Raw genomic sequence first — 227,614 nt, 5'->3', positions numbered from 1 at the left:
TTTGCAATTTAAATGCATTGGTAAATTAAACCATAATCTTTATTTCATTCCAAATGATTGGGAACCTGTGCTTCTGGCACTTAGGAGGAACATCTGTGTATAACATTTAATTTTCAGTTATATTAAGCAGAAAGTATCTTAGTCTGAGTTATGGATGCTACCTGCATGCTAACAGTCCCCTCAAATAAACTGGTGTAAGGGTACAGCGGGTCCTGTGGGATTTGTTGTTACTGTTCTGAATCATTTATCAGTCTTGCGCTGGTGCCCTGATTGTGTATCAGTGATGTGGCTTTCTGGATGATTTATTTATGTACTTGAAGAATTATAATTTTTTTTTTTTTTTTTTTTAAAAGGACATGTGGGGGGGGAAAGACTTCTACTCTCCTACTTAAATTGTTTAGAAAGCAGTACTGAATTTCAACATTATGAAGAACATACCAAACTGGCTCTATTCAGCATCAGGTTGCCATTAAGGAAGGATGGAGATGGCTGTTGCGTACCTCAAATTGATTTGATGTTGGACAAGCATAGCCAATAATTTAAATTGCACGATGTCAATTACTACACTTGTGTAGTATGTACACATAGTGATGTGTATGTCATCATCACTATGCTTATTAGATGCCGTGGTCAAAGCATTACAGTGAGAACTACTCAGCTTAAAAAAGAAAGTTTTGATAGAATTAGAACTAGCTTCAGCATGCAGTAAACCAACACCGAATCATCTCTCCTGTACTGGAGGATGGTTGGGACAGAGGAAGTCCAAAGAACAACACCATGACCAATTTACATGGGTGGTCCATAGACTGTGGTAATGGTGCATGTGTTTGTAGACAAGGAAGACAGATGATGGTGATTACTTGGGACTTTTAAATCTGGGGCCTGAAAGGAGGACTTTCAGCTGGTCCCTCACCCCAGAAAGGAGGAGTTCAAATGGCTGGAGAAATCAGTGAGGGCATTGATTCAGCTTGCAGAAATAGGCTTTAGGCAGCAGAAGAAAAAAAGGATGTGGGGAAAAAAAGTTACAATTACCTTTTTTAAACATTTAATAGTGCACTTATTGGATATATTCTGTACAGACATCTATAGCAAGTTAAACATTTTCCTTTCTCTCACTTAGATCATAATCGTGTAAAGCACATTTACAATAGAAAATATACTTGAGGTACAAAAACCCAAAAAGAATATCTGAGGTATAAATACAGGTATATTTTAAATAATCTTTACCATGCTTTATCTATGTTTGACAGTACACTGTGGGCAAGTATACATGTTTACAATAGAATGGTATGTACAACATACAATTTTACAAATTCAGAAGTGTTTGCTGTAGAAGAATATACAAGGTTTTCCTACTCATGAGGAACACTATTACTGGAAATACTACAATATTTGCCATAATTAATTAAAAAAAAACAAAAAAAAACTTCATCAGAAAGCTTAAAATAATACTGACAATGGTAACAAAGTCTCAGTCAAAATTCCATCTTGCCACTCATTCATACTCTTGCCACAAAATACATTTATCACTTAATACTGCACCTCACTTTTACAGTAAGACCTACTGAACAACACCTTTCTGGAGGACCTCAACACTTCCTACAGTTCATATACCTTGATCATTAGGGGTGTGTGTGTGTGTGGGGGGGGGAGGGTATCCCAAAGGAATTAAAAGCAAATAAAACCCAAGACAAAATCCCACCCTTCTCTCTGCCCACATCTGTACCCCTTTAAATTGCTCACATTCAAGTTCTGTTCATGTAAGCACGCAGACAAAGGGGAGAGAGAGAGAAAGGGAGAAAACTCTTACAGAAGTCTTCTACCCAACTCACTCCATCTGCTGTTGCAGAAGTCCTGTGACTCCACTGTTTAATTTTTCCTCTTGAGCTCTTAGAAGATGGTAAAACATTTAACAGCTCATCAAAATACATACATATAATTAATGAGGGTAAAATCTACAAATATTTTTTGGCAATATAACAATTGACACGACCACCTCTCTTGCTTGTTAAGTAGGTGTTTCATTTCTAAGCTGCTACGTTGTTTCAAAGTATATTTATTTACTTAAAGTTGCTATAGAATTGCCTTCACTCCCAAAGATCATTTGGCTAAGGAGTGAACAGTAGCCAGAGCAAGCCTACTGTAACATCTGCATGGGGGATTTAACAGCATTAGAGCTCAGCAAAATGCAGAACTGACAAATGGGAAGGATGGCTACTCCTGGTCCACAGGAGAGGCAACTGTATCCAGTATACTAAAATCCATCCTGGCTACCTATCAGTGTGCCAGACACGTTTCAAGTTCAACTTTGCTATCCTTTCAACCATCAATACACTCATTCACTCTTTAATCTCTGTGCAGACCTTTCTCTGCTTATCTCAGTGAGAACACATTGAAGAGTACCAACTATTCCAGTGGATACATAAGTAAGTCCCTCAACGCACTACAAATAAAATGACACGGGTATGTACATAAAGCTAAGCATTTCACATGGGAATGATGAGCCTTCACCATATTTCATAATATATTTTGCATTTAAAGAATTTTGCTTCTCAGAAGCAACTCAAACCACCTAATAGTACAATACTTTTTTTTTTTTTTTGCACAGTCCTCCTATGTATTCCAGTCAAGGCCTACACTATAGACCTTAAACAGACAGGAAGCAGCTTTAAAGTGTATGGTATGGCCACAGTCAATGCTCACAGTCAAGTTCTCATGCTGTCATTCCTTCATGACATGACTTGCAGATGGTCTGCAGCAGATGAGCCTCTGTTTTGGGTAACATCTACATTGCTGAGGTCTGGAGTGCACAGCTGTTCCTCTTCTTCAGTAGTCACCTGGATTTTATTTCCCTGCTCTCAAGACTCTGGTGAGTGAAAGAGTCTCGTATCTTAACTACTTCAGATGCACACAAGTGTCCAAAACACTTGGTGTACCAGTCTGGCATGTGACCCCTAATGGATAGGGAAAAAACAATTAAGAAAGTATCAGCAACATTGCATACCTTTTTCTTAGTCAGAATCAAATACAGATGTAGCTGGTTCAACACCTGACTGTGAAATCTCCATGCTATTGCTTACTTGCTGAGCTCAGCCTTGCTAATACATAGATTTGATCCAAAATTTATTCGCTGCAGCAAGCAAAAAGTTTTTTGAAGTTTTGTGAGAATTTGGTCTGGTTTGCTAACTTTACTTAACATAAACATGTCCTTGCATTCAAATAAATACACCGGGCAAATAAAGTGGTGGGATTATATACCAACAGCTGTGTTGGAACACAAATCAGGGGCTTGTAATGTAACAAACCCTCCCTGCTGTTTAGACGCGTGCAAAAGATAATCATCTGTGACCTCTCAGAACCCTACGTGCAGGCACTACAGACTAAGCTGCAGGTGCTGCACTGTCTACATTTTGGACTGTAAAATACATGTTAGCAGCACAAAAGGACAAAGTAGAAATCCGTACCTTAAATCAATTCTGCACATGTAGGTAAGTTTAGATTTTCCTGACCCGGAGGGCTCAATCAGATACCTAGACAGGAGCACATTGACTCTGACACCTGCCACTGGAGCACGGTCATGATCCACTGAAGTTGCTAAAAGCACACAGGCTCCTTTAGGGAAGTTTGTCCTCCACGTTCTATGAAAAGGAAGAAAAAAATATCTTGCCTTTGACAAACATCTAAAATACTTACTTCAAATTGTACATAAGCAGGCTTTTTTGTTTTTGCTTTTTTTTTTTGTTTTGTTTTGTTTTTTGTTTTTTTCTTTGCTATATAACGTGCTTTCTACAGAAATTCTGTAGACAAAGTTTGTGTCTGTGGAATATTAAGGCTACAGCATAAAAATCTCTTACCTTAAGATGACAAAGTCCCTGGCTGGGTGAGGAGCCATGCTGTTCTGGACATACTGGTATATATCTGTCTGACTGTCCAAAGGTTCAATTACTTTCGAGTCTATAAGATCTTCATCCCAAAGATGCTGCTCTTTAAGTAAACGATTTAAAACTTCCTCTGGTGTAGCAGCAATTTCAATGGTAGTTTTCCATAACCGGAGTGGGGGACCTTCACATGCCTGGGGAAAATGAGCATAGTCCTCAGTTTTACATTTCCTTTTTATTTTACACTATTGAATAAATAGAGCAAATTAAATATACACATACAAATGCACACATATCTTGTACTAAGACTGCTGTAATTTTAGTCTGAGGTTGTTTTCCTATGAGCAAAAGGCATTCCAAATGATTTTTAAGTTATAGTTATTTTCTCCCATACGAACTACTGTTAAATTGCGGTGCTACAAAAAAAATACCCTAATTTTCCCAGTTATTAAAAAATATCCTAGTTTAAATCTGATTGAAACACGTGTCTGTCTGCTAGCTCTGAGCTGTGCAAGATCAGAGCAGAGAAACTTTTCTCCCACTGCCTGCATAACAAAAGTCAGTCTGTCAAGGCTTTGCGCAAGTGAGTGAGGGTGTGTAAATGCAATGCAGTGAACATTCCTGGGCTATATAAACACAAGAACTCTATTCAACGCATGTTCACTGACTACTGCTGAAAGACAACTTAGCTTTAGATGGTGTGCAACTGTGTCAAAAGATTATTATTTTTTCCTCAAATCTATCCACAAAATAAAGGTGTGTACTGAACTGTCTGTTATATCTGTCCCCAGAGCTGGCTTGTACTAGAGATGATGCACTAAAAAGCAGAGTGGTGGAGCGAGTTAGTGTGCATACCTTCTTATAGGCCAGATCTGCTTGCTCTGAGGTGGAACAGCTGACCCAGCCCTTAAACTTCTCCTTCATTTCCTTCAGCAAGTCGTCCATGCAGTCCTGGAGGTAGCAGTGGTAGTCAGAGGGCTCCATGGTGCTGCTGCTGCCCCGGAGCTCTTCCAGGCTGAGGGGACGAAGGTCCTGCTCTGTGTATGAGTTCCGGCCCTGGCTCATTTCTTCAGGTATCTGAAGGATGAAAAGGACAAATAATCTTCCTGCAGCTCTCTCCCTAAATCCAAGAGTTAGTGCTGCAGCTTCACAGTCATCAAAGGATGGGTATGTATCATCTCCCATTGATGAGATGCTCGCTACTCCCTTCACCCTAAAGTTGGCAGTAGTCACACCCTGTGGTTGAGAGAGAGATGCCTGCAGAGGTTTTTGTGTAAGTATGTGTGTGGAATTATGTCTGCAAATTACCTGAGCTAGCATACCAGCTGTATTCTAAAAGATATATTTGTCAGGTCTATAAGTCAATATGAAGGAATAACCAAAGTTAAGTTTGTGTCTCTGCGACCTTGATTTGATGCAAATTAGTCTCTGAATTACAGGGTGCCTCTTTCCTCTCTTCCCTCCCCCGCCAGTGGAGCATCCCTTCTTTGCTACACAACTCAGACTCAATCCCACAGCAAAGTTTACCCTGCAGACCAGCTGAAGGAGGGGCAATTGTCAGCTACAAGAGGAGAGACAGGCATGCCTTCAGTTGTGGGCTTTGAAAAGGTTTGATGACAGTGAGGAAAACCAGGACGCAGACTTGTCTAGTTCTCCATGCTGGGCCCCAGAGGGAACATGCCTTAGTTGTTACAGACCTTCCAACCGGTGGTCTGAGTGTTACGGTTCAGGATGCTTTTGTGGCCTAGACTTGCTCTCTCTTGGGAATTTAAATATAAAGCAAACACTGGAACTCTTGGAAATAGCTTTGTGCTTTGTAATTAGAGCCAAAGCTCAGATCCTCATGGACACACAATAAAAAATGGAAGACGTGGTTCAAATGAAGCCTTAATGTAACAAAAATGCCCCGGACCCCACAACCACCTTGTGTCTATTATGCACCTATGTCAGCAAAACAGCTCCCCTGGTGATCCTTCAAATTTGTGCGTGCACTCAGACAAGGATGCAAAGTTTTATAAGAGGTTGTTTTTCACATACTAATCCTTATTAAAATGAAGAGACATTTGTAACTTTCCATTATACAGCAGACCTAAGCCATATTGGCTGGTATTGCACCCATTGGTTTTGCAGATGTGTTTTACCTGGAAGAGCTTCTTGCATTCAGCAATCATATGGGCTAGCCCTTGGGTTGCAGCCAAGTTTTCATTTAGGTCTTTTTGATCAGGTTTTCCCAGACTCGGTTTTCTTTGCATCACCCTTCACAGGAAATAGAACACACACACACAAATCCAGTTATTTAATGCAGAGCAAGAGAGATATTTGATAAGAAAATAGCCAGATTCCAGAATTTTCAGGGCTGCTTGGGACTAGATTTTGGCATGCTGTTATTGACTTCTCTTGCTATTCCCACTAAACTTTGCCTTTGGCATCAACCCCCTTACTACCCTTTTGTGAATTTCCTAGTATTTCAGTACATCTGTTAAAAAAGTAGGGTCACAAGACTGTTCAACATCTGATGACTTCTGAGGTGTTCAAGATAATCAAAAGGGTCAACGGGACTGGCAGCAATGAGCTGTGTTCTCCAGAGACGTACCTTGGCGAGGAATTCTCTCTTTTGAGAGTGTTTAAATGGAAGAGGGAAGGTGCTAAGCACACTGCCAGGTTTGTTGGTGTCATCTGGTTCTCCTTCACAGCAGCTGTGACATCACTCAGGAAATAGAGAAGAATCTGGAGGACCTCCCTGTTCTCATCAGGTAAAAGCATAATGGCAGCCTTGATAGCCTGGAGACGCTGATCCTTTGGCACATCTGCAGAATATTAGTATTTCTCTCATCAGCCCATTGATTTTCCACACACACAGCATGAATGCATCCCAAACCAAACTCCAGCTTCAAATATTTAACTCAAGTTTGAAGCGATTTCCTTCAGGATGCATACCATTCATAGGAAACATGAAGGAATTTTTTTTAACCCACTAGTTTAACTACCCTCAGTTATTTCCTGTCTCACAAAAAAATGCAAGCAAGAAGAAGTTGTGCCTAGGCCAGAGTTAATTTTAGATTTAATTTCAACAGCTACTTGCTCCCACAGATGCACTAAAATGACAGAATCCTGGACTCAGGCAGTGAACAAGCAAACACAGTTCAGCTGATTTAGAAATTCTTTGGCTTTTAAAGAAATTAAAAGCATTAATGCATTAAAAAAAAAAAAAAGTGAATTAATTGAATAAATTGGCTAGTAAACCTTTTTAACAATGATGTCATAAAATAGCCAGAAAGTACTTTACCAAACACACTGGGTTGCTTTATCGAGCAAATCATTCAAAGTCATGCAGTGGAAAAAGAAAGTCAATGCTGTGAAGCCCCATACCATTAAACAGCTCCTTGGTTACTAACAACAAACATTCATTGGAAAAATTTGACGCGTGTCTTTATATAAGGCCTTCTCCTCCAAACCTGAAGGGAACAAATAGTGAAATAACCCAGACCAGATCTGCTTCTTATAAAGGGATTTCCAACAAGCCATCCATTCCTGAAGACAACATGAGAATCTGAGTCCCGAAGCACTCGTATCGTCATTAGCACCACACTGCCCTGACTGCACGCCCCATAATACATGCGTTGCTAACCAGATATTTAACTGGCATATGCTTTGGGCTTCAGCAATTTCATAAGGCTGGCAATTGAGTTTAGAAAGCAATTTTAAGCAAAAATTGACTGTTCTCTATGCTGTCTCGTAAATCAGCTCAAAACACATTTAAGCCATGTATGGGCAATTCCAGAGCACAGCCTGGCATGCAACTCTAAAGCAAAGAGAAAAACTGTCCTCTGTAGGGAAGCAAAATTTACAGTTGCTTTAAGGCATTTTGATTTGCATAGCAAGAACACTTCCCGACCACCTCTGGAGACTGCTCAGACCTACTGTCTGTGAAAGGAAAGGAACAGATACTTCTGAGATTCTGTGTCCAGCTTTTTCTGGCACTAACCAGAAAGAGCTGCTGCTTAATATGCACGGAAGTGGAGAGTCTGATTCAACTTTTCCACAAACTTTCCTGGGAATTGAAAGAACACCAACACAAAAGTGTGCTCTGAAATAACAGTATGTATGTTTTTATTTTAAACTGTCACCTCCACCTCTGGAGGTCTGAGGGAAGTTCCTGGATGATATAAACCATTTGCACCATCATCACAGAGGAAGGCACAAAATACTGTAATGGCTCAAGGAAAGTGTTTTTGCAGTGAGCTGTGTCGTAGCTAGGCTACCATGGGAAGAATACATGAGGAGACAGCTGGGTTGGCCTTAGAAAAAGAAACAGGATCAGCAAAGTGCCTGCACTGCATCAGATTGGATCTCCATGAATATTTCAAGAAGCTTTGGGGTCCTGGTCAGCAAAATTAATTCATCTCCGGCCATTTTATAAAATGTTTTATAAAACACATTTAAAGCATTCCAAGTAACAACTTTGAAAGAGCATTTGAAGGGCAATGTGTTGTTTGGAAAGCACAAAACAGCCATCTGTACAGAACCTGATTTATTTCAGTCACAATACAGAATGTCTCCTTTGCTGGAGCTGGATCTGTCATCCCAGAAAGATGAATAATTTCTTTTCAGGTGTGCTGATAAATACTTGTTTTGATGCTATTTATTTTAAGAACATTCTGTTTATTGTACCTATCGGTAAAGTAGCTAGAAATTCATAACAGAAAAGCATTCAATTTAAAAGATTGCTTTCAAAAATGATGATGAAGAACAGAATATGAATTAAAAGAAAACAGAACTACTATGGCAATCTCGTTCTTAGAAAAATAACAAAAACAACTCAGTTAGTTGGTGAATTTTGATCCCCTTGAAAGCTCCAAATTATATTAATGTACTCTTTGCACATCTCCTCTACTTACTCACATCACATACAGCTTGAAAATATATTGTAATATCAAGGAAACAGCAAGCAATGGAGAAGGTATTTGTTCACCAAAGAAAGATGAAATTGAAAGAACTACTGCAATAAATCAGTTCCTTATGTGGTAGTCTGTAATACAACAGTTACTACACAAAGACAAGATCAGCATACACAGCATGTGTCAGGCCCAGAAATTTCTGGCCTTTCTACAGAAATGACAATTTGTCATCGAGCTTTAGAAATCTCAGTACTTACACTGGTATATCTGTAAGAAGGTCTCAGAGAGCTTGTTGGTCATGAGAGGCTCGGGCAGGTCACGGAAGAATTGCTTTAACATGTCTGCTACATCGTAAGCAGACTGGCCTTCATAGTTGACACTGTCTGTTGAACTCTCATTCATTTGACGCAAAGCCTGAATTCTTGATTTTACTCCAGATTTCCTAAATAGTCCAACCTAAACATATTTGTATATGGAAAAGTAAATACATTTACATCGTGTCTGGCAAATTTGAAATTTAAGTACATTTTTTAACCTCTTATGTATGAGTTGTCATTTCATGGAAAGCTTTTTCTTGAATTGCCCATTTTATTCTGAGCCTACTTTTTCAGTCTAGCCAAGGAACTACAAAAAACTAACAGAAAACTAGGAATGGGTGCTGAACATGTACAGGAGGGAGCAGAGCAAAACCCACCTGATCCAGGCAGTGGTTACGGAGGTACCGCATGGCTTGCTGAATGCTCTGTGGAAGAGGCTGCCCGGTGCGCTGGACATTGACTTGTAGCGGTACTCCAAATACATTTCGGTCTCTATAGTCTGGCACCTTTATCCTTTTCATAAATTTTGGTACTGCCCTATTAAGTAAAAGAAATTACAAAATTAAATGAAACCTCTGTCAACCATTTATCTCATAGATTTCCAGTAATGCAGAAAGTGAATGAAATAAGTGAAACATTTTAGTATGCTGAATAATATGAAAAGTATTGAGAATATAAGTGAGCTAATTCATTCAGGTACAGGAATAGGGGAAGAACAGAAAACATAGTTTCTCTAAGAGAAAGGATCAAAATTCAGGGCAATATGTTGTCTGTAAGTATTAATGTGGAACTACTCTATCAATATCAGTAGGACAAAAGCTACAGGGTAAAATGGCAGGGGCCGGACTGAACTGCAAAGGAGTCAAAATAAATCCTGTGGTCAGTGACCCCTTATAACACTGCTTCTTTAGGTTTCAAGAAAGATGGACATTTGTACAATGCGCTTTTGTATGTCAGCTACTTGTTCTGCAAAGTCCTCAAACAGGGTCCACCACCCACCAGAGTGCATAACAGCAGGAAACTGATGTAATACATCTGAGTTTGTTAGCTAAAAACTTCAGTTCTGTAAACAACCCCTTTGAGGGACCTCCCTCCTTGTCAGGGAGTAGTAACTGTTGTTACTCCTACCTCCTACTCCAGTTTCAATTACAGGCTTTTCCATTTGCTTTTGACTCCAAGGAAAAGGTTTGTAAGTACAAAAGAATGATTTATCCCTAAGTTCCCAAGTGTTGCTTTCATGAAGGCAAAAAAACCCCAAACTATTAAAATGTGAGAATATTTAATTCATTTTCCTAAACATGGAGAAAACTTAATATATGGTACAACACCTAATAGGACATGGTACCAGTGGTGAATAGGGAGACCTATTTAACATTTCAAAACACAGTACGGCTATACAAACACTGCATTATATTTACAGCTGACTAATCAGTTATATAGGAAAACAGAACCAATTTGTATTGCCATACAGTTAAGTTTAGGGCATTATTGATATATGTATGAATAATACTTGCTTTGTCAAAAAACATGCCAAAGGAATGTGAAAAAACACATTGCGATCTCCACTGAGAATCTGAAGCATGCAGGGATAACTGGTCAATACTTATTTCTGTCTTTCAGAACAAACAACTTCTGTATTTAGAAAGGCTGACATAATAACAGCCTTTGAACAGGAGGTACTTTGATGCTGAAGCTAAATACTCTCTATGACTCCTGGGGAAGGGAGGAGGCTGGCCTGTGGTAGGGAGAAGAAAAATTTTATTGCGTCTTTTGCAGCCTGAAGGTTACACAGGCTATATGGCAGATAGAATAATAAAAGAGCTTTCTATTTCATTCTTTCAACACACAAAACCCAAAAACCCACACTCAACTTGGTTACAAACACCTAGACACAGCAGACAGGGCTGGCTAAAAAAAACAAACCCCTTAATGATTCTCCCAAACTTTCTTTTTTTCTCCCTCAGCTTTTTTTTTTTTTTTTTTTTTTTTTTTTTCTTCCAAGTTAATGGGATTATTAGGACCCAATTTATTGTGCTTTGAAGAAAATAGATAGTTGTTGGATAATGAGATAACAAGGCTCCCACTAAGTGCCTCAATACACCATCAGCTCTTCTTTTTGTATGGAAAGCAGATATCTTCCTGCACAGAAAGCTGGCCTCTGCTTGACTGCTATTATTTTTGCATATGCTCCAATGAACATGGTTCTCAGTCCTAATGAGATTATTCCTAACTAACGGGTTAAGGACGTTAGTACTGTCTAAGGAAACTATAAATCACTGTCAGCATAGTCTGGATGAAGACAGGCAAATATGGAAAAAGTGGGACAGAGGGACTTGTTGTATGTTTCTAGAAGTTGCCTAGGACTAGCAAAACTGTTGTGCTTAGACAGATGGCCTGTCTACACATGGCACTGTGCCCTTACCAGCTGAAGCCGTGCTTGTTGGAAGGTGTGTACTTCTCCAGGAGAGCAGTTAACTTCAGCAGTGAGTACTTCTGCAGCAGGTTCATCTGCGCCACAGACTGGCAATTGATCTGCAGTGAGGCTGAACTGAAGCTGGGCCGGTGAGAGCTCTGGAAGCTGTGCCACCTCAGCCTGTGCCTGTGGAGATGATGGAGAGCAGAGTAAGGACTAGCCATCAGGATATCCTCTTCACCCACTGTGACGCGTGTGAATGAGAACATGTGTGCTGAGCTATCCTACATGAACTGTCCCTATCAGATATCCTCAAAGGGCTCAATGTTGACTTTTTTTCCCCCCCCTCGGAAGACCTTTCAGCATAAAGAGAGTCAGAATCAAACAACTCCGTAAAGAATAAAAGGCCCCAAATTTCAAGACAAATCAAATGGAAAACCAAAGCTCTTTTAAAAGTCTCATTAAATTTATACATGCAACTACAGGTGACTAAATGACAGCAGAAGCCATGCCCTAAATTATTTGCACCAGCTTTAAAGAAAAACTGGAAACAGAGCTAGACAAAGTTCAGCCCCTTGCTCTATTCACAGTACAGCCTTCCATCCCATGGTGAAGATCCCAACAGGAGCTGAGGGGGGCCCTGGAGCTTCCTCAAACCCCCACAGTGCTGCAGCAATAAAAGGAAAGTAAACATTATCCATCTTCCCCACAGATTTAATGCCCAGGCAAGTTATTAGGAAACAGCCTGCTACTGAAAAGTGCAATTTTTTAGTTAGATTAAAGCTTTTTACTATACGTTGACAAGAAACAGATCATAATTCCATTGGCTCTCCTAGACAATTTAAAAAGCAAATAATCCTACTTGAGATCCCTTACCTTCCCACAAGCCATTTCAGTTTGAAGAATTATCATTCCCCAAAACTGCCTTAACACTGACTTGCTGAGCAAGCTGTTTTTCAAGGATGACTCAAACTGAACATAAAAACATATAGCTATGAAGTGTGGGAATCACTTATCTAGAAGTGTTGAACAAATACCTTCAATGGCTCAAATTGTTTTTGGAAGCAAGGGGAACAGCACACGTATGCTTCAGTGGCCTCAAATGGTATTGCACGAAGGCCTTAAATGAGCACAGTGCAGCAACTACCGAAGCATCTGGTCTAAGAAGGACCTCACTGGGGCCACCCCAAGTCCCACAAGCTTACCTGCTGGACCGTGTCAGTGATGCACCCACTCCAGAGTCCCTTCTGTCCTGCATCCCCGAGGGCTCTTCTGTTTCATTAAGTGAATTCCCCGTGCTGTCAAGGTCACTTGGTGTTGTTCGATCATTGTCTACATCAAGGTGGATCTGCTTTGGGGAGGAAGGACATGGGGAGATGGAGTCGAGTGCTGAGTCAGAGTCCCCTTCATCTGAGAACTTCTCTGACCACTGGTTTACTATTCTCTGCATCCCTTTTACATGGTACAAGATGTCATCTAGTTCTGGGAATATGTCTTCATTTTCAAGATCGGCCAGGTCACTTGTACTGGAATACAGGATCGAGCCTGGCACATTGTCATAAATGCTCAGGCGGCTGCTCAATGAGCTAGCAGAGTTGCGCCTTTTCCCCATGCTCAGTTCTTTGGAGCTATCTCCACTGTTTTCCCTCTGAAGAGTGAGATGGCCGTGCCCATGGAAACTCCCTGTCCTCCAATTCACAGAAGCATTGCTTTCTGTTGGGGAGAAGTTGCCATTGGAGAGTGCTTTGGGAAAAGTGCCAGGCTTATGATCTTCTGGGATAAAAAAAACAGTGTCTTCTGCAAAGCTTCCCCTGTTCTTGAAATTCTGCTCCATCACATCGCTGAATGTTGACTGGTTGAAGGGGTCAAAGCCTTCCAGGTACATACCCACCCTTTTATTGTATGCACTGAGACTACGTGTGCGCGTGACGGGGCTGGGTGTGCTGACAGCACTGCTCGTCTCTGACTGACTGCTGCTGCTACTTGTCTGGGTGGAATTGGAGACACTCCTTTTTCGTACCATGGGAAGGCTGATGTGATTGCCATTGAGGGCAGAAATCTCCACACAGTTAAGTTGTTTCAGTTTATCTTCATCCATACCTTCCTGCAGGATGGGCCCACTAATAATAAGGCCAAGCTTTGAAGGAGCTTTGTTCTTTCCATGGTGAGAGCTCTTGATTTTCAGACTCTCCATCCTCTTGAGCAGACTCTTAGTTTTAGATTTTGTGTTCTTCTCATTTGCCTTTGTGTTGAAACTGAAACTATTCAACTCCCTGGGCAAAGGCAGGCTGCTGAACGAGTCATCGTTTGCTATGAAATTGCTGGATGAACAAATGCTCACAACTGAGTTTGTCCTTGTGCTAGAGGCCTCGCTCTGCAGGGTTGGCTGGTGGCTGCTAGTGCTGCTGGTGCTGAGAATAGAGGCCACCTCCTGCCGCTCGCTGAGATCAGTGAGCACACTCTCGCGGCTGGCTGCATTTGGGAGGAGAGGAGCCTCTGGGGAGGAGGAGGTGTTAACATCTGGCTTTGGAGGGAACACATCAAACTCTTCAAGCCTCGACCACCTCTTGCTGTCCCTCTGAAAAGTCCATTTACCGCTTATTGCACATGGTTCATCTTCATCTGAATCTTCACTCTGCAAGGAATAACAGCTCTGAAAGTGCTGCTTGCAAACTTACAAACAGCACATTGCATTTAAATACAATGCCCACTAAACTGATTTAAGCATGACCTTGTTCTCACGAAATTTAAAGCAAAAACAGTCTCTTGCTTCAGGGAGAAGAAGATTAGACCATAAAGTCCATTACAGGAAAAGATTACATGAGACAGACAATATATCTTAACAGTTTTTAAAATACAAAGGATTTATGCTTTATAAAAAGAAACAAACAAGGCAATCTGCTTTAACTTGCTCTTTTCTGAAAACCTTAGTATCCACAGGCTTTTAATTAATTGGTCACAGTGGATAGCCTTCAGATCAATGGAAATTCCTGGCATGCATAAAATTTTAAACTGGAGTCAGTCCGGGGTTGGGGTCCCCCTGGACTCTCTCCAGTTACAGTCTGCTGATAGCGGCTTTGTGTTTATACTCCTTTTTGCAATTAAGAGATGTTTCTCATCTGTTGTGAATTGTAGTAGCTTAACTCTTTACCTATTTGGGAAGTTTAAAGTCTCCGCACTGTGACTAATGAGACAGCAAAGGAAACTCTTGCTCTGCTACAGTTTGATGCCTCCAGGCTCTACCTGGTCCACTCTTCCTCCCACAGGCTAGCAGCTAACATTTTAAGAATGTCTTGCAAAGTTTCTTTCTACTTCAGTCTTGCTCCAGGCAGACTTTAACACTCACAGATAGCAAGCAGAAAAAGCTCACTTGCTGCATAGCACGTAAGTAAATTGTAAATAGCATCTCCAATGATTATGTTTGATGTACGAGTAATGCCTGAGGGCACACTTACACGCACATCACTTATGCCTCAATCTTTTCATCTAAATCCTGAAAGGGAGTGATTCTGGGACTGACATATTTGGTCTTCTAAGTATCTGGAAAATTTTAAGTTGCATGCAGTCAGAAGAATAAAACCAATGTGAGATATTTTAATGTGACACCATGAAACCACAAAATAACCTTTGGTGTAAAGAGTAGGCAAGACTAATTGCCACACAGCTCCATGACTGCTGAAGTTTCACATGATTTGTTTAGACTGTTTTAATTTAAAAACAAATATACAAGCATGGCCCAAACTGTAACTATTTGTGTGCCAGGTATGTAAACATTTATAGTCTGAAAAACAAGTAAATTACTCATATTTCTAGTATTTTACTTCTGAATACTTCAGCTCCTGATTCTTTTCTAGTGTTTTGGGTTTTCTTTTTTGTTGTTGTTATTGTGTTTTTTTGTTTGTTTCTTTCTTTCATTGCACATTTCATCAGCTCAGGAAAGTAAGTGAAACACCATATTTATAACAAAAAACATAAGGGAAACTGAGAAGTGTCATTCTCTTTGCTTCCCAATTACTACAACCAGTGTTTCTGTCCATGGCTCATGACAAAAACCTGAGAAGACTGAACTGCTTAAAGCTTTCAAGAGGAAAAATGTCTCCTAAAACTGTCAGTGGATAATAAGGATGGTTTGATGGTGAATGTGGTTTGACTGGAAAACAGGAGAAGTAAAGCAACCATAATTTGCAAGGAGGTGAGTGCAAACATAAAGAATCACATATTTCTGTTGGCACAATTTTTTCCTTAGTGTTAAAAAGTTTTAATGTAAGAAATAATGAAATGGAACAGAAATCTGCCAGAAAACAAGAGGTGAATGAAAATCAGAATCACCCAGACTCTGGAATATCTGAGGTCTGGACCTGAAGTCAGGTCTGGTCCAACCTCTAATAGCAATACTGATCATTCCATTGTTAACAACATTCAGAAAGAAGGAGGAGAATTCTTCTGCTGGTTATAAAGAACAAGCCAATGGTCTACCCCCTCTTTTAAGGAGTTCCTATATATGCTGCCTTAGAGTGTTATCTTCTGGAGCTTGAGTGCTGTTTCCAGCATACCACAAACAGATAGGGAAAGAGGGGATTAATTCCTGGTAAACAATCCCAGAGCATTTGTATGCATTCTTGTTAAGGGCAGGGCAGCATTGTATAGCCTTAGTTTAGTCATCTTTATCTGCAGTTGGAATATCCCAGAGGATGGTATCAACTACTGATTCTTCCTAGGACACACAGTTTTAAGACAGCTCTCAAGTGGTACCTTACCAGCAAAATCCAGCAACTCAGCTTTGTGTCAGCACTGCCTTGCTGAAGTTACAGGATGTGCTCTCTTCTTTTTCACCGTGCTCCAAAAGGATCATGAAGATCCAAGAAACCCTTTAAACTCCTTCTAAACTCCATGGAGACATGCAAACTTCTAAAATAGGTGTTCAATGCATTTTGTAAACATTTTGCTTTAATTCTGAGCTATGACTCTGTGCAGCCCAAGCTCAGACAAATTGATTCTGCCTACACTATGAGAAACACTATGAGAAAAGAATACAATTCCAGTGTGATGGCAAAGAACCAGAACTGTGAAGATTATATCAAGGACGATGTTCTAACATTCAGGCCAGCTCGTTGTGGCTGATGAGGATCCCATCCATCATGCCTACTCCACAGTCCTGCCTGATAATAAGCTACAACACAAACAGTCTTGCTGGCAGGCAGAAAAGCCCAGTGCCTTTCAAACTGAGAACAGCATCCCATGGAAGAGCTAGTTAGACAAATAACCTTTATCTGTGGCCAAGCCCTTCAGTTCTCACTAAGTGACAACACAAAATCAAATGTAAGCAGAGTTTTGACTATGTGTCACTGGCAGGTTCCACTCAGCCAAAATTTTACACTACAGCTAAACAATCTTCTAGTTTTTTGTTTTCTGGGTTTTGTTTTTTTTTGTTTGTTTGTTTGATTGCTTTTAAGTTTTATTAATACACAATGCCGTAACAGAAAATGTCAAAGCACTTACCCTTTTCCTGTGGGGACTGATTTCTAGCTTCATCACTGCACATTTGTTTAAAGTGTTTAAGCGCCTGCAAAACAAAGGAAACCATATTAAGAGAAAACTCCTGTGTTTTGGCACAAGCTATTACAGTTCAAAAGCTTTTGTGAAGGCTGTCCCTAAACTGCTTTGCATACAAATAGCCAACAGCAGGGTTTCAATTAGAGCCCTAATTATACTTAATCATTAACCCGTTATATTTGGCTGTATTCTAACTTCAGAGGAGGGAGGAACTGATGACTATTTGTCACTATTACCTGAGTCAAAGTCAATAGAAGTAAACAGAAACTTAGAGTACTTGAGAATTGTGCTGCGACGGATGAATTGTAATAATTACATTTATTTAAATATGAAAGGTTCAAACCCTGAAACAATCTCGACTGGCTGCAAATACAGGAAAAGTCTTCTTATTGACACTGCACATAGGTATCTCTGTGAAACAGTGTGTCACTTTAAAATTGCACTTTACAGTCTGAAAGCTCAAACAGGAAAACTTTATTTCCCACTTACTAGGGGCCCATTTTGATTGTGAGAAGTGTGTAATTATTTTCACTGTAGTCCTGGGACCATAGTTTTTCAAAACCCCTGTGCCTGATTTTTCTCTCCTAAACTGAAAGTTTATTTTATATGTAAGAATATTTTACTCTAGGACTAAAATTAAAACAACAAAAATAAACTGCTGCAGCAGCAAGAGTTAACCACCCTCCCTGTGATATGTGAGAGCAGTCTGCATTCGCATCTTAAAGTGCTGCATGAATGTACATAAGCATCCCTTTATTCTCTGATGAGCTAACAATCCAACATCCCCCAAACAAAATAAGCTCGCTTTCTTATCCAGTCCCCCAGAACACCAGTGTGGCTTGGCAGTCGTGAGAGGCATCACGTCCTCCTTGCCTGCCTCCCTCATAGTAACCCTCTGCTTGCAAGGCTGCACTGTGAAATAGGAGAGCTGCAAACTCATCTTTCATTCCTCAGTGGGTTGGATTTCACCCATGATAGCATGTGCTGAAGAGAGACAGAGGAGCAGAACCACCTCATTCATGCAAATTCAACAGGGCTAAGGCTGAGCTTTAAAAAGCCTGCTTCATTCTGAAGGAAGTGGTAGAATTTACACCTAATTCCTTCCAGCAAACTGTAAGGAAGAACTTTAACTGGAAGCTTTGCAAAACTTGGAAAAAAAACCCTAAAAATGCTGACTTGTCACGTTGCTTCAGATGAGTCTTTTCAGATTCCTGAAACTTGTAACTTGAATCTAGAAAATGTGTGCACAGGAAGGATTACTAGTTTCCTCTTTCCTCTCCCCTTTTATGAGCAGGATTGGTTGCAGATGGTATTTACACAGAGCTTGATCCTGAGGCCATCAAAGAAAATGGAAAAGCTCCTACTGGTGCTTTTGCTGCAGTCATGGGGTAAAAAAGGACAGTTTGATCTATAATTAGACACAGCCACAACACAGCAGAAAAGAAGAGAAACAGGAAGAATAGCCATGGGTCAGATGCTAGGCCAGTGGCAGGTTAGGAAAGTTGTCCAGATCTCTCAGTTTCCATCTTTGCTCTGACCTAACCCAGCAGGCACAGCTCTTCCCACTGTGGAGCGGGTATGTGACCTTACAGCAGCTGTATTTACGGCATCAATGCCTATCTCACCTACATGTGTGCAAAGATTTTGTTTCTCTTCTCTTTCTGTATCATTGTTCTCTTTCCAAACTCCAGGACCTCAACACTAGGTAGTACTGAGTTGGTTTCAAGTCCTATACTATGTAATAATTTACAAATTTCACGGCGTGACAACCTTTGCCTTGTGTGGGAAGAGACTACCACTGAATCCCCACATCAGGCTTTATCTAGCTCTGGCCTCTCTAATAGCTGATAAAGACCATCTCTGATTTCACAAAGATTACATCCACAGACTTCCCCCCTACTCAAATTAAAATCCTGAAATAGGTAAAAAAAGAGGACAGATCTCCAGTTCCAGAGTATTTAAAGAAAATAAACAAAACCAAAATAAGCCCCAGTACACACCTCACAAAAATGTCTATGAGGGCAAGATTAGGTAACCCCCAGTGAGCAGGGTTAAGCACAAAAGCAGTGAGGCAAACAAAGGCTCTGTTACACACCTGACATGATTTCATCACAAAACCAGTTTCCCTTTTAAAACCTAAACAATCTGTAGTGATTGCCTTGGGTCTGTGAGTTTTGCTATATACATCCCACAAACTGCTTTAGCTTTTGCTTGAATTCAACAGCACTCAGTTCTTTGAGCTACACTACACCAGAATCACAGTATGTGATGCAGAACCAGAATCACAGAACCATAGAATCAAAATCACAGAATTGGAAGGGATCTCAAAGATCATCCAGTTTCAGCACCTCTGCCACTGGTGACAAGCCACTGAGTCTGTGAGTCACTCAGCAGGCATGAGAGTTATCTATGTAACTTCTATTAACATTCATTGTGCATAATGAAATACTTCTTAAATACTTCTTAAGAGCACATTCATTTTCTGCAGATCTCACCAAACTGATGCTGGGTAATGAACCTCAGTTATCTCTTCTGAATCCGGACATTCTCTCTCAGTAAGTCCACTCCCAGGCACAAATCTTATCACTTCTCCACTGACAGGCAACAGGTCATGTCTCATTATTTACATCCATCTTATTTTGACCTAATCTATCTCAGTGGCATCTTCATATGGACTCCATGGTGACTGCGGACAGAGCAGGACAGTGGCTACAGCCAATTACACCATCTTGCTATCTCAACATCGATCACTACAAGGCCTCCTACCCCCAGTTACTGTCTCTCTGGATGACAAGATAATATTCTTTCCCATTGTTTAGGTAATTGCCTTTGGGTCAGCATTCTCTATGCAGGTCTTCATGTCCAGAGAGAGTTCACTGCAGGAGAGAGCTCCGTATCTACTCAGTCCCTTTTCCTCACCCAACAGAATGCAGAACCCTTACCCGGGCTTGCAGCCTCCTTCATCTCTGCTCTGTAAAGCCATTCTTCCTAACTAAGACCAACATGACAATGCCTGCCTTTCAGTCCCAGTCCTTGTACTGGCTGGACCCAAAACACACGGTACTGGAGCTTCCCTAGGACACAACATGCTCTTCCCAGTCATCCTATCAAAAATGGCCAAGCTAGCTTATCTTGAACTTCTTTTAAGAAAGGAATCCCAAATACGGAACACACTATCAAAAGTGTCAACTTGCATGACTAACTTATACATTAAAATGTGATCTCATAATAGAAAGCCTTCATAACCTATATACCAGTCAGTTCTACATCAGCTCTAATCACTGCTACTTCATTCTTCTCTCCTCAAATGGAGAAAATTCTAATCCCATACAGTCAAGGAAAGTGAAAGTAACACAGTGTAGGGGATACAAGCATTTTAAACTAGAATTTTCCAGCTCAATAAATGTATGATCTAGCTGTATGCTTCAGTTTAAAATATTTTCTTAATGGATTTAAATACTTTGTTCCTCATTGCAGGGCAAATTCCAGCTCAATTATACCTGCAGCTAACTGATGACACAGGAGCTTTACTGTCTCGCCTCATCGGACAGTCCATACCTTGTCCCCAGAGCTCATCTGCATGTTATAGTTTGTAATAGATGCCAGCTCTCCACCAATCAGACTGCACAAGCAGCAAGAGCTGCTCACTCTAATCCATTGCAATCAATTTCTTGGATGAGAAATCCGGCTGGTAAAAGATTTACGAAACCTCCTGCGCAGATAGTGTGGCAGTTTTCTGGTTACGTGTAAGGAGATTAAATAGGATTTCCATCATAGCTTGCTATGTAATTCGTGCTTAGCAACCACAGCCTTTAGGACAAGCATGTTTCAGTACTTAGTTTCATGAGCGCATTATGAGGGCAGTTATCCTCTGAAGATAAATTCCCAATCATTAATCTACATAGAGTCTTACAAAACCATGGCCAGCAGTGCAATCACTACATGAAGCATCCTAGCAAATTAAAGCAGAATCATGACTCCTGGATTTTTAACCCTACATTTCATGATAAATTCACTAAATGACATTTACTGACAATTTATCTTCTACTGTTACCAAGTACCATAAGCTATCTCTGTAATTCAAGCCTCAACTCACTTTTCACTTAGAAATTTTCAAGAAAATTATTAATGGGGTGGCTATTGAAACCTATTCCTTTCAGAAAGGAATTTTAAGGAACTTTACAAAATATTAGCAAGCTGTTATTAAAGTTATATTATTTTTTCATGCTTAAATTATTAAGGTTATTAAACAACAACTGACAGTACAGTTTATATGTAAACTATAATTTAAAATGCTACAAGCTTAAGAAATACACAGCATTTATTTATCTCTGTGCTGAAAATGCAAATAATTCCAGAATTGCTCTGATTTTCAGTAAAGAAACAGTGATAAACTATGGCTGTGAAACAGGTCTAAGTTTTTTACTGAGTAAGATCCTTTACTGTTTTCACACTGGCATGAGTAAAAATAAAGCTGGGTCTGAGGAAGAAACAGCATTCCAAATTATGTACCTTCCCCATGCTTTAGAAAATTAAACAGGGAGATCACCCAATCCAAACCAAACCAAAATAAAAAAAAAAAAACAAACACAAAAACAACCAACCAAACAAAAATCCCCCCAAAAAAACACCAAAACTCAAAGGTAGAAATGGTGTGATTATGGACTACTTTTGCCTTTTTCAGGGGGGTTGGAACTACATGATCCTTGAGGTCCCTTCCAACCCGTGTCATTCTGTGATTCTGTGTGATTCTGCCTAACACACATTACAAAGGGTCAAATTCAGTCGTCCAAAGTGGTTAACTGAATTACTTCAGTTTTATTTTAAATTGGGATTTGAAAGCTTTTGCAAAAATGTTAGCTTCAGTTTTAAAGCTATTTTGCAAAAGATCATAGAATCATAGAATCACCAAGGTTGGAAAAGACCTAAAAGATCATCCAGTCCAACCGTTCACCTAAAACCAATAGCTCCCAGATAACTGTGATATGTAAATCAGAGGCTTCAGAATGATGTGGCTCAGCCTTTAAAATCAGTCTCAAGCTGCAGAAACACCTGTAGGCTCTTATTCCCATTATACAGAAAACCATTTGAAGATGGAAGCAAACAGGCTATTTTACAATTAGCAGACTTGCGAAGGACTGTCTTGTTTCACAAGATATATGTTTACTCACATCATTCTGGCTCAAGAAATAAGATGTCATTCTTAAGACAGAGAACTTTTGCTGGTCTCTAAGTTTGGAAAAAGTGGTAAGTGCCTTTGTTGTTTAAGTTTGCAGCAAGTCTCAAAGAGATATAGAACATGCATTCTTACTTTTAAAAGTGAGAAACAACCTGCTGCCTTTTCCTTTACATCTAAATAAATAACCCCAGGTTAAAAAGTATTCTTGCAGGAAAACAGTAGATCCAAAATATGCTGGCTTGACTATATTTTGTTTTCCTGGCAAGGGAAGACCATGCTTCTGGGAAACAGCATTTATTCACATTGCTGTACTTTCTGTTCAATCACTTCACAAGTTCCAGAGCACAAAAATAAGCAGACTGATGCATCACATTTTAATATTGATGGAAGTCGTGCCTTCCCCTGCATCCTCAGTTTGAATTTAACATTAGTGAAATGTTTCCCTTCCCAGTGACTGGACAAATCTGTTTTCTTTGTTGGAAAATCCTGTAGATATTTCTAAGCATTTTCAAAATTCCAGTTTCTCTCTTTCCCTTCCAAGTATGGCAACGATGGCAAAAGAACACTATAAATGTAAAGCCTTTCTTAAAAGGGTTTTGCAATTCATTAGAGTTACTGACATTTAGAGCTGTGGCCATCGTGCATACAGAATTCAAAAGTATTCATTCTGAAGACAATTTGGAAAGCTTCCAGAACTGATGCAATAACTGCACTCACAGATGGCTGTTGCATGAACAATTCTGCTTGCTAACTTGAGAATAATAAGAGCAAGTAAAGAATAACAGTAGAAGATATACCTATGAAATAGGTGCAAAGACTCTTATCACAAATACTCTTGCCATTTTCCTCCCAGCATGGTTTTAAATAAGATTTCCAAACATTTCTTAGCTCAATATACTATTTCAATCAAAAACGCATACAGATAATAGATAATAAAAAAGTCTCACAATGATGGCTATGCCAATAATACACACTTGACTTGTGGTTATGCATTTCCCATAATATACCTCCTTTTATACAGGAAGAGTTTAGTTTCAAAATGCAGTGTGATTTCTTTCCACCTACCTGCAAAGGGCCTCAATGGCATCTCTGTCCAGGAAGTCATGCTCTCGCTTGACAAGAGCGATGTCAATTGGAAAGAGGAGATCTGTAGAAATAGAGACAGATGAGAAATCACTTCTTTCCAGTGGTATTTCAAGCTCACCAGCTGCCTCTAGATGAGCTAACCAAGACGCAATTGATTCTCAGATAAATAAAAATCAGCTCAAATGCCAGAGACGCTCACTGTCCATGTACTAGCTTTTATGTGCAGCTTTGGTAACTGAAAGCTGATACATACAGAGGAAAAAAAATGAGCAAAGCAAAGATGAAACAACAGAAAAGGAAATGAGCCAAACGTGAGCTCCCTATCCAATACCAAAAGCTGAAACTAGTTCAGGATAACTTCATTTAAAATAAATATACAAGTGATGCTCTAAAAGTAATGACTTCTATTTTATTATCTTGGCCCACAATGTCAGAAGTGGATGGTATGTAGAGGTGGTGTGACAGTAGAGGTTGACTGTCTCAGCAAATATCCCATTACATTTTGTTGCCATGTGACAGATGGCAGCAGAGGGTGTGACAAAATTGCACCTGACATGGAAGTGCGTATGATGCAAAGATGTGCCACTGAATTCCTCCATGGAGAAAAAAATTGCACTGACATTCATCAACAGTTGTTGAGCACTTATGGAGATCAACCAGTGGACGCAAGCAGAGTGAGGTGGTGGGTGGTGTGTTTCAGCAGTGGTAGCAGTGACATGAAGGACAAGCCATGTTCTGGATGGTCATGCATGTACAGAGCTGAATAGCACCTTCTGTGCACTGGATATGATGGCGGCAACACTGAAATATTGCAAAGTTTGTGCCAGGTGTGTTCACAGGGTCAAACAGGAGCCAGGTCCAGGTGGCTTAAATAGGAACCAGAAAGAACATGCATGCAAGCTTGTCAGGTCTTGTAGAACCAAAATGAGGCTGAAGGTGACAGTTTCCTGGACCGCATTATTGTGGGTGATGATATGTGGCATCACCACTCTAAGACAGAGTCAAAACGGCAGTCCATAGAGCAGTAACACATGAATTCCTGATGAAAAAAATGTTTAAGATGCAGCCTTCAGCAGGGAAAACAATATGCACTGTCTTTTGGGATAGGAAAGGGGTGATACTTCTGAATTTCCTGGAACCTGGAGGAACTATCAACTCTGACCACTACAACATGATGCTGACTAAGCTGAAGGCTCAAACTTCCAGAGTCAGGCTGGAGAAGAAAGAATACAATCTTTCTCTTGCAACAGGATAACACCAATCCTGATAGCAGTCTGAAGACTGCAGAGCACATTGCTAATCTTGGCTGGATTGTCCTACCATTTCCACCATATGGTCCAGATTTGGCACCTTCTGATACTCATTTGTTCAGGTCAATGAAGGATGGACTTTATGACTTTCTGGACTTCCCAGAAGTGATGCTGTCACAGAAGCTGTGAAACAGTGGGTCACTTCCACTGGTGCAGATGAGTGTTGTATGCTGGCTCTTGTTCATTACTGGCAATAATGCACAGTTAATGGTAATTACTATGTTGCAAAATAGTTTTTTGAGAATTTGTTCTGAAACAGTGTTACTGTGTTTTCTGTATGTGTTGCAGTTTCCATGGAAATAAGGAGGAGGCATTGCTTTAGGATCAACCTCCATTTAAGTGCTAGTATCTTATAGGAAAAAGATCAGTAAAAACCAAATCTCTGGAATGCAAAACAGAATCTCCTTGGCTGTACATCAAGCAGTTTCAGTGTTTGTTACAACATTAATGAGATAGAGACTGAAAAGAAAGAATGTCAAGCTGCGTAGAGCCCATGCTGCATCCTTTTCTTAAAAGATTATTTAGATAAACAACTGGGACAGTGAGGGGGAGGAAACAATGCTGTCAGAAAGCCATAAATTTACTACAGCTCTCAAGCAGCAACAAGATATATATTACTTACTGTCCTCCACAGATTCCTGACTGTCATTTAGGTCCTGATTTGACATTCCTTGTACAGCCATGCCTTTCACCAAAGCCACTGGGTGTTAAATACATGCAATAATACAAGGACAAACTCTAAGGTGCTGCTGCTGTTGCAAACAGGTTTGTGTGCCCACAAGAAAACGTGGCAGAACAAAAGATAGAGGGGTGGCTAGAAGTTGATGGTCTTCCTAAGTCCTTTTTTTTTGTTACACCTAACTTACACCCATCCTATTTTTGTTGGTGTTGCTGTTACCAAAGGGGCCTGCAAAGGACAATGGCATATTGTTTTCACAAGTCTTTTCAATGTGTATTGCTGGCCTTGCTTTCACATCTTGCTCTCACTCTCTGCAGTCCCTTTAACGTTGGGCAAGAAACGGATCCTAAATTAGAAACTGTATATAAGCTTGGAGTCTCTAAAGTGGACAACTGTAGCCATGGGTAGGTCATGCTTTCTGAATGCAGGTTATTTTTTTAAGAGATTTACAGCTCATTTCATCATGAAACCCACAAGTCCATATATTCAGTCTGGAGTCCTGTCCCCACTTTTAAAAAAGATTGGAATTAAAATCTCAGATCTGCATCCCAAAAAAATCCTGACATCTCCATCAGTACCAATAGCAACCAACCAAATAAATAAATAAATGGAAGAGCAGTAAGTAACAAAAGGAAATTTAACTTCTGAACAGGCAAAGGAAATTTTTGCCAAGTGCTACTTTTGAAAGTGCTATTATCATCTCATATTGCTAATACAGCTGCAAATGAAAGTTCAGCTAGATCATTTATCAAGGTCAGCTGAGCATTTGCTGTAATTTCCAACAGTTACTTGATATAAATAATGGACTTTCTAAGCTCATTCTTACAAGCTGGAATTTGCTTTATAAAAATGGAGATGGATAAGAAAGTGCAGAATAGTTCTGCAACAATGAAAGCAATTTGATGGGATAGAGTAGGGAATGGAAACAACTCTGAATAATACATGTTAAGAAGGATATTTAAGATGTCCCTCTTTAAAACAGATTTATGTAGGTCATTCTGCATCAGAGCAGGAAATGTAAAACGGTCAGGTAAAACTGCAAGTTTCTACCATGTCAGCATGTCAGAGAGACATGAAAGACACGAGTGCTCTACTTGCAGAAAACCTTTGCACAAATATATATATATATATATATATATATATATATATAATTAAAAAGAAAAAAAAAACCAACCAACCAACCAACCAACCAAAAAAAAACTAAAGCAGGAATTTGAAACAAATTTAAAACTCCAAGAGTGTTTCAGGGTCTCATTGGTTTTGGTATGTCTATGTGTGTGGAGTGTATCAGAAAGCAACCAGGTCTCTAAGATTTCTATGGACTGGCACATCAGTCAACACTGACCCTCCTGTAATGGTGGATATAACACCAATGTAATAATGTTCCAAAACAAAGCTACATGCTTGCTCTGTATCAAAGCCACGAAGTTACCCAACAAGCCCAGGTGCCTACCTTCATATAGCTGTGCATACTGTGGGAAGCCAGCAGCTCGCAGCCAGTCACAAGCTTCCTTGGCCTCAATTTCTGGAAGAGGACAGAAACAAAGCACCCTCCCATTAGTTACAGAATCACAGAGTCATTAAAGTTGGAAAAGACCACTAAGATAATCTAGCCCAACCATCATCACCACACCCACTAAACCATGTCATCTGCAGAGCAAAAACCTCCTCCCTAGCACTTTCATTGTCCCTGTCACAAAGTAAGTGTGAAGACACATTCACCATTCAGTAACTTTCAGCTGAAACTCAAGTCTGTTTATCTGAGCTTGCTTCTCTTTACACTACCGAACATATCCTAGCATTTACCTACAGTTTATAAAAAGGTCATAATTCTGGCAGTTAGAGAAACAGGCACTGATGAAAAACTACAGGAATTACATATTAATCTGCACAAGTTTTGTAAATACTAGAGACAGCGGCATTACAATCAAAACAAGGTTTTATTGAACAGATCTTGTGATCCTCTTGGTGTAATTATTCTGTCTTGATAGAAATTCCTCACAGAGCCTTGTGCTTTAACATGTACTGGCAGTCCAGGAACAACTGACTCACTGTATTGCAGCAGATATTTACTGCCCAGCAAGAACTAAGTTTCACTGGAGGTCTTCAAGGCATTTGTGAGTGCCTTGGTCTACTACAGGAAATTCAGTGACACTTTCCCTTTCACTGCCCAAAACAGCATGCTGCAAAATGAAATTATTCACACACATAACACCAAAAGAAACATTCTGAATATAGGTTATACCAGGCTATGAATAAATTGTACACAAATTTATTTGTTACCCAATTGACACATAAATATAGAAAATGTTATCTCATTAGCTCACAAACCAGGAAAACATACAGGGCATTTAGGGTATTTGCCAGATGTTGAGGAAAGTGATTGGGTTAATTCTGTTCTAAAAATTCAAGGAAGTGCTCCTGGGAATTTAGTTCCCTGCTTAGATCTAGCAGACAGCAAACAATCAGAAACTCTTTATGTTCGTCTGGCTTTGATTATATTCACTCTTCCTGATGAGCCAAGAAAGAAAAGCTTCATTATGTCCAACTGAGTAGACAATTTTGCCACCTACTTGGAGAGGTTATCATTGCTACCTGCTGCAGAAACTGCACAAAGTTCAGTACAATTACTCAGAATACATGCTACTGCATATAGGTAAGGAGTCAAACACAACAAAAGCAAAACAACTTGACTTCTTGGCATGTTATGAAATATTCACTGTGAGATACAGGTATACTAAATTAAAATCAGATGAAAGAGCAGACACATTTTAGAGTCTTCAAAAAGATGGCAGTGCCACCTGATTTTCCATACAGTTACAACAGGGTTAAAATATTTCTACTTTGCCAGACTGCTTTGCTAAGATACAAATCCAAATCAAGGGGTTAAAGTGAGCCAAAGCAAAACATTCTATATAAATAAACAGTTAAAAACCTACTCTCGCTGGAGTCAGGACAAGCAGGCATTTGTGTAACTTGTGTTTGCTTCACCTTTAGGTTATAGAACCACATGAGAACAAGCACGTACAGACATATTGACTTAGCTACTCATTAAGAAAAAGCATTCTTCAGCTCCAGTTGCAAGGAATTGTAAAGCTTTGCTTGAAGTTGTGTTTTAATTTTGGCATCTTTGGGAAGTACATGGGAAAGATAGCAAAGGTAAAAAAAATATATATCTAAAATTGATTTAAAACATGTACAGTAAGGACAGATAACAGAATATTGCTGTATCAGATGAAATGAAAACATTAAAGTTAAAAAAAAAAAAGGATTATTTTTTAAGACTACTTTTACTTCACAGGTCACATCTCGCAGAAGAGACTAGATTGAAAGAGAATTTCACTTGATTAAAAACGCATTAAATGATCTCCAACATCCAATATTTGTCTAAAAAATGCAGCTATATATAGCTATATACATACATTAAATGCAGCTACTGTATTGCTATTGAAAGAAGTGTCAGATTCCTTACTACTACAGCAGCTCTTTCATGTCTTTAAATATTTGTTCATAGGCCCTTTAACAAGCACCTCAGGAATATAGTTTGGAAAGAATATCAAAGCTAAAAAGTTAAGAATATGCATTTCCCAGAATTTATTATTATTATTTTTAATGGAACTTTGTAGAAAGTCTATCTGTTCTCCAAATACATATGCAAGTATGGTGGAAGTCATATTTTATGGTCACCCAAGTACCAGGTGCCTTTGGGATTTTCGAAGTGTATTTGCTTCCAAATGCCTTTGAGAATCCCCCAAGAAATCTATCTAGTCAAATAAATACACAGGTTCCCCCTGTCTGGCCACAAGAACTGCAGAGCAATAAAGCACCAGTGCATGTGTCCATCAGCTAGGCTAGGTAAACATAATTTCCCATGACAAGCATACTTCTTGAGCACATGTCACTGTCTGACAGTGACAGTGTCAGTGACTGTGATAGCTAGGACAAAGGGGAATGATTTTAAACTAAAAGATGGGAGAATATGTGATAGATGTTAGGAGGAAAGTCTTTACTCAGAGGCTGGTGAGGCACTGGCACAGGATGCCCAGAGAAGATGTGGATGTCCCATTCCTGGAGCTGTTCAAGACCAGGTTGGATGGGGCCCTGGGCAGCCCAGTCTAAGTAGACAGCAACCCTAAACATGGCTGGGGAGCTGGAATTAGATTGTCTTGAAGGTCTCTCCCAACCTAAACCATTCTATGATTCAGATGAAGACATGGCAGTTTTCATCTGAAGATGTAAGTTGACATAGCTTGCTATGGGCAAGAGCCTGGTCTCACTCCCTCCTCTACAGCCTGGCAGGGCCACTTCCTGTCTGCTGCTAGCCATGACAACAAAATCAAACACCCACGTAATTTAAAACCTTTACAATAACCTACAATTAGAGTATACTTTCCACACAAGAAATGTCCATGCAGCTTTTCAGACTTATGTCCTGTCCTGCCTCCTGACTCCAACAACAGGAGATTCTTGTCAAGAAAGAAACTGCAGTATTTCTAAATGTTCTGATACACAAGAAATTCTCTTAGAAAGTAAAACAAAACAACAAAAAGAGGAATACAATGAAGTCTTTATTCTCGGTGTTGTGTAAGCAAACAGCAGGCAAATGTGTTAAAGAGGAAACAGGAAATTTTTATTGGAAACAGCTTTATTTGCTAGTCCACTTCACAAAAGCTGGCCTCCATGTTCAAATCAAGGGTTGGAGTTCCTTTTGTATATAGTGGGGAACCATCAGTCCTTATTTACCCACTTCCTGGGGGATTAGGATGATGCAGTTCTTCCCCAAAGCATGAAAACGGGAACTTCAAACTTCTTTTGGTTAATTTTGGTTCCTGACACTGCAAATGTGCAGTTTCAAAGCTTTATAGCAAAAATAACTCAATCTAAACCAGGTTTTATACAGCAACTGTAGAAGAGAAAAATCTAAGACATGTGTCATCTTTCACCAGATGATACCTCTCTCATCACTGAAAATTTAAAAAAAAAAAAAAAAAAAAAAAAAAAAAAAAGCCTAGGTTAATGGAACCATATCATTTCAGGAGAAAAAAAGACAGAAAAAAAAAAAATCACAGCTGTATAGCTAGGACTGGGAAGATCAAGACCCAAGTTATAAGGGTGTTTTGTTTTCCTGTTCTTCCTTGCTTCAATGAAACAACATGCAGCTTAAGCAGAAGATTAAGGGTCTTGAAGAAAAGGTGCAAACCAGATGCATCTTTGTACAGTCATGAATGGGCTTCATTTTCACCTAAGTGCTAAACATCATATGAACAGTTCTTTCAAGCAGATGGTTTCCTCTTGGCTCAACTCAGACACCTTTATGGCTACATTAACACCTCCACAAATCAGTTCTACTCACCTCACCTTTTGGCTCGTTTAAGAGACTGGATTGTAAAAGTCTCTAGTTAGATCGGTCAAATCAACACTGCTAAAATAAAATCTAAGCTAAAATGGACTTCCACTGCTGAAGGTCCCTCTCCAGTGCCATACCTAAGAACCAGTTTGTCTGGGATTCTTCTTGGTCTTAAATTTTGATCTGGTCATTCTATCTGAAATTCACTTTGTCCATATACATATATATATATATAAATTGATGTTAGATTCTGAAACACTATCTTGAGTGAGATATCAATATGCCCAGGACCACCCACTATCATATTTAAGGCCAACTATAGCTCAGATGAAAGAAATTTTCTTCTTTGGGCAGAATTCCACTGCTCAAATACAAGCAATAATTTTTCCAAGTGCTTGATCTGCATCCCTGACATGCAAACTGCATTTCCAGCACCAGACTTGATCAAACTATTCCAGCCACTCAGTCAACATGAACTGAGTGACACATGAACTCGGATGCAAAATCTGAGTCAAACCTGGAACAAACACTGTGGCAACTATCTACAAACAAAAGTGGTTTAATTTGTCACATGCCTGCAGCTCTTTAAAATGGGGACAGTATGACTTCTGAAGACTTAGCCTGTTATGAATCCACGATCCCAGAGGACTTTCATTTTGAAGATGCACTGCTGTAGCTTGATAATAATTAAATGCTTTTTCACAAGTCTGTTTCTTCCCAGAGCTATATAGTTAAATATCCCTTAGGCAGTATTATTAAGTTACTGCTCCACACCTTTCTTTTAGGAGCACTTCATTAAAGAAAGTGAATATTTAATTAATGAAACACAACATTTTATAAGGATAATGCCCTTAAACACTGTAATTTAGTAAGTTAGTCAATAAATATTCATCATTTGAAAGCTAGAGAATTCTGAGAATCCCATTAAAAAGTTTTGGCCAAGTTTCTAACACATTTGGCATCATTTGGCATCTCCTTATTCTATATTACTTACATCACTATTCTAAAATATTATTCAGACACATTCAGTCCATGAAGGATTCATCTCTTGAAGAACCAGAAAGTCATTAAAAATACATAACAAGCATGGATTTTGTAGTGATGATGAACCTGCAGGTTTTGAATCGCAAGCTAACCAACTTCCTAAGAGGGCCCCTTTCTTCTTTTCACCATTAAAGCTCAAAAGGCCACTTTGCAATATTGGCCAACTATTCTGGTGTGCTTCCATAATCTCCATTTTACCTCCAATAATCAATTCAAGTGAATATGGATGCACACAATTAAAATAAAATATTTCTTACCAAGAAGTTTCTGGGAGGAAAAAAACAACTTCTTGAAAGAAACCATATATGGGCACCAAGTATTTGTACTGCTTTCTAGTCATGGAAGCCCTGGAGAGAAGTGGTTGTGAGGAATGTTACTCAAATATCCCTCAGCTGTGATGATCATTGAAGAAACACTCTCCTTGTTCTACTGCTGGATTTGGGTTAAACATGGGAATGGCTTTTTCAAGTTAGGGAGCCTTGCAGCAGAACAGTAACTATGCTGCTGATGTTATGCATAAACCACAGGACACTGGGAGAAGAAACAGAATATGTTTGGAATTTGTGTGGGAACAGATGAAGAAGGAGTAAGGAAACAGATGTTTAAGATCATATATTGATATTTTCTTTAAAAAATAAAAAAAAATCAGGAAGCTTGAAAAATTTTTTTCAGCTAAGCCTTCTGAAAGAGCAAATGATTTAACTTTCCTTAAGGAGTTTAAAGTTTGTTTATTCACTTAAACTAACTTAAATACACACACACACACACACACATATATGTATATGTATATGTATATGTATATGTATATGTATATGTATATCTGCGTGACTGGTTTCCAAAATATCTGCATAGGTTGGCTGCATTTAATTTTCTTTCCTACCAACTGCAGCAGGTTATATAACATAGTAGCTTTTGTTGCACATCAATCTTCTTGGCAAGCCCAGGAAACACAATGCCGCTTTTGTGAGTCAAAACCTAATTAACTTGAATCTCCTTTTCATAGTCTTCAGCATATTGAAATCAGGTTCACAGTCCTTTTAATTGTTTTCAACAATAACTAAATATCTAAAATGAGACTTCTTCCTCAAAGTCTCATCAGTTAACCCCAGCCCAAGGAGGTCTTCATTGCAACAAGAGGAATTGCAGGACCTCATGGCACTTACCATCAAGTACACTGTAAATCAGAACTGTACACAGTAAACCAGGATCACCGTTTATTTTAAATGATTTTTACATATAAAGAAAGATTAAAAAATAACCTTGTTTAAACAAAACAAAAACTTTCCTGCCAAAGAACATTTGTTTTTATACACTAAAGATGGACTGCTCCCATTCATTTTTAAAAGACACAGAAATGGAGAGGAATAAGATGTTAAGTAACTTAAAAAAAAAAAAAAAGAAGAAAAAGAAAAACTCTTAAGAAATAATTGGGCACGTGGGTTATTTATCTGGCCTGATTAACACAGGGTGGTCTTGGAGGAGGATTATTTGGGGCAGAGAAAGCATTTAGCCAAATCCTCCGAAGGAGGTCATGTTGACAGATTCCAGAGTGAGAAAAGAATCCTCCTCCAAAGATTGGGAAACAGAAGATGACTTTAAACTCCTTCAGAGATGACTTTGTGAGAATAGCCTTTAGAGGGATAGAAGGGTAGACATTAACCACTGTGACTCCTAAGCACAGCACCAGTAGCCTCCCAGAGACTGGGCCACCTGTCCATATTTAGGAAAAAATAGTGGGTATAAGGGCAGATATGTGATGCCCAATGGCTCACAGTAGGCTTTCTTCAGTTACTTTCAGATTGCTAAGACTCAATCTTAAAATCATCAGCATGCATAAGAAGGACCATCTGGGAAAAGGACCTCCTTTGCACCATAAGGATTCAGTGCTCACTTCAACAATGACCCTATACAAGCCCTGTGTGGATGGTACTAGATATCAAGGTCAGAAGCTCAAGTGGCAGTGACACAGACAAGCTAAAAGCTCGTAGGTTTTCAGCTGAACACTCATTTCCCTTAATCAACATGAAAGGTACAAAACTGGATTTTCCCAAAACAATTATAACTATTACAGTTACGATTATAATCCGACACTTACAAGAACCTAGAGCTGCCGGTTCACAGGATCACAGAAAGAACTTCCCCAAAACACAGGAATGCAGAGGATATACTTTTCTTAATTTCAAGTCTTCCATAAGGAGCATGAATAGGTTTGGGAAGGTCAAACCATGCCCATCTCTGGCTTAAGTGAATGTCCTTCATGCATCTCATCACGAAGATCTTTGCACAGACTGAGAAGTGCACGTGAACTGAGAGGTTTATATATAGATATATATAACATAAATCTATTTAAAACCAAACCTAAGGAATTCTGTACCATCTTGGACTTAAAAAAAAAAATAATAAAATTCACTGCCAACAATAATTGGTCATCACATTATGTCATTATTAAGAGACAGACTGGATAACATTGTTCCTGATTGTGCCCAGTCTAGCCCAGCACTTCTTAAGGGAAACAAATGCCAGTATTTGAAACAATTTCCCCCTTGTGAACTGCAGGGCTCAGCATGATCTCCCTAAGAAGAGGTGCTTCAGAAAAGTGTACAGTACTACCAGTAAATGACAGATAATGAAAGCCAGAGAGTTACAGCTAACTGGTTAACTCAAGAATGACTTCTCCCAGTTACGTCAAGGGGCATCTTATTTTGTTAACAAAACCATGGATTTCAAAAGTTTGCTGTGCAGGAAAGGGTATCAGCAAGCACAGCCAAGTGAGAGTCCCGTGAAAAGAACCAGAAAGTTCTAGCCATGCTCCTTTAATGGACTTGCTCGTGGTGGTTATTCTTTTCCTTTAAACCAGGGAGGAGGGAAACAAAAGAAAAAAGAAAAAGGAAAAGAAGGAAAAATTTAGAAATATGCCTGGAGCTACTGAAATTACCAGAATTACTGAAGATCAGCACTCGCTGCACAGCAAGAGATGATACAGTGTTCTGTAATTCATGAAATACTGAGAATTGCAAAGTATCCCAAACAGTAATGATACCCAGCAAAGGTGTATGAATTACATGGGGGTATCACCTCCTTACTTAGTGGATATCAAACCAGCAAGTTTTCCGTGAACTGCAGATCATTTGATTGCTGTATTTCTGAAATATGCACAGGAAGGAAAGGGAAACATCTGAAGTTATTTTTATTTCCCCAGGTCTTCTGGTTATAGTGTATGAATGTGAGGGTGGGTCTGGCATTGTCTGAAACATGTCAGGGTCCTTTTGCATAGCCTCATTTCCTTCTTCCTGTTGCTAGGAAGGATAGTTAAGCATGAAAAGTGCTTGTTTACAGTACAAGACCATCCTGTTAAGCACATGAGCTCTCCTCCTCCATCTCCTTTTCACCAGACAAGGGTGCAGTTGTGTTTATACTGAAACCAGTAGCAAAATTCCAGTCTAAGGGGATTTATAAAAGCAATTTGAATCCCTGAAGAAACCCAAATATAACACACTGAGGAATTCTGTCGAGAAAAGGAAAAACCACCAAAGCAACAAAAAATGTTATCATGCAAACTGCATCTCTAAATATTTGCAGAACTCAAATTCTCATGCCTGAAACAAATCATTGCCTAGAATGTAATGGATTAGAAAAACCAGAACAGTAAAACCAAATCACCTCTCATCCCCTAAGAACCCCAACATAAACAGATGAGATTAGTCCAGAAGGACAACCTCAGGTCTTCCTTCCCACTCTCACAAAGCACACAAGGTCCCTGGGGGGTTCTGTGCCCAGTATTTGTCCTTCCTTGGGCCCAGCAGCAAGGGCTGGGGAGATCCTGGCTTGAGAATTAACAAATCCTAGACTGCATCTGTGCAACAGATTCAGAAAAACAAAAAAGATGGCAAGATATCCTTGCTTTTAAATACTATTTAGAAACAGAATTTAACAGCAGCGCCATTCAGTTAAAAAAGAAAAAAGAAAAAAGTAGCTTCATTTCCCTTTCATAATAAGTTGATTAACAAACCAAGTTACTTTAAAGGAAGATAAAGAGATCAGAGGTCCCAGAGGTTACAAAGGTAGCGCCAAATGCTTTGATTCCTTGACCTTGTAGATGAAAGGAGTTCTCCCAAACAGCATCTACATCTTCCTTTGACTCTGCTCTGCTCCACAATCAAAGAGCCTCAGCCCTAATCAGGATTTCGCAGGCAAACTGGAGCAGTAACCCGAACCCGTATGTTACAGGGACACAGCCTTACTTCCTGGCCACCTGGATCCCTTTGGGCACAGCAGGATGCTGCCAAAGGCACATGGAGAGGAGGCAGTGTGGCACCAACACCATGTGCCCCAATGGGTGCTTCATCATCTGACACGGACCTGATCCACGCTCAAGGGCTGATGGGGACTGTGACAGAACATTGCCTCCCTTCAGATCACTAAGAAAACCATGTAACCTGACCAGAGTAGTGCCACTGGTCTGATCCTGAGAACTTTTTCAAACGTGTCACGTTTACCATCCCTGACTGATGAGTAAGATAGAAATACATTCCTTGGTCTTTTAATTCACATTCCCTATTCAGTATGACACATCAGACAGACACTTCTGACCCAGCCACAGTCATTGCTCTCATGCAGTTATTTCTTCAACACTTTTATTTTCCCAAGGAGAACAGAGGGGTGGGGGAATGGCAGGGAGGAGAGGGGAGAATGAACTGTAATACCATGCACACATCTATAGCTAAGTGCCCTTGACTGGAAAAAACACTCAATGGCCTAATGGCAACCCATTGCTCAACAGCTTCAGAGAGGCAGTGGAAATCAAGTCACTGTCCGCTGAGGTTGGGGTGAAGCTGTAGCAGCCCCCGGCTCGGGTTTTCTGCTGCCCGGCTGGTGGGAGGTGATGCTTCCCCGGGTATCGAAGCCCCGGCTGACTGTGGGACGGGCTGCGGGCGGCCACCGGGCTTCTGGCGGCCACGGGGCTCGTGTGACGCACGGCTTCAAAGGCAGCGCAGCGCTTTCCGGCTCGTAAGCACGTCCGGAGAGTAAAGTTTTTTTTTTTTTTTTAGGAAAAAAAAAAAGAAAAAAAAGAAAAAAAAAAAAAAAAGGAGGGGGAGGGGGGCTAAGGCAAAATAAAGAAAAAGCATCAAAGGGGAGAGAGAAGCATAGAAAGCGAGACTTCGATACCACTGCGCTGCCTTGAGAGGGGACGCCCCTCAGTCCCAAACCTCACCGCATCGCTCCAACCCAACCCAGCCCAGTCCAGTCCCGGCAGCACCCCATCACCCCTCAAGGCTTACGAGTGAGGATCATGGTGTCCCGCCCGCCGCGGAACCTCCACGGGCACCGACCTCCTTCGCTGCTGCCTCCGCGGCGGCTGGCAGCTGGCAACGCCGCCCGGCCCCGCACCGCCCCAGCCCCCGCCCCGCTCCGCCCCTCTCCGCCCCGTCCCGCTCCTCGGGGGCTGCCCCACCGCTGCTGTCGTGATCGATGCTCGCAGCAGAAAGCAAATGCAAATCTGCGCTGCGACTTCTGAGCTCCTGAGAAACTATCAGCGTGGAGAAGAGTGCCGTGAGATTTTTGGAAATAGCTGCGTCCCGTCAAGACAACTGCGTATTTTACACTGTCTGCTTTTGTTCCAAGTTTCAGTTATTCTTTCTGTGCTATGATCTGTCTGATATTGAGTATGTATGGTGTGCTGCCTAAGCAGGCAATTTTCCTGAGAACAACCATCTCCCCCTCCTATGTGCTGTGAGCGGCGGCCAGTTGGCCATAGCAGTGTTGTTTCTGGAAACCCCTACGCGGCTCCAGGTCATTAATTTACTTTAATAGCCCTGAAGAAGATGGAGCTGCACTGTATCTTCAAGCCTGACTTTACATACTTTACCCACTCAATCCATCACCTCTTCATATCTGAGCTTCAGCTCCTTTTGGCACCTCCAAGCTTACCTGAGTGCCTGCTGTAGGCAACAGTTAAGCGCAGACAAGGTTGGTGGGGTCTGTTCAATGGGAATTCTTGGCTAACAGGGAGGGCGGGCACACGCTGAGCCCCAGCTGTCTAACAGACAGGGTAATCCCACCTAATTGGCTTTGAGGCTGCACTCATTGTCTCTGCTCTTTGGCACTGGGTAGACTGGGAAGTGACAGAATAGTAATGCAAGGGATGGACAAGGCTTGTTGTGGATTGTGTGTGGAGTATGCACTTCAGAAAAGAGAGGAATTTGTGTGTTCCTCCTATAATCATCCTCAAAAGGAAAACAAAAAACAAAAAACAGACCACCACCAAACTGCCCAAAACATGGGAAAGCAATGCAGTTGCAGAGGTGCTTCCATTGCAGTGCTAGAAGCAGAAGCAGAAGCCCAGTTAATTAAGCAGAAGCAGAAGTAGAGTTAATACCCATGGTAAAAAGCAGAGCTGTTGCTGTAAACACTGCTTCCTGGCCCAAGTCTGCATCCTTGCATGGGAGGGTGCTGCACAGGACCCACAGGAAGCTTTTGAAGAAGGAAAGAATGGACATTTACTCTGCAGCAAAAGTAAAGGGCATTGTTCAAGGGAACTGAAAACTGGAAGCAGGAGAGTTTTGTGTGAGGATGAGCACACAGATTGTGAGTAAAGGCAAATATGGTGTAGGCACTGGGAGAAGGGAAGCTATCGGGAGTTCAGCCCAGGGTTATCAGCCTCAACTCCACTGCTTTGTGAAGTTGCAAATGAATGGTGATGATGCTGGAACACCATATGCTTTCCTGTTCTGCATGTGGAGCTAAGCAGCTCCCCCGGCTAAAGGGGAACTTCCATCCTAGTGCGGAGTCTATGGATGTTCTCAGCACTGCTGGAGCCAGGGATCCCTCTGATGGAGTGATATCTGTGGGATATGGCTCAATAGACTCTGGAGGATTATCACTGACCCGGATTAGATTCTTGCTGCTAATCTGAAAGAGAAATGCTTTGATTCTAGTTCGTTATCAACCCCTGAAGACATGCAGTCTCTCTGGCTTGCATTTTAACTTGGAATTCTATGGGGCTGCTTAAGCAGGCATGTTCTCAACTGCAAAGCAAGGCACCGGTCTGGCGTTCACTGTAAAGTGTACTCAGAGGAGCATTCCACCTGAGGCATGGGTGTCAGCGGGTGGCAGCCACCCCAATCACTCACTGGGCTGCAAGGAGCATTGTGAAATCAGCACAGCTTTGCTCTGTAATTTTTTTAGTTCTCAAACTCAGCAGCCAGCTTCCTGACGAAGATGGGAGCCTATAGGCAGCCAGCATAGGAGGGTTGTTTCTGTGCAGCATTATGATCCTTAGTACAATCAATGAGCTTGTGCTGGATGCTAAAGCAATTGTAAAGGTTTGCCTGACAGGCACAGTTATTCACTGTAAAAGGTGAATTCTCCTTCTGTAGTAACTGCATAAGGGAATGATTGGCAGGACAGCATCTCATAAGAAGGGTCTGATTGTCCTTTTTTTTCCCTTTCAAGGCCCAGATGCATCAATAATTGACTGTGCCCTCCTTTTGGTGCTCCCCAGAAGCTGGCACACAGTGGGCAGCCCTGGTACAAGTGTGGGATTGTCAGACAGGCTGTGGCCATTCCAAGCTGCTTTGAATGTCCTCTGAGCAGCAGCATGATGGATTACAGCACGGTTCTGGTTTCCAGGCCTCTGGCTCTGGATTGGGATTCACTGGGGTGCTTGTGTGCAGCATTTCTGCAGCCCCAAGGATGTCTGTTTCAGTTATTGTCAAGGAAATAATTAAGTTTGCATTTTGTAGCACTTGACGTTAGTGAAAAGTAATTATTTAAAGGAGTCGTTAATTGTTCAGACCTCTTGACAATGAGTGTTTACGCTATCACTTCTTAGAGATAAGCAGTGTTACTGTTCCTTGCTCTCCATAGAAGAAAACTATTGTTTCACACAGGAGTGAATCACAAAATCAAAGAAAGCATCTTCCCAAAGTACTTGTTAACAAAATACTCAGGAAAGTGCACATTACATACATAGGGCTTAAACATAGGTGCTGCTCTACTGCCTGCAACAGATGGGCCCACTGTTCTAGAAATCTTTCACTAGAAATAACCAGAATTAGAATTATTCCCTGCTCATAATGTATGGGGAGCTGTTACTTGCACTGATCCCAGAAAACAACTCTTTTTTTCTTCATTTTACCAGTAAATAATGAACAACCTTGTCTTACCATTTATGATACATGTAACTGACTATTCATAGATAGTGATAAGTGAACTTTGTATTTTTATCTCTTCTGAGTGCTCTAGAATAACACAAGTTCAACAGTTCAGGCTGAAAATGAAATTAGCAGGTTCACACATTACTGAAGAAAGGCTCTATTATATGGATGCACAAAAGGATAAGAAGTAAAAATTGCACCAATGATGTAATTCAACAAAAAGATATAATTTGGTAAAGTATAAATACAGAGAAACTGAAAAATGAGGAAGAGAGAAAATAAATACATTCATTTTATTTAAAATATGGAAGCTAAACTCAGCTTACATGGAATACTGCTGGTTTATGTGAATTAGTAGAGATGAGGGATATCTTTTCCATATTGTTTTTAAGAAACTTCTGATGGTGATTAATTTTTGAAGTCTAAAGGATTTTATAGTGTTGATAAGTCTGCCTTCAATTAAAGATAAGTTTAAAAGTAAAAGACTGTTAATTTAAATAAAGGTAGTATTCATAATTGATCGCTGCTTAACCTGAATTAATCAGGACTTAAACCTAAGGAATAAAATCCTGATTTCCAGCCACTTTTATATGCATGTGGTGGAAGTAGTCATACCAGCAAGTCCTCGTGGGCATGCAGGTCACAGGGAACCTTCCCTAACAAATGGCTGTAACACAACTTTCTTTCTGCCTATGTGGCATTCTCCCTATGTGGCATTTGCCTTGGTGACCCCATGGCAGCAGAGCTCCATACCACCAGGAGTTCTCCGTGACATTTTAATGGTAAGAATCATTTATTCTACTTAGTTCTGTGTTCATGCGTGACATCCAGCCTGGTGAAAAAAAAAGGTAAACTTTCACAGAGATAACAGCGCCTTCTATGAAAACCAGATGTACGATGCAAGTTGCCCACTAAAATAGATGAAAACAGAAAGACCATTGTTTTAAATATGTCAATTTAAAAAAAAATGTAGTAATCTTTTTCTTTTTCTTTTTCTTTTTTTTTCCCCCCACAGTAACTAAAAACATTATAAACAATGAAAAATTTCCTTTCAAGAATGCTTTTCTTTCTTCCATCTTGAGTGATCCAAGTCTTTTTAGCTAAATGAACTTAATATTAATTAAACTTATTTCCTCTGGAGGAAATAGGCATATGCATCCACCTGGACCAGTTGATCCATTATGTGAAAGACTGCCGCTGTTTTAGCCTTGGGGAATCTCCAGGACTCAGGAAATCATTTTAAACCCATGACTCAATAAAGCACGATAACTATGGCAACTGGAACACATACACTGAGATGCCTAATTGCTCCTCAGTGTTTGTCAGGGGAGGTACTGGGTTGATACTATAGCCTAGAGAGTGGCTATTGTTAATGTAATGTGAAGCTACTGAGACAGGGAAGAGGGAAAAAGCATGTTACAAAGACCAGTGAACAACCCTGGGCCTGGTGTAAGTCAAGACAGATCGTAATCCTTTTCAGTCCTGCTCAAAGCATCTGCAGTCTTGTCCCGTTTTAACTTATGGAGCAAAACTGGTCACTCCATTTGCTTTCTCATAATTAATTTTTCTTGTAGACAAATTGGGAAAATAATGTGTTTCTTTCGCAAAGCCCTTGAGTTGTAGTGTGGAAAGTGCTGTATGAGATTATTATGTTGATACTGTGCTTAATAAAAATTGTCTTGCAGTTTGCCAGTTTGATGATTTCTTTCATTGTGTGTGCTCAAGTTCTTGCTTATTGTAACTGAAAAACAGCTTACAGCAGCAATTACCTTGAGTTTTACTGGGAGTGAGGTAGATGCACACATGCAGACAGTTACTTAAGGGCACCTTAAGTAACTCACTGGAGTGTCAACACCCATAATGATATCTGAGGAAAGACGAGAGAAGTGGAGGGGGAAGCTAGCTGTCTTGCCAGTAAGAACAAACTGAGTTGGACAAGATTTATTAGGTGTATATTACCCAGATGAATGTGATCCTGACTTGAATAAGAGCCAGCAATAGCAAGGGGAGAGGGTCAGGCAGAAAGAAGTGGCTGGTTGGCCTTCATCAACAGACTGGAGACCTGGCAGGGATTAGGAGGAGGAGTAGAATTGTTGGGGTGTTCATTCTTCACTCCAAAATTTAGCATTATGAACTCTAAATGGATGGCCAGGTCAGCTGAAAAATGCTTCTTCCTCTCTCTCCATGCTACATTTCTCTTTCTATGCCAGTGTGTTACAGAGAGTATGGTATTTGTGAACATGATATGATGCACAGAAGTGACTCACAGGCTAATAGGAGCCTGCACGTTTTAAAAAAAAAACCACATTCTGTTACATGACCACAAGAAAAAGAAACATGGAAGGCATTTAGTTTGCTTTAAAATTTCAGCAATGTCAAAGTATGAAGGGCTACATTTTTTTAGCTTGCTTATTTATGAGGTTTTAGTTTTGCCTTCATATAATTTTATAAAGAGACATGGTAAATGAGTTTGTTCCTGAGAGAGCAATCTCTTTATATCTAACTCTACCCAGAACAAATTTTAAATATCTAATGTCCAAAAAAAGTCTTAAAAAATAAATAAATACTAAAGAGCCTAATTTTTACTAAAACAAAACAAAAAGGTTAGAGTCCTTTAGTATTCTGAAATGCCATGTTTCTTTTTTCATTGGACTTCAAATTGCAAAAACAGGTAGTGGTGACTGGAGGATGCTTCCATTCTTTGCCCAGTACATCTGACAATTTGAACTTTATTGTAGCAATCTTCAAGAGCCAAGAATCTGATTTGTAACCCTTTAAAATACAATTTATTCCATAATGCAGGCTCACTCATACTATGACAACCTACCCAGCTTCACATAGAACCTTCATTACATCAACAAATGCTCTCCAAATAATCCACTTCTCTCTCCATCACCAAATGTCCAGCTGCCCTGTGAATAGAAGTGACCCCTTGGGATCTGGCATGCAGCACACAGGGAATAGATACATCTCTGATGTTTTCCAAACCAAGTTGTAATTGGATTCCTTGAATCTTTTGTTTCTGACAGCTTGACTGAAGTTTTATTAACATATAAAATGCATAGTACAAAACATAGTGTGTCTTATGGTCAGCTTTTAATTGATATAGAACTTCATTATTTCTTCATGAATCCCACCTGAAGGTATGAACAGCTTTATTTATAGGACATGATGCCAGAAAGTGTATGGATCCTTTCTGGCCATGTGCTTCTAACATGACAGACTTCTCAGATTAACACAGCTGATTCAGCTAACCTGCTTTTTGTTTGATCACAGTTTCAGAGAGTTCATGTCAGCTGGGGCATATCTGCACTACGATCAATGAGGCAAGTGATTAACAGTGAGAGGACATTGCACCTTTCATGCTCAAACCAGGACCTTCTGTCCTTTGAAACAAGAACCTTTACATCACTCAGTAGAATTACAGTTCTTGTGAGCAGCACTAGAGTGTAGAAATATTGTTGAATTTCTTTGTGACAAATCAGTATTTTTTTCCAGATACAGAAGGTCTATTAAATCTCAAGATTACCAATACTTCTGGCATCTGATTTTTAGTCAGGAAGTATAAACAATGACTTGAAAGGTGTATGTGCAGAATTTTCTATCTGATTTACCAGTAGCTCATTAGAATCTGTCATGCATGTCATATTGACCTTACAAACTTAATTACCTAAGCTCTAAGAAACCATATGCTTCCCTCTCAGCTCCTTAATGTAAATCACTGATAGCACTAAGAAGAAACCCCACAAGATAATGCAAAACACTCTGAAAATTTAGGTCAGAATATGGAACTTCTCATCTGATAAATTGACTAGCATTATCTGCAAACAGTTTGGAAGTAAATGCCTTATTCCACTTGGGCCAGGGTGCAAATAACATCCGGATACTGTGAATCTCATTTTGAAAACTATGAGCCAGGTACTCCAAAAGTATATAGGTTATACCTTGAAAACAGTACGTTTTGAGCAATTTTTATTTACTAGTTTTGAATCAAAGACATGAATTTCATGTGATTGCTAATATGAAAAAAAAAAAAAAAAAAAAAAAGAATGAAACCCCAAAACTGCTGTTCTTAGACAGGTCTCTGAGAAGTTCAGTAGCTCTTATTACTATTTCCACCACATTTCAGGAAGTGAACTGACTTTATTATGGGATTTGAGCCACATAATTCAGCTGCAGCCTTGCTCTGGAGGCAGGAAGATATTTCCCACTAAGGCAGGCTTTTAGCTAACTAAGGTTCTAGGGTGCTCCCTCTGTTCCTTCTGATAGCACCTGTTTTTCCCGTAAGCCATTTAGAGAGTCATGAACATGTAGTAATAGGAGTTTCTAATCTTTATAGCATTTGTGTTGGGTATTTATTTCACAGTTTCTTCCATACATTTTTCCTTCTTTCTTGTTCCCTCTCCACATACCTGGGTGCTACCATTAACAATTGCAAGGGGTAGAAGTGCCCTCCTTAGTTTCTTTTTCTCATCTTCCTTTGCTCAGTGTATGTAAAGAGCAGGTTGAACACTAGATCAAGGGCTGTTGAACAGGGTTCTCCAAAGAAGAAGGAAAAGCACATGGACCAAAAGAAAAATGTAGGTAGTTCTTAGGAGTAACTGGAAATCAATGACTTAGAAGAGAAATATCAGAAAATACTGAGGGATGTGAGGTCACTGGTAGACTAAATGAACTGGGACTCAGTGATCCATGTCTGCAATTGTACAGCTAATGTGAACTCAAGAATTAACAATTTAATTGTTCCACGGAGCCAGTTGATACCCAGTGCTCAAAATCATTGGATAGGAGCAGACATTGAAACAGGAAAGAGAGTGGGCTCCTAGCAACCTGCTGAATCTCTGCTAGAACTGCTTTATGAAGCAATTAGTTATTTTAGTGGAAATTGTCAGAGAACAGAAAGCATAGTGTAAAGAAATTTGAGAACCATTTTGTAGCTACTCCATAATGTAATGCAGAGCAAAATGGAAAGCTCAGAAAATTAAGATGGTTTACTTGTCTTAAAATAGTATTTCTCATCTTGCACAACCCTGTTTCTAAATTAGAAAAGGTTTTGTTTACTTTAGGATAAAATGGAATTTAACCCTTGTTCCTACAAATTAATGTATGCAATTCTTTTAGGGTTGAAGGGTACACAGAAATTTGAGTACATAAATGCTTTCAGGAACATGGTTTTATTTTTTTGATGATGGATTTTCAGGCTCTTTCACAGATCATTTTTATGATCTCCACCACACTCCATTTGAAACTCTTATACCTATTCCGTTAAGAATAGCTTCACAAGAATGAAAAGCTGATGCTTTATCCTCTGGCCACTCTTACCTACTATTTCTGATGTGGCTAACAATGCCAGAAATCAAAGTACAGATTCTCAGAACAGCAAGGCTTTTCATAATGGTCCCTCTGCATGAAAAGTCCATGTGTCAGCTAAGAAAATGAATTTCTAATAATACTTGGCACTGAATGAGTTGCTTGTCTCAAAGGAGTACACCAAGCACAGTTTATTTGATCTTTGTGAGACTGAAATAGGTTTAGACTATTTGAATTATCTTTGTCTTAGCCATCTTCATATCAAGAAGCTTATACTGGATATGATAATCTCAAAATCAACACAGTGATTATTCTTTTTAATTAAAGAAATAAAAACACTAGTGAAATCAGGATTGGTTTTCTAAGTAGTTTCTCTTTGTTACACAGTGAACAAAATTTTCAGCACCTTTTATAAATTCTGGAGAATTTTGTTCTAGTAAAGGTAATTAAGAATTGCTTTCTCAAGGCAGATAAATGTTATGGAATGTTTTCTTTGCACAAAGTTAGCGTATGTTTGTGAAGACGTTCTCTAAAAGCATGATGTCCTTTCCTTTCTAAATTTAATTACCTGGTATCATTTTAGGAATGTGCTACCATGCAAACTCTATGTGATCTTTCAGCATGAACTGTTAATTTGCAATTTGCAGTATTAACAAATAAAGGGTCTCAGTTAGATTTCCTTGCAGTAGTAAGACACAGACTGTAAAGAAACAAATATCTACAATAAGATCAATTTAGAAATGAGTATCTGTATTTTACTTTAGATTTGAAATTGCAATCTTAAAAAATAAATGCGTGCATTGAAAAGCTAATTCATTTTTCTTGGTTCATATGGCAGCAGTTTTAAAAGTCAAGCACTCCTTCACAGGCTGAAGATGAATCAAAGTTCCCTGATTCCTGTAAAAATGTGTGCCTTTACCCTCACAGTTTTCTCTGGATCAGTTCCAGTGCATTGTGACTGTGGGAGCTAGAGAGGAAAACTCAAGGGAGTATTTTTAATCACTTTTACCTCTATTAACAATGTGATGCTATTTCCATTGTTCCTGTTATAAAAATAAGTAGCTGACATGTTCCCCAGAATTGATTACTGTGTTTCAGTCAACAGATCAGCAGGCAAGAAATTGCAGCCTATCAGGAAAGGGAGTGGAAAGGAGCAGACAGAGAAACCTCAAAGGAAAGGACAAGACACTGTGTCTTTTGTCCTTTGTTCCAAGATGGAAATAAACTGTCTCCACTTTTGATAAGCTCGTCTTTTGATCTTTGCTTGCAATAATTAAGGTTAGACACTAAGTTATTTTATGAACTCTTTAAGATTTAGGCTTCTCTAAGTTAACATGAATAAAGAATCATAGAGTCATAAATTATTTGTCCTCTGCAAACAATTAGCTTAAAAATTAGTTTTAAGGGATTATAAGTAATATGCAAATGAACTAAATATGATTGGACTTGGAGATGAGAAGAAATTTCTTTCTGTATAATTCATTTTGCTTCATTTTATAAATATGTGAATACATAAAAATAAATACATACGAAATATATTGGTCTATACATCCATGACCACGTTAGAAACAGACTGTGTCACTCTGCAACAGCTACCCTTTTCTTGAAAGGCCCACCCCCACATCACTACAACCTCCTTTCAGGTAGTTGTAGAGAGAAACAAGGTTTCCCCTGAGCTTCCTCTTCTGCAGACTGAACAATCCCAGTTCCCTCAGAAACTCCTCATAACACTTATGCTCCAGATCCTTCACAGCTTCCTTGCCATTCTATGAATATGCACCAGTGCCTCAGGAAGTTTCTTGTAGTGAGGGTCTCAAAACTGAGCAATGTTCATGAAGTGCATCCTCACTAGTGCTCAGTGCAGAGGGATGATCTCCTTCTGGCTCCTGCTGGCTGCACTACTTATGTTACAATCCATGACACCATTGGGATTCTTGGCCACATAGTCACACTGCTGGGTAGTGTATGGCGAGCAGACAGCTAGTGCCCCCAGGTCCTTTTTCTCTGTGCAGCTTGCCATTCACTCTGCCCAAGGCCTGTAGAGCTGCCTGGGGTTTTATGTCAGAAATGTACAACTGAGCACTTGGTCTTGTTAAAGCTCATACAGTTGGCTTCAGCCCATCAATCTATCCTATCCAGATCCCTCTTCTTCTTTACCCAGCAAGGAGTACCTGTCCAAGCCATGGGCTGCTAGCTTCCCCAGGAATATGCTGTGGGAGACAGTGCCAAAGTCTTTGCTGAAGTGTAGGTAAACCACATCAACAGCCTTTCCCTCATCTATCAGTAAGGCCACTAGATCATAGAAAGAGATCAGATTGGTCAAGCAGGACCTGCCTTTCATGAACCCGTGCTGGCTAGGCTTGATACCCTAGATATCCTGTGTATGCTATATGATCTCATTCAAGATGATCTGCTCCATTACCTTTCCTGGCACTGAGGTCAGGCTGACTGGACTGTAGTTCCCTGGATCCTCCTTCCAACTATTCCTTTAGATGGGAATCACTGAATCACAGATTCATAGAATTACTGAATGGCTTAGGTTGGAAAGGTCCTTAAAGACCACCTAGTTCCAGCTAAATCAACTGTTCCATCTAGTCCAAGCTGTGACCCAGCTTGAAAGTGCAGGAGCTGATAGCAGTCCTCCAGTTTTATCATACCTGGTATCCACTCCCTGATGTCCTGAATGCAGGTCCCAGCCAGACAGCAGACCTCTTGTGAGAGATTATCTGGGCAGCAAATTTATGCCTTGGTGCCCTTTTTGATATTTTCATGCCACTGTTTGCCAGCTGGCATAATTATCGGCATTTTCTTCTTTTTTTTTTTAAATTTTTTTATTTTTTTTTATTATTATTTTTTTTTTTCATGATGAAGCTGGCATTATAATAAGAATTACGAGATTAAGAGCTTCAACATACACCCTACTGCCATGGACAAAATATTACCCTTGATTTGTTGAGATGCATCTTTCTTTGTAGTGGCATACTTTTTTGCCTGTAGATTTGAAAAATGTAATTCCTAGTAACTTCCTGGGGAATGTAAAGGTACAATCATTTATTAGAAAATAAATTCTCCTTTAAGTGATCTAAATTTCAGAATCCTTGCATCTCCAATGGAATATACTCTGCTTTTATCAGCTGAATAAGTGATGCAGTCTAAACAAAGGGTAATAATGTTCAACTGGAATTCCAGGAAAGGAAGCTTAATGAGAACTTCCTGATTTAATCTTGCAAAAATAGAAAGGTTGATAGGATAAATGAATCACTCAGAAGAACAGATCTTGCTTCACTTAATTAAAACAGAACATAAAAATGTCACAGTAACCTTTTGTTATATTTAACAGCAAAACTCACAAAACTGTGTAGAGCATCATTTTCATGCATAAGATTGCAAAGAGTCCAAGAAACAACACAATTTTTTTGAAAACTTATATGAAGTTCCTTTTCATTTTCTGGCGCGGAAGTCACAGTGACAGCTATATGGACATTTCTCATGCAATTTCCTGTATCTTCTGCTTTTGGTGGACCAGGAAAAGAGTATTTTCAGAAGTAAATTTGGAACTTCTGCTCCTGGAAGACATCAGCAAGTCAGAGATGCGTGGGAATTACAGAAAAACAAAATAAATGAACTATTTTGAGCCCTATGAAAACATTTGGTTCAATTTGAGTTCACTTTGACTTCCTGACAGGAATAGTCACTTAAGTGTGAATAAACCCACAGAGAAAGTGGAACTTACTTCTTGGGTAAGATACCTGGTAAGTTAGTTGTAAGTGAGCAAGAGAGATGATCCTGTGCCACTGGGAGAATGGAAAGGAAAATATCAGAAGTCTTTTCTGTATCTAGTTTCTACAAGTTTGTCACCCATAAACACTTCTGAATATAGCCAATATGAAAAGTAGCCTAACTGCAAGTCAGACAAGTGACACATATAGCCTCATTCTTTCCTCCTAACAAGACAGCAGGAAAATGCATTAAAAATGTGCGTGTGCTACCATAGCCTTAATAGCAGCAGCAAACAGAGTATCCACAGGGCTGCCAGAGGCCATCCCTACCAGAGGAACAACTGCTATGCATTTCCCAAGGGCCTGGCATATGCCCTATCCATCAGATACCTTTGCCTTATGTACAATATGTTTATTTTACATTTGAACATAGACATTTCATCTTCTTAGAATCAACTTTTTTTGCACCAGTCTGGTAATTTGCATCTTCTAAGTAGTTCCAGAATAATAGAGCTCTGTTCCATGGTAAAATGGTGGATGGGAGCCTTTATGCTGTCGTGCTGAGGTCTGGCATAATTATTGGCATTTTCTTCCGGTTTTTTTTGTTTGTTTTTTTTTTTTAAATCCCGGGTTTTTGGTTGGTTTCCTAGTTTGTTTTTATGTTTTTTACTATCTTCTGGTTTGTTAATTTCTTTTATTTTCTTTGTGCAGTTGTAGATTTTTCAGTTTTTCTTTAGAAGGATATGAAGTTGCTAACAATGGGGGAGCAGATAGATAGACACTTCAGGGAATAGGACTGCTGTGTGCTTTTGTGATTGAACTGAGTAATGACGCCAGAGGAAAAGAAGAGGCAGAGCTTGTAAAGTAACACATCTGTACATGTAAAAGAGCCTATGAAACTGTCTAGGGGTGGCCACAGATGATTGATAGCATCTGCACTTGGAAGACGAGCAGCTCCAGTTAATACTTCATTAGCTAACATTCACCTCTATTTTACTCATTACTGATCCCACAGACAGCTCCAAGACAGAATTAACCAGCTTACTGTAAACATTTGATTTTTCACAATACCATTAAGTAATGAATAATGTGGTGAAGATGGAAGAAATGAAAAGTAGCGCAAGAGAATTCCAGACCATGCTGATGATCTTCTCTTGTTTTGTACTGATTCTGAGACAGTGAAAGATTACCTCTCGCATTTTAAAGGCAATAATCCTGAATAACACTAGAAATTAGGTCAGTACAAGTGAAAATAGGAAACATATCAACAGAAGCAAACTTACAGTGATCAGCAAAGAATGTGATCTCATCACTCCCCACTGTGTCTGAAATATCTGGGTGTTTCAGACAGCTGTGAGAGATGAGACACCCATCTGTGATGAGCTAAAGATGAGATGAGATCCTTAGAGTTGAAATGGAATTGCCTACATTGGACCAAAATGTCCTTTATGGGAGGGTGTGCTTTGACTGCCAACTATCTGTTTTGCTTTGGTACTTGAAATTGGTCTTAGATACATCCCTTCGGAGGTTTAGCTGCAATTGCAGATATGTTTCAAAAGATTCTTCCATTTCATGAGAAGAAAAAAAAAAAAAAAGATGAAAAATAAAAGGATCATATTCATCATGTACACATTTGCAAGATATATTTTTCATACATACTTAGTAGTTTGGGTAACAATTTTCTTAATGTGGAGACTTGCAGAAACACATTACAGTGCCTTCACATCACCACTGTTTTTCCCATCAGTTTTTGATTACTAATTATAAAATACAGGAAAAACATTCACTTTTAATTATTGCAAGTAATTTCTCAAAAGTCATGAACTGTCAAACTACTATAATCTACCTAAATATTTTACAGCTTTCCTAGGAAAATTTCAAACTAAAAACCTATTTTGGTTTATAGCTATAATTTGAGATCAGAAAATGGAGGAGATCTGTGTTTGAATGTATGAATTCAAAGCTAAGCACAATGAAAAAGGCCACATCTATCTGTGCTATTACTGGATTACAGAGCCTACAAATCTGTATAAGGAAACACATTTGTTTGCATTACTGTGATACCTTTCAGTGGAGGTTTGCATAGCACACCACAAACAATGTATTTGGTCTCCAAGTAATTTTAATGCACAGGCTTTCACTTCACAGTAAGAGAAACTGAAGCAAATGGGGAGGACAGGCATTTTAACAGCTACATTCTGAACTGGCTGAGAAAACTGAACAAAACCTGGAAGCCATTTCCTTTTCTTGGAATTTACCTTTAGGCACCACCCACAGTGCCCCATAACTCCAAGACACACCTGGTTCATGCCTTGTTTTCATTCAATTGTCACAAGAGGAAAAAGAACAAAAAGTCCCAGCACAGATTGCATTTGATGTATGAACTTGTATTTGGTGTATGGTATGTACTCAGGAATGCATCCCATGTAGTTTACTTTTGCCTTATCACTTATCACCTTATTCACTTTTGTGGTTATGTTATTTGAAGGTCTTGGCGCAGGGTGCAATCTTGCCAGTGCAGCTATACCATTCTGTACCACATTACCAAAGTAATTTTAAGTATTCAAGTATATTTATTTCATTGTCATTCTAATGCTATAATTATCTGCAGCTTGCATGCACTGCTAACAGATGTTTTGGTCCTTGTGTCCAACATTATGCAATAAGACAGTGAGTCCCCAGAACTCCATGTGTCAGGAACACAAAGTACTCTAAGATAGTTCACTTTTATATTTTCTGGCATTTAGTGATGAGTAAACCTCCAAAGGGTTTATAGGTCCACTAAGCTTAGGCTAACTATCCAAAAATCTGATTCCTAGAACTCAGTTTGCTCAAACGACAAAGCCAGGCTAGTTACATAATTAGAGTAGTGGTACCACTGAGCAAGTGAGAGAGAAAAAGCTTTTTCATGTTTTCCAGAACTGTCCTCATTCAGTTTGAAATCAACAGAAAATTTCCCTTATTTTTCCTTTAATTTTTCCTTTTCCTTTCACTAGCTGGTATTTCACCCCTTGTATTTGCTATTGTTATCATATTTGGGATGAAGTTTTATCTCAGCTAATTCCACATAACAACTCTGACTACAGCTGAAAGATGGCTCTTTTGTTTATATATACCTGCATAAGTACTTTGATGTAAAAGTTTGTTTGGAAATTAAATAAGGATTGTCTGAAACGAACAGATTTCAAATGTATCCTGAACAGAATATTTCTTGATATGGCAATTGAATAGGAGGGACTTCATTTGGAGGAGTCTGTTTAAAGAAGCATTTGAAGTCACAAAAAAACTTCCTGTGATGTACTGCTTACTGATATCAACTGGGAGGAACATAGTCTGCAAAAGCAGATTCTTTTTTCTCACAACTTCAGCAGTATCAAATATTAGGAAAACTAAGTTTTGCAAGGGTGGGACAGCAAAACAATTTAATCTGTTTTAAATGACTTTATCCCCTTTGCACATTATACTGCACCTTTTTGAAGGATTAAGCATAGGTAGGTTGTTACTTTAGCACAGGTGTATAAATGTACAATAACATTTTGATGCTCAAAAAAATTCCTTATTGGGGTGATTGAAATGCTTCATAGCAGATTTTTTATTATTTATTTATTTATTTTCTCCTAGTGGGAGATAATTGAACACTATTAAATTACTATTTATTCATAATTTTGCAATGGTAACATTTTGCAGCCAGTGTCATTTGCTTTTTGCAGCTGTTATTTTGTTCAAGGAGTCTGTGTATGACTTGATTTTCTGTGAGGTTTCCAGAAAGAACCACTTTTATTTCCTTCAGAGCTCCAAGATTTGGCAGGACCAGTCTCATGAGAATAAATCAGTGAAGAAATTGCATAAATTTTACTGGAGTCACAAATAAGTAATTTTTCTTGGACTTGATCTCATAGGAAAAAAACCCACAAAAACAACACAAAAAAACCAATCAAGAAACATGGAGAAACAAATGAAAGTAACAGCATAGTGTGGTGCTGAAACATAAATGCAGTAATCAGAGCAAACACTGCAGAAACTCTGCCGGCTAAAGACATGAAGGAAGCAACAGATGGCATTTTAGATGAGAGGTCATAAGATGTTAGGAAGCTCACATAGCACTTCCTGTAGCATGAGCAGAGGCTTCCTATCTCAGTTGCTCTGCCTGTGGAGACTGCTTATGTGGGGCATCCATGAAATCAGTCACACACATTGCCTGCACAGTACTTTCCTGGGGCAGATGCCTGCACCAAAATCATTCAGGTGGCATATAGAAGAAATAGCCACTGGGGAGATTACAAGCAGTGTCTGTTTTCTCCTGTTATTGTTAGGTGTACACACAGTGTAAGCTCAGATAGAGAGGAGTTTCTTTGCTAACCCTTTCACTCCATCTCTAAATTCTGGAGGGATTAAGCAGCTCTGCCCCCATTACCTCCACCATCATCCACTGAGGACTTCAGATCCTAACTTTTAATTGCTCCAAACTCAAGCTCCCCTGCCTCTAGGCTATGCCTGCCACCTGCTTAGAAAGTCTTCTGTACTTATTTCTTTCTGGATTTCTTCTTTGTCAGAGGTAGAGTGACTGACTCACACTTTCCCAAGCAAATTTATTGACAACCTACAGTTCCCAGGGAGGGGCTTGTAGCATTGCTGTGGGTCCTGTGAGCCATGCAGCTGGCTGAGTGCTCAGGTAACAACACTGTGGCCAGCAGGCTGCAGATCAAGGAGGGAAAGATGCTGCACAGCTGACTGATTTACTGGGCCTGGCCTTACTGGTCTTGGAGCCATACATTCTAACCTTCACTCTTCATCCTCCCAGAACTTGGCTTGTAGAAGGAATGCTTTTCTCCTTCACTGTGTATGTGCTCAAGGTTATATTTGAGGCCATGCAGTTTCCATGAAGTCATTTCATGGAACATAGCTAAATACTTTTTAAAAAGGCTGCCTCCTGCTTAAGGAGAGAACAAAATTAAGAACTCTCTCCTGGGACTGGTACACAGCTGGGCTTGTGTGGAAGCTGATCCATGAAAATCAATACATCTGCATCTGTTCTGCAATTGGATTTAGCAGCAAAAGGCATATGCATAACAAGAAAAGGCACAATGAATATATTACATGCTGCTATTACTCAGCTGTTCAGTGCAGCACTTGGTGTTATGCCTCTGAATGGTTCTACTCCACTCACTCCTAAGTACAATTGAAATTAGAGGGGAGTGGGGGAGGGCTACTGAACTCTTGTTCAGTAGGGTAGGGAGATGGCCAAAAGTTAGGAACTGAAAGGCAGTGGATCAGGGAAGGAGAAAAAACCTACTGCAGCCAGTTTTGTTGCTGAATCACACTGCTGTGGGTGTCTGGTGGGTAAAGCAAATGCATGTGGGATTGTTAATAGTTGTAATTTATCTTAATGAATCCAGAAGTAAGGGATTTAGATTTACTTCCCTTTATTTTTCACTGGTTTGGAAGAGGATCTAGCTCATGCTGTTTTTACTTGCCTCAGAAAGAGAGGAATTCATCCTATTGCTAATGGAAAAGGTTGACCTTAATATTATGCTGTAGCTTATGCTCAGTTTTACTATTTTTACAAGACCAAACAGAAATATTTAGCAGGAACAGACAAACAAACATTTATTTATTTTTCTGGAATAAAGATTCCAGAGAGAAAACAAGGAAACTGTTTTAGTGAAGAACTGAGATGGGAAGTGCTTCAGCACATATCCCTTTTCCACAGCACTGCTTTCTTATCTTATTAAACAGACAGATGCTGGAAAAGGTGAAATGAAAATGAGTTACTGAAGAGATGTGCCAGGCTATTCTTTGCAGATATATTGGTAAGTGCTCCAAAGGAAGCAGAGCCCAGTTTTCCTGTTTTTACAGCCAAATTATTGCAGAAAAGCCAATGACTCCTTTTACATACTGGGAAAAATAAGTAGGCTGTGAGTATTTTCCAGACAAGCTCTAGCCATGAACACATACAATTTAGAGAAGCTGAAAAGAGTACGCTTGCAAATGCATATGCAAGTTGTCAATATACCCTTTGGAAAATCTGCTGCAGCTGGCTGATATTCTTACAAATAAGTGTGGGGTTATTATTTCACTGTGTTTAAGTCACTTTTGGACACAACATACTGAAAAGGCAAACATTAGCCATATTATACTAAGCAATGAACTTTCCATATGTTGGATATAGCGTCATGAAAAGAAAGAGGGAGTGCTTAGTTCATCACCAGTGATCTTGCCTAGCAGAGATTCTCAGACTTGGCCTGTCACCATTCTGCCTGGTCTCAAAAAGGAGAGGGATGTTATTTCTCTCAAAGAAATAAAAAATAAAAATAGAACATCCATCAACTAAAACCAAGACAAGTATTTCTTTCTCACAGTTGAAATGGGATATTATTATTCCCATGGGGATTAATCAGCGTAGCTGGAGGAGTCTGGCTCTTCAGGAGGTCAGTGGAGGAATGCCTATGATTAATATTTTGGTCCATGGTCTATCTCTATGCTAAGTTAATAAAGATATGTATGTCATTTTTACTCTCTTTCATTAACATAACATTAAAATTCTACTAACAATGATGTTGCAGATCGCCCTTGGCTCAGAGAAGTAAAATAATACTTTATGGAAAAGATTTTACTGTACACAAATTTAACATCTCAGTTTGTTCCCAGCTCTCAGATGTCAGCATTGCCTGTAATTAGCTGTGAGCTGGAATGTGAGTTGTCATGCAGTAACCACACCAAGCATCTTCCTTCACATTTTGATTTCCTATTTCAAATATCCCTTTCAAGTTTAGAAAATGAGTTGTTGAATCAAAGGAGAGGAGAGTCTGGACCAGTGCTTGCAACATAGAATCAGCCTGTTAAACAAATACTTAAAAGAAAATAAATAAATGTAGCTTTAAAAAAATAGAAAACTTTGTAGGAAAGCATTTCTTAAACAAATAGATGTCTTGAAGAAAATAACCACAGGTATTCTGAAGTTAAAATTATGTTTCAAAGGACAGTTTCCATTACAAAATTCAAAGCTCTCAAAATGAATGACTAGAGATTACAGTGGCACATTTGCAGGTGCTTTGATTTTTTTGTAATCAAGATTAGAGGTATGTGAAAAGCAAATGCCTCCTAAGTCCACACAAAGCCCTGTTTCCTCCCGACAGGTATGGGGAGGGTGTGTTAACCTACCCAGAAAATGCAGTCCTAACCAGTCATTATCATGAGGCTGCCAGAAATAGATTACGCTATTTGAAGCAAATGTAGGCTGCCATCACTCTACTGACTTCCACTAAGGTGCTCCATTTTGGCTTTTGAGCAGAACCAGCCTCCCTCCAACATTTTGATGCTAGCAACAAAAATGTCAGCTACTGAGGTCTGTAAACATGAGAAAACTGCTGTTTTAAGTCTTATTCTGCCACAGCTTTATTTGCTGCACAAATAAATGCATTTGCTGCCTATAGAGAACTGTGAACAGTACTGTGTTGTGGCTTTCATTAGTTTCTGGTTTTGTTTTCCAAGTGGCAGAACTGTATTCCACAAATTTCAACTAGCTTGGAGAGTGGCCCTGTGGTTTCCAAGTGATTTCTGTGTGCAATTGGAAGTGTACATTTAACCTCTGACATTTTAATTGCTGTGATACTGGATATCCCAAACACTAGCACTTCTGTTAGATAGAACTGCTACTTTTTACAGAAATTGAGAGACACTAATATCCATTGCATTTAGTCATATGGGAGCTGTAGGGAGAGAGCTTTCCATAAAGGTGTCTTTCTTTCCTGGCTGTAAAGTTTGGACACCTTTTGAGATATTTCTGCAAAACCCATGGGTTCTTCCAGACTTTGGAGGGAGATTTAAAGAGAGGGTGAAGGGGAGGGGAGAAAGAGGTAGGCTTATATTTTCTCTGAACTCCCCGTTCAGTTGGACCAATACATCCTCAGATGGCTGAAAAGCATATATTTACTTAAATAGAAATACATCATAAAGTAAAATCATTAGTGTTGCATCCTTAAGATACTCCTACAAACATCCAATAATGCAAATCATTTGGGAGAAAAAGAAAAAGGCAACCAAGACACAACTAGTAAGATTACAAATGCCATGATGTTAAATACTAAAGCAAGCAACTCTGGGATAAAAGTTGCAGACATGTTCAGAATGTATTGGGAAAGACATGTCTTTTCCATAATGATTTAGGGGTTACAAGCCAAGCATCCAGTTACTTTCTCAGGAAAAATCACTGTTTGAGGGGTTCCTGCTTTTGCAATCCCAAAGAACTTCCCCCAACAAAAGCTGCATTAGATGTGGTTGACTAAAAGTGGGATATAAATACATGATTGTGAATTGTCCACTTGCTTTCGGACAGCTCTCCCTTGACTGTGATGTGAAAGCAACACTTTGCATTCCCATGCAGATTGCTCTGCCTGACAGCAGTGCTCAGTCCCAGGGCAGCCATGGAGCTGTTTCACCCTGCCTTACAGGGCTGGAGTGAAGCCAGCGTTTCTCCTCATGGTTCTCAGATTCTGAGTCAACACACCTGCTTCTGAGAATCTGGAGCAGCCAGCAGCCAGCGATGTCATCTTTGGCTCGGGTGCTAGAACTTGATCTGAATTATGTTCTTTAATTCAGGTTTTAACACTTCTAATGCAAGATACTAGAGGAATTTTCATGACCTAAAGCTTTTTCTTTTCCCAAAAGATGTACAGAAAGAAAGTAAAACCACTACTTGATTTAAGTAAACCTTCAATCTTTCTCATGAAAAATGTAGTGAATGCTACTTTTAAAATACAAATAAACTATTTTACTTTGAGAGACAAGAAACAGCCTTTAAACTTTTTATTTAACAGTATTTTCTCAACAATAGTATAGTCATTTTCTGTGAATGAGTTCACATGAGTAATTCAATAAAGGTAAGGAAGGAACTCGTGAATAATGGCTTGAAGGGCTTTGGGATTTTTTGAATGACTTCTTAATAGATGTAAAGCAAAAAGAGATTTTTAATTGAGGAACTTATTTTTACTCCACAACAAAGAATCAAAATGACCACACCATTGTGTAGGTTTTCTGACTTTAAAATAAAATTGCTGCCAACCTCTACAGAAGTAGAATGGCACGGTAACACTAGCAAAGTTAGTACGTGGGAAATATAAACTCATCTGAAACCTTTGTTGCAGTGTCTGGGAATGGACAGCATCATACATGTGTAAATCATCACAGCCCACTGCAGAGCTATGATCTAGTTACTACCAGCAGATATTTCACTTGCAGGCTTGTTTGGAACTGGTGAGTTCCATGTGCTTCCACAGCCAAACAAAATAAACTTTAGTTTATTGGCATACTTCTTCCAAGATTTTCCAACTTTCTCCTCATTCAAAGAGAAAGGATGCCAAATAAGCTTTGCTCAGTGCCTGAAGGAAACTGCTCAAGGAATCTCCATGTCTTCATGCTGTGTTTCCTCCCACTTATTTGGTCACAATAGGAACTAGATCAATATGCTGATGGAGGTCTCCAGATTGCAAAGCCAATAGAGAATTCAGAGCCTTTCATAGAATCATAGAATGGTTTGAGTTGGAAGGGACCTTTAAGGTCATCTAGTTCTAATGACCCTGCTGTATGCAGGGACACCTCCTTGTAGACTAGGCTGCTGAAAGCTCAATCCAGCCTGGCCTTGAATGTATCCAGAGAGGGGGGTGGGGGGGAATTCACAACTTCTCTGGGCAACCTGTTCCTGTGTCTCACCATCCTCAGAGTAAATAATTTCTTCCTAAAAAGAATTTCTATCCAAATCTACCCTCTTCCTTTTCAAAGACATTTCCCCTCATCTTGTCATGACATGACCTCATAAGAAGTCCCTTCCCAGCTTTTCTGTAGGCCCACTTCAGGTTCTGGAAGGCCACTATAAGGTCCCCCTGGAGTCTTCTCTTCTTTAGGCTGAAAAGCCTCAACTCTCTCAGTGTGTCCCCATAGGGTAGGAGGTCTATCCCTCTGATCCTTTTTGTGGCCCTCCTCTGGACTCACTCCAACAGTTCAATGACCTTCTTGTGTTGGGGGCCCCAGAACTAGACATAGTACTCCAGATGGTGTCTCATGACAGCAGAGTAGAGAGGCAGAAACACCTCCCTTGACCTGTTAGCCATGCTTATCTTGATGCAATCCAGGATACGCTGGCCTTCTGGGCTGCAAGTGCCCATGGCTGGCTCATGTTGAGATTTTCATCAACCAACAATTCCAAATCCTTCTCCTTGAGGCTGCTTTCAAACTATTCTCCACCCAATCTGTGTTTATACTTGGGATTGCCCTGACCCATGTGCAGGACCCTGCACTTGGTCTTGTCGAACTTCATGAGACTGACATGGACCCACCTCTCAAGCCTTTCCAGGTACCTCTGGATAGCATCCCTTCCCCTCTAGCATGTCAGATGTAGCACTCAGCTTCATGTCATCTGCAAACTTGCTGAGGATGCACTCAATCCCTCTGTCCATGTCGTTTACAAAGATGTTAAATAACATTGGTCCTAGCACCAATCCCTGAGAAATACCACTCATCATCAGACTCTTTTGGACATTGAGCCATTGACCACAACTCTCAGAGTGCAACTCTCTTTTTGAATGCCATCTATTATTTAATGCTGCAAAACAGAAATAATTTAAAAACAGAGCAAACTGATATAAGAAATATAAGAAGAGAATCACTTACTTATAAAAAATAATACAATGCAGCTCCTTTAAATAAAGGAATTCTAACTTTGCTTCAGATTTCTAGACAAACTTCCCACAGCTGGGTTTTATTCAAAGGCAGTATTGGCCATGCTATTTCCTATGAAACATTTTAAACAAGCTAATAAGGATTTCTAATTCTCTGAGACTATTACATATCTGGTGTGTTATCATACAAAAAATTAGAAAGCTGTGCTGTGAAAGTCCTCTAGCATACTATTAGTTAGGCTTGAATTCAATATATCATTGGGGAATATGGATTCCGTGGTACTCCAGGGATGGTTTTATCTAGAATAATATTTAAATATATAACATGCAAGTGCAGATATGTTTAAATTGAAGTCACTATAGTGGTTGTGACTCATGTGGGTATTATTAAGTAAGCTTTAAAGTAGTGAGCTCAGGCATTTCAAGCTATGTAGTCATGCAGCACCAAAGGAGAACTGAAAATTCCAAGAAGAAAATTTAGGTTCAGACAGAGGCCAAAGATATTCTCATTTCTTACCTTTTCTGGACACAGCAAAAGATTGAGAAAAAATGAGGAAGGGAGAAAAACTGACACAGGAGGATGAAGGAAGGTAGAAATTGAAAGATAGAGAGACTAAATGACAGCAGTGTCCACAGTAATGTGAGCTTTGGCTTCTCTTTCTATCTCACTTCTGGAATAATGTGTAACTTTGAGAGAGTCATGATGTTGCATCATTTCTCTTTTCCATTGTCTTGCACAGCATAAGCTGCTTGGAACAGGAAACACTTCTTAATGTTTGTAAATAACCTACCAAAATAGACTATAATTTTCAGTGGATGCCACAACAAAGAGTAGAAGACTAATATATAGAGTGAAGGCACATCTGAAAATAAAAGTCAAACACTGTCTTCTTAAATATGGAAAACAATGGACATACAAAATGAACGTAAGCTGTGAGCTTAATATGCTATAAGTTAAAATATAGTTGCATGCCTCCTAATCACTGTGTGAAGATTTTCTTTGTATCTTGTTTAAAACTCCCCTATGATCTTGCCCTGTCTTTGGTTCACTATGCACTAAACCCACACACTCCTTGCAGAATAGTTCATTTATGCTCTGGAAGCCTTTCATCCAAGTGCTGGCCCTAAACCTGAGTGTATCCCTGTATGAACGTGCATGGTAAATGCAAACAGATAATTCAGAGATATCATGTGAACCTACAGTGGAAAATCTTTGGCAGTGCTTCTCCCAGACTGGCCAAGGAAGAGGTCCAAAATTCTTAACTCAGCCTAGAGTTCTTAGCCAAATTCCTCATTTAGCCCTTCTAATCCTCTAGGGAGACATCAGTAAAGAAATTGTATGCGTGTATGCAATAAAGAGAAAGAAAAGGAAAGGATGCAGAATAAAGCAGGACCAGTTTCTGAAACCTTATCTTTGAAAGTATTTTGCTCTTTTCTTTAATCAATGCTTACCTTGTTAAGCTTGATACCAGCACTAATGTACCTGCATATGAAGACCTGTCCTTGATATACAAATGCAACTAGACCAAATTAATTGCTATTTGTGGCAATAAGCATCTTTAAAGAACAATGTATTTCATGTCAACTAACACAAACCCACAGAAGCACCTTCTTCCTCTCTATTTCCATTTACCTCAGTTTACTCCTAACCACCCAGGGAACAGACAGCACCCATTTTGGCCAGCCATCAAGCCAAGGTTACTGCTCAACTCATGCTGTTGATTTTTCATTCATGGATACTTGTTTGAGACTCCTCCATATAAAACTGGTTTCTTCCCACCCTTCCCCCCACCTTTTTTTTTTTTTTTTTTTTTTCTGTAAAGCTCAAGAGTCTCCTCTAGTATCTCAGAAATATCTGACCCATAATACAGTTCTGTTAAATATGGGAGGAAAGGGTGCAGATGAATAAATTAATGGACAGTGTTAAGTCATTTGCTTCATTCCTTTAAAGAATTGGATTGAAAAATTATATGCCTAGTATTTCCATGTACAATCACAACCTTCTGTCCAAATAACTGGTTGACTAAATTTTAATGGTTCTTTGCTGCCATGACATACCAGAGAATTCATGCTCATTTCTGTGGCCAGATCAATTGGTTTCATTTAGTATATTTTGTATAAGAAGCATGTAAAATAAGATTGACAACATTTCAAGATTGCTATTATTGTTTGAAGGGAATACATTTAGTATTAAAATTTACATAACTGAGACAAAACCTTTCAAAATTTCATCTCATTCTTTCAAGCCACATAGTAAACTAACAAATAAACTGAACACAAATTTCAACCACTTGTCTTTATTTAATACTGATTAGCAGCTGGTTTGGGCTTTTGTCAATATTGTGGGAATGAGTTAAGTTTAAAACAAGCGTTTCCATGGCTGATTTGCAGTGTAAGTTGTTCTCTGTAATTTAACAGCCGTGTCAACAAAATGAACACTAGCAAAATAGCATTAGAAAATGCATTCTTTCTCAGACTCTTGGAGCAGGGAATCTTCAGGTCAAGGGTCCTAGGAGAAATCCAAGCCAAATTAACAGTGATTCCAAGTGAATCACAAGCATGTTCTTCTCTGAACAGAGAATCAAGCTTTTTCAGAGTAAAAGTAAACCTCACAAAGTTCTTGTTTCACAAATAATTATATCATTATGTATCAGTAGGAATTAAAACAGAAAAAAAAAAAAAAAAAGTTGAATAAAATAAATGTAGTGAGGTTGTTTAGAAATTTCAGATTTTGCTCCACGGCTTCAAAGGTCTCCCCAAGTATCAAACCCTTCCTTGCCTTCATCATTTCTGTCAGCCACTTCCTGTTTTGGTCAGAAGTCAACATGAATGTTGCATGTATGAGAAGCACAGAGATGCTGTTGTACATTACGCACTGTCATCAGCAGCTAATGCTAGCTGGGGGATTGCTACAATGAGTGAGGTTTATAGGATGTTATGGGTGATTAGAAACAGGACATTGTACACTTAAACTAGGCCTAATGCATTCAGAAAAGTTCATGCTGCAGCTGAGAGGCTTATGGAAATGACAGTAGGGCTCTGAAAAAAGACTTGAAAATGACAAAAATAGTTTATGTGTCCAGGACTAATGAGAATTTTTTATTTTATTCTGCCTCTGATAGATTTTACTTCCTTTAAAGAAAAGAAAGAAATATTTTCCTTCATTTCTCTGTTTTTTTCTTTATTAATTCTAGGGTTTAAAATTTTGCAAATAGTTAAGTGTATTACACAGGTGCTGACCATTTGTTAGAAAAGTACTCATTAGGAAGAATCAGTACATTCTATGTATTTCTCAAGTAAAGAATCAGTCTTACAGTCCTCACTAATTTGTACCCCAATTCTGAAATCCTTGCCCTTAATTTTTCACCCAGTTGCATAATGCATGAATATGAACTCATTCTTTATCAAGATAACCACAATTTTGGAGGATTTCATTCTTCCAGTCATTACTGGATTTTGATAGCAAATCTACATTGAACATAATGAGCAGCAAGACTGGGACCAAAGAGTTCTGTATGGTTGAGTCTGCTAGCTTGGGTATTCTGTACTTTTCCCCACATCTGTAGCTCAATTGAAAATAAAGAGCTCACAAGACTAGTCCATAAATTGGCAAGAGAAGCAGATGGACAACATATCTAACATTTAGACTTTAAGCAGCAAACAACTCCAGGACATTTGCTCACTGTGTAGATTTCCCTTTCTCTCTCTCTCTTTTTTTTTTTTAATGCGTGTCATGAAAAAATTCCCACAGAAACTAACATGATGCAGAGCTCATTGCTGAATGAGTGGTCAATTAATTAGATATCTTTAGAAAAAAGGCTGCCCCATAATCATCAGATTAAGCTGAGCCCTTCAGATATTTGAAGTTTGTTCTGTCACTATCAGATAAATACAACAGAACATGCTGACCTGCAGAGGTTCATGACTAAACTGTTTGCAAGGTTAAAAAGAAAGGGAGAGGAAAAGCCTTGTTAATCTTCTTCATTCCTAATTTTAATAAAAAGTAAATATTTTTGTAAAAACATTTCAAAGGTTTCCACTTTCAGCTATGTGGCAGGTCGAGATTAGGGAAAACCCAAGCAGCTCCTAAGGTTAAACACACTATTTGTCTCTGTCTTTCAAATTACATCTGAGTATATTTTGCAGATAAGTTTAGATAGGGTAGAGATCAAACTCCTTTCCTTTGACTTTTTACCCAGTAAGTTCAGGGAAATATTTTCCTCTCATTGCAGATACTCAGCTCAGTTCTTAGAAGCAATAAAATATTTTATTACAAAAAGGGTGTAATGATTTGAAGGTCCTATTCCATTATTAATAGAATATTTTGCAACTAAAATAAATATTCTAGTAAATGGCATTTTAGAAGACTGAGAAGACTTCAAAGCGCTATTACTTTTGCTTTGTGGATTCTATATTGTTTACCACATCAAATCATTCAGATATTAACTTGTTTATCAGCCTCAGTGAAAAGTGACTTCTGGTAGAATATTTGCTTAGTGTACTTTTATTCTGAGATAGGTAAACTACTATGATGATTTGCAATATATTATGGAAATTCAGCTTTTTGGCTTTGACTGGGAACACAACATTGTAATGAAGGAAAAGGTCATCTATTCAAAGACTGAAGATAACTGTTTTCACTTTTCGATCTTGTGCTTGAATGGTTCCCCTAAGGTAGATATGATGACAGTGGAATTAAATTTCATTTTCCTTAATAGCACTGAATTTATTTATCAGGCAGGAAGAATCTATAATGCCCCACAAGAAAAATAGTATTTACAATTTCTACAGATCATTCTCTTCCAGACAACAGAGGACTAACTCCCCACAACGCCTCTCTCCCACTCACATTTTAACATATTCAGAACTCAAAATTTTGTATTTTAAAATCTTGGCCTGGGAAAAGACTGTGTAAACATTTGTATTTGTCTTGAGTAGTAGGTTCACATCTCAGCTGCTGTGAACTGACAAAATGCCAACATCATAAAAGAAAACACATTTATTTATAATGATTGACTTTCTGAACCAGAAAATCTATGATTTCCTCCACCAGCAAAAGAAACTGAGTACAAGTGAGGATGGGCAGGTAAACAAATTTTCCTCTTAACAATATAGAAAGATGTGCTAGGAAGAGAAGATTCCAACAGGGGCTTCTTCCATGCAAAGTTGAAAGGCTGACGGCCAGCTGTCCCCTCTTCCTGGGGGCCATGAGTAAACCACCCAGCCAGAGACTCTCCTGGTATGGTCATTGCCACCACATCAAAGTGGACTTTAGACGACAAAATAGAAAACAACACCAACTATCAAAGACAGCGTTTCCCTGTGATGTGAAGGGAATAAATATCTTCTACTGCCTCCCAGCTCCAAGAAGACCAGCAGCATTTGCTGTCCTTTCTATCTGCAAGGAAAGGCAGAACAGCCAGCTGGTGGACTTCAGGAAATGATCTGGACATGCAACCCAGGAATGTGGTTAGCAGATGCTGGGGCGTTGAGTGCCCCACAGATGGTTCACACATGTTTTCCACTTCCATGCCCTGGTGCTGTGCTTTAGCTGACTTGCCACTGCATTGTCTGAGCAAACTGAATGAGAAGAGGTTTAAGAAGAAAAAAGAAGGAAATATTGCACTTTACAGGTGCGAACTCTACAGCAAGTTTAAGATTTGAGAAGATTACCAGAGAAATTTTGTCAGTTCATTTGGGCAGGGTATACGCTGCCATAAAGACTACTCTCTGCAAGGACTGTTGTCTGGCCCTGCCATCCCTTTATCCAGAGAAGTGTTTCCACCGACATTATCTAAGCCTAGACTTTGTGAGAAAGTGTTTGCTACTAATCCCTGGCAGGAAGATATACAACTAATTTCCAGTCTTTGCAGAAATCTTTTTTTCTTTCCTATTGTACCACTTCTGGGAAGTGGTATCTTTTTTTTCCACTTTGTGCTCACAGATGGAAATCTCAGGTTCAGAAATGCAGTTAATCCCAACTGTAGGAGAAAGCAGATTCCATGGCTTGTTTCATTCAATAGGTAGCTGAGGGTGTATGTGGTTCTCAACTCATGGGATGTACTTTCATCCTGCCACAGTGTGGTCAGAAAAGATGTCTATTCCTTTCATCTAAAAGTTTAAAATTAAAAGCTATTTATCACCAACATGACAGCTGTATCTCTTTCTGAATGGAAAATAAAAGTTGAGTCTGCATTTCTTAAAACTTCATATAAGTCTATATGAACTCCTGGCAGGGAAAATAATCCTGTATGTATGTCAGCATTCCACAGCAGGGTTTTAACAAAGATCACATGTTGTACATTGGAAAGCCAAAACACAGAAATGCTACAGTTAAAAACAAAAAGCCCTGCACATCTGAAGAACGCAGCCTAAGAACTACTGACCTAAACAGCTGTCCTGGGCTTGACAGGCAGTAAGGAACAAGCTCACTCAAACAAAGCATAAAATACAAAACCTGCTACAAGAAAGTTTTATTAAACAGATCTTCTTTTTTGCACAGTGTACACTGTTCCTGATCATTGCATATAGATTATTCCATAACCGTAACTTTTTTACAAGTGCTTAATACAGTGCACCCCAAACACTCAACTGCATTATCACAAATGACAAAATTACCTACTAAATTTGATTATAGAGAATTTTAGTCCAGTCATTATTTGATTATGTTGTACCAGAATTATAGAACATACTTGCCAGAGCATATCACTGTGTTCCCATTATTGCATGTGTAAGAAATGCTATTATTGATTGAATGACAGTATTTTCATTCGTAATGGCAAGGAACTCTTTGAAAAATCAGATGATATGCTATGGGGAGGCATGAAGAGAACAATAATTAAAACCATGTTGTCTTTAAAAATTAAATAAATTACTGATTGTGAAATTTCTAGAGAGCTTTGGTATCTAAATTTCTGTATTTGTTGACAGGAGAGGAAAAGCAGAGACAATAGCTATGCATATTTGTTCAAAATGCCCTGCAAATACCTTGTTTTTGATGAGTTTTGGCAGTAATTCAGTTTACCAATTCATACCTCTTCAGCCAATTAGTGACTGTTCTGGCAGTAGGTAGATGTTGCAATGTGCATACCAAACTGTTAGATTGGAATCTGACAACATAGATATTAAGAAAGCAAATTCACAGCCGCAATCGAAATCTAATTCATTCTGTATTGCAGTCTTTCATTATAATACATTTGCCCATAAAACACAAAAAGCTGAAAGCATTCAAAATACTTAATCTCCGTCCTCAGGATAAAAGATACAAGTCCACTAATAGACTGGATGATCTGGCAAAGCAAGTGACCCACATACTGGAATTTGGCACATTTATGTCTTGTGGCTGTGAACTTCAAGTTTGTGAAAAGACCTTGGCTTTCATTTCACCGCTTTTAGGAGACTGTTTACAATTTGTGTCTTTTCTGGTGTAATTCTATATAGAAGTACAACAATTTGCAAAGTTTGATTTAAAAAAAAAAAAAGCCGTTATGTAAATAAATAGTTATTTCTGAAAGCTTTACTCAATGCTTAACCTCAATTAATTAAGAGAGAGTTCTAATTGAATAAAATCTGCATAAGGATTTGGGGATTTAGGTTCTTAGTGTTTTCCCTCAAATTTCTCTGAATATCTTTTGTCCATGTTTGGATATTTAGTGAACATCTGTGTTTGGAGGTTTGTTTTGGTCAAAAGAGGAGTTCTGTGTTTTTTTTCTTTTTAAACACAGTTAAACGTAAGTAGTGCAGAGATAAATAACATTCCTGCTCAGTTAAAATACTCTTCTATTGCTTCTGTATGTGACTTGGCCCAGGGCTGGTAATTATTCCCTCTGCATCACAGAAGTGTGTAGCAGATATTTTATGGCTGCTTAGAACTGGCAAAAAAAAAGGAAAAGGGTTGGGAAGGAAGGACAATAACAGCTTTCTGTGACTTGGTCCTTGAGGGTTTGCCCTGACTTGGATGTCCTCTGAGGGGATCCACAGAACACATTCATATGAAGAAACCCTGTGCTAGTTAGTCATTTAGTGGAGTTAGTGCCACACTTAAGCCTGAAAGGAATGCTACTCAAAAGAACAGAGGTTTTATAAGGAGCTAAGTATAGGATGAGACTTGCAACAGATTGGGAACTGGGGAATAAGCGAATAGATGACCAAGATTTAGGTAGAGCCTGATTTTAGATTTGCCTGTTTGTGAGACATAGAACAAACCTAGAGATTGCTACTTGCCCAACATCCATTTTGAAAGAAAAATAGCTAGCCTTAACATAAAACAGTGAAGTTACAGCAGTTACAGCTGCTATTCAGAATCTCTGATAACAAAAGTCATAGACCCCCTGAAGTTACTGAGTTGAAAAAAAAAAAAAAGAAAGAGCAGTGTTTTAGTCCTCCACATTTCAGGAGAGATATTTAATCCATACTTTGCACTGAGATATATTAACAAAATGCAACTGAGCAATACTCATCTGCAACCATCTGCACCGTTACAGTGGATATGGCTTGGCCACATATCAGCTCACTCATTCATACCTTCCTCTGTGCCACCTGAAGGGGTTTGAAAATATGCCTTTCAGGATTAATACTGACTGAGCTTGAATTTTCCCACTGAAGATTTCCCACACGAAGACCAAACCTGCATAAATCATGTAAAAGCTTGCTGGCTCTGAAGTGCCACGATGCATCTATGCACTACCCAATAGGTTGCAAATCCAGTGAAGTGCAACTGGAAGGGAGGTGGCCCAGAGGTCCTGAGCAGTGCTGTCCTGCACTACTTTAGTTATGTGGTACAGTGCTAGAAATAGTATGCTTGTCTGAATTATCTTGGATTCATAGCATAATTGCTTGGCTACTCTGGGGTAATACCACTGCTGTCTCCTGTTCTGCTTTCTCCTTAGAACTGATGACTAAGAAGATGGTTTGCTAGCATGATTTAAAAAGTCTACACTAGAAGTAAAAAATATTTCCTGATTCAAAGTGAATAAGGAATTTCTGTTTTTGTGTAAAATAGATATTTCTCCCCAGACTTACTTTGCTTCATTCAAAATCCATTCCCTTGCTGCTTTGTTTTGATGGTTAAAGACTATACAAGTCTTCAGGACTGTGGGAAACCCTGAAAAAATCGGTAGGCCAGGCATGAGAAGAACAGTGTGGAGAGAAAGACTTTACAATGGAATATGCTACTTTTTAGCATTTATCTGGGGGCAAAACAAAATCCTGCACTGGTTACAGGACGAGTTCCACCATGGTGTCACTCCCATACTTAGAATAAACGAATTTGAGAAATTTTGATTATCATATCTTTTCTACCCCTCTGAGTCAGAGCTTCATTCCTAGCCAGAGCACGCAGCTGACATTCCCATGTGAAATCAATTTAAACTCCTAAATGTTTTATAGTATCCAATGAACAAAACCAAATGCTGACATTTTATTTTGGCTAATCTCTTCACGTAGTTCAGAACTCTGTGTAGCAGCACAGATGGAAACAGGCAAATTGTTCAGGTAATCAAACAAAAAATCCTATTAGAAACAAAAAGAAAAGCTGAAATATTTCCTACTCACTTCTCTTGGATGCGTGTGCAAATAGATGAGAAATAGGTGAATTTGATAATTTGGTAACACTTTGCTAATAAAAATATGGTTTAGTATTTATCTAAATAAATAAGTCTTAGAGAATAAAAAGACAAACTCTGCAAGCTAAATGAAGCCAACTCTCATTTTCCTGAAGTCTGCAGTGCAACTCTGTGGCTTGGTTGTATCTTTTAGCCAAAAATATCTTAATAGAATGTCTTTCCATAGTGAAACAGGCCAGCACATATTCAAGATGCATACAAAAACAGGGATTGCCATTAACATTTATTTTATACTGCATCTTCTGGAATAAACTCTGTTTCTGATATTCATTCCTTTACTCACTGAGCTTTAAAGTGGAATATGTTCTCTTTGAATGAGATCCTCAGTCATCATCTTTATGGTCATTTTCTTATTTCGTGCTTGACTCTTCCTAGCCACAAAGCTGAAGTCTTTTTTTTTTTTTTTTTTTTTTTTTTAAAAGAGAACAGAAGATGTGGGGCAAAATTCTTTCCTAACTTCAAAGTAGTCAACTATGTTTTTGAGGGCTACAAACCTGGACAGAATTCTAGCCAGAACTCTTCAGAGCAAGGAAACAAAGCAGCCATTCATGCCCCGAAAAACCTTTTGTCCCACCACCAGGAAGAAACAGACAGACCATACAGACAAATGATGGAGGCATGATCTGGGCTTGCATGACAGCAGTAAAACTGTGAAAGTAATGCAGGAAACCAGAAGCCCACAGAAGGGAAATGGTTTGCACTCGTCTTATAGTAATTAGTGGAAACCCTGCACTGCTCAGATGATCGGTGCAGATGATCTCTTCTGGCTCCAGCCAGAGAGGCAGTGCTTATAGGGAAGCTGTATTTGGCCACCAAACCTCAAACCAGTGCTGCAAGGAGGGAAATGACAACTCAGGAGGTTGTTTCTGGGACCTCCTCTCACTAATGTGGAAGACAGCTCAGACAGGACTCGCTCTTGTGCTGGTGAACTGACCCTCTGCTAGCAGAGTCTTCCTCAGAACATTCCTGTGGCATGCTGAGCTGCACGAGCAGAGAAGAATAAATCATTTCAGAAGGAGTCTCTGTGGCCTGATGGAGAAGCTGATAAACAAATCCCATTCAGTTCAGCAGCTTAGTGTGCAGACATACTTTTTGTATGCCTCAGGCTATGGAACGCATTGTTAATAATCACTTCAAAGTCCTCTATGGACATCTCAAATCGCATCCACTTCTTTGGTCTTCTGGACACTTTTGAAGTGCTGGCCCGTGGTATGCCAGCTCAGCCAGCAATACAATCTATGCTATTGTTACATGGTACTGCTACCATGTGTCAAATACTCCTGCCTCCTGTGTTGGCATATCAAGTGCATTTGTTTGTGTGTGTTTACTTAATCAAAAGTTCCCTCTGCTGTTTGGTGTGCCTTGGAAGAACATCTTTGGCAGCAGTTTCTCTAATATAAGCACAGAATGCTTGTGTACCAGACAACTGATTAATGGCTACTTTTGGGAGGTGGGGATTGTAATTATGAGTACTTTGTTTTGTATCTAATTACATCATCCTTTTTGCCTGGCAAATTATCTTAAAAATGGCTTATGAGGAGTCTCAAAGGGAAAGGAGTTACTTATTTTGTTTATTTGAGAAAGAACATTTTGAAGCATAGATCATATTAAAAAAATCCTAGGTTCATCTGACTGGACTTATAGCTGCCTGACAGTAGGTCTCAGATATTATAGTACATTACAAAATCAGTTGTGAAGAGCTTTGCAATAGAACTACCCACATAAACTTCAAATATTTTAACTGTGAGGCAGAGTAATTGTGGATCAGCCTGCAGTGCAAAATTTACTTTGTATAACAGAGGGTGCTAAGTAATGTATTTAAATAACAGACAACAATAAGAATGAAGAAAATGGCATGAAGAATGGAGCATAACAAATACTGCTGCAGATCCACTGGCAGCAATAGGCCAGAGAAGGGAGGAGATACTTCCTTTTTACTTCTGACCAGATGCTTTAACATCTCAGTAGTGCTCATGTCCTGAGCATTTTTTTTTTCCTACCTGTGTAGAGGCGGATGTAGTTTCTTGGCCATTTAAAGCTGATATAAATGAGATCTGGGACCAAAATGTTGCCTCCTTCCTCTGCTTTCCATCCCCACCTATGTACTCCCATTCCTGCCTTTGTTCTTCCACAGAAGTTCACAAGGCCACACAATAACTTGGATCAGGAATCACCGGGGCTGAAAACTAATCTGCTAACAAACAAACAAAAAAACAAATCAACTCTGTCTCCAAAAACTTGCACCATTTTTCAGTGAACTCATTTTCCTGCTCCAGCTCAGCACTTGGCAGCATGAACGCTGCAGAAGCACAAAGGCAGGAATGGGAAGGATGCAGTCTTTGATTTACCACTATTACTAATCTTCCAAGTCAATGGACTCTGAAGAAACAGAGCACGTCAATTTTGGGGTGACTTATAGGCCATTTCTTCACTTTCCTGCTCCTCCAGCTAATATTAGCCAAGAAAGCATGTGAATTTGCAACAGTAAAACTACTCTGGAATAGGTTTATCAGTTAAGATCTTCTTTAACAACTTCTGTTCACTGGTAAAGTGATCTACTTATCCCCACAACACTGTCTTAGACTTCACGCTGTTTTGGAAACATATCTTTCCTCATTCTATCACGAAAGGTTTCTTGATGGACATAGGGATATAAGATTCTCCTTTCTCTTCCCTCCTTATCTAAGCTAGCATCTCTCCTGCTGTTACAAAATCTATCTCCATATGACAGTGGTCTTCAGAATATATTAGGATGTAATTCAATAGACTGTCATTGTGTTTCCTTTTTGCTTAAAGATACTTGTTTAATAATTTTAATTAATCTGCACATCTATCCTTGACTTTCTAGTTCATTTTATGTCCTCATACAGAAGTAGTCATTAAACGGTGTCATTCCTTCAAAACCCTGTAATTTTGTAATCTATTAGGTTTCTCAAAGAGCCATACTTAAATAAAGCACAGAATATCATATCTTACAGGAATGCTCACCATCATTATGGTATTTATTGTAGGAGTAACAAAATAAGTATCTGTTGATATTGTGAAAGCCTCTGTCATTAAATACATAAACATATGCCTCTGTTTCAGGTCAACATCTTTCAAGATTAAGCAGCCTGATTTCATACCAGGTGCTTCCACTATTATCTCCTCTCACCCACAGATGGGACCAGGAAGTGTCTTGGCTGCAGGTCAGGCAGATACCTGTGCAAAAACACATGTGCACTGGTGTGCCATTTTCAGCTGCCAGATCTGGCCTTATCATCAAAGTTCATTCAGCAGAAATAACAATTTCTAATCTGTGCTGAAGGGAGGAGTATATAAATACCCAGGCAGGCTTTTAGTAAGAGAAGCCTGAAGAAATATTAGGCAAGAGGGGTAATTCTGTCTAGTGAGCTGAAGTAGTTGGTACTCATTAAAGGAAATATTTTAAAGGAGAAGTCAAAATCTGGTTATGTGAAAGAAAACAAAAGTAGCAGAAATAATAAACAGGGGAAAATGCACAGCTGCATTTGCTCAATTACTTTTGAGCACACATTTGACAACCTGATAGGATTTTTAGTAAATTTTGGTGTGAAGTGTTCTAATTCTTCCTGGAATTATGAGGTAAAATTCAGAGAAAAACAGAGAATTAATAATAGCACGATAGTGAAAATAAAAACATATATTACCAAAAGAGTTTTTGAGAACAGAAACTGCACAGCAGTGAGGAAAACAGATAAATAAGATAGCCATAGTTGCAATAGGAAGAGTGGGTGGGTTTGGGAACAGGCATTTGGTAACTTAGAGATGTTGGATGCAAATGAATAGAGTTGACTCCAAGTTCTAGGAGGCAAACCTCACAATGGGGAAGCAGAGGAGCCTTTGTAGGAGTGTCTCTGCCTCTTCACTCAGTAAGGGGCACTGACAGTATCAGCTTTGTAAGTTAACTGATTGAACAGGTGTATGAGGTGAACAAGCTTCTTACACAGAAGATCCAAAAACCAAGTCCTTGCTCTCTACTGCCCCAGTTATTTGTGTTTTGTGTGCATTCTTTTCTCATATGAAACCTCTAAAGACAAATAATAATACCAGGATTCAAGTAATATTGCACTGCAACTTATAACATCTCATTTCTTCTATTTGTGCTAAAATTATCAAATATAGTAAATAGATTTGCAGTCATGCATTGGCCATTTCTAGGCACCTCCAAAATCAGAAGCATGTCTCAGTACCATTGTAAAGAATTTTTGAGGTTTCAGTATTCTTCACTTCTTTCTCCCCATAGCAATGATACAGGAAAGGCATCCTGCATTCTTTAAATAGGCTATTTAATTTATGAGCAATTCAATATGAACATGGCATGCAGGTATGAGTTTTCTGATCGACTTCCAATTGACTAAATTACTAAATGTCTTTAAAAAATGCAGAAAGGCTTAAATAATAATAAAAAAGAAGACAGACAGTGGTGTCTGTTAGTACTTCTCAAACTGATCAGTGAGGCTAGGATGTGTGAGAGAATGCAGCTGCTGACTGACATTCAAGTGACTGCAAGGAAGGTTTGCTGGAGGGTGTCAACAAGACCAAAAGGAAGTTGAGTGATGAAATGCAGAAACGTGGGAAGGTGATTACAGTGTAAGCCTAATAGAGAGCTCTGTATGAGGAGAGAAATGTCACAGAAGAAACTGGAATGAGGGTCTTTTGTTTTTTCAGTCCCACACATGAAGAACACACACAGAAGGTGTTTCAAAATAGCTTAAATATTCAGCATCCTGACATAAAGAAAGGCCCCTAGAGCACAGGTCTTTGTAAAGCTATTAATTTTTCTTGTAAGGCATTGTGAAGAATAAAAGTATATCTTGTAAGTCCTGTGATAGTGTAGGTAGGGTCAAATCTGGTCAAAATAAGAGCATGGTGAAAAGAGGATCTCCTCATGAGAAGCAGCTGAAGAGCTGGGGTTGTTTAGTCTGGAAAAGAGGAGGACATTATTGTGGTGACAATATTGCTCTTTACAACTACCTAACTACCAACTACAACTACCTCTGGTGAGGTGGGGTTGGTCTTTTCTCCCATTTAACTGGCAATAGGACTGGAAGAAATGGCTTCAAGTTGCACCAGGGGAGATTAAGTTTAGATGTACTTAGTTTAGGAAGTACTTATCCAAGGGAGTGGTCAGGTGCTGGAACAGGCTGTCTGGGGAGGTGATGGAATCATCAGCTGTGGAGGTATTCAAGAAACGTTCAGATGTACTGAGGGACATGGTTTATTGGAAAATAGTGGTAATATGTGGACGGTTGATCTGGATGATCTTGGAGGTCTTTTCCAACCTTGGTGCTTCTTTGAATCTGTAATTCCATTTTATGATTCATACAGTTACAGCTGAGGAGTGTTCTGGCATTTCTTTCAGATTAGGCAAACCTCTGCCTACACTATGGAAAACAATAGTATTACAGCTAAACACATGACCAGTATATAGTGTGATTTGGCTCAGCCTGTTTTCAGAGAAATATATTAAAATTTCTGGAAAGCATTCAGATTTTCCAAGCACTAATTTCAAGAAGATCATGCACTAGTCATATAATCATATGTTTAACCTACAGGAGAGTGCAGTTTCTCTGAAAGAAAAGAAAAGAAAAGAAAAGAAAAGAAAAGAAAAGAAAAGAAAAGAAAAGAAAAGAAAAGAAAAGAAAAGAAAAGAAAAGAAAAGAAAAGAAAAGAAAAGAAAAGAAAAGAAATCACCTTACCATACACCTATATAAACTGACACCTTGAGCATCCATTCTGACCTTTTTAAAACCTTTTAAAAGTGTTTGGTAAATCACATTGAAAAAACCTTTTCTAACTTGTTCTTTCCATAAGAATCCAAATCACTGAAAATGATGTTATGCACTTGTAGTTTCTGTAACAAATAAAGATATTGAATATTTACTGTAGTTAGAAGGTTGATACTCATGCAAAATCTGTAATTTTTTAAACTTTTCTGACCATTTCAGAATATTTCGGATTACGTCTGTTCTTTTTGTACTCATAGCCTGTTCTTTACTATACAGTACAATGGGCAGCAAATGGAAAGAACTCCTATAAAATGTTGAGACTGTCTGAAGAAATCAACCCTTCTAAGAAGATGCTCTTCATGCAGTTTGATCAAGAAGAAAATTTCTTTTATTTTCACTGTTTTATCATGAACTTCCATGATCTGATTGGGTGCTGTTCTGGACTGGCTGCAGGCTGTAAAGGATATGAATTCTTCGATACATGAAAACTACCTTATGTTACAAATATATTGGGAAGGGTGAAGGCTGACCATTCACAGAGACCAAGGAAAACGTTACTTTCAGAAACTGTTTAAATCTACTAAAACAAAATTTTTATAAAATTATCATATTTTTATAGAGGAGAGATTTAAAATGCAGAAGCATTTTTGCCTTAGAAGACAAGAAGCTAACTAAGTAAATCAGTTTTTCTTCCCAGGCTGAGGCATCTTTGCCTAGATCTCCTCATCGTGTTTAGAAAAAGCTGCCCATGAAGCAGTCATTTACAATCCCAAGGGTATGGAATATTTTTTTCTTGTTGAGGAATGTGACATTCTTTGCAAAGTAGAAACAAATGGTGCAGATTCATCTGCTTAATATGGGCTGGGAATCTGAAGGGAGTCTGAGAATGTCTCAAATGCCAGTGCATTTTAGAAATATATTTTTAGTGCAAGCTGAGGGGTGCTTGTTGTGTTTTGTTGTGTGATACTGGTAGTGTGATGGTATCATGACGTAGTCTAGGTTAATTCTAAACTTGGAATTCTTTTGGTTTGTTTTCCGCATTCACTTGCTTCCTTCCTCAGCAAAGCTATTTCCTTCCAAACTGTGTTTAAATTAGTATAGGCCAGCCAGAGCACAGTCTGGGCTGGTTATCAGCAGGCCTCACAACTGGAACGAGTGTCTCTAGATTTCCTTATCCACCTCCCCAGCAGTTACTGTCATCAAAGCAACTGATCCTAGGACACAGATGAATAGTTGCTCTTAGAATAGAAGTCTGCAGCAAGGTCAATGGTGTTCAAAACAATCTGACCAACAGCAGGAAATTCCCTCCAAGATTGCTAAATCTTGTTTACAAGAGATGTCTTTCTGCAGGATATACCCGACCCAACACTCTGCTAAGAATGTCATGTGACATGGCACATTTTCATGGGTAGTCTCAGAAAGCAGATAGGATGAAGTCCTGGCAAAAGTCCCACTTACTTCAATGCAACAGAGTTTCACACAAAGTGTTTCATTAGAGAAAGGGGAAAAAAAAATTCAGTATTGAAAATCAGTCCTGTCAGGTGTTGTCGAGGCTGACAGATGTGCAGAAGCAGAAGGTGGCTTACAAAGTTTCCCTTCATGAGAATGGGTTGTAGCTAAACCACACTGGGCAAACAGATATAAAATAAATCCTGAACTAAACTGTCTTGGAATAATATTCCCTGGAGAAGGCTGAGTGAGGACTAGAGCTCAGGAGCAGCCACATCCCACTACTCAGGCTTTTGTAGGAAGGCCAGCACAATGGTTAATCACTCATTTGTTGTTGGAAAGAAATTACTTATTTACAAGTTATGAGCCCAACAAACCTGGAGGATACCTCTGTCAAAAGCCTTCCGGAAGTAATTATGGTTCAGAAAGTCATTATTTGGTCATGACTATTTTACAAATTAAAACAAAGGCAAAAATCAACATATGATTTATCAGTTATACATAACCACTCTATACTATATACTGGCAATAATTTTCACTTACAAAAAAAGGAATTATGTTTTGAGACAGCGAATAAAACCTTTTATTGCTTTTATTTTCTATACATTCAGTACATAGAATCATATTTCATCTCTCCAAAATTTAATCAATAGTTCTGAATTCCCACAGCTCAGTCACCTACTTTTCGCGTTCTCAAGAGCCACTGAAATGCCTAGAAGACAGCAGACAGGCATGTTCTCTATAAAACCACCAACACACACCTTAAGAAGTCATAAATGCTTAACACACTTTTCTCATTGCCTGAATTTTTAAAGGCCTATATGTTCACATCCATTTAATGTAGGCGTTACAGCTCTAAATGTTAGTGTGACAGTGTAAAATGCTCTAAATGTTAGTGCGAGCATTTTAGTTAGTTATAATGTTAGTGGTTAGTCTAAATGTACAGCTCTAAATGTTAGTGCGACAGAATAAAACATAGTCAAATTCTTCTCTGCCATAACCACTGCATATACTCAATGTTTGGTTTATGTTCTCAGCAAAAAGCCTGTAAGAAAAGGATAGAAAAGGATTGAGGTTCAATGAATCAAGTGGAAAGAGGACCACGGGTGATGGACTGCTAAGCTGATACTTTTTCACAACTCTTTCTCAAAACATTCACACAATTACCAAATTTATAAGTACATGGCTTAGGATCCTCATTAGATTTGATTCTTGTTTTGCATCTACATCAGTATCATAACAAGAAAGGAAATCTCTAGAACAGGAGTTCCCAAGCTGTGCCCTAAGTGCCAACACAGGAATTCAAACTCTTTAGAGTACCATTCAAGTTCTACCCCAGAAAGCTGCACACATCTTGCACACATGGCTCTGCAGGATGGTTTTAGGAAAAATCAACTTGGTGGCATTTGCACCAAGAGTAGAGTCCTACTCTATCATGAACATGTGGCTTTCTTTTTATTTGGAATATCAAAAGACATAAGATAGTATTTATATATTACAGCTTGCATCTAACAGAAGAGTTGTGAGTTGCCAAAGGTCAGTCTGACTTCACCTTTTGTTTCTCATTTATGATTACATTGCTCTCCAGCACATACTGCTAATCTGTCATGGAGATTAGCAGTCTAAATTGCATAAAAAACGATGATATCAAAAGCCTCATGACAAGAATATCTTGCTATTTGTTAGTTTAAGGACAAAATGTCCACTGGTGCCATTTTCTGAATTTAAACAAGAATAATCATTTTTGAAGGAAAAAAAAAAAAAGCAGATTACAGCAATATTATGGATTTAATGAAATACTCATTATATATCTGAAAAGAAACAGCTTGGGTGAAATAGATTGTTAAGTGTATACTTTCAACATAGAGATGACCAATTTACTTCATTTCATGCCTTCAATTTCTGGACTGATTCTGCCAACAAATTTAATTTCACTGGTTATGATCAGTGTTTACATGTAGGGCATTCACAAATTTATTTGTAGGACAAGTTTTGTGCTTGTAATAAATTACCCTAAATTTTATATTCAGATTCACATAGCCATGCCCTTCTGTACTCATTAAAAGACATAGATAAAATAAGGTACAGTTAGAGACACTGCTTGCAAAATGTAAGCTTTCATACTTGCAGCTTCAATTCTTGAATCGTGTTGTGAGGAATAGATCCTGCAAGAATTAGTTTTCCTTTAGGAAGGTCTTTGGCTGATATTTCTGTCTTTGGAAGGAAAATTCAACTTGATGTATACACAATTACTCTGCTAACCAAAGTCAGCATTAATTGAATGATTGCAATTTTCTTGAATGTATGAAACAATGCATATATGAACAAAAGAGAGCAAAATAAACAAATGGGCATTCTTCATGCATCTATTTCCCTTGAACATTTTAACATGTGTTTATGCTATTTCTGGGCTGTCCACAGGTTGTAGTTATGGCAGACAATATGTAACATTTGCTATTGGTTCAAGCCTTTAGCTTGTCTCCTGTACTTTGTCACTGAATTGGATGACCTGACCTTCATAAATAAGAACGAATAAGGATATCTTTCAAACAAGGACAGGGTGGAGAACACTTTGGGGAGTGATATGAACAAGAGGAAACAAGGAGACCTATTTAAAGTCACTGCTTGTCCTCTATATTTGAAGAAATATATTAGGTTACAAACAGAAACACTAGAATTAAAATTATCTGTTTTCCTTCCTGAGTAGAAAGAAAGGTTTCTTGACATGTTTTACATAGAGATTTATTTTTCTCAAGATATGAAGATTTTTCCTGTATTCTGAGAAAGAAATGTTTTGTTGTTGTTGTTGTTTTTGTTTTGTGAGTGCTGCAGTTATTCAGAAATAAATACAATGCACAGCCTCACCATGAGATCCTGAAGCAGTGCTGACTCAGAGATGTGCAGCATTTCACCATCCTGTATGTACTGCTGAACCCATCATTTCGACTGCAGCAGGCACAGGGTGATACCAGCATAAGGCACTGAGCACCATCATTAATCACAAATGTGCAGAGCTATGTGAAAATATGTAGCACTTTTCTTTGCATTTCATTTACTGCCTCAGTTTTGTATACCAGATGGGAGGTGAGGAAAGCATTCAAAGTAATCCTGTTATTGTCCTCTCAGGCACACTTTTGTTTAATGCATTGTGAGCTGAGCTGCTCTCTCATTTCCCATCACTGCTCATTCCTATCATTGCTCATTAAAACCAGAAATGGTCTTACAGTTCTGATGGGCTACTCAGTCAAAGGCATGCAGCCACTTTCAGTACTAAGAGATTTGCCCACAGAATATCTTCTGGTACCTTGCCTAGTAACCAGCCTGTTACCTTATGGCAGACTGTGCTAATGGCATATGGGCAGTAAGTGCTGAGGGAAAGATTCCTCCTGTGCTTGAAACATCTGCTCACTCTTGTTTCTCCCTGTTGATACCCATGGCAGTGCTGTATCTATCTAGACAGATATATGAGACCCTGATTTCTTAGCTTTTCAAAACTTGTTGGAAGAAAAGTTGGAAGAAAAAAAAAAGTCAGTGTTTAAATTGGATGTTTTGATTACAGACAGCAGAAATTAATCATTTGGTCCCAGTTAATGATGATCTCACCAAATGATAATTTCATTTATTTATTTCTAACTGCACAAAAATTATATCCTTTACAATTTAGTTTTCTTTTTTAAAAGTGAGAGCAAGAGCAAGCCTACTGTTGTAATAGCAGATCCACTCCTGGGCTTGTTTGTAGCTGGGCACAATTGTGAAACACACCAGCTTTTGGTGTTATTTTGAAGGAAAGCTAACTCTAGTGCAGTACTATCTGATCTTTTTATTTACATCTAGTATAGGCAGATAAGGAGCATTGCATCTCTCAACATCCTGGTTAAACTTAGACACAGTTTATATCAATCAGACTGGTAACTGCATGTTAAAAGCCTTTAAATGTTTTTAGACAAAGGCTGAAAACTGAAGTCAGCATTTATTAGAAAAATAATACTAGTAGCAAAAAGCTTGATTGTTGTTAACCAGACAGCATAATCGTGCATTCGATATAAAGAAAACAGATGTGCAGACACTGCTCAAGGAAACGGGGCACCTTTGATCTGCTGCCTTCTGCTGCTCACTCACAAAGGACAGTTGCTTCCATTAATGAGGCTTTTCTAGTTTATTAGGTTCACTGATTTCATGTGCCCAGAGCAGGAGAGAAATAGCAGTACTCCATAAGAAACCACTTTGATATCTTGTAAATAGAGCCATAAAGCACTCAAGTCACTTAATGCCATAAGTAGAACACATTTGTAAATAGCTGGTATGAATGCTTGGTGGTATTTAAAGCCTGTGAATGATGAGATGGAACAAAGGTAATGAGTTGTTTGATGAGCTGATATTTGTTTATCTGTAAGGAATGAACTCAGGTGAAAGAAGAAAGAAAGAACTCTTCTGAATTAGTCCAGGTTCATCAGAATAATTCTGCAGAAAACTAAGCTTAATTCTACCTAAGTCTGTATGATTTAAATAATTATAAAAGATCAGAAAAGATGGTTAAATGATGATGTCTTATTTGAAGAAGTCAGGAAGTTCCTATACACTCCTAGTACACTTAACAGTATAGCATGCATTTACCTCACCTGGTTATACAATTCAAGAACTATACTGTTTGCACACAGTGCCTCATTTTTGTGAGAGTCCCAACATGCACAAAAAATGCTTTTTGGAGAAAAAAAGTGGCTAAAACCAGAATTCAGAAAGAAGTTTGCAGAGCTTTAAAGGCCAGTTTCTCATGTGTGTTATTTACTGCAGCAGATGGTAAGAAACTATGAACAGGTGTGCCAAAAACAGGTAAGATAAAACTAATTTGCATTGCTGTTTACCTAATTTGTTAGCTACTGCTGAAATACTGTATTTAGATTTTCAGTTTTATTGTTAAATCATATGGCTTTACAAAAATTAAGAATTTAAAAAGTGAGCTCTTTTCATTGTCCTCCAATAAATGCCAGACTTTGCCAATTTGTCAATGTGCCTTGCGTACCTGCGCATGCAGTTTTAGGCTTCTCCCCTTAATTTCCCTCTATATTCCCATGTACCTGTCTGCTAAATACACACACAGTTTGTATGTTTGTTTATTAACCTCTAGTGACATTTCATTTTGCTATAATTTCTCTAACACAGCAGAAATGTCTAAAGCACGCCTTTAGTTCAAATTAATTCACAAGAGGCAAAGAGAATATATAAGTCAAGAAACTGATCTTAAATCTCCAGGAAGTTCATTGTGTTGACACATCATAACAGAATTCAGACTTGATCTTCAACGCTGCTCTACTTTTTTATGCAAGATTGTTTCCCACCCTTAATTTCTCATTTTTTACTCACAACCAGTAGAATGTGAGTGTACGCATTTGGGTCTAAGAAATTCAGTGCTCTACATTTAGTTTGTAGAGTAAACCAGGAAAACTCCACCTTCAAAAAGATGTAAACCAAAAAATCAGAGCTAAGTTTCCTTTTGCTGCTAGCTCAGCAAAACTATGGATGGCTAGGCAGGCCTCACAGTTGCTCTCTCTTTCTGAAAGCAAACACCCTGTCCAAAGTGTGGTGGTTAGCAGCGTGTCTCTGCCCACTGCTACCACTGCAGAACTTGATACCACCTTGGGCAAGGTGGTTTCTAGAGCAACATGGAGTTTTACTGATATTTATATCATCCCACTGAAGTTAAAGGGACATCAAATGAGATTAATTTTACCAAGGCAAGTGAGAATAATGTCAGAAAACTTTCATTATCATAAACTCACACATAAATATGCATATATAACATGAAAAACTTCTCAGAATTAGCTTGTGTAACTGCCACTGACTAAAGATTGAGTTAGAGAGAGGTATTAAGAAAATTTCCTCTACCCCCATCCAAGACCATGCTCAGAAACTGCACCTCCACAGGGAGCTGGGAGAACTTTCCTTAGACAACATTACTGCGCATACGTGTTACTGAAAAGCAGGAAGAAAGAAGATCCTGCAGTCCTACGTGAGCAGCATGGTGACTACAAGTAAGGCTTTTCTGAAAAGGGCAGTTTGATGTTAGCTTTAGAAGTCAAAACTGCTGGCTGCACAGATTTTTCTCGTATGCCTTTCCACGGACAGCTGCATATCAAAGTTGGGATTATTTTTTCTGTGCACATATGCAGAATACTGGAACAGCAGCAGAAAAACACATGGAGCTTCAAACATGAAAGGATGTTCTATTTTTGATTCTGAAACAGAGACAAGAAGAACTTCTCATGCACTTCCTAACTTTATTATCTCTTTACCAATGAACATTTGGTGCAACTCCACTAAAATGATGCTCTCTTTCCTGAAAATTTCAGTTCATTCAGTACGGCACACGGCACAATCCAGACTGTGTGTGAGAGAAAAAGAAAAATATTGTGGAGCAAGACATATCTGCAACACCCAATACAATATTAGGATGCTTGGTGTTCTCACCCTCAGTTCAATTGTGAATTATACTAGTATCTCCTTATTTTTGAAGAAAATTATATGATTGAAATTTTTGTCTTGTTTATTGTGTTAATCCTATTTTCTGCCTACTATAATTCACCAGTTTCAGGCACTCATTGTCCTATATCCATAAAATTGCTACCTTGGTATAATGTATCAGGCCTTTGCATAGAAAAAAATGTATCTAGTAAACAAAGTCAACACTGGAAAGAGAGGAGAAAAAATAAGTGGGAATACTTTCTGGTTAAGAATTAGTTCCAGTACACTACTTTGGTTTGGTCAGAAGCAAGGTTTACAGAGTCACCTGTATTCCTCTATGACCATAGTTTTTTGAGAGGTTGCAAATGCTTCATGAGAATTGTTTTGAAAAGTTTTGGTTAAATGCAAGCATATATCTTACACAGACAGATGAGTTTTCAGTGTAGAAATTTTATTTTCTTTATCCTTTCTCTGAGTCAGTCCTTGGTCTTATGTTGTTGTTCTGCCTTCCTTCACAAAGCTGTGCTGGGGCACCTTCCTTCTAAAGCATCAAGCTTTTGCAACAGCACAGCCATTTTTCATGATGAAGACATTTAATACACAGTAAGAGACAATGATGGCAATTAAAAACCTGAAATTTGCAAATACAGTTTTATGGGATTTCCTGTAAGAGTGATCACAAGTTTTCTCACTTTCTGCTTCAAGAGCAAGTGCCATAAAGTGTGTGTTTTCATTTTGCTTTTAAATTAATTATATGCCAGTGTTCACACAAATGCATAGAAAATGAGAACAAATCCACATGGACACTTAATTTCTGTTCCCTAATGTATGGGAGAAGACAAAAACCAGTGCTGCTGATGATTTACAAATGCAGAAAGAATTGAAACAGAAGATGAAGCACTTACTGGGTGTAAAATGTAGGCTGATCTTCAAGAACAGGAATAAATTTGTTCTGGCTTCATGAAACAATTCCTGTTTGGTTTTGTTTGTTTGTTTGTTTGTTTGCTTGCTTTTCTATTTTACTCCTATTTCTCCTGAATAATATCTTATTATAGTGCTCCATGCTTTCTACTAAGCATTTAAGATGAAACTAGAGGATAAGTATTCTAGTCTAATCTGCTTTGAAAATACAGGAAGATATCAGTGGAAACTGATATACTCCCACAGGCACTTAGACAGATATCTCTGCTTCCCTTTGTTCCCATCTAAGCCCTTTTAATTCAATGAACTGTGACCAGTAAAACAAGTAAGAGAAAAATAATAATAGAGAAGTACAAGATGTGCAGTATACCCATACAAGTACAATGTATTAAATGCCATTGTTGATAGCATTTTTACAAAGATAATCTGCTTAAAAATACTTTTTTTCAAGATAGATTTTCCTGCTGGTGATTCTTACATCTTGCTGACAATACACTGCAAAGTGTAAAATATTTCTCCCATTCAGGAAGTTATCTTTGCTCATTTCTATGAATCCTCTTTCCTCAAATAAGTAAGTCCTCATCCATAGCACTGTCATTGCATGCAGAGCCGCATTAGAGGTTGCTCAGCACCTGTTCCAGACACTGCACAAAGACAGGGCTGTTGCCAGTCCTTGTCTTGAATAATTTTATGCCTAATGCTGTGAATAGGCTGCTGGCAGAAAACAAAAATGATAGGAATGAAATGGTGCAAAGCACCAAGAACAAGAGGAGCAATGGAGTGAATGATCTTAAATGCATGGGGCAGAGAAGAGTTAAATCCCTGTGGAGATTTCCCCAGGTGGTGGATACTGAAACCTCATGTTTGAAATTACATCTTGCTGTGGTAGCTCCAAAGAAATGGAACCAGATGTGATCATCATTACCCATCAGGCCACCATGGTAAGCTAATTTTGCCAAATAGCCCAAATATACACAAAGCTGTAATGACCTTTAATTCCTAACAGCTTCAATACATCTTATTAAAAGCAGTGGTGGGCTCAGGGATCAGAAACTACCGGTTTCAACTTTCAAATGGGCTGTCTGAGGATGCTAACCCCAGTGACATTAAAATATAAGATGACTTATAAGTAAAATAAGTATTATAAATAGTACCAATTAAAATATGGAAAACTATAAACTTATGTAAAGAGAATTAGAGCTTCTTGTTAATCATTTTTGCTTTTTATAGTTCAAGGAAAAAATGGTGAAGGGAGATTGTTGTTATTTCTGTATTTAAACACAGAGATCTGATGGAATGATAGTGTGAACAATACAGGAATTCAGATGATGGGATACCAGGAAAAGAATTAGATTTAATGGTCACCCATAAACTTCACAGTGACAGTTCAGTGCAAGGGTACAAGTTACAAGCTTTTTATGTAGGCCTGTTGAATTATTTCTACTTCTCATGGTAGTTGCACAGGCTACGAAATGTGAACTATCTTTTTATTGATTTCTGAAATCTCATGAAAACGCCTATCTTGTTCAGAAACAGAACCATGCATATACTTTGTGACACTTCTTTCTTATAGACACTAAGGAAATTTTCTTTTGTAATGAGAAAGAGAAGATATTTAATGTTTTTCTATGTCAAGTTGCAGATCAAACCTTTAAAGCACACAGATGACAAAATATGGTCATAACAAATGGAACAGATTTTACCAAGTACTTTCAAAGAAATCAAATTGAGAAGTGGCTTCAAGTTCTCTTTAAACTGCCATGACTGGGAAATAAGCCAAGGAGTCTGTGTTTCTATAATACTTGTGCTGATGCCAGTTATAAATATTTGTGCAGTCCTGCTTGAAATATCTCAGTGCTTGCTTGAGGGTCCCAGCTGACCACGGAAAATTTTATCTCCCAATGAACAAAATACTTTAAAAAAATCAGATTATAAAAGCTATTACTGGTGTATAAAGATTCAGAAAACAGATATCTGAACTCTTTAAACAAAAATCAAATATACAGATTTCTCAAAAAATGTGCAAGTCATTGTGTGAGTTTTTAGGACATTTAAAATGCAGAAGGCTAAAGTTGATTATAATTATCTTTCTGGCATTAGGAAAGTAACCACAGTTGTTCCATTAAATCTGAGAGGCAAAAAGATGAACTTGCAGTCCACCAATGAATAGCTCTCAGTGGACTCTGGACTGACCTCCAAATTAAATCTAAAGGCAAAGGCAGAAGCATCAGTAGAGAACCTTAAAAGTTCCAACAACAGGATTACTTTTGCTTAAGAATACGTCTTATTGCATTCACTTCAACTTATTTTCAAAACCAAAAGTCTGATCAACAGAGCATACATATATTTGTGTAAGCTTATTGTATATACTAGTATGTATTATATATGACAATATATATTAGACTGGGGAAAAAAATCACACAGAAAAATTACCTTCCCTTTCTGTATCAATACAACTTTAAGAAAAATCTCTACAAGACTGAATGTCAGGACTTTATCAATAGTGTAAATCTCACTGGGTTCTTAGGTTTCTAAAATATGTGGTGTATAGCTGTAAAGAACTAAAACCTCATTATGTCAATTCAGCAAATTTGTAAAGCACAAAAACAAACAAGTTCATTAATGTAAATGCCTGATTGCAATCTGGTTCCTTCTGGTTCTGCAGAAAAAGAGACTGTTAGGAACAAGTTCACAGTTTTTCTTCTTCAGATTTGTTACATGAATCTCAATTACTGCCTTACTGGTCAGAAGCAGATGACAAAATAGTGTTCTGCCTTACATCTGCAATTGACTCAAAATCTCTGTCAGAGGCTTCTTTACTGTTTCTGAAACCAGAAAACTTTCATTTGAGTCTGTTCCCTATTCCTTTCCACAAGACCACTCAAAATTCTTCATGTTTTTTGTTGTTCTGGTTGTTTGTTTGTTTTCAAATTACTGATTACTCTTCAACAACTTAGTTGAGGGTAAAACAAATCACTCCCTGTCACCATGCTCAGGAAAAAAAGATGTTTTTATTTGAAAATCATCGTGCTACCTAGCCACTTTAGAACATAGTTGTGTATACCAGGACTCAGTGGGGTCCAACTCTGGTGCTCAACAGAAACCAGAAATATTTACTGAATATTTATCAGCAGCAACATCATGGCAGATGAATCTCACATGTTTGAAGCTGTACTTTATCATATTTTAATGAAAAAATTCAGGATGAACAGAAGGAGGCATGGCTTGAGCTGTTATATTACAGCAAACACAATGTATCAGGAAGCTGTGTGCATGTCAGAGGGCAAAGTGTTTGATAAATTATAGATATGCAGAGTAAATGAAGACTGAGGCCAGGTTTCTTTTGCAAATACTTCACACTCATGTCTCTGTCCCCTCTGAACAATGACTGCAAAGATGTGCAAATAGCATAGAATGGCACAGGTGTGTAGAAGAAAACACATCAAGTAAAAATGATGACTGGAGAAAACTCCTTGACCTAGCCTTTCAAAGTGAAACTCTCTTTCACAAATAACAAGGATTCAGTTGCCCTGAAGAACATCTGATTAATGAAGCAAGTAAAAGCCAAAAGGAGTATATCGTACATTTAATGTTATACAAAGTATACACTGGGTGACAAAAATTTCCACTCTCCTCAGTCCTACAGACCAGAGCTGATTCAATGCCTGCAGATTTTCTGCTGTGATTGGCAGCAACATGCAATGATATGTGCCAAACCCTTCTTGTCTGTGGCTTACCAAGGCAGGCCAGTTGTTACTTCAGCATGGGTGGCGGGTACTTGGCCTCCTCAGGGTAGCTGCCGATGTTCAGCTTCAGAGCATCAAGTAGCAAGAATAATATGTCACAAACTCTGAAAGGATGCTGTGACATTTTGACATGAGCTTCTCAGATAGTGACTAGAAGGCTTTTGGAGCACCCTCTGAGTGAAAGAGACAACCTAAGCTAAACATATGGAGTATGGGGTTGATTCTCTTACCTGCTCTGCCAAATGAAGCTGCACTGGTACCCAACAGAGACTTTAAAAAGTGAAAGCATAAAAGAAACACAGAATGTAGATTTTCCTTAGTCTCTATACATTTTCACTGGGTAAGTTCCTTCAAAGGTATGTGCAAAACTCTCATCCCTTCCTGTATGAAACTACAAAATATAAAATGCTCTAGTTTATATTACACTGCTATTCAAAAGCTTCAACAGTGGATGGGCTCTATACCATTATCATGCAGGAGAACATTAGATGCAACTGAAGTCAAACCGCATGAGAGATAAGGAGTGAAGAAGTAGGATAAGCTCAGAAAAGTAATATCTTGCAGCCTGTATGCATGTTTGCTGCCACCTTTTAACATATTACATTGCAAATTCCTTCTCAGATCTTACTACCAACTACTGCTAGTCTAGCATATTTTCTGCTAACTAACGGTCTAGGTGCTTTGTTCATTCCATTCTGGATGTTTGATTTAACATTTGGAAGCAGAATCTGCCTAAACATTCCTCTCCCATTATTTTTAATAGAGGCCTTTGTGTAAGACTGACACAGGTATGTGCACATTGAGCACACTCAAACACAGCCATAATTCAAAAACAAGCTATACTTGCTAAATGAACTTCTCACACTCTGGAGATACTGACACCAACAAGCAGTCTCCAGGAGATGTTTGCTGCATAGGGAGAATTTGGCCCATTTTTTCTCTATTCTTACTAGAGCCCCAGTCAAAATGATAAACTGGGCACTTGGTGGAACTTGAGGACTGGCAAGTTCTCTGCCTGTGCTGATCTGAGTAACCATGGCATGTTTCATGTAAATAATACATACATTTTTATAGGTTCTGAATTTATCTCCTCCCACTGAGACCTGGCACTGATTGTTTCACAGATTATATTCCCTTCAAAACAGGACTTTTATGATCTTGCTTTCTTACACACTGCTGAATATGCTGCAAAGTTTAATGCATAATAGTGTCAATCAATGTGCTTTGATACATCTCTCACTTTCACCCCTTCCACCAGTCTTGAACTGTGCAGCTACATAAAATGCAAAATGTATGTTTAGTCACAAGTTTTATAAATCTGATTCAGCCTCTTAATGAGATGTGGAAACAGGAAAGCTGTTCTGCCAGCAAGAAGTCAAGTTTTTCAGCGGGAAAAAGCTGATGGAACTAACCTTTGAAAATTGTCGAAATTCTTGAAAGTGGAATTCCATCATATAAAATTAGCAAGCATATAAAACATTTATTGCCATAGAGATGCTATACAGATGGTTGGATGTGTACTTTTTTTGTACTCTTTTTATTGACAGCATTTCAATACTACTGCAATAGTGGCATTCCTTCTGACTAATATATATTCTCTACATGGCAATTAGGTTTGGGCATGACTGTAAATGCAAAGTTCAGGAGGTTGCTGTTAATATTATCTTATGTTCTTATTTCCTGTTGTCTTCATAGCTTAACATGTTTACTGCTAAATTGGAACATAATTAGCAAATCATATAGCTCATTTTTTACTGAAAATAGCAACTCGGCAAAATGCTTCCTATCGTCTGGGGCTGACCTTCCCACAGGCTGCATATCCTGGAACAGCACATGGTAATAAGAGAAATCAGTTACCTTGGGTCTCTGCCAAGCACTAATTTCATTTCTCTGGCTGCTCCCCTCCTTTCTAGCTCTTCTCCCTGCTCTCCCCCCAGTAACGCTCACATATGTGAGTTGGAGTCAAGAAGTTGCAGTTGGTAAACAAAACAAAGACAAAACTGCTAAGAAGTTAATGAAAACATCAGTAAGTCATGGCATCTGGATCTCATCATTCCCCTCTGACGTCAGGAAGATGTCCAGATGCTAACAGAACTGGAGCAGTTGAAATATTTTTTGAGCAAGGCTCTTCCAAACAGTCAGATGCAAAGCAGTTCAGCACTTTCAGCAGTTTTTAAAGAATGTTTCAAAAGTATAACGACCTTTCAGATGTGCAAAATGTCTGCCTTGTGCTGAAATCAGAGTTTGGGGAGCTGTGTCTGGGACTCAGAAGCCCCACTTTTGGAAGCTGGAAAGCAGGCGGCTGTTTGATTGTCTATCACCAGAAGTCACTTCTAGCAGGGGACACAGTGCTTGTCACATAGCACACAGTGTTTAACAGAAGAGCTTAACAGTATCCACGGTGATGAATTATGGAACAGGGCCCTGAGAGAGCAAGTCATAATTTTCATCTTTCTCACTCATTTTTAATCCCTGTCTGACAATCTATACCTCATGCAAGCCTTGCACGCTGAAAGGTATAAATGATGAGGCTGATCTACTAACAGGTGGCTGCCAGGTGTATTGCTTTTTGCTGTCCCCTCATGTTCAAGCAGACTGCTAACATTTTCCATATTTGGATACTCCTTCTTTGCTTACGGAGCAATATTGCTGCTCAGTTCCTCTCAGTCATGTTTTGTGGGCTGCTAAGGCTGTGTTTTCTGCTCCTTGGTCAGTGCTTATAGAGAATTCACTAGAAGTTCCTGTGAAAGTAGTAAGGTTATTTCTAAAAATTCCTAATTGCTGAAGTGTCCTGGGACTGAATTCTTCCCTTACACATCCCTAACGTCTCAAGCACAGGACAGGATACAGAGTTGCTGTCTGTCCACAGCCGTCCTAGAAATAGCAAAGAGGATTGTGGAAAAGCAGAATGCTGAGAAAGGGTTTATTTCCACAATCCCCTCCAGCTGTTGCAACTTTAATGCAAGAGGATCTTGTAGCAACCACTTTCGCAATAAGCTTAGCATACTGTATACTTTTTATTGTAAACTTGGACAAAATAGTGCCGCTGTCGCATTCTGATTCCAGAAATGACAGTGGAAGTCCATGAAATAAATGTTTTCAGTTTCACTCATGGAAGTGAAACGTGAAAGTCAAAAAAAACCCTCTTTCTGATTGCTCAGTCTGCCACTACTGTAACTGAATTATGCCATAAGGAAACATTCATTAAAAATACAAAACAATAGACAAATGTATGCTATATATTAAGGTTAATATTTCTGATTATATTTCCATGTCTTTATATGAAAGATCAGAGAATCAGAGAATCACCAAGGTTGGAAAAAACCTAAAAGATCATCCAGTCTAACCATTCACCTATTACCAATAGCTCCCACTAAACCATGTCCCTCAGTACAACATCCAATCGTTCCTTGATGTAAAGATGTAAAGAATCATAAATGACATCAATGAAACTGATATTTTCTCCGAAACTTGCTTATACTACACACTTGTTATACAATTCCATGGATAACAACAACATTTTTGAGTACTATCAAAAGGAGGAAATTTTACCATGATAAAAATTACTTAACCATTTAATCAAATATTTGCTGTGTTTTGCACTGAATGCGCTATGCCTATTATTATAAAAATGACTTCTTCTGTTGTGACTCCTGTATGTTCACTTTCTGTAAATTACAGCCTATTTACAAGAAATCACATTGATATTCAATCATTGCCTATTTCCCGGTGAGTGGCAGTTTTGAATATTAATACAATAACCCCAACAAAACATCAGATCTATAGGAAGTTATTCAGATTAAGTATCAGTCTTTTCCTAAAAACGTTCATATAGCCATAGTATCTTATCTAAGGCTACATCAAGTGGTCTCAGGTTTTGCAGTGTATAAATCTTCTACAAGTTTATTTCACCTACACACACTGTAAATCAGTTTCTCCATTCTTAGAACAAAACAAACACTTAAGGCAGTAATTTGTCTTCTCCATGAGTAGCAATTTTACAGGTACATGAAATGTAGTGCAGAAATTTTTTCTTCAGTCTGGGGTTTTAATAGGTTCCCTCAGATGAACCCTCCTTTATTTATTTCCTTTACATTATATATACATCTGCAAATCTACATATCTATTTCCATATAACTGTGAACACATATCTATCTATATCTATCTCTCTCTATATATATACACATATATATGTGTGTAAATCTGGAAGTATAAACAATAGTTGGGAATTTGTTAAGAATGTTGGAAGTTCTATTCTCATAGATTTTGCAACCCAGAAAACGGTGTATTTTAAGGTATAACAGTTAACATGAAAGTATAAATGAAAGCAGTAGGTACTGAACAAATGTAAGTACAGAAATACTTGTAATGAAGAGCAAATTATGTAATGGAGAGAAAGAGAAGATAGTGTATCAGGTGATGCCAATGCACGTAAACAAGATGCGCATAGAATGCTATGGCCAGTAACAGGAAAAACGATGTAATGATATAATGCTAAGCAATTATCATAAATTAAAAAATGAAAGGCCAGCTCAAAGGAGCCTGCCAACAAGATCTTCATAAGTAGACTCAAAAGTAAGCCAGTCTTTATTAAATGCATGAAGCTCAGATGAAAGCTGTCTGATTGCCTTCTGAAAGGAATCTAAATGGAGCATAATTTATTGGAATTACTTTTCTGCAGTCCCAGAGTTCTCTTTACATCCATGTCTTTAGCAAGAACTTGAAAGGACATATATAATCTTTCCAGATGATTAAAACTCTCTTAAAGTAGGGAATGAGAAGAGAAGCAGTCTGTAACAGACCTTTGCAAATGATTGATTTTACATTCTTCTGGCATTTAACACAAAACAAAACAAAGAGAAAGAAGAATGACAAAACCTCATTTCATATTTACTTTAGTCTAAAATGAAAATATTCTAGAGAATAAAAAGTTGAAAACTGAAATTAACTCTGAGGTTAATGACAAACTATAGGCTTTCATTGAACTTTAAGAAAAAAATGACATTAAAAGAATAAATGGTAAATAGCTAAATAAGTAATTTCAAATAGAAAAGTTGCAGGCTTACTTTTAAAAATGTCAAGTAAGTGATTTTTTAGGGGGACTTTGATTGACTAAACTAATGCAGCAAATCCGGCAATAATTCATGACAATATTTTTGTCTGTAACATTAGATATTTCAGAAGACAACTTAGCTTTCTCATCAAGAAAAGTATAGAAATAATCGGTTGTACTCAGCAGCTGATTGTGGTTGCTAAAAAAATGCTAGTGAAAAGGCAAAAAACCCATTATGATAGGCATAATAGGTCTTAGTAAAGTGCGGACCTACAATCTACCATGCAGATAATTCAGCCAACAGTAGAGGCACTGGCAGAAGTCTGACTACAACATTTTGAAGCTATGTATGATCCTGAGATGAGAGCTCTGGGGAAGCCCACCCAATGCTGCTTTCCTCCTTGTACATCCAGCCCTGGTCTGTACTGGGAGGTCTGTCTAATAAATGAACCAGTGTGCTTCTCTTCCCTGCTGAGAATGTGGTCTGACATTATGAAGGGGAATAAGCTGCATTTGGAATTCCCAAGGACATGTTTCTATTTCTCACATAAGTAGTAACAGGAAATGCTGTGATTTTTGTATCACCCATTCAGAGATCCTAGCAACTTGAGTCTTGTTCTGTCTTCTTATTCATTGCTGCTTATTTCTTTGCCCCAAATTATATCCCATCTCTATTGGGCATGTTTTATGTCCCTGCAATTAAAATGCTTCCATTGTATTTAGTGATTTATTTAACATTCATTTTCCACATTTTAATATCACCAGACATGACTGTAAACATGTGTATAGATTCTTGTCTGCTCAAACTAAGAGAGAGAACAAAAGACACCAAGTGGGAAACCATGAACTGCCATTAAAAGATTGACCATGATGTGACCACACTGAACTGCAACTTACTGTTGCTCAGGAGAGGTATTTTGCATGCTACTCCACTACACTTTACATTTATGCATGTGTTCTTGGTTGGCCCTGTGTTGCTGAGCCAGAGGCCATTTTGCCACCTAAAGAGAGGAACATGCAGCTTCTCAGCCATTATATTAGGGCTCAGGGCCAATGTGAGAGTGTTGCACTTCATTACTCCATACTGGTCATGGTGGGACAGCATGCAGAGAGGACTTGAAAAGACAGTCACTGATCATTTGCATTCCTTTATCACATCAGCTCAAAACCAAGAGATCTTCAGCTACAGTCTTCTGGTTTCATGCAACATTAATAGCCTTTTGAATATTTTTTGTCCAATTATAATGTTCTTCCATTTTGTTGTTCAGACTACATGATCTAATGGAAAAAAAGACATATAAGAAAAATTTTGATGATGTTTTTTCCAGAGTACATGTAGAGACTAGATGTCTCTATATAGATAATCAAACAGCCTGTTTGATGATTATATCAGAGTATATTGCATGATTTGCTATCATTCTGTGCAGACTAACAGCTTGTTTTTAAAGGCAAAACATTTTTTAAAATTATTTTTACTTGAATATTCTACAAAGAATGCATACTTCACATTTTATTATTTCTTCTGCTCATATCGAGTTCTTTATTTGAAGGTGTGTCCTGATAAAACAAATTGCTGATCTAAGTGGATTTCTTAATTCAGAGTCATGACACTTTGCCATTTTTTGGCTGTCAGCATTTTAAACTGCTGATATTCTGGAGAGTAAACAGAACAGCAACATGGTTTATTGCTGTTTTGTTTCCCTTCCTGAATCTCTGTTGTTTATGAAGTATTTTCAGGAATACACCCTGATATCTGCACTCTAATTGCCTACTGCACTGCTTATTGGGTGTTCAGCAAGATTTTCTGACTTTCTGACTAACAGCAGCCCAAATACACTAAGGGCCTGACAACCCTACATCACTGGCAGAGTCTGGAAAATGGAACTGTCACTACTCTAAGAGTCCTCTAACATCTAGGCCTTGTTTTGATAAAAACTGTGACGGCTCATAACCATCTGCCAAGCAGAATAAAAACATGCCAACCCTTATCAGCACAGTTAAGGAGGCTAAAGGGTTCATGTTCACTCCTCGTTTCTAGGAATGTGACAGTCTCAAGAAATATAATTAGCTGTTGTCTATCCCCCAAATACTGAAGGTTAAATATATATGTTTATCAAGGACTTTTATACCATGATAAAACGTATGCATTTCCATATATGGGTCACACATAGTGGGTCCAAATTACATATCATTGTATTCTTTTGTATGTGAGCCAACGAGAGGTAAACAAATTTATAGAAGACAGTTGGTGGTAGTAGTTGTCTTCTGTGGACATAGGCCAGAGGCGTGTGGAATCCATTTATGTCAATGCCATCCTGAACTTAATCATAAATTTAAAATGTTTATTTCAAAGCACTCACATAAACATCTCAAGCAGGTGGAATGGAAGCACATACCAGGGCAAACAAGTGTCCAGCTGACCAGGCAACACACAGATTGATCAAGAGCTCAAGTGCCCCTACAAGCTTCCCTTTTATATTTCTGTGACATTCATGCCTTCTTATAAAGACTTTCTTCTCATTCCACTGAAGGTTCAGCAGCATCCCAAACATAAGGGCCTGTGCTATGACTGCTGCTCCATGTCCTGCCTGCAGTCTTTGAACTACCAAAGAGAACCATTTTTTAACTTTAACACATTTCTGAGATACAACACATCTGCCCAGTCCAGTTTGTCATGGAAGAGGTTAATGTCTGGCACTTTCACAGCACTTGCACCTTGGTGATGAACTGCAGAGCACTGAAGTAAATGGGTTGTCCTCATCTCTGACACATGTCCATGAAGTCTTACTGTAAGAGCACGAGGCCTTACTGTCAGAGCAGCAAAGCGGAGGTCCTCAGTCCAGCAAAGTCATTATCCCCAATTGGGAACAAAAAGCACCATGCCATTAGCACACTGCGCAGAACAAATGCCATTGTTTCACAGCATGTTACTGACCCTGTTTCACTTTATTGGTTATGGCCACTAACTCTCTAACTACCTCCTGTGACCGTTTCTGTAATCAGCACACCATCACCAGCACCTGTGACATACTGAGCTGCTCTCATTCCTCCTAAACATAAAGCGCAAGAGGATGATGTAAAAGTTGAGTTTACATTTGTGAGCCACAAAATCTGCTCTCGGTCATCTCATCCTGATCTTATAATTGCTCACATTTCTCCTCCCTCCTCCCCCGCTGTAAGTACACAAACAAACCACAGCAGTCCCTCTGGCAGGTCACACCCATTGTGCAGCTCCACTGCCCTGCTCAGAATCCTCCCAATGCCATGACAATAAAAGTAACAGCCCCAGCAGTGTGAATGAGAAGCAGTTGATCTAACAGACAGACAACAACAGCAGAGGAAATCAAACGAGTTAAATTATCCTCTCCTCCAGCCCTCTGCTATAGTTTGCCTCAGGCTTTTGGGTCAAAATAAAAACGTGAACTGTGACAATGTAGTTGGTGCTTAATTTCTGTCTCAGAAGCCTGTCTCTGGCGTATCTGAAGCTCACTTGGAGCTTGCAGCACTAGCAGCCCTGCCAGAGGAAATACCAGCCATGGCTCAGTGCGTGGCCCCGCTACTCTGACTGACACACTGCTTGGCTCGGGAATGGAACGCGCTGAGGTACAGCACAGTCTCAGAGCGCTGTCTCTGACCTAGCAGCAAAATAAAATCCTTCGGCATTCTTCAGGTCTGGGGACTGCAACAGCAGACCCATATTCTTTTCTTTTAGCTGCTCTTTATCTTGCCTAGATAGAGCAGTGCACACAGCTTTCACTGTAGGCGTAGCACGGAGTCAACATGACACAGAAGCAAAACACTGGAGAAATACTTAGAAGCGACACCAATTCATTATGCAAATTATACAGCTAATTACCATTATTGATTACAGTCCCTTGTGAATCTTAAAGCATGCTTATTTCAATGCCCTTCTCACCTGCAAGACGTCTGTCTCGTGTGTTTTTCCAGATAACATCCAAGGCTCTAGCAGTGGAGTCCCTGATATGATCACTGAATGATCTTCTCAGAGGGGCTTTCGCGGGGTGATTCATAATGCAGATCGATCACTCAGCCGCAGGTGAACAGCTGCAGCTTGGCCCCAGGAGAAAGGGCATCCTTTGCCCTGGGCTCTGTCTGAATTTCTCTCCAACAGGCAGGCAGGTTACTTCATGGAATTTGTCGTCAGCCCTACAGAGCTTTCCCTTGAAGAGTCAGGCATTGCAGTTCTCACTGCGGATGCAGGAAAGCTTAGACTGCAGCCAGCCTACTGGAAAGCTGCCAAAATCTTACATCTGGAACAGTTTACAAATGAGCTAACGATACAGTCATTTAGATTTGGAGCTTTATTTGTGGATATCTATAGGATTCTAGCTTCCTGTTTAATCAAATAACTTACTGGACACATACTTGCATGCTCATTTATTAGGATAATATTTCTCTGCTTAACTGATATTTCAGGTAATCTTTCATGTTTTGACATGAAAAAGGTAAATTATAGGAAAGAGCTACAGTTATGTTAAATATCTGTGGTTCGGGTATGTTATATTTTATTCACATTTTTCCAGCATATCACCCTATTTGTGGCACAAAATTGGGCCTGATTCTGATTATGTAGCTAGCACTTTATGCAGTAATGAAGGGACAGAAATTAAAATCCAGAGGAAAAGCGTGAAGGCAAAAAGGAAGAGGGAACTAGGCATCTGCATCTCTGTCAAAGATAAGATCCTGTTTGTAAGTTTATGCATGTAAATCAGATCAACAGTTACAGTGAAAAGCCATTTGCCCTTGCTTATTTTGACCTTTTTAATTGATTACTGTCCTGTGACTTCCCTGAGGGAAGAAGAAAGGAATAAGAGGGTAGATGAGATTCTTTTTTTCCTTCCTAATATGTATGAGATGCCTGTCCTAACATGTGAAGAGGTGAGAGATCCCACCCTGAAAACCTAATTCCATTTGACATCAATGAGAGAAAGGACTGTAGAATAAAGTTGTCCTCATGTTAATTCAAGGTGGAGTCCTTTATTTTTACAGCAGCAACTGCATTTTAAAGTTGGATACCATTATTTTCTTGCAAAGGACCATGTTTTCATTAAATTGATTGATTAACTTCTCACAAGGTTGGCAAACACAGATTAAAGTTCAGAATAGCGAGTTCCAGCCTGTGGATTTACATTCCCTATCAACTCATTCTTAATAACAAAAGTATTTTTCTTCTAATTCTGTAATAGGTAATTTATTTCACATTTTCTTACTTATTGCAGCTTTTCCTGTGCCTTCTCAATTCCTTGTGTTTTTGCTAGTTCTCATTTCCTCTAAGACAAATAATGATCTCATTTTGCAAGTGCAAAGACTGCACATGATTTGAAACAATGTAACTGAGGGAAGAACCCTCTCACCATCTGATCAATGCAGATCATAATTTCTTCCCATCTAGGCCTTTGTTTTTCATCTTTGCAGAGTATCTGCAAACATTAATGTCACAAGCACATCTTTGAACAAAACCAATAGTATTGAGGGATCTTCAGAGTTTGCAATTACTTTCTCCATTATACCCCTCCTACTTTTCAAGGCCTAATGGGAAAGAAGCAGCCAACTCTCTGGAGAAATTAAAACTCTTGAAATACATTTTTCTTTTTCTTTTTTTTTTTTTTTTCCCCTATCTGTTGCTACTTCAAATGCTAATGGATAGTCTAAGAATTTAATTATACGTCAGAAAATTCTAATGAACCATATACATGAAAACAATTAGATATAAACAGGCTAAAGTTATAGGTAGAAAATAAAAGGGCATTCATTTTAGAGAAGGGTAGACTGATAGATATAGCAGGGAAAATAGCTAAAATGATATTTGTACAATAAAACAAGGAAATTTGAGATGCATGACAGTCATTATGGCCATAAAATAAGCTGAGAGATTGCTGTACAATATGAAAGCCTAAAATGGCTTTTAAATTTTGTTAGAAGGATGCATCAGAGAAGAGCTGCATCTTAGTCCATATTATTGCATTATTTAAGGAAAATCTCTTGTGGAACAATGCACTGAGTTTTTGTCTGGACCTCTTGATATCCAAAAGATGCTGAAATGAGATCCACAAAACTATATACTCTTGGGTACCAGCAGTTGGCAGCAGCATTGACATGATGGTAGGGAGTCTTAGTTCTGCACTGGGAAACGTGTATGTACAGTAAAGCTGACAAGTTACCCCTGATGCTGTGCGGTTATCCAACTAGATCCTCCACACTGCTTTCCCAAATGTGGCTCTGTCTTTAGAGAAAACTGCACAATGCCAGATCCTGTCCAAATAATACTGCCTATGTAGTATTATTCTGAGCTCCCCTTCAGCTCAGAATTATTCCCTCTCTCCTCACAAATACAGCTGTTTGTAGGCAGACATCTGCCCAAATCACATGCCTGCAATAAACTTAGGCCTGTTTGGGTGGAAAAGCTTATCCCATCACTCTTGTAATCTTGCACTACCAGCCTGAACTGAGAATGCCCCTGGTGCCAACTATATGTGTACAGAACTTGGCTAGTTAATCTCTGATGGAGGTCAACATCAACGTATTAGATTAATTTATGATGAAAACTGTTAATCCAAGCAGTTAAACTGAAGCATTGGGAATGATATGAAAGAAGAAAGGTTTTAATGGTGAAAGTGACAGAGTGGCAAAGAAAAAGTTTACAGAGGAAATGGCAAAAAGTTTGGCTGTTATATTCAAGAATATACTGGGGAATATCTAGAAAACAAATATCCTTGTTTAGCTGGGAAATGGTTTATGCACCCTGCTGTATGTCAGATCCACAATTTAATTATCCACACACAAGTACTACAACAAAATGAATGCAAAAATAAACAAGGTATTAATCCTACAACCAGCATCCATGTAAAATGTATGATACAGCTCTACCTTTTTGTCTAGAAATTCAAGACCAACAGCAGGCACTGATTTTTTAATTGAGTAGTGCTCATGGTGATCATAGTACAGTCAGTACTCCAACTATCCTATGGAATTACTTTTACTTGATGAAATAAAATGTAAAATATAAAGGAACAGTTAACAGTCAAAAGGTAAACTGGATGGACCAGAAAAGGTATGTGCTGAATTGAAAATAATATGAAGGGAATCTGAAGGAGAGTGGTCTGTTGCTGACAAGAGAGGAATGTGTTAGACAGTGTTTGGGGGAGGAAGGCCTGGTGGAAGGATATGGCAGAACCCATGAGCAGAGAAGCATGCATGCCTGCAAACAGCTTCTGTAGAATTTCATAGGCAAATATTTATACAGACAAAACCCTACCAATTTTCTGGCTCTCCAGTACAGCATCCTCTTCTCACCCAGCTCAGTCTGCCTCTAGACTGCAGCCACCAGGCTGCTTCCACTTTTCAGGAATCTCTTTGGAAATGGTTTTCATACTAAAGGCAAAGTTGTGCCTCTCTAATTTTGTTGTTGAGGCTGGATCTAAGTTGTAAAAAGCTGCTCATTGTTCTTAAACACATCATCCATAAACCAACAGAGGTCACAAGGCAGAAGTTAATATCTTATAACTTAACCTTAACACCTTAACAGTTCAAGCTGAAGGATCATCTTAGCTTTCCAAACAATTTTTTTTTTTTTCTTTTTTTTTTTTTTTTCTCCTTTAGTGGCTCTGACCTTACTTTAGTCTGCAAAAATAATATTAAAAATCCTTTCTACTTCCTAGGGCAAAGAGCAGATAAAGATGCATCAGGTATTGGGGGTAGACTGGGATGATGATCTCATTTTTTAGTTTTGGCAGCATTCAGTTTCTAGGAAGTTGTGCAAGCCTCACTCTCCTCAGGTTTGTTCAGAGTGTATCAACTTCCCCTTCTGTGTGTTTATGAATGGGCAGATTCTTATGTTTATCTCTGGTTCACCTATGCAATTCTGGCCTATTGAGTCTGGAAGGATGTATGCTTCTAAAATATGCATAGTCAGAGACATGTCATTTTTTAAGCATGTTGCCAGTTTGAGCTTTTCTGTAACCTCTGTACTGCCTGCAACAAATGATATGGCAAATTCAGACCATCTTCCTTGGGTGGTCTGTGCAGCTTCCCTGAACTGAAGCATGAATCCAGCTTTTCTCACGTTACAGAATCAAAAACATAAAGGCATTACTCTCTAAAAGTATTACAAAACAAAGGAGTGATCAAGAATCCAAACTTTGGGTCTAATAAAAACGCCTGCTGGGCACATGTCATTATTTTAGTTCTCAGCAGATGTCTCCAAATGTTATCTAGAAGATCAGATTGGGAAAGAAGCCCTCTGAATTCAGGCTTTTACACATACTGCTTTTCAAAAGAAAATCTAGTACTGCAACATATGCAATATCTAGGAGATCTGATACAAATTAGACCTTTGGACAAGCAGCAGTTACCCATCAGAGCAGACTATATAAAGACTTAGAGAAATTCCTACAGAAAGATATGCAAATAAAATATACTTTCTTGAAACAGAAAAGTTTCTTTCAAGAGAAGTTTGACAGATCTCAACAAAGTGCTCCATATGGTGTGTACCTTTGCTCAGTTTCCTCTATTTTTTTTTTTTCTTTAGATTCTTTTCTTCAATCAGAGAAGGCAAAAATATTTAGAAGTTTCTTTTAGCATACAGACATCTTTTTGTAAGGATGGAAACTGCTGGGCAACTTATCTGTCTCATGGGCAGCTTGTCTGCGCTCAGCTTTCCCCATGCCTTCCTAGCGAGCAAAGCAGCAGGCCACATGTGGGAGCATGTCATCCTAATTTCCTCCCTCCCATCACTGGTAGGAGTGGGGAAGTATGCAATATTATGGTATTTCCAAACAGAGATTTTAATGAAATGATCCATTAAAATGTCAGAAGGACATTATTTTCATCATTCCTTGATCTAGGAGTGAAAATCAGCACGTTAAGGAAACCCAGGCCTCCGGACATGGATGGAAGGGCAGAAGAGGAGAAGAAAGGAAGAGACAGAGAGCAAGGAACTGAGTTTAGGGATTATATATTGCCCTTCTCCAGGTGGCAATCATTTGTATGCACTGCTTTTGTAAACCATACATGTGTTGCACCCACATACCATGACCCAGACCTGCCTTTTTGAACAACAGATATGTTGTTTTTGGGAAGGAAGTAACCCAAACCCACCAACAGCAGTTCATAAGGCTGATCATGACTATCATCAGTCTTGCCATCATGGATTTTTCAGCGTCAAAACAGTTAGACTTTTGTTGAAACACTGAGATCTTGTCAAAACATCCACCATCACTGTCTTCTGGTGTCCTACAGGTACATGCTGGTAGTTCTATGAAAACTTAATAGAGTAGCTTAAGTTTTCTATTATACTTCTTTGAGTTTCAAATTGAACATAATCCCAAATAAACACTATTTAAGAGAGCCAATCTATTAAACAGTGTTATTGTGCTTTTTGTTGTAGTTTCCATGGAAAGAAACTTAAGGAGTTACTTTCAGAGTGAAACTACATAGTAAACTTAACAGTGTGATCAGGGCCCTACTTCACAAACAACCTCAAAAGCTTAATTAGACTTCTCTTCACTTCAAAGTGTATGCTTATCTGACCATTTCTGGACTGCGGTTTCACTATCACTGTATGATCCAAAAATAGTAAATATTCCAATACAGGAAAACAGAAAACATTTCTAACCACAGCAATAAATACAAAATAATATGAAATTACAGAGTAACATGAAAGCAGATACACATATACATTGTACATAGTTCCATATTAATCTGCTATGTTTTAAATGTAACTAGTTATAACCTACCCTTATTTTACCAGAAAATCCAGCCCTGTCCCTGGTGCCAACTGTTTTTTTTTTAATACTGCATATTATTGAGAAAAAAAACAGTACATTTAATGACTACTAGTTCCATAGTTTAAGATTCAGATCAGAAAGGAAGAGTTAAAGCCTCACTATGTGAGGCATCTGCCTTGGGACATTCACAGGAGTATTACTCTATAGGGGTGTCCAAACACCTCCAGTTACCTGATTGTAGATGGCAATAGGCTGTGAATGAGGACAAGTTTTCAGCATTAACCATGCCTTACCAAAGCAAAATAGTATCAAATAGCAGTGTTTCTTCCTCCATCATAATGACCTGATATGTCAGTGGGCCATACCACGATATCTTTTTGCCAGCTGAGTAACAAATTACAGCTTTAGAGGTCCCAGAGCAGGGTTAGAACAGGATGATAAGGTCTCACAGAACAAGATAATTAGCCTATGGTACTTCTTTCTTTCCTGTGGAAATGAAAATGTATCAATATGCAAAACTGCAATAATAGCAAATCACAGATCCCACAATAGTAAAGGGGAAAATAAATAAATAAATAAAAATAAAAGAGCCCAAACAGCTCAATACTTCCCAAACAAATCTTTACTGTTGTTCCCTGTTATATAGCTGGTCCCTATAATCTTTTTTCACAATTAGCTGTTATTATTCCTGGTCGTGTGTTTTTGTTTCTCTTTCCTGTTCACATCTGCTGTGTCATACAAAGTAGGTGAGCTCCCTGGTTTAAATGACTTCCTGTCTAGAGATTCCTTGCATAAAATGATCCAATATAAAAAAGATGCAAAAGCAATAAAATCAATGAGCTGGTCTGCAGTAACCAACACAAACACTGATTGTGAATAAAGCCAATTTTCTTGTAAAACACAGTTCAATAAATTTAAAATGCTGTAGCAGCAGCTGGCTGGTGTCTGGGTGCATAGCACGTGGAGTGTTACACGAGCCAGATTCATCTCAGCCAGAGGGTAAACAGGGAGGCAATTCAGGCTGCAGATGGAGATCATCCTGAAAAGAGAGATCAAAGAGCAGCAAGAAACTTTAAACTAATGAAAAAGTCCCAGTGCTTGCAGGATAAGGCTCATTCTTGAGAAGATTTAGTAAAGTTTATGGGACTCATGTAAGTCTTCTTCCTTAGTACTGCCCTGTGTAATGTGCGATTTGTTAAGTAATGGAAAGAAGCTGAACTGTCCTCCTCGCTTCTCATTCCTGCTGCTGCTGCCACTGTGGCACTGTGAAACATGATCTCTGCAGAAGCTCTGTTTGTCACGTGAAGACAGGCAGAATGTAACTCTGCTTGAACGTTTCTGGCTTCTAGGATGGAGAAAATGGGAGAAAAGTCTGAGTTCTCTGTAGGAAGTGATGACATTTGCATGAGGAAGTAGGATCCCAACTGAATCCAAGCTGTATGATATGCACCCATGCAGACTCTCAGTATGAGATTTCACTAATTAAAGCACTGAGTTTGTGAATGGTAATTTTGCTCAAATTTTTATGTGAGATAGTTGATTTATTTTTGACATTGTCTCAGTTCCTCAGGCTCCTTAGTTTAGCTACTTCGATGCCATGCTTTGTTTGTGACATAACTTCTTTGACATCTTTTATTTGTGTGTTTATTTTAAATCCAGTTCTTAGAGGAAAACAAAAGGAAAAAAAAAATGCTATTTCCCAGTAAGTATCATAGTATGATTTGGTACAGGAATTTCCTCTTTTGCAGAGGTAGTCCTTTTTCCTCTTATCTGAAAGTCTATTTGGCATAGCTATTGACAAGCCACTGAGAAACTATTTCACAGCAGCTCAGCAGCATTGGATGCTGGCTGCCAACAAAGCAGAAGATGTTCTTCTCACCTGGGATACGTGCAGACTGGGAGCTCTTTGCAAGCACAGTCCTGAGCTGCTGCCAGCTCTGCACTGGGTGTTACAAGTAAGAAAACTCATCTCATCTGGGCTTTTACCAACTCCAGTGCTTCATCTCACTGCTGGGTGAAAGATGATCTCTCATCAAATTTAATATGGCCCAAGAAAGTTGTGCTAGGATTGTTATACACAGATTTGTGAAGCAGAAGCAGGAAGAGGTAGAGAGAGACAATGGGACAAGAGGGTATCTGTTATCTATTGTAATTCTACTTGCATGACTCCATTTGACAATTAAAATTCTGCTACCACATAGCTGATGAGAGCTTTTCTTATGTACTGCTCTAATGGATTCAAACAGTCTACTTTAAATGGTTGCCCTCTTTGCTCTGAACAGATCACACATTCTGGGGGTCTTTTCTACTGTAGATTTTCTTCTCAGGGTATAGGCTACTATTTTATTATTATTTAAAAATGAATAGATATCTCTATGTCTATACCAAAATGAAAATGTTGCATGTTACTTTGTTGGACATTTTTCTTCTGGGGTTTGTTATTTCAACTGATGTCTTGCAGTAACTGCTGATTGCACGTTCTAATACCTAATCTTTCAGAGATAAAGAATCTAGTGTTTCACTTCACCTTTTGTAAGCTTAATGTATCACAGACACAAGTTAAAGCTTTGTGGTTAGTGTCAAACATAATTATCCTGAAGATTAAAGCAGTCATCATATCTATAGAAAGATATATTTTGTGATCCATAATAAAGCTTTTGCGAATAATGAATGTACACAGTATACCTCAAACAGTTACAGAGGAAATCTAAAACTGCAGCTAATGTTCTTATTAGATATGAATGTTTCCTATTTAGTCCATGAGGTTAACAACACTTAAATGAGATTTTAATGACATGGTCTGGTTTGCTATTCTAGGAATTGGATTTCTTCATAGCTTTCCTTAATTTACTTCACAGCTAATCAGCTAAATTTGCTGCTGTGTACACTTTGTTTTTCCTGCTGGCATCTGGTTTCAGACAAGGCACATCTACACTCTGGAGCGTCACAAATGCTCCATGAAAAATCCTCCCTAAGGTGAAAGTTACTGCACTGGCACTGTGGGCTGTCTAAAGAAGAATAGCAAGCCATGTAAGGTATTTGTATTTCTTCTTCATTATTCCTGATATTTTAATAATAATTTTTTTGTTGTTGTTCATTTATTAATAGAAAGAACAACAATTTACAATCTCAGTATGCCCATAAGGAACAAGTAGATATATTCCATTTGGCACTAATGAATCCTTTCACAAATGCAGCATGTAGTTTTAGCCTTTCCAGTACCATGAAGATGTCAACAAGCTTTGAAGGAATTCAGATAACAGCAACATAAATGATTAAGGGGCTGGAGAGTTTGATTTATGAAGAAAGATTAAAACATCTTCTGCTTAGCCAAATGACAGTTATAATGCAGGGCGAGAGTAATGATAACAGCCTACAAATATTTGAAGCGTGAGCACACCAAGAAAAAGGTGGAAGTGGTAAAGTTTCAAAATACTGAATTTACACTGAAGATTGTTGTGGTTTCTTTTCCTCCAAAGTAGGACTAACCCATTTGTGGAGCTTATACAAAGCTCCACAAAATAAAATACATTACTACAAAATCAAGGGGGGGAAAAAAAGGCAAAAGTGAAACAGAAGCTATGGCACAAGTCTTCAACACAGACAGTATTTAAACATTCAAGTTATCAAGATTAAAAATGAAAGAGAAAGATGTAATATGTTAAACAAGCAGAAAATAGTACTATAGAAAGCATGTATCAGTTAATTCTACCTTTAGAAAGAACTGACCTTGAAAGTAAGCTTGCTTTGTTCAGTAAGTTTCACAACTTCTTGATGACCTCCTACCACTTTACCCCTTTATATAATATTCCAGCCTGTCATATTGAAACATCAGTTGAACAACTGAAATAGGGTTAGATAGGGTAACCTCTAACCCCAAATCTCAGTACTCATATAGCAGTGTGTTTATGGGCCGGTTTATGGTTAAACACAGATATCATTCCTTATGCAAAATAAACCACAGAAAAAGACAGCAGCTACCCACTGCATGTTTATCGTGGACTGAATGAGCTCAGCTCTATTTGCACAGGTTGGTAGCTTTCTGAAGGCACTACAATGGAATGAACATGTATTTAGGTGACATCTGCAGGAAAAGCCGGGAGATTTTTCCTTAGTCAGAGATGTGTTTCAACAATTTCTGTGTAAGGATCCAAATTAAAGGGAAATATTAAACTTCTTTTAAAAGGATGGTATTGATACAAGGATAATGACAAGTTTTTCCACTACAAGCATATTTTTAGTCAAATGCTAGAAAAAATTACATACATAAGCCAAAATAAAATACTTTTTTAAGTTCATTGAAAATTTCCACCACAGTTTATATGAGAAAATGCACTCATGCAATCATATTCCTGCCCTCTTGTACAAACTGCTACAAACTACAAGATGCTTATTTGCACTTTGTACAGATAATGAATCAGAGCTTAGATAACTGATCAGAAAATTCATAAATGAAATGGAAATATATTTTTAAAGGTCAAAACTTAAATCTAAATTGTATAAGAAAACATATATGGAAAACCAGGCTTTAATGTAAGTTCTTTGACATTAAAAATGATTTGAAAGTCTCTGTCCCCACAAAGTCATGACAGCTCTGAGTTTCAATTAATGGGATTAGAGTCAGCTACATAATTAACCTAATTTCCGCTGGAATAATCTAATTCTTTGATGTTGAAAACTAAAAAAATATATAGCAAAACCATTCATCTCTCTGGAAAGTTTCAGAATCTGGACAATAACAAGAGTAACTACTAAATTTTGGTAGACAGAATTAATAATGATGTTGAATTTTAATTGAACTTTCAAATAAAATACCATTTATGGTCTTGTAAGATACTGAAGATTAACTTAGAAAAACATGAGCTAGATCAAGGGTTTTCATTAGTCTTCACCTAGGGAATACAAACCCCTTTCTAAAGCTTACCAAGTGTTGGAAGTAAGACAACTACTGAAAAAATCTTTGTACTTTCAATCTGAGGTCTTTATGGGAACCCATGCACATGTTCCTGCTATGCTTTCTTCAGTAAAGTACTACAAATTACCAGCCAAAACACAGAATATATGTATTGTTCTCAAATATATACCTGTGAAATATTAAACACGTCTCAAAATAATTCTATATTTTGATCCTCAGTAGTCACATATATATATATATTTTTTTCTAAGAGGCAATGCAAAGTAAAATTAAATATATCTCACATTATACCTTCATTGAGTCTGTAAATGGGTTGTCTGTAACAGTCTCAGTCTCTGTAGGGAGTCCATAGTTGCTCTTAAATTTCAAAAACTGTTATAGCAGCTTCTGAATAGCTGTATAACTACCTGAAGATTTAATTCTAGGTCAGTTAGGACTACACCTTCTTAGCATTCAAGCACATTTACTATGTCAAATTTTCTATTCCTCTCTGCATGTTGTGCAGTCTTCATAAGGGATTTATTTCTTAAGACACTAGGAGCAGAAAGCTGCTGCATGTTGTGTCTTGCTTTTTTCTTCGTAGTTATTTTTGGCTGTGTCCCTTATTGCACTCCACTCTTGTTTTGTAATGAGGCAACCATTTGCACAGTTCATTGAAAGCGAGCATGCTAAAACAACACAGGTTAAAAAATAGATGGACTTGGTTGAATAATTTCAGTGATTTGGAAGGCAGTTAATAGCATCTTGAAAGGCTTAATGCAGCAACACAAAAGCTCACCTTCAACACAAGGCAATTCTAGTCTTCAAATTATTTGGGCAAATATGAATCACAAGCTGGCCAACAGAATGCATAAGGAAAGAGACTTTTTGCAAGCATAGCAGATTCATGCATAATGAAAAACGGGAATTATTACCTGTAACCTGGGGTATAAATAACCTTTAAAAACTGATATAATGTATTTGAACATAAATCTACCCCAAGGTCTCCACCTAAACAATCTCTAAAATTTCTAGGGATACACATTGCTCTCTCAATATTTCAGGCAGAAAGATGTCATAACAGGTGGCTGAGCATACTACAGCTGACTGCTGTAATGCTAGGAAATAGAAAATGAAGTATAGACACAATAAGAATGTGGTGAAAGCACTCAATTCCCACTGAAGGCCTGCTTTTTTCTGCAATTGGATAGCTTTTCTTTACAAAATATGAGACAATTGACGACTTACCCTGGTTAAATGTGAACAAACATTTTTAAAGAACAAGTAAAAAATGCTGTAAAAGCATGCAAATGAGAAAGACAAGGGCTGCAAGTATATAGTACTAAGATACACAGTTTACAAGAAACAGTATAATCTAGCTGTTATATATGCTAACTGAAGAATATGCACATGGCTTGTGGGTCCTGTAGCTGCTACTGAATGAGGCAGTTTGATGGCAGGCTCTGGTTCAGATTGTAATTGCTTTTTGGTCAGCCCCTGAGGTGTGGATAGTTTGACAAATAGCTTTGCAAACTAGATTTCCTTCCTATTTATGAGAAAAAGGCTTAAGAAATAAAATTTATCTTAAAGGAACAATGAAGGGAATTAATTATTGAATAGGAGTCAAGGAAGTTTTAGGAGGAGATGGTAGCAATGGATTTGTTGTGGACGCTAATGAATTGGAAAATGCTGGATAGACTCCCCCGTTCACGTAATATAAAATAGCGTACAGTAAGAACTGTTTGGCATTCAAGACCAAAATGGCAAAACTTGAGGCAGAACTATATACTAGAACAGCGGGGAAACTGATGCATAAAAAAGAGTGCTGTAAGTTATTTTTGTGTTTGTTATGCAACTAAGCAAAAAGAAATATTTTAAAAACTGCACATTATATAAAAGTGCCTTAGAAGAATTAAACTGTATCTTAGAACAAAGGCAAGATTTGATGGCCAGTTCCTTTAGCATGAAGACCAGAATGCACCTTTCTAAATGCTGTCTAATTCCTTAAAATGCTAAAACGTAAACTGTAAAGGAAGGTGCATGTGAGGAAAAATGATGTTCTACATTTCTGTGATAAAAGTGTATTCTGAAGATTGTGCTGTTTATACCATAAACCAGAGCTGCTCAGTACCGCACTTTCCTCATTTCAAGTGTTTTTTTTACTGATCAGTAAGTGTCTAATGGTTGCAGGTTCAGGAAAGCATTAGGCCTTTGAGTTCACTTGATTGAATCAGTGAAATCTGTTGCTCTTTATCAGCCCAATATGCAGTTCAAAGTCCATTGGGAATAAAAGCAAATCTTGTCCCCTGACATGTGAGTACATCAGTAGGGCAATGCTTGCTCACCGTGGATAGGTTTGGGATGCTAATTTAAAAGAAAGCCATTCCTGCTTAGTGTGGAATCTAGCTCCTGAGGTTCTCTATTCCGTCACATAAGCGTGAGATTTTGTTCAGTTCCATCAGTTTGTAGTTAATTTGCCTATAAAGTGAGCACAAATATATATAACTTGGTGTTCATACTACAGTTACAGCTACAGTGACTTCCATTTACCCTTACTAACAAGTCAGCAGACCACCCACAATACATTTGTTCTTGATACATTAGCAGCAAAATGTTAGCAGTGGCTTAGCATTGTTCTGCTAACACCAAAGGCTGGACCCAGAAAAGAAGGAGCTCAGAGGAAGTGACATCTGGTACAAACAGCTGCTATACCAAGCACAAGGAGCTGCTTCTCAGGCAGTACGAGCTGGGCCCAGACCTTCTTGTCTAACAGAGCATGATCTGCCACAACTCTGCTCTATAGCTATGCTTAGAGTCTGCCTAGCTGTGGAATTTAAGGAAGCATTAAAGCATGTGAAAGTTGTTGATATCTCACGCCCCAACTATATGCATAATAGAGTAGCTGGACAGCTAATTTTTTTGTCTGTTTTTCCCTTTTCCTGCTGCATTAATTACTGTTGAATGATGACTAAGTAACTAAGTGAAAAAAAAGTGCAAAGTTACTGGGCCCATTTGTTTATAATCAAAATAATTAGTTTTTTAAATCTCCTTATTAGCAAAACTTGAAATAATTTGGAAGACTGTCATAAAGAAGAAAAGCAGAGGAAAGAGTTAGGTGAAGACATTACAAATAGTTGTGCTAGAACATTTAGTAGGCCAATTAGCCATGTATGACAGGGTATATTGCTTTTCCCAAACCTATGTCTGGAAGAAACTAGGCTAAAGTTGTTACTACCAAGAAAGTAATTTGCTTTATAATTTCACATTTGAGTCCTTCCGGCAAGGATGAACACTGAAGAAAACAGTGATAGACAAAGGATATAAAAATGAAGTAATGTGATTGATCTTTTTGATCAAGATTATGCAAAATAGTAACTAATTACAACTTCTTCCACTGCTGGTTTCCAATGGTCTCTCACCCATGCCATCTCCCAGAGCATTCAGAGGGTTTGTCTAGAGAAGTGCTGGATGACCTGGGCTAAAACTACAGCAGCATGTCTGCACTTAAGCCCATGTTCTGCCTTATTCAGATGCTGCTGTCTGACATAATAATGGCATCTTCAATCAGATGTTCTTTTGTCTTTGTTACTGACTGCTGTATGCATGCACTCCAAGTTAAACCATTACTTTAATCATACGTTCCTCAGGCAATCCAAATGAAATGGATCCATATGACTCAAACTAGCACTTTTATGTTTACGAAGGGAAATTCCCAGTTTTAGGAAGTACCTTGGCCATCAATCTCCTGGATTTCCAAATGGAGAACGAAAGAGCATTAGTAAGCTATTGCATAGCACTATATAGGAAGCAAATACAAAGGAACATTGGAGGCCAGCCTTGCCTGGTTGTCTTCACAGCTCTATGTGCACACTATATTAGTTTGGCTGAAACAGTTAAGATTTCAAGAAATGCTGCTCCTGCACAAGTGGGAGCTTTGATGCTGGAATTTCTCCCTCACCCAGCAGCACTGTACTTGCTGCTGCTCATTGAACACAGCTCCAACTCTACAATAACAATATATTTGCTTGCCTGTTATCTTTTACAATTACAGTTCTCCATCTCACTTTAACTTATTGAAACCTTTGTCCCTGTGGCAGAATACTATGTGGAAACTTACTTTGTCTTATTTTATGTTACTTTATTTTGAGGGTGCTTTGTTAAAGGAACACAGGTAAGGAAGCTTAAATAAGCTTTCCCCCCCACACCCAGGAGAAGAAACGATCATTATGTCTTTCGTTGAACTGGAATGCACTTGCACAAGACAGTTGTCTGAGGTTTAAGTTCATGAGAACTGGTGAATAAAGCACCAACAAGTATGAAAAAAGCATGAAACCCCAACAGAGATGTAGCAAAGGCTTTTCAGATCTGAAACATTTGCTATGGATTGGTAGTTAGCTAAATTTACACAAGCTATAAAGATTATTCCAGGAAAAAAACAAAACAAAACAAAACAAAAAAAACCTTTTTTTTTTCCCCTTTAAATCCATCAGCCCTTTAAAATAACTTTTTAACTATAAAAACTATTTAAAATAACTTTTAAATAATTTACTTTGCTGAAGATTATAATCTAGATTTGTTTTATGAAAAAGTAACTGTTTCTTATTTCTCTTAATTTATCTATAGCAGCATACATTCCCTCTCTAGAAGTTTGAAATGTACTGCAAAAGTTATGTAGCAGCTTCCGGGATTGGAAACTTTATTTCCCATGATTCTCTTTCAACTTTCTAATCATTTTCCAGACACACATGCTTTGATAATGACAAAATGATATATGATAAAATTAAACATGATAGAAACTTCTGTGTTTTGCCAGATCAGGTATGATTGCGAGATAGAATCAGGCTAAACATATACTTGTGCAGAAACAAAAATAGTTTCTTTGGAATAGAGGTCTTACTCCACTCAAAGAGCCAGTACAATCCATGCTGCCAACATAAATCCTTGGCATTATGGAACATTACAGAATTTCATCTGTTTGAGACCCTCCCATTGTAACTACAAGAGCAAAATCTTTTAAATATAGATATGGGCTTTGCTCTATAAACAGTGCTATGCTTAAATAAAATGACAGAGATAAAGCCTCAACAAAAATCTTAGTCTTTCTTTGTAACATGTAACACTGTAAATTAGGCAACATAACTTGAGGAATCAGGGGTCTGTTTATTTATTTCCTTTCCCATTAGCATATTACTTGACTACTGTTCTTGATTTCATGCCTGTATTTCTGTATACATTAAAAACCCTGATAACTTTCCACTTAACCTTTCAATTCTGTTTACATTTGGCCACCAAGGGATGGTGCACCATGCTAGCACTTTGATTCTTTTTTTTTTTTTTTTTTTTAAACCAATTATCTTCTTTTAGGCATATATACTTATTTGCAACAGTGATGGGAATACCTAAATTTTATTACGAGATGCCATAAGTATTTCAAAATCTACAAGATAATGGAAACACTTTTAATGAGATGTGTGGTGTCTTTGAGATTATAGACCACAGATGATCTAGTTTCTTAGGCTGGCCATGCTACTACATCTGCATAAAGTAATTCCCACAGGCATCACTTTTACTACTAGAAACCATTCAGAGCACAAATCAACAACTCTTAAGAAAAAACAGCCTGTGCTGCTGCAGTTGCATACAGCCATATATACTACTGTACTACTCAGGATGGTTTCACATCAAGAAAACACTTTGTCCCCAGGCATGCCTAATCCAAAGTGCACTTTTTGGTGTTTCTCACCGGAGTTTTCAGCATGTCTGAGGAATGTAAATAAGCATGACTTCTCATCTAGCATCAAAGAGCTCTTTCTTTTCCCTAAGGACTTGTGAAATTGGGCTTTTTATTCTAATAATACAAGAGTTTCAAGTGTGCATGTAAATCCCAAAAATATAAACAACAAAACTCAATGCTGGATTTATGGAGTAAATAAAGCTCTTGTTCCAAGTGGTGTGGGACTGAAAATTGTTTCTTGTTTTTCAGCTTCTACTGATGCTAGAAGGGAAAATTACCTTGTTGAGCTCCTTTAAGTGCTTTAAGTTCTTCATATTAAAGATGATCCAAAATTGTCCAACTCTCTGATTCATCTTCAACAACTCTAAAAACAACTCAGAATTTTGACTCCTATTTCCAAAAGGGAACACAATAAGATTTGAAGAATTTTTTTATTGTTATCTAGGAACCCAGAGAGCTAAATAAAAGCTTATTAATCTTTCAGAAATTACAAGTTATCTTCTATAATACTGTGCTGTGTGCAGATTTTATTATCCACAGGTAACTTCTACAGTGAATCAGTGTCCAATAACAGATGTCATAACAGAAAGCTTGTTTTTCATCTTCATGTGCCTAAACAACTATGAAAATTTAGCCAGTGGTTCATCTTAAAATTTGCTTCTGGGCATCTCAGCTACTCAGAACAATAGTTTTGGACACTGAAAAAAATCAAGCTGATCATTTGATTCCCAAGTCACCAGTCACATCTCTGTTTCGGAAACAATGACCTAATGATTACTTGTCAGTATCAGTTAGGTTGCAGTGAACTAGTTTATGTTTCATATGAATCAACACAACTGAGTCAGAAAAAAAAAAAAAAAAAAAAAAGACCAGAAATAACTTGATTAACTAGTTATTACATTTCTCTGTTATTCTTAATGGTAGTCAAAAAAAGGAAAGGAAGAACAAATTGTTCCTGTTTTGTTTGACTATTTAGTCAAGGACTCTCTCAGTGTTCAATACAATATAATAAGAAACCACAGTTTGAGCTGGATAACAAAATTAAACAACCATGCAGTGGATAACTAATTCTATGCAGAAAAGTTACTTAATTAGGATCAAAGACACTACACTAACCAAAATACAGTATATATCAGTTTGCAGTCTGCATGATGCTGCCCATGTTGTAATGTGCTCAGATTTTATTTTAAAATAAAATTAAAGTGAATTTGCTGAAGGCAGCAAATTCATAATTCTTCTGTTTTATTTTCTACTGTGACAACAGATCTCAATCATGAAACACTGTTTCTCCCAGTATTTTTGCTTGCAAGTTGGGATTTTACAGTTTGGAAGGATGAATAAGCAAGTGATAAAAAAACTGCTGGAAAGCAGCTCTGTGGAAAAGGCCCTGAAGTCTTGGCAGACTGTAAGCTGAATGTAAACCAGCAGTATGCCATGGCAGCAGAAAGAGGCAGTAGTATCCTGGGCTGTATCAAAAGGAACAGGGCCTGCAAACAGAAGGAAGAGATCATTCCCATCATTGCTTGTTAAACCATATCTGCAATTCTGAGTCTGGTTTGGGAATCTCCCTAAAATAAGAGAGTCATCATCAAAAGGGAACAAGATCAGGGACACCATATGCTGGTCAGTGGCTGAGTGCCTTGGCTAGTGAACTGAGGCTGCATGTGTCCAGGATGAGGAGAGCTACAGGAACCCATAAGCAGCCCCCAGAACCTCACAGGAAGGAAAATTCAAACCAGGACTTTGTGCATGTAAAGAGTATCAGAGACAACAGGAACAAACTGAAACCAGAGAGGATCAGATCAGACTTAAAGTGAACCTCCATGTCAGCAGTGGAGCAGATTGCCTACAAAGAATAAGGAGACTCCATCCTTTGAGGCTTTCAAGACCAGACTGGACAAGGATCTGAGCAGCCTGGTCCCACCTCACAGCTGGTCCTGTCGTCATGTTGGATGACAGACATCCGAAGGTCCCTTTCATTAGATTTGCCCTGGGTTATCCCTTGTTCATCTCTGTTTAAGTAACAGGCAATGAAGTGTTATGACATTCTGATGGGCTACCAATGTGATGAAACCTGTATTCATGAATAAATATTCATAAAAGTCTCCAACATCAATGCTTGGTCTTTTTTTTTTTACCCCCTCCTAATTACATAACTTTTAGGAAAAAATAACACCATGACAAGGAATGCATGCATTCAAGATATACACTGAATTGGACAGCAAAAGGACAGCTAGAAGGTTTAGCACAGTAGCTGACTGCAGTGATCACTCAGCTAGGGATCACTCACTATTCTTCTTTACTCTTAGTGGGGAAATATCTTGATTGGAATAAGACAATTATATGATAAAGCTTAAAAAACAAAACAAAACATAAAATCCCACAACCCCAATCGAAAATTCCCAACAAAAATAAAAATCGACAAGAATACAAGGCACCGAGGCACTGCTGGCTCCCCCTTAAAGTACCATCATGCCACCTGAGCCTTACACTGCACCCCTTGTGCTTCAAGAAAATAATATGGGACAGGCAACCCTGAGAACCCTTAGGGCTCACACTGCTTCCATTGCCTTTAGCATGGTTTTAAATGACTTTTAGAGGAAAGACATATTCCCAGATCTAACATTACCTCCAAAACACGATGAAATTGTCATGGTACCTTAACATTAATGAGTTCTTGATTTCAGGGACACTAGTACATGCACTTTATATGCTTATATCCACATGCATACCCTGAACAGGGCATGCATGATTTAAAAGTGAAGTAACAGATTCAGCATAACTGTGGTAGCATGCAGCTGTTATAAACAACTAAAAATCAACTTCAAAAGATTATGACACTAGCTATTTTGCTGTACATAGAGAAATAAAGAAAATCCAACAAATAAACTTGATCAGGAATCTGTGACGTAAATGCTGACTTTCTGTACCCGTTAGTATTGTTAACCTTTTTCTAATAATGAAATAAAGGACAGTGGAATAGAAATTTATCTATTGGCATCTGTTGGAGTTTGGCATACATCTATGCATATTCTGGCAGCATTTCTATAGCTGTTTTTCAGTATGACAGATTGAAGTGTGAGTGCTCACCTGACATTTTTATTTAGAAACCAAACATTCAGCTAAAACAATTCATATAACTGTTTCAACATCAGCAATAAAAGAACAATCACCTACCTGAGAACAGGTACTTCATATTAAGGTCTCAGAAAAACATTAATTAATAAGAGACTATTCTACTAAAACCAGATACAAAAAGGAAAAACAATTTTGCACATTTTATTCTAAGAATATTGGCTGGAGACATTGTAAAGTAGTTAGAAGACTAATAACTGTGACAGCTGACTTGTGTTTTTCTCCTGTTTATATGGAAACAGATATCCCATGGCCAATAAGTTTGATCTAGGTTTGAAGTAAGTTATGTAAAGATGAACCTTAATGACTTTATGAAAATAGAGCATTCAGTGGGTCCTGCTGATAAGTGAGAATTTTGTGCACCTTAGGAAAAAAATAACAATACTGTTAAAAACTTCATCTGTGGTTAGGAGAAGGCAAAAAAACGAAGAATAAAATTGTACTCAATCACAGCCAGCTGTGAGTGGGTAAAACCAGTCTCTGAATACAGAGCATGTTTATAAAATCTAGTGGAGATTTTAGTTTTTTCCATTTTCATTAGAGCTGTAGTTAAATTAAATATCTCTACTAGCGTGCCAAACAGTTGGTCCTTTACATGCTTTGTTTACTGACAGCGAACCTGTCACTACTGAATTTTCCAGGTCTTCTGGCTGCAAGTTCTCACAGACAGGCCCAAGCTGTCTTGTCATCACTCCGTCATGCTGTGCTCTGCAGCACTGATCACTATGTGGTCAACACCAAGTGTCCTCTGCTGCTTGACACCAACAGTTAGAGTCTGCCAGAGGAAACACCCTGAAGTTAAAGGTCCTTTTATCATCTCTGTATTTTTCTTCCTTGCAGATCAAAGGCAACAAGGGAAATGAACACCAAAAGACACTGGATCTATACTTCATTAAATAGGGTCATCACCAGGAGATGCAGAACACCAATAAAATTTCAAACTCTTCTCATCAGCCAGAGATTTGATGTGGCTGCTTGTCTTTGGTGATGGTTAATACTTTGTCCTTTTGTTTGCTTGTTGACCACGAAATGGACTGTCAAATCTGCTCTAGGTAACCTCAATGACTGACAAAAATAAAAGTGTCAAAGTAGACCTCTCTACATTGGAAGTGCTGAAGTGAAGGGGCCACATGGTGAGATTCACCTGAACAGCCTTTGCACTTTTTCCAGAATACATCTTAAAAGAAAGAGGGAATACATTGGTAGGGTCAGTTAAACTCCTAAGAGTCTCTTTCTGTTCAGCTATGGACTTTTACTGCTACAAATGAGTAGTATCAATTGCACTTTTATGAAATTTACACATTCTGCATTCTTACACTGATCTATTTTGTATTTAAGAGCTAAAACCACAATGACATCAAAGAGCTTGTTTTGTTTTAATCTGCTAAAAATCTGTTCCACCAGAATACCACAGGGCACTTGTATTCTGCACAGAAAAAACTTGTTATAAAAGTGAGTATTATGGACCTATGTTAATATTTATTTAGGGCTAGACTAAACCTTCTACCTTATTTATGTGATAGTATGTAGTTTTACCACCTCAAGAAAAATAAGCTGTGTTAAGTCTCTAACCAGATGTGTATACTCACCCTGTCCATCCTGATGGCTTCGTTAGAACAGTAATGTTTGTAAGTCACAACAGAGTTCATTATTCTCTTCAAATATTTGGGCAGAAATTGGGAAATCATGAGGTAAGTCCACAAAGAGACACAGACAAAGCAACATGTATAGTCAATTTGCCTTTGTTTGTGAACATGGCTCTAGAAAGTGAAGTTAGCCCTTAATAGGGCCTCACAATGGATTAATTGTAAATGCATACTTGTATCTGTTTTCGGACCCATCCCAACTATCCACCAACAGACACCATTCACGTAGTCTAAGGTGTGAGTCACATCAGTGCTGACATTCAGCCAGGTGAACCAAAGGTTTCTATGCTGATTACTTTTATAGGCTACAAATCAAGCCAAGACCGCTACCACTGACACAGACACCTCAATTATAGACAGGTGCAATGAAGCCTCCATCTCTCAAAATTTATCATAGCTCATGGGCAGAATTTGAGAATAAAAATTACAACAGTAATTTGTAAACAAGGTAAGGAAAGGTACAAGAATACATCAATTTTCCAAAAATAAAGAGAAGGATCAAAAAGAAGCAGTGTTTTGAACCTTGTTGCTGGTCTGCAGTTTTGATTTAGGTGCTAATAGTCCTAGCCCTGAGTCATCTTTTGGCTTGAACCATCATTTTCCCTGACTGTGCTTGTTGCTTGATCTTAACTTCTACTTTAAAAGAGTTGTTTTGAAAGATTTATTTTTTTCCACCATTGCCAGAGGTGTTATAATATTGATGCTTTTTTTATGAAGTCTTTCTGAAAAATATCTGATGTACATCATTTGCAATGCCCTAATTCACACAACTTGGAGCAATAACGTCAGGCATGACTGATGTTCAGCTCAATACTCTAGTCATTTATAGATTTTTGCCAAGGGGATTCTGCAATTGCAGGTTTTACTGCACTTTCCATGGGGGAAAAAAATGCCAGTTAAGTCATGCAATTCTTGAATTACTGATTGACAAAAGTAGCAAAGTTTTTGAGGTTGTTTTTTTTTTTTTTCCCCCCCTGAAAATCTGCATTTGATATAGCCTAAATTTAGTACAGGGTGGAAAATACATAGTACTGAGAAAAAACTTTATTTCAAGGATTAAAAATTACTATAAAACAGTCAATAATGTGTGAAGTAAGTTGCTTAAGCAGCTTGGTCCACTTAAGGGTCTAATGGTTGGGTGCCTATTGGAAAAGCACTCAAAACCACCTGGAATTTATAGAATAGGAAGCCTTGTGAAAACAGGTTTTCATTTATATGTCTAGAATTTTGGAACCAGAAACACTGAGATAACAGCCCTTCTCATTCCAGTCCTAGATGAAACCAAACAGTACTAGGTAGGAAAGAAGAAACAAGTAATTGCTAACTACATCAAATTCTCAAAATCAGAGGATATGTTCAACTTGACATTTTGAGTGCATTTTAAAACAAATAATAATAAAACACAATCCAATTTTGTTACCTTTGAGGTCTTTGCATTGTCAAATAGTAAAACAAACCAGCCTTTTCTTTTTGTTCTGTAATTTTCTTTGCTTAGTTTATAACAATATAAACTAAATAGAATTCAATTGCTCATGTTTCCAAATATCAAAATAAATACTTGTTTTTTTCACTTACAGGAGAATTACTGTAACTATAGGCAGCAATGATCAAAGGCTATTTAGACCACAGAACACAAAACATGAACATTTAAGTCTTGATCTGATTGCATTTGACAAAAATAGTATAAGAGCTACCACTAGACGTAATTTCAGTCAATAGATCCGATCTAAATAATTACTTCCCTTATGCATGCTCAATATTTCCAAAAAACATCATAATTTCATAACTCCTGAGCTACAAAGGGTCAGCAGGGGTGGGAGGAAAAGCCAAAACTGATTTTTAAAAAAAGGCAATGACATTTCCATTCAAAGTCCAGTTTGTGCTCAAGTAAGTAGCAAATATCAGCAAGCTGATTCCACATGACATGATGCTCTATTTAATGTCTTAAATATTCAATAAAAGAAAAATGTTTTATCAGTGAAGTAAAAAATAATACCATCAGTGAAATCTACATAGAAAATGGTTCCTAAGCATGGACCGTGGTTTGGAAACTGTTTATGAAATTCAACAGCTAAAATAGCAGCTTCCCAACCAGACAGCTTCATAGCATTTAAAGTAAAATTGTCTCCAAAAAATTTTTTTAACCTATTCCTTCCATTTTACATGCCAAAGAGAATAATCCGGACCAAGATGACACAAGAACACATAATTAACAACAACAACAACAACAATAATAATAAAAACAAGAATGCTGGGTGATATTTGAATATTTTGAGTTAATGCTGAGACTCCAATAGCAAACTGTCAATTAAAATCCATGGTAAAGAAACCAACAGAATCTGCAAAGGTTCATAGAACTCTGAGCTGGAGCATTCTCGAGCGTTCATCACAGCATCACAACCATTCAACAATACCTGCTTATATTTTTTACTAGGCTCATTAATATATTTCACATATAAACACCAAAATACAGTGTTCACAGAACACACATAACATACAAGAACAGGAAATCAGTCTTTCAATGCTGTGAAAAATTTTGCCAAAACAGAAAGTATTAATTCCAGCGCAGTACTTCAGAAAAATAGAACATCACGCCATACTTGCAGACAGATAGCAAAGTTCAAACTAAACCATCCAATCCCACTAATCTGAACCAACACACTAGCATCTGTGTTTCCTAGTCAAGACACCAAATAAGTCACAATAGCTTCTGGAGTATTACTGACATGTAAGTTACAGCTGCAATTCAGTAAGGTGCATTGCAGGATAGCATCAAACACAGATGATATCTCTGTGACATCTCACAGAAATCTGAACACTTTTCAGAAAGAGAAATGTCCTATTCAGGAAATAATAAATAACATTTACACATTTATAAACCTCTAAACCTGTACATTCAAAATCCCATTGTTAAAAAAATGCTGTATTTCAGAAAGCAAATACAAGGATATTAAGAAAAGGAATTGCAAACATTTACTCACCAGCCTTCTCCTTTTCTGAGATAACTGGCATAGCCTGGAGAGAAAAAAGAAAAAAAAAGAAAAAAAAAAAAAGAAAAAAATGCTAACGTTAAAAAAAATAAGGATTTTAAGGAAAACATAAAATATTAATGTAGAACTTATGAGTGTCCAGAAAGTCTGAAAAGAACAGAGGCCTCAGTGTCAGATACATTTAGAACAATACAGTTGCCATTTGAATGACTTTCCATTATGAAACTAATTACTGCTTACAAAAGAAATAAATAAACAGATGAGGACAGAAGGGAGGAGATGGAGTTAATGTGATATTCCAGTGATTTCATTGAGCAATAATCATGCTAGAAAACACGCCTACAAAATTCCAGAGGGAACTTACTGAGTAATTCTGAAGGAGTAAAGATAGAAAACTTTAGCTGAAGATGAGATAAAACACAACAGATTCCTACCAAAGAAGTCTAGAATAATTCTACCATTGAGTTCATGAAATCAGAGCTTGGGCAAAAAAATTCTTGCATACCATGCTGAATTTTTATTTATCTTCTATTTATTTATATTTTTTTTCTTTTATTTATTTATCTTTTATATATTTTTTCAAAGGAAAGTAACAGAAATTTTTTCACATTGCTGTAATTGTTTTTGGCATTATACCGTCTTCATGTTAATACCTTCCTCATGTTAAAAGAAAAGCATGCCATATTTTTCTTAAAGTAAGTAGTTTATAGGCTGAATTAATAGCTTAATGAAATTTATATGGTACACATAAACAATTAAAGGATGCACAGCTGTAGTAAAGTAAGAAAGACCAGGTGAAATATGGGATTGGGTGTGCAGTGTATAAGGAACTGCTGTGGGAATTAAGGTATTATGAAGGTTGCTCTGAACTTAATGCCTCCTAGTTTGCTATGTTGGCTCACAATATCAGAGGTGGGTGCTAGTGGTAGTAGAGGCTGAATCTTCCTCCAATATTCTGTTACATCTTATTGCTATTTGACAGATGGCAGCTGAAGGGCAGCCTGACAAAATGGAGTCTGATCTGGAAGTGCTTATGGAGTAAAAATGCATCATGGAATTCCTACATGTGGAAAAAAAAACAGCACCCATTGACATTCACCGATGCTTACTAAATGGTCATGGAGAACAAACAGTGGATGTCAACATAGTGAGACTGAGGACTTCAGAAGAGATGACAGTGATGTGAAAGACAAGTCACATTGCAGAGGGCCACGCAGATTTTTATGAGTGTGACACATGGGCTCTTTCATTGCTAGTGAAATCACATAGCTAGTGGTGGTATCTATGTTAAAAAATAACACTTTGTAAACGAGAATTTGCTCTATCAAATAATGTTATTTTATTCTTTGTTGAATTTTCTATGGAAATAATACAAGGCATTACTTTCAAAGAGACCCGTGTATTTTTACAACCATTTTGCTGATGGCATTTTATTCAGTAAAATTTTCCTACTTTGGACTCAAGAGGAACAGAAAATGGGCAGCAATGGACAGAAATCAAAAGACAGTCAGTTTCAGACTTCTTGAAATAGTTTTTGAAAAATTTCATTTTAAGATCTGTTATGTCCTGCTCAATAGACTGCTTTACAACATTTAGAAAAAAGAATCATAAACAATAACACTAATAAATAGTTCACAGAGAGACATGATGTGGCAATAAGAAGTGTCAGCACTGAAACCATAAGCTGTGTCTTGGAGAAGCAACAGACTGACTGGGGAGGCCTAAGTTCAAAAGTTCAAGGTCAGGATGAAAGGCTTTAATTTGATGGACTTAAGTGAAGCATACTCAATGAGGATATGAAAGAGCGATGAATAAGAAAGGTAATTTTTCTCGTAGCTTTTCAACAGATTTCTTGGATTGTAATAATGTTGCCTTTAGCCATAATGTAAATCACTGGCAATGTCTTTGCTATGAATGAGCACAGGTATGAATTGCTATAGCCACAAAAAAAAAAAAAAAAAAAAAGTAGATAAAGTAATAATCTCCATCATTATTCATATTATCCCTTCATATATATTATACTTCAATTTTAAAACACTGTTAACATTGTCAGTTATTGCTTTTCCCCCAAATGTTTTTTTAATGATGATTGCCAAAAATTACTGATTTACAGCCAAAAACAAATTATAGTAAATTTGTTAGACGGTAGGCCAAAGAGTTGATAAAGATTTTATGTGGGTGTAGCCCAGGTAAGTAGAAGCTGGAAACATACAGAATTGTCATGCCTTAGGACAGTAGTGTCAGTCACAAAATTAGTATTTCTGCTACTAGGAATGAAGAAACACTTAAAGTTGCATGTAATGTAAAAGCTGATTAAGGTTTGCACATGAAAGTAATTCCTATGCTAACTACAGTAAACTTGTCGCAATCTATTAATCTGATGGTATGGAGACATAACAAAAGCAGGAATTTCAAAATGGAGTCACATGGATGGATAGAAAAAAAATACTATAGCACTTATATGAAGAAATATATTCAAAATGACAGCATTGTAAAGTATGTTTCCATAAACTAAGAAGAAGGACTCATGCAGTGGAGATAACTTCTAACTTCCATTTTTCACTACTTCAGGTACACAACAATGCATTACTTACACAAACATGTATTATTGCCTCATTTTTCTTCTTTGTATCAGATTCAGCCCAGTTGTGGGTTTTTTTTTGTTTTGTTTTGTTTTTTTTCCAGCCAAACATAATCCCAATTCCTTTATGTGCTTTTAAAGTCAGAACTCATAGAATGGTTTGGGATGGAAGCAATCATCAAGTTCCAACCTCCCTGCCACAGGTAGTGTTGCCAAGCACTAGATATATACTAGATCAGATCCAACCTGGTGCTGAACGCTTCCAGGGATGGGGCATCCACAGCCTCTCTGGGCAGCCTGTCCCAGCACCACACCATGCTTTCAGTGAAAAACTTCCCCCTAACATCTAATCTAAATCTTTCCACCTTTAGTTTAAACCACTTCTATCACTATCTACAATTGAAAAAGTTTATTTCCTTCCTGTTTACCATCTCCCTTTAAATACTGGAAGGTCAGCAAAACTTGTTTTCCCTGATTTAGTCTTATTGACCAAAGAAGTGATTTACTTATTTGTACACAGCACATAATGCGATATTTTCCAGGCTCCAAATCAAATTCTTGTGAATATCAATAAGAAAAAAAAAACCAACCAAATGAGAGAACTACCACAACCATTAACAAAAAAAGCCTCTCAAAAAATTTACTGCAGCAGCAAAAGTAATGAAAGTAGAACATTTTCTTTGAAATGGAATAGAAATCAATTTCTCAAAATAATATCAACATCCATAAAGCCTGCAACAGGATTGCTAGACTTAGAACATGGTGCAGTGGTAAACTTATGAATTCTGAATCCATTAAAGCAGTTGTGAAAGATGAAAAAAATTCTCCTCAAGTGAGGATTATAAATAAGCAAGTTTTGCTCATTAATTCTGTAGAATTTAAGAACTTATGTGTCATTGTTTTAGTCAAGGGTTAGGTTTTTTTTTTTTTTTTTTTTTTAGTCAAAGTTTTAGATTGCTTTGCTTAGAGAAAAATTGTAACTCTTCCTATTTTATTAAAATGTATAGTAAAAAATAAAGGCCCAGATTTTTAATCTTTATCCACACTGAATCAAGATGCTTTGCTTTTTATTTTTTTTTATTTTTTTTGGCAAAGAAATGAGCTAAAAATTTTCAGAATGTTCTTTTGTTACTTAAAAGCTGAGAATAAAACTCTAAATGAACATTGCATTTCTTGAAACTTTTAAATAATGTAAACAGTAAGGAGAGCTTGTTCAACATCATCACAGGCAGTACTATCATTGGTATGATTTTTTTTGTTAGTACAGCTACGTATACTGCTTACATGCTGTCCAGTGGGAAAATGAGGTTGTTACTTATGAGAAGTACTCTCATCTCCAGTACAGTTTAGAATTCATTTGGGACCTTCTTCCAACAAGTTCCATATGGTCCAAATGAATTGCATTCCCGGGAAGTGATTTAACATTTCTGGCAATAGAACAACTAAGCCAGATTTTCTTGCTTGGCCAGATGGGTTCACTATAACTTCACGTTTTTTCTCACTCCTCACACAGTTGAAGAACTTGACTAACAATTTCTACATGATTGGGTCATTAAAAACAAAAAAACAAAACAAACAAAAAAAACCCCCCAAACCAACAACAAAACCCAAAGAAAGAAAAGAAGAAACAAACCAAACAAAAAAACAATAAAGCCCTTTCCCACCCACAACCAAAAGCCCTGGAATATAATCTTTTTACACCCCTCAAAGGTACTAATACTCAGACTGGCAGAATTTTTAACACTATGGGCCCTTAGCAGCTGGGGGAAGAAATCCCTCTGGTAAGGTAACCAGGCATGACTTGCCTATCAGATCATTACTGAAACATACCATAATATAGATATATCTATCTATATTACACTAAAAAGCAGGATTTTATTCTAGGAAGAGATTACTTCAAATGTCATATCTAACGTTTCTGTATTCACCCTTGCTGTTTTGCAACTGATCCCCTTTAAATACACTGTCTGCAAATATGAATGTAAAGTACACAGAAACCACTATATTGATGAGACATCTTTATTTTAAGTTGCAGTTGCTCTGCTCAGATATAACTACACACAATACTGAATTAGATAACCATTTCCTTTGATTTTAATTAGAAGTTAGGTGAAGGACTGTCTTCTGATTAGGAATAAAATAGTGGAAATTGCTGGTAAATCAAAACTTAAAATTAATGATCAAATGGAAAGTTTCATTTGACTGAAGCTAGAACATCTAAATATTTGAAGCTTTTAAGAATATTTTAACAGGAAAGAAATATAAATAGATGAAAAAAGAAGAAAAAAAAAAGCCCAAAATTTCAAATGGCAACCATGAGAGATTCATTATGGACATGTTGACACAAAATGCCCTTTCTGTGTGCTTTCCAAGTGTGGGAGGGCAGACCAGAGATACTGGATACTTGAGCAAATAGTTCTGTGTAGTAACACAGACTGCATCTAATATACATTTACTGAAAAAGGGAAATAATAATAATAATAATAATCCCTGCCACATTAGCTTTCTTCTATAACATAGTCAAAGTTCAGATATTTTTGTCTTTGAGTTGGGCAAAATAATTAGCACTGTAGCTTTTCTGAACAGGAGCAGTGCAGCTATATACTAAATGAGTACAGTGCCTTGGTTATTAATGAGGAACACATTATCAACGAAGAGTGAGCATACTTAGAAGCAGCTCAGATGTCATTTATTCAGCTAATATTTATCATATAATAAATAACAAAAACATTAACAAACACTGAAACATAGGCAAATCTGAACTATTTAGTAACCAAATGGCACCAGCATAAGATAATTAAAATCTCATGTTTCTTATTTGTTCCCACACCACGTAACGCATATAAATGTGATTTTGCCTTAAAGCTCTATAGTAAATCTGGGTACTGCTTCTGTATAGCTGACAGAAATCCCATGTGATCTCAGTCTTCTCATCTCTTTACACGCAAAACTTGCAACCATAGATTCACTCCATGTTTCATATAAATAAAAAAATGCTTTCAATCATGTGATGATAGAAAATCAAATATTATGTGACAACTATAAGTTACCTTATAACTTTGAGACTCTTCTACCAGAGTAAAAGGGGAAAATTAAAAGCAACACTATCATTTCTGGCCCCTATCCAAGGAAACAAAAAGGCAATTCCTACCCTTTATCCCAAGAAAAGCAAGTCATTCTTACTAACTTTGAAGGCCGAAGATGTGAAAAATCAGGAAGCTTGTCTCATTCCTGCAAGTGTCAGCCTACTAGAATGCAGAAGCTGAGAAAGATTAGCAATACAAATCATCACATACGTAAAGAGGCCATCTGATTCTAATGCTCTTTCCATGATGTCAGCCCAAATCTAATAATCGATTGCTATCTACAGTTTTAAATTTTGCTAGTATTCATCTCCTGGATCTTTCTGGGGTTAGAAGAAATAAAGTCATATTCAAATTTCTTGATTACTAGATATACAGGGCTGGAATTTATACTACTTGAGGAAGATCATACCGTGTCCAGCTTTATATCACAAAAAAACAAATCAGATATAGAACACTGCAATAACGGACTGATACTGAGAGAGAAGCAAGCTATTGACTCCTACTCCCACTCCTCCTGAATAAATTTACCCACAAATCTCTGCGGGTAATTTTCCTAGAGAAGACTAAAATTCTTCACGCAAGGAGATGAAGAGTCACTAATAATTACACTAATAACAGAGCGAAGGAGAAATGAGAGGGATAGCATGCCAGGCAGAATCAGTGGGAGGTTTGGAAGAGTCACTGGAGCGTTTTATTGTCAAGTAAAGATCATCTTATTTTTACAGGTGTCAGAGGAGATCAGAAGATTGTAAGTGCAAAATTAATACATTTCAGTTAATTATCACTGAGTCAGATTTATGTGATAGTTATCATATGTGTTCCTGGTTTACTAAAGTGAAACAGATTAATACCAATGATCCTATTCAATTCTAAAAGGAGAAAATAAATGAAGAAGAGGAAGTTGAAGGAAGAAAGTAAATACTGAAATATGCTGTCTGGCTAACTTGCCTATTTCACCATATCCATGGTATCTGTTTGTTTTGTGCTCCAACTCATTAGTGCGAGTGAATTTAAAAATAAATAAATAAATAGCCAAACAACACTACTGTGACTTTGCAGTATTTCTCTAGTTCATACAAGAGAAGAAAAGATGGAATGTATGATTTTTTGGGCACTGCACAGGTAACATGCAAGCTTTTAAGCATTTGTAAAGGTTGTAGGTTGCAGAGAGTAATTAAAAAAAAAAAAAAAAAAAGGTGAGAATGAAAAACTTACTTTTAATCCATTCAAGGACTTTCAAAAGAATTTATTATTGCCTTTTTTTTTATTATTTTTTTTTAAGTAGGAATATTTTTTTTTTTTAGTAGGAAGTGCATTGTTTATATGAAGAAAACTCCTCCACTTTTTCCATTAAGAGAGGCAGGAAAAAAAAAAGTAGAAATATGTAACAAGGAAAGATGAGTTGTTCTTTATCACTGAAAAAAGAAACAGGAGCTTTGCCTCCTAAAAGGGCCTAAGGAGATGACATGCAGAAGTATTTTTAATCCAAATATAACAATGTAATTCTAAGAAGTACCCAAGGCCCTTGAAGAACCTCTTTGGAAAACAAAACATTCATCTGCACAGCTGTTTTATGCTAAAATGCTTATAACTGATTTCCCATTTTCTATTTCAGAAAATGGGAAAATTTCTACTTTAATACCTAAAGTCTGGTCAAACTGAGTGTCAAACTTCTTTTGCTCACGTAGCCAAAAGTTTGGTACCCAAATTAATAAACCAGACAAATATATATTACATCTGCCATATAGTTTATTCATCTGGAAGTATTGCCAGTATGAGTACTACTCCAGGCCTGTTGTAAATTTCCACTCCCATTACACTTTACTATCTTTCAAATCCTTGCTTAAATTGGTATTGCTTAAGCTAATGTTTTGTGGTATATGCCACACAAATAGACACAGTGAACAAGCACACTACATGATTTCCACCTTTGTGCAGTAACACCATCTTATTCCCAGGTACCGTCTGTCAAGCCAGAATCTTTGATGTCAGAAAAATCCACAAACAACCAGAAATACTGATGTATCTGTCAAGTTTCTCATGCTCCTGACATAGTTTACACTCAAGAAGTGTTTTGCAGTTGACTTCAGTGAACTCTAGCTTCCATTCACAACCTTAAGCTTCACCCATAAGAGTGACACCTTTTTCTTTTTCTTTTTTTTCTTTTTTTTATTCCTATTCAGACAACATTTAACAACAGCTTGTGAAGGAAATATTCTGTGTAAATCTTTTATTTTATAAATTTGTATTGGATACTTTAAAGTTGGGGTATTCAATAATGGAATTAATTTATATATGTTCCAAACATTGTAATTTCCCATAGAATTTCCATTTTGAAGACATATTTCTAATTGATGGGGGGAAAAAAAATAAATGGTACTGATACTAAGCAGAATTTTGCTGAAATCAGTGGGATGTTTGCCAAGTACTCCAGAAAGGAAAGGTTCAATTTGAAACTGTCTGATTCAGAACATTCCCATTTGTGGTGTGCCCATTTCCTTCTAAGAGACACAGTTCTGTATGTGCTTATTCTATGTACTATCATTAAAAGAAATTTCAAAACTTTTCCTAATTGCTACTTGTACGATTAATACAGTCTTCATAAGATAATTCTTTTTCCAGAAGTCTCAACATTGTTGTTTTTGTTCTTGTTCTTTTTAAATTTTGTTTTGAATTTTATTTTTATTCTCTGCAGGTATGAAGAAAAGAAGCATCTCCTCAACATTTGTGTTCCCATGCCATTCCCATAAAAACCTTGTCTAGGCTTGGAAACAGATGTACCACAGATCCTGAAAGTAGTAAGTAGGTCCAATCCTGTGAAGTGCTGGGCATTTGTTGTACTTCCCCAGGATGGTGCCCTATTAGAAGAGTTTCTTTCTGAATTGCTATAACCTTCCCAAACTTTGTGTGGAATATTACAAAAGTACAGTTCATGATTTCTAAGCTTTCAAAAGGTTCCTGTGGGAAACAGCACGCAAGAGTCCAAGTACACTCTTGGCTTTCATACCAATACCAGTCTCCTGGGGAGAGTTTGACTTATTCCATATTTTAGTTAAGAGAGACTCAACACAAGTATGAAACGTTTTCTGAAACAACACTTCTGACCAAATCTCATGTTCACACTCAACTCTCCTAGAACCAATATTTCACAAGCATTTAAAAATATTCCTCTCCATGAAGAATTGTGCAAAGTACTCTAGAAAGCCACAAATCCTACAAAAATAGGCTTTTTAAAAAAAAAAAAAAAAAGCAGATATTCTGTAGACTGGCAAAGCAGATTTTTGACAAAATAGCTGAAGTTTGAATGAAAAAAGCATCTGTGGATCTAATAATATGAGTATGATAAAGTTTAAATTCATCCACATTTCATCCCAGTTTTATATGGAAGTTTTTTATATTGCAATTACAAAGTTGCCACGGGAAGGGTAGATTTATTTATTTATTTGATGAATTAGTTTCTTGTGTCTTGGAAGCTAAGCAAACAGAAATAGGGCTCAGTGAAAATCAACAAACAAAATAACAACCCTGTAGCAATACTTCTACCAGGAAACTGGCGCCTGTTTTTCATTGGAAAGAATACAACCTTTTTTTTTTTTTTTTTTTCATTGGAAACAACACAACAACCCTTGACCACCCAAGCACTTCAGACTTTCTAAATGCAATGACTGTATGCTGAACTTGACGAGGAAAGAATATATTGTGTTACCAGAAAGCTACAAAAAATTCTCCCATGACAGAAGCTTAGAATTGAAGTTCTATTTTACATTTGCCTGTGTTTTGACTGGAGAATAAAAGTGATGATAGTCATTACCTCGTGGCCACTGAAAGAGAAAACATTTACTAGCTGGTGCTAAGGCAAGAGAGCAAAGGAAAGAAATAAGACAAACTAGAAATAGATTAGATCAAGACTTTTCAATCTGACTGATTATGTTCCTTTCTTTATTATTTTGCACCTCTAAGCTCATCAAAAATTAACATCATTTGATTCACTTTGATAGGCAAATCCTATTCCTCATCATCTGAGTTTAGCATGAGAAGGGAATGGAGAAGCGGGGACTCAACAGGCTGGAGACTATTAATAGAAGCTGGATATTTTCCAACCAGTGAGGCTAAATGAAATCTGCCCAACCATGCTGAATGAGATGACCGATGTGACAGCAAGGCCACTAACATCTGTGGAAAAAAAAAAAATCAGGACACTGATGGCTGTCGACATACCTCATGTTCAAAAGAGGCAAAGATAAAAAAAAAAAGAATTAAAAAAAAAATTACAAAAAAAAATTAAGCTTTCCAGCTCACCTATGTCCAAGAAAGATCATGGAGCACACCTTGGAATCAGTATCTAAACACAAGTAACAGGAAGGCAACACTTCCTGTTTTTATAGCTTCTTATTTGAACCTATATAAAATCTGATTGAACAACAATTTCAAGCTGCTGTTGAAAATCTCAATGTTATAATCACAAATTACACAACACTGAAAAATATTTCTTGCTCTTTTTCCTATTGCAGGTTGTCTAACATACTTAAATAGTCCAAGAGTTAAAGAAAAATCAATCAAACAAACAAACAAAAAAAACTAATGTAGTCATCTTTCCTTCTACACTGTCATTTTCTTTTTAGTGTGTTTTCTTTTTATTTTAAAATGAAAACACTAAAAATCACAATTTCCACCTGAGTATTTTTCGTCTTTTGTGTGAATAAACCTAATATCACAGAAATTTCATAGAACAAAATAAAATAAAACAGCTAATGTGATTTCTGTTTTTTTATAGACCACTACCTATCAGCTACTTCAAATAAGTGATCTTCAGGAGACTAAACCATTCAGGAGAGAATCAAACTATAGGCGATAGGTGTTCTGGAAGTAATTCAAATTAATAAATTAATTGAAATAACCCAGGTAGAAAAAAATATATTTTCTGCGGCACCTTGTGATGAAGGGAAAAAATATCAGTATTTTTGCTCATTGTGTCTAGAGATTTCCCCTTAAAATTGGTTTAGCATAGTAATAAATGGTAAACAGGACAGGAAAAGAGGTGCCATGCCACCATTGGTCATCTCTACTCTGCATGTTATCTCCATTTGCTATGAATGCTTCAGGAAAATATATCGCAGGTCCCTGGTTCTCAAAGTATCCACTGCTAGTCACTCTGTTCTGATGCTTGGGCTGATCAAATGAAATGTGAAGTTTTATTTTATTATATTTCTTGTTTTGCTGAGGAACTAAACCAGGAACGCTTCAGGAAACCTGCTTGAGGGCAAGTGATATTCCCATAGCCCAGTAAAAAATTGATTGTGCAAGGAGACTACTGGAGTGAGAGAGGCCTCTGCAACCATGTCACACCTTTCCAAGGATGAGAAGGAGGAATGGATTCAACCTTTTTAACTAGGCATTAACTTAAGTAGCTCTGAAGACTTAATTCAAATCAATGTCATCTAGTAATACACATCAACAATTAACTATCCTTTAACCACATTAACTTTCACAGTAAACGTTAACTTCAATTGTATTCTGTTGCAAATGAATCCACTTCTGTCTTTGCTGGCAAGACTTAAAAGCCATCCACTCTTTGGTATCTTTTCCACAGTCCTATTTAGAGCAATCAAACCACTCATTACCCTTTGGGCTGATTTCTAAGTGCTTACCAGGAACTGAAGATATGATATACTATCAAAGTACTCACTTCTCCTAAAGTGTCAGACTTGGCTATAAGTGACCAAGTTAACCCCAGTTCCATATTTGTGTATTTAATTTGAATTACATGCAGATAAATGATGTTTTGCTGGAGTAAGCACTAAACATGATCCCAGAAAACCATTACAGCTCCACTACAAGAAATTTGGTAAAAACAAACACCAATTAAACATGCAAGAGATCAATGGGAAACCGTTCTCAACACTGGCAAGCACTGAATTGCATCCTGTATCAATCAAGACTATACTTTCACCTGACTTCTTCTGACTTCAAACACTAAGACAGTCAATATTGCTTTGGCCAATTCAATCTCATCTTCATGAGATATTTTACCTGCCTTCTCAGCTTTGCAATCTACAGCTGAGAGAAAGCTTGAGAGAACTGCTACCCAGGAACCAACTGATCACACCCTCTTACAGGTGATACCACTGTAGCTATGCCATGTGGTATTGCCCATAGTAAGGCGGGGAGCTGTTGAGTTACCTCACTCTAAGCAGGTCTTCTGTCACCTAGTTCATAGATCAACTGATAACACAAAGCCCATGTCTCTCTGTGAACTACAAAAAGGACTGAGAAAACAATTACCCTCTACTACTCTCCAGGTACTAAACACAAAATATCAAGACTGCTGACTTATCCTGTAGTGTTTAGTTAGAGAAGACATGTAAAAGAGAATACTGAAATTTTGTTTAAAATGTCTTCTAACGTGATTCAGACACCCAAAATCTGATGGTTGGAGCAGATCTACCTGATACAGTGGTAGAAATACAAATGCTATGAAAACACCAGAATTCCCAGTGATGAATGCAATGGTTGAATTGCACTGATGCTTGCAACAATGGGAAATTCATGCACACACAGGCAGAACCTATAAGACACAAACATACAAACAGTGTAATTACTAGTTTGAGGAGCTGAGCTACTAGAACTTTGGTGAAAAAAAGGACAGCTAGAACTGCTTCTGTAGGAACTTCAGATAACCACATGGAATTCAGTGGGAAATAAGAAAGAATTTTCCGTGCATTTTATGGAAAAAGTTATACATTCCACGTGGGTTCAGACAGTATGGTGACTAACTGCTTGGAAGAACTGAGTTCCTTTCTCATTTTGAAGAGTGATACTGACAATGATTTCTTGGGGTTAGAATTGGCTGATAACACTGTCAGATTACAAGAAGGCAGGGAAAGTAAAAACAGCCAATATTTTGCACTAAATCTTAAAGATTATTGACCAGTACACAACAGCGATGTGAAACAGAAGCAGTACATAAGAATAACAGACAAAAAAAGGCAATAGCAACAATCCAGTCGTTAGTATTTAAGAGAAAGAAAAATCTTTACAAAGAAAGATCAAATTAGACAAGAAATATATACAAATTTTTATTTTTAAATTCCCTGTCTGTTTTGTATCAATAATAACAGTCTTTTATTTGAATTTCCTACTTGATTCCTCAGTTAAGCTTCCTTTCTACAGTATCCCCTACTTTTTCCTGGCCTAGAATAACACTTCCACTAAGCATTTTTCATATTTCAAAAACAACTTACTCATTGCATTTTCCACCTGAAACTGTTTTTAGCTTTATCTGTAAAGACAGTGAAGACTCATGAAACTCAGATGGAAATTATTGTTTATCATTACCAGATTCTACACAGTACTGTCCAAAGCACTATTTTCATTCCTACTCTTTCATTCCTTGCTTCTGAACCATACTCTGATAGTTATTTTGATCCCATCAATTTGTTACTTTCTCCCAGCATGTTTTCTTCCCTGCATGACTGCAACACTATGGAAAGCACAGCAATGATAGGGTAGCAGCAAAGTCATAGGCTGCAGTAAGTGATGATATGCACAAATGAGGCATCCACAGAATCAGAAGAATCTGCTTACCCTTAAAAGGCATCAGATACGCAGGAATCTCCAGGAAGATACCCTTGGCTCCACTGCCACCCTTTGAATGAGATCTGGGAAGGGGTGAATTCTGACTCCACCCCTTCTGGTCACTCAGGTGCACTGCATACACCTGTGCTCCCCTGCCTTCTAATCAGGTGCTTAATCACTGTTTCAAGCAGTGACTTAACATTTCTGCTACAAAAATAAAGATGATTACAGTACTTTGTCCAGGAGCTTTTTTTATGTCTTCCTCTGTTGATACAGAATCAAGTATGAATCCTGGTTTGTCAATTATTCAGATTTCTCTGAATTGCTCTTTTCCCCCCCAACACTTATAAGTTTCCCTTCAAATACTGTCTCCAGTTCAATGTTGTTTGAAATAAGGCAATAAGGAAATGTTTTACTTGCTAATCATTCTTTAAAAAGATTAATGGCAATGGTGGTAACTTGTTAGTATCTTTGCTTTCATTCTCATAAGGTTAGCCAGCTTACAATTCACAAACCTATTTTTAAGTGGTGACAGCATTATTTGTATTACTAAAGCACTCAAAACCCACAGACTTGGACCACAACCTCATTGTGCAAGATCCTGTACAAACAGGGCAAAAGAATTACCCATACACCAAAAAGAACACAGCTAGTCTAAAGCAAGAATTCTTATGCAGACTGCTGTGGGAGTACGAGTGTACTACGAGTAGTCTGAGAACACTCTGGTCTTGACTGATTTCAAACTTTTTCAGAAACCCGAGCAAAAGAGTACACTAAAGAAAGCACTGGACTAGTCAAGATAGCTTTGTTGATGTATGTGAGAAGAGTCACTAGAAGGACAAATCTGAAGGTATCCAGTCTCCTGAAATTGCAAATTTTATCCTATAAGAATTTTTCTGAAGCACTTAAAATCTCATAATCCTAAATACCTATGGAATTTAGAATATTTTTGTATTTTTTAGGTTTTCCAAAGAAAGATTTTTTTTTTTAAAAAAAAATCTGCAGTGACCATGTTATTTTCTTTGTGAAAAGTTTTCCCATTTGCCACAAAGCACAAGCTGTCTTGATCCTTTCCATTCCTTCTACTTCCAGTTTCCTGTCCATGTAGATCATCCAGTTCTGAAGGTTCCCAAATGCTCAGCCCCTGTGGTACTCAGCTGCTCCAGAGGCCAATATGCTCTTATGACTCCTCTTCCCTTTGCCTTTCAAGGCTAGGAGGATTATGGGAAACAGTGATAATTCTGAAACTTCTGAAGACTGTTCAAGAATTCAGAAAACACATTAATGTATTTCACGTGCTGGAAGGGCTATATTCAAATGCCTCTAAAGCGTGTAAGGATGAGATAATTGCTAAATCTCTATCATTGCCATAAACTGACATATCAGAATTTGTGAGCTGCCCAGATCTATGACACAGCACATAAAAATATGCATTAAAGATTTTATTACACCACAAATGGCATCACCTCTAAATTAATGTTCCTTAATAGCTACTACTCTTTATGAGTCATGAATCACATGACTGAAGCATGTTTATGTCAGTGCGTGCTTACATTTTGAATTTGTTGCCAGATTAGAGTCTGGAATGCTATTTATTTCCTCACACCAATCTTTCTCACTACAACTTCACAGCAGTCGAGCATACTTATAGCAGCTAGGTCATTAAAGATAATACTAATAGTCAAAGGAGACTTCACAAGAAAAAGGAATTTCTTGAAAACTTTATCACTGTGACAACAACAACAACAACAAAACTATTTGAAACTTAAACCACAAAAACTAACTTATATTGAATAATGGCATAACACAGCCCTGAAAGTGTAAAAAGTGTCCTAACTTGAAGGAATCTTCTTCACATGCTGTCACAAACTCCACCTTCTCCATTTAAAAGGCATTAAGGAAGTCTGGAATTAGTAAGCGCAGGCATTACACAAGTATGGCAGCCCAAAAGAGCATGCTGATGGGCAGGCAACCCTAAAACACTGCTTTGGAATCCTTGTTTCACTGCTCTCACTACTGCTGGCAGACTGGGAGCAGCAGGGGAGATCTGATCAAACTCACGTTCTGCAGGGCCCTGTAGCAGAACCACTGATGACCTCAAGTGATTAGAGGTCAGCAAACTTCAGCCTGAAGCAACCGTGCTCTGAACTTTGGCACATTCTGAGTTGACTCCTGCTGGTTTGTTGCCTTTGGCTCTTATCTTGTAGTTTAGCAAGGATTGTGAAATTCTGAATAAAGTTACAAGACAGATTGGTTCTGGCTCTATGACTCAAGGTCTCTCCCTTCAAATGTCCCCAGTCTTCAAAATTCCTTTGGCAAACCATCTCATCTATCAGCTAGCATTTTCCAATAGGTGTGTCAAGGGGCCCAACAACAAAAAAATTCTGTAAATGTTAAATGCTGTACAGAAACATTATCAGAGATTCTTTAAGGCAGCACTTGCAGTTGGACAAAACTACCTGTGTTCTAACAGTCTTTGCAAATACACGCTTTAACCTGTAACGGAGAAAACTCTGCTTTGAATCCAGTACTGTCTGATGCTTTCAGGTGAGAATAAAGGAATAAACATTTCAGAAAAATGCATCATTTGAATTTATGAATAAATGTAGGAGAGGAGCTTTTTGCAAAAGTTAGTTAGACTTATAAGTCTAACCTCACTGATTCCCAAATATCCAAGTTGCCCATGAAATAGGGCTTTATGTTAAAGTTACTTAGACTTCTGAAAACTTTTTAAATGAATTTTACTTTTGAGGATGAACTCAGAACCTTGACAGGAGTCATAACTTCTTCGAAAGCACAATTGAAGAATATATTAACTCATTGGACTTCTTTTTCTTGTCAGTTTTTTTCCACCACTGAGATGGTCTCAGAGTGCTGTAAAGGAATACTTAATGAAATAAAAAAAGACTTCACTGATAAAGTGGGAAGTGTACATGGGAAAATTTGTAACTTATAATTAAAGTAATACATAAAAATGTTAAGCTTGTGCATGGTTCTTGGAAAAAAGCAATTTTTTTCCAATGAGAAAAAAAATCTCAAAAATACTGGCTATGAGACTCATTTCATCTTTAAGCATACTTTGAGAAGTAAATCAGATTCAGCTAAATACTCTAATACTTCTCTGCTGATCTTTACCTGCAAGAAGGTAGTTCCTACTCCTACTGTGTATTTCAACATCCATTCTCGCCTCCCTCTTTTTCTATCCCTTTTCTGAGCTCTCAGGATCAGGTAAGAAAATGATTACAGAAATTTCATTCTTTTGCCTTCTTGCTTCATTAGTCGAAGCACTTACAGGAGAACTTCTTATGCTAGAAAGGAGCTTTGAACTGCTCTCAGTCTAAGATTTTCAGCATCTACAGTTGGATTGCGGATAATCAAGGCATTATCAAATGTAGTTCAGAAACAGAAAATCACAGAGTTCAGCTACAGAGGTAACAGAAACAGAGACAGCAAGAGTCTCCTTCCTGAAAATCAGCATAGGTCACATAAGAAGCAATTTACAGTATTCAATGGCATGTAGGTCTCTCATTTTTGTTCAGCTCAGCAGATGTCTACTTGAACCTTTAGCCATCTAGATGCTTTTAAAAATATCCGCCTTTCAGGTAGTTTTCAGAAGTTGTAAAATAATGGCTCAATTAATAAAAAAAATCTCAATAATTCAGGACCTCCTGAATGCCTTCTTCAGCATGAAGGAAGGATGGTTTCTCAGTAACCAGAATTTCTGACTTTTAAAAATATTTCTTCTCTTTCCCTCTCTCTCCCTTTTATTTTTCTTTAAAAAATGCAGTCTAACATGTCACATGCTCTGATTTTTCTATCTTACCACTTCTGTAATTCCAAAAAACTATTTGCAGGACATACTAAACAATACGAGATACTGTGTATTCTCCTAAGAATAGAGAGGTCTCAAAACACTCTGAAATCCCTACCCATGTTGAAACACCACTCAGTGTTTGCAACTGCAAACTGGATCTTTCTTGAATAAGTTGTTGGCAAAGTAGGAAAAGAAAAATTAGAAAGAAAAATTGCATGTGACTGTGCAGCAGAGCTTCACAATGAGCCAGCATAATTCAGTTTTAACAGTTTGTAAGCTTGAAATAAAATTGGCTGTATTACTCCTTGTCATATTTTTGCTATCTGCCTTATTTCTATCACACGTTTAATTTGCCATGGAAATTAGGAATTCCTGATTTTTTGTTCACTCTACATATTAACCATGTAAATCTGTGAAAATAAATTCACTGCTCCTGTTCAGATGAAAGCCCTATGTTTAATTTTACTTCTTCTAGACAAACTCGTGTCATTTCCAAAAAATACTGGATTTTAAATACTGATAGCTTCAGGTTTTCAAGAGGTACCTTTAGCAGTCGTTTGAGGTTCTTTGAAACTCAGACATTTTAAAGAAGCAGACTATTAGTCTCACATTTGTCTAATTTTGTTTCTACTTATCAATATTCATAAGGTGTCTTGAACACTCCTAAGAACATAGAACTACAATATAAAATATTGTTTGAGAACTAAAGGTTTATAAAGACAGTGCTCACACTCTGCACTCTGGGTTTCTGAGAGATTGTCATCTGCTCCTCTCCCTTCTCTTAAGTGGAATCCTACTTCAGTCTCAATGGGTTGAAATTCCTCAATGGCTGCTTCTCATGTGCAGTTTTTGTTCGCCTAGCAAACACTACAGAGCAATAAGCTCAGCCAAGGGCTGAATACTGTCTACTCAGAGCAGGAACCAGAAACTTCAGAATGACTCTGGAAGACTGGAGAATCTCTTCTCTGTCAATTCTGAGCAGCATCTGACATCCTGTATTGCAATGCAATACATTCTATGCATTAATCTGTATGTAATGCACACAATTTTATTTAATATAATCATATTATTTCAGTATTTATTGCAAGGTAGCATACAGGAGATTCCTATGGAGATCTAATGATATTGGTTTTTTTTTATTTTTCTTTTAAAATAATGATAATAGCAAAACCACATATAGACTTCCGAGTAAATGAAGGTATGTAGAACAAAAGTTCAGAGAGTAAGCCATACTTCAGGTGAAAGAAAAAAACTCCAAAATTTTGCTAATCTTAACAGTAGCACACAGATATTTTTAAAACATGGTAGAAAATCTGAAGGAAAAAAAAAAAAAAAGAAAAAAAGTGGCAACAGACTGGAATGTATGGTTTCTATATACAGAAAGCACAAGAAAATAGAACCCCATGCCATTCAATTAACAATTTACAACACTTTCCTTGTATAGTGCTCTGCAGAAAATGGCAGGCTGTTTCATTTCTGTATTTCCAGACGCGTGTCATTTCCAACCCCATATTTAATAGTGTGTAACTGCCTGAAGGGGAGAGATCAGAATGTGTGGCATGTCTCACTGAGAGGAATTTTGTGCATTAAAAAACCCCAAACCAAACTCTTTCAACTATTAAACAGAGATGCTAACCAACTCCCTTGCTTCCACCCTGGCTTTGAAGAAAAAAAAAAGAAAAGAAAGAAAAAAAAAGAGAAGAGGAGAGAGAGAGAAGAAAGAAAAAAGAGACAGCACAAAGCAGGACATAGAAGAGGGAATGTCAGAGAGGAAGAGAGACAGAGAAAAAAAGCACAGGAGTAAGCAAATTCCTTATGAGAAAGGTGTATGTAAAGGGCAAAAAGAAATGGTTTTCCATGATGTCACTCACAGTGTGTCTGTGTCTGGAAAAGTGCTTGAAATGGCAGACATGGATTTCTTCCATCCCAGTAATGCAAACTATTCCTGCCACGTTTTCAAACCATGTTCCAGGAGTAAAGAATACTTGTGTGCGCAGCAAGAAAGAAGATAACCTAGATATTTACTCACTACCACGAACCAGATTTGAGCAAGTTTATGTTCTACCATTTCCTCTTTACCTTTTAAAAGTCAGTTTTTCCAATTTCCTCCCACTTCGTAATTTTCCCCTCCCCTTGCTTTTTTCCTCCTCACTGCCTTCAAGAAGGCGATGCAAAGTTCTTTTCCTATGTCTTCACTGGCATGATACTACTTTCCTGCACTCTCCCTCTACTCCTGTGAAATCAAGCTGTTGTCGCTACTGTTTCAGCTGAAATTCTGTTCCTTTGTCCCCTCATTCTATGCTCCTTTGCTTGTCTTGGATCCAAGCCTGAAATTCTTTCTTAGATAAAACTCACAGGAAATTCTCACCAAAAGGCTTATTTACATATGACGTTTTTTGTTGGTTTTTTTTTTCCCCCATTTTGGACTGTTTTTCTTTCTCGGGATTTTGCATATTCTCTCTTCAGCTCAATGAATATTATATAAGAAATCACGAATAAAAAAAAGTAATAATAATAAAACAGTCGAAAACAATGCTAAACTGATAATGCACATAAATAACCACAGCTATAAGTGGAGAAACAGATTCATGGGGCCTGAATTCAATCTTAACAAGATTTTACTGCAGATTTTACTTTGTCGTAAAAGCCACAGGTCTTTGGTACACAGCCTACTAATATTTATATTTGCTAAAAATGCAGACAATTCTTGCACTTTGTGCATGGCACAGGCAACCATGTTATCCGGAGGAAGAGAAGTAATTTGAAAGCTTAGAGGGAAAGGCAAAACTATATCTGCACAACCATGCCAGTCATGTCGCTGGGGCTGCTGGAAGAGCTACAGACCATGGGGAAAACATAATGTACTGGAGGGCAGTGTGCCATGATTTGGTGTTAATAACTCTACAGACTTTAATGCAAAACACAGATCCACAATAAAAGGAGAGTGGGCAAGTCAAAGGAAAAAGAAAAAGACAAAAGAAAAAAGAAAAGGATATTAAAAAAAAAGACGCACAAAGTACAAAAAAATTGAACAAAAAAGAAACCAAAAATGAAAAAACTTAGAAAAAGAAAAGCAACCAAAAAAAAAGAAAGGAAAAGAAAAAAAAAACCTGAAAGGCCACTTCAAAGATTCATAGCTAAGCTAAAGCAATGCAGCATTTTAAAAGTCATCCTGTTCTTTCCTGTTTTTCAATACATGGTGCAACCAAAGCATTCAATTCTCATAACATCCCAACATGGGTCATGTCTCATCAACCACTGAACTTCGGCATATGTATATAAGGAGAGTAGCTGAAAACAGATTTGCATTATGTAACACAACTGTACAATAAATAGAGCACTCCCAATCATCCTGTGTGACTTTCTGTAGGGAAACCACTTTAGTGGCAGGGTAGACTCACCTTCCAACTACAGTTCTACAATTCTATGTAAAGGAAAGGGTCTTGCAGGAATGTCCACAGGATGATTTTCAGTTTATGCAGTTACATTACACTAATCCCTTGCAAGGTATAAGCATGCACAGTTGATCCTAGCTACAGGTCTTGTGCTGCACTGTTGGAATAAATAAAATTGCAGCCTTTATCAGCTATTGGCCTTCTACTAGCAAAAGTTACAAGTTCTTTCACAGATTTGGAGCTCTTTAGTCTCTATTCCCAGAAAATCTGCTACCCATTTTTCTGCATCAAGTCTCCAAGTAGCTCTCTCCCTTTCCACTGCATCATACTGTCTAGGAATTAAGACCTCCTCAGCGCGTCTGGAACCCTCTCTTCTGTTCTGGACATTTTGAACTATATCGTTACTATTGGACAGGATTGAATCAGTCATCAGTCTATGAATATTTCTATTTTAAAGCTGTTTACTATGCTTTTATGGAGAACGTATTCTGCTCAAATCAGTGCTTTAAGAGCTTGCTCAGAGTTACTCTAAGGATTGACATTATTAAAAATCCTTATGCTCCTACTCCACATGTGGTAGATTTTTTCCTCCAACATGGTCTCCAGTTAATTCCTTTCATGACAGTATTCTAAAAATGGTGAGATGTATAAAAGCAGTAGCTCATGCAATACATCTCTCATTTTAACAAGAGATTTCAGATTCCATCTTCTCAGCAGTTTCCCAGTAAAGTTTGGTATTTATTACTTGTTCTGAAATCATACATAAAGCAGAGATGGCATGTTTCACTAGGACAAGTTATACTGAGATAAAGAGCTAGACGAGAAATAGCTACCACATAAGAGAAAGAACTCATGTCACGGCTTTCACCCAGACTATGCTTATGGTTGTACTAGATCAGTCTAGATTAGATTTTTCAACCTGACTGACACTTGCAGTAGATTACAGAATGGCATTCCCAATGGCAGCTGAAGGGAATGCACGTTGTACAAATGCTAGGCCATGGGTGTCTAACTATTACTGCGAGCAGTTGAATCCCCCAAAATCTGCTAAATCTGTGAGTCATTTTTAATTTTCACATACTGACACAAATATTCCTTTGGATTCCATAAAGAACTTGATTTCACTTTACTATTATCTATTTAGCATTTTATCCCAAGTTAGGAACCTTCCTTCAGAAAAGTAAATGACGACTCCTTAATCAGCATCCATACTTTCAAGGTACTCCTAGAACTGCAGACAATTCCGTCCCCTGGACTTCATTAAATTCACACCTTTGATGATGATTTGCATGATATAATCCATTTTTAAAACTTTCATACATGGATTTTCTTGATGTCCAGTGCAGTGATATTTCATCAAATATGAGTGAATGGTGCGTTTTTTCAGTTTCTCTATTTTATCTTTGCAAAGCATTCCCTGATGCGCACCAAATTTGACAGCATGTTTCTGCACATAATGTCTTTTTAAACTGTAATCTTTGAAAACTGACATGATAAAATCTGTCCTTTACTATGTTGTGAAATTTCCTTTGTCTCTTTATCTCAAGTTTATGGGAGTTTCAGCTCTTCTGTAAATGACCACCTATTTCTGCATTAATTATCCAACCACTGATTCCAGCACCACAATGTTTAAGCCAACTTTTAAACCTAATGGTGACAAATAGATTTAAGATGAAATAAGTCATTAATTTATAATGTTCAGCTAGAAGTTTCTAGCAAATCAGAGAGCACATCCATATCCACAAACCACCAGAAGAAGAGAGTATGACTTCATGGGAGGTTGTAAATAACAAGATGATTTGTCAATAATGGGTAGACCAACACTTTTTCCTCAATGATAATCACTTGCAAATTGGTGTCTGTGTATTTCTTCCCTTTCACAATATAAACAACAACTTAGGGAAAACAGCAGGTTTAGGGAATTTAGGGAATCAGCAGGTAATATAAATGTTCATTTACACTTTTTTTTTTTTTTTTTTTTTTCCTACTGAGAACATCTGGCTATCAAAGTCTCACTGTGCTACTTCTATATACCAACTGAGAAACAGACTAACAACTAATTAAAGCTAATTTATGCATATCAATATTTTTGTTAAATATTTCATAGAACAGACATTCTCCTAAAATCAGTCAGTAATCTGTCACCTGAATCTTCATTGGTACCAGTTTTTAAATAACTAAGATTGAATTGTTATTCAGAATACAATCATATAGTCACAAATGCTTTTTGCAATAATTATCTTAAATACTTAATTTTGCATCAAAATGTATATTCCTCATTAGAAAGAGCAGTGAATTTATCTAAAAGTGATATTAAAGTGTCATATTTTTTTCCTCGTTCTCTGTTTCTTTCTCTCTCTCTCTCTTTTTTTTTTTTTTTTTTTTTTTTCTTTTCAGATTCTTTGTATCTAACATTTACCTGTTCCTGTAACCAGCCTCAGCTGTTTCCTACACACTCCTGGAAATCAGAACAGGAAGTTAAATGCAGCATGTTAAGTTGGGGAAGTGGGATTTTGTTTTGGCCATCATAATTATTAATTTTGAAAAATTACTGAAATAAAAAAGGAATTTTCTGAGTAATTTATTCTTTATTACTTGTATGTTTTTCCAGGACATCTCTATTCATCAGCTAAATAGAGATTGACCTTTTTCACACCAGTTTCACAGTAATTTAGAGTATCAATCTGAACTCTTATATTTCACATTCCAGCCCTAATGATATTCCTGTTTTCCAGACTAATCCTCCCCTGAAATTCAACATATTTTTGTTTTTATGCAGAAACCTGACATGTTTTTGGGTCATGGTACTTGGCAGTACTGTGAAGTCATCTTACAGGCACATTATGGTAGTAAAATAATTGAAGTATAGACCTGGCTCTCAAATTCTGTGAGATAGAATACCAGTAAAGCTTCTGGGCATAAGGTATTCATTTGGAACAGAAGAACATACTGCTGACATTTATATCATGAGCTTGAATGCAAACTCAAGCTGTGCTGTGTAAAATATCTGTATAACAATACTTATTAATCAATGGGCCATGAGTTAATGTTTTGAAAATAGTTATAGCAGGCATGAGAAATGCCCCTGTGCATGGGAAAAGTGACAGTACATGGTATCTAAAAGGAGTATTCTTTGTCCTTGTGTTAATTCATTCTAATCAGTAAACATTTTAGTTCTGACACAGGCCTAAAATCTGCAAAAATACATTCATGTATACATTTGTGTGTCATTTCTGACATACATGGTTTTGTTGACTTAAACAAGCTTAATTCTGTAAGAAAACACAACTGATTGTAGAGTGAGGTTAAAAGACACAAACTGAGTCTGAAATTTTAAATTGTATGACTTTGTGTGATTCACATGATTGAAGTTCAAGTTATTTGCTCCTAAGGAACCTAGAAAGCTTTTCTTTTCATATGCTTATAATCATCTAACAATATACATGACTTTGTGCTTTAAACCTTGAATATTCAAGTTTAAGCTACATAGATGATTTTAGCCCTGAGAGCAACACACTGAAATTCATTCCATTACAGATTTCAGTTTCCATTTGTCAAACTTAGGCATAGCAGTATGAACAAATTCAATGCTGATGTGCAGAAACATATTTGGTTCCAAGCATCAGTAAGCCTGTCTTGCTTGAAGAAACAGGAGTGCAAAACACAAGATATTCTTCACTTCTGAAAGGCTTGGGAATTCTCCTTCCCAGACCCAAATGAAAATGGTATGTCAGAAAGCCCAGACTGCAGTTTCTACATTCCCTACCACAGCAACATTCCCATATGTGACCAGAAATAATACTCTCATTTTTCTTTGCTCATGTAGAAAAGATGTAATTTGTGATCGCAGGTCAGAGAACCTCTTGAATTTAGCCTCTTTGCCCACTACATTACAGACTGACAGAACCACGATGCATTGACTGTAAAACATTTAGGCATGATATTTTCCTGTGAAAATATACACTTGCTTTTATTCTGAGCTACTTCAGTACTGAAGGATTCAAAGATGATCATTTTCTACCTTAGTGTACATTTTTTCTTAGAGAAGAGTAGGTTTCCTATTCTCAAACACACGAGGTTTGAATAAAATGAGAAAAATGAAAAACATTCAGGATTTTGCAGAGCAAATAGAGATTATCTTCTGGAAAGGCTGTGCAATGCTCAGTATTTTTCCTTCACAGTTGGGTGTGCTTTAAGCAATAGCAATGTGCCAAAGAACCATAGCACTCTAGCGTAATGGGCTTAACACTGTCAAACCCACATCCCTCCTATGGTGATACACATGCAGCTGTGATATTACATCGTGTCAGTTATTATGCAGCAAGCTTAAAACATGACATGATTTTTTTATGGATACTGGCACTTAATGTACAAATAAATGACTGCATGTGTGAATATAAAATGAAGAATTCCTAATGTGAAATTTAAAGTTCATCTAAAAAGCTCCTCAACATCTTATGCCCATTAAAATATGATTTTTTTCTCTCTAACTGTAAATTCAATTCTCATGATATGTTTCTAAAAGTATCTCCACACACTTTAACATCTGTTAAAATTTCCCTCCCAAGGAAAAGCATCCACCTTTATTTCATGATGTAATTGTAACTATAGGTAGTTAGATTATTTCTGTACAAGATGAAAAGTTTATGAAACTTGTCCCAGGTGATATGCTCAGTCGTGCATTATTCTGTTCACTGATTGCTTGTAATGGAGTGGGTTAGCAACTGATGTCCCCATTGTGGCGCATTTACAAGATGTAGGCAGCAGATGGCAGCATACAGTGAAAAATATTAAAAAGTTGTAAGAACAATACAATTAATAAAGTTACTGCTTAAGTCATAAAATTTTCCTTAAATTTATGGAGAGAAACAAAACAAAGGAAAACAAAAAACATCCCCAAACCAACAACCCAAACAGTTATTGTGCGTAACCAGACACAGACGCTGTTGAAAACAGCGTCAGCAGTACTCCAGAAAGGAGGAAGATGTGAGGGAAAAAAACCTGTGTCTAAACATAGCTTCTACAAACGGGTTGCAAAAAGAGACAGAAATGCATCCTGATATCTTGGGAAGAACTCAGAAGTAATAAGGCTTTGCAACTCACAAGATGGGTATTTAGTTAAGATTCCCAGTGTTGTGTTGGAATTGTACTTGGAAACAAAAGCTTACAGCCTAATGCATATCTGGGTCATACCATAACTACATAAGGAAAACAAATGTTTCACTGTGGTTACAAGTTCCCATACACTTTGGTCACTCAGGAGTCAGTACTGAGAAGCGGTGAGAGAAGCTATCCCTGACCAATGCAACATTGTAGAAGATATCATAAATGGAGTCAGTATTTTTGATTTAAAGTCTGGGAACATTCTAGGAGCATCTAACTCACACTGCAAAAAGTGTTAATTCAGCTTTTAAGACCTGTAGCTTTTAGAAAGCTTTGTAGTAAAAAGAGCACCTCTGCCATTCACAATTTACTTCTTAAAAAAAAAAAAAAAAAAAAAAAAAAAGTATAATACATTTGGAGTCAACATAGGAAGCTTTACAAATACAGGATACAGATTATTTGGGGATCAACCTGGAGTCAAATAAAAAGTTTTAAGAGGTTAACGCAAGAAACAACATAATCCTGTTATCTACAACAATGGCAAATATAGATTCGTGGTAATATGTACATAGAGTAAACACTTCATGGGATCAAAAACAAGGATGTTAGAATCCAAAAGTAAATATGATCACTTTAAAATTCCTAGTTCATTGTCAAACCCTGTATTCTAAAGCACTTTTAACATAGGAATGAAAGCTGACAAGTAGTACTAACTTAATAAACGTGAACAGATCTTGAAATGTTTTCCCATAATCAGTTGATGAAAACTCACTATGTTTAAAGGAATAATATTTTAACTAAAGTTGCAGAGTATGAAGCTCTCTAACAAACATCTACAAGAATGAATTCTAGTTTTGTCTTAAGGAGTAAATGAAGAACACAGGCAGCAGCACAGTTAAAAGTTAAATCTACTTAAAACAAGAATATGATTCAGTGGGACCAATATCTACCACTTTTCATGCAGCATGACCTACTGTGAAAAAATTCTATGCATGATTTCATTGAAATATTCTAGATGCTGTTACTTAACTATAATTCACCGAATTTAGCAAAAAACAAAACAAAAACAAACAAACAAAAAACCCCACAAAAAACCTGGAAGATGTAAACATTTCAAGCAGTGGCTGCCCTAATAATTCTTTAAGAACATGTAATTCTTAAATCAAGGTTTCCTAGCACTTACCATAGATTTGAGCTTAATTTCTTAAGTTATAAAGCAGTGCAGTAAATTAGCAAGATACTTGAACTCTATTTTTCAAATTTATATAACTATTAAACTATTATTCACAGAATGAATGAATGGTCTTCCCCTAAATAACTGAGTTTTTAAAATATAACAGAAATCAAAAGCGTATGTGAAAAGCAAAATTATTTTGGTACATATAAATGATCAGTTTGCAATACTGTCACCTAAGTAACAGAAGCTGCTTTCTCAGTCTCAAAAATCTCAAAAATAAGACTTTTGAGAATGGATTTATGAGGTCATCCAAGCCTCCAATGAAATCAGTGGCTGTGCCTGAATCCCATTCTAGTGCTTGAGCCAGACCAGGTCATTTTGTACTTGTGGGCATAACTGGTGCCTAAAATAATTTTGAGAAATGAACGCATTTTAAGTGAGCCATTACAGCTAATCTGAAAAACCATCTCTGAGACACCAGCTATTCTGGGGATAATAGATTTCTGATTACTGTTGCGTGGCATGATTAAGGCTGGGTTGGCAACTGTTGAAGTAAGAGAGATAGGATAGCTAAATAAAGCAGCAGGAAATAATCAAAGCTTTACAGCTGTTTTTTGGTTGTTGGTTCTTTTTCCTCCACCTGAACAGCAAAAGAGATTGGCTCTGATGAGCAGATGTTCAAGGACAAAAAACTAACCACAACTTCTAGGCTTCATTCAATTTTTTATATTTTTTTATATCTAGGAAACAAAAAAATAAAATTATGATTGACTCAAGCTTTCTTTAAGTAGTTAAGTTCTAACTGCACACTGGAAAAGGCTATGATAGCTTATTTCTTGTTATTAAAATATTTTCAAGTTTCCTAGTTACACATTGTTTTCATAATAATCAAGAGATTCAAAATTCAGTCATTTCTGGCCTTAATTGCTGAACAATGTTATTAAGTATCCAGATGTGTGGCATTAGTTGTAGAAGGCAATAACACAGATATTTGCATTCCTTCATCTCCAAATCCAGACCAGACACTCCCACTTTTCAGTGTTTCTCATGACCGCTGGGGTAACACCATGTTGATAAGCCTACTTTTTATTTTTTTTTAGAGGTGATTTACAACTGCCATGTGACACATAATTGCTGAATCTAAAGTTAATATGCAATTGTTTATTTTGGAGTCTGGTGAATAAAAACCCAGAGCTTAGCAATATGCTAATTATAGAAATATTAACATTCTTTACTATGCAAATATAAGTAGTGTAAAGACGGCACTAATGTTTCTTAATGTCCTAAATTATGTGGCAGTCTACCTATGGATCTATATTTCTGGATCCAGTACTACCCACTTGTACACTTTCTCAGACGCTGTTTTATACTGTTGACCACTCTCTATTGACCACACCAAACCCTTACCATGAAATACAATAGATCAGATTCTTAAACTAAGGTTGAATGACATTCAAAAATATATTTCTCATATGTACAGTAATGGCATTCATGCTATATCCTGCAGAATTATAGAAATACCTTCCCATAGAAATAACACTTCTAAAATGCTGTGGGGAGAATCCTGGTCTTCCTTGTCATACCTCTGTATAAGAAATAAAGAACACTGTGTGTATTCCCACATATATATGCTTATATGTTTCCGTGTTATGTATACACATACAGAGACAAGCATGGATTTGACTAGTTGCCAGTGAATTTTTATGAAGCATCAAATAACTTATGCATGTGTACACACAGACATGTTTCCTTAAAAAGAATATTTACTAATTTACTAATTCATTTTCAAAGAAACTTTTAATTCATATTGAATTTTAAATCCTGGAAATGTTGCTGAATATTTCATAAAATCTGACAATGAAAATTTAAAGTTTCCTGGTTTTCCATTAATTAATGAATGAATAATTTCCACCAGGATTATCACATCAAATTCCATAATAGCACGGCATTATTAGATTTATTTTTAAATACATATGGATCTTAATCTTGAATCCATATAGTTAATCTTTAAACAATTTTCCTAACTATTAAAGTCTTGTGAGGTTAATACCTTCTGAGTTCTTCAGCAAGAAATAGACTTGAATCCATATCTGTCATATTACTCCCATCCTTACCACCCTCAGTCTGCACAAGAAGCTTTGCTTTAACTGTACATTCTGCTTTTGATGCAGTCATGAGTTTGATAATGTTTATTTAAAAATACCACAGATTATTTCATTAAATAACTAATTACAGTTGTACTCTTGATTACATATTAATACACACACAAAATAAGTTGTCATTGGAAGCTGAGCATCTGGAATACTTGAAGATCTGCAGTTGCACACAGCAAAAAGGAAGTGAAAATCATCAAAACAGTCCCTCAGGATTATAAATTAAATTGCTGAGTTTCCTGTGTAAAGGAAAACTATGACAAGAGCCTTCCTAACAGAGAAAACACCACATCTGATGATTTTCATGTGTGATCTCTGCATGGAAATCAACAGGTATCAGAGGTAACCCTGGTATCTTTTCTGGGCAGTGTTCCACAGCGATACTATTTATCCTTTTTAAAAGACAATCCCAAGCAGAGCCCAATGCTAAACAAGACTAGGAGAGTATGAGAGCCCCTTTGCTACCAGCATGGGATTGCAGTCTAGCACCAAACAGCAGGCTGTATAGCTGCACGGGCCAGATGAACAACAGCAATGGTAATGCCGAAGGTTAAGGACTGAGAATTATTTTCTCCTAGCGCATTCAAAGGAAGCTTATGCTTTCAAATATAGTCTGCAGGTACAAAGGCAGCTAACGCTTCACACACCTCAATTCACAACACAAATTAGCACTCAGTTTTTGGATCTGAAGGGTACAGAGCCAAAATAATCCGAAAGGAACAGAAGATAGCAGAACACAGTCTTTACCCAGTTTTCAGGAGAGATACACTCAAGTAACAATGATATAAATTTTTGCTCTCAATCTTGCTGTGACTAAAATGAGAACATGGTCTTTTTCTGAACACACTTGGTAAATAGAGTCCATCTCCAAATTCCACTGTAGAGTGTGGTAAACTGCAGCAAGCAAAACTTTAGGAAAGGAAGTTGCTTGGAGGAAATTTAGATTCACTTATCATAAACATTAACAAAACAGGACTCTGGTTTGTAGCTCCACAACCCACACTATATTTAGAGTTACTCTACAAAGGCAAAAATAAGTGATTTCTTCAAAATCACATACATGAAAATATATATCGTAAAATAATACCCTTGTATATCTTCAGCACAATATATTCAGCACAAAAATCAAAGAATAAATAGTTATTTAAAAAGTATTAACACATACTGTCCAACTTCAAGGAAAATAGGAAAATAATCCACACCTCTGCAAAGCCAGGAAATGAGTTTCCCCAAATATCCATAGAGACACCCAAATTTAAAAAGTGATGTTTAATACCTCAGAGAATGTCTTCTCCCTTCTCAGGATCTGGCGAAATGGGATATCACCTTCCAGCATGACATATGTACTTATTTGAGAATTTGTGCTGCATTGTATGCAGTGACAGAGTGCAGAGCACTCTATTTGCTACAGTTATGCACTGATGATGAATTACAAGTGAATTTATTTTTGTACAAGTGAACAACCCTAAATGTAAATGTTTATTAGAACTTTTGTTACTGCCTCTGTCAAAGGCATTCATTAACTTGCTATTATTGCAATGTAGTGACAGTTTGCCTCCATTTTACTTTCTATAAACTTGCTATAAACATATATTTATGTTAATCACACTTTATATTTTAATATTTTATCCTAGAGTTTCTGCTGGTCTAGTTACCAGCAGTAGTAATGATGACTAACTGTGCTTTGTGAGATAGTGGAAAGAATAAGCACAAATGGGAGCAGAAAGTTCACCAGGAGTTTCTGCAATAGTCAAGATTTTCTGTTCAAGGGTATGTTATGAAGAAGGATTTTTCAGTAGATGGACAATTGCAAAAGACAGAACCATCCTTCTGAGAGCTATGAATGGATACAAAAGACTGAGAACTCCATTGCTTACAATCTGAGGAGTAAACTAAACAGCAGTGCCTGAGAAATCAGCAAACCCTCCCTTATGTGAGTAGTGTAAAATACAGGAAAACACATTAAATATGTAGAGAAAAAGAGAAGAATTTCTCTTAAAAGTTTGAAGTAGTGCCTGGACCTGCCTGTGTACTATACAATAGGAATAACTCCTTTTGAGTATATTGCTCAAAGCTGGCATAAGTCCCTACAAATGGGTGCTCTAGCACTTTTGAAACTGCTTGACAAAAGTTCTTTGTCATCTAAACGCCCAGATTTGTAGCTCAGGAATTGTGATTCCAGCTTGTGTGCACTGGCACCTGCAGGAAAGCTTCTCCCTGCTCAGAAGCTTCCCTCCGATCCCAAATGTATGCAACTGCTCACCAAATTCGTCTTTGGAATGACTTTTTCCCTTCAGCAGGGTAATACCTCTTCCTGCAGTGCACAACAATTTAGCCTTTCAAGAGGACTGTGAGGACAGTTTTGGCATCATAAATCAAACTATATGATTCAGTGGCCTTTTTTCCTCTGCCTCCATTCTTCAAGAGATTTCAGAACTGTTCCAAGTGACTCCACTACAGGAAACATTATCTTCCAAAGTAAAATAGAATAGCTCTATTAAGCTAATTTCTCAAAGAAAAAATCAGCTTATAATCAACACCTGATAACAGCATGTTCTTAAATGTCAAACTTCTAATTTGCCTAAGGATTCTCTGCCACTCAGAAAGCACCTTGGAACAACTGGCATTAGTAGTCCTTTCTCTTCAGTGTCACATGCATAGCTCTGTATGACCAATGTAGGGAATAGTATAAAATTACTCTATTTCATTTCCAGCTAAAGACTGTGTGTGATGTCAAAAACAATCTGTACTCACCCCAGCCTTTGGTTTAGCTCCAGAAGTGGCTGCTGAACAGGATGATGTTTGATCAGGAGTATGGATGTTAGGAGACAAGCTTGTTTGAGAATGTCTTACATCTGCTCCAATTTCAGAACCAGATTCACCATCCTGGTAAAAATTACAACTGTCTTTAGTAATATGAATATGAAAAAAATGTTTTTTCTTTTAAATAATGTTTACATTTATATAGATTCACTCAAACTTATATGCTTAATTCCCTGTATAACTGTAATTCCACACATTCTTTTCAATTGCTTACACATTCTCTTGCTTTTCTATTCAATGTGGTAGTTCGCATTAACTGCTGTTATGAAATTGTAAATCACCACTAACATCAAAGCTAAAGCTTCCCTAAACAGTAGAATGCAGGGTAAGAAATTCAAACTTCTGCAGCCCTGATCTGACATTTTCCTCTGATGTTCAGCATTTCCTGTGTGCTCCCATCTTCTGTCTCCCACAGCACTGAAAGCTCAGTAAACATCTGTAAGCCATTACACAGCTGAAATGACATCACTCTGCAGCAATTTATACAATTCAGAGGTACAGCTCCCTAGTTTTCTGGGCTCAGTAAGAACTTACCAGCTACATGTAAGAGCATTTTTAGTAGAAATAACTTTTAATGACACTGGTTACATTGCTTTTATTTGTTTGTTTGTTTTTTAAAAAGAAAAAGAAAAAAAGTGTAATGTTTTATTCCTGAAGTAAAAAGAAGAGCATGTTTGATTCAGTGTACAGAATGAAGACTGGAGCTTGTATTGCTTGCAGATATATTGCAACACTTACCCGGCACTGAGCTGGCTGTGTCAAGGAACTGCCCTATACTGGCCAGATTATTAGCAGAGGTGCAGCCATTGAATGCAGTGCTTGCAAAAAAGCCTGAACTATTAACCCCAGCCAACACTGTACAGATAAAGCCTCAGTTTCCAAATATCATGTTCCTAGAGTAGCTGAAACAAGGAGCAGGGATATCACAGGGGCTCCTGAAGTGGAAATAAATGATGATCCTTCGATTCATTAATTCCAGTTAAGTGCCTGCCAGAAAGAAGTTGCTGATTAGACAGATGTCTCTGCACCTTCTTCTGGTGGGCTTCTCTGCAGCTTGGAAACAGGCCCCACCTCTGATTGTCCTGCAGGCTTACTCACACAGACTCCCTATTTTGTTGTATGAAATTATGTAAAATGCTGACATCCATTAGCAAGATCTGTCATATTTAAGCTTTCCTCTTCCATTAGTGCCCAAGGAGATGATGTGAATACAATGAAATCCAAAGGGAATATTTTAACTGTTAAAAATATATTTATGTAGTATTCTATAAAAATGTATATTTTTATCTTCCACCACCACTGTAACCTAAATACAGCTCTCCTCATCTATAGACAACTCACTAGATTATATTGCAGTAACGAAGTCTGGCTTTAATAGGAAAAACCTCTCATATTTTAGAAGAAAATATCACCAATAAAAACAAACAATCTGAATATTAGCCTAGACATTTTGAGGCAGTACTTCTCAGGTTTCTTAAATTGAAATACAGCTGCTACACATGTGGATAAAATTAACAGCATGAGAACACCTTGGGTCAGTCATTTCAGATTCTTCACAGCTACACGTGTAAATGTTTTTCAGGACAAAAGAATACATCCATCATGTCTGTGTCCTGTATAGTCTCTTCTGTCTACTCTTAGCAAGGAATTTTATTTAATTCATTTAAATATATCACTGAAATGAAGAAAATAATTTTAAACATTTAAATATTTTGTGTGATTTTGACCAGATTCCCATTTTAAATGATAGAGGATTTCATAAGTATATTTCCACCAAAAGTTCCCAGTATCATCCAATGAGCAGAAAAAATAGGCCTGTAGCTCATAATTACTTTCAAATCAGACTACTTAATGTCAAGTGACACAAACATGTGCTCAAAGACTGGAGGGGATCCTGACTCTGTGTTGACTCTGCATTTATAACAAGTGATAAAAAGAGAGCCAGACATTTCCTGAATCTGTGGTCCTTACTTTTCATCTGGGGAACTTTCACAATGTTCCTTAATGAAAACATGCTAAAAGAAAAATTTGAATGCCATTACTGCTGCCTTCAAAACATATGTACAAAAAAAGCCCAACCAAACAACAAAAAAACAAAGACAAATTACTTACAAACACAGATTTAGTTCTGAAACCAGGAAGTTGATAAATGTTAGGAGTAAAATAAGATATATATATATATATATATATAATAAAAAGTTACAAAAGATTTTACTTAGAAAAATAATAAAGATACCAGCTTACAGGTATATGCCTTCGTTTGTATGTTGGAGTGCTGGATGGGGAAGAACCTGCACTGAGAGCATTTTCAATATCCTGATCCAGCTGGTCCAGTTTCATAATTAACAGCACCATTGAATCTAGCCGTGATCGGTCCCGATCTTCTGTTATTTCCTAAGGAAAAAAGCAAAAAAATTGCTAAATCTGAAATAGTTTTTTTTGCTTATTATTTAACATATTTTCATGTCAAATGAAGAAACAGCTCTTTTTTATGTTTGTTTCAAGTAATAAATGTTCATTCTTTTCAGTTAATATTATCTTTTTTTGGGGGGGGAGAGGGGGGAGGGAGGGGTGGAGGGAGGAACTCCATTGTATTATAAATTCACTGAGAATTGATGTACTGTTGGGAAAACAATAGATATATATATTTAATATATATTCGGCAAATAAATTTAACAGATGTGTACACTTAATACAAATCTATTGTTATTTCCTTAGTACAACTACTCTTTAAAGAGCTACTGATTCTAAACAGTACTCCAAAAAATCACCCAAGTTAATTAATTTGATTGTACAAATTTGAAGGATAAAGGTTAATGTATAATTGAAATAGGGAAGAAGGAAGTTAAAAGCATTTTACAGCTGAGGATAACTGCAAGTATTCCTTGTGGATCTCATCAGCATAAGAATATTTCAGTTCTTGCTGTTTTCGGTCCTGGTTGGAAATTTTTGATACAGATGAGATACATTAACAATATGATAAACATAGCATAGTAGGTACTCTGGAAAGAGAGACGGTTGAAGGATGTTAAATGAGAGCCTTTTATACAGTTTATACAATTTATTTCCCTGCATTCATTTGCAGCAAATGGAGGCAAAGATGATCGTTAAAAGAACAACTCAAAGTAAGATCTTCAAATAGATTAAGTAAATAATGCTCTCAAGGGCATATTATCTCAGACAGTTCTTTTTCTTGCTTTATATAGCATACTATCACAAAAGTTGTCCAGCTAACAGGCTTCAGAGTCCAGGTATACAAAAACTTCCATTGATACATGTAGGTATTTCCACAATAGGAAATTGCAGAATAGGAAGTTCTACTTACTTATTTGAAGTAATATTTTTAAATTTCCCTTCCTCTCCCCAAGAAACAGAAAAAAAAAAAAAAAAAAAAGATGGCAAGATGGTACAATTGCTTCGTTGTTCCTAAGGAATAGGGAACCTAAATGTCCAGATTAGCCAATTCTGACAGTCACCTAACTATTTTTCAGCCTTTTTTACTCTTAAATTGGTTTATCAGAATTTTTATTATCTTCATGAAAGTTTAAAAAGTGAAGATTTTCCTAAGATTTCAGTTTCCGTAGTATTAGAGATTAAGTTCTTCAGTTTGTCCTTTTCTCAGAAACTATGAATTAAGACTATTTAACTGTCAGAAATATTTGAAGGAAAAAGTGCAAAAGTGTACAGGATAAAATGTCAACTTAATCATTATGGATATTTGTTCATCAATGTGAGTGTGCTTTCAGTGAATGAAAAAAAAGGTGATTAAAACAAATGAACAAACACAACACAATCCCGTTGCTAACAATGGACAGAACAAATATGGTATTACATTTGTGTGTGAAGGTGAAGTTTCCATTCAGTGCACATAGTTCTAGCAACATAACTGTCTGTAGAATATTTTCCGTATTTGTTTTTATTTCTTGAGTAAAATGCACTAGAAGGTACTGTGAAAGAAATATGCTCTTATATTAAAAGCAATAACAAATTGTCATATAAGAGGAGGAGGTTTAGCTATTTACTTTATCTTGTAAATTTTGCCATAAGGGCTTGCTTGAAGAAATCCAAGTGGTTTTGTTGTTTTTTTTGTTTGTTTGTTTGTTTGTTTGTTTGTTTTGGGGGGGAATGTAAATATTTAACTGCTTCTGACTTTTATTTTAGTTTCTTGTTACTCATCCCTTGGGTCTATTTATGTATTTCTGTATACAGTCATATAAACACACATGCACTCATGTATACTCTCTGATTTGAACAGCAAAGAAACTTTGTGCATTGATGACAAGATTAAATTTGGAATTCACTTCTAAATATAGAAACAAATAGTATAAATATTTACATGGAGAGGCTATTAAAAACCATAGATTGCATTTGCTTATTATATCAAATTTGCCAAAGAATTTTTATAACCTGAATGACAAAACATACACACATTTTGTAATAACCTACAGCTCACTGAAACGAGCCCAGTACTTATGGCATCTGAGTATCCAGTCATTTATTTAGAAATCTAAATAGAGACGGAATAGTCTGCATTTATCATTCTCCTTGTAATCTTCCTCATGTTAGCAATTTACTTGGGAAATCCACTAGTCCTGTCTTCAAAATACAGTTTGCAATCCTTTTTATTTCTGAAGAAGACCACTAGGAGAGAAGCAATCGAGGAAAACAAAGATAAGGTGCATTCAGCAACAAATACTTTCTTCCCTTGTATCCAGGAGCATGACTAGATTGTGGAGACTTCTGAAGAGCTTCAAAGATAACAGGAAAGTTCAGAGCTGAGGGTGGAAAGACTAAGGTGAAGGAATCATTGTGGAGAGACCAGCTCAGCCTCTTGCACAGAAATCTATAAGATGTAGACAGGTATGTATTCACCACAGTGATTCTCAGGGAGTTCAGGAAACCCTCTGTCTGAAAAAACACCCAGGACCAAGGCACAGAAAGTGTGAAACTAAATGCACAAGATAGACTTTAAATAGATCATTAGATATTCTGCTGTGATGCAAAATGGATTTTATTTATCCAACAGTATCACAGCATCACAAAGCAATCAAATCCCATAAGCCACATTCTACTCCCACCTTCTTTCAGGTGAAAAATAAAAATGCCTTAGATAATTTAAACGCTGTTGTATTACAAGAATTTTAAGGATGCCAATTGAACCGAGTGATATGACTAGTGTTATTCAGTCTGAAAAGACCATCTTACACTCCTATAGCCAAGATGGGCAAAACCAAAGACATTAAAAATTAGTATCACTAGAGTGAGAAAAGTTTTAAAAATGTAAGGCAATGAGTAAAAGACCAGGAAATTATAATGCTTTTTCTAAAAGGATACTTGTATTACAGAAAACAAAACAAACCAAAAAAAAAAAAAAAGTTAAGGTAGAGTTCTGCAAACGTAGAAGAGCAAACATCACAGAAGTTTTGCAATATACAAAACCTTTCCTGTGCTGTTAATATTTCATCTTTGTTAATATCTCTTCTATGCAAAGTTGTTTGGATCTCTCTTTGAAATATTTCATTGTTTCTTCTTGTTCATTTCATCAGGAAAAAAAAAAAAAAAAAAAAAGTACTGACTGAAGATTTTGAAAGACATGCAAGTGACCTGAAAGAATTGTTTAAAGATATCCTTAGGCTTATGTTTATGGAAGATACAGCAGTAGAACAAAGTTCCAGAAGTTGTATCAGTCATGTTTTTCTAGTGCAGGAAATTCATGACAAGTAGAAGAGGAAAGCTAAGAATTTAAACTCTTATCCAGTAAAATTGTATTTGTTTAGGAATACTGAACTTCGAAATATCACTGTTTCTTTTAGAGGCAACAAAAACAATAGAACAGATTCTCAGAATGCTACTTATGGTTGCACGTGACATGCATGACAGAATTGATTTAGTCATCAGTATATAGAGAAAAACATGTAAAATTCAATAAACTATTAGCTACAGGGCTTAAGCAATGTGAAATTCCATATAATCATTATAACAATGAGAGTATTATTATGAGACATGTATCTGCCAAAATTGTCTCTTCCTACAATTAAGAACCATGTTAAAAAATCAATAAATAAAGATTTGTGGTCAAAAACTATTTGAAAGCCCCAAAAGTCAAAGATCTGCTTGCCTGTCTCTGATTTTTGCCTTTACTCAGTGCTGCAAGACAGGTGCTTTACTGTAAATCCATTTGCACCACTTAGCTTCTCTATATTTTTCATCTGAGCACTACTCCTATGTTGAACTACATACATGCATTTGATCTTGACTCTAGCAATGAGATGGCTGTAAATCATCCTTCCTGTGAATCACAGAGACTATTCATCTCTTTCTTTTTTTTAATTTTTATTCTGAAGTAATCCTTAAGGGTTCCTGTGAGTACCAAAACAAACTAATGGATTTTTACTATTAAATCCACTGCTAAACCTTGAAATAGTCAATAATATAAAATATATTTCTGTTCTATATGATATTTCACCTTACATGACATTAATAACAGTTCAGTATTTCAAGATTCAGAAATATGTGCACTAAGAACTTAAGTACTTTTATTCTGTTTGTTGCTCTGACCCAGCTTAGTTTTACAAAACCAGTGTCTAAATGACAATCTGCTATACAGCATGGTTGTTTTTAATTTTTTCCAAAATTCATGATTTTACAAGTTGCAGTTTCCCCATTTCTTCTCCCTGGCCCCCCTCACCTCATGCCAGCACAAGTTTCCAGTGGTGAGCCTGACCGCAGTCCCTGGAAAATGGACAGTTCTGAGCAGGATCCATTCATAACTGTGGATCCCTGTATCATCATGCAAATTCAATGTCACTGCTTGCCAAAGAATCAGGAGAAAAAGCCATATAAATTTATTTTATTTTATTTTTATTTTTATTTTTCAACAGTCTGGATGTGGTGCAAAGCAACCACATTACTGTAGCCTTGTTTTTATGGATAGGGTTATGCTGATTCAAAGGCATTGTAGGAACTGTTTTTCTTCAGGACACCACTACAAAGAACTTATGGGAATCTAAACATTTCTGGGATAGCTGAGAGAGTGTCTGAAATAGTGGAGTATTGTCAAAAAAGAGCAGTTAGCTGCTGTCCCCTACCCCTCCTTGTACACATGCATCCTTCTTCAGTTTTGCCAATCTATACAGATAATGATACTAGAGATACTTCTTTTAACGGGCAAGTCTGTAAGAAAATATGATAGCATGAGAAAATCCATTGTTATTATTATTATTTTTTTTAATACTCACTGAAAGGGTTTTAAGTGTTTTGTTTCCTTGGAAAAGACTTCATTCTTTCCCATGTGAAACTTGGACTCTCTTGATAACAATTTCTTTGTCATTAAATTACTTCTGCATAATAACATTTGAATTAAGGGTACTTCTTTGTCACAATCTGCTGCAAATATTTAAGAACTACAATTGGTAATTGAAGAGCTGTAGATAGAAATCTTGATCTTTAAGACAGGTACATTTTGTAAATAAAACAGAACAAAGTTAGAGTTTAGGTTTGGTTAATACCCAACACTTTTGAATATTCAGAACTTCAGCAAAACCATTTCAATGAAAAGAATACAAAATCAGGTGTTGATATCAGATTTCATGTTTAGTCATATGTAAATCAAGCCCCCTAAACTATCACTGGGATCAAATATTTGGGGAGAGGAAACTTCATTAAAGGAACAGTTATTCCTTGTCAGTCATATTAAGAAATATTCTAGACAACTCTAAAAGAATTTATCTTGCATATTTTCTCTTAAAATTTGAGTTCTTAGAAAACAGTAATTAATGGTAATCAGAGGTTTTGAAAAGTTACAGAATTAAGGGAAGCTGGGCCAAACATGTTTTACAATTAAGATATCTCCTGCATTAAATATCCAAGTTGCTGCAGTCAAGTTTCTCTGAAATTCTACAGCAATTAGGAGATTCCGTCTGCAGGGCTCCCAATTGAGTTAAAACAACCCAAAAAACCTTTGTTTACCTCAGACATCACTGAATAGCATCTGCCTTCTGCACATTGTCATCTGAAATTCATCAAAGATAAATGCCTGATCATGTGGTTGACTGGAATTTTGTAGAAGTCTGTGGTTCAGACAAGTTATTCGGCTTTTCTTTATAACATATTCAGCTATTTCGTGTATGCCTTTGAAATACGTTTATGCACACTAGAATTATTCTAGCTGTTAAATATTTCTTGATGGGATTGATGTGTGGACAGTGCATAGCATTGAAAACCTGCTTAGACATGCACACTGGACTGTAAACCAGCCCCTAGGGTGGGATGTCCATTCACATCAAAGGATGTAAGCCATGTAACACAATCAGAAGACAAAATTACTCTGAACAATCTCATTCTTCCTCAACTGTTTTTTGTTTGTTTGTTTGAATTTAAATCCTTCAATTTATTTCCCCTTGGAAGTTTCTTAGAATTTTTTCTGCCATCCACATTAAGTACTTGTTTTCTCTCAGAACTTTGATAGAACATCTTAAAAAGTACACCCAAAGTTGAAGCTCATAATAGCTGCTAAAACAATTTTCCATAAACATTTAAATGAATAAGTTCTGCATACTTGGATTTAAACATTTACTGCTTTTTTTGACACTAAGTTCAGCTTCCCAATTCTAGTGATTATTTTTTATCTGAAGCCATCAACAAAATTGATTCCAAATACATTAAATATTACACCACATTAAATATTACAAATTCATATACACTACTAATGAGCTAACAATAGACAGTCACAAATTCATTAAAAAAAGAAAACTTGATCTTGAAACGTCATGTCATCTGTCTGCCTCTCAATGACAGCACTGTCATACCTGACAGATGGTTATTGAGCTCCTCTTACAAATCACAACTGCCCCCAAGCAAAAAAAAGGTTTTATTAGAGTGATACCTTCCTCAGCACTAAAATTAAAAAAAAAAAAAAAAAAAAAAAAGAGTTCTAATGTAGAATCACTACCTTTTTTTAGCTTGAACTCATTAATTCTTATTTTTGCCAATTTTCACTCTTCATGACAGATTTTTATTTATTTATTTATATATAAATAGATATATATAGAGAGATGGTATGACATTCTTCCTGGTCTCTTGTTTATGCTGATTACTCACCTGTCACTTAGCAATGGTAGAAGCTGCTTCTCCCATTTCTTACCACTCTGACATCTCCCTTCTGCTTCTTTGGGACCCTCCTTCTGATGAGTAACTTGCAAAACTATCTGCCTTCTAGATATATTTCACCTGTAGTGAAAATACACCACGGGGAATGGAAAAGACAAACATGCTCAAGGGCACAGTATTCAGGGCATCCCTCTGCTGTTGCAAATAAATGTCATTTGAAGCCATTCCAACTATCCAGCACTTGTGAGGTGAAAAAATATTGGCAGCAGACTGAGATTTCCAGGTAAGAAGAAGCAGGTGAGATGTATACTTGTCAGTAACAACTGAAATACAGTTAATCTCCAAGGCTGTGGGCCGAGCAGGAAAACGTCAATACCCAGAGTGCTGCTAGTCCTCAGATTATTCCAACCAATTCTTAAGGCTGCCCCTATTTTTTCCATTACTATGTGGGAACTAATTAAAATATCATCTACAAAAATCACTGGTAATGCAAGACTAGATAGAAAGTTTTGTTATTATTAGTGGATATAGCTAAGCATCATGTTCAATTATTTGCCTCTTTACTGTATTTCACTTACCTTTCATACTGCTATTTGATATGTATTCCCACTGTTCTTTATAGCCTCTTGTAAAATGCTTGCTAGTAATATCCTGGAATCACGTCCACCCCCAAATTAATTACTAGGTGTCACCTGATAACTTTTCTTTTTTAGGAAGTAAGACAAATAGCTTTGAAACTAAGTAGCCCTTTTTAAGAAACACCTGTAATTTATTGCAATTGAAATGAAATTTCAGCTCCAATAGTATTCTACTATAATTCAATGGGTATTGTTTGACCTATACCATACCTGGCTCAGGACTTTTGCTTTCACTTTATTCCTAAATTACGTGCAAAGGTATTCAATGGAAAACCAGATCTAGATTTTATTCTTCTGTGGTGCTTATTTATCTACTTCAGATATGCTTTTACAGTGAGAAACTGAAGAAATAAGCTGCTAAAAGCATCTAAGTCTTTCTTACTATAAAGTGTGAAAACATAATGTTAAGAGAAAGGAAACTCCTTAGAAACACTGATGTGACTGTTTACTACACCAGTATGATATCTGAATTTTTACTATATTTATCTAAAAAATACAGGCTGTGTTTGTGCTGAAAATCAAGACAGTAGTAAGCAGTAAATGAGCCAAAACTGGAGCCTCCTGATACCCAGTAAGGAGGTAATAAACAGTGCATTAGCTGGGCTGGATTTAATGGAAGGAGCTGCTTCTTTTGTTTCTCAGAGTTCCAGCTAGGCTGCAGCAGGTAACAATGTCAGTGTAGAGCTCTGACAGTCAGGATCAAGAGGAAGGAACAGCATGATGCTCTGTGCTGGTCCCAGCAGAAAGACAAGCTCTTACCTCGCAGCTCAGCCTGTGGTGTAATTACATGTCTGCATATCTCCGTTCTGGGAAGCTCATGACTGACAGCTTTCCTTTGCAGCTGCTGTCTCCCAGGAAGAGTAGAGCTTATCTCTCAGAAACAACTGATGCTGCTCAAATCAAATTCAGCTGGTCAGTCATTGTCAGCATATATATCCACAAAATGTCCAGGTAGACAGCAGTCAGGAACCTGGCAGTCTCTGAGATGGGTGAAGTCTCAGATTTAACTGAGTCTCAATGTATCTACATCGTAAATATGAGCATAGTGATGCATGTTATCCAGAGGGACCTGGACAGGCTTGAGAGGTGGGCCCATGCCAACCTCATGAAGTTCAACAAGGCAAAAAACATGGGACAGCACTCACAGATGTGGCATAAGGCTTAAGCAAAATAAGTGTAACCAACTCCCGTAGGACTCAGGGGAGGCCTTCCTGGCTCTTCTGCAAAGCAGGCCACACATAGCTTCTCTGACTACCTCCCTATAGCAGCAGCAGCATGTACTGTAGCAATTAAGTAACAGTATTAGCAGAGACCAGATGCTAGCAGAGCGTAAATGCAGTGCAGAGACCAGTATCAAGTGAGATCCTCTCTCAGTTGGACTGAGACCTGCCCACACCATGCACACTGACATCTGGACCGTCATACACCGGGTTGTATTACCCTCCCTAACAATACCTAAAGACCTCCCTTTTAGCCTGGGGATATTGATTATGGCCCTCTCAAGGAATCTGGTCTAATACCATGCTGTGGGGGAATCAGCAGACTCCATTACCTGGCAATTAATGGAGTATGGCATGTATTTTTGGAGTTCCCATGAGTTACCTAATGGTTTCATGGTCAGCCTGGGATATACATCACATTCTGCATGTTCCTCTTTAATAAGTTATTTGTTGTCTGTTTTGCCAAGACCATTTGTTTATTAGTGTCTGTTTGGAATTGTTATCTGTTGAGTATTTGCTAACTGAGATTGTAATTGCTTAAGGACATTGTATTAAATAAATGTATAGTTAACCACCTGATCTATGGTCAGTGAAGTATATTAACCGAACACTGTGCAACACCACTGACTTTAATGCAGGGAACGGTATGCAATCCTGTGTGACTGCTGATCACAGTGAGTGACAGCCCTATATTATGGTATCATTCAATAACGATGGTGCTGTAGAAATTCAATGCATTTAGAGAATAGTGCTAACAGAAATTGGTGAAACTTGTGATTCTTGGGTTTATCAATAAGATTAAGGATTGTGCCTTTTGGACACTTGATTATTTATATCAAGAGTCTGATGCACTAATTTAATTTATGAGATTGGAGTATAAAGAGAAAGCCCAGAAATCAGCTTGACCTAATTTTCACAAATCCTCACTTTTGTTTAGGATGCATTTTCAATAGATCAAGCTTTCAAGTTAATAGAGCAAAATAATTAATTTTCCTTTCTACTCAATTGGTGTTACCGAATCTCCGAATGTTGTATGGTAAATTAAGACTGGTGGAATCCAGCACTTAGGAAGCAAGATGGCAGGTACCAAGATATTGTTCTGCATATATATAGAGTTGCAGAATGTTTTGGGCTGGGAGGGACTGTAAAGAATTTCTAGTTCCATCCCATCCTGTCATGGACAGGGACACCTCTTTCACTGGATCAGGTTACCCAAAGCCCCATCCAATGGTGAGGTCATGGTTGGACTTATGATCTTTAAGATCTTTTCCAACCTAAGTGATTCTATGATTCTACGATTCTAATTCCAGGGATCAGGTATCCGCAACTCATCTGGGCAACCTGTTCCATGGCCTCATTTTCTTGACAAGAAAGAGTTCCTTTATACTGTCTAATCTAAATCTAACTTTTAGTTTAAAGCCATTATCACTAATTGTCCTGTTATCACATTTCCTGATCATAGAATCATAGAATTACCCAGGTTGGAAAAAACCTTGAAGATCATCAAGTCCAACCACAGCCTAACCATAGCCTAACCACTAGCCTACCCTAACTCTAGCAACCGTCTGCTAAATCATATCCCTGAGCACCACATCCAAACACCTCTTAAACACATCCAGGGACGGCGACAAAGATAAAGAGCCCCTTCTCATTTTTTCCTGTACACCCCCTTATATACAACACTTTTATATAGGGCAGGAGAAAAAAAAATAAAAAGGCAAAAATGTCAAGTTTCAATGAGTGCTGATGAACTGGATAACCAATGAATAATTAAGAATTAGAAAGTGATAGAAAACAGACTTTGCATCAATGTTTCCCGTGCAGACGTCTGCATATTTCAGTTTATCTGGATTCCAGTAAAGCACAATTTAAATGCTAAATCTTTAAAGCAAAATGTTATTCACATAAATAAATAAATCCCAAATTATAGTTACTTTTTTGTATGGAAATATCTAATTAGCCTAGGTTTTTCAGTCCATGCTGTTATAATTATCAGCCTTTTTTTTTTTTTTTTTTTTTTTTTTCCCTATTTCTTTTTTTCCTCTTACAATAATAATAATAATGTTTGCACACTCTTATTTCATCTGGACTGCCTCCACAGTTTCCAGCTGGGCAGGCTTGTATTCCAGGTGACTCATTCCCCTTTGCGACTATGCAATACATATCCTATGGTATGTTACTAAGAATCATTTGCTTACATATACAGAAAAGAAGCTTAATTAATCATGAAACAATGATGTAGTAACAATAGCATGTCCTCAAGCAAAAGGTATAAAACCACCAAAGAATTGAGTAAACATGTTTCTTTCAAAACCTGCCCTAAATGAAAGCATTAGTATATTTTTTACTCTTAAATTTCTCTTTCATAAATTAAGGTGGTGGGCTTTTTGTTTTTTGTTGGTTTTTTTTGTTTGTTTGTTTTTATTTTTGCTAGCAACAAAATGAAATGCAAATCCTCAATCCTTTGCTTTTCAGGTTTAAAATCTGACTACTTTTACTATGATTCACACTTCAGAAATTATTCATCCTGGAAGATGCAACATAGTGACTTTTGGTAATGGGATATTTCTTGAAAAAATCTTTTTCCCCTGTATGTGTGTATGACTGAATGTATACATACACCCCATTCTTAAAAACACTGCCTTGCTCTCACACAGCAGTGTACGCAGTATGAATTATTAGCTGGAAATCCAACCACAAAGTTTCTAAAACTCAGGATATTTACTTGTGCAAAAGCACATTAAAAAAACAAAAATGGTACAGTAAACACAGTACATTTATGAGAATACAATCTTTGGGAAAATAATGTCTGTTGAATTTATCAACAGTTGTGTAAGGCAATAGGGCAACATACTTCCATGCTTGTTATATCTATGCACTTTCTAAGAAAAACAATAAACATCCTCTCCAGTTAGCAGGCAAAGATGGCAAGGAGTTAAATGAATGAAGACATTACTGATTGAAGTTTTACTATGATCTTCAATAGCTGATCTCTATGGTGAAACAGTAATAACAATAGACCTTCCTCTCTATGTCTTAGAATAACCATAGAACTACACAATTATTTAAATACATAAGGAAGGGAATAAGATGTTTTGCTACACTTTTAAAAAACTTTTAAATGTTGGTTTTCCTAATATCAAAATAAATAAACACTGTCACTACATCTTGTGACAAAAGCCTAAACCATCCTTAAAGGTCAGCATAGCTTTTGCATGAAATATGTCTGCAGAGGAAAAAAAAAAATGCTTGAGGAGGGAGAATGAGACTTTTGGAAGAGTTAACTACAGAGCAGCTGGCACAGATTAGCCTATGTCCTCATACAATCAAAATGTTTCTATTAGAGAACTTGAGATAGCTAGCTTGAGAACATTTAAGAGTTTAGAGTACTCCACTATTTTATTTTTTTTTCAATTTAATCAAGCATTATCTCTTGAGATATGACTGCATTATCCCCACAGAACTGAAGAAATACCAAGCCTACACAATTATATACATGTATTTAATATCAGGATGTTGGGCTTGATTTTTAATCAGAGGTGTATGCCAACTTCTGTTGGTTCAATAGAAGACACTGCATGATGGAATCAGGAAAGAAAGTACCATCACATGAAAGCTTTAGCTACTACTTAATGGGTGAGGGCAAAAGTATGAAACTACAGCCTCAAGCAAAGAATGTGGGGAAAGAACTTGATCCAATCTATAGCCAGTGCCAAGGAAAGCTGTAGTGAATTTATTGTCAGCACCAGCTGTCCTCCCCAAGCAAGAAGAGCACCAAGAACACTTCATAACTGAAGAGCATTTGGGTATGCTATGCAAGCAGTGCTGGGTTTAGGTTTGTCCAGAATGTCCAAGAATAGGACATTTGGAATCCCAGTTTTTCTTACAGCGTTGAAATTTAGTGTTAAGATGAACATTACTGATATAAAACATCTCTGTGTGTGAAAGGAAATGCATAGCTGTTCTAAAAATTTTCTGTAAAATATCTATAAATTCTAGTCCCATTGTTATTTGATTTGAATCCTGTTTCTTCTGTCTCATCAGTGGGACACAGAAATACCAATATGTCTGATTCACTAAGTTTGTTTATTACCAAGAGTGAAATACCATTTGGCTCTTCTTCATTTGAAAAAAAAAAAAAAAAAAAAAAAGTTAATATAGTTTATCATCAGGCCCAGATTAGTAGAAGACTGGAGATGAAATCTGAGGCCTTTTTAAGTGGCTGGGAATTTTCTAGCCACCCCAGGATTCTGTCGGCTATGCATATCATACATGGCAAGCATGCCCAGGAGAGGCTTTTTCATTCTGAGATTTTCTGTTTTTCCAGGGTTCATTTTCCCATTTGAAAGGAATGTTTCTGGCTCTGCTACCACTAGAGATGTTTATACCTAGGAAGATAAACACCTCTAAATAAGAGGTTCTGTTCAATCATCATATAGGTACTTACATAGCCTCAGAAATTGCTGGACTTTTAGGAAATTCCTGAAAAGAGATTAATAGAGATAAGAGTAACATTGACTTATGGTGAAGAATGACAGAAAAAGGCATTGGGAAAAGTGTCATGAATTTTCCTCAAACTACTGTTTGGAGACCTTGAGAAGCACGTAGTAATGAGCAAAAGCACACCTAAATGTTGCCTTGTGTGGGGCTGTGCAAGCATCAGAAATTCATCTAAATACAATCTGATGTGCAGCAGCTGAAAAACAACAACAACAACAAAAAAAAAACACCACACAACAACAACAACAAAAAACCAAACCAACACACACACACACAAAACACAAAACCCAACAAAACAACAAACAAACAGATAGTGAAAGGCTGGCTGTTTCTCTCGAAACCAAAGCAGGACTTGAAGCTAAGCAACTGGACTAAGCTTCCCTCTGTTTTTAACTCCACGTCTCTGATGCGTCCCTGGAGTGTTAACATTTGGAAGTGTATTGAATGCTCTGGTTAGTGTGGTAATGACCATGTTTGCTATGATTGTGTCTGCTGGGGTATGTTTCATTGCTGGTTCTTATGTTTCAGGCTGAGTTCTGACAGCCATAATCAAACTGGAAAAAATGTAAATCAGAGTGTTCGTGATATTTGTTGAATGCACACACTGTCTTGCTGCATTTAACAAGAGGATTTATTTATTTATTTTAAATGTTCCACCCCCACCCCCTTTCATCTCCAGAGATTTCCAAAGTAGCTCTGTGTAGCTTTATGTTTATCATAATTTCTTACTCTTTTCCTCTTGGAGACAGGAAGCTGAGGGTTTTGACCTCATCTGGATCTTTCCCAGCGTCAGGAGGTGGTCTGTTCAAAAAGATTCCACAACACTGATCTCTTCCTGATTTATCAGATAGCTAGGTCAATTAATAAGGTCTCTACTGTTTTTTCCACAGCTGTAAAACAACCAATGGACTCCTCTGAGAGCTAATTATCAAATCTTTTGAATTTTTCTTTCAAGGAACAAGCAGTATCTTTCCGGTTAGTAAATTCCACTGCAGCATTAACTAAGCAAAGACTGTCTAATTGTAGGAGCCCTGGCTCACATAAAGCAGTTCATGTAAGTTAATGTCAGAGACCTGTTTCTTGCTTATCATCCTCTCTTTCCTGCTAACAGTATATTTTCTCTTAGTCACTAAACTCTTTGTTTATAAGAGGATGATAGGTCAACTGTTACGCACAAACAGTCCTGCACATGACTGTATAACTGCTGTGGGCATGGGTAGAGAGGGTATAGTAGTGACATATAATTGGGCAACATTCCTGATTTGTCATTTTCTCTGTCAGTATCAGCCCTGTCAATATTCCCAACCTTTTAGCTACTGTTACCTCCCCATTGGACTGCCCATATCTTGTTCCAGGTAAGGCTGTTCATTTCACAGTAAATACAACTCAGCAAAAATGTCTCATTGCTAGTAAGAAAGCATCTTTTCTGACATTCAGTGAAATCAAATAAACGTGGGTGGCTCTGGTGACTACCAAGATAATTCCCTTAAAGCATTAACAGAAGTAAAAGTAACCAGAGCATTCTTCAAAGATTGTATGTCCCAGTATGAACTGAGTACTTCTATTTTATTCCAGAAGAAACTTTTTTTTTTTTTTTAAATGTAATTAAATGGTTATTTCTTAACAGATTTCATTGACATTTCAGAATTTCTGGCTACCAGAGGTCAGTCAATAGGCTGAAGCATGATACTTTTTCTACTGTCTTTCTTTTTCTTTGATTCAATACATTATGTTATTAAACTAGGATATTCCTTTCATAGATTTTTTATTTAATAGGATTCTATTAGTTATGGAAAACATGCCTAATGAATTGCTCATTTTACCTGCATGATATATCCTTACAGTCTAATGATGCATTGGGATTCAAGGAACTCTCCAGCTCTGCCTTCAACTCAGAATAAATAACTTCTCTGTTTTGATTTATTCATGCTTGCTCTGGTGTTACTATCATTAACTCTTCCCACACTGTGCTGACTTTGAGTTAGAACCTCTAAACAATAACTCAACAAGGCAAGATTTTTACTGTAAATTATGCAATGAATATTTTTTTTTTTTTTAAACAGAAAGCTTGAATAATGAATATTTCTAGAAATTCTCATACTCCCTTTTGAAGCACAAGAAGTACACAGATGGAGATCATTTCTAGAGAACAAAATGAACTAGAACAAATGAATGCTTATCTTATTTCCCTAAAGAGCATGCAAAGTGATATAATCACAAAGCAACTGTTCTACACTCTACCAAAAATTATCAAAACTACTGCCATGTAATACATCTGCATGCAACATGAAGCCTCCCAGAGAAAGGTAGAAAAATTTATGGTCATGGTGGAGAAGAAAAAAGTCTCACTATTTCTCATGGAGTAATGGAAACCATTCACACACACAATGACCAACAATGTAATGAAGTAGATGCCACACATTCCTCCCTACATTGAGCTTCCTTGTGTGTTACAGTCAACCTTTTCTGTGCTTGCTGGTATAATGATCTGGGTGTAAATCAACTGCAGTGTTAAATAAAGCTCAAATCCAAAATATTCAATATAAGTTGTACTTGTTGTTACACAATTCTATGCAAAGAATTCTATTTCCCCCCTACCTGTATAAAATTATATTTCAAACTGTACCCAACCACTGTATATCACTGCATCAAATGTCAGAATTCACAACAAACAGAAGTGTTTTAAAGTAAATTATAGACAAATGCTTTTTATTTTTTTATATATTTTTTTTATATACATATATATATATATATTTGCATTATTTATACTAACTGTAAAGAAAGCCAAGGGATGGCCATGAGAGAGTAATAATCTCTACCTACTGAATTTCTCATTTGTCTTGAAAATCCTGAGATAATACCAGAGGAAAAGCCATCCTTAATTTCAGCTCCCTTAATACTTGTTTATATATGTGATTAATAATTCATAAGCTTTTATTTATTTATTTTTAAGTGTGTTCCAAGAACATCAGGGAACAATTCAACAACTTTTATTTCCCTTGTACAACCAAGCCTCACCTTTGTAGCAAAGAATTCTTTCCTTACCAACGATTGGAGCTAGTGTTAATGGCTACAGTGGGGGGTGTTAACTACTTTACTACAGGGTCCTACTTCTTAAGGCCAACAGAATAGTAATAGACAATCAAATAGTTTCCTTCTGCTAGATGCAGTAATTAAGAAAGTAAAAGAAAGCTAATTATGTCAGAGAGGAAAAAAAATAATTCCTAGTATAAAAGATATAACCTCACTTTATTTTCATTTCAGACACACATTAAGAATAGTAGTCTTTACACTATGTAATATTTGTTACTTCTCTCATCACTTTTACAGACTGAAGTTTGATTATGCTTGCATTATGTCTCCTGTCTAGATCTCCACCATATATGGCTTAGTTTTCAAAAAAATTTCAAGTTGAAGTGGAATAGGACACTGTCTTGTAATGCTCTGGGAAACATGCATCAGAAGGATGCATTCATGAAGAGCTGAACAGCTGGCCAACAGAATGAACAAATTACCACAAAACTATTGGGAATTAGTGAGAAAACTAGAAAGCACTAGTATGGGAGGAAAATGTTCTCTGGTTTTATATTTTGATGTACAAACAGTCTGATGTATCTCAGGCAGCTGAAACAAACAAACAACAACAACAAAACAGTCTAAAAATTTCAAGAGACTGTCAAGTTTGCTCAGGAGCTAAATTTTGATCTTAAGACAGGAACCCATATTTTCCTATCAGGGAAGATTTCTCAAATACACCTAACAGGAAACTCCAGCATCGTGACTTTTAAAATCTGTCTTGAGAAGGTTTGTTGGTAGTTATTTTTGTTCAGTCATAATATGTACATGTCTTGCAGTCAGTTTTGTCAGGGTTAGAAGACAGTTTGGAAAGCCTTTCTGCGTCCTCACATTGCAAATGATTGAGTTGTGCAATGCTATGACCTCTGATGAGAATGGAGCAGAGCTTTCAGATTTCCTTCTTTCAAGCCACACCTCCTGAAGTGAGCAGAGATTAATCCGCTTCTTTCTGAAGCTCTTCATTACAATCTACCAGCCATGAAGTTAAAGGAAAATGCAGACAACCAAAAAGAATCCAGTCTGCACACTTGGTCTCTGTTCCACAATATCAATTTTCACCCTTTATATTAAATTAATCAGAAACTCACTTCAAACAAACAAACAAACTAACAAACAACCCCACACTCCTTGCCTAATGTAAAATACAACGATAGATAAGTCTTAATCCACCAGCATAAACATTGCAGAAAACAATGGAAAAAAATGCTGATTCTCTGGGAACTGCAAATCACGCTTCAAGATTGTAGTTGCTGAATAGTACGCGCTGTTGCATGATGAGAATATAGATTTTCATTTCCTCATTTTGGTATGGTAGATTACTTATCAGCAAGAAGAAAGAACACAGAATGGCTTACAATTCACCCATGTACATTTTCACAATTGTATGATGAATTTTCCCATATATAACATACCTTACTATGTGCAGACAAATAGAAATGTTATTCAAACATCCAAAAATAGAATGCAGTTTAAAATACAGATAAAAACTGTCAGATTATAGGGTTCTACAACACGTATCATGAAAGCAATGTCACATCTCATACACTTTTACTAGTTCAAAGACTCAGAATAACGAGACCAAAAGCATCTGTCATGGACCAGTACAGGATAAGCCCCTTCAGCCAGACATAATGAGCACTGGGGAAGGTAAAAATAGATAAGGGAGAAAAAAAGCGTGCTAATAATAAGAATGGCAGATAGTTTATTCTTTAGCAAATCAGCATGCCGGACTTCAAAGACGAAGGTTTGACACCTGCCTTTCACACCACACTTGCTCTTCACACATTATTTCAGCAGATGGGATCAAAAAAGGCATCTGAGCCATAAATAAGAATCAGTCACTGTGGTTCTTGTCGATCCTCTGTGTGCATGAAAGAAAAAGTATATCCACAAGAATACATGAAGGGGGAAAACAAACCAACACACAAACAAAAAAACCAAACCTCATCAAAATAAAAACTCCCAAACTGCAAACAAAAGCAGCACTTACCTACTCTTACTCTCCTATATTTTTCTCTCATAGAAATTGCTTGTGTTGTTTTCTGGCTTGTGTATTAATGTGATTACTTAGAAGTAATATGCTGAGTCCAAAACAGACTGGCTTCTCCCCATTTTAAAGGATGGGTAACTTCTGGGTTCATTATTTGTTTTTATCTTTTCTTTCTCCTTCTGTAGTTGCAGAGCTATGAAATTAAGGAAGTGTATATGTACTCAAGTGAAAACAATTCATTTCACAAATGACTTTTTTATTATTATTAGGAGTCAGTATTGTAACTAATTAAAGTAGCAGCAACAGTAATTAAAACAAGAACATACTTTCAGCTACTGGCTCTGTGAAATCCTCCTTTCCCACCTCCAGGTGCCATGCTTCAGAAACAGTGAGGTGACATCAATAGAGGTCACAAGTAGAAGCTCAGAATTTGACAGATTGGTTATAATTGTGTTATCCCATTTTGGTCAAAACAAAATTTTCATAAGTTTTTAAGGCAGCACTCTTAAAGCAGAGGTTTGTGGAAAGCATAGGGGTGGAAAATCTGTTTCTATTTCAGTTGTGTATCTGGTAAGATGGAAAATTTTTCAAGTCTACACAGATGGTAAATACATTTCTACTACATGAGGCAGTTCCTGGAATAAAGAAATTTTCTCAAATAATAAGTGCCAATTTATTTATTTATTTATTTATTTATTTAAAAGTTAAGGCTTATTTTTAACTTTCCCAGGGACATGTTGAGAGAACTGCAGAAGTGTCCTTTCACCTTCAGAATTCTGGTCTAAATCCAGAAATAGCCTCTAACGCTGCTCACAGCATAGCTGAGTTTTCTTTACACTTTAAAAGATGATTCAAAGCAAAGATCAAAGCTCCACAATTACACTTTGCTGCTGGTAAGCATTCCTACTGAATGTCACAGTTAGAAATTAAAAAACATCTTTTTAAATACTGGGACAATCATCAATGACTAACTCTGCTGACATTTAAGCTGTCATTATTATGCTCCATGAGGCAGTGCTGTTGCTTCACAGAGCATAGACTTTCTTTGTTGTTTTCTCAGGGTTCAAACTTAGAAAGTGAAATGAAAGGGACTAACAGAGGAAGTTCAGAATGAGGGACCAAGCCACCAGTTATTTCATTTTATATACACACATACACACGCGTATTTTGCCAGATAGTCTTTTAAAAGGATTTGAGCAGAGGTTTTACCCAACTGCAGAAATGAAGGTTGGGTAGCGGGACTATGAATCTTACTCTTGGTGTTTAAAAAAGATCTCTCTTGTCACAACAAGGTTTAGTACAAATCATTGAAACCTCTCACCCTTTCTCCAACAACTTCATATTTCCTTCTTAACCTGTTCATTGAGTGTATGGCTCTGTGTGGCTGCTGCATTAAGGCTGAACTGAAATCCTATGAAATGATGACACTCAAGCAGGAAAATTCACAGCGCTCTTAGATCACTGAGTGATCTTCCCTGTACATACACATGAGAATAAATAAGTGTAAGAACTTTAATACTGTCACACTGAACTTTATGCATGAAATAAGGAAAAAATTATCACATAATTTCTGGAAAGTTAGGAGTGAAGGAGAAGAACTAGTAATTTTCAAACAAGCTCACAAAGAGAACACATATAGGATGAAGAAGAATTTTTTTTTGTCTGAGGGCATGGTTGACACTAAATAAAAGAAAAAGAAAATACATCCTAATCTGAGGTTTCTGTTCCCAGGAGAGCAGAATTCAGGAATATATACTTTTTTTCAGAACTGGATTAAAGCTCCTTCCCCACCCAAGTTGTAACTACTCATAAGCTTTGGTCTGCAAATGTGCAATTGATTCATGTAAAACACAAACTGCAAAAGAACCTGCAGTAAGCAATGCAATATAATTTTTCCAAAAGCTTAATAGAATGCAATTTAGTGAATTTCCCAAACAATTCCTGCATAATATCATCCACAAGAATGTTAATCAAGGAACAGCTATGGAGGAATGTCTCCCAAAATTGTCCTTGAATTTTCCCTCAGTAGTGAGGAATGCTTGGTAACAATTCATTTAGGAGTTGTTTCTGAGAGCTGAGAAAGCTTTGTGTGATTTAGAGTTGAATAATCACTCTATGTGGAAAATAAACAGATTTTCACCAATTTATTTTCCAGTTTTCTCCTACCTATAAGACAGCCTCTCAAGATTTCTGTCCTGTTTGTCCTATTTCATTCTCTTATCTATTTCCTTGCTGTTTTACCTCCTATATCAGCTATATAAAGTGTACAGCCTAAACAGGGTACTGCTCTTCTACCACATCAAATTATCTTCTACCAAATAGTAAAGTAAACAGATGAGTTTACGGTACAGGAATAAATTCAGTGGATGCAGTGAAGTGTCATGCAGGGATACTGTCACTACTGAATTTCCAGAAGACAAATATAGCTCAGCATTTATGTGAATAAACGAGAGCATTTCAGAAAATCTGGATGTGGGAAAGTAGCATAGTTTGTGATCCCAAATTTTTTCTCTTTCAGCACAGTGAAAGATAACAGCTTGCAACATATTTTGGAACAAAAATTTTGTGCTTCACAAGTGGTAACAACCTTTGTTTAATTGAACCTGTTTTGTGCAAAAATGTTTGGGAAGGAGGCATCTCACAGGAAAGGATAAACAAGTTGACATTTCACATAAATGTTTTATATACTGCATTTGCTATTTTAAGTCTTACGTAAGTTGAGACTGCAAAAACAATATGAAACTTAAGAAACAAAAGTTATTACTGTAATCAGGCACATTATCAAAGGACATCCTCAGGTTATGGAGAGCCAATTTTTCATTAACAAAGCATGCATAAGCCAAATTCCTTGTATTCTACTGTTGCAGAAGCGCCAGACATTAGCTATAAGAGACTTATGAAGGAGACCAAGGATCTGGTTTACATTTGTCATACATTTACCCCAGCACATGTACATGCATACATACAGAGACTTGCACTGTTGCTCAGATTTTTTTCCTTGGGGAAAGAATATCCTTCTAAATTTGAATTCATAACCATTTTAGGCCTTATCCTCTGGAGTTTGGAATGCCTTTTGGCAGCAGAAGCAGTATTATTTTATTTTGCAAGGCTATATTCAATACACCCTATCTGTGACATAGGCCGTCACGTCACCACAAACCTCTTACATTGCCACTGTGAGAGAAAGCTGCACAAGGACACGAGCATGAGCAACAAATTTTTAGGCAGCTTTCAGCAAGTACTACCATGTTGGGAAGAAAACATAAGAAAAGCTGAGAAAAACATTCTGCAGATTCCTCCCACCCTGCTGCAGTTAAGCTCTTTGGGGGCTCATTATTTTCTATACTTTTCATTATTGGAATTGGTCAGACACCTGAGGATTTACCCAACACTGTACTACTATGGCCAAACACTCCTTGACAGAAGTGGTACAGCTTTTACTACTGCAAAGTCTTAGCCACAAAAACACAGTGCATTTACTACTCTTACACCATTTTAGATATTCAGTCATTGGTCAACTTACCATGACCTAGAAATAGCAGTTTATAGACTACAAACAGCAAAAAAAAAATCATCCTTTACCAATCAGAACTTCCTAAAGATTTGTTTAAAAGCAGCCAAAAATGTTTTACAAGTTTCATTTCTATCTATTACTTCAAACTCAGGCAAAATCAGATTTTTCTCAGTATTAACTGTGTGAATCTGGATTGATTTGCTTTGGTGGAATGATCATGTGCGACTATGAACCATGTATAAATACAAATACTTTCATGACCATTTTAGGTAGCTGAAATCCAACTAATGCACAACTTGATGTGCAACAGTCTCTCAGTTTGCAGTCTAGACAACCCTGGCAGTCTCTAAAATTTATTGCTGAGCACTGTCACAAAAATGTGCCAAAGTAAAATTTGCATAAAGGTTAAACTGTAATGGCCTGGCAATCATCCCATCCTGTTCTGAGCTTGTTTTAAATAGTTTTCAGATTGTTTGAAATACATCATACTTCAGTCCAAACACAAAGGAAGTCTGTGGGAAAGCATTCTTTAGCTTCCCAGATGGAGACAATATTTATAATACCTATTTTTGTGAGAGTGATAGAGAAAACTCATAGTCATCCAATCACATTAATAGGAATGTTTTATGATCACTACTTCCACTCATTAACAGAGCTAACATGTACAATTAAAAAAAAATAAAACCAGTAGTTTTAGAGTATTTATATTTTTGTATTACATCTTCATTATTAAATGGTAAATTTAGGAAGTAAATTTTTAGTGCAGAAGAGATATATGATGATATGATGATAAACCTAGATGGTTTAAGTTTTTCTTTTGTTTTTGTTTGATTGGTTATGTTATTAAAGAAATCATACTACTCATTTTGCTTTACTTGCAGCTCTTGCCAGATTCCTCCTGGTGCCTTTAAAATTATGACCATTTAGTAGCAATGTGCAAATGCAGCAAATTCTTTGTGGTGAAGCAACTGTTGATCTCAGTAGCCCACTGTACTAATACTACAGACTAGCTCTGAGACATGGGTTGCAACTAATCTTTCTAAAGCTGTTGTGGCTTCAGATCTCTCATCAGTTTTAGATCGTGTTCATATTAACGTTATGAGTTTAGAAAAACAGATCTATATTCTTTCCTAAAATGTTTAGAAACTGAGTCTGAAAATGAAAAGAAATGCAGATGCAGAACAAAAGCATGAGAAAACATTCAAACTTAGTTTGAATGGCCATCTTTTAAAAGAGATTATCAGATTTCCAATATTTGTGTTTGCTGTCATCTTTCACAAAACCATTCCCTAGATGCCAAGATGATATTATTCATTCTTGTGTATGAAAACAAAGCAATTCTGGCATAAGAGCTGGCCTGAATTATGCAGGAAATAGAGTACAAGAACCATATGATTCGAATGCAATTTTGCTGTGATGTGTGCTTCTACAGTTACTAGCTTCTGTTCCAAGGTTATAACACCCAAGTTCAGCAAGGCACTTACTCATACTTGAAAAAAACCACAGCCATTCCACTGACTGCATTAATTCCTTTCTAATGTCTGTATTTAAGCAGTGAAGCCTTGGTCTCCTATGACCACTGTTGTTAATATTTTTGGAATTTCTGATAGCCCTCATAATCTTAACATAGGAAATCCCATTCTGCTTGTTGAATTGATGCATTAGAATATTTTAAGATAATTATTTTTTTGAAGATACACAATAGAAAATCAAATTACAAAATGCACACCTTCTTCTTCTTCTTATTGTAGGGGATGGAAACAAAGATACAATTAAAGAAAATCACTAACTTTTACAAGTATAGAATCATAGAATCCTTAGAGTTGGAAGGGTCTCTGAAGACCACCTAGTCCAACTCCCCTGCAATGAATAGGAACAGCACAGCTTGATCAAGTTGCCCAGGGCTTTATCACCTTGAAAGTCTCCACAGATGGGGCACCAACCACATCCCTAGGCAACCTGTTTCAGTGCCTCACCAACCTCACTGTAAAAGATTTTTTCCTTATATACAACCTAAATCTATTCTCCTCAAGCTTGAAAGCATTTCCCTTTTTTTCTATTACCTCAGACTCCGCTAAAGAATCTGTCCTGTTCTTTCCTGTAGCTCCATTTTAAATTATAGTGCTCTATCTAAACTGCATTTGCAAACTGAACCTTAGGATAGAGTAAATTCAATTTCCTATAGCCAAATCACAACATAGCAAGATTCACACTCCAATTTTTAATTGTTCCTTCATTTTTTTGTTATTTATTTTTGTACTTTCGTTTTCTGTGCTGTCACGTTTTCAAGCCAGGACAAGTGCTTAAGTAGACTTGATTTGTTAGAATGCAACTCCAGCTAGTTCGCATCCTTAGCAAGTCCACATCAGCCATTATTACTTATGTAGCAATAATTTAACCTAGAACATCAATAAAACAATTTCTATACAAAAATGCACTCTAATAGCTATGCTAAGTCATAATTTAAAAACTAAAGTGAAAATGTAAGTACCATTAAATTATCCCAGTTCAACAAAGACAGTATTGTGGTAAATGGAGATTAAGAATTTAGAAAGATACTTTGTGACAATTCTGGAAACCTCATCTTTGGTATTTTTTATAGCAATAAAATAAGAAACAAATTTAAAATGTTGGATGTTATTCTTCACAACCAGTTCACATTACTTTTAAAAGAAGAATCGGATGCATTCTAACTTATCAAAAGAAGCAACACATTAGTCTTATGAAACAGAATTTACTGCAGATTATAACAGAAGAGAATCTGTCTTCACACATCACAAACTTAAGTAGCAAATATGGGCAGAAAGGTTTGTATTAAATTAAGAAAACTTTACTCTCAAATAGCAGTAATTGATGAAATAATAGAACAAAACATATTGCATCAGTTAAGAAAATGCAAAACCATACTTCAGAGCTCACAGTTTTAGCATGGGGAAAAGGCACTGCTTTTCTATATTGCCATTCTTTATCTTTTTCTTAAATTAATTTGCATCTTATTGACATTGTCTTATATTGGCCATTGGGATTCCTGTCTTATAATAATATAAATTTTATATAAATATATATATATAATATATTATATAATATATAAATAAATATATATAAATAATATAATATTATTATATTATTTATAATAATATAAATTTTATATATAATATAAAATAAGAACTTACAATTACAACTTTTCTAAATCTAAAATGTGTTTAAGCAAGAACAGCATACACTACAGACTAACTGCTGTAACCACATTTAACTAATTCCTTTGTGTTTTTGCTATTCTGTGCTATTAATAACAATTAGTTTTATGTTGTGGATAAACAGAATTGATTTTCAGCCAAGACAGAAGGTGGAAAGCTTGATTATTGATATATCTTTTATTTAGACCTAACAACATTTTCTTCTTGTCATGGTTCCTGTGACTTATCCCTGACCGTGATGTTCTTTGGGATATGTAGTCTTCTTCTGTGAACTGCACATTCAGCAAAATCATCTATGCTTTACATGATGTTATGATGTGGAATACTGATAGCAAAATTACAAAACCATGACATTTCTCACAATTAAATTTATGCCCTTCCTACTCTAGAAACTTAGGAAGTTTTCTTCAGAAAGCAAAGAAGAGGGTACTGTGCATCAACCATATGAATGCTGGCAACTTGAAAGAATGCTGTAACAGCTGGACCTGTTTACAAAAAGCATCTGCAGTGTCAGTACATCCATCAAGACAAAAGCAATCTACAGCAGCAGAGCCAGCGTTGGTCAAAGGTACTAAACTTTAAGACCTTAAGCACTCAAAATGACATTCATCTGCAAAGCAAACTCCACAGATCCAAGCTATCTCACCTCAGCTTTAGTCTGAAAGCAGCAGATCTAAAGATAAGAGGAGAGGTCATGCTCTGTTTCCACAATTAAAAGTGGCTTAAAATATGTTAACGAGGAACAGGTTTTCAGAAGAATTTAGTACCAGGAATAGCCGAATGATCTCTACTTAGAGGTCCTAAGATCTTGGCTGTCATTGAGGTACTTGATAGCCAGCACTTTTTCTGTGATCCCGCAGGGCTCCATCTCAAGGTGTGGGTGCCCAAATATCTCCAGCAATTTATCTCCATGTCCTTCTTATATTATTCTGACCTTTATGAATACGTATTTAGGTGTAACAATAATTGATGCTGAGCATTAATCAGACAGTGGTACGTTTTAGGCCTTGACCATACTGTTTGAACTGTTGACCTTGAGAGAAAAGGTTTTATATATCATTCCCAGTTCCTTAAGTCTCCCTGTCACTGCAAAGCAAATACTTGACTTTTATGGATGGATTCAGTTTAAAGTCAGTTGTTTTTCTAATGTCTTGTTAAAGTTACAAAAGTGGCTTTCAGGGAGCATTTGTAAACATAGGCACATTTTTCATTACAGATCATTACCAGCACAGACAGGCCCTTTTGTAATATAACATATTATAACATAAGTGATAAAGTCCCACAAGCAGGAACATTGTTTACAGAAGTGTCCTGCAGACTGATAAATAACACCAAAAGCAACAGCATACCACAGCTTTCCTCTTTTTGGTAGAGTTCTTTAACCAAATTGTTACAAGAAAAATCCTCCAGATCTCTAGGCTCTGTGCCCCTTGAACGTGAGCACAGCTTTGGAATTACTGCAGCCACACAACTCTCATTCTTTCCCAAAGAAACAACTCATTTTGCATCTTTCTATGGTTACTTTACTTTCTTAGCTACTCTCATTGGAACCTTTACATTCTATATAAATACTTAAAGGCACAAATACAAATAGCAAATATATTCTCAATTTTAAAGAACAGAGTAAGTACCATTTTCAAAGATAATGAAAAATACATTACAATGGAAGTTATTGTGGACAAAGTAATGATGTAACTGCGCATAATAAAAAGAAGTTAAACCCATATTTTCATATAATAGGAGTTTGAAACTACATTATAAAAATGAAACCTGCTAACAATAGGAGAAGTATGCCTGAATGTGAACAAATACACCCAGTGAAAAAGACAAATAAATGCAGAGGGACCAGTTGAGAATATGGTTATATAGTTAATTAGTTCTCAAATATGGTATAAATTGGAATTGTTTTCTACCCATTGGTTAAGTTCAGCATTTCCTTCTAGGTGGATCATCCTGTTTTATAATTGTAACTCAGTCATAGCTGCTTCAGAGTCAGTTGAAGAACTACTGCATTAATAGATTGCATGAACTACTAAAGGAAAACTGGCATTCTGAGCTTCTGAAGTTGTTTTTTTTTTTGCAAATGCTACAGCTTTCAGTCGTGTAACTTGAGTGTTAGTTTTACCACAGGGGAGCAGAAGCCAGCAACTTATGATACTGTGTTGGCATACAGTGCTTTAAATATGAGTTTGTGCTCTAAAAGTTACAGTTATACTGAGGTGCTACAGCTGATGGGAAAAAAAAACCAAACAGAATTAATAGAAACAAGAACTACAAAAAAAAAAAAAAAAAGAAAAAGTCAAAAAAGGCTGAATGATGTAAAATTAAACAACAACAACAATAATAATAATAATAATAATAATAATAATAATAATAATAATAATAATAATAATAATAATAACAATAATAATAATAATAATAATAAAAAAATTAGACACTGGTTATGAGCAAGAATTAGCAGCATAACTGGAAAAGTTATACTTCAGGATGAATCCTGTAATGCCACAGCCAGCAAAACTTCCCCAAAATCCAGTGGAAGTTTTATTACTGGAGAATCTGTCCATTAAAAGTTTTGGAATGATGTTCCTTTTTACTTTGTGTGGAAAAGGAAACTCTCTGTCTGCTTTAAAATTACAAAACATTGTTTTGTACTTCTTTTTGTAAGAATATTTTCTCTCAGGGCTGAGCTGAAAACCAAAAAATTTCAATTTTTTTTCTTCCCCCACCCACCCCATTTCTTTTTTTCCTTTTAAAGTTTAGTTCCACTTTTTTTTACTGTCCCTCCTCCTCCTTTATTAAAACAAGGCTTCCATGCCACTGGATGCAATTTCTTTTGTAAGATGACTAATGACACCTGATAGTAGCAGAAAAAAAAAACAGCCTTGTAAGAAATTGAGAGGAAACATTAGAAACAACCTCTGTACTTCATGAACATCCTACCTTTTTTTTGCGCAGTTTCACTTGACTGTCTGAATATTCTTGTGTGGTCAAATCAATCCTTAAATGTAAACAATGAGTGTCTTCTGCTGAACTGACATTTGAAAGGCATTTGTTTTCAGGGGCCACTTGAGGTTCAGTGAAACCACTTTCATCCAGACCATTTTCCACTGCCAGAACATGAGAGCAATGAGAAGATTGCATAAGGCACTCGCTGGATTCCACTGCTGAGCATGGCTGACTATCACTGCTGGGGCATGAATCAGAAGAAATCCCACTCTGTACCACATTACATTCAGACTTTCCAAGGCTGTCTTTAAAAGCATCAGATTTCCTGCGCTGTTGTGCAATTACAGCAGTATGAAGCAGCTGTTTCCCAGGCATAATAATTTCTTTCACATTTGGAGAATTAAAAAGATTTTCTTTCTCTACTTCTACTACCTCATTTAAGGCTTCATAACTACAAAGCTCCAGGCTTTGGCCAATACTGCCACAAATATCTCCTTCCATCTTCTCTTTAGGAACTGTGTCACCATCTCCAATTATGCCAGATGTTTCGGCTTCCTCATTACACTCCATTTTTTCTACAGCCTGTCTTAAGGAGCCTGCTCCATTTAAACTCACTTCTTCATCTGTTAGTTCCCTTCCGACAGCAGTGATGTGGTGATTAACACCGTTCAGGTTAAGTGCAGGATAGTCATCATCATCATCATCAGACACATGGACTAGAGTTTCTGTGCTGGCCTCCAGAAAATGCTCTTCTTCGTGGTTTTCATTTTCATCCAATTCCTTTGACACATTTCCAAGCTGCTTTGCAGGGAAGCCAGTTGGCTCTCCGCCATGACAACACTCTGGAAATGAAGCACATTTTTCTTTCCGATCCGCACTCAAAATTTCATCTTTTTCCATACTTATCTGCAAGTTATCAGCTACGAGTCCATGACAACATGCTGTATTATACTCCACAGTCTCCAAAGCCAATCCCATCCACTGGGTCACATGCTCTTCCCAGCTTTTCTTTCTGATTGCTAGAGACATGTCATAACAGTTCAGCAGTGGGCTGCAGCATACCTTCCACAGTGGAGCAGAGGTGTCATGGCTGCTGTGTGCTGCTCCAGTGGGAGAGAGTGCTTCATCATTTTAACATCTGCAAAAAATTTTTGAAAAAGGACAGGGTTATTGAATCAACTCCAAACATTAAAAAGAAGAGAGTGAGAAGAAGAAACAGTTTAAACAAAAGTGTAAAAGCAAGATAAGGACGTGGGACCAGAAGAACAGGAATTCAGAAGACTGTTTTGTTTAAAGTTTTAATAGTTTTCATACAGAACTTGACAGTTCTCATAATTCAGTAGAAGGAGTTGTTTTTTTTTTAATTATTCTCCATTATCACGTAAACAAAAATGTTATAAATAAGCACATGGATAGCCAAGTAGCTCAAGAGCCAAAATTTGACAATGAGTCTCTCTTCACTGTGTCTGTCATAAGATATTTATTTCAACGGATATAAATTCCATTATGTCTTATGACTTCTTTGCACACACAGTTATTTTGTATTTCTTCTTCACCCAGAGATTCCCCTGAGCAGAACACTTAGACAGTTTCTCAAAGAAGTAAAGCAGAACTTGAGGTTTATTCTGAATCTTGCCAAAGTTATAGACCATTTCTCTTACAAGTAGATTTGATCTAGACTTTTTGCCATTCAGTGGCTCTTATTTTCTGTGATTAATTTCTTCTCACTGAGGCTAGTTACAATTACAAACATCGTATGAAAATGCAGGGAGAATCAGTTGTTGTGTAGTATAAAAAAATACAGTAATAAAAAAATTAAGTTTTTGGTGTATTTCTTACAAAAAAAAACATCATAAAACTTGAACCCCCAAAGTAAACAAACAAACAACAACAAAAAACCACACCCCAAGACTTTGGTGAATATATTTGAAATATAGTAACATAAGAAAGGGACAAAGCCTTTGCTTAGGGCTCTCCAGAAGGGTAATTTGTCAGCAATAACTGCATGTGTCATCTGAATTGCCAGGATCTGCCTCATCCCACTGTCACCCCCTACGTATCCATACAGGTTTATTTCACTGGTGGTTGTTATTAGGCCTTCTGTGTAACAACATTTGAGATACATTAATCACACTATGCTGCTTGTATGGAATCAGCACAAAGAAAATACCTCATAAAGATTTGCTCATTATAATCAACAGGTTCTTCATCAAATGCCAAAACAGAACTTCTGGCCCCCAAAAAAATCAGAGGTTGAAGGACCAGGTGCTTCACGTTTTACTCCCTACATAAAAACTGTCAGCACTTAGCATGGATCTACGTATTGATTTCATCAATAAAGATTAAACACTAAGTTTCTTCTAGGTCACTTAAATCCACAAAGACAAATCTTCATTGCCCAACAGGGCAAATGTAAAATAAATAAATAAATAAATAAATAAATAAATAGGATTCATCTTCAAGGAAATACAGAATCATGCCACGCAACCAAACCTCAGTAAATTAGGTCGTGACAAAGTGACTTTTAGAATAGAGTTGTACACCTCCTAGATCTTTAACCTTCTTAGAAGCTGGCAAGCTTCATTTCACATTCACATTTTCCACCTCCATGGGGACTGTGCTTAAAAAGAAAATATGTTCGTAGGGTAAGAGAATTCCATGCAGAAGTCATTAGCGTGTGGGAGGCAGAGGAAAATGGAAAATAAGACATACAGTCAGGCCAAAAATAATGATCTGCTTCCAGAGGCAAAATTTGGTAGTAAGAAGTTAATTCAACTTTAAGTTTCCCTTCAAGTGTGCACACCTCAAAATTACAATGGGATTGAAATCAATAAAGACAGTACTATTACTGTCTGTTGCATCTTTCACTGAGGAATCCTTAAAGTATTTTGGAAAAAGCTGAATTAGTATTACAACACCACAACACTTTAACACTTTTTTTTAAAAAAAAACAAACAAAAACAAAACAAACAAAACAAACAACTTCTGAATAGGGGAAGCTTTATTAAAAGGGGCTCTTTGGTTTCTGCTGCCCTGAATCACCACTGCTGGAGGTTGCAGCAGGGTGTACTTCAGAGCATTCTCTCTGTCCCCCTCTTAGAAAACCCTGTTTAAGCTCTAGCTTCTTTACAAAATGTTAAATGATTGCTGCAGCCATACATGAGAATTTCAAGAAGAAAAAGATGACAAAAAGAAAGAAAAAAGAGTCACGTGAAAAGTTAAAAATATAAGCTTCCAAACAGAAGTTGTGCATTCCTCTATCTCAGCCTTAGGCTGCTGGTAGCATGCAGCATGCAAGCATTCAAGGAGTTAATATCCGTTAATCTTGCTGCTGTTAAATGGAGTTACACGTGTGCCGAAAGGGGAGAACAGATCCCTTACTGTTTTTCATTTTTTTGAATGTGGAGAGTTATATTTCATGGGGGATGAAAAACAAATAAATTTTACTTGAGGAACCCTTCTGTTTTACTGGCACTATCACTAGTTTTGGCTGCTTAGTAGACTGCAGAAAAAAAAACAAAAAAAACCAAAAAAAACCAAAAAAAAAACATACAGAAATATTAAACAGGTGAATATCAAATACTTTGCTTGAGGTACAACACAAATAAATACACAACAAGGGAGCTTTCATTGTTTTCTAAAATACAAACTTGCATTAGCACTGAGTATGAAATATTTACCTTACAGATACTTGCTGTCTGGGCAGCCCCAGTTTCCTGAAGTCCCCTCTGGCATTGGAAGCCTTCCATCAACCTGCCTGAAGCTTCCATTTTTCTTCCTCTTCCTCTCCCCAAAGGCTGAATTATCTTCTACAATTCAGCTCAGAAGTTCGTTCCCTGCTACAACTATGTGATAGTTGTAGGGCAACAAGAATCTTTCCTCTCTTTCCCACCTCCACATGCAGGGTCACTTACTTACTTTGCACTCATATTTTCTGTGCTCGGAAAAATCCCTTGCCCCAAACCTCTGAGGAGGACACATAACCATGCTTGTTTGTCCTCCAGGGATAAAAGTGCGCTGCAACTTTTTTCTGCTATTGCTGCCTTCCTTTTTCTTGATGTGTAGCATCTACTGCCACCTGAGAAATGCAGCTCTCAAGTCCATTTGTTTTCCACCAAGAGTTGACACAATCCCTTTCTCTCATTTATTACCATACCCCATACCATAACTAGATAACTTTTAACCAGATACATATATATTATCTATCTATCTATCTCTCTATCATCTATCTATCTATCTATCATCTATCTATCTATCTATCTATCTATCTATCTATCTATCTATCTATCTATCTATCTATCTATCTATTTTATATATATATATATTTAAGTCAAGCAGGGGAAGTCTAGCAGTCAAGTTCACTTAATTTCTTTAATCAGAGTTAGGTTTAACTAATTTTCAGTCACTGACCAGCTCTATGGCCTTTCAGATCCAGAGAGTGACAAGAGAAAGTGAATTTAGATTTTCTTTTGCTAGTAAGAGTCAGCGTTACTATGTTTTCAAACAGACCAGAAGAATAAAAGGAGCATCAGTGGGGAAACAATTCTGAAAAGACTGATTTTGTTCATTTTATTTCAATAGACCTTTAAGTATTCATTCAGTGCCTGTCTGTCACGAGGAATTTTGCAAAACTTAAAAATATTCAATAGAACTGTTGTTCTGACAACTAAAAAATATCGTCTTTTTCACCGCAATTCCACAGTTTCCAAATTTTAATAAAATGTACTCATTTTCTAATAAGTATTTATGTACACTTTTATAAGTATTTATTTGATTACTCATGAAACTTAAAGTCTTCCTTGAAACGTTTTATAGAGTGAAAATACCTTTTCTTCTGGTCAAAGCATACCGTTGGGGTACAGATACAATATTTCTGATATTACTACAATAATTCATGCTAATGTTTGGGTTTTATTTTTCTGTATCACTGTTTTATACTGCTTAGTACTATTAAATTCCCGAATAATAAAGTTTTGAAATAAAAGTTAAAGACTTCTGGACAAAGTTTCTTGTTCTGGGATATGATTTACAGAAGATTCATAACATCGATGCAGTAGGCAATGTTTGACTAAAGAAAATGGCAAGGAGTGCTGACACTGCAGCAGAATCCCCTTTGAGCACCCTTTGAGACTGTTTGCAGAGCTTACAAATCAAGTTGCTATCTTTGACAGATTTTCTAATAAATTACTGTTCACTGTGAGCCATAATGGAAATGAAAAATTGGACAAGCCTTTATTCTTGTTTATGTTTGGAAGTTTTGCATATAGTCTCATGGAACAAATAGTTACTTTGCAATAGAAAACCTGTATGAGATGAACTGGCAGAGTATCCTATAATTAGATTGTCTAACACTTTCCTTAAAGGAGGATTCCTGTGATTTTTCCTCAGCAGCTCAAATTAAAGAGTTTCAAGGAGGCTTTCAAAATTCAGACAGAAAAGTATCCTCTCTTTGTCCCATGAAATACCACTTGCATTCATGTGCACTGATCATTTTTTAAAATGGCATTTTTTAAATGCCTTTTCCTTTCCTTTCTCAAGGAAGCCTACGAGAAGTATCTTTAAAAAAACAGCCACAAAACGTAGACTTGATAGCCTGCTGCAGCAGCAAGACCTAGAAGGTAGAGCTGGAGTGAAAATGGGAAGGAAGTAAAAGTCTGTAAAAAGTCTCCAAAAGTCTGTATCTGAATGCACTAAGAGCTGTCAGAGTCCCAGCTCTCCTTCTTGGGACCACAATGGGGCACTGAAACCTCCTGGTTTCAAGAGTGGGGCACAAAACCAGGGCTGTCTGGTCCACACAGGAGTGGAGCACACCCTGGTTTTTCCATGGTGGATAAAGAGGTGAGAGAAGTGTGGAATCTAGCAGCTGCAGCCACCCCACATATGGGGCAGCAAACCCAACAGAGCCACAGGACATAGGGAGTGATACAGTGAGAGCAGGCACAGTGAGTCATGTCCATGCACAGAGCACCCCAGCAGCATCTCCAGCAGTACAACCCTTACCATCCCAAATTCAGTTTTTGCTAATACTTTGCATAGGATGCAAATCTTATTTGAAAAAGAATAAGGCGAAGCATTCACTGATGAAGTTACTCTGAGATGAAAGAATGTTAAATTACATTTTTTATGTAGCAGACATACGTAAGCAACTGAGATCAAGAAGAAATATTTGTTATAATTTTTTTATCTTTGTTGGTCCCTGACCCTAGTCAGCAAGCTTTGTTTAAGGAAGTCTTGAGAGAATGGGATCTGTTTCTAATAAACTCATCTCACATCTTCCTGGTCTGGCTTACATTCAACTCTTTCAGTAATTCCATACTAAGCTCTGAGACAGAATGTTGTTTACAAATAATTTGAGATAAAACATAAGCCTCTAGGTCTTTGCTCAGCTAGTTATTTTAAATTGCCTACTTTGGAGTTTGCAGTCCTTCCTTCTCTTATTTCCCAGGCACATACCACTCTTTGTATTTAAGTGAAGTAGAGGCTCACCTTGTCTGCAGTTTTTATATAAACAGGTTTCTACAGTACATTTGTAAGGATCATTCTAAACCCTGATGTTTAGGAACAGAAAAATAAGAAATATCTGCTGTACGACTGGGTATCTGATATGCTTTCCCTAATTTCTTTTAAATGTAAAAGATAATTATATAGTGGCAAATATTGTTCATTTTCATCCAGGAATTGGTGAACAGTAATAGAAGGAGCTTTTGTGTACCAGTGAAAGGTGCTAAGGAATACTCAACTAGAATCTAAAGCCTGCATCCTGTTGGCTAAAACAAAAAACTCTGGGCTTTTGAGAAGGTGTGTGATGCAGACTTGATAGTCTCTCTCTTTCTTTTTTTTTATTTTTTTTTCCCCCTAAGATATCTTGCCTAGACTACAATAAGCAATAAACAAGGATATTAATACTAACTCAGGTACACTACCTGTACATCCCCAAATCAGTGCAATGTATATGAGTCTAGAGAAAGTATAGCCTATTAGACACTGTCCACCTAATATTTTCCCTTTCTGCATCATTTAGCAGATTTTTTTTTAAACAAAAGCTATTAAAATGCCAAAAAATAAAAATTCTAATTCCCCTCTTTCCTTTATTTTTCCCCCCATATATTTTTGTTTAAATAAATTAGTACTAGCAGCAATGTTGCAGACATAACATTTAGAACCACAGCTTGTCTCAGAAACCTTTAAGAGGTTGCTGTCACCTGCAATAAAACAGATATGAATATTGCTAAGAAAAAGTTTGTCTTGACAAGAATAATCTGTATGGAAATTTTACAATGGATTTGATGCATTTAAAGCCAGAAAGACAAGAAAAGATTCTGATGTATTTATAATACAGTGGTTGGCACATATGTACTGACTGATTGCATTCCTAAGGATTACTAAAAGCCATAGTAATAGCAATAACATGTTTTAATCATATAACAAATGTAAATCTTAAAATATTTCTAAAATAGTGAGAATTCTTGTTCCCCACTTGCTGACAAAATGCTTGAAGATAACAACAGGTAATATTTAAAAAAACAAAACAAAAAACAATCTCAAACACTAATATTGGAATTATATTGCATTGTGCTTCTAATATACACTGAAAAGTATTGATATGTGTTACAGACATAAAATGCAAGTGCAAGACGTGATTATTCCTACCAGCTCATACCTTATAATATAGTGTTTTAGAAGTAGGATGTTTCAATGCACCACCAACTTCTGGCTACCTTAAGATCAAACAAAAAAAAAGAAGTGAAAACTGATCACAACCTTAAGATCAAAGATAACAAGACATCAGTGGAACATCAGTAAGAACATTTTTCAGAACAAGAATTCAAAGTGATCGGGAGTTAAATGGTTGGATTGAGTAATCACTCAAGTGAGAAATTTTGGAATTTGTAATTCTGATAGTTGTCCACTATGTATATGGGAATTGTATGGGGATAGAAATGATGCCTGAAAGACACAAGGGGTTAAAGTGAGAAACTACAAGAGAGATATCCCTCCATACTAAAGGCAAATGAGTTTGAAAGCAGATATATGTTTTAAGTGAGGAGGGGAATGAACGGAGCCAAAAGGGATCCTGACTGGTGCTCAGGTATGAGAGGTACAGCCTTTCTGGGGCACTCTTGTTCCACTCTTTTTCTTTCTGATCTTGAAGAGAAAAGGGAAGCAGAGGCAGATTGGGCCCAGGAGTCTCCAACTCCTGGGGTTATCTCCTCAAAATGAGAAAATTGAAGGAATAGGAGGAATTTCCCAGCATATTCACTGTTGGGCTGCTGGGAACAATGGTGGGGTTTGCCAAAATCTCTTTTCAAAATCCAATGAAATCCATTTGGTCCTGAGCTATAGATTTATAAGTCTTTCTATTCTTTGTACACAGTAAATTGGCTGAAAATCTAACGATGAAACAAAAAGAAGAAAAAAACAAAAACCTCACAGACATCCAAAAGTGAGAATAAATAGATGAGCTTTGTTTGCCTTGTTTTAAATAAGGAAGGAAATTATTAATAGATTTGTGAAGATTGCTATTAGAATATTTTCTATTCATTTTATTCAGAAGGAGAAAAGAGATGACAGTTCATTACTTTAACGTTTAATTGGAAATCTAACTGAAGATTTACAGAGGGATACAACTGCAGCAACCATCTAGGAGATAAAATTGTGTGTAAACTTCTCTTTCAGTAAATACAATGGAATGCAGATAGGAAAAAATAACTCCAACCATAAATGAATGATAATAGCCTCCAAGGTATCTGTTAGTAATCAGAATAAAAGAACTAAATATGGATGTGGCTGGTAATCTAGAACCAAATTTAAAGATCAGCCAAAATAAGAAAGTACGCAGAACTGTAGGAGGTTGCATTTAAGACTTTTTAAATGCTTGATGTATGTGATATTTAGGATATTACAGAAACTGTTTTACTGTCAAGCAGTATAGTAAGAACTCAATAATACATTAGATGCCTCAAACTATAACATAAGATTGACAAGTTGCTCATTCAGACACTTCCAAAGTCTTACTTGTTTAGTGCAAATATAATTGACGCATAAGATCTGAAACCAGGATTTGCCAATGTGCCTTAATTTGTTGTTGGAAAATGTAAAAGAGCATTAGCTATTTTCCATTTTATTGCTTCTCTAAAAAGTGCTCATCATCTTTACAAAGAAGGGCTTTTACTTGTAGCCAGCATGTGATTACACTGAGCTTCAGCCTGGCTATATTTGGTTGATTTCCAATATTTAGCCTCGGATCAGCTGATCCTCTTCCTCAACGATGAGATAGAGGAAATGACAGGATCCAAACTGATCCACAGTTATCCAGGCTTACTTAAGATCTATATTATTTACAGCCAATTTAACTGTCAAATCAAACCCAAATTACATAACAATATACACATCCAACTTTATATTTTTGACATTGATGAGTAGTCAAGGAAACAGAGCAATAGTATTTTTTAAAGTATAATGGTGTAATTATTCTTCTTGAACATAATCTTTAATGATATTTTATTATATTAAGAATGAACTTTGAATTCCTACTAGCTGATATGATAATGGAATGTTCTCCATCACCTTCACCACAGCATCATTTCAGAATGACAACAGCCATCAAGTATAAAACCATCCAATAGAGAAATAGGAGGCCTTAACACAGAAATTCCTTTTTCAAGAAGAATACCTCTTAGAAGGGAATTTTATTTTTGTGCTTTTATGTCTGTCCCACCAATCCTGCCCCCAAACTCTTTCTGCTCTCCACTTCTGGAGAACAGAAAAAATAATTTCATTGTTGGATTATTTGCACTTTCCTTCCTCTTCTCCTTGACTGGGAGGAACTCAACAAGCAGACACAAAAGTAAAAAAGGCTGTCCCATAGGACTTATCCAACCAGAAAACTGTGACTATTACTTTTAGTCCTAAATTAGAATAACTTTTTCTTTCCCAAATCTCTCTCTCTTTCTCTCTATTTTTATTTATTTATTTATTTATTTTAATTTCTTATCATGAAAGAAATGCCATTTTCTAGCCAATTCTAGTAAAAAAATAATTTTCTAGCAACAGGAAATTCCTTGGAAAACAATATAAACTAACCAGATCCTGCCTTTTATATTTTCAGTTCTAATAAAGTGTTTCCATTTAAAGAAGAGTTGCCGGAGCTTGTTATAGCCATGAACTGTGAAGCCCAAGGCTCTATGGGCTATGATTGCTGATATGCATTGACCTTACTGAGTAGACCACATACATGTATTCATTGCTGGTGAACACAGGACTAAAAAGTAATTTTGACCCTAGTATGTGTATACTTCACATGTAAGACACTGAAAATCATTTTACAGAGTGGCCTCAGTTCCAGACTCATCTGTTGATCTATCAGTTTTGTGATGCTTTTCTCCTATTCAGTTTCTGTAACCTGCTTGGGAATACACATTGAACTCTGCAAACTACTGTTTCTGTACACACACATAAAACAAACAAACAAACAACAACAACAACAAAAAATATTACCCTCCCTCTATTTGGGAGGGTACTACTTGGATCAAATTTCTTTGCCACCTACCAGTTCATATGATAAGAAAAAAGCTTTTAAAAATCTTTTATATTCCCAATAGAGCTGATGCTCATTTTGGGTTTGGAAGTTGCCACACTGATGTCTCCTACAGACAAGTGTTTAATCCAACACTACAACTTTCAGTGGGTTGAACCTCTTGGGCCTCTCAGGGCTGATCAGAACTGGGGAGTTCACTGCTGTAGACTGAACCAATGAAACCAACATAATTCCTCCCATGCCTATTTCACATTTGTGTCTTGCAAGAGAAAATGCAAGAAAGTAACTTTACATTTTGCAGTGTTCCTATTAAAGACTGCAACACAAACTTGAGGTTGTTTGATGTTTATTATGCCACAGTTATGCAGCTTTCAGCTTTACTAAAAATGTGCCAGTAGTTGGAATAGGTGGATATATTGCTGGCTTATCTTGCTTCTTCCATTTTCATTTACTTCTCTATGCAGAATAATGCTGTTTAATAATCTTCTACTCTATCTCTTTCTCATCTCCTAGTATAATTACACTGTAATTTTCAATCTCTCTTACACAAAATAAAACTTTAGATTGCAGTGGAAACTTTCCTTAAGTATAGTTACATGCAACTTGGAAGATTTGTGCATTAAGGTACATTCATCACAGATGAGGTAAAGTGAATCAGACTACAGAATTCTTAGTAATGTTGTCACAATAGTAACTACCCTGGAAAGTTCAGAACTGATAGAAAGCTAGAGGGATGAAGGAGAACTTGCAATTCAGAGATAACAGAATTTTCCTGAAAATGCCTTCTCAAGGGCATTTAATCTAAGCCTACTGGAATTTGACACAAGACATAAAAAAAATACCAAACGGAAAAAAAGCACAAATCAGAGTGAAAATATGAGAGTCCGGAGGAAAATGAAGACTAAAAGAATACATTGTGTGATTTAAATCAGTTTTCATGAAGATATGTAGAGCACAGGGCAGACCTCTCTATTCGGTAGATAACATACAACATGTTAGAGATAATGAAGGCATTTGTAATTCCAACATAAGAGATTTTCCTTATTCAACAGAAACAAGTAATTATGGTAATAGTGGATTTGAAATTCTCTACCAAAAGACTGCACTTAAAATCTAGAATCATCAACAAATACCAATGAGGAATGAAGAAACAGAAAAACATCCTGAAATGCAGCCAAGAGCCCAATAAAGCATTTAAATTCAATAGAGTTAATTATTTTAAAACATCACGATCACAGTCTTATTTACATAGTGTTTGCAGCAAAAATGTTTTATGCATTTGTTTCAGGAGATACTTTCATACATACCTGTACATATGTTTACCTGAACATATATACAAAGATTAAAAAAAAAAAAAAAAAAAGAGCATACCTGTGTAGATAGCCATATTTAAAGTCCTTACTAAGTATTGACACAGATACACATTGGGAGATATTCAAAATTCAAGTAGCCAAAGCCCTGAGCAGCCTGTTTTAGCTGACCCTAATTTGAGTGAGAAGTAGAATCAGAAACCTCCAGAATCTACATCCAATCTCCAGATTTTAGGAAGGAGATCAAGGTGTAGCTCTTCCGGCCATGCTATTTCAATTGCTCTTTTTCTTTTAATTCCTTTTTTTTTTTCTTCCTTTTCCTTTCGTCAAAGGAATTGGACACCAACATTAAAAAAGAAAACAACAACAACAACGAAAAGCAACAGAAAATAGAACCAGATGGCTACAAGAAAAAAAGAATGTTCAGAAGTATATATCCTAAGAAAGAAAGAAAGAAAGAAATTGTTCATAATTTTTCTTCCTGTTTCTGCTACTGTCCTCCTCGGGGAAGCTTTGCATCAAAGTTGGTAATTTTCAGCGACAAAACTCATTTTAAGAAAACAGAAAAATATGTTATAAAATTCAGCATAAAATTTCAGACAATTAAGAAAATAAAAAAAAAAAAAAAGAATTAAATGTTGACATTTATTAAAAAGAAGGCAAAATGGACATCCTTCTATTTTTCCACCACATTAAAGCAAAACTTAAAAATAGACTATAACCTCAGCAGTTCATAAGAATTACCATAAGTCTTGCCTACTCAAAAATTGCCTACCCAAACAGTCATTTTTGTTTTTCAGTTCATTTTCCAATGAGGTAAATTTTCCTTTGTGTCACAAAGATCTTCATGAATTAGGCCCAAATATTGCAGTTTATTTTGTTTAGGTGTTCTGATTACAGAATTTAACACTGAAGCCAACAGGTACATGATATAAGAGAATTTGCAAGGTAATAAATTTATGCCAAAGTAGAGGTCTTTGAGTCTTTTCTATTGTAAGAACTTGATGCCTTGCATTAGTTTTGCTCAAGGCTAGAGATATAAGTTAATGTGCCTAAGTGTTCAAAGTAATCATCTCATGTATCTATTTTGGCTTTATGTGTGTTTCAATTAAAAAGATATTAATATTTTCGGGTGAAAAGAATGGGTCAAAAGCTATAGATGCTCAGGACTAGACTGTACCCTATGTTTTCACTACTTTTTTTTTTGTGGGGGGATGGTTTGTTTTTTAATAACAATATCCAAGGAAACAGTATAACACAAAACTTAGACTAAGTAGGACCAGTACCTGAATTGCAACAGGGATTTGTATTCAGAGCTATTCACTAAACATTCTAAATGAAAAAGTAGGGCACTTATGTGTGTTATATTTTCTTATGGCCTGTGGGAAACTGCAGAGTTAAATGAGAAAGGATTTTCTGGAGTTTATTCCATTGCCAACCCTACAGCTCAAGTGTCTCAGGTACTTTTACTTGCAAGTGAGGTCAAATGCGGTCATTCATTATATCCTTTAAAAGACAGCAGAAGATTCTATAGAAGATGTCCCTATATGTGGAGTAATTGTTTTAGTCATTTTATATTTTCTCCTCTGTTTAAGCACAGTGACTGAGTACGTACACACACACTTGCAGGGGCAAGTATGGTAACAGAATGGACTGAAAGGTACTAATGCTAAATCCCTTGGCAAATTCAAGTGCCAGCATGAATTTCATGAGAGTGATACAGAGACTCAGGTGGTCAGATTATTTTCTGAACTTGATCTCAGCACAGACCTACCACAGCTCTCCCAGCTCAGGACAAAAGACTATGGAAGTTGTAACTACCACTCTGAAGTTCACTCTAGGGTATATCCAGGAGTAACTTGCTGCCTACCAGCTGTTTCCTACCCCATTCAGACCCATGCTCTTTACGGCCCAGAGCTTCTGAACAGCATGGAGGACATTCTTCAACATGGGTTGGGCAGTAAGGCACAGTTCTCAGTCTATTATTACAGAGATGAGACTGGACACCATTCCAGGGTTCCTATTGCTTCTTCCCTTCCCTTGCAGCCACAAAATCATTCCATTACTCACCAGTTATTTCAAAACAGTATTTAGTAAAAACACAACAAAAAAACTTCATAAAATTCTCTTCAGTGTATGTGAACAGATGACTCCTGTTACTGAACAAGCTAATAAATATATGTAGTCTTAACGACGCAAGAATCTCTTACATTACTTAAAATAACAGCTGTCCTTTTAGATATTTAGAATGACAAAGGATACTACATAGAAAACCACATATAAGATGCGAAAAACGCTTAAGTCACCACTTCAATAGCCGCAGCTCTGTTCACACGGTCAAAAATGATATCCTGAGCTTCCCCCTAAACACTCAAGCAGCAGATTCTTTTTACTTTTAATAGTTAAACCTTAAGTAGGTTGAAAAATAGAATTCATACATCTTCACTAAAGTTACGTAGCCTGCTGACATTCACTGAATCTTGCTTTCTTTCCAAAAGCTATCACAGTGCACCCCAAACTGCCTATCTAATTAAAGGTTACTAAAAATAACCTGCCTTAGCTAACAAGAAGAAGGATACCTTGAAATTGCATATTTAGAGTGTAGACATTTAAGAATGAATTATCATTTATACTGCAGACTTCATTTAGGTTACTATCTAATTAAAGGTTACTAAAAATAACCTGCCTTAGCTAACAAGAAGAAGGATACCTTGAAATTGCATATTTAGAGTGTAGACATTTAAGAATGAATTATCATTTATACTGCAGACTTCATTTAGGACAAAGTAAATGCTAGACACCATGACAGATATATCTACCTAAGTCTCTTCTCATCGTCATTGCTAACAGAGGGGAAGGGAAGAAAAGGGAGGAGAAGGTGGGGAAAGAGAAAAAAAACATAGCCCTAAATGCCCTCCCTGTTGGCAAATGAGGTGAAAAAGGATATCATTCACACTTCTAGCTTTCTTATTTCATGCCTATTAAAAACATGCAGGCAAGACCATGCAGTTCTATTTATATATGAATGCAAATAAACAAAGTTCAGCATATCAAGCATATTTTTAAGAGATTAATAAAAATGAACAAGAAGATTTTGTTATAGCTCTGGCACATTTTGATTAAAAGAATTAGCAACATACAACTTAGTTTACATTTTCAATGATATTTATTTACCTCCAGTTTTAGTGCTGAGATCCTGAACGCTGAAAGCCCCAGTGCTGGATGCTGCTTGTTTCTTTCCTGTTTTTTCTTTTCTTTCTCCCACTTAAGGGAAAAAAAAAAAAAAAAAGAAAAAAAAAGAAAAAAAAAAAAGAAAAAAAAGAAGTATTTTGTCTGATTTTAAGGTATAGGAAGATTCTGAGACAGCTTTACGTAAATGAAGAGAAAGACAAACTTGGACATGACCTTCCTAAAATCTTTGGTAAAAAAAAAATAAGTAAAAAAAAAAAGTAAAAAAAATAAATATATATATCCTTAAAAAAAGGGGATCAAAAAACCAACAAACAAAAGAACCCAGTCCCAGTTAGCTCCTGCTAGCATAAAAGTTCAGATTACACTTCTGAGATCCTTGCTCTATTCTAAGCAGTTTTCCTCAGTGTGTGATTCTAACAAAAACAACCTCTGCAGCTGGAGGGAGCCTTAGCTAAGCACGAGCCTGTCAAGCTTTTCCCAGTGACTTCTGTCTACTAAATTCAGACTGATGTTTTGTGAAAGGGGCCTCAACAACCAGGCCCAGATTGCCTGAAAAGTATTTCCTGCCTTTGAGAGAGGGAGAGAGAGACAGAGAGGGAGAGAGCGTGTGTGCGTGCGCAAGGCAGAGAGAAAGGGAGTGAGTGCGCAAGAGAGAGGGAAAGGGAAAAAGACGCCCAGACTGAAAATTTCAAGACATTCAGCTTAACACATTGCTGAGGTATTTCTATGAAACTGGAAGGTCCCTGCTACCGTTACACAATACAAACATGTTTTAAACCCCTCCCAGATGTTTTCTGTTCATTAAAAATATACATACATTTTGCACATCTCCAGGGTTCATGCAAAGATGCCAGTTAACCCGAACAACAGGGGAGTGTCTCCGAAACACCTCATCTTGGTACCAGGTAGTAGGAAAAAGGCAGACAACAACACAATTTAAATTCAGCTTACAGAAGCTCTGGTGCTATTCTGATCAGCCCATACACACAGTTCGATAGATACCATGCACATGCTAATAAAATTGCATTCCTACTCAAGAGATTTATCTGGATCTGAGAAAATGAATGCTATGGTTTAAACGCAGTCATATAGCAGGCAACAGTATATGTTGCTTTACCTCTTCTGAGAATCCTCCGGAGTCACACAAATCCAGCTCTGTGAAAGCAAAAGGACAGACTCCATCTTGATCATATTAGGATTTTGCTGACATAAAACACTTGTAACTACTTCGTTCCAATTTGACTGAGTGCCTGAATCACGTCTTCAGAGTAACCCACAGCATCTACATCCTCTGCTCTGCACAAATTTAGTGAATATCATCTGTTTATCTTTTCTGCTTTCTTCTGCCTCCTCTGAATGACTTCCTCTTAGCTGTTCCAGCCTGAGAACTTGGATTACCATTTGGTTTTGATTAAAACCAGACGGACAGTTCTGGAGAAGTTTGAGTAAGCTAATGGAAATGACTAGTATGGCTTTAATTAGGGTAACAATTAATAGTAAATGCTAGCTATTCATGTAACAAAATCTACTAATAAAGACATAAAAATTACATATTTGGTCACTGGTCTCATATTTAGATGAAATAATTTAACAAAATTTTATTTAATTTAATCCAGTGTGAATCATAACGGTAATGACCATGCATAATTTACAAACTGCTGGGTGAAGCCAACAGTTTTTTTGCCTCTTTTTTAAAGAAAGAAGTGCTGTTGGTAACTTTGTCTTTCAGGGTGGGTTAGTCATGCATCCTTTACCTTCTGGCAACTCCTTCAGTTGTTGCAAAACCACTTTAATAATTATCAATCTGATTAATTTATTTTACTGTTTCTGTACAGATTATTGATTGCCAACTTTAGTCTTTGTCTGATCTTAAAATGGAGATGGAGATATGGTGGAAGACATCACACATACTCTCCACAAAATAGTACAAAGTGACAGGAAAGTCTCCATTCAGCAGGTCTATCAGAACTAGAACAGGATATTTATTCTGAAATGATAAGAAAACTTAATAATTACTGACTGCTGATATTTGAGTTTATTATCAGCCTCCAGCAACTGCCTTTTAACTGTTTATATAATACCTTCATTAGCTGAAAAGAGTCTTCTTGGGGGCATTTCTTCAGTTAAAAAGCCAGCTCTGTAAGGCTGTCTGCAGCTCTCACTAATATGGTCATATCTGGAGCTAATTTGTTAAGATTCATTTCCTCAGCATGTGGAACTTTGTGCTAAAGTCTGCTAAATTTGTTGAATGTGGTCTTCATTGTCATCCATGTAATTTTATATATGCATTTTTCAGCCTTAAAATTACAGTATTAACTTTAAAAGTTAGTTGCAAAGTTATGCAGGCCCAAATGGAAGTGGGTTTGATTTTTTTCCCAGTAGCTTTTATGTGTATGGATAGTGGAGGTAGACAGCCCTAAGTGGAATGGCTTACCAGTCTAACCTCTGCATCTTCAAAGAGAGAGGTCTTTGAAGTCCATACAAGGAAATGGCATATGTGGTGGTAAACTCAGATCTCGGTCATAAGTATGGCTAAAGGTAAATAACTCTGCAGACTGATTTTTAGCTATATTTAGCTAAATACAAATCTTTTATTCCACTCTAAATTGAGATTTATACTATTTTCCTGAAGGATTTCCAGATTGGAAGTCAATTCCAGTTGGAATTACAGGCTGTGAAGAGACACATTTTGTTTGTAATTATGCAGTTGCACAAATTGCACAGTTTTGAAATTTGTCTTCATGGGAATCAAAATGAAAACAAAAAAACTGTTGGTTTCCTTACAGTTAAAATTTACTCAGAATGCTCTTTCAGATCATAGCAAAATAGGGATTAACAATTGTAATGCAATATTCCAAAACAATAAAGATGCTTCAAGGCAAACAATCAAAATGTTTATTTTCTAATTATTTTTCTTAAGCCAAATATCACTTGACATTCCATCAGGAAGCTCTGTTTTCAAAAATTTGCTTCTGCATTTACAGAAGAATAATACGAAGAATAATTGGGGTATGAATATTTTGCTTAAGAAAAAAGTTTGTCTAAATTCAACCTGATACTGACGAATGTACAAGACAGATGCAGACAGCTCTATTATTAAACATTTTCAAAGTTTCAATATTTGCTTTCCCTTCACTGTAGAACCACCAGGTTTCATAAAATATTCCATACTTCTACATTTCATTCTGAATATACTGGTATCAGTTCATGAGTATCAGCTCCTTTCCATGTGTTGGAGCATTAATAAAAAGTCATGGACTTCTTCCAATTCAAGTAAAAAATCAACCTGTAGACTTTTTCCAAAGGAATTTCTAAATCAGGCAGAAATGCAAATATTTTCAGAAATAGAAAAGTAAGGATGAACAGTTTTATATGTGAATGTAGCCCTTAACCTGACCCTTGTCATATGGAAAACACAACACACTCTTCTAGATATTGCCAGTGAAACATGTAACTTAATGAAATATAAAACATTGAGAAATCAGGTTGTAATTGCAATTTCTAGGTTATTTAGTTATTTCATGCCTACTTGTGTATATCCAAAAAATATAATATGACATACAATACACACAAGTTTAGCTTTGACCAAGTCTGTGCGGTGGACATGATATGTGGAGTTCGCACTGCTCTGTACCCTCCCCTACACATCTTTCTGCAGTTGCCTGTGCAGTTCGCATTTGAACTATGTGCAATCAACTGATGAAAAATATCACTAAAAATCATATAAAAATGCTGAAACCTTATTTTCTCTTTGGGGCCACATTATTAAATGTTCATGTGATTTTCAGGCTGGACACATGCTGTATAGCATAAAATGACAAGGTCCTGTTTGTTTCGCATTTGGTTATGTATACCATGTTCAACATTCCTACTGAATCTGTAAAAGTTTGTGCAAACTCTGACTTTATTTTCTCTTGAAAAGATACCCTAAAAATTTACTGTTTAGTATCATGTTTCTTACCATTACTAATCCTTTTCATCTTCAGAATAAACAAAAAATACTTATAGTGATACTGTGTTTGTTCTTAAAACAAACTGAGCAAGGCTTTTTGTCTGTTTCCTGAGAAAATACTTGAGATACATAAATATAATTATCAGTGTTTTCTTGTAGAAACCAATGATTATTCAAAATAAATGCAGACTTCCATAACAATAGGGAATTATTGGATTATCTCAGATAGATTCCTTCCGTGTGTCATTTTATTTAGTATCATTAGCCATAGCTGTGCAGTACTGACTTAAAGCAGTTTGTGTAATCATCATAAAAAATACAATATTTGATAATTGGACAATGACATACCATCTTATATGACAACAGAACAATCAATTTGTACAAAACACAGCACTCATTCAGCTCAAAATTGAGTATAGCAAGAATCGTATGGGTACATTCAGTAAGACACAGTAATAGATAAACATACATTCCAGAAATACATTCAATTCAGGCCAAATACATTTATAGTTATATTTATAGCTTTTAATGCTATCCTTATGGAATCAGGTTTCACAGTTACTGTTTCAAATATGAAAATTTATGCTTTTTTGGAAACACACCAAAATGTGAGATTCTTAATCCGGTATTCAGCTGAGATTTGAGATTTTGACTTACTTTACAGAGTTCTGCATGTGCCGGAACATAGAAAATGTGAATATGATCTTTATTTTAATCATTAATACACTACAACTGGACAAATTAGCATTCAAAAGACAAAAAAAAAAAATAAAATAAAATATCTCCCAAGGTATCAGAAAATTTGTAGAGATCCAAAATAAATTTTGTGGAATACATTCACATAACACCAACAGTGTGGACTAGAAAGTGTCACAGAAATTTTCTGCCTAGTTTTAAAGTAGCTTAGAGCTAAGAGACAGAACATTTCTGGGAGGTTTCATGTATGCTGATGATCTTTCACTGCTGTTATATTTGACACACTCTTTAAATCACCTTCACTGCAACCAATTCCTTGACAACTTTAGAAGATAAAAGAAGAGTAAAGAATAATTTGATCATCTAGACTGTGATTCTGTCTTGCCCTGTTGTTATCCCCTTAGCCTTAGGCTCCCCAGAGAGCTCAGAAAAAACAGCTTTCCATCCTTCAGAGACTTGATTTGATTTTGGAAAATTTGGTGTAGATAAGAATATAAAAGAAACTGGCCAGTGATCTCAGAAAACAAAAATAAATTAGACATTTCAGCCATCAGTTTGGATAGCATTTTGGACTCCATGGTGTTTGCTTTCTAATCTTTAAGGTATGCTCAGTTTGCTCAATTATGGCTCTGGTGAGGGTTGGTCAATTCTTTGGTAACATTATTTATTTATTTATTTGTTTGTTTGTTTGTTTGTTTAAATGTGGGATTTTCTGCTTTAGAGCTTGCTTTAACATGAAACTTTGGTAAGCGCACAAGTATGGAAATTCCAGATGACATGTACAATAATCTCAGCAATGACATTTAATTCTCTATCGGCAATTTTATTATTTGTTTTTATGAGTATTTTTACAGTACTCTAAAACTTAATACTTATGCTTTCCAAGAAAGAAAATCCAAATCAATAACCATATGAATCAGCACGAGTTTGTTTCCAAGAACTGCTATTCTTTATGGATTGGAATTTCCCAGCTCTCAGCACCATATTTAGTGTTGAGATCATACCAGTTACAAAACATAGAGAAACACTGACATTCTGCAAGACATGAGATAGATTTCTGACAGGAAATAGGATCTGGTATATTCAGAAAATTATTGAAAAAATAAGCTCAATGTAGGTGCATGCTTTTCATTTCTACTAGGAATTCCATGGGTGCAGATAAAATATAAAAACAAAACCAAAAGAAAACAAACAAACAAAACCAAACAAAACCCTTAGGAAATAGTAGCTACAGAGTATCTATAAATGCATATATATTTTTCTCATAGAATCACTTTGGTTTAACATATTATTGACATTATACACAAACAAAATTTCAGGATGTAAGCAAGAGATAGTGAAGACACTTAAGGAAACTCAAGAGCTAAAGTAAACTACCTGAGGAATCCTTCCTGTGGAATGGTCCTGTTCTTAGGTTCTTTTCTGACTTGCCACTTACTGCTTGTGGCGAGTGAGACAGCATATTGAGACAGATGTCCTTGATCATATGTTCTTGTCTTACTACACAATACCACCATTCCTACATCAATTTTTCTTATGATTCCCCTATGTATGATGCCATACATTGCATACCAGTGCAACCATATTGCATGCATCTCATCATATGCTAAGCTATGTATTTCTTAGAAAAGCATTTTTAAAACAAACAAACAAACAAACAAAAAAAAAAGTTAAAATTGGAGAAATTGGTGGTTTCCATTATTACCTGCCCCTAGAAATCAGAATGAAAATAAAATGCAAATAATGCCTTAATAAGCCAAAATGAAATATCTGAGATGTAACTGCTGAAGAAAAGGTTGCTGATAATTTAGAATTAAATACTTCACTTCTGCATAGCTTTTGGCAAATTCACCAATTCTCATAAATGGCAAGTTGTTCACGAACAACTTAATTAAGCCTGATGTCCTGCTCTCAGCCCCCACCCTTTCTACCCCCCATTTTCTTTATAGTTAGATTTTCAATGTGAAGTATTTCAGCTGCTGTAGAGTCCTCTATCTCAGTAGAGTTAATTCTTTCTCAATGTACTTTGAGCCTAGTATTTCCAAACTGATAGCTTCCAAAATGTATGGTTACTCAGATTTTTATACATCTTGTTTATTTAAGAAACACACCTTAAAAAGAAAAGAGATTGAAGAAAGAGTGAGGCTTCTAAAGATAGTTTTGAAAAACAATGAAGATTAAAGAACAGAAATGCACTGGAAAAAACAGCTGAAATAATGTTTTCTAAATGCTTTTCTAAAGTCAATGTTTTAAGTTCCTTTACTTACTTTTTCTAACGCATCTTTCCTTATTACTTAACTGTGTTTTATTATTACTTAACTAAAAGTATTATAAGCAGACAAGTCCTCAACCCTTTTTATTCTTTTTTTTTTTTTTTTTTTTTTTTTTAATAAAAATACTGCCACTGTGCTAAGACCATCAGCTATTCACTGAGTTTTTCATGCAACACTTGCTGTACCCCTGTCTACTTGATCTTGTGGTCTATTTAGTCTGATCTTGGACCACAGTACTTATGTCTACATTGGTAAGTAGTGCCAATGAATAAAAGTAAACCTGTCAACGAAAATAGCCGAGGAAGTGAGGTTTACATTATATGCATTTCAGAGGTTTGCTTCTAGGAACAAGTGCTGTTCAGGTGCCCTAGACTGAATGTATCAATATGCTCCATGCAGTGGCATTTAGTGTCACCCCCAAGACAGAAGTTCTTTGAGGCTGCTCTGTAGTGCAACCCAAAATTTAGTAAATAGGGATGACTGGAAGATTTGCATCAAATTACATTGCTGGTTTGCACTTACTCGCTAATGCAGAAGCTCTATGGGCATTGGATACCTGGGAAGAAAGTTCAAAAAGCTTACTGAGGAAGTTTCTGAAACATGCCGTCTCAAGTGAAGTTTTTTGCTTGTTGGGGAAGAGATTAGCTATTGTTGATCTTGATTAGGCATTACAGTGATTTGCTGATCTGACTTTCAAGATACAGCTTATTGAATCCATTATAATTACCATTATGACAGTTATTCCCCTAAAAGTGCATTGCTGCTTTTGTGTAGAAAATGAGATCACATACTGCTTTCATCTTGAAGGGTTTCTGTTTCTATTTTTGCAGAATAAATATTCTATTCATCGTTTGCTGATGCTTTCTTCCTCTTTCCTTTCTTGATATTTTCATTGGCAATATTTGATTCTTGCATGGCATTTTAAAATAGAGTACATTTCTCCAGATTTAGTTTAGTAAGACATTTATTTCCTTTCTCTCAGATTTCTTACTTTTCTTACTCTGACTACGATGATTGTTCAGAGCTTCCCAGCTGCTAGTCCTAGAAATGGCAAAACTGTCAATGATAGAGACTGTTTTTACAGCTTTTATTTTTAAGACCATATGTTTAGCTTAAGCAAAACAAGGATAAGCACAATAGCAGCCTTTGAGTTTCAGTGATATTTGAGAAAAAATAATTATTCCTCAAACAGATTGATCTCAAAGTACAAGAAATAGAATTAATAAAACATAACACAGTAAATAATGGCATTATCTCCAATTTGTTTCTCATTATGAAATTCATAAAATCACAGAATGGCTTAGGTTGGAAGAGACCCCAAGGATCATCAACTTTCAACCCTCTTGCCACAAACAGGGCCACCAACCTCCAGATCTGGTACCAGGACAGGTATCCCAGGGACCCATCCAACCTGGTCTTGAACACTTTCAGGGACAGAGCATCCACAACCTCTCTGGTCAGACTCTTACAGCACCTCATCACTCTGTAAGAAACTTCCTCCTGACATCCAATCTAAACTGCTCCTCCTTGAGCTTAAAGCCATATCCGCCCCCCTCCCCCCATTCAGTCTCATGAGTCTGTCTTGGACTTGCTCTGCCTTTACAGCAGGGGGGAAATTTACTCCCTGAGATCCCACTTAGAGGCCCAGGGATACAAATTTCAGAGAATCCTGGCTGCCAGTGAAGACTAAGGCAAAAAAAAAAAAAAAAAAAAAACCAACAAAAAACAAACAAACTCATTTAGTACCTCAGCCGTCTCCATACCTGTTGTAGAGAGTTATCCTTTCTCGTGTACTAAAGGAGGTACGCTTTCTTTGGCCTGCCTCTTCTAGTCAACGTACATATAGAATCCCTTCTTGTTTTTAACATCTCTCACTAAGTTCACTTCCATCTTTACCTTGGCTTTCCTAATCCCCTCTCTGCAAGTCTGGATAGCATACCTTTTTTCTCCCCAGGTGACACACCCTTGTTTCCACAGCTGGTACAATCTCTTCCTTTCCCTCAGTCTGACCACCAGGTCGCTGCCAAGCCATGCTGGTTTCCTGCTTCCCCTCCCCCTTTTTCTTATTTTTAAAGCATCAGCAACAGATAAATGGGAACAAATGGTGTTTTATTTGTATTTCATCATTTATAAGAGCAACTCCAATTTGTTTTTCTATATAAACATGAATGGTTAACTTACAAGAAACCTCCCACCTGACCTAAATAGGTAATTGCAGAATATGGTCTTTCAGACAGCAATTTATGCTTATAAAACTGTCCAGAACAAAATTACATTGGCACAAAATACAGCTCAGCACTGCTTGTAAAATCCTATTTTATATAGCCTATAATTAGCATCTATAGTAATTAGATTTCTCCAATGGACAAAGGAGCAAGGCAACTATAGAAAAGGAAAAGGCATCAATAAGCCAAAGTCGGTAAATAATAAGAAAAGAATACTGTATCCTGTGGCTTGGGAGAAGATGCCTGAGAAATGATAAAGAACTGCTGATAACTTGAAGGCAGATCAAAGACTTGCAACACACTGGGATAAAGATACACATTACATGTCTTTAAAAAGAAGCAAAACACTGGTTAAATGGAAAGAAAGGGAAATATAGTATATTCTGTATTAAGACCTGAGGTTTTCAGCAGGAGCCATGCCCACATGAAACTAGTCAGAAGCCAGCCTGAAGTTTTAACTGATGACCTATTAAAGGTAAAGCAAAGAAGCTGTTTTCATTCTGCCTCCCATAGCAAGCTGGGGAGAAGAGTTAAAAAAAAAAAAAAAAAATTTAGAATTTTAGATAACAGTTTTTGTCAACCAAGTAGCTAACGAATCATGCAAGATCCTCAGTTTGATAGGAGCCCAGTTCCTTACTGTAATGAAAAAATAGCTAAAATTCATCTAAAAATAAAACTAAAGCACCCAATATGGATAAGTTTGTATACAACTAACATAATTCTTTATGTGATTTATAAGGTAATTCAAGTCTTGCAAATGACATAAATATTGAATCAACATACGAATGAACTGTTCAGTAAACTCTAAGCTGTCTTGGACATCCTTTTTATATTCCCATGCTTCCTTACTGAACTTCAAGGAAGAAAGGAAGAAAATTATAATTCTGAAAAACTGAAGGGAAGAGATGTAAACAATCATAGCAAAGTCTGACACAGAGCTGTCTCACTACCAAAACAGTGTTCCTACTGGAGAACAACCAGGAAAAAAAAAGGTCCATTCTAACTTAACAATTGAAATATTGCAGCTTCTTGCTGAACACAGTTAACATTTAATGCTTTACATATTGCTTTGTCTTCAACTCCAGAGTTTATCATAAAACTCAAACATTTTAATTTTAAATGTTTTCTAAAATATAAAATTGTGGAATTCAAAGAAAACTGACAAATCAAATACTTCCATTTTTTTGAGAGGTAAGCATTCTAAATAACACATTCCTCACTCTTATGACTTTAAGCTATATTTCTCAGTAAGGGAGAAACAGAAAAACCTTCATACAAGTTATGTGATTTTCATCGCAGATAGAAACCGATGCAGTGATTTACAGGGGCTACTAAAATGCTTAAAAATCCAAAATTTTTCCTCTGTGTAGTAGATCTATTCAGTTAACAACACACATAAATGATTTCCCCTTCTACACCTGCATTCAGTTTAGAATTTTCAACTCACAAAGAGATGGAAGCAAGTGCATATCACATTGGATCTAAGACAGCTTGAATGTTGAGCTTCTGTGAAGGATGAAAAATTTTGGAACTGATTTGTTACAAGCTCTGTGTCCGAATCCAAACAGTTTCTCAGTTCATGAGCTTTTACTTGCACTGCGGTAGAATTTTCTGATTCCAGCAGAATTCAAAACTGAAATCAGCATGTATAAAGGCACTGGAAATTTCTGGAAGACCTGGAGGTTAATTTTGGCAGATATATAAACATTTAAATAAACTCCTAATATTTTGCTGTGACAAATTGCAATTCTGGGGTTCCCAAACTGATCTCTCTTTCTTCGTAGATTTCCAGGTACAACTGTTCACATTCTGGAAGATTAAGTATCTGCTTCTAAGAATTTAAATTTATTCATGAAGTACTTTGCAGCTTTGCTTCCTTTATTCAGTTCAGATAAACCCCTACTCTCTCCTGCCTATCATAAGTCAAAGCTGTTTGTTAAAACCTCCTGGAGGTACCCTTTTCTTGCTGTCCAACTTGTACATTCATGCTGAGACCAGAATAGACGGAGATCTTTTTCCATCAGTGAATGACTTCTATAGCCTGACAAAGCAAGACGCTGGGTCAACATAATGGTCAAGCATAACAAGGGAGCAGTAATGAAGCTCTTCAAATTCTCAGACTTAATTGGCAATAAAGGGGCAGAGATAGAAGCTTTTCTCTTTTACAGACACTCCAAGGATTAATGAAAAACTCTAGAGGATAGGTCATGGGGGCAATCACCTATCAGATGAACCTGCAGGTTATAACGTTATGTAGTCATTTATACCATTTTATACAGCAGATAAAGGTGGGGAAGGAGAAAAGACATATGTTGCAACAGTAACATATACCAGGCCTATTTCCCCTCACTATGACTTTTTACCTATCTAACACAGTCATGCTTTGAAATTATTGATTTATTCCAAGATCCAAACTGCATATTGGTACAATGTGCATATTGGTACAACGTGCCCTTACCCTAAAACTTGGGTGCTGTAATTTCCTAGCAGGTCTTACAGATATTCAGAAATTATGTAGAGTTACAGTGGATTACTCCCAATAATAAATGCAATGGAATTTTTTTAATTAAGTGAGGTGAAAACCTGTGCCTAGGCTTTCAGCTGTGAATCAGTGCCTAGTTTGGTACAGTACAGCTGTAATGCTGGTTCAGTTTTACTGAAGAAATTGCTGTGAAAGTGCAAGTAAGTAGGCATTGTATGAGAAAATGCGTAAATTGGAGACAAGCCAAAAGAGAAAAATATAAACTCAGAAGCATAACTGTTATGCTACTTAGCAGCTTAAGGACTGAAGAGGAACAATACTGGCCTAAAAATGAATAAAACCCTACAGGAAATAAAGAATCAGCAGATGATCATCTCAGGAACACAGAATCAATCTGTTAAATAAGCAGAAAACAACACTTCCTTATTGTTGCCTGATAACAGCCTTGTTTGAAAATAATCACTAGGTTTCTTATCTGGGATGTGACCATCAGACTAACAAAATTACTTATAGTGTACTGCCTACTTAATATGTCAATGGAAAAAAGCATTACATTATATTCTTGATTTGCAAATATTCTTATTGCAGGGTCTCTAGTGGCTAGCAAAGGATGAGTGAGTGACATCAATCAAGCACTGGCAGTGAGGCTTATGAATTGTTATGGAAACCTTTTGACAAACTGGGATATGCACATAGCAGCAGATATGGTGATGTAACATTGAATATAAATGAAACTACAGAAAAGAATGAGGTACAATAACTGAATAATATATTATACACTTTAACCTATCACTGCATGGCTCACACTTGTGTCACATCTTAAAATATATTTTCACAACATTTTAATAAAGCCTTTGGTTATGAACATAGATTAAAGTGTAAGACATTAATACCATTTTTCAGAGTGAAATTAGTATTGAATTAGTATTCGATGGGTTTCTTGGAGAAGACAGGAAGGTTTGCTGGTGACTGTAGGATACATTGCTTGCACTAAACTAGCATTGTGTAAGAGAGTTTTGATGCATCACCACCAACCTAAATGACTACAAAAGGATTAGTATGCCATTTACTAATTTTGTCCTCTCTAATTGAACATCTGAGTTGTGGTGCATGGCTAGTGATGAGATTTTAACATTACGATGAAAAGTAGCTTCTCTCAGGCACACACAGCTGATTAAAAAAAAAAAAACAAAAACCTACACATGCAACAATACACACACAAAAATCCACTCCCCACCTCCACTAGGACATTTATTCCAAGACGAGCTGAATATTAAATACCCACCCTTTCACCATGCCAGTGTGGTTTTGTGGTTTAATATACTACATACAGTATGTGAAAGGTAAAATAGAGCTATGGCAAATATTTGCCTGTATGCTCACAAAAAGTTAAACATACCTAAATATAACTGCTTCAGTAAGTCTTTCCAAAGCCCATCACTGAAAAATTCTGGATGATGAGCTCACTCACAAATTAACTTTATATACATTCCTCTTCCCCTACTAAAAAAAAATTTGGACTACAGAAATACAAAAAGCTCTTGTACAAGCAAAATGTGGGTATAGTCACCATGAGGCAGCTCATACATCTATGAGTAACATCCGGGTCACTCTGTTTGTTGGACCCAAGACAATAAAAATGGTAGGTGAAGTCTAAAAATTTTGTTCTGGATTTGTGGGTGGCCAGTCAGTATGATTAATATACATGCAATTCCTAGCTCATTCAAAGAGACACTAACTGGTCAGAGTCTGAAGCACAGAAAAAAATGGAGAAAAAAAATATTTTAAGCTTGTTGTTGACCCACAATGTCAGAGGCGGACGCTGATGTTATAGCTATGGAGGTTGAACCTTCCTGCCAATTCTCTGTTGCTACAAGACAGTGCAGCAGAGGGGCAGGCTGGCAAAATGATGTCTCACATGAAAGAGTGTATGAAGCAAAGCTATGTCTGAACAGAAAAAATCTCTCAGTAAATAACTTTAAGAATCATCAGATTAAAACCAAGTTACTGTGTATGGAGCCAAATATCAGGTTCAGTGCAATACAAAGAATGGTGGCAATGTTAGAATACTGCAAAGTTCAATTCGGGTAGGTCCCACAAACTCTCACACAGAAAAAGAAAGAACACTATGCAGATTTGTCAGGACTAGGCTGAAAGCTCAACTTCCAGAGTCACGCCAGAGGAGATCAACTTTCTCTTGCAACCAAATAACACCATGACCTATACAAGTTTAAAGAGTGCATAGTACATTGTCAGTCTTGGCTGGACTGTCCTATCACACCTACAATATAGTCCAGATTTGGCACCTTCTGTCTTCCATCTGTTTAAGTTGATGAATGATGAATTGCATTGGCAATATTTTCCTAGCACTGATGATTTCATAGCAACTATGAAACAGTGGGTGACCTCCACAGGTGCAGATTTTTACAAGCATGGCATGCAGGCTCCTATTATTCACTGGTAAAAATACATATGTAATGGTGGTGACTGTTGAAATGTAGTGTTTTGTAGCTGAGAATTTGCTCTTATCAAATAGTATTGTTCTACTTCTTTATTTGCTGTAGTTTCCATGTAAATAAGTACGAGGCATTACTTTCAGAGCAACCTACATATTTTAGCATGCTGTCTAAAAACTGTTAATAAGTTAAAGGGAATTGAGAGGGAAAAAAGGGCACTGGACATATAAAGAGAAAATAAGAGCTAAACATTTATCTTTGCTACATAACAACTGTATCAATAACATCGTCTATAAACACCAGCTACAAAAAGCTAAGAAAGCATATCATAAAGGATTATTGCACATTGATTTAGTTACTGACAATCAATTTATTATTAAGGATGAGAAACTCGAGAAATTTGAAAGCCAGGAATAGAAAGGTAGACATTTATCATAAACATAAAACAGAAAAATCGAAGCTGCATCCTGAACCTAGATGGTCCATCACGACATGCCATAGTTAATACTACTGTAATGAAGCAATTTGCATTTGAAGGTGAGTTAACTTGAGATCAGCAAAAAGCTCAAACTGATTCTTTACTTTTATTTTACCACCACTAGAACACAAAATCACATGTGAAAAGCATTCTAATATTTTAAACAAACAAGAAGGTTTAAATAGCTTTATGCCACCCAGGTTACACTAATTTCAGGTATGACACAGTATTAATATCTATTAGTAAGTCTATTCAGCAAAGGAATTCCATTGCATGTGAAGTCAGCAGGCACTTATGTTTGTACCTACTGCTTCTGTCTTCCAGTAGCTCTTTACATTCCTTTGAAGTGGATTAATCTGTGTACCAACATAGTCTCTGCTGTTTGGGAAACATAATATTTGGATGTCACGTGTTTTTTCACATGTTTGTTTACAGTCAAGGAAAAAAATAAAGCAATTATTGTACCTCTAAAAGCAAGTATTAATGCTTCAGATTACTCTGCAAACGTACTTTGTATACTTAAGTGCAGATAAATTTCCACACAGTCTAAGAACAGCCAGATTCAGTAAGCTCCTGAAATGAAGCAGAACCACCAGAATAGTTTGAGAGAACTGTGAAAAGAATGGGGTCACAACTAGGTTATAATTTTATTGTCAAATCAAAAGCAATGATTTAAAGAAGGATGAGATTCTAGCCTTAAAAATGTTCACACAATCCACCCACATTAAGATTTTGCAGTGAGACACACCACAGGTTGAGGTTCGAGATATTACCAATTTAGGCAAAGGAAGAAAAGACAAAGACAACTTCTGCTGACTCTGAAGAAGAAAAATTGACTATGTGCCAATACTTGTTTTCTGTGCAAGAAGCTGTACCATACAGTCCAAAGTGGACTTGATTACCCCATTTCCTGGATGAGTCAGCTGGTAGCTATTTATCTTTTGCTTTAATAAATTTTACTGTAAGTAGGTGGCAGCCTCTGCTAAGGGAATGCCTCTTATTTACTTTTCCAGTTTATACTTTGGAAACAGCCACATCAGATTCCACAAGATAAAAATAGTAACCAGATTCTAGAATTTATATAGAAATGTGCTCTTCCTGTGCACACCAAGTTCTCTGCCTGAAACAAATCACTCAGCTTTATAAAGCTCTCTAATCTTGTCACTTCTGCAGCAACTCACTACTCCTTTCCCACTTCCTCAAAATGACTAATTTCATACTAATAATTTATTAATGCATTTCATATCCTACCCATCCATTTGTCCTTATTCTGAAGCATATATGTTTTGTCTTGTCTTTGTTGTACCTACTCAGACTGAGGAACACAAAATATACTTTTCAGAGAACAAACAAATTTTATGAAGTAAGTTTGTAGACTAATGTTTGACAATATACTAAAAGCATAACAGAATATATTTAAACAATATATTGTCTGCATGTTATAATTTCAGCATTTCAGCTATAATATTCTCCCCACTGAGTATAGCAATTGCATCACATTATACCTCCAATAAAACACTGCTTAAAAAACCTGTCTACAACAGATCTGATTGTACTAAATTCCAACCATCTGAACTAAGATGGTACATGTATTGCTCTCAGATGTCACCAATATAACTTTGTAATTGTTATAATGCATATAAACTTACACACATAAACATAAAAAGCACAAAGAGTATGTTATAGAATACATATTTTTTTAATTGCTTCAAAAATAGACTGTGATGCTGTCCTAAACACATAAACGATCCATTAGTAGAACCCACTGTCTACTTCAAAACTCTTGAAGACTTCTGTTAAAGCTGAACTACTTAGTGAAATAGTTCAGTTTCTTTTAACCTGAGTTTGCCAGTAAAAGTACAAAATCCATTCCCTATTTTCTTTTCCCAGGAAAAATCCTTGCCAATGAAAAGTTAGGCAATGTAGGCAAACTGGGACATATAGCCTACAAAGACAGCCAGACTATGCACAGAATTTACTGGATCAGAGATCGAAAGCACATGGAAAGCAACATAACGCTTTTAGTCTCTCTCACAGGTAGGAAATAAATGGCTGTGTGAAATCTTCAGGCTGAGGAGAAAATTGTTAGACCAAGGATAATTCACGGTGATTATTTTATCACCTTACATCAGATCAGCACCAAGGTAGCTCTCTCTGCCTTAGCTTTCATCTTTATTTGGCAATGTAGAGCATCCTTACATAAAGCAGATGTTAAGAGAATTACTTTATCAAGGAACAGCCATCCATCATATCTACTATTGCTTCTCACATGGAAAGCATAGAACTCCCTGATCATTTCAAATTAGGAGACTCCATAGCTTCTGTCAGACCTCCTGCCCAAAAATGTTACCCCTCAACATACCAGCTACTTATATTTTTCAAGTGAGACCAAAATTAAAAAAACAAAACAAAAAAAAAAACAAAAAAATGATAAACCCAAAAAACCTCCTGGTGTGAATCTGGCTGAGAGTTGTTTTTTCTTCATAGCCATCTTTCTGTTGGTGCATTCTGGTTTTGTGACTAAAACTGAGTTAACAACACATTGTTTTGTTGTTGTTGTTTTTTGTTGTTGTTGCTGAGCAGTGCTTGCACAGCACTGCGGTTATCTCTTTTTCCCACTCTGACTACTTGAAACTGATTTAGCTGAAGGTGCGCAAACACTTGGAAGGGGATACAGGTGGGATATCTGCCCTGGCCAAAGAGATATTCCATGCTATATGACATGCTCAGGAATAAAGACTTAGGGAAAGAAGAAAAAAGGGTGGACTTTTGTGGTTACGGCTCCCCCCCCCCCAAGTAACTCATACCTGTGCTGAGGCTCTGCTTTGTAGGAAGTGGCTGAACATCTGCCTACAGATGGGAATTAATAAGTGAATTCCCTATTTTGCTTTGCTTGTGCTTTCAGCCTTGCTTATTTATTTATTTATTTTATCTCAGCTCACAAGTTTTCTCATTTTTGTCCTTCCAGTTATCTCCCCATGCTGCTGGGGAGCAAAGTAGACCACTCCTATACTTCTATGTTCCACACCTTCTATTGAGTGGCTTTTAACAGAGCAGAGGTAGACAGCAGAAATTATTTCCATGTTTTTTGGAGGGGTTTAAGTTTAAGTTCAGAAGATACATTCATATATTTTAAGAAAGGTTTTGCTTGAATTCTTAGCTTGGTCATACAAATAAAATGCTAATGGAGTAAGAAAAGCCTTCTTTATTTTGTTGTCCAACAAATGCTAATGCTGAAGTGACTTCAGTCAACCTCATCTCCTCAACTAGAATTTGTGCAGGCACAGTCAGAACTGCAGCATGCCAAATGTTCCATAGAATTATGCTCTCCATGCATAGCAAGAAAGCACAGCAAAATACATGCAAAATATTGTTTTGAGTGCTTTGCTTTCTCCTGTGTTTTTTCCTCTAGGTTATTATACCAATCACCTGGAGCATAAATCTGTCATCTTCTCCATCTGTTCTTTCTTCTAAAGCAGCTCCCCATTGCCCTTGACTGTTTTTCTTGTATACAATTCTTTATCAAACCTAATTGGAAACAGCATTGAAACCAATACTCATCATTGTCCCAGGCATGCTGCTTAACCCTTCTGTATCCAGAACAGTGCTGAACACTGCATCAGATGGTGCAAAGGATTTTCCCCTCAAATATTGAGCCAAATACCTTTTCATCATTGAGACGACAGTTATTTTTAAGCATACCATGATGAAAATAAAGTTAGAATTGCAAATTTTCCAGGCTGCCAGCTATGAGCAGAGACAGAAACATGCTGTCATGTGAGATCTTGCAGAGATGAGAAGAGATAGAGCAGAATTTGGTCTCTTATACCACGGTATAATATTTACCATTATGACAAATGTAGCTGCTGAGAGAATGGTAGAAATACCTCTCCTCCCAGACAACAAACAGGACCCAAGGAAATGGCCACAAGCTGTACCAGAAGAGGCTTAGATTAGACATAAGAATGAACTTTTTCTCTCATAGAGTGGTCAGGCAAAGGAATGGCTGTCCGGGGAGGTGGTGGAGTCACCGTTCCTGGCAGGGTTCAAGAAGTGTCTGGATGAGGAGCTATGAGCTATGGTTTAGTGGCTTGTGGTAGCAATGGTAATGGGAGGATGGTTGGACTAGATGATCTTGTCGGTCCTTTCCAACCTTGTGATTCTATGACCTTGGAAATATATATCTACATATTCAGCAAGTAGGGTTTCTAACAACAGAGGCTGATTCCAGTCCAGGCACAGCATCTCTCTTTTGTTTCTAACATTGTTAAGAATCTCAGTGTCACAGGGAAAAAATAAAGCATGCTTTAGAACAAACAAAAAGAACATAGTAAGAGAATATATTTTACACAAAATCTGGAGTTTATGCTTGGAAATCATGACTGATTCACCAGGTGCACTGCAGAGCACGAAGGAGGCATGAAGTCTTTCATTTCCAGGCATTACTAGTTTGTTTTCATTTGTGCTCTGTGATAATACATCTAAATCTTTTAAAACTTTGGATTTTGAACAGCTGAAGCACTAAACACTGCATTTAACGAAGTTTCACACACCTTTCAAGCAGATGATTTACTATAGGAACAGAATAAAGTGAGTTTCTGCACAGAACACAATCTTCATAAATGAAATAACAGAAACTGTTTAATTTCTCGATTATTTTAAAGGTCTGACAGTATATTATCATAATGTTTTACTTCATTTGTTAGCGTATTTAATCAGCAGGTACAAAGAAATTCAACCAATTTTATAATTAAAAAAAACAAAACAAAACAAAAAACAGATGATTTAGGGCTACATAACACATTATCAATCCACAAAATAGTAAATAAGAATTGCTAAAGAAAGCAAGCTGTTCTCTTACATAGAAATCAGTCAGTAAAATTTAAATTCACTTTCATACAAATATGAAGTGCCCTAAAAATGACTCATAGAAACCAACTAGCTTTTAAAAGTCAACATTAGATGTATTTTTAAACCACAACTGTGGGTAAGTCTATGACAATATCCTCCAGCAATTTATAATTTCCCTCAACTCATGCATTACATCAGCTTTAAGATATTCCTATAGGAGTTTAAAGCTCAACTAATAACCAGAAAAAGTTATTCACTTTCTCCAAATCATGCATTTCTGCTAGAATCCCAAATGCCAGATATTCTGAATGGCAAAAATATTCTGTCTCATATATTTGCTTTGAGTTAAGAACAGAACAGAATAGGCAACTTCTTAGTTTATTGTTTGAACTGTTAAGATTTTGACTTCACCAGTTGTACCTAAACCTAACTGTGATAGCTCCCCTTGAACAAATTTCTCAAACACCTTAAAAAACAGATATTTAATTATTTAATACCAGATCCTGGGTTCTGCTGACATACCCACAAGGTTACATCTTTTGGTCTCTGCTTATATCATAAAATAGAATTATTTGGGTTGGAAGGGACTCTTAAGATCATCTAGTTGCAGTCCACCCGCTACAGGTAGGGACACCTCCCTCTATACCAGGTCGCTTAAAGCCCCATCCAACCTGGCCTTGAATGCTTCCAGGGAGGGGGCATTCACAGCCTCACTGGCAAACACGTACCAGCGTCTCACTATCCTCACGGGAAATAATTTCTTCCTAATATCTAGTCTACATCTATCCTCTTCCAGTTGGAAACCATTTCTCCTTGTTCTGTTGCTACAGGCCCTTCTAAAAAGTCACTCCACAGCTTCCTTGTAGGCCCCCTTCAGGTAGTGAAAGGCTACTATAACATCTCCTCAGAGCCTTCTCTTCTCAAGGCTGAAGAGACCCAGTTTTTTCAGCTCATCTTCATAGGGGAGGTGGTCTAGCACTCTCTTTGGTATACTTGAAAATTTATTTCTACAACTCCAGTTAAAATTTAAGGAAACAGATAAAAAGTATGCAAGCAGCATGACATTAGTATATGTATACTCAGTTGCCTTATTTTTAATAGTGGTTTTTTTTCACATTTCTTCTTCAGTGTGTGGGTTGTTTAGGTTAAAAGCACTTTTGGACAATATTTTTGTCAGTTTCCTTGTTAGAACTTGTTATATCACTTTCTAAACTCGATAAATAATGCATAGCAAAGCAAGCTTATGGTGAGTGAATATTAATGGCAGGGATTAGAGCACAGAAACTAATCTACAGTCAAAGAACACTAAAGCACAGAGTACTAAGTGACATAAGTAGGCTAATTGGATGCTTTTTACAGGAACTGCTTTTCTGCAAACTTGAGATTTACCTGACAGAGATTTACTTGATGACTCTTGGCATGGGAAAGAAAAAAAAAATCTGTCCCTTTTTTTGTCAGATCTGTGTCTTGACATCAAGGGGAACAGACAAAGATCCACCCAGTACATTACTGGCATATTATTTTCCTTCTTCATTTATTGCAGCAATCAAAATAATTCTCACTACTGTTTTACTCTTCTCAAAATCCATTTCTTACTATTGAAATGCACAACTCAGCTAAACATTATCTTCTTATTCCATCATACAAAAGAATAACTACAGAAGTTCCTCCCAGCTCTTTTTCAGCGGCTGAAGATGCTAGGCGCTCTTCAGTCTTGGAACAATTTAGATATCAAAAATTCCAAACTCAAAGGCTGGAATCTGCTTTTGACTTGAGGAATTATTAATATATGAATATTTCTTAATAAAATTGATAGTCATATCATTCAGCCAGAGATACTATAGAAGTACAGAACAGTACTAGTTACTAGTCTACTACACAGATTGCAGTCTCAGGATTCATAGGTGAGACAGGCACTTACAGGGTCAGAGCACTTGAAATTCATGCTTAGGTAAGAGAAAGAAAATGGAAGTAGTGAGAGCAGACAGTCTACCAAAAATATTTCTTAGGTTATGGTCAGAAATGCCTATGTAAGACTGGAAATTTAGCTGCCTGCCCAAACTATCAGCCACTCAGCCTGATCAAAGTCCTGAACCAAACCGTGTCTGCAGAAAACCTTTGAAAGAACATCTGAGTACTAAAATGTCAATGTAAGAAAGTGCCAGCAGTAATCCTATACTTTGCTACAGATCTCTCAAACTAAAATCCAGCAACTGTGTTGGATAAAACTCATAAATTACATGGCTTAAAAATGCAAAATATATAAATTATTTATAAGTTATAACACAATATTTTAAAAGCACAAACTCCTATTCTTATACATAGCTATGTCCTTTGTAGAAGTCAAGGTTAGTGCTCTATAGTCAATGCCTATTACAGAGAGAATGGAAATTGTATCTTTACATTGATACTTTTGGAGGGTTTTCTTTTAAAAATACAACCTAAAACAGGAGACTGAGGTTGAGGTACAGTGCCACCTGAATTTTTGAACAAAGCTAGCAGATGTGTTCATTTACTGAAAACTTCTCATGGTTCCTTTGCTTACACCTAGGTATCTACTGCTCTTCTCAATGAAAAAAAGGAATCTGAAACTCTCCAGGATATAAATATTCCTCCTGGGGCAGTGGTCTTTATAGACAGGCTGAGTGTCTGAGATAAATCTCCTTCACTGGTATTAAATTCAGGCACAAACTCACAATATCAGCGAGGTTGCTCAGATATACATATATTTGTGTGACTTCTGCTGATTTCAGTTGAACTCCCAGTTGAAACAATGTTAGCTCAGATAAAGCTGGGGTACTCTCAGTAGCTTTAAGGGATAACTAGGGAAGTCTAGATAGAATTAACAGCCTAAAAATATTATCCAGAACGATTCTGATATATCAGTGTTAAAACTATTAGAATACTTTTCCAGAAGGAAGGCATAAGTAAATTAAAAACAAAGGTGAAACAGCAAATACATAAAATACATTATTACATACATAATGAATAGCTAGCTTAATGCAGGAGCATGCATCAATACAGACTGTGATACATTATTTAACTACCCTTTCAAAAGATCATCTTAATAAGGTTTCACCTAAGTAGAATGGCATTTCAGAGGTATCTTCACATTTCAGAAGACTACAGAATAATTCCTACTTTATACAAACATATACCAATATTATCATATATGTATGTAGCTCTGAAAGTATTGTCTCCTATTTATTTCCATGAAAACTACAGATACAAAGAGCACAATAACACTGCTGGAAATAGATTTGATAGTTTGATAGAGCAAATTCTTAGCTACAAAACACTTTTCCAACAGAATCACCATCACGAGCTATGCATTTTTGCCAGCCATAAACAAAAGCCTGCCTGCCATACTTGTACAAATCTGCACCAGCAAAGGTGATCCACTGTTGCTGTTGCCACTGCTAAAACACACCACCCACTGCCTTACTATGTCGACATCCACTGGCTGGTCTCCAAAACCATTCAGCAAACATCAATGAATGTCAACGAATGTCAATGAGTGCCATTTATTCCACATGGTGGAATTCAGTTCCACACCTTTTCTTCTGCAATTCCATGTCACATGCCATCTTGTCAGACTGCCCCATTGCTGCCATCTGTCACATGGCAGTAAAAAGAAGGGAATACTGTCGTGATGCTCTACTGCCATACCACCAACTTCCACCTCTGACAAAAGGTGCCAGCATAATAAAATATGAGACATTACATGTTAGTGAATCAGTTTTCCATGGAAGTATATATTGATATCTGAATCCCAGAATGGCTAGGGCTGGAAATGACCTTAAAGACCATCAAGTTCCTAACCTCCTACCAGCGGCAGAATTGTTAGCCAATAGATCAGGTTGCCCAGGGTCCCATTCAACCTGGCCTTGAATGCCTTAAAAAAGATATCTGAAGTTCATAGCTTTACAATTTGCTAAGCTAATATTTGCACTGTGAAAACAAACTAGAAATCTCCTTACATTTGTGTGTTTTTATAGCATACAACTGATTCTAAGCCTGCAAGGGCAAGTCAATTTATACATTTGTATTACCTACAAGGATTAATCAAACATGGGATGTAAGTACCTTTTTCGCTTGCAGATGATTATTAAGAAAATCAAATTTTAAATCTTGTTGCAAATCACATTTTCCTGGTCAATTAGTTTTCAGTGAAAATAAATCCATAGGTAATAGAAGATTTAGCCATTCCCTCTAAGGGTAAGAAAAGTTTTTCTTTGGTTGTAGTTGTTAGACTCTAAGCAATATGTTGAGCCTCAATCCTTCTATAGGAGAAAATTTGGGGAAATCCCTTTTGTGTTGTTGTTTTTCTCCCCACTGCTACTTCCTGCCCATTTATGGTTCTACATGCAATAGTAAATTACATAAGACTATTTTATTGCAAATTTTCACGTTCAAAAAAAAAAAAATTCCTCAAATTATGCTTTAGCTACATGTTATGCTACTATCCCATGCTCTTCTTTGTTACAACCCATATTATAGCATTATGAGACATTTTCTATTTGAGAAATTTCTTTGCATTTCAAAGGTAGAATCTTTTTTAAACATAAAAGACAGTCAGGCATGAGAAATCAAACAAATAAAAAAAAAGAAAAAAAAAACACTACACGCTGAAATGGCAACAATAGAGTAAATGCAGCTTGTGCAGATTTACTTGACGTTAGCTACCAGTTGGCTAGAGACTTCCAGACCAAATTATTGTGTTTTCAGGTTATACCACTTGTAATATATGCAATTGCATTATATTCTACCTAAAGATAAATCAAGTGAAGGATGACAATAATGCGGCAAACAAAAAATTGGAACAAGATGATGTTCCAATTGTTTCTTACATATATAAATACACACACACATACATATATATACACACACATACATACACACATATATAAGAACTTAATACCATGATAATCCTAATTTAATTTCCTTACAACAGTTGAGTCCTGGGAAAAGCTTGTACAGAAATATCAGAAATATAAAGGGCAATTCAGAACATTCAGGAAAACAAACTGATTTTTTTCTGGTAGTCTGAAATAAACACATTTTTCCAGGCTAAATATCAGTCTCAGAGTTCTCTCATTCACTGAGCTGCCTTTGTCAGTGTCAGGAAGTTAAAAGCCTTATTAGCCATCAGCTAACAATTTTGGTAACAATAGGTAGAAATGCATTAAGAAGATACTATCAATATAATTCACAAAGACTGCCTGCCCTCAGGACACAGTTACATTCAAATATCAATAAAATCTGTATTCCTGTAATTTCCCTATCACCTCTGCTTTTCATCAAATGAGACTAGCGATATGTTTTTTATTGCCAAGCATGGAAAGAGTGAAATGATTTCTCTCTCCCCATACACAGTGTCTGCAATCTGCATAACTCTCACGAAGTTACAGAACTCATCTTTTTGCTATACAGCAAGACTACTTTTTGGCTGGGGCAAAGGATAGGGGAGTATGTGGAAGAACACGTAGGAAATCAGGTTTTAACTGCAAAAAATAAGTATTAATATGTCAGATAACTTCATATGTGGATGCAAAAGACTCTTCCTTTGGCTTCTGTTTTTTCTCCTCTTCTGTTCCCTGCTCCAAAAACGCCCTTCTTGTTCAAATCGTGCAAGGCACTGCACTTGTGTATAGTCTGTTTTGTTCCACAGAGAAGAGTGAAAAAAAGTAAGAAAACAAAGCAAACAATGTGGAGACTTCTCACAACATTTGGATATGGATGACATTCAAGTATGGAAAGTAAAGAATGGGTCATTGTTCATTGTCATCTTTCCAGGGAAGCAATTTTCATTGCTCTACATTGTCATGAGATAAATATTAACGCTTTTTTCCCCCAAGAAATGGGAACAGAAAACCTGTTCAATTTACAGCAAAATGAGCTATAGGGCCTGTGGAGGAGAAGCTCTTTGAAAAATAAAACATTTTTTGCAATGGACAAAGCACGTGGGATAAAGTCTGCTAAAGCTATCAGACAGCCGTATAAGTATTGAATATATCAAAAATTATATAACTAAGAAACCAAATGAACCACTTGTTTAATATACTAAGAGATAGCCCAGTTAGTGTCAAATACCATAAGAGAATATGGTACATACTACTGTGAGATTCAGTGCCTCTAAAACTAAGTAGCTCAAACACAACAGGACCCTGATCATTATGAAAATGAAAATACTCCTAATCACTGCCCTCAGAAACAGAGCAGTTGGAGAAGCACAGGAAAGGCAGTTGTCCTTCCAAACTTTTTGGTGACAAGGAACACTTAAACATTAATGATTGCTATGACAATTTACATGTATAAGTCAGTTTTATTATTATGACTCAGACATTTCATTACATAGACTTCCCTATGTATCTGTTAATGAAGTAATTTATGCTGTAGCTGATTATGTACATAAAACAACCAGTTTAACAAAGATAAATTATTATATTTCCTTACACAAGCAGTACCCAAAGCAGGGAATACATTTAATAGACTTGAGATTTCCCAGCACTCTCTAATTTGGGTTTCAGAATTTTTCAGTAGGGGAACATTTTAAGAGCAGGTTAAAATGATTTTTTATTCACTTACAGTTACAAGTAGGTGCTCTATACATCACACTGACAACGTAAACCTCCAAAGTATAAAAGTCAAAGACCCTTGCCCTACCTAAAAGCAAACTGATAGATAAAACCGGGGAATTTCAATTAAGAATGAATGTGCAATTACTTTAAGGAAGAATAAAACCAAGCTATCCATTAGGAATATACAAGCAGCTGTTTAAAAAAAAAAAAAAGGCTGTGTGATCATTCAATTAGCTCTCAACCTTGAAGGCCACAGATCATTTCATTTGTCACCACATTGATTAGGCAGCTCTACATTTTGAGGGCTGCTTGCCATTAGGTTATTAAATCCAGATAATTTATTTTCTTAGATTTGCATGAATACATCTTACATTAGCTAATTAAGAAAGTCAGAAAATTTGTATCAAGCCCTTTTTATGTGTATAACAAATTACTATTCTGAAAACGCAGACATATTATATGTATTTTTTCAAGGTAAATTACAAGCAAGGACTTACTTAAAACTGAAAATTGTCATATCCATTCTGTTAACTATGAAACTACAAGATAGAAATAAATACTGAAGAAATAAATAGAAATACTATTTATTTAATAATATTTAATAATATTTAATTTAGAAATACTAAACAGGAGAATCTTAAGTATTCTCTCAAAATCATAAAAATCAACATATGAAGTACAAGAGCCATTTCTAGAATTTTTACATGCTTTTGAACCCTCCTTTTTCCAATGATAAAACAACCTCCACATTTATCAGGAGCTTGAATTGAAAATATATTAACTCTAACAAGTAAAGGCAGTTATACAGTTTTTAAAACACCATTTTTTTTTTCCATAGAAGCTGAACTGATACCGTAGTATCTGAAGTAATTTTATTTAAAGAAAAATTACTTAGAAATGCTTTCTTGTTTTGTTACAAGGTGTATTAAAGATCATTCTCCTACCTTAGTTAAAGATGCCTGCTTCTGACTGGAGCAGTTTTACTTGCATGCTTGTAAACTCTTGAGCAGTAATCCTGTTATGTGTCTACAGCAGTTTCATAGGGGTGGGACTTCTATCTAATAATGAATTCACCAGGGAATCTTCCTGTTCAAAGAAAACTGCTGCAGAAAAGGCACTCTACATTTACTGTCACAAGGTTTTAGATGATTAGGTTGACACAGGGAGTAAGTACACTTACACATATTTAGTGATGTGGAATAAAATATTTTCTATATGGTAAGATTTGGACAAAAAGACTGAAAATTGCATTATGCTTTACAGGAGAATTTTAAATGTGTGTGTGTATACAGAGATTAAAGAAAATAAATATGAGAAAATCACTTATCTAGTCTGTGTGGGTGTAGCATACCAACATGACTGGTAAGGTTAGTAATTTTAAACATTTAACCTGAGAAGCAGAAACTCAAAATCATATTTTAAAATGTGTATTAATACATTCAAAATTGTACTTTAAAGTACAGATTCATACTTTAAAGTTATATTTTATTGTATCATCATAAATGATGAGCTGCCTAAAAAGCAGATGCACATCCACCCACTGGCAACCACTAATTTCCCCTGTCCAGTGGCAGCACAGATCTAATGAAGGAACCCTGTAATATGTTAACTAACTCAATAACATCAAAACTAGCTTCCTACAAGCTCTGTGAATGTGAGTGGTGATACTTATGGCCACTATTAAGATGTATGAGAAAAAAAATACTGGAGCAGACTTACATGGTTATCGAAAGAGACATTTCTGACAAGGCTACAGCACCGAGCATGAAAAAGGCTGAGAAAGTGTTCCACTGTTCAATCAACCACATTAGTGAAGCTAAATCATCCAGTGTTTTTCTCATCTTGTTTGTAAATTATGAAAAGCAAAATAAAGCACATCTAGACCTAAAGTTAACAAAACCAAGTTAAAAATAGAACTTGAAGGATTTTAAGATACCCAAATTTAAAATAATCGAGATCCTCAATTTTTGCTAATGTCTAAATCAGGAAAACCTCTAAAGGAATCTACATAATATAAATAGAACTAAGATTCCTATCTGCCTCTAGAATTGCATGTTTAGTTATTCACAGATGTCCATTTGAAGACAGGGTTGAGAATGTTTGTAGCTAGCTCTTTCAAAATGTGAAATTGGGCCAAGTAAACAGATGGTTCATTCCCTAAAATACTTAAAAAGCACCACCCTACCTTTCTGCTTCTGCTTGATGCCTCTGATACATTGATGCCTCAATACAGGTACTGAGAGTCACACCTTTCTCTGAATTGCTCTGATTCAGCATTGATTCAGTGTAAGGAAGACAAATCCCCTGCCTTTGATTTCATTTCCCAACTGTATGCAAGTGCCCTTGTTGATGCAAGTCACAAAGTGGTCTACGTGCTTACTACACCTTCTTTTGAAACTTTTTCAATAAGGACAGAACACAAGAATTTGAGGTACTTAAAAGACAAATCAAAAGAATAAACAGCATACTAGAATATTCAAACGTGAACATAACCTGAAGAGCAAGTAACGACCTTTACCTGTAGTAGAATGTTAGGATTTTATTTCAAGAGAAGTAGAAAGAATGTACAGTTCCTTAAAGGGCAGAAGCAATAGCAGAGGGATGAGAACATAATAAGCTAGTCAAAAGCCAGAACAGAAAAAAAGGAATAATCTGTTCTCATCATTAGACTACACAACAGTTTATAATTTTACTTTTACTTTAAAACAGCCCAAAAACTACAAGCTGTTTACCTAAATTAAACTTGTTCTTTTCACAATTATACATAGAAATTTTAAGACTACTACCCATAGCTCTGAGAACAAAATCTTCACGTCAGTACTTTAATTCTGCTCTTATTTCTATAAAGTAATTGCACCCCAGTAGATCTAAGAACTTAATTATTCTGACTTAACAAATTGATTTTACTTAAGACCTTCTTTTATTGATTTACTATGCAGTTGAAATACTATTTCACCTTCTGGCTTGTGCATTGCTTGTATTAAATTACTAACCGTTTTTCATCTACTTTACACAGGTATTGTTTTTTAGGGAAAAAATTGCATGCAGCTCCCCTGTTGCTGTTGGATAGCCAGTCTTTCAGTAACACTTTTGATCTTTGATAGCTAGCGAGTAAGGGATACAAGTCTCCTTGTATAGATGTCCTTTAATCACATTAAGTCGTAGCACTTTGTAAATTGAATGTATTCTTTGATAGAGAAAATTAAATTTTATAGAATATTTTTCTGTGAATGTTGGTTTGATTTACAGGTATTGTGTTGCTGAAACATAACCCGTGTTGAACAATATCTGTAACAGCATGAAAAAAATGAATGCTTCAGTTAATGACAAAAAAAATACTGAACTTATTGGCAAGTACATTTCATCAACAAGCTGTAAGCAGAGATGAACTCTGTCAAACAAATTTAATCAGAATCACTATTCTTTAGCATTTAACTATTCTCTTCCCCTTTCAGTCAGAAGAGGAGCTGACTAAGCATCTATATAAGAACATACAAATTGTTTGACAGTTTTCTTTAGTTTCCAAGCTGAAATACAGCAGACAGCGTGAAAGGCTTGAATCCTACATGGAACTGCCACAAACATTATTTCAATAGAATGTTGATGGCATGTTGTCTGTCACACTGTTTTAGTGGTGTATAGGTTGTGAAGGGTTGGCACTCCTGCCTCTCTAGGGAAGAAAGTACTGGTGTTCTTAAGGAGCCCACTTCAGATTTTTGGTTTTTTGTTTTTTTTTTTTTTGTATGAAGGGCCTTAAAAAAGAAGCATGGAGGGTCTGCCCAACCACCTTGCATTTATAATTTAAGAGTTTACAGAATCACACATAAGAGACTTTTTCTGAGAAAGTTTATTCAATAAATATTATTCTGTTCCATAGTATAAGTATCTTTAAAAATGTGCATATTTTAATTGAAGAAAGATATTTTAATTTCAGCAAGTTAAAGAATTGAAGGGAAGAAAATGAAAAACTGCAGGACA

General features: G+C 36.9%; 1 protein-coding gene across 10 annotated transcripts; it reads right to left on the bottom strand.

Annotated features, from left to right (window-relative positions):
• Positions 1–1,028: 1,028 nt before the first annotated feature.
• DLC1 (DLC1 Rho GTPase activating protein) lies at positions 1,029–224,630 on the bottom strand. 10 transcript variants are annotated; one of them, XM_085545381.1, is made up of 20 exons: positions 224,581–224,630; positions 198,460–198,536; positions 197,625–197,714; positions 182,598–183,741; positions 154,660–154,809; positions 152,347–152,478; positions 120,700–120,733; positions 26,767–26,838; positions 23,304–23,385; positions 17,006–17,069; positions 12,712–14,141; positions 11,516–11,692; positions 9,471–9,630; positions 9,034–9,232; positions 6,472–6,685; positions 6,020–6,134; positions 4,734–4,955; positions 3,855–4,072; positions 3,465–3,638; positions 1,029–2,954 (listed from the first exon to the last, which is right to left on the bottom strand). In XM_085545381.1, the coding sequence occupies exons 4-20, from the start codon at positions 183,630–183,632 to the stop codon at positions 2,834–2,836; spliced, it is 4,599 nt and encodes a 1,532-aa protein (XP_085401507.1). In that variant the 5' UTR covers positions 183,633–183,741; positions 197,625–197,714; positions 198,460–198,536; positions 224,581–224,630; the 3' UTR covers positions 1,029–2,833. The 10 variants fall into 10 exon arrangements, with proteins under 10 accessions (XP_085401507.1, XP_015717786.2, XP_085401511.1 ...); XM_015862300.3 differs by lacking the exon at positions 224,581–224,630 and adding an exon at positions 198,760–198,996; XM_085545385.1 differs by lacking the exon at positions 197,625–197,714.
• Between the last annotated feature and the right edge of the window lie 2,984 nt (positions 224,631–227,614).

This window comes from Coturnix japonica, chromosome 4 (genome assembly GCF_054131305.1).
Source record: "Coturnix japonica strain WE chromosome 4, WE-NBRP24, whole genome shotgun sequence".
In the NCBI taxonomy this organism is placed as follows: Eukaryota; Metazoa; Chordata; class Aves; order Galliformes; family Phasianidae; genus Coturnix; species Coturnix japonica.
Note: the sequence above shows the minus strand (reverse complement) of the source record. Positions and strands in the feature narration are given on the sequence as shown.

Coding starts and splice junctions, on each gene's coding strand:
- DLC1 (XM_085545381.1), bottom strand. CDS start 183,632: ATGTCTCTAGCAATCAGAAAGAAAAGCTGGGAAGAGCATGTGACCCAG. Junction 14,142..17,005: donor TCAGTCCCCACAGGAAAAGG/GTAAGTGCTTTG, acceptor TATTCCTTGCAG/AGTGAAGATTCAGATGAAGA. Junction 6,135..6,471: donor AGAGAGAATTCCTCGCCAAG/GTACGTCTCTGG, acceptor TTTCCTGTGAAG/GGTGATGCAAAGAAAACCGA.